Raw genomic sequence first — 283223 nt, forward strand, 5'->3', positions numbered from 1 at the left:
CCTAGGACTGACCATGAGACCATGTCCTGGACCGTATCCCTGCTCCCATAGCAACACTTAGCATCTCCGCAGTGCCCTTCCTAAAGTCCTGCCAAACGCCAGGACCTGAACACTCCAACCTAATTCATACTAGGCTGTGAATGACTATATCACACTTAACTGCCCCATTTACCACTATTTTCCTCAAGTCATTCATGATGCAAGATGCTCCACCAAAAAAAATAAAAGATAATAACAGCTGTGTGTCAGGTACTTGTGAAAAACTCCGAATACTCTATTCTCCCTTCCAGAGAGTCATTTGCTATTGTTGTTCAGTCACTCAGCCGTGTCTGACTCTTTGCAACCCCATGGACTGAGAGAGTCAGAATTCACATTAAACTCTGGCAAGCTGTGAGCATTGTAGACACCAACAGTACCCAAAGCTATAGGACATAATTTTTTTCAAGGAACCAAGTAACAGTATCTGTAAAATCAGATCAGATCAGATCAGATCAGTCGCTCAGTCGTGTCCGACTCTTTGCGACCCCATGAATCGCAGCACGCCAGGCCTCCCTGTCCATCACCAACTCCCAGAGTTCACTGAGACTCAAGTCCATCGAGTTAGTGATGCCATCCAGCCATCTCATCCTCTGTCGTCCCCTTCTCTTCTTGCCCCCAATCCCTCCCAGCATCAGAGTTTTTTCCAATGAGTCAACTCTTCGCATGAGGTGGCCAAAGTACTGGAGTTTCAGCTTTAGCATCATTCCTTCCAAAGAGATCCCAGGGCTGATCTCCTTCAGAATGGACTGGTTGGATCTCCTTGCAGTCCAAGGGACTCTCAAGAGTCTTCTCCAACACCACAGTTCAAAAGCATAAATCCTAAGTGAGGACCCAGGTTCAATCCCTGGTCTTGGAACTAAGATCCCACAAGCCACGTGGTACAGCCAAAAAAATTAAACAAATAAATTTAATTAAATAATAAAAAGAGACGTGACTCTGTTATACATTGGAAATCGGGCTTCCCCAATGGTTCAGCAGGTAAAGAATCCTCCTGCAATGTAGGAGATGCATGTTCCAGCCCTAGGTTGGGAAGATGCCCTGGAGAAATAGCAGCCCACTCCAGTATTCTTGCCTGGAGAATTCCATGGACAGAGGAGTCTGGTGGGCTGCACTCCAGGTGGTCACGAAGAGTCAGACATGACTGAGCACTAGCACAGTAGAACGAGGGCAATAGTACCCCCAAAGAAGTGAAAATTGGTACTTGAGAAGCAAACAAAACCAAAAAAAAAAAAAAACCCCAAACATTATTCTTTTTATGTATGAAGCACAGATAAACATATATGATGGACATGGATCTACATTATATTAATATCTGTGGCATTAAGATTCCATTAGCAAAAGGGGAGGCAGTTTGGAAAACAATGTCTGAAAAGACGCTGGAGGGGTGGCAATAAAGGAAAAAAGCTTGAGAAACACTGGACTTGATAGAGAAGTTCTTTCCAAGTCTGACAGTCTATGAACACCTGATTCTAAGTGAAAGGGTCAGCGGGAGTGCAGGGGGCCCAGGTTCCATCCCTGGTCAGGGAACTACATCCCACGTGCCTCAACTAAGACCTGGCACCGCCAAATAAATTTTAAAAAACCGAACCCACAGGTGGGAACAAACCTGGTCTCATGGACTGAAACGTTTCCTCTCAAAATTCACAAGTTGAAGTCCAAACCCCAATACCCCAGAATATAAGGATATTTGGAGAAAACGTGTGTCAAGAGGTCATTAAGTCAGGCTGTTAGGGTGAGGCTCTCACCCAAGAAGACTGGGGTCCCTATAAGAAGAGAAAGAAGCACCAGGGGTTCACATACAGAGGAACATCCACATGAGGACACAGGGAGAAGGCGGCTGTCTGCAAGCCCAGGAGAGAGCCCTCCCCAGAAACCAACCCTGGTGGCACCTTGATCATCAACTTCCTGCCTCCAGAACCATGAGAAAGTAGATTTCTGTTGTTTAAGCCGCCCTTGTCTGCGCTATCTGGTTTTGGCAAACGTAGCAAATGAATACACCTGGGATGTTTAAGGAAAGCATCACTACAGGGACATGAGGACAGAGAGACCACGGGGCTGCAGACCATGGCCAGCCTCCTCGGACTAAGAAATACTGGTTTGTTTTGTTCTTGGGGTGGGGTGGGAAGTGTGGGAGGGTTTTAGCAGGGGAGCAAAGGTAAAAACTTTTCTTTTTTTTTTTACCCACACTTGCAGCCTGTGGGATCATAATTCCCCAACCAGGGATTGAACCCATGCTGCCTGCACTGAGAGCACGGAGTCTTAACCACTGGACTTCCAGGGAAGTCCCCCACGTTACGTTTGTAATGGGGCCACTCTGGCTGCTGGGTGCAGAGCAGATTTGTTGTTGTGCAGCCACTAAGTCACGTCTGACTCTTTGCGAACCCCACGGACTGCAGCCTGCCAGGCTCCTCTGTCCATGGGATTTCCCAGGCAAAAATACTGGATGGGGTAGCCATTCCCATCTCCATGGAGTCTTTCTGGCCCGGGGATAAAACCTGCATCTCCTGCATTGCAGGCAGATTCTTGACCACTGAGTGACCAGGGAAGCCTGAAGAACAGGTTGTTCAGAGGCAAAGTGGGATCAGGGAGACCAAGGGGGATACAGAGAGAATGGCTTGGACCAACATAGGAGCAACAGAGATGGTGACAAGGGTTGGATTCTAGCACATTCTGAAGGTGCAGACACCATGATTTGCCAGTGCATTGGACTGTGGGGTGAGAGATTTTGGATTATTCCAAAGGTTTGGGCCCACACAGCTGGAAACACGTAGCTTCGTTTGTGGATGTTCTGTTTGAGATGTACGTCAGACATCCACATGGAGGTGTCGAGGAAGGAGTTGATATCCAGAGATGGAGTCCAGAGGAGAGGTCAGAGCAGTGATAAACTCCAGGGAAGGACTGCCTCCCAGCCCTCTCCCATCATCTGACTGAGGTCCTTTCTTATCAGCCCTACACACCCAAAACCTCCCCATCACAGCCCCTATCACAGGAGATTGTAGCCCACTGTGGACTTGTCTGCCTTCCCCACCCAACCGCGTGAGAGAAAAGGTTTTACGTCTCTTGTTTATCATTTGCCAGGGCCTGGGTACACAGGAGGTCCCAGGCGCACGGCTGTTTGAATGAACAGGATACTACAAAGAGGGGTTAAGAAATGACTAAAAAGTGCCAGTGTTCCCAAATACTGTCCTCCCCTTCCTGAGCCAGATAATGTTATCTTTTCCAGCAGGCTGTTCAGAACCCTGCCCCTTCCTGACTCTATCAGACTTACTGATTACAGAGGAAGATAGTCCGGAAAATAGCCAGATGGCTTATGATTGTTAAGACAATCTATATACAAAAGAACCAGGAGAGAGAGTAAGGGCGGGGCGGGGCGAGGAACGTTTGTACAGATCTGGCCGCTCAGGCTGCAAATGGAATGGGAGTTCTTTCCTTGTTCTAAAAACCTTTAAGGTGGAAGGTGTTAAATGGGACTTCAGGGTAGTATGTGTGAGAAAGACCTGGGGAGTGAAAAAAGGAAGGTGTGGAGCTTCAGGGGAGAGAACTGGCTCCCTCCATGCATGGCTTTAAAAAACACACATGCTTGGGACAGTTTATTGGGAAGACGGCAATCATAAACATACGTGTGCCTGAGTTTGGGGAGAATGGATACATATATATATATGACTGAGACCCTTAGAACTGTCCACCTAGAACTATCACAACATTGTTAATCAACTACATCCCGATATAAAATAAAACATTTAAAAATAAATATATGTGCACCTTCCCTGGTAACTCAGCCGGTGAAGAATCCTCCTGCAATGCCGGAGACCTAGGTTTGATCCCCGGGTTGGGAAGATCCACTGGAGAAGGGATACGCTACCCACTCCAGAATTCTGGCCTGAAGAATTCCATGGACTGTATAGTCCATGGGGTCGCAAAGAATCAGACACAACTGAGTGACTTTCACTTTCACTTTCCATAAAACAGCAGCAAGGTTCTTGAAGGAAAAAAAAAATCAGGAAGCAAAAATGAACAAAACTAAAGACAGAAGCAGATAAAGCCCAAATCATTGTAGGAGATATTAACAGCCCTTTCTGAGTGATTGATTAAAAAAAAAAAAACTAATTTTTTAAAAATTGGCAAGGATATAGAAAAATCCTACCAAAGTTGTGGGCCAACCTGACCTAGTCCACATTTATAGAACACTACACTGAACAACAGCAAGATTTTAAAATTTTCAAGTCTATCAGAAAGAGACTATAATCTGAGCCAGGAAATAAGTTTCATTAGAATACTGAAATCTTGAGTATGTTCTCTGATCACAATTAACAAACCAATAACAATAAAATATGTAGGAAATCCCAAATATTCAGATAGCATATCCCTAAGTAACCCATGGATCAAAGAAGAACTCATAAGGGAGACTGGAAAATATCGAACTGAGTGATAATGAAAACATCAAATCACAATATCTGGGAAGCAGCTAATGCAGTGATTGCAGGGAAATTCTTAACTCTGACTATATGGGCATGCATGCACCGGTGCGTGCTAAGTCGCTTCAGTAGTGCATGACTCTTTTCGACCCCATGGACCGTAGCCCGCCAGGCTCCTCTGTCCATGGGATTCTCCAGGCAAGAACACTGGAGTGGGTGGCCGTGCCCTCCAGAGATCCTCCCCACCCAGAAAGCCAACCTGCGGCTCCTGCACTGCAGGCAAATTCTTTACCGATGAGCCCCCCCTGGAAGGCTCAACTACGTGGTGTGTGTGTTAGTCACTCAGTTGTGTTTGACTCTGCGACCCCGGGCCGTAGCCTGCCAGGCTCCTCCGTCCCTGGGATTCTCCAGGCAAGAATACTGGAGTGGGTGGGTAGCCATTCCCTTCTCCGGGGGATCTTCCCAACCCAGGGATGGAACCCGGGTCTCCTGCATTGCAGGCAGATTCTTTACCATCAGAGCCACCAGGGAAGCCCATATGGGGGGAGGGGCCATAATTAATGACTCAAGGGTCTACCTTTAAAAGCTAGACAAAAGACGAATAAGGTAAACCCAAAATAATAGAAGATGAAAAAGAGGAAGGATAAGAGCAAAACTCAGTGAAATGAAACACAGACGGCCGACAGAGAAAATCAGCAAAGCTACACGCTGATCCTCTGAAAGGATTCACCAAGTGGAAAACCACAGGCTAACACTAGGCCTTTTATTTTAGTATTACTTTTAGTTTTTCGTGCTGACTGTGCGTGGACTGGCCCACAGGGCGAACGGGTGCATACGGGTTACGGGGCAGGCAGAGGAGAGAGCAGGCAGCAGCGTCCGCGGTTCCTCTGTTCCAGACAAGCACACGTCCCCCGCTCGGCGCCGACCCCTCGGCTCACTGCTGGATCCTTCGGATGCTCTGTACCTGGAAGGTCTGGGCGTGAGAGCCCCACTCCCGGAAGTGCTTATAGTCGCCCGAGTGGTGGTCACACTCCAGCACGTACTGAAAACCTCGGTAGCCAGGAAACTGGGAGCAAACCCAGCTGCAAAAGGGAAGGAGGCAGGCCGTTACCTTTCAGGAGGCACCAGCATGGCCACCAAGGCAGAGACACAGGGGGAGCCGCGGCTGCGAGCACACTCCACCACCCCGCGTTCCTGCCCAGAACGCGCCCTGCTCTGCCCGCCACCGATCACGCGCTTCCGTCTGCCAGCAACACCCTTCGGGCCCTTCTTTGCCTGGTCGAGTTAATATTTATCGTCCAGGTCTCAGTCCGATCTTCCCTGCAACGGGGGCGGTCTGACTTCTCGTCCAAATTAGGCCACCGTCCCCCATCGTACCTTTGTAGCACTCGCGTAATTAGGTAATTAACATATTATTTAAAAAAAAAAAAAAAAAGTCAGGCTCTTCTGCCAACAGTAAGCACCTGTGTGCCCTGGTACATTGTTATTTAGTGCCTACACAATGCCTGGCACAATAAATATTTGATGAGGAAAGGGAGGGGGGAGGAAGGAGGGGGAGGGGAGGAGGAGGGAAGAGGAGGAGAGAAGGAAGAGGGAGGAGGGGGAGGGAGGAGGAGGAGTGGATGGCAGGAGGAAGAAGGGAGGAGTCTTCCTCTTCATTGACCCTCACTTTGTTCAGGACTAGACAAGGGCTGGTGTCTCCTTCTCTGAGCTTCCCTTCCCCTTTCTGTACAAGGGAGGCGGACTCGAGATTCCCAAGAGGTCCATCCTCCTCCAGAGGTGTCCCCCCGGCCCTCTCAACCTCCTCTTTGTCCCCAGAGCACAGCCTCGATCCACTTACGCCCCAGAGTGGACGTGGAAGGAGCCCACTTCATTGCCATCCCAGCCCATCGCCTGGAGGGAGGGGTAATCATCACTCAGCTCTCCCTTCCTGCCCAGGAAGTTCTCCTGCTCGAAGATGGTCAGCCTCGAGTCGCGGTGGTTCTGCAGGGAACAGAGTCAGAGCATCAGGGTGTCAGTTGGAAGCCCCAGCCGGCCCCTGCATCCCAACTCTCGTCTCCAAAAATCAGCCTTCCTCTCCAGCCCTCTGGAAGGACAATAAGGCAACATGCACTGGAAACCTTACAAGAGCCAAAACCTTCCAGAAATTTACACAAAATAAACAAGGACAACAAGCCTTGGTGATAAAAGAAAAAAAGAAAAGAATAAAAAAAATCAATATGATACTCAACAGCAGGGGATCAGGGGGTAAGCTGGAGTGTTGCACTAGGGTTAAGAGAAGGGTGTGGAGATCTGTATTCAAATCCTGATTTTCCACACACCAGCTGACTGAGCTTAAAAACATGCCCCACATATACACAAGGGAATATTACTCAGCCATTAAAAAGAATGAAGTAATGCCACTTGCAGCAACCCGAATGGACCTAGAGATTGTCATACTGAGTGAAGTAAGTCAGACAGGGAAGGAGGCAATACCGTATGACATTCCTTATATGTGGAATCGAAAAAGAAATGATGCAAATGAACTTAACTTACAAAACAGAAAGAGACTCACAGACTTAGAGAACGAACTTAATGGTTGCCGGAGGGGAAAGATGGGGGGATGGGATAGTTAGGGAGTTTGGGATGAACATGTACACACTGCTATATTCAAAACGGATAACCAACAAGGTCCCACTGTACAGCACATGGAACTCGGCTCAGTGTCATGTGGCAGCCTGGATGGGAGGGGCGTTTAGGGGAGAATGGATGCTTGTATAGGTGTGGCTGAATCCTTTCCCTGTCCACCTGAAACCATGGCAACATTGTTAAATTGGCTATACCCCAATACAAAATAAAAGTTTAAACAGACAAAAAACCTGTCCCACAGCATTTCTGAGCCTGTTTCCGCATCTATAAAATGAAATTAACCACATCCATTTTTGCAGAACTCGTAAACTAGGTAGAGGCAGGGATCGCTTCAGTGAGAGCCTGTGTGGGTCCCCATATGGGCACAGTGGCTGGGCTGTCTGTGGAACAAGTGATGAGCCATAAGACAGTATACTAGGTAGGCACCATGGAAAATGTCATAGGTGAGATTTAATCACCCAAAGGGTGACTGGAATATATTTGCAGAGGGGGTAAGGCTGGTTTCCAAGCTTTAGGTTCATTATGATTCAATTTGTATAACCAAATGAGATGCATATGTAGATATATAGCCTTAGATGGTATAGATACACAGATCTAGACATTGATATGGACATCAATCACTGCAGATAGAATCTGTGGGTAGCACAGAAACCAAGGAAATCTCAAGTACCGATAACAGTAGGCTTCTGTCTCAGAAGTGTGGGTATAAGTGACTTTTATTTTCTTATTCAGCCATATTGGGTTTTTCCCTGAACTTTAGGGGATACATACATGTGCTGTAGTTATTTAAAATTCATCAAAATTGTTTTCGAAGGAGAAAAATACACCTTTTTGAGCCTCAGTTTTTTCATCTGTAAAATGGGGATAATAATACTCACCTCACCCCATACTCTGTAAACAGTAGCTAAAATATAAAATCAGGAACACTGACAATGAATTAGGAATAAGACATAGGACCCTTCTTTCTTACATCACCCTGCCATCTCTGGTACCCAGCCTCTCCCAGTGTCCCTGAGTCACGAAAAGAGGGACATAAGGTCCAGAGGTTAAGACTCCATGCTCCCAACACAGGGGACACAGGTTCAGTCCCCAGTCAGGGCACTAAGATCCCAAAGGCCGCACAGCACGGCCAGAAAAAAGGAAAAGGACCCAAAACAGGAAGGAGTTCATGTCACAACCAGAGTAGCAATGGGCAGAATGTCTGTGGTGGGCTCTGTCCATATGTACATTTTTTTCCCCAGAACTTAAGTACCATGGCCCCATTTTAAGAGGAAGAAACTGAGGCTCAGAGAGGGGAGGGACCGCCACAGCTTGAAGCACTGATACGAGAATCTGAACTCTGGACATCCAATTCCCAAGCCCCCACTGGAGGGGCTCAGCCCCCTGCCCCCGCCTTCAGGGACCAGGCAGTGTCGGGACTCACAGCGCAGGCCACCGGCCGGAAGGAGGTGAGCCGCTCGGCGGGGTAGGACGTGTTGCCGCTCCACGCATCCCAGGATGGGTACTCACCCCGCTCCAGCACATACTGCTGCCCTTGGAAGCCGGCATGCTCAAAACCCACCCACCTGCCAACAGAGGATAGAGGGTACAAGGGGTTAGGAGGCCTCCGACCCTGAGTTCTAGACCAGTGGTTGTCATACAGGGGTGACTTTGCCCCCCACCCACCCAAGGAGGCATTTAAAATGTCTGCAGGCATTTTTAGTTGTCTTGCTGGGAGTCCGGAGGAGAGATTTGCAACTGGCATTTGTGAGTAGAGGCTGGAGATACTGCTAAACATCCTCCCATGCACTGGGCAGCCGCCAGCACAGAATTACCTGACCCCAAACATCCGTAGTGCCAACGTGGAGAAGCCCGCTGCCCCCCTGCGCATCCTGCAGGCAGGGGACTGGCCCCTTGCAGGTGCCTGCCACCCTCGCGCCTGTCCTCCTGGGCCACGTAGATGAGACTTGACCATGCGCTGACTTCGGCTTTGGCCATCTCATTAATCTCCGTCTCTCTTTTTACTTTTTTTCAAATTTATTTTATTTTTGGCTGCGCTGGGTCTTCGCTGCTGCGCACGGGCTTTTCTCTAGCTGTGCTGTGCAGGCTCCTTATTGCGGTGGTTTCTCCTGTTTTGGAGCACAGGCTCTAGGGCACGGGCTTAAGCTGCTGTGGCCCGTGGGCTTAGCTACCTCAATGCACGTGAAATCTTCCCCAGCCAGGGACCAACTCACATGGCCTGCACTGGCAGGCGGACTCTTTACCACTGGACCACCAGGGAAGTCCCCTCTCTCTTTTTAAACAAAATTTATCTCATGCTCAGAGCCTCAGTCAGGCAGCAACACTTAACTAAAAATTACTAGCATTATTTTTCACTATATTTTTAGTTACCTTCCACTTTTGGTGAGTGATCTTGACTTTTGATTTGTACCTAACAGAGACATTTCAGACCCAACACTGGATTTTGAAGGTCTGCCCCCACAGGGCTGCCTCATCCAATGTGCAGACTCTGTGAATGGCACCACTGCCCCCCACACACCCAGCTACATTTGGGCAGTGCACAACCTGTGCAACCTTACACTGCCATCCTTCATGCTCCCCAGCATCTCAGATCCATGGAGGCACACTGGTACAGTTAGAGCCAGGGAAGATAGGACCTCGAACGTCTAAAAGTCCCAGCACCCCTCTCTAGATACCTTCCTATCTCCCCAACCCCGACTCCGATCCCCCTGGACTCACGCGCCACTCAGCACTTTCAAAGATCGAACAGTCTCGAAGCCAAGCTCCAGCACGCTGGGGCACTCAGCCGTGAACTCATGCCGCCGGCCCTGGAAGCCCTCCTCATCCCACACCACGATCTATGCCGGAAAGAAAAGGTAGGGACCCACATCAGAGTGCTGGGCAGCGGGGGGGAATGGGGGACGGTGAGGGGTTAGGAATGCACCCCAGGACTCAGTGTGGGGCAGGCCAGGTAATGCAGGGAGGCAAACTCAGATGCCTTCAGGGTCCAGGGAGGGGAGGGTGAGAGCTGAGACCCCGGGAGCACAGGCCCTGCTCAGCGCCACCTACTGTTGCCACATGGTAATGCGACCAACCGTACAATTTTCCCAAGACAACCCCTGTAACAACCTTTCTGTAAGCTCTCCCGGTGTTCAAAGGCTGACGACAAATTCAGAGATTTTAGGGTTTTTTTTTCTTTTTTAACACAGAGGAAACCAAAGGAAGCATGCCCAGATACTGTGCAACATCACCAGCTGGCCTTTTCTGCCAGTGGTAGTGGTGTTGTCGACTCTTTGCGACCCCATGGACTGCAGCCCGCCAGGCTCCTCTGTCCATGGGATTCTCCAGGCAAGAACACTGGAGTGGGTTGCCATTCCCTTCTCCAGGGGGTCTTCCCAACCCAGGGATCGGACCCAGGTCTCCTGAGTTGCAGGCAGACTCTTTACCGTCTGAGCTACAGGGAAGACCTGTTTTCTGCCAGAGAGATGGTTACGTTTGGGGACAGGAAGCCCCAACTTCAAGTCAAGAACCTCTGTGTGTGACCTCTGGCAAGACCCTCTCCCTCTTGCAGCCTCAACTACATCCTCTGTGAAATGGGCCCTCATTACCGCCCTGCTCCAGGGGTGAGGTGGGAACTCAGTGAAGGTGGGGCAGGGGTCCGCAGGACTTGGGTTTGACCTGTGCCCTTGCCCTCCCGACGTCGCCCCCCACCCCCAGCGCCTCTCCCTACCTTCCAGTGTCCTGCCGACTTGGTGCACTGCAGAGACATGCCGCTCGTTTCCTAGGCGACAGAAGAAGGTGAGGAAGCTTCCACCCTGACTCTGCTCCCCTCCTTGAAGCCGAAGTCTGGTTTGAGCAGATGGGTACCCAGGTGGGGTCCAGAAGTGCCCCAGATGAAGGGCAAAGTGTGGCTTTGGGCTGTCCCCCTCCTCCACTTTCCAGTACCGTCTCCTTCTCTTCCATCCTCTCTCTGTCTCAAAATGAACCCATTCTGGGTCCTGTTCCTCTAAGCCCCCTCGGTGCTGCTTTATCTACTCAGTAGGGGGAATTTTCCATGGCTGCGGGTGGGTGGGTGCTGCACCCCTGGTAAGCGCCAAGGTGCTCAGCTTGAGAGGCTCCCAAAGACAGCTCCTGACCTAGAAAGGAGGCTCTAAGAGCGTAAGGTGAGGCCGCAGGATTACAGGAATCATTTGGGTTTCAAACGGCAGTCGCAGGTACTGGTCTCGAGGTCTGGAGCCTGGTTCGATGAGGATGGCATTTGGGATGACTCAGTGGTATACCCCCAGGACTGGGGACGAGGGGCTCCCCTGCCTCCCAGGAGACTTACCCAGAGCTCGAATCCCACCCCTTCTCCAAGCCGGGGACTTACCGAGATGGACCCAGAGAACATGCCAGACCCAGGAACGGCCGAGGTCAGGCTCTTATAGGCAGGGAGGAGAGAGGGCCCCTGGGGGGACAGAGCCCTGACTCAGCAAGTGAGTGACGGGAACAAAAGCCAACCCCGCTTGTGGCTCTGATGGAGAGGTGTCAGCACCATTGGCCTCGGCTGGGAGGGAGAGGCCAGGGTGCCCCCCTCGGGGATCACCCGTGAAGAAGGCAAGAGGAAGACGGTCCCCCCTAATCAGCTCCACCCTGATTCAGCAGTGGACCAAGAGTCCAAACACCTCAGCCTTCCTAGCCGTGTGACCTGGGGCAGGTCCTCCCCTCTATGTCTTCCTGTAAAACGGAGCAAGGATAAACTATAAAATGGCATGAGAGTATGTCACATGCCTGGCACAGGCATTCAACAAATACCTATGCCTTTGCCCTCTCCCAGCTCCCTCCCCCTTCCTCCTCCGGTGGGGGTAACCAGAGAGGACTTCATGGCAGACACTCGGTTCTGAAGGGTGGCACTGAAACTTCGGTGGCATTGGAACTCAGTTCTGAAGGGTGTGGGGGATTTATAGCGAGTGAGATGCTTTTGCTAGGCAAGAGTGCACAGGTGGGAGTCTGGGGCTGGTGACCCAATGGGGCTGAAGGAGCGCAGAGGGACGCAGGCAGGACAGGTGGCTGGGCCAGGGCCTCCGGGGCCCACAAAGCCCAGAGACGGGTCCAGCTCGCTCCGTGGGCAGAAGGAAGGCGCTGGTGGCCTGAACATGCTTTACAAACTGTGCTGCACCGCCGAACATCCGGGGTTTGTAGAATTCGCTTCCTGCACACGTCTCCCCCCATTCCTACCCTCTGAAATTGGCCCAAGAGGATCGTCTCACGGCATAGGGAAGACCATGACTGGAAACCAGATCCCTCCAGGCGAGCTGGAGAATGTCCACGTCAGCTCACGGAGCTGTGAGCTGTGAGATGGCAATACCAGTGCCCTCTGGGTGGGTTCTATGCAGCCCGATCAAAGGCACGGCTTTGAGATCAGGTTGCCAGGAAGGTGAAATGCCAAGAATGCAGCCTCCGTAGCCAGACGGCCCGGGTTTACATCCCACTCTTGGTGGCTGGGTAACCTTGAGCCTGTTACTTCGTCTCTCCAAGCCTCAGTTTCCTCATATGTAAAATGGGTATACAGGTAGATTGGGTTCAGCCTAAGAGATTCGGTATTGTGAGGGTAAATGTGAACTACACACAAACAGCATCACTGTTCTGGAACGGCTCCTGGAACCTGACATTCATCACGTGTCTCCATCATCACTGGCATCATTGCAGCTAATTAAAAAAAAAATTACTATTGACACATCTTCACTTCCATGTTTACTGCAGCGTTATGCACAATAGCCAGGATGTGAAAATAACCCAATTGTCCATAATATTGGATAACTGAAATAACCTAATTATCCATCCACTCTTTATCCAATGAGTGGATATATAAGATGTGATACGTAGGTACAATGGAATATTATTCAGCCTTGAGAAAGAAGAAAACCCTGCCATTCGTGACAACACAGATAGACCCCCGAAGGCGTTATGCTAAGCGAAATAAATCAGAGAAAGACAAATATCGTAGGATCTCACTTACACATGGAACCGTAAAAAGACAAAATCAGAGAAGTGGAGAGTAAGATGGAGGGTACCGGGAGCCAGGAGGTGGAAGAAACAGGGAGATGATGCTCACGGGGCATAAACTTGCAGTTATAAGGTTAACGAGTTTGGGGACCTAATGGACAGCATGGTGATTATAGCTGGTAGTGTAACGTATACTCTAATGCTGCTTAGGGAACAGATCTTTCGTGTTCTCCCCACAAGAACGTGTAGAGTAACTATGAGGTGGCAGGGAGGCAATCACCGCGCAATTTGTAAATGTATCAGGTCAACTTTCGGCTCACCTTTACCTCTGTTGTGTGCCGGTTATATTTCAGTAAAGCTGGGGGGAGTGATTCCTCTTAAATGTTTATTAAATACTTAATGAATACCCTTAATTACCTGAAAACACTTACTTGTATGAAAGCAAGAGGGCATGGTTTTTAAGAGCTTGGGTTCAGGAGTTCAAAACGTGTGACTTCCAATTCCATTCTTACAGATGAGGAAGTGGGCTGAGAGAGGGCAAAGGGATTTGCTTCGGTTTCCTCGTCTGCAAAGAGGATCAATCCCAGCGCCCCCACCGAAATAATGAGGATTACAGGAACCACGTCAGTCAGATGCTCAGAGTGGAGCCACCCAGCATGGGGGGGAGAGGGAGGCATAGGAGGGGCCCCCCTACCTCCGACCCCACCGTTTGGCTGACCGTCCATTGCCACAGGGGACACGGAACTGCCCCAGACGTCTTGGCCTTGAAACCCAGACCTGTGGGTGGCCCTCACCACAGGCATCTTGGCCCCCGTTCCAGTGGCTGCCCCGTCCTGCGGTTGCTGCCCCCCCACAACAACCAAGGCCTTGGCCCAGGATCAAAGGCTGGGGGGGAGGCTGGGAAGTGAGGGGGTGTGAGGTGGGGGGTGGGCAGACGGCAGAGCTGCCCCTGGGTCATGCTCTGCCCCTGGGTCATGCGAGGCGGAGCTGGGCTCCGTGGGGAGTCTGGGACCCTGGACTCCCACAGAAGAAACAAGAACCTAAGGAGAATCCCGTTCTCCCCCACCCCATCACCACCACCAGGGGCTGGGGAGGCAGACTGCAGGCCGGCGTGGCCCGGCAGCGCCCCGCGGTCCCCCAGCACTGGCTCGATTGTCAGCTCATCCTGTGTGGCCATGGTGAAATCCACGGTTCCCCCGGGCCTCAGTTTCTCCAAGTGTGAAATGTGGGGATTGGATGAGGAGATTTCTGGCATCCGTTCCCTTGTTCTGACTCTTTATTGCTCTATTTGACATCTGTCTCTGTCTGTCTGTCCGTCTCTGTCGCCATCACCCTTCCCTCTCCCCATCCATATTTCTGTCTCCATCATCCCTCTTTCTCTGTCGCTCTCCACTTCTCCCAACCTGAGTCCCTGTTCTCTCTCCCGACTGGTTTCCCTGGTTCCCCCTGCACCAGCCCATTCCTGGCTCTGCCCTCTCTGTGCCTTAGTTTTGCTCATCTGACAAATGGGTATAATCAAAGTACCTGATAAGGTGGATTGTCCTGGGGACTGACCCAGGTGGCAGGGGTAACGCATCAGTGCTACCCCTTGTCCCCTGCCTTCCTGGGCAGCAACCCCACAGGGACACCTGAGCCACTTGTAACCGCAGACACAGAGGCCCCAAGGGGCAGACTTTCCTAAGGCCACGCAGCGCAGAGTGGCTGAGCCTGGATTCCAACCCAGGTCTCCAACCGACCTTCTGGAGGCTCCTGCTTTCCCTGGATTGGCAGCCAGTGGGGACCCCATCACAGGCCCATACCCGGCGGGGGTTTGTGAGAGCAGCTTCGGGGCAGGGGCCCGGCAGAGGCAAGGCCATGTGGCTGCCGGCCAGGGTTTCTGCTGTGCGTGCTGGGCTCACAATGGAAAGTGCTGGTCTCCGCAGGAACCCAGCAGGGCCAGGGCTCTGAGGCCCCCCCGACTCTCTGCCCAGGGCCTGCTGAGCCAGCTGCCACTTTGTGCCACAGAAGACAGGATCTGGTGTCTGCCAGACTATAAAATGGGGGGTCGGCCTCTGGTCACCCACTGCACCAAGCCTGCCCGCCTGCCTGTCCTCCAGCAGCAAATAGCAGGGCCCCAGGTAAGAGGGGACCCACCCTCGGCCAAGAGCCCCAGGGGAGGGGAGGGGAGTGAGAAAGGGAGACAGAAAGCAGGGATAGAAGAGAGTCAGAGAGATGGGGGTAATCAGGAGACAGGTGGGGAGAGAGAGGAGGCAGAGCGAGGAAGAGAGGGAGGGAAGAAAAGAGAAGAAAGACAAAGAACAAATAGATGCAGAGGTATAAACAGGGCAAGACACTGGGGGAGAGAGAAGCAGAAAGAGACAGGAGGGTAGGCACAGAGAGAGAAGACGGGAATAAAGAGGAAAACCGAGAGGGAGGGGTAGGGGAGGAGGAAGGGAGCGATGGATGAGAGAGGGATGGGGGGTGTGGCAGGGCAGGAAGGAACCCAGTGCCAGCCCAGGGGACTGTGGATTCAGAGCCTGACTTTGGGGGCGGGGGAAGCAAAAGCCTGGAAGCCACAGATGTGGCCCAGCTGTCTGGCCTCCCTACAGCCGGGCAGAGCACCCCGGAGCGATGACAGACCTTCTCAAGAGGCAGCCCAGGGAGGGGTCTGCTTGATTGAGCCCAGCTAGCTCTTCCTCACAGAAAGTGTTCAGGAAGCTGCAGCCAGGGACTCTTGATCTGTGCTGGATGCGGGTCCTGGAGTCTCTGGGAACGGTCTCCAAAGTTAAAGGGGGCATTTTTCCACCCCCTGGGGACAAAGACAAGGCATTCTTCAAACACTCAAGGCACCCATGACCCCCACTGGAACTGACCAAAGGTCTCTCCACCCAATGCCTACACGACCACAGCCCTTCTTTTAGAACCCTGACAGGCGTCTCCTGAGCCTCCCGCAGCCCAGGCCTGTGTCTGCACCCGCACACCTGTTCCCAGGCAATGCCAGAGGCACGGTTTCAGAAAAAGGAGAGAGGAAGAGGCATTCGTGCACTCTCTGGACAGGTGTTAAGTGAGCCTCTCCCATGTGCCCGGTGCTGAGCCAGGCACTGAGGGCGGAAGGATGAGTCAATCAGGATAAGCAGGTGGCAAAGCCTCGGTGGCACAGATGGTAAAGTGTCTGCCTGCAATGAGGGAGACCCGGGTTCGATCCCTGGGTCAGGAAGATCCTCTGGAGAAGCAAATGGCAACCCACTCCAGTACTCTTGCCTGGAAAATTCCATGGACTGAGGAGCCTAGTAGGCTACAGTCCACGGGGTCGCAAAGAGTCGGACACGACTGAGCGACTTCACTCAAAAAGCCCAGTCTCTGGGTTTGTCTGGTGGCATTGAAACTGGAGGGAGTCCCACCACTTAGCAGCTGTGTGGCCTCGGGCAGGCCCCCTCCCCTCTCGGAGCCTCAGCTTGCTCCGAGGGGATAAGAGGTTATCCTGAGGGAAGGATGCTCCATTCATGAGCCTCATATCTCTCGGGCTTCCCCGAGTGGGACATTCTTGTTATGAATCTGCTGGGGCACATGGAAGGTGCCCTGAGCCAAGAAGCGTGCTAAGTGATGAAAGCGTGAGAAGTGACTCCAGGGGGCAGAGAGGAAGGACACGGCAGCCAGCGGGGTGCAGGCAGCTAGGAGGAATGAGGGGGTCCCCTCAGAGGAGATGGGAACAGACAGCCTTCCAGGCTTCTGTCTTAGAAGGAGAAAGAGAGGAGGGGAGTTTGGAGGAGCCTGAGCACACAGGCGGATGGGGGGACGAGAAGAAGGGAGGCAGCCCGGGGGTTGCCGGGCCTGTCTGAACCCGGGCCAAAGGGTTCTCTTCACAAAACTTCCGCAGGCGGCAACCATGTCTCAGCCCGCGGCCAAGGCCTCGGCCACCGCCGCCGTGAACCCAGGGCCCGACGGGAAGGGGAAGGCGGGCCCACCCCCAGGCCCCGCCCCGGGATCCGGCCCCGCCCCCGCCCCCGCCCCGGCCCCAGCCCAGCCGGCGCCCGCGGCCAAAGCGGAGCTGCCTCCCGGCAGCTACAAGGTGAGCGCGCGCCTGGGGGCGGGGCGGCGGGGGCTGCACCCCCGCGCCTGCGCGCCCCCCGCCCCGCCCCGCCCCGCCCCGCCCCGCCCCCGGCTCCCCCTCCCCACCTCCCTCCCCCACCCCGCGTCCCCGCCAGATGCCCAACAGGCTTGCACCTGCTTTCGAGTTTTTGTCGAAAGCAAGAAACAGGAGGAAAGAAAGCGGGCTGGCTTAGCATCAGGAAACAGCTGTCCCAGAAGGTCCTCTCGGGCAGAAGGCCGCCCTCAGCTCCTCCTGAAAAGTGTTTCCAAGCGGCCGGTCAAGCTGAAAGGGCTCCCGGAGAGCCAGGCATCCGGTCCCCTGGGACCGGGTTGGGTTGCAACCGCGGGTATTCAGAACTGGGTCATGACACGCTGTCAGGCGGTCCACCCGCCCCCCACCCCCACCCCGGCCGGCTTTTACTTATGTGGCCCCTTATTTAATGGTTTAATTTCAATTTGATTTTTCATGAATACAACACGCATCTGCAAACCCGCTATTTACACGAAAAGGCAGGGCTTGGTAAACAGCCTCTATCTAACTTCAAAGTGTCCCCCGCCCCCGCCCCTCCACTCCTCCTACCCGCCCCCCACACCCTCCCGGGAGCCCACCTCCCTCCTCCCCTGGGAGAGGGAACTGCCATCCTCACCCCGCCCCCTCACCTGCTTGCTTGCTGTTTTATGTGCTTTGATGCATTATTCTTTTAAAAGTATATATTTACACTTCATTTGTCTTTAACTTATTGAAATATACTGTATGTAACCGTTCCGGGGTTTTCGTCTTTCTTTTGTACCTCCTATGAGATTTATAACAGCCACTGATGCTGTGGTGCATTGCTGTGGGTCATTTGTTGTGGCTGCTGTGTGATATTTCAGAGCGTGTCCATCACTCCTGACTATCATGGGGTGGGTGCGAGCTTTGCTGTCAGCCATGTCACCTGCAGGAGCTTCTCTTGGGCGGATAAGTGTAGGAGTGGAAGGGCTGGGTCATGGGTGTGTTGAACCTCTCTCCCTTTTACCGCTGGGGAAATCGGGGCTCGAAGAAGGCACACGCTTGCCTCAGTTCAAGCGAATGGCAACGTTTTCCCAGCTCCAGACCACGAGCAGACAAAAACCAAAATTGGATGCTTAGTGAGAGGAGGGTATTAGCCCATGTAGACACAGAGGCCCCTGCTTCTGGCCTCCCTTGTGGTTTGATGGGTAGACTTATGAATGTTTCCTGAGTATCAGCTCTGTGGCAGAGGCTGGGGCTGGGAGATACAGAAATAGATCCACCCCTTTGGAACCGGTGAGTGAAAGGGGAGATGGGCACTTAGAGACCCGGAAGAAAAGCACCAGTGACTGTGTCTGTTTTACTTGTGCTGCTGATGGGATGGACACAGTGAGAGGAGGTGGGGGGGGCATTCGACCAAGCTCACTCAGGGAAAGGGTATCAGGGAGGGCTTCCTGGAGGAGGTGACATCTGATCCTAGAACAGGACAGGGGACATGAGTTCCAGGATTGGGGTGTGTGCTGGAGAGGGCTTCCAGGCAGAAGGAACAGCACAGATAAATAGCCCTGGACGGAAGATCCATCCATCCGTTCCTAAGGATGGCACAGACATTAAGTTCAGAAGTGGAGGGAAGGCAGGACAGGATCGTTTCACAGACCTTGGCTCCGAGCAAGCTCTCAGTTGATCTGGGCACGGCCTGCTCTTCGGTACGGAGGTACTTAATGCATATTTGCCCTGGAGCCTCTCCGCTTTGGAGGTACTCCCCCTCACTCTGCTCCCTGGGCACGGGGGCTTCTTTCCTACAGCTGGTGGTCTTTGAGCAGGAGAACTTCCAGGGCCGGCGGGTGGAATTCTCCGGGGAGTGCTTGAACCTGGGAGACCGTGGCTTCGAACGAGTGCGCAGCATCATTGTCACCTCCGGACCGTGAGTGTTTAGGTGGGGTGGCTGGGGGGGCACTCCCACAGCCTTAGTAAAATAGGAATACTAAAACAACCATAGCTGCCCTTTACTGCCTTCCCCTGTGCTAGCAGAGACGCACACGGTCATCCCTCAGTACCCTCTGCGGGCTGGTTCCGGGACCCCCAGCAGATACCGAAATCTGCCGATGCTCAAGTACCTGGATAAGGCATAGTCCAGCCTGACTTCTGTATTCACAGATGCAGGACCACCCCCCATACTGGTGCCAACTATGTATTATTTCTAGGGCTTGTTTCAAAGCCAAGAGGGAGGAAAGGGAGGTATGGTTCTCCTTCCCATTTTACAGATGAGGAAACTGAGGCACAGAGAGGTGATCTGATAAGCATAAGGGCACACTAACAGTAAGGCATGATTCCAGGCTCCAGGGAAATGTTGTTTCTGCTGCAGAAGGAGCCCCCTGCCCATCACTGATGGCAGGAGCAGGGCAAAGTGCCAGGTGTCCTCTAGCTGTCCCCTCTCCTGGGCAGCAAGCAGCCTTTAGGATAGTAACGAGCTTCTGTTGAGTGCCCACGAGGTGCCAGGCGCCGACTGAGGGCTTTACCTAGCTGATCCTACAGTGCTGTGTGGGGGAGGGGTGGTTCTTATTCCCATTTGATGGATGGGGAAACCGAGGCTCAAAGGGTGAGTGGCAGAGCCTGGGTTCGACTCAGGTTGACGCATTTCACTCACAGTGCCTGTATCATCCTGTTCCACAGAGGCAGGAATAATTGTCCCTTGGACATAGTGGTTGTGCCAACTTCAACCCCTGTGGACTACGCTCAGGGCACAGGGCCAACCTCTGGACAAGACCCACAGGGCCCGTTTGCCTCATCTCTACAGCCAAAAAGCCCGCAAGGGGTGTGATCAGCCTGTACACCCGGCATCCCAGGGCTCTGTGTGCTACAGAGGGCAGAGATAGGCTTTGAGATCAGACAGGCCTGGGTGTGAGTCCCAACTCCCCTGTTTACCTTGTTCAGTGTCTGAGCCTCAGTTTCCTCATCTCTGAAATGGGCAGAGTAATGGTCCCCACTCCCTTCCACTAGCTTATTCTCAAGTCTGAAAGCAATAATGCAGCATGGAACTGGCATTCTGTGGGTGCCCAGATGTTAGCTGGTGGTAACGAGGATTATTGATGCTCCCTGATGCTCTGTGTGTTTAGCCAAGTTACCATGGGCCAGGGTAGGCTGGTAACCTCAGCCCCACCCTCAGATTCAAAGCCCAGCTGAGAAGAGAAGCTGCCGGATGTGGCCAGTTTGGGTTTTCAGGCTTTTTTCATTATCAGTGACTCAAACCCAGAGTATTTCTCCTCCAACAAAGATGCAGCTGGTCTTCGGTGTGTGCTCTGGGACTGCGCCTGGTGGGAGAGATAAGGACCTGTGTCCCAGGGCCCCGGGCCCGTGTCAGGACCAGCAGGGCCCTGGGAGAAACAGTGGTGGAGAAAGCGATGGAGGGGATGGGGTGAGCAGGGGGAGGGGAGGAAAGGTGTGCCCTCACACAGGTGGGGAGGGGAGGCAAGCCCGCCTGAAACCCACGAGGCCTCAGCGGACACTCGCCACCTCCGCCGTGTGACTTTACACCAGTGACTTAACCCCTCTGAGCCTCAGTTTCCCACGTCTGTGAACTGAGATCCCTGCCCTACCTCACTCCTTGCTCATATGAGCCACAGGAGATGAGAAAAGGCACTAAGATAGACAACTCCTCACTCGTATACCAGATCCTCACTGGGCACTGTGACTCCTGAATAAGACAGTTTTAGGAGAGGGTGTCAGGGTGGCAAGACCATCAGTGTCTGTCTTTCCATAAGCTCAGATCTCCGGCTTCCCTTCTCTTTAATCATGAACGATCTTGCTGGCTGTGTTTTCTCTTTAGACCCTCATCACCTCCTGACAAGGTAGATGCAATCCTTTCTTCTCCTTGATGGAGGCTTAATGAGCTCAAGTCACTTGTCCAGATCACACAGAAAATAAATGCTAAAGTGGGATTAGAACTGGGGTCTGTCTGTTGCCAAAGTCTATCCTCTTGACTCCTGCACGGCACCATCTTCCAAGGCTCCCTCTCCATGCACCCACTCATCCATCCATAGATCAGTTCATCCATCCATCTGCATGCTTATTCTCCATCCATTTATTTATCCCTCTGTTCAGCACTCCCTCCATCTGTCCATTCTCTACCATGCATCCAGCCAGCCAGCAATACACTCCTCCATAGACCCATAGATCCAGCCATCTACCCGGCCACCTACCTGTTCATCCACCCATCTGCCTGTTCATTCAACCATCAGTTCACCCATCCACCCGTCATCCATCCACCTGCCCATCCTTTTCTCATATGCGCCAGCCTCTGTGGGGCTGAGGCACGTTCGCTTCTATTCTGGAAGAATAAATCTGCATCATTACTTCTGTCACTCTGCTATGTGGGCTGGCGCCTTCCCCAGACGAGACCTGAGGCTCCTTGGACGCGTTCTGTTTCAGCCTGTGCTTGTAGCCTCCCCTGCCCCCATCTTCCCCTTCTCATTCTGGGTAGAGGAGGGTCCCAGCCCCCAACAGGGAGATGAGACTCGTGTCAGCGTCCCCAGCCCTCTCTTGTTCCCTGAGAACTCCGGAACACAAAGAGGAAAGTTTAAGGGGCTCCTTCGTCACAGCCTTCTCATCTATGAAATGGGCATCATCTTATCTCCCCCAGAATCCCTGGTCCTTTTAACAACAAGCTCACTTCCCATCCTCAATCAGGCTGCGTTGAGAAAGCCCCCATCTGATGTCAAGCTTATAATTAATCCTTTTAGAGAACTGAACAACTACATGTGCACAATCACATTTAATTCTCATAGGCATCTGAGAGGTAAATATTACTCTCATTTCCCCTTCCAGTGCTCCAGTACTGATTACTGTATTCTGTATGCTAGGCCAGCCTTTATCAATCACGATTCAAGCACCTGTATCAATTTTTCCCTACCCCCATACCTCCAGGAATATTATTTGTTTAATATACTTACTTGATTTTTTACAATAGTATCTATTTATTTGGCTGCCCCGGGTCTAAGTTGTGGCACGTGGGATCTTTTAGCTGTGACATGCAAGCTCTTAGTTGCGGCACGTGGGATCTAGTTCCCTGGCCAAGGATCAAACCTGGGCGCCCTGTGTCGGGAGCGTGGAGTCTTAGCCACTGGACCACCAGGGAAGTCCCTACTTCATTTTAAAATGACCCTTTTTTGACACAAATAAACATATATCAAAAGAACCTTTGCATCACGTTTACAAATGGAAAGATAGCATCATCTGCTGTAAGTAAAAGGTATCCGTAGAAAAGATTCCTGCCGTGAACACAGTATAATAGCCTGCTCAAGGCTCTGGGCCGGCGGCCTGCTCTTCCTCTGTTACAAAGATAAATTGTTGTTGTTGTTCAGCTGCTAAATCATGTCCCACTCTTTGCGACTCCATGGACTTCAGCACGCCGGGATCTCCTGTCCTTCACTGTCTTCTGGAGTTGGCTCACATTCCTGTCCATTGAGTCAGTGATGCTGTCTAACCATCTCATCCTCCTACCGCCCCCTTCTCCTCCTGCCCTCAATCTTTCCAGCATCAGGGTCTTTTCCAGTGAGTCAGCTCTTTGCATCTGGTGGCCAACGTATTGGAGTTTCAGCTTCAGCATCAGTCCTTCCAATGAGTATTCAGGGTTGACTTCCTTTAGGATGGACTGGTTGGATCTCCTTTCAGTCCAAGGGACTCTGAAGAGTCTTTGGGGTTTTAAAAAAATGTCTTCTGATGTGTTATTTCCCCCAAGTCCTCATAGGGCTAAAATTATGTTTAAATCCTACATCTGGGGAGATATTTGGCTTCTGTAATTATACACACCATCTCATTTAATCCTGCACCAACTTCAAGAAAATAGGCAAATTAGATGAGGAAACCGAGGCTCAGAAAAGTGAAGCGTCTTACCCATAGTCTCCCAGCCAGTCCGTAGCATAGCCTGGGATCAACCCCTCCCCACCTCCAGCCTTGGGGCTGCCTTGCAAGGCAAAGATGGGAAGGTGAGTGTGGAGAGGGGCCTTCTCCCCATGATGGCTTCTCCTCTCTGCCTTTGCCCCTCCTGACTCTCTCTACCCTGCCCACCTCTCTCCCCATCCAGCTGGGTCGCATTTGAGCAGTCCAACTTCCGGGGGGAGATGTTCATCCTGGAGAAAGGCGAGTACCCACGCTGGGACACGTGGTCCAGCAGCTACCGCAGCGACCGGCTCATGTCCTTCCGGCCCATCAAGATGGTGAGTGGCCCCGGACCGGGCTCAGGGCTGGGGGGAGATTCTGGGGCAGGAGCAAGCCCGAGGTGTGATGGTCAGGAGACCTGAGGAGTCAGATGAGCAGGAGAAAGGAAGAAGGAATGTTGGGCAGTGACCTCTGAGCTCGTCCAAGGGCAATGTCTCTATGCTAGTCAATTCACAAGGCACCCGTGATACACTCATCACGTACCCTGGGGAGCCCGGGAGCTGCAAAGACTGAAGCCTGTGTCCCCTGTTTTGTTTTTAAATATAGTTTCATGTCTTTCATCTTGGCTCTGCTGGGTTTCCATCGGTCCGCAGGCTTTTCTCTGGTTGCAGAGAGCGGGGACTGCTCTTCGTTACAGCGCACAAGCTGCTCTCTAGTTGCGATGGCTTCTCTTCTTGTGGAGCGCAGGCTCCAGGGGACACAGGCTTCAGTCTTTGCAGCTCCCGGGCTCTAGAGCACAGCTCAGCAGCTGTGGGGCTCAGGCTCAGCCGCTCCCGGGCACGTGGGATCTCCCAGATCAGGGATGGAGTCCGTGTCTCCTGCGTTGGCAGGCGGACTATCACTGAGCTACCCGGGAAGCCCCTGGAACCCAGTTTTTTCCTTCTTCACTGCTCTCAAGAGTGTGATTGAACCTGCCAGTTGTTGCCTTCCTTGATTCTGTTTGTAGAATGTTGCTAATTCCTGACTACACTTAGAGCCTCCTGGGGAGCTTTGAAAAAATCTCAAAGTCCACCCAAAATGTCAGACATACAGGTTGAAGCTTACGTGATGGCTGCAAAGAGGATATTGCAGAAGGGCATGGTGAACTCCCTGACAAAAGTTCTATATACTGAATTAGCCCCTTTGTAATGTTTAACTAAAGTAACATAACTTCAAGAAGGTTCAAAGCTGAAACAGGTTGGAGTTATCCCCGAGCCAGTCACAGGGTTTTTTCAGAGTTATGTTGATGGCAATTCATTAGCCAGCCACATCTTCACTCACCAAGGTCAGTTTCTGATGATGGCACCAACTTCCGCTTTCCGTGGTGGAAATTTTCATAAAGAGTTGTCGTGCGCGTCCATTTGAGATTATCAGGTGCCCACAGCCAGTTGTTTGGCCTCACCAGATCTGTCTTAATGGGTTATCCAATCTGATCACGTTCTTCTCAGAACCCGAGGCTGAATTATCAGCCTTAACAATGGACCCTTTGCGAGAATTCATAGATTCTTCTCTTGGTCAATGGTCCTTATAAGGCAGTCTAGGTCAACAGACGGCTGTTTGATAGAGCAATCAGCTAGGCCACTTGCAGTAACTTCTAGAGCTTTTCCGTCCAATACAGTAGCTACATGTAGCTCTTAAACACTTGAATCTTGGCTAGTCCAAATGGAGATGTGTAGCATATATGCCAGGCTTTGAATACATAGCAAAACAGAAAAATAAGAATGTAAAACACCTCATTAGGGACTCCCCTGGTGGCCCAGGATTGAACTCAGGGGCACCGGTTCAATCCCTGGTCTGGGAACTAAGATCCCACATGCCACATGGCACAGCCAAAAATTTTTTTTAAAGGACCTCATTAATACTGCTATGTTGTCTGCCTATTGAAATTAGCACAATTTAGAAATATTTGCTTAAATAAAATATATTATCAGAAAAAAATCCTAATGCCGGGACCCTACCCCAGACCAATTGAATCCGGATCTCCGGGGCTCATTAGCAGGCACTGATTTCTTTCCATGCCTCTGAGGTCTCTGGGTAGCCAGGGCTAAGAGCCACTGGTCTAGTTCCTCCCCCACACCCCTGCCACCATCCTGGGGGGCCCGTTTTCTCTCTTACCTCCAACTTTCTCCCAGCTGGGTCCCCTGGCTCCTTTCCAGCCCTCTCTCCTGGGATGTTAGAGGGATTTCTGTCTCGACCATCTCCCACATGCAGTCACTCGTTCCACCACAGACACGTGGACGTGTTTCTGCCAGGCTCTGTCGTAGGCTCTGGGTGTGCAAGTGTGCTTATAACAGGCAAGGTCCCTGCCCCCATGGGAGGCAGCTATTGAAAACCTAATCACAGAAATCCACCTGTAATGGCAAACAGCCGTGGTGCTTACTGCACAGGGGTCTTGCAGGGTGTGCTCAGAGAGGGGAAGAGGAAACTGGGGCTCTGGTGTTGGGGAAAGGGGGGTGGGAGTGGCTGGGGTTGATCCGGGGAGAGAGCCCCCAAAGGATGGGGACCGAGTCAGCTGTGGGCACAGCCTTTCGAGGGACAGTTGGGGCAGAGTTCCTGGAGTGAAGATAGGCTGGGTGGAACAAGGAGCTAGAAAGAGGGGGCTGCTGTGGCTGCAGCAGAGGCAGTAGAGGGGAGCAGGGTGCAAGATGGGAGCAGGGACACGCTTCTCTGGAGGGTTCTGCCCCTGGCTGGCTGTGTGACGCCGGTCAAGAGGTTTAACTTCTCTGAGCCTCTGCACCCCTGATCAGCATAATAAAAATATTGAGTGAATTTGTGTGGAGCACTTGGTGTATTCCGGGCATCATGCTAAGTGCCCTATATGGGTTAGCTCTGTGAAGTAGAGGCTGACATCCTTATGTTTCTGGATGAGAAGGGCGCTTCGAGGCTGGATGTTGGCAATCCCATGATGGCCTGAGCAGGCTCAGCTCTCTCTCTCTCTCCACACCCAGGAGGCCCCATTCACCCCTGACCTGTCTCTCCTTCCCCAGGATGCCCAGGAGCACAAGCTCTGCCTGTTCGAAGGGGCCAACTTCAAGGGCAACACCATGGAGATCCAGGAGGATGATGTGCCCAGCCTCTGGGTCTATGGCTTCTGTGACCGCGTGGGCAGCGTGAGGGTCTCCAGCGGAACGTAAGGCCTGCTCCTGTGGGCCCTCATCCCCTGCTTCATTTCGAGCTCAGGCAGGCTGGGAGGGCCACACCCGAGCCTGACAGGATGTGACATCAGACATGCAGGAAAGGCCGGAGGCCTGGATTCTGCTAAGAGTGTCATGCCCAAGGGGGCGGGGGTGGAGTCATGTGTTGATGAATTACTTGTTGGCGTAAACAACGCTAGCAATTGTCCTAAGAAGTGGGAAGATGCAGCGAGTCGGGGCTTCTAACCCCGTGTTTGGGTTGGAGAAATAGTGAAGCGAGGAGGAGCAGAGTGGATGTGAATAGACCAGTCTGGGTGGGTCGAGGAAGCGGAAATATGCAGGGAGAGCGGAGCCTCTGGGGACATGAGCAGAGTGACATCTGAGAGGTGAGACCGTGTAACGAAAGGGCCTTGACCCTGTCACTGATGCGCTGTGGCATCTGGGTGAGCCACAAGCCCTCTCAGTGTCTCAGTGTCGCCCTCTGTACAATGGGCACATCAGAGTTCTTAATCCCAGAGGATTCTTTCTGCTCTGAACTCTAGGATTTGAAGCTTTCAAAACAGAGGCCCCCCCCTTGACCCCATGTCCGTGAGAACACAGGGAAAGGCCAGATACCCAAAGGAGGTCACTGTATCCATCCCCCTACCTCCAAAGAACCGTACAAGACACCCCTGATCTCCTCGAGGCAAGTGGAAGGCATCTACCTCTCCACCCCAGATGCTTTTCTGAGTTCCTATAACACCATCAGGGCTGTGGTCTTTTTATTGCTCTTTTATCCTTCCCTGAGACCCAGTATTCCAGTATGTAAGCCATCTGAAATTTACCAAACATTGTCAATAAGCCAGGCTCTGTGCTCGGCACACGGCAGAGGCAGAGGTGAAGAAGGCTCAGCTCCTGCCTTCAGGGGCTCGTTCAGTCTAGCAGGGGGATGTCAGTACACCTGTGAGATGATGTCCAGCGACAATAGATGAGAGATGGTCCACACAGGAGTTAAGAGGGAGAAGAAAGGTTTCTGGGACTGGGTTCTGTGTGCTGGAGTGGAGGGCAGGTCCAAGGTTTACCTGAGGAGGCTAGAACTTAAGCCAGACCTTGAAAGATGAGCAGGGAGTCTGAGGGAGACCTGGAAAGACCCTCCCAGCAGAGACAATGACAGAATTAGAAATTAATCATGTATAATAAGTGGTATTACATGCTTACAATGGACTGAGCACCATGCTAACTTCTTTCAGTGAATCATCATCAACTCTTTACAATACACCCATGAGGCAGGTTTTCATCATCCCCATTTCACAGACAGGAAGCTGGGGTTCTGATAAGTCACCTGTCTAGTAAATGGCAGAGCTAGGATTTGAACTGATTGTCTCTGATACCAGAAGGTGTATTCCCAGCCACTTCACACAAATTCACTTTCCGACAAAGGAAACCACTTTCTGAACCAAGACTGCCCCTTCTTATTGCTAACCAGTCTCCAAGCCCTGTCTTCACTCCCTTGGATCCTGTTCTCTGAGCTCCAGGTCATCACTTTCAGTGGAATGTGTATTACTCTCCCTACCATGTATCTGTAATCCACTTAGCAAAGTACTCTGATTCATTTTCCCCTTTGGCCCCCCAAACCCTCATAAACCAGCTCCCATGACCATCCCCGCTTCACTTAGAGGAGGAAGCCGAGATCTGTCAGAGAGATGAGATCACTGCCCAGAGTCAGCAGGAAGGGGCCAAGCCCACCCAGAGGAGCCCCGGGTGCCCCCAGCCTGCGAGGACAGGTGAGGGTGGAGAGCAGGCTGCAGGGCTGGATGCAGGACTCGCGGGTCCAGGGGGGCGTCTAGGTGCCAGGTGGTGAGACAGGCCGCCTCCACACCGTCCTTCTTGCTTTCCCCCCAGCTGGGTTGGCTACCAGTATCCCGGCTACCGTGGGTACCAGTACCTCCTGGAGCCTGGCGACTTCCGGCACTGGAACGAGTGGGGGGCCTTCCAGCCACAGATGCAGGCCGTGCGTCGCCTGCGTGACCGGCAGTGGCATCGCGAAGGCTGTTTCCCCGTCCTGGCCGCCGAGCCGCCCAAGTGAGTCCACGCGCCGCTCGTGTGGCCCGCCCTGCTGCAGGCTCATCGTCCCCACCTTCCCCATGCAAATAAAAATTCCTGAAGCCAAGCTGTCTCCTGGGTCTATGAACAGATGCAGGCCTCGGTGTTGGCACACGACTTCGTCCGTCTTGATAAGTACTGTAATAATCAAAACGGCAAGCACAGGACTTCCCTGGTGGACCAGTGGTTGAGAATCCGCCTTGCAGTGCAGGGCACATGAGTTTGATTCTTGGTCAGGGAACTAAGATTCCACATGCCGTGGGGCAACTGCACCCTCACGCCTTGACTAGAGAGTCCACGCGCCACAGCAAAACATCCCACATGATGGAACATAGATCCCACACGCTGCAGCTAAGACCTGATACGGCCAAATAAATCAAATAATTTTTTAAGTTTAAAAAACTACAACTCAAAAAAAAAAAAAAAAAGAACCCAGCCAGTACCACTAAGTTCTTTGCATTCTCTTTGTATATCTTTTGGACAACTCTTCAGTTCAGTTCAGTCACTCAGTCGTGTCCATCTCTTTGCAACCCCAAGGACTGCAGCACACCAGGCCTCCCTGTCCATCACCAACTCCTGGAGTTGATTCAAACTCATGATGAGTCGGTGATGCCATCCAACCATCTCATCCTCTGTCGTCCCCTTCTCCTCCTGCCCTCAATCTTTCCCAGCATCAGGGTCTTTTCAAATGAGTCAGCTCTTTGCATCAGGTGGCCAAAGTATTGGAGTTTCAGCCTCAGCATTTGAACGACTCTAGGAGGCCAGTATTGTATAATTATTCCTATTTAACAAGCGAGGAAATTGAAGGTCAGAGAGGGAAAGCGACTTGCCTAAGGTCGCACAGCTGTCAAGTCAAGATCTGAACCCAGTCAGGTTCCAGAGTCACAGTCTTAAAAAAAATCTGTGTTTTCAAATTCTTCTCCTTCAGGTACTACTCTTCTGATTTTTTTTTTTTTTTTTTTGCGTTCTCTTCTTACCACCTGTCTTGTTACTTATCATTTTTGTTTAAATAGATAGCATTGTGTGCTTAAATGCATTGATTTGTAAGTAAAACTTGATAACACTACAGGATATGGAAAACTGGCATCCTATGCCATAGATAGGAAGCAGTCATTTAAATAAATATAATTTACAGAAGGCCAAGCACTGAATTATCAGCAGATACCACTGCTTGCTTAAGCTTTGGCCTGCAGCCTGCTCACTCTTTGAGGAAATGGGCGATGAGCAAGTGTCGGAGGGAGGTCTGAAAGAAGTGCTTGCCCAAACTGAGCTGTTTCTCCCTGATTTAATCAAAGAAGAGTCAAAAGAGGGTTATTTCCTTGTATCTGATTTAGTCCTGGGTCCAAGTTCCACCTAGCATCATCTCTCCCGCTACAAATGGCACATGCCCTGTGCTGGAAATCCACACCAGGCAGCATGACTCCCATATCAAGCAGCTTTGACCGGTTATGAATCATTAATCTCTGCAGGAGGCCTGGGGGAGATGTTGCCACAGATATCTTCCTGGAGGAGAGGGTATTTGAAGGGGGCCTTGAAGGATGAAGTGGGAGCTTACTTGGTGGTGAACGAGGGAGACGGCATTCCAGGCAAAGCAAACAGCAGGGTCCCTGCTACCCTACATCGCACCTTTGTGCAAATGATGAAAAGATACTTCTTCCTCAAGACATTTGACTGCCCGGACTTCCACTGTGGTCCACTGGTTAAGAATCCGCCTTGCAACGCAGGGGACGTGGGTTTGATCCCTGCTTGGGGAACTACGATCCCACACGCCACAGAACAACTAAACCCGTGCGCCACAACTAGGGAACCCGTGTGTCCTAATGAAAAGATCCCGCGTGCTGCAATTAAGACCCAATGCAGCCAAATAAAACCAACAAAAGAAGACATTTGTCTGCCATCTGCCAGAAAGTATTGGTATAAATCTGTGATGTCTATGATGTCAGTACGGTACCCTTATGCAGTGCCCAACCTGTACAGCTGTACTCGGCAGCCGTGGGGCACCATGGGCAAAGGCACAGAGGTGGAGAGAGCTTGTGGTGGGTCCATGTGACGCTTATTAAAGTGGGAGGAGGAGCTTGGTGGTTGAGTGGGTGGAGGTCGGGGGTGAGAAGGGAATGCAGAGTGCGGCAGAAGAGGAAGCCGGAAAGAAAAGTGGGCCTCATGACACCCCACTCTGTGGTTTTGCTGAGCTTCAAAGCTGAGGATCTTCCCCTCTGGGACATGCATTTTCCTTCTTCCTCCCACCCTAGTTCTCCCACCCTCCAATCTGACCAGCCTCTTGCCTTTGAAGTCAGGGTGTCTTGTCTCAGACCAGAAGGTAGGAGCCCTGGGTAGGAATCAGGAGATATGGTGTTAGTCCTGCTCTATTGCTGCTGCTGCTAAGTCGCTTCAGTAGTGTCCGACTCTGTGCGACCCCACAGACAGAAGCCCACCAAGCTCCCCCGTCTCTGGGATTCTCCAGGCAAGAACACTGGAGTGGGTTGCCATTGCCTTCTCCAATGCATGAAAGTGAAAAGTGAAAAGGAAGTCGCTCAGTCGTGTCCGACTTTTTGCGACCCCATGGACTGCAGCCTACCAGGCTTCTCCATCCACGGGATTTTCCAGGCAAGAGTACTGGAGTGGGGTGCCATTGCCTTCTCCTGCTAGGAGCTACCAAATGTTGGGCAAATGGCTTCTGTACCCAGGAGTCATTCTTGCCATCTGTAAAATGGCAGCATAAACAAGTCCATCCAGCCTCAAGATTGTGATGCTGGGACTCTGTTTCCAGAGTTCCGTGATTCTCAATGATTCTGCAATGCGTCTCTAAGGGTCCACGGTCCTCGAAGGCCAGTATCAAGCTACATAGATGGCCATCCTCAGTTCCTAAGGTGTGTGAGTACAGCTCTGAAACTCTGCTGCAGTGGGATTGTATGAGCCACGCAGACCCAACTTTTCATATTTCTTCAGTGCTTAGACCTCATCAAAGGCAAGATGCCACATGATCTTATGATCCAAGAAAGGCAAAGAGAAATACTACCCATTTGAATATAACAGTTACTTTCTAATCACTTAGAACTGTTATTTCATACTTATTGAGAGAACTACTTTAACCTTTTTATATTTATATATAAATATATGTTATATTTAAATTTATTAATATTTAGGAAAAACTTTTTTCAGCATGTCAATTTTGTGAATCCCATAAAAAGAAAACACGCCGGAAATCCATCAGTGAAGTGAGTCCTTAAATTTCCTTGCATTTATAGTCTAAACCTTCCAGATTGCTTTCCACTCAAAGCTGTTGATGTTTTTCTTTTCTCACAGGTGTTATATTAAAAAAAATGTGCACATTAGCATCGCTGATGCATAATATATACACTTGGCAAAAACAGCTGAAAAAACTTGGAAGAAAATAACAAACTATTTTATATTTAATTTGTTTTTATCAAGACGTTTAACTTTTGCTACTGAATTTATGAGTAAACAAAATGTGGTAATAGAAAACAGAGAACCAACAAAAAGTACAAGCAAAAATAAGTAACAAGATAAAATGAAACAAGGAAAAGAAAAGAACATCTGAAAAGGCCAGGAGTGAGGGTCACATGAGAGTTATAAAGCTATTACTGTTCCTCCCTTGGGTCCTAGTTCCTACGTGTCTCTTGAAATGTGAACATCTCACCACGTGGAACAGGATTTCAGAGCTTACAGATGTCACATTTTTGCTTCGAAACAGAAACTTTCAGTTTCTACTTAATCAGGTGCTCAACAGCTTCTGTTCGGTTCACGGGCACGACGCTGGGGGACACCAGTGGAGCTGGACGTGGCCACGTGGCCACAGTGCCCACAGTCTTCTCGGGGGCTTCTCAGTGCTGGTTTGGATTCTGCGTGAGTTTTGCTGTAAACGCCGGCTTCAGGATGCAACGCTTGGGCAAGCTGGGACGTCGCTACATTTCCACGCTAGATCCCAGCTCATGAATCTTTGAGTCTCACACCTTTGGGAAGACCAGGCACCTCGGCTATGCAATAGCATCTCCCATCCACAGTGACCGAGGCAGCCCACAGCATTTTGAGCACCGGGACGTCGGTACAAAGTCGTGATGTATGTGTGCAGGGTGCGGGACGTGGGTGGGAACTCCACCTGAGGCATCGTCTCTCCTGTGCCAGGGCCAGATGGTGCAACTCTTTCTTTTGGGGAAAGAGCATGTTGCTAGAGTGCCCTGCGCAGCTCCTAGAGAGATGAGCATCTTTTTAGGGCCACGTTGCCATGACAGCCAGTCACCTGGATCCGATACCCAAGATCAAAGGCCTCTGTGAAGCCTGGGTACCCAGATAGTTAGGGTAACCCCACATCCTTCCAGCAAGACAAGTGAACCTGCCCCTCTGTCCTAACCTCCTGCCCGCTGCTGGGTCACCTCCCACTGCCCCTTCAGCCTCCCTGCTCCCACCACCCACCACCCTCCTGAGTTTGCATCTCAGCTCTGACATGTACTAGCTGTTGTCCTTGATCAAGCCCAGTTACCTGATAGAACCTCTGTTTCCTCATCTGTAAAGTGGGAGTAATGATAATAAAACCTTAGAGGTTGTTGGAGGGAGTAAATCACTAGCTTGAATGTCCTCTTTATAAGGTGCTTAGAGCATAGCAGGCATCTCAGGAAAGGGGTTTAGAATCCACATGCTTCGTGCCACATTTATTCGTCCTGGTTTCGAGGCCCATCGACAGAGGGGCTCCTGTGTGCCCAGCTTTGTCTAGATGCTGGGGAGACAGGTTGGGGAAGACAGAAAATGCCCCTGGCCCAGTTGTTCACAGGCTAGAGGAGCAAACAGGAATAAACTCTTTTGGCTACACTTTCACAGTGACAACAGTTTCCCAGGCTGCCTTGTCCAGTGTCCATCTCATCAGGACATTTGCCAGGGGTGGGGGTTGGGGGTAGGGTTAGGCTTCCTCAAGGAGGAGACAGTCGGCTTGAGACCTGAAGGGGTTTTCTGAGTCGGGGGGCTGAGAGAAGAGGTCCAACCTAGAAACCAGGCGATCATTCTGGTCCCCTTCTTTAGCGCCACCACTGAGATCTACCAGTTTTATCTTCCAGATATTTCTAGAACCCAAACACGCCCTCCATGCCCCCAGCCACGCTGGGTTGACCAGCTTCCCCCAGAGTATCTCAACAGCCTCCAAAACAGTCTCCCTGCCTGTCCTCTTCTGCACAACAGCCAGAGGATCTTTGCGGAAAGCAAAGCCGGCCCCTTCTTCCTCTGTTTCCCGCCTCCCATATCTTTCCAGCTCTACCAGACTCCTTCTTCTAGCCCACAAAGCCCTGAAGCATCCACCCCTGCAGACCTCCCTGACCTCCTCTTACCCACCCCACATCTTGTCCACTCTGCACTTCATGACAACAGTCCTTCCTGCTGAATGTTTATACCTGTGGGTCCTTGCAACTGACACAATCTCCTATGATCCCTGAGCCATGCTTCAGGCTTCAGTGTAAACACCCCAGCCCTCCCTCCTTGGACCAGGTTGATCGCCCTCTTTCCAGTCCCCTAATGCTTGCTGGGAGCTGCAGCAGACACAGGGGACGTAGGTTCTATCCTGGGGTCGGGAAGATCCCTGGAGGAGGAAATGGCAATCCACACCAGTATTCTTGCCTGGAAAATCCCATGGACAGAGGAGCCTGGAGGGCTACAGTCCACAGGGTCGCAAAGAGTCGGACAAGTCTGAGCAACTGAGCAGGCACGCACGCACAAAATGCTTGTTGGAGGGTTCAGATTCCCCCACCTGGATGCAGGACCCTTGCTCTTGTGTTACTGGCTGACTCTCATGCCCAGCACAGGGTCACAGGGTGCTCAGGAAAAGCATGTCGCTACAGTCAGACCTCTCTTCCTTTGATCTCCATTTCTCTACCCAGAAAGGGACATTATAAAGCACCCAGCGGGTCACCATGCAGTGAGTCACACCAAGCCTGTGGTATGTGCACGATAAACACCATATAACATTATTCAGTAACAGCTGGTTCCATGGAAGCAGGGGATTTCATTTCGCCAGTTCCAGCAGGCAGTTCCTACGTGGCAGGCACTACTTATTGGACATATGAATGAATTAATGAACGAGCTACAAATAAACACTTGGCTGGACATGGACAGATTACTTAATATCTTTATGTCATTTTTTTCTTATCTGTAAGATGGGGATGATAATGGACCTCTGACAAGGTTATTAAAGGTTTAAATGTACAGAGAGTGCTTAGAGCCATGCCTAAATAGTATCTAATTATATTACTTATAGAAAGCTAATTGTATATGTATATGAGCTTCCCTCGTGGGGCTAGTGGGTAAAGAACCCACCTGCCAATGCATTAGACATAAGAGACCTGGGTTCGATCCCTGGGTCAGGAAGATCCTCTGGAGAAGGAAGTGGCAACCCGCTCCATTATTCTTGCCTGGGAAATCCCACGGACAGAGGAGCCTGGCAGGTTACAGTCCATGGGGTCGCAAAAAGTGGGACACAACTGAGCACACATACAAACAACAGCAATGTATATGCATGCGTGTGCGTGTGTGTGTGCAGTTATAGTGGTAACTATTATAGAAATTATTTTAAATAGGTAATATATGAAAGAAAGTGAAAGTGAAGTCGCTCAGTAGTGTCCCACTCTTTGCAACCCCATGGATTGTAAGCCTGCCAGGCTTGCAGTTCAAACGGAAAAAAAAAACAAAGGCTCACAGTAAAAAGTAAGCCTGTTCCCCTTCCTCCCCTTCCTTCAGGTATTCAACCCACATGGATGTAACGCACAGATCGGTCTATTATCTGCTGTTTTACAGATGGAGAAACAGAGGCTCAGAGAAGTTAGACTGAGACGAGACCTACCAGCCCAGAGTTTTCGTCTTGTCTGTCAGGGATTCTCCACCTCACACTACTGACATTTTAGGCTGGACGGCACTTGGTTTTGGGGGAAGGAGGTCAGCCCTCCTCGCCTCCATGTAGGCTATTTAGCAGCATCCCAGGCCTCCACCCACTAGATTCCAGTAGAAACATACTCCCACCTTCAGCGTCCCCCCTCCTTCCGCAGCGGTGACAATCTAAAATGTCTTCAGACTTTTCTAAATGTCTTCCTGGGAGCGGGGCGGCCCGCAAGAGAGCGAAATCGCACCCTCTTTGAGAACCCCTGATGTATAAGAACTGTAGAGCAGCCCTTCCCTCTCGTCTCTTTTGTTTTATGCAAACAGCATTTAAAACACTCTGCCCAGGGTCTGGTTTTCTTCTCTCACACCAATTCCTGGCGATCATTCCACTCCCCGGCATACAGACAGAGGGAAATTCTCTTAAACAGAACTGCCGACGGGAGGAAAAGTGGTAAGCTGCCTAGGCCTGGGGGTAAACCAGCATGCGGTCAAGGGTTGCTCTGGGCCGTCTCCCTGGGACGCCCCGCCCCACCGCGAGGTCTGGAGGCGGGACAAGGGAGATGGGGAGCGGCCGTGGGCGGGCCTGAAAGGGGGAGGGACCACGTTCCAGACACGCCCCCTGGCGACGTCACGGCGCCGCGGCCACGCCTCCCCCGGCCGGGGCGGCTGGCGAGCTGGGAGTCGCTGGGCGCGCGGGGCTGCCGCGGCTAGCCTCTCACGGTAGGTGGCCCCGGGGCGGCGCGGTGGGGGGGCCTGGGCTGCAGCCGCCAGCGGGAGGCCGCCTGCGGGTCGGCCTCGAGCACCGGGGAGCCCTCGGCCCTCGCGGCTTTTTCCCTGGCCCGGCCCGGCTGCTCCGGGCTCCGGGGCTGGGTGCTGGGAGGAAGGCGGCGCTGGCGGGCGTCTCGCGGATCAGTACCCGCTCCCTGCGCTCCATGCGCTTTCCGCGGGATGCAGCGGAGACCCGGTCCCCGTGACCCGGATCCCGCGGTGAAGCCGGGAGGTGCTCAGCGTCTGTGTGTGTGTGTGTGTGTGTGTGTGTGTGTATTGCCGGGAGGTCGGGCGGGAAGCAGCGTGTCTCCGCTGTCGGAGCCACCGACCCCTCCCCGGCGCGCGCGGGGACCCCCACGCGGGCGCCGAGACGCGCGGGGCGGGGGCGCGTGGAAGTTAACTTGCAGCCTCTGTGGAGTTGAGAGGCGTGTCTCAAGTGGAGGGATTAGGGGAAGGAAATAGTTGTCTGGAGCGGGGAGTGGGGGGCTCCGAGAGCATGAAATAAGGGGTCAGCCCTGGTGAACCTGGGGGTCACCCGCTAGGAGGGGGTTGGAGTTTGACCAGAGGATCCCACTGCCCAGAAACCTCCGGCTCTCGGAGGAGTGAGCTGAATGGGAGATGCCTCGTAAAGCTAGGACTGGGAGTGGCAGCCAGGGAAAGGGGGCATGGTCACTAAGGTTGGGCGCGCCGGACCTGGCAGAGTCTGTTGTTATTCTTATGTGGGGCAGAGGTCGAGGTCTAGCTTTCTCACTTCAGAGGCCCGCCCCCTCGTGAGGAAGGGTGGGAACCATCCAATTGAGTGCAGTAGTTAGAAGGGCTGATCACTTTGCCTTCTTCCCCTTTTACAGATGGGGAAACTGAGTCTCAGAGAGGTCTTGTGCCCACGGCCTTACATCCCACAGCTAGGATGTGGCAGAGGTGAAACTCAGCCTGAGGCCCCCTGATTCCGTGTGTCTTGTAGGGATGTTGGAAGGGAGGTGCGGGTGTGGGGAGCTGGTAAACTCCTACTCATCCTTCAGAAACCTCCTTGAGCAGCGCCTCCTCCTGGAAGCCTTCCCGGGCACTCCACAGGCATCGTTCAGTTCAGTTCAGTTCAGTAACTCAGTCGTGTCTGACTCTTTGCGACCCCATGAACCGCAGCATGCCAGGCCTCCCTGTCCATCACCAACTTCCGGAGTTTACCCAAACCCATGTCCATTGAGTCGGTGATGCCATCCAGCCATCTCATCCTCTGTCGTCCCCTTCTCCTCCTGGCCTCAATCCCTCCCAGCATCAGCGTCTTTTGGCATCGCTGGGCCTTCCTGTTTGGTATCCCACAGAGTTAACAGGCCCTTGCTTGTTAACCTTTTTTCGCAGGTCTGTCTCCCGTTCTGGGCTGTGGACACTTTTCCCTCTACTCCATGTCACATGCTTTCATTTAGCTGGGTGGCTTGATGGTTAGGCCAGGCTTCTGGGTTTGGACAAATCTTGGTGTGACTCACTCTGGTTTAGTAGTGATGTGGTCTGGGCGAGTCATTCCCCTGCACTCAGCCTCAGTTTCCATGACTGTGAAATAAGGTTTATCATGTCACTTGTGAACCATTTTAACCCACTGACTCCCAATTGTACTATTATTTACTTAATATATATGTTTATATCACCTTATTTTTTTAAATCTCATGTAATTTTTTAAAATCATAGCCTTATTGAGATATAACTCACATACCGTACAATTCACCCATTTAAAGTATTCAATTTAGTGGTTTTTGAGATAGTCACAGAGTTGTGCAACCGTCGCCAGTGTCTAATTCTAGAACATTTTCACTGCCCATAAAGAAACCCTGGGCCTATCAGCGGTCACTGCCAATCCCTCCTTCCCCCAGCCCCTGGCAACCACTAATCTACTTTTCATCTCTATGGATTTGCCTATTCTGGACATTTCCTCTAAAAGGAATCATGCACGATGGCCTTTTATGATTGGTGCTTTTCACTTAGAATGTTTACAAGTTTCATCCACGTGCTAGTATGCGGTACTTTATTACTTTTTAATTTTAGTATTAAAAAATATATTTACTTGGCTGCGCCGGATCTTAGTTGAGGCATGTGGGATCTTCAGTCTTCATTTCAGCAGGATCTTTAGTTGTAACATGTGGGATCTAGTTCCCTGATCAGGGATTGAACCCAAGACTTCTGCAGTGGGAGCATGGAGTCTTAGCCACTGGACCACCAAGGAAGTCCCTATTTTAGTAGCTCATTACTTTTTTTTTTTTGGACTGAGTAATATTCCATTGCATTGAATAAATCATATTTATCTGTTTATCAGCTGATGGGCATTTGGGTTGTTGCCATTTGGGGACTATTATGAATAGTACTGCTGTGAACATTCCTGTACGAGTCTTTGTGTGGCTATGTTTTCAATTCTCTGGAGTACAGCCCTAGGAGTGGAATTGTGGGGTCATATGGTAATTCTTCGTTCCACCTTTTGAGGTCCCACCAAACCGTTTTCCAAAGTAGCTTCGCTGTTTTACAATCCTATGAGCAGCAGATGAGGGTTCTAATGCTCTTGAACAAATTTAGTTTTCAGCAGCTGAAATCTTCCAAATCACTGGCTTTGACCCCTGCTAGTTAGAAGTTAACACATGTGAAATTAATGCACATGAAATTTACACAGGTGAAACTGAAGCACAGGAAATTAAGCTCTTCCTTAGCAGAGTAACTGGGAACTCGGGTACTCTGAGGAAGGGAAACAGATCAAGACTGGGGCAGTTAGGTGAGTCCATGTGCACCGTGACCTCCTGTAACAGCCAGAAATATTTGCTGAGCCTCCTCCTGCCAGATCCTGAGTGGGACCAGGGGAGGCCTTGAGGAAAGGAATCCCAGGGCTTGCAGTGCCCACCCCAGGACCTGGCACACAATTCGGTGGTGCCTTCAGGGGCCTCTGTGTGGGCTGAAAGGAAAGGGGGATGGCTCAGACCCCCCCACCCTAGGCCAGGAGGAGTGCCTTGACGGCTGAGGCTCCACGTGGAAGCCAGGGACACCTCTGGAGGGTTTCCTAGACTACAGTCCTGGGGCTCAGAAGTGCAGTCTGGCCCTGCCTGTGCTCCACCCCATACCCCCGTGACGTCCTCTGGTGGCCACGAGGTTCCCTTATCTTGCATTCATGCTTAGTCGCGTCTGACTCTTTGCAACCCCATGGACTGTAGCCCGCCAGGCTCTTCTGTCCCTGGGATTTTCCAGGCAAGAATACTGGAGTGGGTTGCCATTTCCTCCTCCAGGGGATCTTCTGAATCAGGTATCGAACTTGCGAATCCGGAGTTCCCTGTACTGCAGGCAGATTCTTGACCGCCTGAGCCATTGGGGAAGTTAGATATACCCTAAGTGGGCCACTGCTTATTTCCAGAGACGCCCCCCGGGCCTGAGGCCAGCAGTCCTGAGTGACGGCCACCCGTGTCCCTCTTTTCGATCATTGTTCCCACACCTGGGACGCGCACCACGTCCCTCACGCTCTTTGTCTTTGGATAAGACAGGGCTGCCCAGGAAGAGCCCAGGTCAGAAGGCCCTGGTGTTGTGAGACCACAAGGGGGCTTGAAGGTCACCAGTTCTTCCTGAGGTTCAGCCTATAGTCCGCTGGTTCAGGAACCTCAGCTGGCATTGGGCTGTGTATCCCGGGGTCCCAGCCACCGACCTCGTCCCACCCAGGCAGCTGTTCTTTGGGAGGGCCGTGGAGACGCGGCCTCCTGGTGGCCGTGTCCAGTCCCTCCTGCTTTTGTTCACTCGTGCATTCTTTCCCTCTGCATTCTTTCCCTCCCTCGGCCTTTTAAAATCCTGAATTCTGTGCATGGAGAAGGCAGCCTGGGGAAATGGAAACTGGGCTGTGGTGGCTAGGCAAGGGGTTGCCCCTTGCTGGGCCTCAGTGTATCCCGCTGGGGAATGGGCGTGGACTGAATGCAGTAGCACCTTGGGATCTGTAAAGCGCTCAGGTGCGTTATCTGCATGACTTCGTGGGTCAATTTGTAGCAAGAGTAACAGCTCAAAAGCAGCTGATACTGACCCGAAAGCCCGGGTGTGGCCGTTGTGGCTTTGATCTGCCAGGCGGCGGAGTGGAAACCTGTCTGGGTAGCAGGCTCCAGGCCTCCCTATTTGCCACCTGTCCCAACTGCCTGCAAAGCTCCTCGCTCTCTGCAGACACATCTGTTCTGTCTGGTTCCAGGGCAGGTTCCCGGGTGCCTGCTGCTTCCCACGCCCCCTGCTTGGGTCTCCTCCACCCCGGGCTTCCACAGCCCCAAGGAGAATGTCTGGGCCGCCAAGTGAATTCCCACATCGACCAGACTTTTGACCCAGGCAGCTGTGGCCAGAGAGTGGGCTGGGCCATCGCATCTTTGAGGGCCTGGGCCTGTGTTTGAATCCTTCCAGTTCCACAGGAGGGCGAGGTGTTCCCTGGCTGACTCCCCAGTGCCTCAGTTTTCTCATCCGCAGAATACAGGCGCAGCTGGAACCTACTTCCTGCAGGTGTTAACGGGAGGGCTTGGGGGTAAAGTGCCCACCCTGCTACCAGGGGAAATGCCAGGCCCCTGGGGTCAGACGGGCTCTTCAGAGACACTTGAACGTGTTGCTTTGTGAGACCAGCTTCCTCGTCTGTCCAGAGGCAGTGATTATAAATACAGTGTCAACAGGGCTCACCGAGTGCCAGGCAGTGTTCTAGGTACTTTCTGTGCTTGAATTCACTTAACTCTCCCACTCGTCCTCCTCCGATACTTTGACGCAGAGGCACAGAGAGGCAAAGTCATTTGCACAAGGTCACCCAGCTGGGAAGTGGGGAGAGACAGGGTTTGAATCCAGAGTCTACGCACTTTTCCTTTTATCCTTTTACGTGCTGGGTATTGATTGCTACGCGGCTTTCCTCTAGTTGCGGAGAGTGGCGGCTTCTCTTCATCCTGGTGCACAGAGTTCTCGAGGTGGAGCACAGGATTTCTGGCTCTAGAGCCACAGGCTCTGTTGCTATGTCGCTGGGGCTTCATTGCTCCGAGGCAGATGGGATCTTCCCAGATTGGGATCGAACTCCTGTCTCCTGCATTGGCAGGAGGATTCTTTCCACTGAGCCACCAGGGAAGCCCCCAGGGTCTACACTGTTAATTACCATCTTACCTGCCTCTCAATACCCTGTCTTCATGCCTAGCATACAGAAAATCTCAGTTGCTCTTATTACATTATTATAGAATTATTCTTAGATATTTCATCATAAAATTTATCATAAAATTACTGCATGTTATTAATGTTCATCCCTTTTTCTGCCCTTCTATCCACACTGCTTCCCGGATGGACAGAACACGCAGGGCTTTTGGCTTGTGAGGTCTAGATTTCTCCTCCCCACCTCGGTGTCCCTCTGCTCCCCCTAGTCTCATAAACAGCTGGAGGCTGGGCAAGAGCTCAGAGGCAGCTGGGTCCCAGCTCTGCCTCCAGAGTGCTGTGTGACATTGGACAGAGCGCTTGCCCCCACTGAGACTCTGTTTCCCCACCTGTGAAATGGGTAGGCAGGGCTGTAACAAGCTGCCAGTCAACGGCTTCACCCCACAGGGTGGCTCTTGTATACTCCCACAATGTTTTATTTTACAAGGAGAAAACATTCAAATATTTTTAGAGAATGATGCCAAAGCCTCCCTTCTTAGGGAAACTCAGGAGCTTGGGCCACACTAGAGTGTCCTGAAGCTGCCCCTTTGGTGGCCTGGGCTCTCTTGGTTTCTTCCCGCCGTGCCCCAGCACTGAGGGTCCCTGGCCGAGTGCACACCTTCCGGGCTCTGAGGACCCCAGGGGTCTGCCTAGGTGTCATTTGAATGAGCACATCCATTGCTTTAAATACGAATATATATTTTAAACCACTGGTTTCAGTGTTGTCCAGGAGTTCCTCCAGCGCTGCTTTTCTAGGTCATCAGAGACTGAAGCCTCTTACCTCTTCTGCTACTGTAAACCTTCAAGGCTTTTTTTTTTTTTTTTTTTAATGTGGCTGCTCCAGGTCTTAGTTGAGGCTTGTGGGATCTCTAGTCGCGGCATGTGCGATCTAGCTCCCTGACCAGAGATCGAGCCTGAACTGTCTGCATGGGGAGTGTACAGTCTTAGCCACTGAGCCACCAGGAGAGTCCCCTCAAGGCTTTTAACACGGCCTTGTCCCCATCCCGCAGTCCCTCTCTGGGCCCCAGGGTCCGGCCTTACCTGGTCCAGGTCCCTGACTAGCCCACAGGGTTATGTGGGGGCCAGGCAAGGTCTCTCTAGGGCTTCCCAGGGGGCTCAGTGGTAAAGAATCCAGCTGCCAATGCCGGAGATGTGAGTTCGATTCCTGGGTCGGGAAGATCCCCTGGAGGAGGAAATGGCAAGTCATTCCAGTATTCTTACCTGGGAAGTCCCATGGATAGAGGAACCTGGCTGGCTACAAACCATGGGGTGGCAAAGAGTCGGACACGATTGATGGAGGCCCCTCTGCCGTGAGGACTGGCGACTGTGTCTGCCCCAGCACGTCTGCGCCGCCTCACAGCTGCTGGAGCACCATCCCATACCCTCTCCCTGTCCTCACAGGGTGCCAGAGAGACACTTCTCTATTGACAGCTTCATTTCGCAGAAACTGACACTCCAGTCACTTCCCTGAAGTCACTCAGGCCTGAGGTGACAGCACCAGGATTCGAACCCACTCTCCCCAAGTCCAGTCGCCGCCGTGGCAGGTCAGCCATCCACCTGTCACTGCACAGAGAGCCACGGGGCGATGTCTACAGTCAGCTGCACCTGGTCCTGGGCCACACTGGGCCCTCAGTAACTTTCTAAATAAATAAGGACACGTGGCAAGTTCTCAGCCAGATGCTGGGGTGCAAGATTCAGGAAGCCACCAGGTCCCACTTTTTCCGGAGCACATGTTCCAGTTGAGGCGGCAAAAAGAAAAAGAGAAAATGACATCTCTGACCTGAGCTGCCCAACTGGGAAACTGGGGCTTCCCAGGGTGGCTCAGTGATAAAGAATCTGCCTGCTAATGCAGGAGACACAAGAGACGCCAGTTCCATCCTTGGGTCAGCAAGACCCCCTGGAGAAGGGAATGACAATCCACTCTGGTATTCTTGCCTGGAGAATCCCATGGGCAGAGGAGCCTGGCGGGCTACAGTCCATGGGGTCACAGAGAGTTGGACATGACTACGTGACTGAGCACACACCACACCTCTCAAACTTGAACACTTGCACGAATCCCCTAGAGATCTCGCCAAGGCGCAGATGCTGACTGAGCAGGTTGGGGGCAGGCCCAGCTCTCAGGGGACTCCAGTGCTGTTGTCTAAAGACCACACTTGAAGCAGTGACAACCTAGATCAGAGGTCAGGAAACTACAGCCCATGGGCCAAATCTGGTCCACAGCTTGCTTTTATGAATAAAGTTTTATTGAAACATGAAATAAAGTTTTATTGAAACCTAGACAGCATATTAAAAAGCAGAGATGTTACTTTGTCAACAAAGGTCTGTCTAGTCAAGGCTATGGTTTTTCTAGTGGTCATGTATGGATGTGAGAGTTGAACTATAAAGAAAGCTGAGTGCCAAAGAATTGCTTTTGAACTGTGGTGTTGGAGAAGACTCTTGAGAGTCCCTTGGACTGCAAGGAAATCCAACCAGTCCATCCTAAAGGAAATCAGTCCTGGGTGTTCATTGGAAGGACTGATGCTGAGGCTGAAACTCCAATACTTTGGCCACCTGATGCGAAGAGCTGACTCATTTGAAAAGACCCTGATGTTGGGAAAGATTGAGGGCGGAGGAGAAGGGGACAACAAAGGATGAGATGGCTGGATGGCATAACCAACTTGATGGACATGAGTTTGAGTGAACTCCGGGAGTCGGTGATGGACAGGGAGGCCTGGCGTGCTGCAGTTCATGGGGTCGCAAAGAGTCAGACGCGACTGAGCGATTGAACTGAACTGATTGAAACAGGGCCACCCTTCTTCCACCTACCACAGCAGGGTCCAGTAGTTCTAACAGAGACCATACAGTCCACAGACCTGAAAATGCTGCTGCTGCTGCTAAGTCGCTTCAGTTGTGTCCGACTCTGTGCGACCCATAGACGGCAGCCCACCAGGCTCCCCCGTCCCTGGGATTCTCCAGGCAAGAACAGTGGCGTGGGTTGCCATTTCCTTCTCCAATGCATGAAAGTGAAAAGTGAAAGTGAAGTCGTTCAGTCGTGTGGGATTCTTAGCGACCCCATGGACTGCAGCCTACCAGGCTCCTCCATCCATGGGATTTTCCAGGCAAGAGTACTGGAGTGGGGCACCATCACCTTCTCCAGACCTGAAAATAGTTTTTTAAAAAAATCACTAGTGCTTTTTTTAGGAAGGCTATTGAATTTGTTACAGTGTTGCTTCTGTTGTTTATGTTGTGGTTTCTTGGCAGGAAGCATGGAGGGGTCTTAGCTCCCTGACCAGGAATTGAACTCACAGCGCCTGCATTGAAAGGTGAAGTCTTAACCACTGGACTACCAGGGAAGTCCTGAAAATAACAACTATTGGGCCCTTTATGGGTAGTCTGACTACCTCCATCTACTCATATTACTCAAGTAGTAGTGTTTTGTGATTTGGTGAATATAAGGTTATCATAAAAAGGATTGCTGTTAACATTTGAGGGCCTCCTGGGTACTTAGCTCTTTAGGGGTAGTTCGGTATTGTATCCATTTTATGAGTAAGACAGACTGAGGCTCCGATTGGCTGGGTCACAGATGCAGAGTCTAGGGGGCCAGGAAGTGGGTGAGGCCAAGTGGTGCCAGGTGAGTACATTCTTGTTACATCAGAGCTTCTGCCTGGAAAGTCTTCATGGAGCACAGAGGTTTTGTTTTGATTTCAACCCATCCGAGGGCACTCGGATACCTTCACTTCTTTGTCTGTTCTCCCGTTGAGTCAACAAATAATCCATGCAGCTGGTGCTGGGAGTTGGGGGCCTTGCTGACCACTAATGTCGAGGGGACGTGGGGAATGCCCAGTCCTGTGCCTTCCAGTGGAGGAGGCAGTGAGCCTGAGAGGCCACTCTGGCTGCTAAGCACCTGGAGGAACCTGACATGGGCTTGGGAGGCAGTCAAGGAAGGCTTCCTGGAGGAGGGGGTACAAATTGTACCAATAGGAGTTAGCTGAGTTGAGGAGGGCAGGAAAGGTTTTCTAGGGGAAGGGAACCACAGGCACAAAACTGGCGTTGTTGGTTTGGTACAGCTCACAACACTGAGATTTTTTTCTGTCTGTGTGTGTATGTTGGGGATGAGAGAATGTTAAAAATTGGCTGTGTCAGAAAACCTGGGTCTACCCTGGCGAAGGAAAAAGTTTTCCTCTCCAAGTTCCCCTCTACCTTCTCATGGCTTCCTGGACAGGGTCTCCTGTGGGTGCTAACTCAGTGCTTGTCTCCAGGGAGTCCTATGGATGAGCAAAGAGCAGACCCCCCGCTGGGCTCCTGGGGGTGGGCTGTGTGGGGTGGTCCTTGGGCTGGTGGCAGCCTCAGCCAAGAAGCAGAAGGATCGCTTCCTTTCCGTGTCTTCTTTGCAGTCACTTTTTAATTAGGGCGTGTTGTTAACTGAAGGTGTGAGGGGGCAGAGTTTCCTTTGAAAATGTTTTTAACGATACTGAATTCATTTAACCAGGGTATCAGGTAGACGGCACCAAAGGGGGTTTGGGGTGTAGCTATTGTCACCAGGGTGGCCCTCGGCAGGTCAGAATTTGGAGGGGAGCCCCGGGGCAGGAGTAGGGGGAAGCTGGGAGGGGGCCAGACCCACAGCAGCCTTACCCCCCTGATCTGCTCTTTCCCTGAAGTCCCAGGAGCCGGGGCTGAGGGTGGGGGCGGGGAAGGACCCCGTTAGCTGTGGTGGTGCGGGGTGTGCGTCCCCGGTCGGTGGCCGCTGGGGAGCCAAGCTTCCTGTTCCAGGCAGCTCCCCATGGCTCTCACTCCCCACCGGCCGCTGTCTGCCGGGGTCTCTATTTCTGCCGTGCCCTGCCTCTCTTTTCCATCCCTGTCTCCCTCTTGGTTTTGGTCTCTCCCCTGACTGTGTCTCCCCTCGTCCCTCTCTCGCCCTCCATCTCTGGCCCATCTCTGTCTCTCCGCATCCCCCCCACCCCCGTCCCTGTCCGTCTGTCTGTCCTCTCCCTCCCGACCTGGGCTACTGGGCTACTTCCCCTTCCCCTCCCCCATGCACACACCCCGATGTGCTCTTCCTCGCTCTCCTCTGTCCCACTTCCTTCGGCCGCGAGTGACATCCTCCCTCAAGGCCCATCAGAACCCCCCGGGGACCAGCCACGCGTGCCCCGTGGAGGTGCAGGAGCCTTGGGGTGAGCCATGTTGGCTGGGTGAAGAGAGGGGGCACCAGGGAGGTCGGGAGGGCGGCCGAGGCTGCTGTCCAGGGTTCACAGTCGGCCCCCCAACCCCAGGAGGGGCCCCCCTCGCCCCGCCCAGCTGACCCAGGGCTTCAGGGAGGAAGAGGAAGCTTGGGTTGACGGCCCGAGGGCGGATTGCCGCTGTGGGTTTGATTTGGGCTGGGGCTCCGTCCCCTGGGGCAGCGAGGGTTTTGTTACCCTGGCTCCCAAGCAGAGGTGCATGTCTGTGGGTGGTGCCCCCCGGGCAGGCACCACATGGTGTGTCCCCGGCTCCCCTCCAGCACACAGTAGGCCAGTAGGGCATGTGAGAGTTTGGGGGTGAAGGGCCAAATCAGAGACAGTCCAGCCTCTTCCTTCCGCCCACGGGGAAACCTAGGTCCAGAGAGCAGAGGTGATTTGCAATTTGCTCAAGAGCGTGCCCACGGACTTGGAACCCAGAGCCGCATCCGGGGGCCCCCACCCTTGGCAACCGGACAGCGCGGGTGGGTGTTCCTGGTGGCCTTGGGTCAGGGTCATGTGAAAACCATCCCTGAGGAGGTGGGAGACTCACTTTGAGGCCACCTTGGCCACCTGCTGGGGGCCCTGGACCCTCCAGGGAATGACACACAGCCCCGAGGTTTGCAGAAGGGGTCAGGGCTGTGGAGTCTGAGTCACTGACCTCCCAGCGGGCAGACGGTGGGCTTGCTTTCAGCCTGGGGCTGCAGCTGCCGCAGCCTTGGGAACCTCGGTCCTCCGCTCACGTGTCACCCGCTCTGCCCTTGGGTCGCACAGAGGATTTTGTTGTAATCACAGGCATTCTGTGGGTTCTCTGGGGAAACCAGAAGGGAAAGACGCAGCTCTGCCAAGGAGGGAAGGGGCTCTCCTTGCACGAGACTCCAGTGTCTGGGGATCCGCCCCTGCCCCGCTCCTGCCTCCCCTCCCTTCCTGAGAAGGTTGGTGGGAACACAGCACCTTTGAGCAAGCGGCAGCACCCCCCAACCACCGAGGGCTCTTCCTCCACAGCTGGCTGCACGCCACGCCCAGAACCCCCACCCAGCAGGTCTGGAAGGGGCCCAAGAGTTTGCATTGCTCACACGTTCCCAGCTGCTGATTTGGCTAGACAGACCTCTGTGGGCAAAGCGATGTCTCTGCTTTTTAATACGCTGTTTAGGTTTGTCATAGCTTTTCTAACAAGGACCAATCATGTTTTTAATTTCATGGCCACAGTCACCGTCTGCAGTGATTTTGGAGCCCAGAAAAATAAAATGTGTCTAGCAATGTAGGTTCAAGATTCTGCTCCACCACGTACCTGCCGAGAGTTCTGAGGCAAGGCCTTTACCTCTCTGTGCTTCGGCTTCCTCATCTGTCAAATGGGATAATAACAGCACTGTTTTCGTAGATTAGCTGTGAGGATTAAATGAACTAATACATGTAAGGTGCCTAGAACAGTGCCCAGGCATGGAGTAAGCAGTATACACATGCTTGCTGTTATTACAGTTACTGCTTTTACTTTTATTACCATTGTCATTTCCATCCACCCCCACATGGTTCTGCAAATGAATTTTTTGGCCAACCCAGTATATACGTAGATGTATTTTTTTTGTTGTTTTTATAGGTACTATCTCACTCTGACTTTAGAATCTTCACAGTATACCTTGATTTTTATTAACATAAAAAAGGAAAGGATCGCTGGTTTATCTAGATAGACTGGGTTGGGCAATGTTCTTTTAAGAGGAGATTTATTGCGGGATTTAGCTCACCCAATTACAGGTCAGACGCACTTGAGTTAACTTGGGCACAAGCGGTGTGACCTTGGGCCAGCCCCTTCTCTTCTCTGGTTTTCAGTTTCCATCCCTGTGAAATGGGCATCCTCTTAGTGACTGTCTCTTGGGTTCCTGGCAGGATTAACACGTGCGTTTATGTGGTGCCTGATGCATAGAAGTGCTAATTCATAGCAATCTGGATTCTGTTGTTTACCCATTTTACAGATAAGGAAACTGAGGCTCACAGACATTCAGGGACTCTTCTCACAGCAGCATGCTCCCTGAGTCTGTTTCTGGTATTGTCTGGGCAAGTCTGCAGATGCAAATACTTCCGACAGAGTCCCAGGCCCCTTCAGCGCCCCAAACCATTTTTCTTTAAAGAAAGGCTATTCACTCCCTCTGAATCTAGCCCCCAGAAGTCAGTGAACCGTGAGGAGACGGTTCTCCTCATGGGTTCCTCCCTCTGATTTTTAAAGTGTTCTTGTTCTTAGCAGCTCTTGGAGCTCTTTAAAAGTCTTCCTCTTCTGTCTGCTTCGGGAGCAAGCAAGAGGGAGGGTCTCCCAGTCCTGGACTGTGTGTGTCCACGAGGGAAGCAGGTGGGCAGGTTGATGTCCCGGGTAAAACGAGATTCCCGGGGATGTGCTGCCTGCAAATGGTTCTCTTAAAACCCCCACCCAGGGATTTCCCTGGTGGTCCCATGGTTAAGAATCCGCCTGCCAATGCAGGGGACACGGGTTCGATCCCTGGTCTGGGAGGATTCCACACGCCTCGAGGCACCTAAGCCTGTGAGCCACGACTGCTGAGCCCACGTGCCAGTACTGAAGCCCATGCACCCTGGAGCCCATCCTCTGCAACAAGAGAAGCCCCTGCCATGAGAAGTCTGGGCACCGCGATGAAGACCCAGCACAGCCAGAAATAAAAGAACAAACCTCACCCATCCCCCCACTCATACCCCAAAGATCACCTGCAAAAGACTCCTCTTACCTGGGAACTTACATCAGGAAGTGTTCGTGACCTGCTCGCTTTGTTCCTGGTCAAGCCTTTCTGCCTCACTGGCTCTCGGCCACGGCAAAACTTGCACAGCGAAGACATGCAATCAGAAAAACCATAAACTACAATTAAGGGGCAGGGGGAAGCTCGTCAAGGACTTTTCTAAGCGTAAAGTATCGGAACAGCCTTCTGACCTTTGGGTAAGGACAGTCTCCGGGTTAGCTTTCCGTGAGGAAAACTCCCATCCACACACTCTTGAGGGCAGAAGTGAGAGTGCTTAGCTGGCTCCAGCTGTCGCTGTGAGTTTTCCCATGAGACTTTGGGAATCAATTTTGCTTAGTTTTATCAAAACAATTAAAAAAAAAATCATGCTGGGGTCTGTGAGAAGACCACGTGAATGGTGAGTATGCCAAGGTCCCAAAGGGCCTCTGATGTGTCTGCATCAGTTGTTTGTGAGTGGTTGAATCCTGGTTTAAAATAGTTAAAGGTCGGGGGAAGAAAAGGGGGATTGATTGGCTTAGATAAACAGTTAAGTCTGAAAGTAGATTGCCTTCGAGTGTGACTGCGTTTGGGTGCTTCACCCTCGTAGGACACTGTCTCTCTCTCTCTTTTTAAAATTTTATTTATTTATTTACCTTTGGCGATGCCGGGTCTTGGTTGCTGCGTGGTCTTTTCTCCAGGGGCAGCGAGTGGAGGCTGCTCTCTCTGGTGTGTGGGCTTCTCTCATTGCAGAGCACAGGCTCTTGGTGCGTGGACCTCAGCAGTTGCAGCACGCGGGCTCAGCAGTTGCAGCTCCTGGGCTCTAGAGCACAGGCTCAGTAGCTGTGACTCACAGGCTGAGTTGTTCCGTGACATGGGGGATCTTCCCGGAGCAGGGATCGAAGCTGTCTCTCCTGTCCTGGCAGGTGGATCCTTTACTGCTGAGCCACCGTGGAAGCCCGACACGATGTCGTTCGTTCTCTGTCTCACAGATGGGCTTTTTTTCCTGTGGTGGCTTCATTCTCAGACCTGCTCTCCCCTTTGACGTCTCCAGTCATTCGTCCTGCTCATTTAGCTCTAAGAGAACGGGTTCTCTGATTCTTCTCGCAAGCCCTAGGACTGCTTCCTGTTCACCCACCTTGAGTCTCGTGCCCATCCATGAGTGTCTGTGCCCTTTTGTTAACCAGACCTCAGCCACTGGTCTCGGGCGTGGGGTCAGCCCGTCCCGGTTACGGGGTGGGGAATGCATGCATCCCAGCAGACAGACGCCCACAGCACCGGTGGTGGGGCAGAAAGGAAAAGGGAAGGCAGGGTTTATGTCCTGGAGGAGAAAGTGGAAGCAGCCGCTGCCGTTAATGGAGGCTTCAACCTGCTCCAATATGGCATGAAGGCCTTTATGTGTATTTATCTGCTCTCCTCTTTCACTGGCAAGGAAATGAGGCTCAGAGCGGTTAAGTGACTCTCCTAAGGTCACAAAGCTGACAGGTGGAGAATTCAAACTCAGCTCTATCTTTTTGCAAAGCCCATGTGTTCATGGCTCCCTGATACCAGGGGAAACTTAGTGATCTGCAGAGAGAGCTCAAAAAATATGACTGCCTGGGGCAATGCCAAGCTCTGTGTTAAGGCTGGGACTAGAAAAAAATTGTTCTTAAAGACTGCAGGACCCATCAAACCCTGATCCCCGTCCTCCCTGCCGTAGTCTCTGGCAACCACAATTACAGTTTCTGTCTTTATGATTTTGATGACTCTGAATACCTCATGTAAATGTTGTCCTACAGTATTTGTCTTTTTGTGACTGGCTGATTTCACTTAGCATAATGCCCTCCAGGCTCATCCATGTTGTAATATGTATCAGGATCACCTTCCTTGTTAACGCTGAGTAACATTCCGTTGGGTAAATACCCCACATTGTGCACCTCTATCCATGAACCCTTGGGTGGCTTCCACACTTTAGCTATTGTGAGTAATACTGCTGTGAACGTAGATGTAAAAATACCTCTTTGAGACCCTGTGTTCAGTTCTTCTGGGTCTTCTGGGACGTGGAATCAGCGTGGGCCATATGCTGATTCTTTATTTTTAATTTTTTTCCGAGCCTCCTTACAGTTTTTTCACAGTGCCTGTACCATTTTACATCCCCAGCAAGTAGTCACAGGTTCGTTTTTTGACATCCTGGCCAACACTTGTTATTTTCTGTTTTTCTGGGGTTTTGTTTGTGTAGGGGGTTGTTGGTTTGGTTTGGTTTTACACCAGCCATCCTAATTGGTGTACGGTGGCAACTCACTGTATTTTTGATACGCGTTTGCCTGATGATTTCTGATGTTGAGCATGTTTTCACGTACTTGTTGACCATTTGTCTGTCTTCTTTGGATGAGTGTGCTCTCAGATTCTTTGGCCTTTTTTTAGCCAGTCGGTGAGTTTTAGGGGTTCCCTGTAGATTCTGGATATGAACCCCTTTTCAGCTCTGTGATTTGCACATATATTTTCCCATTCTATGGCTTGCCTTATTACTCTGTGGATAGTGTCTTGTGGAGCACAAAATATTTTAATTTTTATGAAGTCCAGTTTTTTTTTTTTTGTTACCTGTGCCTTTGGTGTCAGATCCAAGAAATCATCGCCCGCTTCTGTTTCAAAGGCACAGTTGGCAGGTTGGGCTGCCGGGTTGGGTTGGGGTGGAGTGGGAGAGACAGAGAGGAGTCGGAGGTTCCAGCTACCTCCGAGGCTTTTGGCCCGAGCGTCTTGAGCTGCTCACAACTGGAGTGGGGTGAGTTAGGGGGAGAAACCAAGAGATGAGCTTTGGACGCGTTAAATTTGAGGTCCCAGCTCGACGCAAGCAGAGGTGACGTGGACACAGTTGACGGCCAAGTCTGGTGTCAGGGAGAGAGATTAGGCCTGGAGACGACAGCCCAGAAGTCACCAGCCTGCGGGGAGCAGAGGAAAGCCTGGTGAGCGAAGTGGAGGAGACAGTGGCAGACAAGTAGCAAAGTATGAAACCCCTGCTGCTTCTGCCAGAGTGCCTGGGATTGGCCCAGCATAAGGAAAATTCAAGTCTCAAAGTTTCTTGCACCAAGTCCAGGAGAGAGAGTAGAAAACAGGGCGACATCACCTCCTTGGCCTCTGATCAGAAGCCACCCCAGCCGTGGCGGCTCATTTCTGGCATGTGGGTTTGTGCAGCGGGGGCAGGTATGTATGCCAGGCACTGGGGTGGGATTGGCACAATTGGGTGCCGAGGCTCAATCCACTTTGATGTCCCAGCACCTGGCAATGAGCCTGGCCCCGGGAGAGCGCCCGGCAGCCAGCGGTGGTTGAATGAATGCATGGAGTCCTGTGTGTGCCTCTGCGACTGCGGGAAAGGTGTGTGGTGGGAGGGTGCCCAGTGGCGTTTGGCAAAGTGTGATTCTCTAAGACTTGTTTTTATTGGAATCAATCAGACCTATGGAAAGGTGCACACATCGTAAATAGACTGCTTAATGAATTTTCAAAAGATAATTGTGCTCGTGTGTGTGACAGTACCCAGATCAAGAAAAGCACGTGCCCAGCACCCCCCACCCCCACCCCAAGATACCTGTGTCCCCCTCCGGCATGCCTCCTTGCAAAGAGTGATTGCTGTCCCAGAATCTCCTACCAGAGATTAATTTCGCCTGTCTTTGTACTTTATATACATATAAAGTGCTTTACATGCACACAAACATATATTCTCTTCTGTATTGGCTTTTGGAGGCATGCTGTCTTGAGAGAGTCACCCATATTATGTGAAGTTTCGGCTTGTTCTCTCTCCTGGCTGTCCAGTATGAATAGATTTATTGTATTTACTTGTTTATCCATCCTCTTGTTTATGAGCATTGGAGTAGTTTCTGGTTGGGGGTGGTTACAAATAGTGCTGCAGGGAGCAGGTCAATATGTATCCTTTGGGGAAAGAAGTTAGATGCATTTCTGATGATAAATACTTAACAGTGGAATTGCTGCGTCAGAGAGAAGGTACAGAGCTTCCCTGGTGGCTCAGCAGTAGAGAATGAGCCTGGCAATGCAGGAAATGCGGGTTCGATCCCTGGGTCAGGAAGATGCCTGGAGAAGAAAACAGCAACCCACGCCAGTATTCTTGCCCCGGAAATCCCATGGACAGAGAGGAGCCCAGCGGGCTTCAGTCATGAGATCGCAAAAGACTCGGACACAACTTAGAGCACCACAGCAGCAACAGCCAGAGAAGGTGCACATTCAGCTTGTCTCATGCCAGAGAATTTTTCCAGAGAGATTGTGCCAGGTCCCTCTCCCACCCATGGAACATGGACTTTCTGATTGCGTCACATCCTTGCTAACACTTGGTATTATCCTCTTTTTTCCTTTGAACCGTTCAGATGTATATGGCCCCACGTTGTATTTCTATTTTGCATTTATTTCCCTGCTGAGGTGGTGCACCTTTTCAAATGCTTATTGACTATTTAGAGAACGTCTTAAATGAAGTATCTCTTCAGATTTGCCCCTCCTAATGGGGGGCCTGTCCTGTTCTTACTGATTTCCCAGAGCTCTTTGCATATTCTGAATACAGATATCTTGTTTGCCATATGTATTGCAAATATGTTCTTCCTTGTGTGACTTTTTTTGATCAGTAGGAGGAGGAACCAGAAGTTTAGAGCCTCCAAGGCATTGACTTGAACACAGGTCAAGCCGTCACCTGCCTGAACCTCAGTTTCCCTCTCAACTCTGCAGAGATTTAGCCTAGTGCTTCGTGTATAAGTGGAGCAGGGATGGTTATTAGCACCTCTGTAGGAGTGAAAGAGCCCTGAACTAAAACAGGCAAAAAGTAGCCCTGTGGGGACTTTTCAACCTAAGTTATCCCTGTTTCTCAGGCCAGTTCTATAAATATCTGTTAGGCATATACTTTGTACCAATTGCCAAGCTAGGGATTGAAAGTACGGTGGTGGACAAGATGCAGTTCCTACCCTTGGAGGAAGTTGCACTGAGGTGAGTACAGGGGGCTGTGGGAGCCCATGAGAACACTACCTGGACTGGAGGCATCAAGGAAGGCTTCCTGGAAGAGGCAAGCTTCATGGTACGGTATGCTTGGAAGGCTTCCTGGAAGAGGCAAGCTTCATGGTGCAGTATGCTTGGAGGGCTTCCTGGAGGAGGCAAGCTTCATGGTGCAGTATGCTTGGAAGGCTTCCTGGAGGAGGCAAGCTTCATGGTACGGTATGCTTGGTAAGCCTCTTCTTTTTAGGCGCATGTTTGGGGTGCCTTCTGTGTACAGGCCTTGGTTCCTGGCCAGGAGCGATTGTGTTCCCAGGGGACACTTGGAGATATTTTTGGCATCACCACCAGGGAGGGGACACTACTGACGTTTAGGAAGTTGAGACCAGGGATGCTGCTAAAAGGCATAGGACAGCCCACAACAAGCCCTCCAGATGTCGAAAGCACTGAGGTCGGGGAACCTAGAAGTGGACAACGCTTATGCCATGTGACATGATAATAAGGGGAGTGAGCAGAAGGACCAGGAATGTGATCTCATGTGGGGAATGTCAGAGAAGGCTTCCTAGAGGACGGAACCTGGAGCTGTATCTAGGAGGAAGGAGTGGGAACTGGCAGAAAGTGGGAGATGCTGGGGAAGGACTCGGATGAATCACGGAGCTGGGAACTCAGGGCACGCGTGGAGATTCCACTCATGTCCAGGACAGGCCGGGAAAGGAGGCGTGAGCGGGTGATGGGACCAGATACTGAAGGACTGAACTTGTGTGTCCGCTCCGGGGGCCACGAGCCACGTCTGGCCGTGGAGCCCTGGAAACGTGGCTAGTGCAGCTGAGGCACTGAATTTTTTATATTGATATAATTGAAATGTAGATTTGAAAACAGGTACTCCATTCCATGTCTTGGGAAACTTTATAAATGTGTGTAGAACTCTTTGGGGGCATGGATGTAAATTTTTCCAGCTATAACTCTGATGACCTTTAGTTGCAGATTGGGTGTTTCTCCTGACAGTTTATCATCCAAATTGAGATGCACTAATGATATGCCCTGATATCAGAGAATTAGTACTAAGGAAAAGGAGGAAGTCAATTGTCTCATTAATCATTTTCTATATTAATAGAAATATTATTTCTATTATAAATAGAAGATAAATAATATAGAAATAATATTATTAACTAATAATAATATTTTCGGATACACTAGGTGAAATGGAAACCTGTTATGAAGTGTAAGGTCACCTTTTTCTTTTTACTTTTCTAATGTGTGGCTGCTGGAAAATTGACTTCCACGTGTGGCTGACCTTGAACTTGTACTGGATGTCACTGTTATAAACCGTGGGGAGGAGCTGGAGCAGCCGGCTGGGGCTGAGGCTCACGGAAGAGTTTAGACAAGGGGGTGACGTGGTCCCAGTTTCTGTGGCAGCTCCACCCACCAGCCACAGGTGAGGAGGGAAGATTCCAGAGGACGGGCCAAGACCAGCCGTAGGGAGACCGAATAGCCGGGAAGACCTGAGCTCTGGCCGCAGAGAGAAGCCGTACTGTCCCAGACAGGTAGCGTCCGGTGCCAATCCCCGGCCTGGTGACCAGGCTGGGCCCTGGAGGAGGAGGAGGAATGTTTGGGGAGAGTTGGGGACATCCTGGGAATGACCGGCCCTTCAAAGGGGCTTCAGCGCTGAGAGCCAGGAGGAAAGACCTCAGCTGGTTCGGGTGTGCCTGCTCCTGGTGGCCACGGCTCCGGACACCTGCAGCCCCAGCCTGGGCACTACCTGCGCTCCACACTCAGGTCGGACACCCCCTGACCCCTCACCCCGCCTGCAACTTGCTCCCTGGCCCTGCTCACCACTGCTCACCATCTGTGTGACTGTGAGCAAGTGGCTTTCCCGCCCAGGGGGATCGCCAGCTTTGCCTGGGCTCGCCCGTGTCTTATCGAGAGCATAGGAGAGAAGAGAGTTGCCTACGGGTGACAGGTGTTCCTGGAGAGGACAGCATGGAGCCCGGGGTGGGGCAGGAACGTCCGGTACATTCTGCAGTTTGCAAAGCAGCTTCCTATCTCTGATCCCTGCATCGCATCCCCATTTCACAGCTTTGTAAGCTGAGGCTCAGAGAGGCGAAGCAGCTTGCCTGGGGTCACACAAGGGCGAGAGAGGCAGGATTTCGAGTCTGACACCTTGTGAGGTCCAAGGCTCCCATGGCCACAGCTCAGTATGCAGTGAAGGACAGGCAGGGTGGCACCTCTCTGAGCCTCAGTCTCCTCAGCTGTCAAACGGACAGGGTGATGAGGAGGTAGGTAGTTGAATGCAGCGGTGTGGCACCCGCCCAAGACAGGGCTCCACGTGGCGGCTGCACGTCCTCCTGGCAGCTCTGCAGTGAGGGGCATGAGCCCATTTTTCAGGAGAGGACACTGAGGCTAAGGTGTGCAGCCAGTGAGAGCAAGGCTGGGGTCCCCTCTGCCCCCAACTCCTTGGCTCTTTTCCCTTCCCCGTCGTTGGTCTTGTCCCGGAGCCCTGGAGTCACTTCCTGTGCACTAAAGGGCAGGCTGACCCCGGGATCCAGCTGGTCCTTCGTCCTGGATGACTGGACATGAATGGGGGCTTGGCACCTCCCCCGTGGTGCTTACAGACACTCCCGCCCCATCTCCAGAGCCAGTTCCCTCTCGCAGGACTTCGTCTTTTTCCAGGTGAGCAGCTTCGCTTCCTGAGAGCCAGAGTGCTTGGGCAGGAAGCTGGCCCAGAACACATCCAGGATGTGGCCAGATCCTAAAAGCCAGAGGTGGGAGGAGGCCTTAGAAGTTGTCAGCCCCACCAGGGTTCTGGCCATGTAGCCTCAGTCTCCACATCTGGAAAATGGGAAGACTCATCAGTTCCGGGAAAACAGCAACGTCTGACAATACAAAGTTGGTGCAGATGCATGGGGGGGTGGGACTGGGGGTGGGGGGTGGATCACAGACCGCTAGTGGGAGGGTCTTTGGAGGGCACTTTCTGCTGAAACAGGATGTGTGGCTCCCAAGCCAGCTGACTGCTTTTAGGTGACTAATTAGTGTGGAGCCATGCTTCTCAAGTTTGAATATGCATGGGGATACCTGCGTGTGTGTGTGCTCCATCGCTTCAGTCATGTCTGACTCTTTGTGACCCCGTAGCCACCAGGCTTCTCTGTCCATGGGATTTCCCAGGCAAGAATACTAGAGTGGGTTGCCGTTTCCTTTCCAGGGGATCTTCCTGACCCAGGGATCGAATCCACATCTCTTACATCTCCTGCATTAGCAGGTGGGTTCTTTACTGCCCGCGCCACCTGGGAAGCCCCAGGATGCCTGGGGGCTGGATAAGATGCAGACTTTGCTTCTGCACCTCTGGGGTGGGACTAGCAGCCTTCCAGGGGACCCTGCTGATGCCTTGGGGTGCCTCTCGGTCACGGGCAAGGGAGGCTCATTCTTTTGTGATGGGGTATGTTGTGTCTAAGGTGAAAACAGCCTACACGTCCATCAGGAAGGTTTTGGCCTAATTAATGAATGTCAGCTGTCCCTGCCCAGCATGTGCTGGAGCTGTTGAAAGGAGGGAGGCTTCTCGGGGTCCTGCACGCTGCTGTGTCTGCCTCCCGGGAGGATGGCAGCCGCCTCTGAGTGCTGGGGTTTCGCCTGTGTCATTAACCGGTGTGGCCCTGGACTAGAGCTGGGCCTGGCACACAGTGGGTGCTCAGGCAGGGTTACTGAATGACAGACTCCGTATGCTGACACGGGAGGATCTCCCTGACCTGGTGTGGGGTGACCCGAGCCAGTTTCAGGATACGTGTGATCAGGGCCTCTCGGGCCTGGCTTTACTGGCGTTTGGGGCTGGACGAGTCTTTGTGGTGGGGGCTGGGCATCGGAGCACCTCTGGCCTCTATGCATCCGATGAGCCCTAGTTGTGACAGCCCAGACTCTATGTCCAGACACTGCTGTTCGGTCCCTCCAAATCAGCCCCACTGAGATCCCCTGGTGCAGTCGGACAGTGTGTGGCTGGAAGGAGGCAAGTGGGAATGGAAGAATGAAAGGATGGGTGTCTGGGAGGGTGGGGGACAGGCCCCGTGTGGTTTCCATTCAGATATGACTTTGGCTGTAACCTCACAGAAAGCAGGTGTGTATGGGGGGTTCCTCCCCACAGTGATCGACAGCGTTTACCTCTTAAAAGACGGAAGAGGACGGAATTTCAGATTTTGCTCCCAGGACACTTAATCCTTCTCTAGTATTTTTTTCTTAATATTTATTTATTTGGCTACACTGTGACATGCAAGATCTAATTCCCCAACCAGGGATCGAACTCGGGCTCCCCGCATTGGGAGCGTGGAGTCTTAGCCACTGGACCACCAGGCAAATCCTGTTCTCTGTTACTGTTAAATATAGAGGTTGTAACTTTGACCTGAGTAATTAAGTCAGCTTACAAAACAGAAATAGCCCAAGGACCCACTTTGGGGGTTGCCAGGAGTTAGTGAGAGTCCCCACCTGAAGCAGACGGAGAGGACCACTGCTGTTAGCTGTGTGGCAGCCCCAAAGCATACGGAGCAGCCAGGATCTTCTTTGCACAAGGGCACACTCGAGCTCAGAGATGGACAGGGACTTTGCTGAGGTCACACAGCAGAGTAGGACTAGGCTTGAGTGGACATCAGTCCTCATGGCTGTGATATAGGGGCCCTCCTCTGCCACCCTGTGGCCCCTTCCAGGCTTTTGGGCCTCCTGGTCATCACACATGAGGCTGTGTGGGCTGTCTCACACCCCCCAGCTTGTTGATCACTTGGTGTTCACCAGCCCAGCTGGCACCCAGGAAGTGGGCATGGCTGGAGGCGGCAAGACTGTACCCAGTGGGAGTTGTTGTGGTTTGGCCAAGCAGCTCTGGGAGGACTGCCACGGTTGTGGAGCCTGTGATGGAGGCCCTTGGCAGAGACGGTCCCCCTAGGTGGGCACTGGCCGCCAGCCCTGTGCTCCTCTCCTGCTCAAACACCTGCCATGGCTCCCTAGTGCCCAAGTTGAAATTTCCATCCTGCGCCTGTTGAGTTAGCATTCCATGTCCTGCAGAAGATCCTCTGTGACGCTGCTAGATTCCAAACACAAATACTGGTCATGGTAATAATAAGGCCTAGAGTACCTACTGTTTGATACAAAGTTCTTTACTCGCCTTATCGTTTTTAACTCTTTACAAAAGCCCTTTGGTACTGCTGCGTGTCTGAGCCTTATCGTACAGAGGAGGAAACGGATGCTTTTGAAAGTTAAGTGCCTTGCCCAGGTCATGTAGCTCATGGCGCCACTAGGCTCTGCAGCCTGACTCCAGAGCCAGCCTCTTTTTTGGGGAAAAAAAATATTATTTATTTTAAATCTGGCTGTGCTGGGTCTTTGTTGCTGCATGGGCTTTTCTCTAGTTGGCATTGAGCGGGGGCTGCTCTGAGCTTGTGGTGCATGGCTTCTTATTGTGGGGGCCCCTCCTGCTGCAGATCACGGGCCCCAAGGCACATGGGCTTCAGTAGTTGCGGTTCCCGGGCTCAAGAGCACAGGCTCAGAAGTTGTGGCATACACAGGTTTAGTTGTATTTGGGATTTTCCTGGATCAGGGATCGAACCTGTGTCCTCCTGAGCCACCAGGGAAGCCCCAGGGCCAGACTGTTTACCAGGGGGCCAGCCTCCCTCCTCTTACAGGAGAATGAACCAGCTCCTTGGAAGAAAAGTTATGACCAAGCTAGACAGCATATTAAAAAGCAGAGAGATTACTTTGCCAACAAAGGTCCATCTAGTCAAAGCTATAGTTTTTTCAGTAGTCACGTATGGATGTGAGAGTCGGACTATAAAGAAAGCTTGAGCACCGAAGAATCAATGCTTTTGAACTGCACTGTTGGAGAAGACTCTTGAGAGTCCCTTGGACAGCAAGGATATCCAACCAGTCAAACCTAAAGGAAATCAGTCCTGAATATTCATTGAAACTCCAATGCTTGGGCCACCGGATGCAAAGAACTGACTCATTTGAAAAGACCGTGATGCTGGGAAAGATTGAAGGCAGGAGGAGAAGGGGATGACAGAGGATGAGATGGTTGGATGGCATCACTGACTTGATGGACATGAGTGAGTAAACTCTAGGAGTTGGTGATGGACAGGGAGGCCTGGCGTGCTGCAGTCCATGGGGTTGCAAAGAGTCGGACCCAACTGAGCGACTGGACTGAACTGACTCAAGTTGGCAGAGAGGAGCCTGGCTCAGGGTTTCTGAAAAGCAAGACCCAGGCCTGGCTGCCCCATGACCTTGCTGTGTGACCTTGGGCAGACTCTCTTCTCTGGGCTTTCACTGGGCTTTCTCCAAGGCCGGCTCAACATTCCAAGGCTCAAAATCTCAACATTATGCAATAAACCTAGAAATCACCCCAATTTCATTTTTCCATTCTTTTATATCACACCATTAATATATATCTGCTGTAGAATAGTTAGAAAATTCAGACGGGAGAAAAAGAGAAATAGATGAAGCTCCATTTAGCAGTTTAGGGCATACCTTTCTGGAGTATTTACTTATCAGAATAGAATCGGATAGGCTTTTTTATCACCAAACATCATGTCCCAGATCACCTGCAGGATAACGAATCCTTCTTTCTTATGGTCATATACATGTCTGTAATGGTTGTATTGTGGAATGTTTAATTAGCATCTAATTAGAGATGATAAATTAAGAGTTGGCGTTTACTGAAATCCTCCTGCTGCCAGGTCTTGCCCTAAGCACTTGCCTCAGTGGTCCTCACACCAACTCTCAGAGGCAGGCAGTTCAGCCCCATTTTACAAATGGGAAAACTGAGGCTGTTGACGTTACCCTGTCCCAGATCTCCTGGCCCGTCCTGCAGAGCGGGATGTGGCCCTAGGCCCTTCCCAGCCCTCCACCCAGGCCTTTGATTCCTTGGCCACCCTGCCATGTGCTCGCCACCCGTGTTCTCAGAGGCCCTGTTTTGTCGAGGGGGCTGCGCCGTGACTGTTCAAGGAAAGGGAATGAAGGGGCTGTCAGTTGAACCTGGTGTGTGGGTAGGTGACCTGTGACGTATACAGCCAGAGCTCAATAAATGCTCCTCTAAGAGCGGACGTCACAGTGGGGTTTCTGGGGGCAAGTGAAGTTAGAGTCTCTCCAGGGGAGTGGGGCTTAATGGAGCCACTCCGCCACTCCACGTGGGTTCTACAAGGCGCGCCTCGCAGCCTCTGCTGTCCAGGCTGGGGGCTTTGTGGGTACAGTGTGAACAGAACTGTGCTCTCAACTTGAGGTTTGCAGAAACCTGAGTTTGGTCTAGAGAGAACCCCTAAACCCAGGCCTGAGATTAAGCATGTGAGGGACTGGACTCGGGTACAGAATTTAAGAAAGTGCCCCAGAGCTCAGCAATAAAGATAAGTACTGTTTTAATGCAAATTTTAAAAACCCAAACTAACGGATGAACCTTGAAAACATTATACTAAATGCAAAGCAGCTAAAAACCCTGTATTATGTTTTTCCGTTTATCTGAAATGGTCAGAAGAGGAAAAGTCACAGAGTGGCTGCCAGGGGCTGGGGGGAGGAGGGGGTTGGGGTGCCGCTCGAGCACGGGGCTTCTCCTTGGGCTGATGAAGATACTCGAAAATTGATTGTGGAAGTGTTAGCATGACTCCGTAAACGCACTTAAAACCGTTGAATTATACACTTTAAATAGGTGACTTGTATGATACGTGAATTCAGTATCAGTGAAGCTATTACACACCCCCCCCCAAAAAACATCTAGATTGATTAAAAAGATATCCATGATGAACAATGTCAACATTTTAAATAAAGACTTGTTTTCCTTCTGCCTCAGGCTCTAATACAACTTAGCTAGCACCATTATTTATCCTATTTAAAAATGTGATGTTTCCTTTGTCATTGTGTTTTTCTGGCAGTTTTTTTTTTAATTGGCATATGGTTGCTTTACAATGTTGTGTTTCTGCTGTACAGCAAAGTGAATCAGCCATTCACATATATATGTGTATCCCACATGTATGTATCACATATTTATATATATGTGTATATGTATATAAATCCTCTTTTTTGGATTTCCTTCCCATCTAGGACACCACAGAGTACCAAGGAGAGGTCTCTGACTCTACAGTAGTCTCATTAGTTATCTATTTTATACATAGTAGCGTGGCTCAGTGCTCAAGAATCCTCCTTCCAGTGAGGAGTCACGGGAGACTTGGGTTTGATTCCTGGGTCTGAAAGATTCCCTGGAGAAGGAAATGACAACCCACTCCAAGTATTCTTGCCTGGGAAATCCCACGGACAGAGGAGCCTGGTGGGCTGCAAGTCCATGGGGTCACAGAGTCATACACGACTGAGCACGCACGTGTATATGTCAATTCCAGCCTCCCAGTTCATTCCTCCCCTCTTCCCCCCTTGGTGTCCGTACATTTGTTCTCTGCACCTGCGTCTCTATTTCTGCTTTGCAAATAAGATCATCTGTACCGTTTCTCTAGATTCCACATACATGTGTTGATATATGATACTTGTTTCTCTCTTTCTGTCTTTCTTTGCTCTCTCTGTCGGTCCCTCGGTCCATCCACGTCTCTGCATATGGCTGGCATTTGTAAATGTTGCATTTAAACATTGTCGATCCTGAATACTGAGTTTGGGGGATGCCCCTGTAAGTTTTGCGGTCCAGGGCAGTGGTTCGCTCGTCTCCTCACCCCGCCCTACCTACCACGCAGACCCCTTGCTGTCATTTGATGGAGAGGCCGATGAGACCCAGGGGAAGAAAGGCTGTGAGCTGAGGCTAGAGTGGGGTCTCCGAGTCACCTCCTGCAGCCCAGACCATCTGGCCTCTGGGCCCCCTCCTCCACTCTGTCCTCCATCACGTCTCCTCTGAGGTGGTCCCTGGGCCCCCTGGCACTTCTCGCCTGGCCTCCTGCCCTCAGCTTCTAAGCCATCTCATACTAGAAAAAGCCCACGCCCCCTCAGTCCCACCGGCACTCGCCACTTCCTGCTGCCCTCAGGATAAACCCCAAGCTCCTTGCTTGGCCTTCCTGGAGCCTGCTGACCTCCTTTCCCCACCCTCTTGCCCACCACCCCCCCTCATCCCCACCCCCGCCATGGCTGCTTCCTTCTCTCGGATTTGCATGGGACCCATAATTACCAAAGGGCGGCAGCGTCACCTGCTCTTATCTTCTCATGGGTAAGCCTGCATCTCACCTGAATCCTCACCACAGCCCTTGCTGGTGAGGTGCTGGCCCCATTTTACAGATGAGGAAACTGAGGGCTGGGGAGAGGCGAGCACGCCACCAGGGGCCTGGAGCCGCGGCAGGTGCACACCTGGGGTGTTGGGAGACGTAGACGCCTTGTTCTGCTTCCCCTGGGGCCGTGTGTGCTGAGGTCACCCCACTCTGGTCCCTGACTGCCCTCCACACTTCTTTTTTTTTTTTAATGTTAACATTTTCTTTTAAAATTTCTTTAAAATATGTATATTTGTTTATTTAATCTGTCTGTGCCGGCTAGGTGACTGCGTCACTGATCTTCATCAGTGTGTTCTTAGCCAGACTATAACTGGTTTCCTTTCTGCTTCTCCGTACTTGCTTCCTAAGTGAGCCTAGATTGCTCCTGGACCTGTCTGGCTTTTGGCCCCCACACTGGGCCCATTGCACTGCCCGGCCAGTAAATAGTCCTCAAATGCCAAATCCAGTGCCCCATGTAGGGATTTGTAGAGCCAGGGGAGGCGCAGAGCTCGAGAACTCTATAACTTCCAAATCAGATTATTTGGGGGCAGGCCCCAAGAACCTGTCTTTTAACAATTTCAGGTAATTCTGATGCGTGGAAGTTTTGAACCACCTTAAAGGGAGGAAATAACAGTGGTGCAGTAGCAAAGCTCAGAGCCGTCAGTTCTTTTGTTTAATCCTGGGGTGTTAGCATCCCCAGTTCACAGATGAGCAAACTGAGGCCCGGTTTAGGCTCAGTTGTGTAACACGGCTGCCTACTTCCTCTGCTCCAGCCAGGGCTGCGTTGCTAGTGATCACCAGAACCAGGGCTCAGAGCCTGGTGTGCTGATCCTCCCGCGCCCCTTCCCCTACTTCTGGACGCTTCCAGGCAGAGGAGTGGAGACAAGCTTGGGTGTGGGTGTGTAGGTGTGTGTGTGCCATGCGGGCGCAGGAAGCCCCGGGCCCTGCAAGGTCACCCTGGCCTTTTCCTGTTTATACTCTTTATCGAGCCGGGCCTGTGTGTTCCCAAACAGGAAGCACAGAGCCGAGCCGGGGCCGCTCGAGACGCTGGAGGCAAGGCTGCAGCCCTGGAGCTGGGAGGCCGAGCCAGTCGCTGCCCCAGGCAGCTGCCTGACCGTGGACACGCATGGTCCCTATCTATGTGTTGAGCAGGGCAGGTCTTTGGGGGTGATGGTTAAAGAGCTTGGCCTCGGGTCAGACAGAGCTGGCTCCACTGCAGGCTGAGCTCGGTGCTCTCTGTGTGACCTTTCCCTGAGCTCTTCGCTTCTCTGAGCCTCAGTTTCCCCCTCTGTCGACTGGGGCTAATAAGAGTGCCTCCCTCAGCTCCACAGGTTGTTTTTAGAGGCAAAATGCACATCAAAGGGCCAGGCACACACAGGTCTCTCTCCTTAAATCTTTACTTGGTGACAGACCAGACGGCGGATGATCCCATATACACGCATGCATCTCTTTTAAAAAATACTTTCTCGAGTTGTCCATTTTTCTCACCAGAGGCCGGCTGCCTGAGTCTTACCCCTGGCTGTTCCAGCCCAAATATACACCAGCTTCCACGGTGACCCACTGCATCTGCGTTTTGTGGGTTTGTCCCAGTTCCCCTGGGAGTTCAGACAGAGCCGGGCCTTCGCACACGATCGTCTGAGGGGCACATCAAGGTCACTGCCTGATGCTGTAAATAGTCTTGCCTGGAACCCAGCCACGTGTATTTCTCTGGCTGCTTTCATAGCACAGAGGCCAAGTGGTCTGTTGAGCCCTGACAGGCCCTCTGGCCCACGGGGCCAAAATCATTGGCTTTCCTGGCCCTTTACAGAAGTGTGCTGACCCTGCCTCGCCAAACTACTGGCCTGTTTGTCTCCAGGTTCCCTCCAGTCTTCCTCCCCGTGCTGTGATGACAGTGATCATAGTCAATGCTAGCGTTTTTGCACATGTGTGCTGGGTGCGGTGATGCTAAGGAATTCCTCGCGACTCTTTGTTCCAGGTGTTAACGCCCATTTCTCAGATGGCAGTACTGAGGCTCCGCAAGCAGGACCCCTGACGTCTGAGTGCAAGAGCTCGGATGTGACCCTCCACCCTGAGCTTATGCCAACAGGGTGCTGAACTGGGCCTCCAAGATGGAGGCAGGGGGGCAGGCATGGGCCCTGCTTTGATTGATTTAGGTAAAAAAAAAAAAAAATGCAAAGCTCAGTAAACATTTGTGGGATGAATGAGGAAACTCAGGTCTAGGATCATGGGCTCTGGAGAGAGATTTGGGTTTTCCTATTAGCTCCTGTGCTAACCTGCTGTGTGGCCTTGCCCAGGTGAACTCACCTCTCTGAGGATCAGTGAAGAGATGGTTAATACGGGAGAGTCAGATGGGGCCATGCGCAGGGCTAGTGAGGCTAAAGCTCTGATATATGTGAAGCTCTCAGCTCAGTACCTGGCATACAATAAGGGCTTGTATGAGCTGATATTTCTAAGGCCGCTCACCTGCCTGCCTTTTCTTCTCTCTTGAATCACCCCACGTGTTTCTTATGCTCAAGCCTCACCCCTTAAAGCCTCAGAATTATCCTTTTTGCCTCTTCCTCTTGCCCCGCTGGATTCTGGCAGGCTCTACTTGGCTGGCTTCCCTCCAGAGCAGGTCAGAGGTCTCTGATCCCCAGGGATCCTGAAGGGGGAACCCCAGTCTCCCCGAATCTCCTTGGAGGCTTGGGGTGGTAAGGTCAGTGGGCCCCAGAGAGGGGTAGGTGGTCTCCATGGTGATGGAATGCTTGGGAGCTGGTTCCCACAGAGAGGGCTTGCAAGGCTGATGGCTGAGCTCCGGCACGGGGGTACCAGGTACCCCTTCAAGGCTCCTCTTATAAGTGCCATGACCTGCCCCCTGAGCTGGCGTCCTGTGCTCCAGCCCTCCCCCCGGCCCCAGTTTGGGAACCTCTTGATCTGCTGAGCTTTGGCGCCTTGGGGCACGTCTCCCCCTCCCACCTCGGGGATCACCATTTATCACAGTCACGGATGCAGTTATCTGGCATGCTGGTTTCCTGGCTCTGTGCCAAAACGTCATCTCCGTGAGGGCAGGGGCCCTGGGGTGCCACCCCTGATGTGTTGCAACATCTACTTCCGAGCATAGTAGGTGCTCAGTAAACATTTGTGGAATGAATGAGTCCAGGCCTGAAGGTGTCTTGAAGATGGTCCATCGCCGCCCCCTCCCCTTGCTTCCGGTGGTCACTCAGGGCAGCCCATGGGTCAGTGGAAAGAGAGTGATGTGAAGTCTTTGCTCATCCTCACTGCTGGCCCATCTTCTGAGCCATGTCATCATGAAGACAGAGCCAGATTTAGAAACTGGCTTTCCCTCTTAGTAAAGCACACTTTCTACGTGCCAGACTCTGTTCTAACATTTTCTAACTTATGTATACTTCCCAGGACTCCTATGAGGCTACTTCCACATTTACACTGGCCACATTTCAAGGGCCCGGGTGTCTCACGTGAGCCTCCTAGAAGGTATTGTCGTCCCCATTTTACAGATGAGGAAACTGAGGCTCAGAGACGTTAAGTGACTTGCCAAGGTCACACCGCCAGTAACTGGTGGAGCCAGGATTGGAGCCCCTTCAGTCTGACCCCCACTACTGTGGCTGGTATAGGATTAAAAAAAAAATACTGGTTGTTTTATTCTGTAGATCAAAACCATAGAACAGCACCATGAACGTATGTGTTCGGGGGAAAATACTATCGCCTACCACCCCTGTCTTCTTACCTGGAGTTTGTGTTTGCTGATTGGCTCGATTGATGTGGCGGATTTGCTTTTTGGTGTAGTTGTGCTTACCCTGCACCCCCATGGGCCTTTTGTCGTCGTAAATTGGAGAACCCCCTCCCTGCTCCACCCTGCCACTGAGCTGTTGTGAGGCTAAAATGAGGTAGAGGCGTGGAAAGCCCTTGGTCTAGGGTTAGGTGTACAGTGGCGCTCAATAAATTCTGATGTTCTTCCTACGAGAAAAGGAGGGCTCATTGCCTCCTCCCCACGCCTCTCATGTATCTTCTTTATATAATTTTATTTATCTTTGGCTGTGCTGGGTCTTTGCTGCTGCGAGGGCTTTTCTCTAGTTGCGGTGAGTGGGGGCTACTCTTCCTTGCGGGGCGCAGGCTTCTCATCACAGTGGCTTCTCTGCTGTGGAGCACGGGTCTAGACGCACGGGCTTCAGTGGCCGGTGGGCTCTAGAGCACAGGCTCAGTAGTTGCGGCCAGCGGACCTAGTTGCTCCGCAGCACGTGGGATCTTCCCGAATCCGAACCTCTGTCTCCTGCACTGGCGGGCGGATTCTTCACCCCTGAGCCACCAAGGAAGCTCTCACTGTGTCTCCTGAGTCTCCATTGTGCCCGACAGCAAGTCCCCTACAGACGAACTTCCACGCTTTCAAAGATATGAACCGTGTTCGCGTGTCCAGCCACTTAGGTTAGTGTCTGGCATACAGTCACGTGTGTGCATCCTTTACACGTGGTTGTGCTTTTGTTCACCTTATCGTTCAGTACTGTACAGGGTCCAGGGGTTCAGCATGTCTATTTCAAGCCTGGGATGTCTGGAAGCAGGCTTAGAAGCAGCAGTGGTATAGCCCATTGTATGAGCTGGGATCCCGAGGCTAACTTTGTTGGACTTTTGAATGCATACTGGGAATGGAACTCGTTATATATAGGGGCGGGACTGTAGACCTTTGGGTGAATGATAGGAATAGTCGAGCTCAGCAAACTGTTTCTGTAAATGCGTGCGTGCATGCGTGCGTGCCAAGTCACCTCAGTCGTGTCCAACTCTCTGCAGCCCTATGGACTGTAGCCCGCCAGGCTCCCCTGTCAGTGGGATTCTCCAGGCAAGAATACTGGAGTGGGTTGCCGTGCCCTCCTCCAAGGGGCTCTTCCCAACCCAGGGATCGAACCCACGTCTCTGAGGTCTTCTGCCTTGGCAGGCGGGTTCCTTACCACTTGTACCACCTAGGAAGCCCTTTTTAATAAGTGACCAGAGAGTAAATATTTCAGGTTTTGCAAAACCGTTTTTCTTATTGCTGCTGCTTCTCCTCTCCCCTCCCAACTCATCCTCTTCCTCGTCTTTCCCTTAAAAAAAAAAAAAGTCAAGATCACTCCTTGCTCACAGGCCTCACAAAACAGGCTGACAGGTGGATTCGACCCAAGGGTCATCACGTGCTGACCCCATCCTAAATCTGCCGTGGCCAGTATGGTAGCCCCCAGGGGGCCTCTGGGCTCTGGAAATGTGACCAGTGTCAACAAGGAGCTGAATTTTAAATTTTATTTAATTTTAACTTAAATTGTGACCCGTGGATGGCTAGTGCGTCATGTTGGAGTCGCAGCTCTTCAGTGATCAAAGGCCCTGACTGCCCGTCCCCCGACCCTGAAGGGGGCCGTGGGAGCTGCCCTCCTGGCAGGTCTCTGGAACTCTCTTGGCCTTTCAAGGGCTGCCTGAGGGCAGCTGGGCTGGAGCCATCTGGTCTCCGGAAGAGCTTCAAGGGCCCTCATCCCTAATGGTGCTTTTGTTGTTGTTGTTCCAGGAGCCAGGCCTCTCTTCACTGGCCGCCCATGCCTCGGGAACGCCAGGCCTGTGTATTCAGTAGCTGGGAGGAGGGGCAGGGGCTGGGAACCGTCCTCCTTCCGGGTTTAGATACACTAATCAGGTTGGTATTTCAGGGATAGGAAAAAGTAGAAGCAAAGAGTAAGTGAATAGGAAGAGAGAGAGGCCCCCAAGAACAGAGTCACAGCCTACTCCTAGTGTATTAATAATTGCTGAGATTTTTGAGTATTTGCTATTACGCTGTTTGAACCTCCCAACAGCCCATTTTACAGAAAAGGAAAACTGAGGGTCAGAAGAACAACAGTCTACCTCGTCAGAGAGTCATCCAACTGCAGAGCTGCGTCCTTAACCACCACCAACCCTCTTCCCTCCTCCCCCACCTCCTGGGATGGGACTAAGAGAAGAGAAGTGAGTCTGTGAAGTGATAGCTGCTCCTGAGCCTCAGTTTTCCCATCTGTAAAATGGGAGGAGGTGAGAATTGGACTAACAATCCGCCTTCACCCCAGACCCCCATTGAGTCCATGGCCCTATTGGTTTAAATGCAGTTAAGAGCTGGGCGTCAGAGTCTCAGAGACCTGGATGGTCACCCTGGTTCCCCGAGTTAGTTGCTCTTCCTCTGGCTGTCATTTTCTCACTTCACAAAGTTGGGAGCATCATCCTTTCCTCGTTGGGGGATTTAATGGCACAAGGACTCACATGGTGCCTTGTGGCAGGCTATAGTCCACAGGATCACAAAGAGTCGGACACAACTGAGCAACCGAACACACACACACTCTCACATAGTAGGCGTTTAGTTCATGTTAGGTGGTGAGAGCAAGGCATTGTTCAACTCCAGGGGGCGCCGTATCATAGACGGGGTGCGCAGTGCCCTTTGGAGTTGGGCAGTGCACAGCCTGTTCGACTGTACCCAGCAGTCCCAGATGGTGATTAGAGGTAGGTATAGTGGCGGTGGTGGTTGCGTCTTGTGATACTTACTTTCCCTGAGGTCCAAGGCCCCTGGGCCAGGAAGAAGGGAGGGCCTGATAGGCAGAGACCCACTGCTGCTGAGATTCTCAGCCCATACCTTGCTGCCTGCGAAGTGGGCCAGTTCATTCCCTAGCTGAATTGGTGGATTTAGACCCCAGCTTGAACATCTTGGCCTGCAGTGGCCTGTCCCTGCTCTGCTGCTCATTTGCCAGGGTACTTACCTGCTGCCCCAGACCACTGTGGGGTGAAGCCCAGCACCCCTCCTCCGCCCCTCTGGGGGACCCAGCCCCTCCGCGTAGCACACAGGCCTAACGCAGCATCTCCTCTGCCTCCGTAGGGCTCAGCTGGTGGACCGTCCTGGCGAGCAGCCACAAGCAGTAGAGCCCAGGGATGAGCATGTCCAGGGAAGGTGAGTGCTCCCCCAAGGGCCCCCAGAGTCCCCGCTTCTCCTCAGAAAACCCTTGGCACCCCCACAGCCCAGCCTCCACGATCGGGCAGCTGATGAGACTCCGCCAGGTCACTCTCTGTCAGAAACCCAGTGCCTGACCAAGCTGGACCCCGGCAGCGTGGAGAGGGCAGGCCTCATCGCGTAGGGAAATGTTACTGCTGGGCGGGCAGGGACTTACCTAGCATCACTGAGCCGATTCAAGGCGCGGCCAGAACCTAAACACCTCCCCCCTCTCCAGTGTCCAGCAGCAGCATTCTTGGCGTGCTTTCTCAGCGCCTCACACAAAAGCTCCCCACATCTCATAATAGCTCCCCGAGAAAAGGTTCTTATCAGCCCACCTTTGCTAGAGGAGAAAACCGAAGCTCAGAGGGCTGAGGTCCCTCGTCTGGCTATCCAGCTCCAAGTGGTAGGGGCTGGATTTGAACCCGGGGTTGCAGGACTCTGAGTCTGAGGCTCTTAGCCCCTGACTTCACTGCCCTTGATGGAGTTTGGCTGCATGGTAGGCAGTGGAGGGCAGGCCTTGGTCCCTGGGCCGGGCCCACTGGCCCCTCCTGGAGTGGATGGGGTCTGTGGTTCTGGGTGGTTTGGAAGCTACCATTTGCTCTTGGGTTCCCAGCGGCTTTCTCTCTGCCAAGTCGCCCTGCCTTTGCCTCTCAAGCTGCCCTGCTGGACTTTGCTGTCTCCTGCTCATGTCTTACCTTCCCACTTTGAGCTGTCTTCTCCCAGTGGCAGAGACAGGCCCAGAGATGAGCCCCTTGCTGGGTCCTCTCTGAGGACCGTGAACAGCGTGGCCTCAGCCCCTAATCTGACCCTGACCTGTCTCCGGCAAGTGGCCTCCGCTTTCTGAGCTGCTTGCTGAGCGGGAGGCATGCTCCACCCAGAGGTGGCAGAGGGGATCCCCCTAGGTGATGCGTGAAATAAACTTTAGCTGAGGATGTGCTCAGTAAGTGTAAAAAATACACAACTCCGGGCTTTGTTTTAAAGCGCTATAGCCAGATGACTGCTCAGCATTAAGCAAAACTCGGGAGTTGATAACAGCTTAAAAATTCTGTCTGTCCCTTCATACAGGCTTTCCCCCCTGGTATTTAGTATCCGGATCACTTCCAACTCCACACGTAAGCTCAAGAGGACACACATATGCATGCGTGCACACACACACCCACACTCACAGTGGCAGGCACAGTGTGTCTGTCTTTTCTGGAAACCACTTTCCTAAATCGTCCCCTCTTCTGTTCCCTAAGCTGCAGTCTCTCCCTCCCCACCAAGTGTCAGGAAGAAAAGGCGAGTGCACTAATTCTAGCTAAAGTGTGACTGACACTCCACCAGGGCCATTGACACTGAAATAATCATCTTTGGCAGATTTCTAGTCTCAGGGCTACAGTCAGAATTTCACTGAGCATTTAATGAAGCTGAGGGCACCTCGGAGGGATTTCTGAGTGACTTTGTGCCTGTCCAGTCTGCCTCTGCCCAAAAAGTAGCATTAGATTTCCCTACCTCAACCCTGAATCCAGTGTACCCATGAACTGCCAACAATTTACGGTAGGCTTGTGCGTCTTGGAAGAGGGTCCCCAGCTATTTTCCAGTGCTCAGTGAAGCCAGCGACCCCCAGGTGAGACTCACTTTGTCAGTTGCTTCTAGAACCCTCATGGCAGCCTTTGAGGTCAGCGGACCCACCCCTCTTTGCAGCTGAGGAAACTGTGGCTTAGATGGGGGAAGTGACTCTCCCAAAGCCACATGGCCAGGAAATGCCAGGGCCTCTCAGCAGTTTCGAGCCTCGGCCTCAGATGGTGTGTTTTTTTCACCCTGATGTCTGTTTTCCACTTGCTGTGGCCTGAGGGGCCCCAGGTAGTCCAAGCCCTTGTGGGAGGGTTGGTCCAGCTGCACACCAGGGCCTCCAGTGGTTTCAGCTGAACACCCACCCAAACCCCACCCCGCCTCCCATCATGCTAGGTTCTCTCCTGCCTGTGACTTTGCCCTGGCTATTCCCTTCTATCTCTGCTCCACCCAGCTATTCAAAACACCACCTGTCCACTGCTCATAACGCAGCAGGAAGGCTGCCTCCTATAGGCAGCCCTCCCGCACCTACACAGGTAGAACCCATAACCCCCTACCTGATGTGGGTCCATAGTCCAAGTAGACATGAAGAGCCGAGTCTGTGTCTCTTAGCTCCATAGCCCGACTCCCGCACACAGTAGGAACTCATGAAATGTTGGAATGAATGAATAACCAGTGATCATGGCTAATATTCTTTCAAGTGCTCTGTATGTGCTGGGCACATTCTTAAGTTCTTAGAGGCTGTTTACTGTTCAGCCCTTCGAGGTGGACGCTCTTAGACCCATTTTACAGATGAGGCTCTGAGAGGTGGAGTCTGTTGCCCGAGCTCACACAGCCGCAAAGGAAGTGGCGGAGCTGGGATCTGAACCCAGGTCTGTCTGATTCCTCGAATGCCCAGAGGCCTCGAGCTTCACTTTGATTCTAGAAAGAGGTGAGAGAGGAAACAAAGGCTCTGAAACCCAGTGGGGTGACACGGAGAAGAGCTAGGGTGGCTGGAGGAGGGCTGCCTCTCCAGCATCTGAGTCTGCACCTTCTGAGCTGAGGTTGCATAATCAAAGGACCTTGAGAGTGAACGGGGGAGGAGGGTAAATGTGACGATTGAGTGACTGGAGAAGGGGGAGGGGCTGGGCTGGGTGGACCCCTGCTTTTCAAGACCAGTGCCTAACCTACAGCATTGGCGTTGGGTCTGATCAACTTTCACAGTGACATTTACAAGGGGTAAGGAGCTAGGTTCAGGTCCCGTATCATTCCCTCCCCCTGTTCCCACATTACCCGCACAGTCTACACATCCCTGAGTCTCCCTGGAATGCGGGCAGGGTCCTCCTCACTGACCTCCTTGCCTCCATTCTCACCCATGCAGGCCCTGTCTGCAGGGGCTGCCCTGAGAGTAAGTCCAGCTCCTTCCCCATCTCCCCCCTCCCTCCCCTCTGGCCCCAGCAGCCTCCTCTCCTAGGTTCTTGAGCACCCTAAATCCTCCCCGATCCTGGAGTTCGGCTGTCCCTGTTCCCCCTGCCTGGAGCCCCCCACCCCTTCCCTCACATCTTCACATAGCCAGCTCCTCCTCCGGGTCTCAGCTTGAACGTCACCTCCTCCAAGAAGTCCTCCTTGACTTCCCTCCTCCTGCCCCTTCTTGATCCTGCTCATGGTGTCCAGCTCATTTCCTTGGAAGCTGGTATTGTAGTCTGGCCAGAGCTTGTGAATCATCTCCATCCACTGCTGGGACATAGGCTCCTTGAGGCCAGAGGCCCGGCTGTCTTGTCCACTGTCCTGCCTCCGGCCTCCAGCCTGGCACCTTTCATTGTTTCCTAAGCATTGATTGAGGGAAGGCTGAATGAATGGACAGTGATTCTGGAAGAAGCCTAGGCCCCAGGATGTTTTGCAGCTTCTGAAAAGCATCTCCTGCACAGGCAGATGGCGGTCGCTCAGAGCAGACACAGACCCGGCTCCTAACCCCTGCCCAGGGTCCCCATCACGGACCGCAGCTTGGCCGCTTCCCAGCCGGGTGACTGTGAATAGCCCCTCCATACCTTGGCTTCCTCCTGTCTCTGCTGATATCACTTCCTAGCACTCGCTCTACCCCGGGCCCCACTCATTCCACCCAGGCACGTTCCATAAATATTTACTGGGCACCCACTAGGAGCCAGGCACTGCGCTAGGGGCTGAGAAGACAGCTGTGAGTAAAAACAGGCAAAACCCTCTTCCTTATCAAATGACTGTGCTCCTGAAATGTGATATTCTAGGGCTTTTAGTATGTTCACATTTTGGAGAATTTCACATAACTGTCTTTCAAGAAAGTCCATTTTTAAAAAAACGATTCCTCTTTCCATTTGTTCCTGCCGGGAGAATCCCATGGATAGAGGAACCTGCCAGGCTATATATAGTCCGTGGGGTCGCAAAGAGTCTGACGTGGCGGAGCGACTGTCACTCACTTGCCATATATCAGACGGGGAAACTGAGGCCTTGAGTGGTTACGGGGACTGGGCAGGGTCCCCCAACTAGGAAGTGGGGAGGAGGGATTTGAACTAGGCCTTCAGGGGCCCTGGGAGTAGTAATAGCGACTCCCCTGAGGGTTGTTGGATCTCCCGAGTTAAGAGGGAGGACCTGCCCAGCACAGAGCCGGGCTCATCATACTTTCCTCTTGTGGGTGTCAGCATCCTCGTGGGCTGTTGTCGGGGTCTGGATGGCAAAGCGCCGGCCTCCCTGACTGCCCCCCCCCCGCCCCGCCCTGTATCTCTCTGTCTCCCCAGATGTGAGCGCCGCAGGGCTCCCGCCCGCCTGCCCCTGAAGCGCGCCCCCCGCCCCGGGCCCAGCATGCGCCTGTCGGTGCGGAGGGCGCTGCTGGCAGCCGGCCTGGCCCTGGCCCTGGTGCTGGCCGTCCACCTGGGGCAGCGGGTGCTGGAGTGCCAGGCGGTGCTAGGGGGCCCGCGGGGCCCCCGGCGGACCATGCGGCCCGAGCAGGAGGACCTGATGATGGTGGGCGCAGACCACGTGGAGTACCGCTACGGCAAGGCCATGCCACTCATCTTCGTCGGGGGCGTGCCCCGGAGCGGCACCACGCTGATGCGGGCCATGCTGGACGCGCACCCCGAGGTGCGCTGCGGCGAGGAGACCCGCATCATCCCACGCGTGCTGGCCATGCGCCAGGCCTGGTCCAAGTCGGGCCGGGAGAAGCTGCGGCTGGACGAGGCGGGCGTGACGGACGAGGTGCTGGACGCCGCCATGCAGGCCTTCATCCTGGAGGTGATCGCCAAGCACGGCGAGCCGGCCCGTGTGCTCTGCAACAAGGACCCCTTCACGCTCAAGTCCTCCGTCTACCTGTCGCGCCTCTTCCCCAACTCTAAGTTCCTGCTCATGGTGCGCGACGGCCGGGCCTCAGTGCACTCCATGATCACCCGCAAGGTCACCATCGCTGGCTTCGACCTCAGCAGCTACCGCGACTGCCTCACCAAGTGGAACAAGGCCATCGAGGTTATGTATGCGCAGTGCATGGAGGTGGGCAGGGACAAGTGCCTGCCCGTGTACTACGAGCAGCTGGTGCTACACCCTCGGCGCTCCCTCAAGGTCATCCTCGACTTCCTGGGCATCGCCTGGAGCGACGCTGTCCTGCACCACGAGGACCTCATCGGCAAGCCGGGCGGCGTCTCCCTGTCCAAGTGAGTGGAGCCCCCACCTTCTGCTGTGTGGCCTAGGGCTGGTCACTGTGCCTCTCTGAACCACCTCTGTTGTAACAGAGATCTGAGACGACCAGTGGTTAAGAGCAGAGCTCTGATCCACATCTCCCTCCCGGTAGCTGTGTGGCATTGAGCAAGTTGCTGGACTTCTCTGAAACCTCAGTTTTATTAGCCCCCTCCAAAAGGGGGCAGTCCCTCCTCACCACGTCCATGGGCTTTGTGTAATCAGCTGTTGTTGATAAAGGTTGAGAGGACAGGTTCTGGGACCGGGCTGTCTGGGTTCAAGTCCCAGCCCCGTCCTTTTTTAGCTGTGTGACCTTCAGCAGGGGATTCAACCTCTCTGTGCTTCCATTTCCTCATCGGTAGCGTGGGGATAGAATCCGTCCACCTTTGTTCACGTGTGAACTTCAGATGGGGTGGTATCTCTTAGGTGCTGTTAATCCCCATTACCTTCATTTTAGTGTTGATCTTGCTTTTGGTGGCATCCCCACTGGCCTTGCCTTTGCTCTTATTGAGCGCCTGCTGTGTGCCCAGCACTGAGTTAAGCCCCCAACCATCATTATTGCCCTCATCTTCACAGCAAACTTGGACATAAGAACTGCTCTTAACCGCATTTTATAGATCAAGAAGCGGAATCTCAGGAAAGTTACTGGCCTAGCAAGAGGTGGTGCCAGGGTTCAAACTCACACCTGTTGGACTCCAGGCCCTGTTCTCTCAAGGTGTCCATGACTGGGACCCTCTTCCCTCTCCTGAGACCCTGGGACAGGGCAGGGCCAGAATGTGCCATTCCCATGCCTGGATCCTGCTCAGGTGCGAGCATCCCTAAGAGCCCAGTGGAAGACCGGTCCTTCCTGGGACAACGCCTCCTGTCTCTCTAACGTCTGGGCCCTCCCAGGCCCTGTCTCCAGGAGCTCCGGAGCCCTGAGCAGAGCTCAGCAGCTCTCCTTCTGGCAGTAAAAGTGCCCATGGACTGGACACCCCCACAGCTGGTGCTGGAGCTGGGATTTTGTAAATCATCCTGACACAACATCATATGACCAAAGGAATACATCCTGACGGCAGGAAGTTGGGAACGTACATAAAACAGGAATGGAAAACCACCCATAATCCTCCCCCGACCCCGATTTTGACCTGTGGCCTGCTGGTCCTTGGTCAGGGAATGAAACCAGAGTCCTGCTGGGCAGGTTCCTCTGTAAACTCTCTTCACCTTGTGTCTGGGACACTTCCCATGAGCCCCCAGCACTCTGCAGTGACATCACTTTGAATGGCTGTATAATATTCCACAACACAATCACCATATTCTGTTTAACATCTCCCTTTCTGGGACAGTTTGGTTACTGACTCATGATAAGCACAGCTCCCATCCCTGGCCTGGGATGCGGCTATGTGATTGTCCCGTAAAGTCCTGTAGACACAAGGGGTGTGGTAGAGGCCAGGCACACGTTGGATCGGGTTGGGTTTCTTTGCCGTAAACATCTCTGCAGTGAGTATTTTGCTGTAAAAGATGAAATAACTGGTTGACTGACAGTTTTGGTTTCTTTGTACTAGGAAATGATAACATATCAGGTTCTGCAAGTCCTCTTGAGCAGTCACCCCTCCCACCTGTCAAAACCAAAAGGGTACCGAGTTGTGGCTCGTGGGAAAGCGGCAGCTGCTGATTCACAGAAGCCTTTGGGAGCGCTGATGATGGGTCTTTAGCTAGTTTAGATACAGTGGTTTGCTCCCTCCTGCCGTCTTTACCAGATTTATCATAGTATTGGACAGTGGGGGCCGTGTTCACAGTAGCACTATTCACAGTAGCCGAGATGTGGAGGCAACTTAAGTGTCCATCAGTAGATGGGTGGATGGAAAAGATGTGGCCCATATATACAGTGGAATACTGCTCGGCCATAAAAAAAGAATGAAATGATGCCATTCGCAGCAACCCAGTTAGACCTCGATATGATCGTAGGAAGTGAAGTAAGTCAGACAGAGAAAGACAAACATCGAGTGATATCACTTGTATGTGGGATCTAGACTATGACGCAGATGAAGCTGGGAAACAAGCAGAATCACAGACATAGGAAATAAGCACGATCCCCAAAGGGGAAACGGGAGGGATAAATTAAGAGTTTGCGATTGGCAGAAACAAGCTACTCTATATAAAATAAGCAACAGGGACCTACTGTATAATGCAGGGAGCTATACTCAATATCCTGTAATAAACCGTAGTAAAAGAATATGGAAAAGAATATGTATTCAATATATATGTGTAAGTGAATCACTTTGCTGTGCACCAGAAATTAATACAACATTGTAAATCAACTATACTTCAATTAAAAAAAAAAAAGACAGGCAAAAGAAGAATCAAGCTCCTCCTATCCCCCCAAAATGGGATGGTTACTTGATTCCTGATGTGTCTTGAACACGGTGAAAATTCTAACAGAATCTGGCTTAGATTAGCTCACCCAAGGACCTGTAGAAACTGATACATTATCATTTTCTCTTGTCATGTAACCGTCAGCAAGTGATTTTATCTTTTATGGCAAAACAGCCTTTGTGGGTGATCGTCATGGGGCGAGACTGCTTGTGGCAGAGATGTTTATATGGTGAAAGTACCTAGAACCGTGTTTGAGATCTTTTGACACGCTGGCTAGAGTTGAGATTTGGATCAGTCTGTAGCCCCCATATCCATGCCCCGCCCCCATCATCCCACCCTGTTTCGCTCCCCGGTCTCCCTCCCTCCCCATCCCAGTTCCTTTTGCTCCATCTTTTTGGACTGTTTTTTGTTCCCAAGTTATCTCTTGGTTGGGATGGACGCATCTAGAAATAGGTCCTCGATCCTTCCCCACCCTCCAGCTTATGAAACCCCTGAACTATATAAGCAGTAAGACCATCATGATCAGATGAGGTGGTAACCCTGTTATCTGGGAGACTGAGAAAGCATGTGTAAGATGACGGCATTTTCATCCTAACAGCAAACTGGAAACAACCTCCAGGGCCACCTTATGGGGATGGAAAAAGAAGGAGGTATTGAGTGAGTGGGGAAAAAAAAAAGCCTACAGAGCAGTACTATATATAGCATGTAACTTCTGTGTTTAAATCTGCAAGCAAAACCATAGATTTTCTATGTATATACGTGCGGGAGAGAGAGAGAGCGCGCACTCTAACACTGAGACCTTAGAATGTACCCGATGCTCTTTTATTATTAACCTGTTTACTCCTTAGAAGAGCCCAGCAGGGTAGGTTAATGATTCCCATTTTATAGATGAGGACACTGAGGCTCAGAGAGGCTCAGTCACTCTGCTGAGGTCACACAGCTGGCACCCACCCCCAGGCAGTCTGGCCCCTTAGCCACTCTGCTTTTAAAAGCACAGAAAACAGACCGAAAGAAGAGGCAGACTCCAGAATGCCATGGTCGGGCCCCTGCAGGCAGCTGATGGACTGGGAGCGGTGACCACAGGGGCTCTTCACCTTACTGTTAGTGCTTTAGAATTACTTCTCAAGAACAAAATCTTAGCCCATCTTAGGTAAATAAAAAGTCATTTTTAAAAAGTCATAGAGGTCAAGGAAGAAGTCAAGGTCACGTCCAGCTTAGTCATGTAAATAAAAAGTCACGGAGGTCAAGAATCTGAGCCCCACTGAAATGGTGTTTCTGCCAGCTTCCCACTCTCTGCTCTTAAACCCATTGTACAGAGCAGGTATGCTGAGGCCAGATGACTCACCCACTTTCTCAGAGTTTAGGGGAGCCGAGTGGGTTCCAAGAACCAGGTCCCCCCCACCTTCCCTGCTGCCCCAGCGCCACCTGGGTCTGCCCACACCCCATCCAGTTCGCCCTCTCTCCCCAGGATTGAACGATCCACAGACCAGGTCATCAAGCCCGTGAACCTGGAAGCTCTCTCCAAGTGGACTGGCCACATCCCTGGAGACGTGTTGAGGGACATGGCCCAGATCGCCCCCATGCTGGCCCGGCTCGGCTATGACCCCTATGCAAACCCGCCCAACTACGGCAACCCCGACCCCATTGTCATCAACAACACACACCGGGTGAGTGCGCTGCCCACGGGAGATGCGGCCGGGGGTGGGGGCTCCTGCTACCCTAGAAGACACTCAGTCCCTTGATTCCTAAGCAGCTGGCATGTGTCTGTCTTTGTATGACTGCTTGTATTCCCATTTTTGCTTGGGCCACCAGGAAGCTCAAAACCAGTGGGTATTCTGCCTCTCACACTCCGTAGCATCTCCTGGTGGGCCCGTCTGTGTGCTGATTTCACCCTCTTTCTCTGCTCAGCCTTGTCCTTTCCCTTCTGCTTCCCTAGCTGTCAGTTCATCTGTTTGGAAAGCCCTTCAAGTCTTTGTTGAGGCGGGGTGTGAATAAATCAAGGATGGGTCCCTTTATTGCCCCCGTAAGGTTTCATTTCTATTTATTTATTCATTCCCAGTTGTGCTGCATGGCATGCAGGTTCTTAGCTTCCCAACCAGGGAAGAGAGAGAATTTACTCACACAGCGGGTTGGCAGCTCTGCCCTCGTCCTTGAAGTATAAGCCCATCTATTGATCTCCTTCCTTCTTCTTCCCCTAACATCGGCTGATTCTGTAAACTTGTGAAAATGCTCAGAGATCCAAGGTAGACACCCAGACTGCGTGGAGAGAGTGGGTGTTGGCAACCTGGATACGGCTGATTATCACTCTGTTATTATTTTTGGTTTGATATTTACTATTCATTTTAACATTTACTATTTAACCATAGTTATTATCCCTTACACTGTACTTAGGGGTTTTGGATACTTTCCTGTATATATGTATATTTCATAATACAGACGTCATTAAGGGATTAAAAAGAAGCCACAGTGACTGGTGGTGACCTTGGAATCCAGCCCCCAAGTGCTTCTCAGGAGAGAGAGGTGGCTGGGATGGGACGAGAGCCTCAGAGAAAGCTGGCCTCTCCTTTCTTGCATTCTTAGCCAAAGCTGGCCTCTCCTTTCTTGCATTCTTAGCCAGGGGCTCAGCAGCAGCTTCTCTGGAGTCTCTTTAAAAGGCAGAGCCCCCGGCAGGTCCCAGACTGTGGGTCAGAAGCTCCCAGAGTCAAACCTGACCTTGGGCGTTGTATAAAAAGATGTTGATGAGCAGTGATGGTTTAGATCAGCTCTTTGGAGCTCTGCTGTTTGTGTGTGTAAAATAGAGAAAGTTCTCTAGATCGCTTCCAAAGAGGTTGACTCCCCAAAGAAGAACTCTTGTTTTCTACGAACTTAATGACATAAGTGTTATGAGAACCACAATTCACTGATTCACTTCACCTCATTCCTAACTGTGAATCAGATACACTTGTGCTTCTGAGAAGAAATATTTTGACCTTTCACATATGCAATTAGAGAGTTGAGTGGGTCAGTTTCAAATACGATTTTTTTTTAATTTCAAGTTTCCGGCTTACATATCCAATGGTGCATATTTTGATGTAAGAACAGAATTAGCTTAAAAAAATTTAAAAAGCCAAAAGCTTGCTCTAGTTTTGTGACCTTGTATACTTTTAAAATATAATCAAGATGACAAAAAACAAAAAGGCTTATTCCCTGAACACGTTGAACGTGTTCGTAGCTCAGTCGTGTGACTCTTGGTGACCCCGTGGCCTGTAGCCCACCAGGCTCCTCTGTCTGTGGAATTCTCCAGGCAAGAATACTGGAGTGGGTTGCCATGCCCTTCTCCAGGGCATCTTCCCAACCCAGGGATGGAACCCGGGTCTCCTGCATTGCAGGCAGATTCTTTACCATCTGAGCCACGAGGCAAGCCCATTACTCCTTGGGGTTCCATAAGTCTTGACCAGTGCCAGACACCTTGTTTAGTCTTTACAGTGGTTTTGCTGTGGCTGGGAAGATAAATCCCCTCATTGAAAGCTCTGTGTGGGTGTGCGCTGAAGGCACAGAATGTTCCTGTCCTGGGTCCTGGCAGTACACTCAGTCCTGAAAGGACCGCAGTGCTAATGAGACCATCTATCCCCCAGCCATCCATTACAGCCACTAGGCTTGTGCAGCCATTGAGCTGTGATGAGTCCATATGGGAAGGTGCTGTGCAAGTGTGAAATTCACACTGGATTTGAGGTCCTCATCAGTTCAGTCACTCAGTCGTGTTTAACTCTTTGCAACCTGGACTGCAGCATGCCAGGCCTCCCTGTCCATCACCAACTCCTGAAGTTTGCTCAAATTCATGTCCATCAAGTTGGTGATGCCATCCAACCATCTCATCCTCTGTCACCCCCTTTTCCTCCCGCCTTCAGTCTTTCCCAGCATCAGGGTCTTTTCCAGTCAGTCAGCTTTTCGCATCAGGTGGCCAGAGTATTGGAGCTTCAGCATCAGTCCTTCCAATGAATATTCAGGGTTGATTTCCTTTAGGGTTGACTGGTTGGATTTCCTTGCAGTCCAAGGGACTCTCAAGAGTCTTCTCCAACACCACAGTTCAAAAGCATCAATTCTTTGGTGCTCAGCTTTCTTTATAGTCCAACTCTCACATCCATACATGACTACTGGAAAAACCATAGCCTTGACTAGATGGACTCATACCTGCGCCGCCCCCCCCACCCCCGCCCCGCCACAAAGCATGTAGAATTTCTCACTAATCATTTTTATATTGACCGTGTAGGGGAGGAAAACTTTCCCCTTTTTCTCTCCTAGGCTCTTTGGCTGACCTGATAATGAAATTGACATAAGACAGATTAATAGAGAAAACAAATTTAATATCATACATACAGGGGCTCATAAAAACAGGAGATTCACAGGAAGGGGCCATAGCAGGCATCTTTCATCCCTTTTAGGCAAAGAAACAATATGTTTGTGAAGAGCTGACAAGACAGAGACACTTGGGCTTGGGGGAGTAAGTTAGCAAAGAAGAGACAAGGTTTGTTCACACAACCCTCTTGGCCCCAAATTCTCCTTGTCTGGTGATAGAGATGCTGGGGATAGGAGGGCATCTTTCACTGGCGAGATTTATTCCCTGCTCCCAGGGGCTCGAAGGAGGATCAGAGTGTCCTTCTGGCACTGTTGCTGCTGCTGCTGTTTAGCCACTCAGTCGTATCCAGCTCTTTGCAACCCCATGGACCTCAGCCCGCCAGGCTTCCTTCTCCTTCACTACCTCCCAGAGCTTGCTCAAACTCATGTCCATTGAATCAGTGATGCCATCCAACCATCTCATCCTCCTGCCTTCAGTCTTTCTGAGCATCAGGTTATTTTCCAGGGAGTCAGCTCTTCGCATCAGGCGGCCAGAGTATTGGAGCTTCAGCATTAGTCCTTCCAATGAATATTCAGGGTTGATTTCCTTTAGGGTTGACTGGTTGGATCTCCTTGCAGTCCAAGGGACTCTCAAGAGTCTTCCCCAGCATGACTGTTTCTTAAATAATTTTAATTCAAAACAATGAATATGCCAGATTGGTGCACTGGGGGGGGGGCGGTGACCTGCCCTGAACCCCATCAATTACATGTTGAAGTATTAATTTTTGGATGTGTCTGGTTAAGTTAAAAAAAAAAAGCACCACTAGAGGGAATTCCCTGGCAGTCCAGAGGTTAGGACTTCACACTCTCCCTGCTGAGGGTGTGACTTGATTCCTGGTCAGGGAACTGAGTTACCACAAGCTCCGCCCCCTGCCACCCCCACCCGCAAAGAAACCCCACTAGAATTAATTTCACTTTTTAAAAAAAATTTAAATACTGTGGCTACTGAGATATTTAAACTTACAGGGTTGTTCACATTCTGTTCTGTTGGACAGCACTGGTCCATCCAGTGCCTTGTATTTCCAGAGAACAGTGGGGAAGGCCTAGGACTTTCTGGTTCCCGCCGCAGGGTCTTTGCCTGCCGTGCCCTCCGTCTGAAAGCTTCTCCTTCAGAGCTCAGCCTGGTGGGTTTCCTTGGAACACGGGGCTCAGCTCAGAGGCCGCGTGTCCCAAGAGGCCCTGTCGGACCACTCGCTCACAAGAAGCCCTGGGCAGTCCGAGTCACACTGCTTACTTCCCGTGTTCTACTCCCCATGGTTTGGTCTGTTCTTGTTTCCTTGTGTTCTGTTGTTACTTGTGGATTGTCTGGCCCTCCCTCCTCTAGAATGGAAGCTGCAGGAGAATGGGAATTTCAATTTGTCTTGTTAATGTTGTAAAATCCCTGCACACCCCAACCCCTACCCCCAACCCCAGAGCTTATAATAATGTCTGGAGCATTGTTAATAAACGTTTAGGAGGAGCTTATTAATAAGTGTTTGTTGGATGGGTGCATAGATGAGCAGATGAATAAGTGAATGGGTGCATTTGGTGGGTAGATGGTTGGATGGGTGGGTAGATGGGTGGGTGGGTGGATGGGGGTGTGGATGGGGGGTGGAGGGTAGGTGGATGGATAGGTATATGCGTGAAAGGGTAGGTGGGTGGGTGGATGAATGGATGGATGGTTGGGAGGCTGGAGGGATGGGTGGGAGGCTGGATGGATGGAAAAATGGTTAGTTGGAAGGGTGGATGGGTAGGTGGGTGGGTGTGGAAGTGACGGGCTAAATTTTATTTTTTGATCATTTCTAAAAATAGTGATTTTTTTTTTTTTCTCTTTCCTAGGTCTTGAAAGGGGACTATAAAACACCAGCCAATCTGAAAGGCTATTTTCAGGTCAGAAACCCCAGGGGGAATTCTGTAGTACCACATGTTGGCTCTATGCCCTCAAACACTTCACTGCTCTAGTGCGGCCGATGGTTTCCCATCAGAAAACTGGGGGGGGACAGGGAACCGCTCAGGGACTCTTGAGCATCTGACCCACCCCGGGCCACGTCTCAGCAGCCCTTCTACCTGAGCCCTGTCCTTCCCCTTGCCCCCTGGCTTGAACGCAGTTAAAGGGATTTGGTGGGGACTGTCAAACTTTATGCCTCCAGTCTTAAATTCAGCTTCATTTTAAGTGGCCATTCCCAAACACAGCCACAACCCAGAGCAAAAATTTCCTCAGTCTACCCAAAAACGAGAGTCCCGTGATGCAGGTATGTGTGCAGACATAGACGTGATACAGTCCTGCGTCCCCACACGCGTCCCCCACACCTGGCCTTCCCTGCATCCTGCGTGTGTCCGTGGGAGTCAGTCCCTGGATCTTCTCAGAAAAAACCACTCCTGGGACTGACAGTAAGCCATCCAGCCATCCTCCTTTGGGTGCAAGGCTGTTCCTTTAGAAAAAAAAAAATTTTGTTTTTAAGTCGATTGATTCTTGGCCGTGCCAACACGTGTGAGATCTTAGTTCCCAGACCAGGGATCTAACCTGAGCCCCCGCAGTGAGAGCGCAGAGTGTTACCGACGGGAATGCCAGGGAAGTCCCGAAAGTGCTTCTTTTTTTCATGAGTTGTCCTGATGCTAAAATCAGTAGTTTCAGCTGTGTGTGTGTGTGTGTGTGTGTGGTTTTAGTTTGTGTGTGTGTGTATGTGTGTGTGTTGGCCAATAAAAGGCGAACCACCCTGTACCAATTTCCATTTTAGTTACCAAACTCACACATTCTCACTGCCTGGGGACCCGTACACGTCGACCCTCTGGCGTTGAGTCCAATGGTCCCTGCATGGGAACCAGAAAGCCATCTCATGCCACTGTGGAAAAAAAAATGTTGCCAGAATTAGTCAGTACTAATTTGTTATTTGTTTTAACTCAAAGAAGATGTAACAAGAACAACAAACAGAAGTGGACTGAGGGGATGTAACCACAGTCTGAAACTCTTCATCTTTACATATAGTTTTTGGGGGCCCACCTGGATGTTCATTTTTGTGTTCCTGGCAGTCGCACGGTGTGAGCTGCTTTGTTTCGCTTTCTTAGTGTTTTTCCCTCCTGGGGGTTTTACTGTGGCCATTTTGGGTGACTCCATGGTTTCCTCTGGAGTGCATTCTCTGCCACTTAACTGTTGTCCTCAGATGGCTTGCAATTTTTGCAATATTTTGAATCGTGTCACATACCGGTTTTGCCTCTCTTCTGTGGGATGAGGGGTGGAGGGCTCTGTGGACTCACTCCCTTAGAATACGTTTTTAGGGAGTGGAATGGGTGGATGGTTTTTAAAATCTTTATTGAATTTTGTTACAGTATTGCTTCTCTTCTATGGTTTGGATTTTTGGCCGCAAGGCATTTGATCTTAGCTTCTCAACCAGTGATGAAGTCTGCACCGTTGGAAGGCGAAGTGTTAACCACTGGGCCTCCAAGGAAATCCCCGGGAGAGTCCTTTTTAAGACTCTTCAACTACAAGGCTAAAATTGTCTTACAAAAGGGTTGGACTAGTTTACACTCTCTTGCACTGTGTGGGACTGTTTTTTTTTTCGCTCTATTAGGACCAAAAATAAAGGGATGGAATATGCTTTGTCATCGTGGGCAGTCCCGCCCTCAGGAGAGCTGCCCCTCGAGTTATATCACAGTCCTACTTCCCGCCCTCTTCTCCTCCACTGTGCCCGCCCCCCGTATACACATGACCTCATGCAGGACACTGTAAAACTTGGAAACAGCCTTAGGCAACAGCTGAATAATGGTGGTGTGTACATTGTACAGAATACTAGGGTACTATGTAGCCATCCAAAATGCCCTTGTGCAATGAAAAAAAATAGGAAAATTGGAAGCCAGCAAAACAAAGCAGCTCACACATCAGAATTGCAGCTCATGCAAGAAATGAGTACTCACTTCCTAAACTCCACACACCCTCTCCTTCCCAGGGCTTTGCTGTTGCCTCTACCCGGAATGCTTGGCTATCCACATCTGTGCACGGCTGGCCTCGTTTCATCATCTAGGTCTTTGCTCATGGGGTGATTTCCAGCACCAACGACCTGACTGTCCAGACACCAGCTAGCTGTTGCACAACTCAGTTCAATTCTGACACTGATGTCCAGACATAGCCTCTAACCCCCCAGGTGAAGGGCCTCCGTCCCACAAGAGTGCCCCCTCTTCAGATGCCCAGACTACCCACCTTTCTGTCACTTGTCCACCAGCCCTGAAGCTCTCTGAGCCTCATCCTTTAAGGATGTTTCTAGAGGTTTCATTAAGTAGTAGGCATGTGGCCTCCCCAGGTGGCACAGTGGTAAGGAATCCACCAGCCAGTGCAGGAGACACCGGAGACGTGGGTTCGATCCCTAGGTCGCGAAGATTCCCCAGGAGGAGGAAACAGCAACCCACTCCAGTATTCTTGCCTGAAAAACTGCATGGACAGAGGAGCTTGGAGGGCTACAGTCTATGAGGTTGCAAAGAGTCGGACACGATTGAGCATGCACGCATTAAGTAGGCATGGTTGATTAAATCGTTGACCGTTCGTTATTCATTGCTCTCCAGAGGTCTGGGTAGGGGCGGCGGGCACTGCAGTTCCAACCCCTTAAACATGGGTGAGCAAGCCCCCACCCTGAAGCTCGGGGGCCCTAACCACCCCTCATCTCATTTGCAGACAAAAGATGCTTTTTATCACTAGGGAGACAGCAAGGGCTCTAGGAGCTTGGTGCCTGGACCAGGGTAAAGATGCAGGTTTATTATTACGTACATGCGTGCTAAGTCACTTTAGTCGTGTCCCGCTCCTTGCCCGCCAGGCTCCTCTGCCCATGGGATTCTCCAGGCAGGAATACTGCAGTGGGTCGCGGCGCCCTCCTCCAGGGGGTCTTCCAGGGATGGAACCCGTGTCTCTCGTGCCTGCTTGCATTGGCAGGCATGTTCTTCACCGCCAGCACTGCCTGGGAAGCCCAGATCTTTCATTACACTACACTGAAACGTCATCCCTCTGCAGGGGCCTCTGTGAATCGCTTTGTTTGAAGGTGCCCCAGCACCCGTCACTGATCAGCCCACTGTGTTGCCTGGACTTAATAATTCCGTACAGACGCGTTTGCTGAGCAGGCAGGCTCTCCCCACTAGAATGGGAGGCAGAGGGGAATAGGAGGGGGTCTGTCATGTCATGTTCTTTGATGCTGGGGAAGACTAAAGGCAGGAGAAGGGGACAACAGAAAACGAGGTGGTTGGATGGCATCACCAGCTCGATGGACATGAGTTTGAGCAAGCTCTGAAAGATGGTGAAGGACTCGGGAGCTTGGCGTGCTGCGGTCCATGGGGTCACAAAGCGTTGGACACGACTGAACAAGTCATGTTCACAGTAGCTCAGCAAGGGAGTGTGCTCGCAATTCAGTGGCGCTAAGGGCTGAACCTCAGGGCAGCGAGACCCTGGCACCCCCACCTGGCCGTGACCCTTCCTCTGTGTGTTGTCTTCCTCCAGGTGAACCTGAACAGCACCTCCTCCCACCTAGGAAGCTCATGATTTCCAGGTAGGTCTGTGGACTTCCCGGGGCCTCCCACCACTTCTGAGACCAGCCACTTTTCTGAAAAGCTTGTTCCTCCTGAGCCTCCCTGGCTCTGGGAGAGGCTACCAAGGTGGACTAACCCAGCCCATCTAGGTTTCTATGGCAATGGCTTGGGGAGCTATTTATAGAATCGGCTTGGTCTCCTAGCTCTGGATCTGGGTGGCAGCGGGGATCAATGGTGAACCAACAAGAAACAAGTTCCTCTGTTATTGGACAGGGGGGTACAGAGGACCAGTGTGATGGGGGGACTCTAGACCTATTTGCACAGGCTGTTGTTGGCAGCCTGGCTTCTATAAACAGCATCAGGTTGGCCCAAAGTAATTAATGTTCTAATAATAGTCACAGGCGGCTCTGGTCTAAGAATAGCCCCCATTGCACTGGCCCAAGTGGTCCTCGGCCATTACTCCTCTTACCCTCAGCATCCCTGGAGGCAGGTCCCCGATTTTACGGAGGAGAAAAACCAAAGCCCAGAGAAGGGCTTGGACTTGCTCAAGGTCACACAGCCGCCAAAAGTCATCTTCCCCCAGAGTTTGCTTTTAACAGATGATTTTAATCCGTGTTTTGCCAGGGGGGCAGGAAAACAGGTTCTGATCTCGGGAAGTCGAATATTTCAGAACGGACTCCAGGCTGGACTCCTGCTGGCCTGTTTCCCTGTCTGGAGAATGGGGGTTCGCCCCTGTTCTGGACTCCTGCTGGCCTGTTTCCCTGTCTGGAGAATGGGGGTTTGCCCCTGTTCCACTTGCAAGGGTGGTTGTGAGTTGAAGTGAGCTGGCCCGGGTGGGAGCACTGGGCCCTGGCCGTGGGCCCCAGAGCTAAGGCTCCAGCCACTGAACTCACTTCCTTACACTCCTGCTTCTCTGGTCAGGCTCAAGGAAACCTGGGGGGACTCGGAGTCTAGGACCAACTTGCCTGGGTATTTATTCTGCTGCTGCTTTTAAACTGTAACAGAGCTTCTAGCCTCGAGCCTATTTTTAGTCTCCTTGCCTTCTTTTTAAATAATCAGCATGTTTTTTTGTTTTTCTTGAAATCCCCTTTGCATCAGCCCCCAAGGCTGGAGAAATACTTAAGTCACCATCGTTACCAGGGTTCCCATCTTGAGTTGTGCTAAAATCCAGGACTTCCGCTTTGTCCCTAAGAAGCCTCGCGTTGAAAGCAGCCTTTTCCGGGTTTCTTCCCAACTCGATTCCCCTCGCTCTCTTTCTGCGGGTTCCTTAGTAGAATCCTGAACCTTTGATGCAAGCCAGATCTGTTCCCCGCTTTAGTGTTCAGACGAGGTACCAGAGACAGTGTGCTTTAGCTAATTCCTGGTAGGGAGTTCCCCTTGAACACACTTCCTCCCCTGCCCTCCAGAAATTCACTGGCACTTTTCATCACTGCCATTTGCTCCTCATTAAGTCAGGAAAGTGTACCTTCGAGGTCGAGAGGCAGCAGCAGGCTGAGCTGTGGTGTGGGTAAGAACCCAGGAGACATTTTTAAGTGTAGATTCTCTCGGCCATCTGGGATGCTATAGGAAAATCCCACAGGCTTATGTGAGTGCACGCAGACCATCCGTCCAGCCGTCACACGTATAAATATACAAGAGCTATTTTGGAATCATGACTCTGGGGCCTAACGCCCGTTTTTTTCCCCCCTTTCAGATCTCGGCACATGGTTTTGTTTGCCAGAAGAGGAGAAACTTTGCATTCGAGTGGAAATCGGACCTCTAATCCAAGCATATTGCTTGCTATTAACCGCCAAAACAGGACTGCTCATGAGGAACGTCTTTGCATATACGTTTGCAAAAGCTGTGTCATTGGAAACTTAACCTTGAGATACTCTGTCTTAGGACAGTCCGGGGTAGAGAGCCAGGGGTGTAAAAGTAGTCCAGCTTTTGAAACTTAGGTTATTTTATATTTTTCCCCTCGAGAACTTTTTTTTTGTTTTTTTTTTAAGAAATGGATTTGCCATCCTCAATTCGCAGGACTGCTGTGGTGGCTTTGTGTCTGGGTCAGGGCCCACCGCCTGTGCCTCTCCTGTTGACCCTTACTTTTGAAGTCAAAGAATCTATTTAAGAATTTAATATATGAGGCTTTCTTTTATTCTTCCTTGGTTCTACTCAGTTTCACAGAGAAAAAAAAATTATATATATATATTATTTGAATAAACTGAACAGGGATTCATTTGTCCATGCTGTACTTTACAGAGAGCTTCCCTGGTGGCTCAGATGGTCAGGAATCCGCCTGCCAATGCAGGGGACCCGCGTTCCATCCCGGGGTTGGGAAGATCCCATGGAGAAGGGAATGGCTACCCACTCCAGTATTCTTGCCTGGGAAATCCTGTGGATTTCCCGTGGAGCCTGGCGGGCTACCATCCACAGGGTCGCAAAGAGTCAGACATGACTGAGCAACTTTAACACTTACTTTACGAGTGAATAGATTTTTTTCCTCTCTGTGTTGAGTTTAATCAGGTGGATTGATGAAGAGCAAAAGCTGGAGAATAGGTCCATGCAAGGGCACAGCTGAACTCCCGTGTCGGGGATCCCAGGTCCACCCTCGGGCTCTGCAGTTGGCTAGAGCTCATGGAATTCAGCAAACCCGGTGGACTCAGAGTTAATGGTTTATCACAGTGAAAGGATGTGGATTAAAATCCGCAAGGAGGGACTTCCCTGCTGGTCCAGTGGTTAGGAATCCGCCTTGGGATGCAGGGAAGGCTGGTTGGATCCATGGGAACTTGAGGACTAAGATCCCACATATCTCAGAACAGCTACTGAGCCTGTGTACTCTAGAGCCCGGCACTGCAATGAAAGATCCTGCATGCCGCAGTGAAGGCCTGACACAGCCAAATAAATACTCGAAACTAAAGTCAGCAAAGGGGGAGAAGGCGCAGAGGTCAGAGTCCAGGAGAGCCTACACACAAGCCCTCAGATACCCTCTCCTAGTGGAGTCTTAACGAACACGCTCACTTCTCCCGTCAAGGATGTGCATGACCTTTGTGTGAAATGCTGCCTGCCAGGAAGGCTTGCCTGCACCTTGGTGCCAGCATTTTTTTTACTGGGCGTCAGTCACGAAGGCACGGGGCAACTGACCTTGGTTACTCTTGTCTCCAGCCCTTCAAGAGGCCAAATGATAACAGCGTGACCCAAGACCCTCCCCCATAAATCACAGGATTGACATAGACTCTCTGGCCCGCTGTGGGCCGGGTCCTAGGTATCCAAAGACACTCCTTTTAGTAAAGGACATTCCATTTCAGGAGGCGAGCTCCCAGGAGCTGGTCCCCTCCTTTCTTTGACATCTGCAGCATTTGAACTCTCTCCAAACCTGCTGAGTTGGTCCTTGGCTTGACAATCCCCCAAATGCTTAGGGATCGACCAGGCCCAGAACAGTTTCTTATCCTTAAGGGTTAAATGTTTTACTCACACCTGCTTCCCTTCATTCCCATGACGGTAGTGAGGCTTCGGGAAGGCAGTGACTCACGGTGGTGTGGCGTATGGCTTTTTGGAGTCGGGCCAGAGTACCAGCTATGTGGCTTGTGCCCCTGTTTCTTCATCTGTAAAAGGGGGAAGTTAGAACTTCCTGGGTTTATTGGGAGGGGCTGGTGGGTGAGGTGGGTGTGATGCCTGGTGAGTGATGAGCTCACAGAGGGAAGCAGCTCGTGTCTTCCTGGTCTTGAGACGGCAGTGGGATGGGCTGCTGCCGGAGTCGTGGGCGCAGGAAGCTCATGACCCTCGAGGGGCGTGATCTCAGCTACTTTTTGCTCATCTCAGGCTGGTCTGGATCTTCCGTTCTGTCAAGCTCAGGCCACGATACGTGTTCTTTTGTGACAAAAACTGAAAATCAGACTAAGCCAAGTGCCGCTGTGGAGAGTCAGCGTCCCGGAAGGCATCCAGGCTCATTCATGGTTCCGCCCACCCCTCGCCGTGTGACTAACCGGCCCCCGCTTTGGAACTTAAAACCATGCCTTGTGCAGCCTCTCAGTTCTGGGAGTCAACTAGAGCGGCCCTCGTAGTCAGATGGTGGCCGGGGCTTGTCTCCCTAGTCAGATGGTCCACTGTGGGCTCCTGCATTCGAGTGTGTGGTGCCCGGGCTCAGGTGGCGGATCATCTGCAGGCGTCACTAAAAGGTGCCCTCTCCACGTGCCGGTCCAGACTTCTTGCGGCATGGCGGTCTTGGGATAGCCAGACTTCTCACATGAAAGCTGCCCCTGCCAGCAGATGCCACACGGTTGAAGGACGTACCTGGAGCCGGCGCAGTGTCATTTCCCCTCACCTCACCTGTATCGCCTTTTGAGGGTGCTTGCTACACGGTACCACCCCAGGCCTGCAGAACCGCTCTCAGCTATCTCAGGACAGTGCTCACAGATTCTTGAAAGATAAGTAGGGGAGAAACCATCTGTAAGAAACACTTAAAAGGAAACCACATTTGCTAGTCTCAGCTCATCTGGGTCTTCGGTTCTGCCAAGCTCAGGACATGATATATATATTTTTGTGACAGAACTCAAATTAAGACTCAGCCATGTGCCGCTGTAGAATGTCAGTGTCCCAGAAAAAGTACTCGTGCTAGACTTTAAATATATCGTCTTTGAAATGCCGCTTACAGAATGTTTCTATGGTACCAACCTATTTAAAGTTGTAACTCAGGATTCCTGCCCCCACCCCGAAATCTTTTGAAGGCAATATAGAAGCAGTGCTGCATGGTGTGAGTGGCCTAAGCGGGCGATTAGGAGTGCGGACCCCTGTGGAAATATTACAGAAATTACCTTGGAAGCTTGGGGAATCGAAGAGATGACATATGCAGAGCTTTTTTTCTTTGTGACCCTGGGCAGACAGGAGTCAGTCTATACGTTATTCGCTCAAGTAAGTGGACAGAATTGATAGGGATGGGGCAGGCATGGTGTAGCAGAGAAAGTGCTTGTCCGGCACCGCCCTTAAACCGCCCTGTGTGACCCTGGCACCTCCCCTATGGCGTGGCCTCCTCTGTCTCCTGTTCTGTGAAAAGGGAAGAAATGGACCAATGAGTGTCCCAGAGCCCTGCCAGGCTTCTGCTGAGGAGCCTTGTTGCCTGGCAACCCCTCCTGGGAAGGCTACATGTCTGAGCACCTCATTGGGAACCTAGACATGGGCCTGGATGCCCCTGGGCCCCAAATGAAGGGTTTTATCTGGGGAATTCTGGGAGACCAGGCTGGATCTGAGAATCCTCAAACTAAACCTCTGGCCACCTCCCTCCTGGCTTTTCCGGAGGCTGAGCACTTGAGTCCAAAAGTCTGGAAAAACCACTTGTCCTTGAGGCTCGAGGCTGTCCACGCAGACACGTGATTGTCTCCTAAATCAGAGTAGATCTGACAGCTAGGAGCTTCTTACGTGCGTTACTTAGCTCGCTCTCCCGCCTTTTATTTTGGCCCTGGGAACCGCCTTTCAGAGCAGTACTAGCTTTATCCCTATTTTAGAGATGGGAGGGACTTGCCTGGCTGTCCAGCGATTAAGACTTTGTGCTTCTACCCCAGGGGGTGCAGGTTCGATCCTTGGTCGAGGAACTAAGATCCCACTTGCTATCCAGCCAAACAAAAATGATATGCCAGTAGAGATGGGAAACTGAGGTGTAGAGAAGTGAAACAACCTGCCCAGGTCTAAGAAGAAACTAAGTGGAGATTATTTGGGTCCTTGAAGTTTTACTCCAGAAACTTCACTTTAAAAAAATATTCTAAGTGCGTTGTTGTCGTGGTGTCCAGTCGCTCAGTCGTGTCCGACTCTGCGACCCCATGGACTGCAGTGTGCCAGGCTTCCCTGTCCTTCACCGTCTGCTGGAGTTTGCTCAGACTCGTGTCCATTGAGTCAATGATGCCATCCAACCATCTCATCCTCTGTCGCCCCCTTCTCCTGCCCTCCATCTTTCCCAGCATCAAGGTCTTTTCCTTTGAGTTGGCTCTTCCCATCAGGTTGCCAAAATATTGCAGCTTCAGCACCAGCCCTTCCAATGAACATTCAGGGAGAAAACATTTTTTTTCTTTTAATCATTTGAGAATAAGTTGCCTACGTGACGTCCTGTCACCCCCTAAATACTCTAGTATTTCCAACTAACAAAGACATTCTCCAGTGTAACCACAGGACAGTCGTCGAAAGCAAGAAACGAACATGGACGCATGACCACCGTGGAGTCCTCAGACCCCACTGGGGTTTTGACAGCTGCCCCAATAACTTCCTTTATCGCAAAAAGATCCAGTTCAGAAGCATCTGTTGCATTAGTTGTCATGTCTCTTCAGTCTCCTTTGGTCTGGAACAGTTCTAGGGTTTTTCTTTACCTCTCACTGCCTTGGCAGTTTTGGAGACTGCAGACCAGTTCTTTGAAAAAATGAATTTATTTTTGGTGGTGCTGGGTCTTTCCTGCGAGGGCTTTTCTCAGGTTGTGGAGAGCGGGGGCTACTCTAACTGAGGTGTGCTGGCTTCTCATTTCCATGGCTTCTCTTGCTCTCGAGCACAGGCTCTGGGGCTTGTGGACTTAAGCAGTTGCGGCTCCCAGGCTCTAGAGCACAGGCTGAGCAGTTGTGATGCCAAGTGCTTAGTTGCTCCACGATGTTTGGGATCTTCCTGGATCAGGACCAGGGATCAAACTGGCATCTCCTGCATTGGCAGGCAGATGCTTTACCACTGGTCCACCAGGGAAGCCGCAGAGCAGTTGTTGTATACAAATCCCCTTACCGGGGTTTGTCTTATGTATCCTCATGGGTCCATTCAGGTTATGCACCTTGGCAGAAATCACAGGATTGATGCTTTGATCTTCTCAGGACATCCTATAGAAGATTTCCATTCGCCCCATTCTAGGGGACACATACACTCTGATCACTTGATCAGAGCCTGTATTCTCAATGACCCCACGACCATCCACAAAGTTTCCTTCTCCAGAAGCCACGTGGTAGGGTCCATTTGTTGAAGTAAGTCCAGTGGCATCAATCCCTCGAGATCAAAGTAACTATAGATTCATAAAGTCTGCTGTAAAGCTGTGGACATGGCTACAGAGAAGCCAAGCTTAAGTTTATTTTTGGCTTTGACCTATAAACAGAAGCAAGTACATTTTCAGACCCAGGCTCAAAATGGTTTATCTTGTCTCCGTTCCCTCACTCTGCTCCATAATGGACCTTCAGTCTCTGACTTGCTCCCTCTGGCCTTCTCCTCTACTAAAACCTCACTTTCTAGATCCTTTCCTGAGTACATGTTATGTAGTATCTATCTGTCAGGCACATGGACAATACATATCACTGGGGATACAGAGACACAGACCCCTTTCCCAAGTAATTGGCTTCCTGTAGCTTCTCGTTTAATTCAGGACCATGGGAATTTAGACCCACATCTTTTGACTCCAAGTCCACTGTTCTGTGTATACATTAACAATGCTTCTTGGGTCTTTACTGGAGAAGGGAATGGCAAACCAGTATTTTTGCCTTGAGAACACCATAAACAGTATGAAATGGCAAAAAGATAGGACACTGAAAGATGAACTCCCCAGGTCGGTAGGTGCCCAATATGTTACTGGAGATCAGTGGAGAATAACTCCAGAAAGAATGAAGAGACGGAGCCAAAGCAAAAAGAACACCCAGTTGTGGATGTGACTGATGATGGAAGTAAAGTCTGATGCTGTAAAGAGCAATATTGCATAGGAACCTGGAATGTTAGCTTCATGAATCAAGGCAAATTGGAAGTGGTCTAACAGGAGATGGCAAGAGTAAACATTGACATTTTAGGAATCAGCGAACTAAAATGGACTGGAATGGGTGAATTTAACCCAGATGACCATTATATCTACTACTGTGGGCAAGAATCCCTTAGAAGAAATGGAGTAGCCATCATAGTCAACCAAAAGAGTCTGAAATGCAGTACTTGGATGCAACCTCAAAAACGACAGAATGATCTCTGTTCGTTTCCAAGGCAAACCATTCAATATCACAGTAATCCAGGTCTATGCCCCGACCAGTATTGCTGAAAAAGCTGAAGTTGAATGGCTCTATGAAGACCTACAAGACTTTATAGAACTAACACCCAAAAAAGATGTCCTTTTCATTATAGCAGACTGAAATGCAAAAGTATTAAGAAACACCTGGAGTAACGGGCAAATTTGGCCTTGGAGTACAGAATGAAGCAGGGCAGAGGCTAATAGAGTTTTGCCAAGAGAACACACTGGTCATAGCAAACGCCGTCTTCCAACAACACAAGAGAATATTCTGCACATGGACTTCACCAGATGGTCAACACCGAAATCCGATGGATTATATTCTTTGCATCCAAAGATGGAGAAGCTCTATACAGTCAGTAAAAACAAGACCGGAAGCTGACTGTGGCTCAGATCATGAACTCCTTATTGCCAAATTCAGACTTAAATTGAAGAAAGTAGGGAAAACCACTAGATCATTCAGGTATGACCTAAATCAAATCCCTTACAATTATACAGTGGAAGTGACAAATAGATTCAAGGGATTAGATCTGATAGACAGAGTGCCTGAAGAATTATGGATGGAGGTTTGTGACATTCTACAGGAGGCAGTGATTAAAGCCATCCCCAAGAAAAAGAAATGCAAAAAGGCAAAATGGTTGTCTGAGGAGGCCCTACAAACAGCTATGAAAAGAAGAGAAGCGAAAGGCAAAGGAGAAAAGGAAAGGTATACGAATGCCCTCCTCAGTGATCAATGCAAAGGAATAGAGGAAAACAATAGAATGAGAAAGATTAGATATCTCTTCAAGAAAATTAGAGATACGAAGGGAAATTTTCATGTGCAGATGAGCACAATAAAGGACAGAAATGGTGTGGACCTAATGGAAGCAGAAGATATTAAGAAGAGGTGGCAAGAATACACAGAAGAACTATACAAAAAAGATCTTAATGACCCAGATTAACACGATGGTGTGATCACTCACCTAGAGCCAGATATTCTGGAATGTGAAGTCAAGTGGGCCTTAGGAAGCATTACTATGAACAAAGCTAGTGGAGATGATGAAATTCCAGTTGAGTTATTTCAAATGCTAAAAGATGATGCTGTTAAAGTGCTGCACTCAATATGCCAACAAATTTGGAAAACTCAGCAGTGACCACGGGACTGGAAAAGGTCGGTTTTCATTCCAATCCCAAAGAAAGACAATGCCAAAGAATGTTCAAACTACCGCACAATTGCACTCATCTCACACGCCTGCAAAGTAATGCTCAAAATTCTCCAAGCCAGGCTTCAACAATACATGACTGGTGAACTTCCAGATGTTCAAGCTGGGTTTAGAAAAGGCAGAGGAACCAGAGAGCAAATGGCCAACATCTGTTGGATCATTGAAAAAGCAAGAGAGTTCCAGAAAAACATCTGCTTCTGCTTTATTTGAGTGTGCGAAAGCCTTTGACTTTGTGGGTCACAACAAACTGTGGAAAATTCTTCAAGAGATGGGAATACCAGACCACCTGACCTGCCTCCTGAGAAATCTATATGCAGGTCAAGAAGTAACAGTTAGAACTAGACATGAAACAAGAGACTGGTTCCAAATCGGGAAAGGAGTACGTCAAAGCTGTATATTGCCACCCTGCTTATTTAACTTATATGCAGAATACATCGTGAGAAATGCTGGGCTGGATAAAGCACAAGCTGGAATCTGCTGGGAGAAATATCAATAACCTCAGATATGCAGATGACACCACCCTTATGGCAGAAAGCAAATAAGAACTAAAGAGCCTCTTGATGAAAGTGAAAGAGGAGAGTGAAAAAGTTGGCTTCAAACTCAGCATTCAGAAAACTAAGATCATGGCATCCAGTCTCATCACTTCATGGCAAGTAGTTGGAGAAACAGTAGAAACAGTGACAGACTTTATTTTTTGGGGCTCCAAAATCACTGCTGATGGTGACTGAAGCCATGAAATTAAAAGACGCTTGCTCCTTGGAAGAAAAGTTATGACCAACCTAGACAGCATATTAAAAAGCAGAGACATTACTTTGCTAACAAAGGCTCATCTAGTCAAAGCTATGGTTTTTCCAGTAGTCATGTATGGATGTAAAGAGTTGGACTGTAAAGAAAGCTGAGTGCTGAAGAATGGATGCTTTTGAACTGTGGTGTTGGAGAAGACTTTTGATAGTCTCTTGAACAGCAAGGAGATCCAACCAGTCCATCTTAAAGGAAATCAGTCCTGAATATTCATTGGAAGGACTGATGCTGAAGCTGAATCTCCAATACTTTGGCCACCTGATGCAAAGAACTGACTTATTTGAAAAGACCCTGATGCTGGGAAAGATTGAAGCTGGGAGGAGAAGGGGACAACAGAGGATGAGATGGTTGGATGGTATCACCGACTCAATGGACATGAGTTTGAGTAAACTCGGGGAGTTGGTGATGGACAGGGAGGCCTGGTGTGCTGCAGTCCATGGGGTCGCAAAGACTCGGACACTACTGAGCGACTGAACTGAACTGAACTGAGCTTAGGTCTTTTCATCATACAGATAGAGTGAGAGAAAATAAAAGATAAAATTAGCATTTAACACTCCCTAAGCATCTATTATGTACCAGGTACAATTTTAATTGCTTACCTATTTTATCGCAACCATTTTGCTTCAAGAAAGGTAATCAATGCCTTGCCTGGGTTCACAGTTAAGTGGTGGAGCTGAGATTGAACTCTAGAGCCTGTGTGCTGACGCGGAATCCAGAGCTGGTGAGGGGTTCTCTAGGAGTGTCCCTGCTTGTCAGTTCCTTTGATCCCCAGAGCTTAACACATTGTAGGCACTCGGTACATTTTTATTAGATCAGTGAACGGATTTATTTACCAACCTGTTGGAAAGGAAGAGAATGCAGAGATTGCCTGGCAGAATACTTGGGAGTTCTAGAGTTTGCCCTATATTTAATCCTTCACTTAATCAAACTCCTGTATAAGGCAACCGCTCCGGGCCCACGAGTGTGCTTATACTGAGAGACCCGAAGATCCAGGAGACAGTCTTGACCTTCATTATTCCTATTTTAATGTCATGTCCCGTCCCCACCCCACCGCAAATGTCTCATGCACAACTCTCCCAGGAGCTAGTGTTATATCCCCATTTTGCAGATTTAGAATCTCAGGCTGACAAAGGAGTCTCCCTCGGCCAGGGTGGCTCGGCGACGTCCTTACCAGTCGTCAGAGGCGGGCGTCACCACGAAGTGGGCGCGACAAAAAACAACAACAACAAAACAACACTTAGCCGTTCTCGGCCGCGAAAACCTTCACCGTATCAATAACTCAAATGCTCTAAATCCAAAGCCACCGTAGCGTCCCACTGCTGCCATGGCAACGAGCGCGTCATATCCGCTGACGTGATGTCATTTCTGGTGCGCCGCACCCGCGTTCCGGCGCCTTAGTGGCGCGTTTCTCGCACCGAGTGGGGCGCTGAGTTCGGTCCGCTGAGCCGGAGAGAGGTGAGCTGGGCCCGGGAGTGGACGGACAGGGGACGCGGGGGAGTCTGTGCCAGTAGGAGGGGGGCTCTGGCTCGCGGAAGCGGGCCTCGGCCTCGCCGGTCGCTCTTCCCCTTTCCAGACAGCGCGGCCGCAGCGGGGAGGGAGCGGGGCCGCTCGGGGTCTCCGGGCCGACTTGGACACCGATCCTCCACCGCGGGGCCTGGACGGCGCGGCAGGGAGACGCCGAGCCCTGGCTGCAGTTCCACCTGGTTTCCAGCCTCACCAGCCGTGGAACCTAGGGAAGTTAATTTCTCAGCCTCGCTTTACTTAAGTCTGAAGTTCGAAGGCGCTAGCAGTATCTCCCTCGTAGAGGTGTCTTGATGCCTATGTTAGATTATCGGCCTGAAGCGTCCCGCAAGGGCTTACTTAGCACCTCCTGGGGGCTCTGTAACTCGTGACAGCTCCGTGCTTTTTACCATGCCCTGTGCCCGAGGAGGCAGCGGTGATCGGCGACTGGGACACCCCGCCTCCTCTGAGAGTATTTCCCCCCTTTTTTGCGCGTGTATGACGTTGGGACCGGCAGGACCCAACCATTGCACCAGTGAGTTGAGAAGAGTAAGTAGGGAAAACTTTCCCACAGAGCTGACCAGAGTTTGAACTCGCCTTAGAAGTGTTGCGAGTTGGCCGTCCCTGAAGTCTGCTTTTGGCAGCTGCTAGACGGAGGTCCCAGCGCTGTCATGCATGTAATGCATTGCGTTGTGGTGCCCCATGCTTGGCACTTGGTCTGCGTTTAATATTCATGCATTGAGTACCAGGTAGAGCGGGGATTTGAACTCGGGCTGTGTGATTTCAGCACCTGCTTTCACCATCACTTTGCTCCATGCTAATCCAGTAATAGGAGGGGCCATAGACCTAATCCTGGGACTAGCGTAACAAGCGGTTACTGTGAGCTAAGTGTCTTGAAAGAGCCATCTCATTGATTCTGCCTCACAAGCCTTCTCTAAGGTTGGTACTGTAGTTAATCCACTTAAGAGACAGCTGAATCTCATCACCCAGCTCCCCTGAGTTGATGGCTGCACTCGGGTTCACAGACGTGTGCTGTTTTAAGGTCGTATTCATAATCAAAAGAGGTTCCTGTCTGGGGAGGAAAACCTGAGGGTCATATTTAAGTGTTTTCTAAGAAAAAGAAATCACTTTGCTCAGCTGTTACAAGTCCAGATGAAACTCTTCACTCAGCAATAGAAAAAAATAACATCCAGGAAGATGTTTGCCTCATTTGTGAGGCAGCCATCCGTAGAATAACATCCTTAAGCTTTTTTTGCATTGTTTGTGTGTATGTGAGTGTGGGTGATGTTTGACAACATTGAGAAGGAAGTGTGTGCTTAACCACATGGACTGTTGGGACTGGTCTTTTTGATTCTGTTTTGGTACCTGTTTTCTAACATACGTTTTTAGCGTCTGCTTTATTGAATTGTACCAGTGACTTCACTGGATTTCAGTTTAGGGGAAGCTGTGAGGGCAGCAGGGAGTGGCAGCTGACAGGGCAGCCTGCTGCTGCCGCCCCCAGGACTTGTCACAGACTGTGCCTTTTCCCTGCCTCCCTTCAGTGACGGGCCATGTCGCTGTCCCACCTGTACCGGGACGGGGAAGGCCACATGGACGATGACGAGGACGAGCGGGAGAACTTCGAGATCACCGACTGGGATCTCCAGAATGAATTCAACCCCAACCGGCAGCGCCACTGGCAGACCAAGGAAGAGGCCACCTACGGAGTGTGGGCAGAGCGAGACTCGGATGAGGAGAGGCCCAGCTTTGGAGGCAAACGGTATGGCTGGCGCGGACCGCTTTCCCCAGGCGTTGGGGAGCTACCCCGCTAAGTACGCTTCTCTCCTGGCCTCCCCGAGCCCCTTAGCTGCAACCTCAGCCAGGGAACCCAGTTCCTCCTTCGGACAGAGCGCTGCTCTCTCACTGACCGATCATGAGTGAGCGATCATGTATCCAAAGCCTTGTGCTGCAGCCCCAGTCCTTCCCTTCCAGGAGCCCAGACCCCGGAGGGTGGAGGCAGGCTCACAAATGGAAGTTTGTAACTGACGTAGGACCGGAGGGGGGTACTTTTCCTTGTGTTTGACCTGTTCTGGGAGGTCAGGGAAGATTGAGTGGTGGGGGGCAGGAGGGAGCAGAGCGCCTTGATGGGAGGAGCAGGGCGTCCAGGAGGGTGTGAGCGGTCTTGTGGGGAGACGGGGGAGAGGGAGAGGAGGGGACTGTGGTCTGTGCAGACGGGGTGAGACATGGCGTGGGGAGTATGTGTGCAGAGGACCCTGTGAAGCCACAGTGGAAGCGGGGCATGTGAGGAGGCCCGGGCGGTGTCCGAGGAGACGTGGTGGAGACTGGGCCGGGAGGGCGGCCGCAGGCTGGGGGTTCAGGCTGAAAGCCGTCTCCCCCTTGGTGTGAAGTCGTGTGTGGGAGCTGCGGCGTGCTTGAGCAGAGTGTGTAGCAGACTGAGGTTTGTCTGCGTGTCCCCACCTGAAGCCTGGATTCTCCAGCCCGTTGAGACCGTACGTTTTTCACAAAAGAGACTGGGGAGAAAGAGCGGAGATCCGTTCAGGCTCTTTTCATCTGGCAAGAAATGTTAACAGTGGACAGTATGGATCACAGGGCAGGAATGTACAATCGTAAGATAGTAACAGCAGCCAGGACCTGCGGGTTCCTCACAGGCATGGTCTCACTGACCTTCTGAGAGAGGCACCAGGTGTAAAACGGGGTAAGTTTCACAGATTAGGGAACAGCGGCGAGTCACGCAGCTGAGCTGTGAGAATCGGGGTCTGTCCGATCTGGAGTTGGGCTCTCATATGGCATCTCTTAGGGGAAAATTCCTCTGTGGATCTTACTGCCACAGGGATGTTTATTTACTAGGTCAGTCATTTTAGAAAGCATCACCTTATGTTGCAGTATTCCCGGGCTTTTTCACTGGATTCTTTTCGCTCTTCCTTTAACCACACAATACAGAACTGTCAGCTCCAGTTTATACAAAGGGGAGCTGTGATTAAGACTTGCTGTAAGTACTGTTCTTGAAGCGATCGGATAAAATTAGTACTTTCCATCTCACACAGTTAATTTCTTAGCTATTTTAGTTTTCATAAATACATTTAATGAACACAAGCTTTTCTAAGAATGATTGATAAAATTGGTAATATACTTTCCATTCATATAATCTCCCTTAAATGTATTATATTTATGATTTTGATTTATGAAAGTGTCTTTTCTTATTTGATTTTTATACTTGAAATAGTGTCCAAAACAAATTTTTTGCAGGGGGGGTGGGGGCGGAGAGTATTGTTTACTTAAATGTTGTGTTTCATGTGTAGAGCAAAGCGAGTCAGTTATATGCATGTGCTTCTATTTATAAATATACACATATACATACATGGAGAGACGCTCTTTTTCAGACACCTTTCCTATATAGGCTGTTACACAATGTTGAGTAAGTTCTCTGTGCTACACGGTAGGCCCTTGGCTGTTTCATACGCGTGTGTGTGTGTTAACCCTGATCTCTCTAACTTATCTCTTCCCCCACATTTTCCCTTTGGCAGCCATAGTTTGATTGCGAGATCTGTGAGTCTGTCCCTGTCTTGGAAACAAGTTCATTTGTGTGATTTTAAAAGTTAGATTCCGCAGATGAGTGACACCACGCGTTTGTCTTTCTCTGTCACGGTCACTTAGTGACGTGGTCGCGAGGCCCGTGTGTGCTGCTGCGGGTGGCACTGTTTCATCACTTTGATGACCAAGCAATACTGCCTCGTGTGTGATTGTGCCACCCCCGTATCCGTTCATCCGCTGATGGACATTTAGGCCGCTTCCGCGTCCTGGCCGTGGTAGATGGTGCTGTACTGGGTACTGGCGTGCCTGTGTCTTTCTTTTTCAGTATTTATTTGGCTGCCTTGGGTCTAGCTCCGTAGTTGTGGTGTGAGGACTGACTTGCCTTGCATCTTGTGGGATTTAAGTTTCCGCAGCTAAGGATCACACCTGCGTCCCGTGCATCACAAGGCTGACTGTTAACCACGGGACCACCCGGGAGGTCGTGGGGTGCACGTATCTTTTCAAGTCATGGTTTCCCACGATGTGTACCCAGCAGTGGTATTGCTGGATCGAACGGTGGCTCTGCTTTTAGTCTTCTAGGGCACCTCATCCCGTCTCCACAGTGGCGGCACCAGCAGTGCAGGAGGGCTCCCCTTTCCTCCCCGCCCTCTGTAGCGTTTGTTGTTTGTAGAATTTTTGATGATGGCCATTCTGATTGGTGTGAGGTGATACTTACTGAAGTTTTGATTTGCATTTCTCTTACTAGCAGTGTCGGGCTTCTTTTCAGTTGCCTCTTGGCCAGCTGTGTGTCTTTGGGAAAATGTCTATTTAGGGCTCCTGCCCCTTTTGTGATTGGGTTTTTTAAAAAAATATTGAGCTGCCTGAGCTATTTGTAGATTTTGGAGATTAATCCCTTGTTGGTCGCATCTTTTGCAAATATTTTCTCCCAGTTTGTGAGTTGTCTTTTCATTTTGTTTATGGTTTCCTTTGCTGTGCAAAAGCTTTTGAGATTAATTGGGTCCCATTTGTTTATCTTTGTTTTTATTTCCATTACTCCTAAGAGCCGATTGTTGAGTTTTAAGCTTTGAAGCTGGAGCTTTAAGCCAACCTTTTCACTCCTCTTTCACCTTCATTCACCTTCATCGAGAGGCTCTTCAGTTCCTCTTCACTTTCTGCCATAAGGGTGGTGTCAGCTGCATATCTGAGGTTATTGATACTTCTTCCGGCAATCTTGATTCCAGCTTGTGCTTCATCCAGCCTGGCATTTTGCATGATGTGCTCTGCACAAAAGTTAAATAAGCAGGGTGACAATATACAGCCTTGACATAGTCCTTTCCCAGTTTGGAACCAGTCCACTGTTCCATGTCCAGTTCTAACTGTTGCTTATTGTCCTGTGTACGGATTTCTCAGGAGGCAGGTTGGGTGGTCTGGTATTCCTGTCTCTTAAGAATTTTCCAGAGTTTGTTGTGATCCACAACAAAGGATTTAGTGTAATGAATAATGTTGAAGTAGATGTTTTTTTCTGGAACTCTCTTGCTTTTTTTATAATCTAGCAGATGTCGGCAATTTGATCTCTGGTTCCTCTGCCTTTTCTAAATCCAGCTTGACTATCTGGAAGTTCACGGTTCACCTGTTGCTGAAGCCTGGCTTTGAGAATTTTGAGCATTACTTTGCTATCATGTGAAATGAGAGCAATTGTGTGGTAGTTTGAGCATTCTTTGGCATTGCCTTTCTTTGGAATTGGAATGAAAACCGACCTTTTCCAGTCCTATGGCCACTGCTAAGTTTTCCAAATTTGTTGGCATATTGAGTGCGGCACTTTAACAGCATCGTCTTTTAGCATTTGAAATAACTCAACTGGAATTCCATCACCTCCACTAACTTTGCTCGTAGTGATGCTTTCTAAGGCCCACTTGGTTTTGCATTCCAGGATGTCTGGCTCTAGGTGAGTGATCACACCATCATGATTATCTGGGTCATTAAGATCTTTTTTGTATAGTTTTTCTGTGTATTTTTGTCACCTCTTCTTAATATCTTCTGCTTCCGTTAGGTCCATACCATTTCTGTCCTTTATTGTGGCCATCTTTGCACAAAAATTTCCCTTGGTATCTCTAATTTTCTTGAAGAGATCTCTAGTCTTTCCCATTCTGTTGTTTTCCTCTATTTCTTTTGCATTGTTCACTTAGGAAGGCTATCTTATCTCTCCTTGCTATTTTTGGAACTCTGCGTTCAGATGGGTATGTCTTTCCTTTTCTCCTTTGCCTTTTGCTTGTCTTTTCTCAGCTATTTGTAAGCCCTCCTCAGACATCGATTTTGTCTTTTTGCATTTCTTTTTCTTGGGGATGGTCTTGATCACTGCCTCCTGTTTAGCGTTACGAACCTCCATCCATAGTTCTTGAGGCTATTGGAGATCTAATAGATCTAATTAGATCTATGGCAATCTGTGGCAATCCATAGATCTAATTAGATCTGTGGCAATCCATAGATCTAATCCATGGAGATTAGATTTTCAGATCTAATCCTTTGAATCTTTGTCACTTCCACTGTATAATCATTAAGGGATTTGATTTAGGTCATACTGAATGATTTTCCCTACTTACTTCAATTTAAGTCTGAATTTTGTAATGTGTTCCTCAGCTCCTGGTCTTGTTTTTGCTAACTGTATACAGCTTCTCCATCTTCAGCTGCAAAGAATATAATCCATCTGATTTTGGTTTTGACCATTTGGTGATGTCCATGTGTAGAGTCGTCTCTTGTGTTGTTGAAAACGGATGTTTGCTATGACCAGTGTATTCTCTTGGCAGAATTCTGTTAGCCTTTGCCCTGCTTCATTTTGTACTCCAAGGCCAAACTTGGCTGCTACTCTGGGTGTCTCTTGTCTTCCTACTTTTACATTCCAGTCCCCTATGATGAAAAGGACATCTTTTTTTTGGTGTTAGTTCTAGAAGTCTTATAGATCATCATAGAACTGTTCTTCAACTTCAGCTTCTTCAGCATTACTGGTCGAGGCATAGACTTGGATAATGTGATATTGAATGGTTTGCTTTGGAAACGAACAGAGGTCGTTGTCACTTTAGAGGTTGTACGCAAGTACTGCATTTCGGACTCCTTTGTTGACTATGATGGCTACTTCATTTCTTTTAAGGGATTCCTGCCCACAGTAGTAGATATTAATGGTCATCTGAATTAAATACACCCATTCCAGTCCATTTTAGTTCATTGATTCCTGAAATGTCAGTGTTCACTCTTGCTATCTCCTGTTTGACGACTTCTGATTTATGTTTATTATCATCAGTTATTATGATTACTGATGTTTGAATGTGTTCCTCCATTTTACTAGTAATATTAACAGGCTTTATTTCTTAAACCTTTCCTGCCTTAACTGAATTTACCAAGTTATTGTTTTTTAATATTAACTCTTGGCCACACTGGGTCTCTGTCGTGTGGGCTTTCTCTAGCTGAGACGGGGCTGCTCTCTAGTTGCCAGGCATCGGCTTCCCATCCTGGTGGCTTCGTTAGTTGTGGAGCATGGGCTAGAAGGCACATGGGCTTAGTTGCCCATGGCGTGTGGGATCTTCCCAGACCAGAGACTGAACCTCTGTCCCCTGTGTGGGCAGGCCGATTCTTAACCACTGGACCACCAGGTAAGTCCTCAAGTTATAATTTTTTTTTTTTTTAATGTATTAAATGAGGGGTGGACAGTCACATCATACTTAGAATTTTTAGTCAACTCTATGCTGTCATTGGTAAGCCTGAAGTCACAGAGTTGAGACATCAGGTCAAAGTGTCGAATGTGATTACAGGGGAGCCGGGTCTGGGGCACTGATGATAGGAGTCAGCGCTGCTCTTTTAAAATGGATCCCACAAGGTCTGCTCTAAGGAGCTCTCGGGCCAATGACGTTGGCCTGAGAGAGTTCTTACAGACCCCCTGGACCTTCTGTTTGCCCGCAGGGCCCGCGACTACTCAGCCCCTGTCAACTTCATCAGCGCGGGGCTCAAGAAAGGGGCAGCAGAGGAGGCGGAGCTGGAGGACTCCGATGATGAAGAGAAACCCGTGAAGCAGGATGAATTTCCTAAGGATTTCGGACCGAAGAAATTAAAAACGGTAGCATCCTTATTGAAGGGCTGTGACCTTAGTAATGTCCCCAGAAGGTCGCTGTGGCCCTGGCATCTGCTGGGGGGCGGGGGCTTTCTGCTGGAGGCCGGTCGTGTGGGCCTCTCCCTGTGGGAGCAGGTTTCCCGCGGGGTGGCTGTACCAGGCAGTCTTGGCTCTGTCCGGAGACATCACTGGTGTCCTTGTGGTTTATAGGATACTTCTCACAGTGCTCTGTGACTGCCCGGCCATGGTCCCATCAGCCAAGCTTGCTTGCTTAGGTTTTTCCTTCTTTGTTTTCAGGGTGGCAATTTTAAGCCCAGCCAGAAGGGTTTTGCAGGAGGAACCAAGTCTTTCATGGATTTCGGCAGCTGGGAAAGACACACAAAAGGAATCGGACAGAAGCTTCTTCAGAAAATGGGCTACGTGCCTGGAAGGGGCCTAGGGAAGAACGCTCAAGGTGTGGTGCCCTGCCCGTGGGCGCTCCGGGTGGGCAGGCAGGGGCAGGGAGGGGCGCGCTCTGCCTTTTCTCTGCTTTGTTGCTTTTCTGCCAGCGTGTGACAGTGGTGCTCTAAGCTCCGCACTTTATCAAAACTCAAGTTACATAAAATGCCGTATTTCAGCATGAGGGAGTGGTCGGGCTTAATACAGCCTGATGGGCTGAAAACAAGCTTTTTTCTGGCCTGCCCAGTGTTTCTAAAAAGTCAGATCAGTTGCCAGTGTTTAAAAATCAGACAATTTCTCCTAGGTTGTAGATAAGCTACAGTTTAGGAGATTGGCAGGGATTGGGTTAGCTGACAACTCCTGCCCCTGTCAGCCCCCACAGCTTCCTTATTCTGGAAGCGGTCTCCACACCACAGCCCCTTCTCCTTGTTCCTGTTACTGTCCCTGGGCTCTGCTCACAAAGGGGCAGGATAGGTAACTTAGCTGCATGAAACATCCATGGACCTGAGTGAAGATTGGACAGGTGGCCTGGAATGAGAGTGAAGGCTGTTCTATTTGGGAGCTCAACAGTACGAGCTGGAAAGGGTGTGGTGGGAAGTTCGGGGTGGGGGCAGTTCTTCACAGAAATGCTGTAGTCCTGTTTGTAAATTTTTTAAAAAGAAAATGCATTTATTTCCAAGGTGCATAGTATGAGCAAAGCAAGCATAGGAGATAGGAACTACCAATATGAAATATTATGCGAATGTAATACACGAGTGATGAGTGATTGTCGCTCAGTTGTGTCTGACTCTGTGACCCCATGGACTGTAGCCACCAGGCTCCTTTGTCTCTGGAATTCTCCAGGCAAGCATACTGGAGTGGGTTGCCATGCCCTTCTCCAGGGGATCTTCCTGACCCAGGGATCGAACCCTGGTCTCCTGTATTGCAGGCAGATTCTTTACCAGCTGAGCCACCGGGGAAGCGTGTGTATATATACAATACAATAAGAAAACAGATGGAGTTTAAATGGCGGTTCCCCCTCTCTTCAGTCAGAATCAACATATCCTTCCCGTAGTAATCGGCCTCCAGATGAACAGGGTAGGCCAGGGTCAGTTATAAATACTCCCGTCCGCTAAGTAAGTGACCGCGGTGGAAGCGGACCCGCGCTCAGGGCCTGCATGCGCTCCTGTTGGCACACTGCTCTGTGGTATCGGCAGCAGGACCACGTGGGGCGTGCAGGAGCGGCTCCCCTTCCGGGCGGCGTGCTGTCCCGTGGAAGGACCAGGGAGCAGGTCTCCGCGCGTGGCGCACCCACACGATGGCAGTGACCGCAAGTCTGTCTCTCTGAAATTCATCAGGCATCATTAACCCAATCGAAGCCAAGCAGAGGAAGGGCAAAGGTGCGGTGGGGGCGTACGGCTCGGAGCGCACCACCCAGTCCCTGCAGGACTTCCCCGTGGTGGACTCGGAAGAAGAGGCCGAGGAGGTGGGTCGGGAGGTGGCCCGGCTGTCCTGTGCGCCTGTCGGTCGGGGTTGGTCTGTCTGCTCATTTGTTTGCTCAGCCAGCTTCCGGGGGTTCAGGGGTCGAGCTCACACTGTGCACCAGTACGGGCCAGAGGCTGGTGTCCCGCCATCAACAGGGAACACAGTACATGAGTAACCAGTGTGGTCAGAAATGGGGGTGTGGGGACAGGGTCTCTCCTTTGTAGTGGGGAGTGGGTGTCAGGCAGCCTCCTCGGAGGGGTCAGCGTCAGACAGCACCGTCCTCAGCACAGAACCGTGTGGAGGTCTCAGCGGCCCTTTCGTCTTCTGATGGACCCTGTCCCTCTGACTCAGGAATTTCAGAAGGAGCTGAGCCAGTGGAGGAAAGACCCCAGCGGAAGCAAGAAGAAGCCCAAGTATTCTTACAAGACCGTGGAAGAGCTGAAAGCCAAGGGCAGGATTAGCAAGAAGCTCACCGCTCCCCAGAAGGAGCTTTCTCAGGTCAAGGTAGGTGCCCATAGATGCCAGCCCTGGATGGGGGTCTGGGAGACACGCAGTTACCCCACGCAGCAGAGGCGGTCACGGAGCACTGGCTCGTAAGGTTCCTGCGGGCCTTCTGTGCAGGGGGCGGGAGGGTGTGTGCGTGTGCTTTAATCGTGTGTAGCAGCCTCTGTCCATTCCCTGCACTCAGGCTGGTCATCGCCCTCCCCCGCCTTCCCCGACACGACAGGGCTGAACTGACTGACGTTCCCAGCTTTCTGGGGCTGCCAGTCCTGCTGTTCTGTGGCCAGACCTTGAACATCTCTGGGTCCGTCTGGGGCAGGTTGCTTTGCGCGTAAAGCCTTGTCTGTGCTGGGGACAGTTCTTAAGGCGCGATTCCTAGAAGTGGAGTTGCCAGGTTCAAGCACCGGAAGATCTTTCAGTCTCCGACCAGAAGGGGCCCTCCGGGCATCCCGCCGCGCCTCTTATGCTGACTTGATTTTCGGCCCTGGGCATGTGCAGACTGAGAGGCTTTCCCGTCACCGCCCCAGGGGACAGAGGTGACAGGTGTCTGCTGCAGGAGGTCAGTGTGTGTCACAGAACTGAGAGTTCAGTGGGTTCTCCAGGGTCAGGTGTCAGGTCAGCTGGGGACCTGGCAGGGAGTGCGGCGTCCGGGTCGCAGCTGGAGCCTCTGCGGCCATGGGTCTGGGCGGGCCCGAGGGCTGGAGCGGAGGTGAACGTCTTCCTGGGGGTTTCAGTTCAGCGGGTCCCGGGTCGCGGTCGTGGCTCAAGAGACGGCGATACTTCGGTTCAGTACCATCCATTCTCATTCCTCAGTCCCCAGACACCGAAATCACCTCATGTCCTTGGTTGCCTTTGTGGGTTTTGTGTGTTTCACGTTTTTATGCTGAAAAACAGAACAGAGCAACTCTTACTACACGCAGTACGCAGCACCTGTTAGACAACTGCGAAACGGAGGCAAAAGTATTAACGTTATTTCCCATAATGACCAGTTTTCACACCTGTGATGTAGATCTTTTCAGGTCTTTTTGTTGAAATGTGCGTTTTTTACCAAGATATTTTTGACTGTTGTTTTATTGCCTGCTTTAATCGGTACAGCCTCTACTCTTGTATGAAAATAGTTTGATCTCAACAGCATAGTCCCATTCGTATGTCCTCAGTTTTCCGTCTGGTCTGTCCAGAGGCCCCAGGGGAGGGCTTGTCCGTCTGTCCCTGGTGGTCGGGACCAGGGCCTCTGCTGAGCCCTTCCCCAGCTCCGCTGAGCAGTGCTCACAGGCTCCCTCGAGCGTGGCGCCCTCTCCGGGCTTCGGTGCGCGTCCTACAGGGGGGCGTGGGGGAGGGGTGGGGGAGGGGCGGTGGCGCGCGTTCACCCGCGGGCCCCCCCCCCGTCCTCCCCAGGTCATAGACATGACGGGCCGGGAGCAGAAGGTCTACTACAGCTACAGCCAGATCAGCCACAAGCACAGCGTCCCCGACGACGGGCTCCCACCGCAGGCGCAGCCGCCGCCCCCGCCCGGCAAGGAGGCCCGGGCGCCCGGCTTCGCGCTGCCCGAGCTGGAGCACAACCTGCAGCTGCTCATCGAGCTGACGGAGCAGGAGATCATCCGCAACGACCGGCAGCTGCAGTACGAGCGGGACGTGGTGGTGAACTTGACGCATGAGCTGGAGAAGGCGGCGGGCGCGCTGCAGCAGGAGCAGCGGGCCATCGCCAGCCTGAGCGAGGTGCTGGCGCTCGTGGAGGAGTGCGAGCGGCGCCTGCAGCCCGGCTGCAGCGACCCGCTCACCCTGGACGAGTGCGCCCGCGTCTTCCAGACGCTGCGGGACAAGTACTACGAGGAGTACCGGATGTCTGACCGCGTGGACCTGGCCGTGGCCATCGTCTACCCGCTCATGAAGGACTACTTCAAGGAGTGGGACCCCCTCAAGGTGAGCGGGCAGGGAAGACCGCTGCGCAGCCTCTCGCTGGGGGCAGCCCGGGCTCCAGACGGTCTGGAGGGCGAGGGGCCGGCCGGCCGCTCTCAGCCTCCATGTCTTCCTCCTCAGGACTGCACCTACGGCACCGAGACCATCTCCCAGTGGAAGAGCCTCCTGGAGAACGACCAGCTGCTGTCGCACGGCGGGCAGGACCTCTCTGCGGACGCCTTCCACAGGTGCTTCTGGGGGCGGCCGAGGAGCGCTCCTGGCCGAGCGGCGGGGCTCGGCCTGTGTGGGCCCCAGGCACCTGCGGGCGCTGCTCTGGGAACTTAGATTCGCCCACCCACTCGCCCTCCCCTCGTGTGCGCTGAGGATCTGCCTGTCCTCGCTGGGCTCGCCCGGGAGTGAGGCAGGGCCAGTCTCCAGGAAGGGACAAGGTGGGTGGTAACAGGGAGCGGACAGATACAGCCGGGCTGAGGATGGCAAGGGCACCACCTGTGTGCACATGTGTGGGTGCGGGTGGAGGTACAGGTCTCGGGAGGGTGATGCTGAAGCCCAGACCCAAGCGAGGGGTCAGCTCTGCAGGTGGAGGTACAGGTCTCGGGAGGGTGATGCTGAAGCCCAGACCCAAGCGAGGGGTCGGCTCTGCAGGTGGAGGTACAGGTCTCGGGAGGGTGATGCTGAAGTCCAGACCCAAGCGAGGGGTCGGCTCTGCAGTAGAGCCCCAGGTGGGGAAGTGCACGACCCCTTGGGGGCTTGTGAGCCCGCAGCTGCCCTGCCAGGGACGCAGGGACACCCAGGAAACGCCCCGAGGCTGAGTGGGAGCCACGAGAGCTGTGGGCCGGCCGATGGTTTCCTGACGGGAGGGCCCTGCTGTTGGGTGTCCGCAGTCCTGCCCCAGAGGTGGGGGCGGGGGTGGGGGGGGCCCTGGGTAGTGGGACCAGCTGGGTATAACCAGCCCCCGCCCCCCGCCCACCTGCCTGCAGGCTGATCTGGGAGGTCTGGATGCCGTTTGTCCTGGGTAGTGGGACCAGCTGGGTGTAACAACCCCCCCCCTCCCCCCCTGCCCACAGGCTGATCTGGGAGGTCTGGATGCCATTTGTCCGGAGCATCGTGGCGCAGTGGCAGCCGAGGAACTGTGACCCAATGGTGGACTTCCTAGACAGCTGGGCGCCCCTCATCCCCGTGTGGGTGCTGGACAACATCCTGGAGCAGCTCATCTTCCCCAAGCTGCAGAAGGAGGTGGGCCCTCGTGGGGATGGGGGGCCGGGGCTCAGGGAGCAGTTGTCTTCAGTGGCTGTCACGTGAGCTCCAGCCTCGAAGCTGTTCCTCGAAGCCCCCTTTGTAGGGAATTCATATACTTGGTTTCTTCAATGACTTAGAATTGTACCGTTTCCAAGACTTAATACAAACAGTGTAGGTATACTGGTGGGTGAATAACCTTGTCTGGGGGGAATGTAATGGAGACTGTGGCCCCCCACACCCTTGCTCAGCCAGGAGGGCATCGTCTGCCCGCCCCACAGGCTGCATGAACTCAGGCCCCTTGCGCTCCCCCTGCAGGTGGAGAGCTGGAACCCGCTGACAGACACCGTGCCCATCCACTCGTGGGTCCACCCGTGGCTGCCACTCATGCAGGCGCGCCTGGAGCCGCTCTACTCGCCCATCCGCAGCAAGCTGGCCAGCGCCCTGCAGAAGTGGCATCCCAGCGACTCCTCGGCCAAGCTCATCCTCCAGCCCTGGAAAGACGTCTTCACCCCTGGCTCCTGGGAGGCCTTCATGGTCAAGAACATTGTGCCCAAGCTGGGTAAGGAGCCGAGGAAACACACCCGCAGCACAGCCACGTCCACACTTGTCCCCTGAGAGGTGCCCGGAGCCCAAGTGTACCCAGGCCTTTCTGCCTCGTCCGGGTCAGCCTCTGTCTGCCTCCTGAGCTCTGGTTTGGGCCTCTGGTGACAGGGCAGCCACAGGGGTCCTCAAACTTTTGTCCCACTGGATTCTAAACTTAGAGCTAGTTCTGGGTTAGGGAAGGAAACAGTTTTTAAGAATTGTCACGTCAAGAGCTTAAACTCGACCTTTAACAGCAGCTCGAAGGCGGACACAGTGGCTGTACCTGAGAGGCTGGGTTTCTCTTCCAGGGATGTGCCTCGGGGAGCTGGTCATCAACCCCCACCAGCAGCACATGGACGCCTTCTACTGGGTTATCGACTGGGAAGGAATGGTCTCTGTCTCCAGCCTGGTGGGCCTTCTCGAAAAGCACTTCTTCCCCAAGTGGCTGCAGGTGAGCCCCGCATCAGCTTGTGGGGTGCGGGGGGACAGCAGGAGCCACTCAAGCCGGGGACAGCTGGGGTGACTGGGGTCACACAAGAAGGAACTGCACAGGCAGGACCACAGTGCGCTCCCTTTATTGAACGCTTGCCACATGGGGGCCCGAGGGTGGGGGTGGGAGGCCCAGGCGCAGAGTCTACATGCAGGGCCCTTCACTGCCAAGCTGACCCCATTCAGCCCCTGAAACCCTGCAAGCGCCACCAGCTTGCAGACAGGGACCCAGACAAGCAGGTGGACGCTGTGCTCCCGCTCGCCGCCGCGGTGGGCCCTGGCGTCTCACCTGCCTCCTCTGGGCAGGTGCTGTGCTCCTGGCTGAGCAACAGCCCCAATTACGAGGAGATCACCAAGTGGTACCTGGGCTGGAAGTCCATGTTCTCGGACCAAGTGCTGGCGCACCCGTCCGTCAAGGACAAGTTCAACGAGGCTCTCGACATCATGAACAGGGCGGTGTCCTCCAATGTCGGTGAGTGGGGGCCCCGCACTGAGTCAGAGTTCACACCTGGGGCTCCAGGACGCAGACTCGTCTCAGCCCCTCCACGTAGTTACTTAGCCCACAGCTGCCCCCCGTCTCCTGCGGCTGAGAGGAGCGCTGTCCCTGAACGAGGCTCACGTGAGCCAGGTCCACCTCGTCACCGTGCTGGCGGCTCCTCGGTGTGTCCGCCGGGCGGGAGCTGGGTGGCCCCTCTAACCCTTAGGAGTTACCCGTCGTCCCTCCTGTAAACCAGGAGCGAAGCCCCACTTCGGGCCCGGTAAGGACCAGGGCGCCGGCTTAGTGCTTGTGGACCGCGCTCAGTGTAGGTGGTGTCTCCGGTGTCAGGAGGCGGCGGCTGACTGTTCAGTTACCACCTACCCCTGGGTAATACTCAGCTCTCGGGAGGTCCCGCTGCCTGGTGGGTCTGGGGGCCCCGTCAGCCAGTCCCGAGTTAGAGTGCGCTCACCTCGCAAAGCAAAGCCACCAGAGCACCTGGTCTAACCGTCTTTCACAGACAAGGCCACAGAGTGGCAGCTGGGACTGGACTTTCTATTCAGTTCTTTGTGCTTAGCCTATTACAGGATGACACAGACCCTATACTGTGTCTAGTGAGGTGAACGTGTGTCTGACCTCTGCTCACCCAGGCCTCCCCGGGACACTGGTGGGCATCTCTCTTCTCACACCCCAGACCTCCTCCTAGGCCACCCTGACCACGAGCCCCTAGAACTCTCCCCTCTGGACCCCTCAGTTACCACTGGGCATTTGGGGACCCTTCAACATCTGTGTTTCAGCCCCCCAGATATATCTATTGATTGTGTTGGCCTTATGTTTCAGGGATCTGAAAGCTGCCTTTGGGGACATGTGGGGTGAAAGCTCTAGCAAGTGGGGAACAGAGGCTCATTGACCGTCAGGGTTGTTGAGTGTTTAATAACCTCTGGTCATTAGGCATGAACCATAAATTCTTAACGTGGCTGCAGCCAGCTGTCCACCCCCACCCCCCCTACCCCTGCCCAGGTGGTGCCTGGGCCTCTGTGGGTGGGCCCGCCCCGCCCCGCCCCGCCCCGCCCCTGACCCTGACCCTGACCCTGACCCTGACCCCACCCCTGCGCCTCGCAGGTGCCTACATGCAGCCTGGTGCGCGCGAGCACATTGCCTACCTCACGCACACGGAACGGAGGAAGGACTTCCAGTACGAGGCCATGCAGGAGCGGCGCGAGGCTGAGAACATGGCCCAGCGGGGCATCGGCGTGGCCGCCAGTGCCGTGCCCATGAACTTCAAGGACCTCATCGAGACCAAGGCCGAGGAGCACAACATCGTCTTCATGCCGGTCATCGGGAAGCGGCATGAGGGCAAGCAGCTGTACACCTTCGGCCGCATCGTCATCTACATCGACCGCGGCGTGGTGTTCGTGCAGGGTGAGAAGACCTGGGTGCCCACCTCGCTGCAGAGCCTCATCGACATGGCCAAGTAGGCCGCGCGCTTGCCGGGGGCGCGCTGGGGAATAAACAGCATCTTACAGCAGAGCTGACGTCCTCGCTGCTTGGTGAGAGGGCGCCTGCAGTTCCTATGCCGTGGGCCCCTCACAGCGAGCTCAGGTCAGCGCAGGGAGGCTCTGTCTTCTTCCTGATGATCTCGAGGTCCTCACAGTCCTGGTAATCTGGCTCTTCCCGAAACGCCCAAGTGTCCGTGGGGAGCTGTGTTAGCTTTTGTACAGGAAACCAGTGGAGAGAGGTGTCATTAAACACGTCCATGTACCTTGGGGTCTGAGGGAACGCCAGCTCCTCCAGGCCTGTCAGAATCTGAGCAGAAAGATGCAAAAGTGAAACAAGCCTCACAGGCCCAGTGAGCCCCACCCTCCCGGGCTAGAGTCCTGGTCTACTCATCACTCCAACGTTACTAAGGAATAAGGTATTTTTAGTACTTATGCAATGAGTTGGAGTCCCCAAGGACAGTGCATAAGTTGGATCAGATACTGAGAACAGAGGAAATTAAGAAACAATGAGGAGATGCACTCAAACATAGCTTTCTGGACCACAGACCCTCACAAGCACCCACCGCTACAAGTGAAGGTGGGATTCTCCACAGTAACAGAGACAGTACAGCTTCCCAGGCTGTCCACCCCAACCCTCCACTCAGGCAGATACCTTTGCAACGTATGGGTAATGTTTATGCAGAATCCTCGTCAACAACCTAGAAACCAAAATTGTTGAAAACATGATTAGGCAGTATGAGACCAGGTTCATTGCCCTTACGACACAGAAAGGCAAGATGACTTAATGGGGGTGTGCGTAAATGCCCCCGTCACTGCCCGTCTCATCAGGGAGAAACGACAGTGCGTGTGAAGCAGGCCAAGGATACTGTGTTAGTTGTAAGAAATGACTGTTTTCCCCCATTTAGAAAAGCCGTCTCTGCCGCCCTAAGAGAAGGGAGAAATTATTTGCAGAAAGACACCCTGCTTCCCAGCGTGACCCAGACTGACATCTCACAGCCCAGCCCTCTGTCCAGGGGGGACTTGAGGACTGGGTTCACCCCGGCACCCCCCGCTCACCTCTCCTCGAGCCCCCCGAAGCTGTTGCCGATGATGACCACCTTGGAAAGGGCGTCCACCGACCAGTTCCTCCACAGTAGGTTGTTGTAGAGCGCCGTCCCACAGTGCGGCATGTAGAAGACGGTGGGCTCCCCGCACACGCTCCGCTTCCCCTCCTGGGGTCCAACATGCACGGGGTGAGCATGCATCTTACAGCAAGTGGCGGGGGGGGGCAGTCCTAGCCAGCTGCGCTCAGCGCCAGATGAGTGCAGTCGTGTGCGTGCACTCACCCACGACACAGCCGCGCCCAGGCCGCCATGCGCCTCCCGCCTGCACACGTTCCCCGACACCACGGTTAACGCAGCTGAGACGACGGGAGGCGGAGGGGGTGGCGACCTCAGGCACCAAAGGGAGAGACACTCCTGCGTCGCCCTGTGCGCCACCCCCGGTGCCGGCGACAGCTACAGAGTTACCCAAGACTGAATCGGGACATCCGGAAACCCGGAAAACTCACGTCTGCTGAACACACGTGTCCCGTGAGCATGTACAGCTCTGGACACTGAGGCAGGGGCAGGGCCCTCGGGAACTGTGTCCCGTGTCATTCTCTGCAGCTCCCCATCGTGACTCGGGCCTTTTCAAACATTCCCTTGGGGTCCAGCCGCCCCCTCTGGAGAGCCTTCTTTCCGGAGGTCTCAGAGATCCCCACTACTTGAGGATTCAGCCACAACTCAGCCGGGGTCTGGGCTGCAACCTCCCGCCCCCAGAAGGGGCACCTCCCGGCAGAAGGGCCTCACGAGGTGCAGACACCGCGCCCTCTTCCCCTTCGTGCAGCGACACGCCCACCACTGAGCACAGCAGGCACACAGCCCTCAGGAGGTGCAGAGACCGCATCTCCTCCCCTCGTGCAGCGACATGCCCACCACTGAGCACAGCGGGCACACAGCCCTCAGGAGGTGCAGCGACACGCCCACCACTGAGCACAGCGGGCACACAGCCCTCAGGAGGACCAGGCAAACGGCACACGCTGCCGCCAGCTACAGGACAGCACAGGTCCACGTGGGAGCGACACACCAGCCCTGTGTGACAGGCCTCGCGCGCCCCTAACCACGTACCTCATTATCCCCGAGAACCACCACGCCCAGGGCGTTGAGGACCGCGATTTCTAGTCGACTAAACAGAGGGTCGTACACGCAGCAGTGACTCCTGGGGATCTGCAGAGGGCGACGAGTGGCTCAGTCAACGTGTGCACGAGACCGAGGAGGGGGCGGTAAGGGAGGACACAGACTCACCTGGCACCGCTCCAGAAGGAGGAGCAAAAACGCCAGCTGGCTTCTAGCTATGACGCAGCTGGCGAACTTCCCGACGCCGTAACACACACACTTGAAGCAGCAGGTCCCTGGGACCAGGGTCTCTTCCGGGACGGAGCCAGGGGCCGCATCTGCCTCCACTGGGGGGGCGTCGAGATGCAGGTGTCCCAGGGCTTCCGAGAGAGACCCCTCGGGGGCCCTCAGCTGTTCCAGGTGTTTCTGGAGACACCCGGTGATGGTTTCTGAAAGAGCGGGCCCTGCACAGTCAGAGGGCACGCTGTGACCCAGGAACTAAACCATCCATGGCCTGGGGAGCAGGGCGCGGAAGCCTTCACTCCCCAGAGAAGGGGCTGCTGGCCACACGTGGGGCGTGCAGCGGCGCCCACCCCAAGCTGACAGCGGCCGGCACCTGGGTGCCCACGGCCTCAACTAAGGGAATGCTTCAAGCCAAAGTCAGGTTCATCCATGGCCACAATGTCCATCTAATGCTTGTGTTAACTCATCCTAGTTTAGTAAGAGGTAACCAGTACATGAAATTGTGGTCTGAAATACTACCTTTGTAATAAAAGAAGAACTGAAGAGCAGAGCTCTCAAAATGATCTTGAGTAAGAACATTTAACATGTAAAAAATTTTTAAAAAGGCTGGGGCGTCTAGAGACTAAGGAAAAATAAATCGTTTCACTGGGTGGTGAGTCCTCGTCTCTCCTTTTCTGTCACTGGTACTGAATTCAGTAGAACAGACTGTATGCAGAACGAAACAAAAAGCAAACAGCCATTTATCTATTCCCGTTAATAAGATACCAATGTTGACTCATCAGCAAGGACACCTTGAAATAAGACCCAGGCCACAGAAGGTTACATAGAGACCTGGCTCTCCGCATCCACGCTGCTCAAAGAATCAGTGAATGCCTTCTGGAAAACAACCAGAAAGCGGATAGCAAGTTGACCACTTCCACCTCTGGAAATATACACTAAGAACATCACCTTAAATTTGGTAAAAAGCTTTATGCATGAAAAATTATGTATATCGGGACCTCCCTAGTGGTCCAGTGGTTAGGACTCTGCACGTCCACTGCAGGGCGCACAAGTCTGGTCACTGATTACTTAAAAAAAATAAAAACTATGTATAATAAACAACAAAAGTCCCTCCATAAAGACTATAACTATGGTATACTTGTGTTATCACCCATCATGTTTAGGAAGAGACTGTAACAGCCATGTACGGTCAGGGAAGAGAACAGGATAAATGTAAATTTCAACAACATAGTGACAACTGACATCCACTGCTCTGGTGCAGCAGGCAAGCACCACCGAGAGCACTTCAGGAAATACTTCATTTATACAGTTACACTACAGAATATGTACGTTTCCATGTCCATCCACAGATACAGAAGCTGAGGACCAGGGTTAATGCAGGAAGACACACAGTTGTAAGGGGGGTTGGAGTCAGCATTAGAACCCAGCATGGACACCCCGCCGTGAAGCAGACGTCACCCAATGAGGGCTGGATCCCCTGCTTTGCCCACCGTCAGGCCCTCCTCCCACCCCAGCCGCCTCCAGCCCGAGCCCCACGGCACCCACCTAGTGCTGAGCTCCAGAAGTCAGAGATAACCAGGTCCTCCCTGTTGAGAAAAAAAGTGGCGTGGTCACCTCTTGCCCTTTTCAGGGCTCCCTAACAGGGACTCCCTCCTGACCGGGATGATCAGGAGGTGGGGAGGGGGCACACGCTCTGACGCAGAGTCCACCCCGGAGCCTGGGGCAGGGTGCCCGGGGGACACGGCCAGAGCGGAGCCGCTGGGGCCCAGAGAGGGCCAGGGAGAGGGCTTCCCGGAGGAGGCCCCCGATTCACAGGGACACGTCTGGGTCTTGGCACACGGGGGCAGCTCCACAAACAGTGGCTAAACATGGAGATTTAGCCTCTCCACACTTCTGTGTCCTCACCTCTAAAACGGGGTGAGAACTGCACCCCTCACAGAGTTACGGCAGGGATGAAATGGGGAACGCCCAGCACACTGCCTTGTACAGAGCAGGCCTCAATCCGCGGCCTTTGTTGCTACGGATAACCCCAAGGTGAAAGTACAAGAAGGGGCAAAACCAAGTGTTTCCTGCAAAACACAGTCGATTGTTAAATGAACTGCATGGATTCTCCAATCAAAAAACGCAGAGTGGCTGAATGGATTGAGAGCATCCATCTATGTGCTGCAGACAAGAGGATCATTTCTGACGTAAGGGCACACAGTGCGAACGGGAGGGACAGGAGAAGATATCCCATGCAAATGCAAACCAGAGCAAAGTGGGAGGAGCTATACTTCCATTAGAAAAAACAGAGTTTAAAACGGATATAACAAGACTTCATGGGCTGCAGCAAAAGCTATTCTGAGAGGAATGTTCACAGCCAGAAACCTCAAGAAACAAAGTCCCAAACAACTTTACACCTCAAGGAACTAGAAAAAGAACAAAGCAGAAGGAAAGAAGGAGCGGAGCAGATGTGAAGGAAATACAGATTAAAAAGACAATCGCGGGCTTCCCTGGTGGCTCAGTGGTAAAGAACCCGCCTGCCGATGCAGGAGACACAGGTTCCATCCCTGATCCAGGAAGATCCCATGTGCCGTGGAGCAACTCCAGGACTGAACCTGTGATCCAGGGCCCTCGAGCCGCAAGTCCTGAGCCCACGTGCCACAACTCCTGAAGCCTGCATGCCCGAAGCCTGTGCTCCAGCACAGGAGAAGCCACTGCAGTGAGAGGCCCGCACACCACGCCCGGAGAGCAGCCCCACTCTCCGCCAGCTAGAGAAAAGCCCAAGCAGCAAGGGACCCATCACAGCCAATATATACATAATAAAACTATTTTAAAAAAGACAAATAGAGAAGATCAGTAAAACTAAGAGCCGGTTCTTTGAAAAGATAAACAAAATTGACAAACCATTAGCTAGACTCACCAAAAAAAAAAAAAGAAAAAAAGGAAGGCTCAAATAAAAATCAGAAATGAAAGAGGATACATTACAACTGGTACCACAGAGATATACAGAATCATAAGAGACTACTATGAACAGTTAAATGCCAACAAATTGGATGATCCAGAAGAAATGGATAGATGCCTAGAAATATTTTACCAAGACTTAATTATGAAGAAACAGAAAATCTGAACAGACTGATTACTAGTAAGGAAGGTGAAAGTGAAAGTGAAGTCGCTCAGTCATGTCCGACTCTGCAACCCCGTGGACTGTAGCCTGCCAGGCTCCTCCGTCCATGGGATTCTCCAGGCAAGAATACTGGAGTGGGTTGCCATTTCCTTCTCAAAGGAAGTTGAATCAGTAATTAAAAACCTCCCAACCAAAAGAAGTCCAGGACCAGTTAGATTGACTGGTGAATTCTACCAGACATTCAAAGAAGAATTGATAGGGATCCTTCACAAACCCTTCCAAAAATACAGGAGAAGGGAACACTCCAAACTCACTTCACGAGGCCAGCGTAACCCTGATACCATAACCAGATAAGGATGCCGTAAGGAAAGGAAATCACAGGCCAACACCCCGATGAACGCAGACACAAAAATGCTCATCAAAAACACGAGGAGACCGAACTCAGCAACACATTACAAGGAGCATACTCCATGATTAACTGGGGTTTATGCCAGGAACGCAAAGCCAATGTAATAATACAGCACATTACCAAAACGAGGGATAAATCCTATGACCATCTCCACAGATGCAGAAAGAGCGTTCGACAAAATCCAGCGTCCACTAAGATGATAACTATCAACAGAGCAGGCGTAGATGAAACAGAACTTAATAAAGGCTATAGACAGACGGCGTTTTCACCAGAGAGAAAAGCGCCTTTATGACGAAGAATGCGCTGGGTGTATTTTAAACAGTCTTCTCTTCCTTCTGCCAGAGGCACCAGGTGATTTTCCCTGGCTCTTCACCATAAGATCCTGGTGGGGTTCCTAGAGGTAGGGGCCAGGGAAGTTTGGGGGTTCCCCTCGGACGGCAGCCCCAGGAGTCTCTGAGACTCACACACTAGTCCTCACTCAGCCAGAAGCAACTCATCGAAACGGTCCCTGAAGTGTTTCCACCAACTCGTGGCTCTGGTGGCTTCCGCTCCTGAAGTGGGGCAGCTCTCCCAGGCAACAGGAGAACCCTGCCAGCTGTTCAGAAGGACCTCTGACCTCTGACACTTGCTCAGTGGCAGCTCTGTGTCTGTCCTCTGACTCCAAAAGACGGCCTTGCCCTTCCAGAGAAACATCTTGCAAGGCTGCGCTGACTGCCCTTTCTCTCCTTGTGGCTATGGTTCTGGTGCCTCTCATCAGAACAGTGGCAGGAGGACCTCTCCAGTGGCCCAGTGGCTAAGAACCCATCTGCCAGTGCAGGGGCCTTGGGGCTTGATCCCTGGTCTGGGAAGATCCAACACGCCGCAGGGCAGCTAGCCCGCCCACCGCAACCAGAGAGGAGCCCCGCAGCAACGAGGTCCCAGTGCGGCCAAAAGTAAATACTAAAACAAAACAACAGTGGCAGGAGAGGAAATAAAAGAGCACGTGTACAACGCACCAGCAGAACTATGCCTCTGAAAAAAGCACGTTTGGAACAGAAATAAAAGGAGAAATGAGACAGTGATGGCTAAAAGATTGAGGACATTCTCAGACACTGAAAAATATCACTTTAACTCAAGGTCCTCTGGACCCTCAGGTGAAAAAGGAGAGAGAGGTCCCAGTAGAGGTGGTGGGCCACGAGGCATGCCAGGTCCAATAGCTCCTCCAGCTCCAAAAAGTGACTGAAGATCAACTGGCTTTCCGGGAATCGAGGATTCCCAGGACCAAAGGGGGCTTTAAGGAGGGGCCCTTTTAAGATCGGGTGGGTTGGGCGGGACACCCCGTGCTACCATCTCACTAAAGGCCCTTCACCTCCGGACAAGCCATCAGCAAGGCTGACTCCAAGATGCCACAGTGGCTCCTCCAAAGGCCCCGTGTGCTGCGTGGTACCCGGCTTCCACACGGCCTCCTCTCCTGGTTGCGGGTGCCGTCCAGGCCTCTGCTCCCATCCAGTATCCCGCCATCAACACAGCCCCTCGCACCCTGGGCTGGGCTGCCTCCTGCGCCGCCCCTACAAGGCCTCAGAGCAGCCCCGAGCCCTCTGCCACCCACTCCTGTGGTATTCCCCTGACCCTGATGTAACCCCCGGGTTCTGGGAGAAACTCCATGGGCAGCGACTATACGTGCATTCTTTATATCGGAAATACTAGGCTCGGGACTCCCCTGGTGGTCCAGTGAAAGATTCTGCCTTGCAATGCACGGGATTTGGGTTCAATCCCTGGTCCAGGAACTAAGACCCCACGCGCCTCGGGGGAAACTAAGCCTGCTCAAAACAACTACTGAGCTCGTGCTCAGACCGCACAGCACGAGAGCGCCCACGCGACACAGAGCAAAACGCAGCCAAATAAATAATTGAATGTTAAAAAAAAAAGCTGCAAAGCAAGCAAGCAAACACCACTAAGTCTCAACTGGAGACAGACACTGGAAAGGAAAATCTGTTCGTTCATTCATTCAACCTGCATGGGTTCATCTGTGTACCTTCTGGAGCTGGACTTAATAGCCATTCAGAGAACTACTGTCTCTGGCCTTACAGAACTGTCTCTGAAAGACACAGATGGGAAAACAGGCAATTATACAACACAGCAGAGCTGCATGGGAGGAAGAACAGGGCTCTACAGGTGTGCAAAGGAGATCAAGACTTTTAAATTCCTTAGAATCTTAAACGACTTGCTTAGTTTACCTTCTTGTCGTCTTATTCTCCAAAGTGTAGCACATCTTTTCCAAGTTTTATAGTGAGATCAGGTGGAGCTGGGCAGTCCATTCAACACATTTAAACCAGATAGAAGAAAAAGCAAGCAACAACAACCTGGCTTCCTTAATTAACTGTCCACTGAAAGCAGTACTATTTTCATCATAAAAAGTGTTAACATTTTATTATTCTAAAAAGTTCTTTATATTTCATGCTTCAAATATCCAGCATAGATCATGGAGAGAAAGAAATATATCAGTAGAGCTGGAGACATTAAGGCAACCATACATTTTAAAAATTGAAAAAATTAGGAAAAATCTTGCGATTCCACGTTATTTTTTAAATGTCTATTAATAAACAGATTACACTCTCACAACTGTCCTCTCCTTCAGGAATCAGCACACAGCCCCGGGACTCCCAGTGCTAAGGTTCTTGCGGGACTCTAAGCAGTGCGCCTGTGTGTTCCACCACTTCCACTCTCTCCCCGTGAGACGGGCGTCGTCACCCCTACCACGCAGGTCACTGTGAGGGTCACATAAGATACTGCGTCTATGAAGATGCTCTGCAAAACCATAAGGTGCTTTAAACACATTAAAAAAAAAAAACAAAAGCCATATATGACAAACCCACAGCTAACATTATTCTCAACAATGTAGAACTGAAAGCCTTTCCTCTACAATCAGGAACAAGACAAGGGTGCCCACCCATTCTAACCACTTTTATTCAACAAGGTGCTGGAAGCCTTAGCTGAACCAGTTAGGCAAGAAAAAGAAAAAGAATCCCAGTCAGAAAGCAAGAAGTAAAACTGTCACTCTCTGCACAGGACATCGCACTACAGGCAAGAAGCCCCGCGAGACTCTAAAAGAGCCGTCAGAACGACCCGCAAACTCCGCAACGCGGCAGCAGACAGAACTCCACACCCTGAACTACGCTGCATCTCCACACACGAAGAACGAACTGGGGCTTCCCAGGCGGCGCTGTGACGAAGGATCTGCCTGCCAGTGCAGGACATCTAGAGACGTGGGTTTGATCCCTGGGTCAGGAAGATCCCCTGGAGCGGGGCATGGCACCCCACTCCAGTATTCTCGCCTGGGGAATCCCATGGACAGGGGAGCCTGGTGGGCTATGGTCCACGGGGTCGCAAAGAGTCGGACCCGACTGAAGTGACAGCACAGCACAGAATAATGAACTGTGAAAAACAGAAACTGAGAAAGCAACCTTGGGGAGGATGAAGATGACAGAGCAGCAGGATGGGACGCTCACCTTCTCCCACAAATACATCAAAAATACACGTCGAACGATTCTCGCAGAATATCTAATGAACGCTGGCAGAAGACTTCAGAGTGCGGAAAGGGCAACCACGCAGATCTCCATGCAACCGGGTAGAACAAAAGATAAAAACATTCCCGCACCCTGGGAAGCCCCCCTGCACCAGCCTGGAGATCCGTCAGAGCCTCGGGAAAGAACGCGGCAGCCGGCCTGCGGCAGCCAGAGCAAACAGAGGGCTACACGGGCGGGCAGTGCCGCTGCCCTGCGCCTGAGACACAGGGCCCGGCACGGGTCCAGGCTGGGTGCCGGGACATGGGCTTTGAGATCAGACCTAGGGAGGGCTGGGGTTGGCTGTGTGGGAACAGCTGGGACGGGGCTGGAATCGGGTGCACCCACAGCTAAGGGTGTGCCAGGCCATGTCGTGGGGGGCTGCATAAGGGGAGAGGCAGGTCCCCCTGTCCATTGTAGCCTTTTCCCTTATGCGCATACTCACAGAAAGCCAACTGAGAAAAAACACCAATATAAGACTTATGGGATAATACAAAGCATGCATAATAGGGATTTCAGAAGGGGAAGAAAGAGAAAAGGGGATCAAAAATGTATTGCAAGAGATTATGGCTGAGAACTTCGCAAACCTACAGAAGGAAGCAGATACCCAGGTACAGGAAGGAGTCGATCCCATGTTTCCTGCACCACAGGCAGATTCTTTACTGATGAGCCACCAGGGAAGCCCCAAGACATACTATAATTTAAAAAATGGCAAAAGTGAAAGATAGCTAAAGAGAAATTCTAAAGGCAGCAAGAGAAAAACTGGCGGCTCAGTGATAAAGAACCTGCCTGCCAATGTAAGAGACGTGAGTTTGATCCTTGGGTCAGGAAGATCCCCTGGAGGAGGAAATGGCAACCCACTCCAGTGTTCTTGCCCAGGAAATCCCATGGACATAGAAGCCTGGCGGGCTACAGTCCATAGGGTTGCAAAGACTAGGACACGACTCAGCAACTAAACAACACATTTTAAGGGAACCCCCGCTCCCCGCAACAAGGCCATCAGACAGTTTCTCTACAGAAATGTTACCGGCCAGAAATCTATCTTACAGTGGTAAGATAGGTTCAAAGTCCTAGAAGGGAAAGATCTGTAATCAAGATTGTCCATCCAGCAAGATTATCACTTAGAATAGACAGAGAATTTCTTAAATAAGCAAAAACTAAAAAAATACAGCAATACTCAACCTATCCTAAAGGAAATGTTAATAAAGAGGAAATCACAATTGGAAAGTAAATCACATAAATAAGCCAGTTAAATAGACTTTTAAAAAATCTAAAAATCTTCTGTGACTGTGATAACCACAGAGAATGGAGCATGAACATGAAGATATAAAAGAGGAAATCAAAACCATAAGACGTGGGGAAGAAGAGTAAGAACATAGATTATTTCCCCCTATAATGTGTTGGAGCCTGTATGATTGATTACCAGTCTAAGACAAGCAAATACAGGAAGGGGTTCACACACTTGAAAAACAGGGTAACCACAAATCAAAAGCATACAACAGAGTCACAAGAACCAAAAAGAAGAGAACATAAACAAGAGAGAAGAAAATCATCAAGCCACAAAAAAGAAAAAGGGACAAAGAAGAAACATAAAATCAAAGGGAAAACAAGATTTAAAATGGCAGTAAATACATATCTATCGATAATTGCCTTAAATGTCAATGGACTAAATGCTGCAATTAAAAGACACAGAGTGGCAGACTGGATTAAAACAAACAAACAAAACTAAAAACAAGAGCCTACAATACACTGGTCACAAAAGACCCACTTTAGGGCAGAGGACACGAACAGACGGAAAGTGGGGATAGAAAAAGACATTTCATGCAAACGGAAGTGATGAGAAAGCAGGGGCTGCAATACTAATATCAGACGAAATAGACTTTACAACAAAGGAGATAAAGAAAGATAAAAAAGGACACTAAGTGATGATACAAGAAGCAACAGAAGAAGATCTCACACTCATCAACATGCGCGCACCCAACACATCAGATCAGATCAGGTCAGGCGCTCAGTCGTGTCCGACTCCTCGAGACCCCATGAATCGCAGCACGCCAGGCCTCCCTGTCCATCACAAACTCCCGGAGTCCACTCAGACTCACGTCCATCGAGTCGGTGATGCCATCCAGCCATCTCATCCTCTGTGGTCCCCTTCTCCTCTTGCCCCCAATCCCTCCCAGCATCAGAGTCTTTTCCAATAAGTCAACTCTTTGCATGAGGTGGCCAAAGTACTGGAGTTTCAGCTTTAGCATCATTCCTTCCAAAGAGATCCCAGGGCTGATCTCCTTCAGAATGGACTGGTTGGATCTCCTTGCAGTCTAAGGGACTCTCAAAAGTCTTCTCCAACACCACAGTTCAAAAGCATCAATTCTTCAGTGCTCAGCTTTCTTCACAGTCCAACTCTCACATCCATACATGACCACTGGAAAAACCATAGCCTTGACTAGACGAACCTTTGTTGGCAAAGTAATGTCTCTGCTTTTCAATATGCTATCTAGGTTGGTCATAACTTTCCTTCCAAGGAGTAACCTAACACACGGGGCACCCATACACAGAACAAATACTAACAGACATAAAGGGAGAAACTGACAGAAATCCAGAACAGTAGGAGAGGTTAGCACCCCACTCACATCAATAAAGTAACAGATACGAAATGATACAAAAAGAACAGTTAAGACTTAATGGGTATTTTTAGAACATTACATCCAAAAAAATACCCAGAATACACATTCTTTTCAATTGCACATGGAACATTCTCTAGGATTCACCACCTACTAGGGTACAAAACAAGCCTCAACAAATTTAAGAGCATGGAAATTATCTCAAGCATCTTTCCTGACCAAAACAGCATGAAACCAGGAATTAATCACAGAAAAAGAAATGAGAAAAAAAACACACGATTACACGAGGACTAAGCAACAAGCTGCTAAAAAACTAGTGGGTCAGCAGTGAAATCAAAGAGGAGATTGAGAAAGGCTTTTGACAAATGGAAATGAAAGCACAAAATCTATGTGATGCGCTAAAAGCAGTTCTTAGAGGAAAGTTCACAGCAATGCAAGCCTTTCTCAAAAAACAAGAAAAATCTCATATAAAGAACCTAATTTATCACTTAAGAGAATTAGAAAAAGAACAAAAAAACCTAAAACCAGAGGGAAGAAAGTAATAAATGTCAGAGACGAAATAAACAAGAGAGATTAGAAAACATAGATAAACTCAGTAAAACCAGAAACTGGTTCTGTGAAAGGATAAACACAATTGACAAAACTCGAGCCAGGCTCACCAAGGTGAAGAGTGACACTCCAAATCAACAAACAAGAAATGGAAAAGGAGACACGACAGAAACACAGAGCAGAGCACCAGGAACAATTACGAGCCAGCACAGCTGACAGCCTGGAAGAAATGGCTAAGTCTCTAAAAACACATAGCCCATCAAAACTGAATCAAGAAGAAATCCTCTGATCACCAGAAGTGAAATACCATCTGTAATTTAAAAACTCCCTACAAAGAAAAGTCCAGGACCAGAGGGCTTCAAAGGTAAATTGTACCAAACATGAGAAGAAGAACTGATACCAACCCTTAAGTGAAGTGAGAGTGAAGTGAAAGTCGCTCAGTCGTGTCCGACTCTCTGCAACTCCAGGGACTATACAGTCGACCATGGCATTCTCCAGGCCAGAACACTGAAGTGGGCAGCCTTTCCCTTCCCCAGGGGATCTTCCCAACCCAGGGATGAAACCCAGGTCTCCCGCACTGCAGGCAGATTCTTTACCAGCTGAGCCCCCAGGGAAGCCCAATCCTTCTCAAACTCTTCCCAAAAAAATGGAGAGGAAGCAGCACTCCCAAAGACGTTCTATGAAACCATCATTACCCTGATACGAAAACCAGACAGAAACATCACAAAAAAGAAAAGAAGAAAATTATAGGCCAATATTTTTGATGAATATAGATGCAAAAATTCTCAACAAAATATTAACTGAATCCAATAACGCATAAAAAGATTACACACTGCATCAAGTGAGATTCACCCCAGGTTCACAAAGATGGTCCAACATATGCAGAATCAATCAATGGGATAAACTGAAGACAAAAACATGTTATCACCATCTGTTAGATACAGAAAAAGCGTTTGAAAAAGCATTTGACAAAATTCAATATCCTTTCATGCTTTTTTTTAAAAGCTCTTTCTAAAGTGGATATAAAGGGAAACATCTCAGGATAATGAAAGCTATTTATGGCAAGTGAAAGTGTTAATCGCTCAGTCCTGTCTGACTCTCTGTGATCCCATGGACTGTAGCCCACCAGGCTCCTCTGTCCATGGAATTCTCCAGGCAAGAATACTGGAGTGGGTTGCCATGACCTCCTCCAGGGATTGAACCCATGTCTCTAATGTCCTCTGCATCGGCAGGTGGATTCTTTACCATGAGTGCCACCTGGGGAACCCATTTATGACAAACCCAAAGGCAACATGATATTAACTGGTGAAAAGCTGAAAGCGTTCCCCTTAATATCTGGAAGAAGATAAGGATGCCCACTCTCACCTCTTCTTTTATAAGTATTGGAAGTGCTAGCCACAGCAATCAAATAAGGAAAAGAAACAAAAGATATTCAAATTGGGAAGGAAGAAATAAAATTCTCATTATATGCAGAAAATACAATACTATATATAAAAAACACTAAAGACCTCACACAAAAACTACTAGAACTGATAAATTCAGAACAGCAGAAACAAACTGACTGCATTTCTTTACACAAAAAATATCATAAAGGGAATGAAGGAAAAAAAAAAAAACAACCTCTTAAAATTTCATCCTCGCCCCTCCCCCCACCACCAAAATAAAATACTCTGGAGTAAACCTGACCAAGGAAGTGAAACACACACTGAGAACTATAAAACATTAATAAAGGAAATTCAAGATGACTCATGTCCCACGCTCTTGGATTGGACGAATATTATTAAAATGTCCATACTACCCAAAGTAATATGCAGATTTAATGTGACCCCTATCAAGTTACCCATGACATTTTTTCACATAACTGGAACAAATACTCCGAAAATTTAAACAGAATCATAAAAGATCCAGAATTGCCAAAGCAATCCAGAAGAAAAAGAACAAAGCTGGAGGCACAACCCTCCCAGACGTCAGATAACGCTACAAAGCTATGGTAATCAAACCAGTGTGGCACTGGCCCAAAATCAGACATATGGATCAACAGAACAGAATAGACAGCCCAGAGATACTGCCACACGTCTGTGGTGAATCAGTACTTCACAGAGGAGGCAATGATACACAATGGGAAAAAGACCGCTTCTTCAGCAAGTGGTGTGGGGAAAGCCAGACAGCCTCACGTAAATCAGTGATGTTGGAACACACCATCTCACCATACACAAAAAGACCCAAAATGGACTAAAGACTTAAATATAATGCATGGCACCATAAAAGTCCTAGAAGATATCATAGGCAAGATATTCTCTGACGTAAGTTATACCAATGTTTTCTTAGGTCAATTTCTCAAGGCAACAGAAATAAAAAATAAATGAAGTGAAGTAAAGTGAAAGTCGCTAAGTCATGTCTGACTCTTTGAGACCCCATGGACTATACAGTCCACGGAATTCTCCAGGCCAGAATACTGGAGTGGGTAGCCTTTCCCTTCTCCAGAGGATCTTCTCAACCCAGCAACTGAAGGCAGGTCTCCCGCACTGCAGGCAGATTCTTTACCAGCTGAGCCACAAGGGAAGCCCTAAATGGGATCTAATCAAACTTAAAAACTCAAGCTTCTGCACAGCAAAGGAAACCACAAACAAATGAAAAGGCAACCTAAAGAATGGGATAAAGTATCTGTGAACAATGCAACTGACAAGGGTTTAATTTACAAAATACATAAGGAGCTCACAAAACAACAAAACATGAAACAACCAACTGAAAAACGGGCATAAGACCTAAACAGACCTTTTTTCAAAGAAGAAATACAGGTGGCCAATAGGCACGTGAGAAGACGCTCATCACAGCTAATTACCAGAGCAGTGCACATCAGAACTACAATGAGCTATCGATCCCCTCACATCCACCAGAACGGCTTTAAAAAGTCTACCGATATCAAATGCTGGAGAAAGGCACGGAGAAAGGGGAGTTCTCCTGCACTGCTGCTGGGAATGTATGTTGGCGCAGCCACGCGGAAAACACTTACGGAGGTTCCTCAGCAAACTTAAAACAGAATAACCATATGATATGGCAATCCCACTCCTGGGCATATATCCGAACAAAGCTATAATTTAAAAAGATACACACAAACCTATATTCATAGCAGTACTATTCACAACAGCCAAGACAGGGGAACAACCTAAGCGTTAACTGACAGATGAATAAAGAAGATGTGTGTGTGTGTGTGTGTGTGTGTGTGTGTGTGTGTGTGTGTGTGATGGAATACTACTCAGCCATAAAAAAGACACCATTTGCAGCAACACAGCTGGAAGCAGAGATTACCATACTAAGTGAACTAAGTCAGAAACAGAAGGACCACATGGTATCAATTATATGTGGGATCTAAAGTACGACACAAATGAACTTGCCTAGGAATCCAAATCACTCATGGACACAGACAACAGGCTGCTGCTGCTGCTGCTGAGTCACTTCAGTCGTGTCCCATTCTGTGCGACCCCAGAGACGGCAGCCCACCAGGCTCCCCCGTCCCCGGGATTCTCCAGGCAAGAACACTGGAGTGGGTTGCCATTTCCTTCTCCAGTGCATGAAGGGAAAAGTGAAAGTGAAGTCGCTCAGTCGTGTCCGACCCTCAGCGACCCCATGGACTGCGGCCCACCAGGCTCCTCCGTCCGTGGGATTTTCCAGGCGAGAGTGCTGGAGTGGGTGCCGTTGCCTTCTCCGAGACAACAGGCTGGTGGCCCCCAGAGCAGACGGCGGAGAGGGCTGGCGTGGGAGGCGGGGTCAGCAGATGACACTTCCATATAGAGAAGGGATAAACCACACGGGCCTACTGTACAGCAGAGAGCTACAGCCAATCTCCTGTGAGAAACCACAATGAAAAGAACATATAAAAAAGAATGCATATGTTAACATACGATAAATGAATCACTTTGCTGTACAACAGAAATTAACACAGTTTAAATCAACTACACTTCAATAAAAAATACTGATCAGGAAAAAAAAGAAACAACCTCATATACAACTGCATCAAAAAGATTTTTATACCTAAAAAAGAATAAAATACCTGAGAATAAATGTAACCAAGCAAGTGAAAGATTCACATACTGAAAAAGACAAGATATTAAAGAAAGAAAACTGAAGAAGACACAAATAAGTGGAAACATATTTCCTGATCATGGATTGCAATTAATGTTGTTAAAACGCCCATACTACCTGAAGAAATTTACAGATTCAATGCAATCCTCATCAAAATTCCCATGGCATTTTTAATGAAACAGGACAAACAATTCTAAAATTTGTACGGAGCCACAAAAGACCCCAAATAGCCACAGCGGTCTTGAGAAAGAACAACAAGGCTAGAGCTACCAGGCCCTGATTTCAAACCCATCGCAAAACTACAGTGATTGAAACAGTACAGTTTTGGTTTAAAAACACACACACACATCAGAGGAACAGAACAGAGCCTAGAAATAAATCCACTCCACCTACGGTCGGTTAATTCACAACAAAGGAGCCAAGAGTGCAAAATGGAGAAGACAGTCTCTTCAATAAACTGCATTTGGAAAAACTGACATCCACATTAAAGAAGAAGAAGAAAGCTGGACCACTATCTTACACCATACACAAAGCTCAACTCAAAATGGATTTAGACTTAAACATAAGACTTGAGATCAGGACTTCCTTGGTGGTCTAGCTGCTAAGACTCCACACTCCCGATGCAGGGGGCATGGGTCTGACGCCTGGTCGGCGCACTAGATCTCACACGCCGCAATTAAAAGATGGAGCATGCCGCAACTGAGAACCGGTGCGGCCAGACAAACAAAACTGCGTATACTTTTAGAAAGACCGGAAACCATAAAACTCCTGGAAGAAATCACAGGCAGTAAACGTGACACAAGTATTTGTGATGCTTGTCTGTTTCTATTTATCAAAAATTTTTTCGTGATGATATTTTAAATCTAACACCAAAAGTACAAGTAACAAAAGTAAAAATAAGTGGAACTACATCAAACTAAAAAGCTTCTGCATGGCACCTGTAACCATGGACACAATGAACAGGCAACATACCGAATGGGAGACAGTATCTGCAAACCACGTTATCTGCTAAGGGCTTAATATCCAAAGCATACAGAGAACACACAACAGCAAAACATCCCAAACACTTCGATTAAAATATGGGCAGGAGATCTGAACACACCTTTTTTTCCGAAGAAGACATACAGATGGCCAACAGGTTCATGAAAAGCTGCTCAACATCACTAAACAGTAGAGAAGTACAAACGAAAGCCACCATGAGCTACCACCTCATACCTCTTAGGATGGCTATATCAAGAAGAGAGAGAAATAACAACTGCTGGTAAGGATGTGGACAGAGGAGAACTCTGGCGTACTGCTGGTAGAAATGTCCACTGGTGCGGCCACTACTGGGAACAGTATCAAAAAATTAACAACAGAACTACCATTTGAGGGGTCCCCGACAGTCCAGTGGCTAAGACTTCACGTTCCAACACAGGGGGTGTGGGCTCCATCCCTGGTTGGGGAGTTAAGACCCCATATGCGACTTGGCCAAAACAAAAACCAAAACCGCCAAAGCGTACCATAGAAACAATGTGGTAACAAACTCAGTGAAGACTTTAAAGATGGCCCACATCAAAAAAAAAGTCTTAAAAGAACTACCATTTGAGCCAACAATTCTACTTGTGGGTATTCCTCCGAAGAAAATGAAAACACTATTTCGAAAACCCACGCGCATTCACGGCATTCACGCCCACGCTCACTGCAGCACGATCTGCGACAGCCCAAGATGTGGAAGCAGCATATGTGCCCATCACGGGAGAAAGGGCACAGGAACTGGGAGAACACACACACTCCAAGACACCAGATCCTCACAAAAACTCTACAAAAAGGAAAAACGATACAACACCGACAGATGAGCCCCCCAGGTCAGAAGGGGGCCAACATGCTACCAGGAAGAGCGGAGGACAGCTACTAACAGCTCCGGAAAGGCCAAAGCGGAAACGACGCTCAGGGTGGATGTCTGGTGATGAAAGTAAAATCCGATGCTGCGAAGAACAATATTGCAAAGGATCCTGGAATGTTAGGTCCGTGCATCAGGGTAAACTGGACGTGGTCAAGCAGGAGATGGCAAAAGTAAACATCGACGTCTTAGGAATCAGTGAACTAGAATGGAGGGGAACGGGCAAAGTTAATTCAGCTGACCACTGTATCTCCTCTGTGGGCAAGAACCCCATAGAAGAACTGGAGTAGCCCTCAGAGTCAATAAGAGAGTCTGAAATGTAGTACTTGGGTGCAACTTCAAGAATGACAGAATGATCTCAGTTCATTCCCAAGGCAAACCATTCAGTATCACAGTAATCCAAGTCTGATGCAGAAAAAGTCAATGAAGACCTAGAAGACCGCCTAGAACTAACACCAAAAAGAGATGTCCTATTCATCAGAGGGGGCTGGAATGCAAAAGTAGGAAGTCAAGAGATATCTGGAGTATCAACAGGCAATTTTGGCCTTGGAGTACAAAATGAAGCAGGGCAAAGTCTAACAGAATTCTGCCAAGAGAATGCACTGGTCACAGCTAACACCCTTTTTCAACAACACAAGAGACAACTTTGCACATGGACATCACCAAATGGTCAATATCAAAATCAGACTGATTACATTCTTTGTAGCCGAAGATGGAGAAGCTGTATATAGTCAGCAAAAACAAGACCAGGAGCTGACTATGGCTCAGACCATCAGCTCCTTATGGCAAAATTCAGGATTAAATTAAAGAAAGTGGGGAAAACCACCAGGCTAGTCAGGTACGACTTAAATCCAATCCCCTATGAGTGTAAGTGGAGATGACAAACAGATTCAAGGGACTGGATCCAGCAGACAGACTCCCTGCAGAACAACACACAGAGGCCCGTAGTGCTGTACAGGAGGCGGCGAGAAAGACCATCCCAAAAGAAAGAAAAGCAAGAAGGCAAAGGGCTGGTCTGAGGAGGCTTTACAAGTAGCTGAGGAAAGAAGAGAAGTGAAAAGCAAGGGAGAAAGGGAAAGGTTCAGCCAACTAAACGTGGAGTTCCAGAGGACAGCACGGAGGGGCAGATGGCCTTCTTCAATGAACAGTGCAGAGAAACAGAGGAAGACAACAGAGGGGAAAGACGAGAGGTCTCCTCCAGAAAATGAGAAACATCAAAGGAGCACTTCATCCAAAGATGGGCACAATAAAGGACAGAAACGGTAAAGACCTAAGAGAAGCAGAAAAGATAGAAGAGAAGAGAAGCAGAAAAGAAAGAAAGAATACACACAACTGTACAAAAAAGATCTTAACGACCCAGATAACCACAGAGGTACAGTCTCTCACTCAGAACCAGACATTCTGGAGTGTGAAGTCAAGTGGGCCTTGGGAAGCACTGCTGTCAAGAACAGAGAAGGCAACGGCACCCCACTCCAGCACTTTTGCCTGGAAAAGCCCATGGATGGAGGAGCCTGGTAGGCTGCAGTCCATGGGGTTGCTAGAGTCGGACAAGACTGAGAGACTTGACTTTCACTTTTCACTTTCATGCATTGGAGAAGGAAATGGCAATCCACTCCAGTGTTCTTGCCTGGAGAATTCCAAGGACAGGGGAGCCTGGTGGGCTGCTGTCTATGGGGTCGCACAGAGTCAGACATGACTGAAGCGACTTAGCGGCAGCAGCAGCAGCAGCTGTCAAGAAAGCTAGAGGAGGTGATGGATTTCCAGCAAAGCTACTTAGAATCCTAAAAGATGATGCTATCAAAGTGCTGCACTCAAAGGTGAGCAAATCTGGAAAATCCAGCAGTGGGCACAGGACTGGAAAAGGTCAATCTTCATTCAAATTCCCAAGAAGGGCAGTACTAAAGAGTGTTCAAACCACTGGACAATTGCACTCATCTCCCATGCTAGTAAGGTTAGGCTCAAAATCCTCCAAGCTAGGCTTCAACATTACATGAACCGAGAACTTCCAGATGTTCAAGCTGGGTTTAGAAAAGGCAGAGGAACTAGAGATCAAATTGTCAACATTCGCTGGATCACAGAGGAAGCAAAGAATTCCAGAAAAACACCTACCTCTGTTTCAATGACTACGCTAAAGCCTTTGACTGTGTGGATCATTAAAAACTGTGGAAAACTCATAGAGATAGGAATACCAGACCATCTTACCTGTCTCCTGAGAAACCTGTATGCAGGTCAAAAAGCAACAGTTAGAATCCTGTATGGAACAACTGACTGGCTCGGAACTGAGAAAGGAGTACAAGGCTGTTTATTGTCACCCTGTTTATTTAACTTATACACAGAGCACATCATGCAAAATGCTGGCCTGGGTGAGTTACAAGCAGGAATCAAGATCGCTGGGAGAAGTATCAACAACCTCTGATAAAATACGCAGATAATACCACTCATATGGCAGAAAGCAAAGAGGAACTAAAGAGCCTCTTGATGAGGGTGAAGGAGGAGAATGAAAAAGCCAGCTTAAAATTCAATATTAAAAAAACTAAGATCATAGCATCCGGTCCCATCACTTCATGGCAAGTAGAAGGGGAAAAGTGGAAGTGTGACAGATCTCCTCTTCTTAGGCTCTAAAATCACTGCTGATGTTGACTGTAGCCGTAAAATTAGAGGACAATTGCTTCTTGGCAGGAAAGCTATGACGAACCTAGACAGAATATTAAAAAGCAGAGATCATTTTGCTAACAAGTGAAAGTCACTCAGTCATGTCCAGCTATTTGTGACCCCATGGACTATATAGTCCATGTATTCTCCAGGCCAAAATACTGGAGTGGGTAGCCGTTCCCCTCTCCAGCAGATCTTCCCAACCCAGGGATCGAACCCAGATCTCCTGCATTGCAGGTGGATTCTTTACCAACTGAGCCACAAGGGAAGCCCAATGTAGTCATATAGTCATAGCCATGGTTTTCCAGCAGTCAGCCATAGGTACATATAGTCAAAGCCATGGTTTTCCAGCAGTCATGTATCGATGTGAGAGTTGGACCATAAAGAAGGTTCAGCACCAAAGAACTGATGTTTTCAAAGTCCGGTGCTAAAGAAGACTCTTTAGAGTCCCTTGGACAGCAAGATCAAACCAGTCAATCCTAAAGGAAATCAACCCTGAATATTTATTGGAAGTACTGATGCTGAAGCTCCAATAACTTGGAAAAGACCCTGATGATGAGAAAGACTGAGGATAGGAGAAGGGAGCGAGAGAGGATGAGATGGTTGGATGGCAGGATGGCATCACCAACTCAATGGACATGAGTTTGAGCAAACTCAGGGAGATGGTGAAGGACAGGGAAGCCTGGTGTGCTACAGTTCCTTGGGTCCCAAAGAGTCAGACATGACTTAATCTGTCTTGTATCAATCTGATTATTAGAGCAGCCAGAAGAACCTAGAAGAGTAGATTGTTCCTCCTCAACACTATATAAAGTACACAGCAAAGCATGGAGGGGTGGGGGTGGGATAAACCAGAATAATGGAGAGCTTTGAAGTTACCAAAGTTTTGAAGGAAGTTCTGAAGTTCCCTGGTTCCAAACAGGGAAAGGAGAACGTCAAGGCTGTATATTGTCACCCTGCTTATTTAACTTATATGCAGAGTGCATCATGAGAAACGCTGGGCTGGATGAAGCACAGCTGGAATCAAGATTGCCGGGAGAAATATCAATAACCTCAGATATGCAGATGACACCATCCTTATGGCAGAAAGTGAAGAACTAAAGAGCCTCTTGATGAAAGTGAAAGAGGAGAGTGAAAAAGTTGTTTTAAAACTCAACATTCAGAAAACTAAGATCATAGCATCTGGTCCCATCACTTCATGGGAAATAGATGGAGAAACAGTTAACGGACTTTATTCTGGGGGGCTCCAAAATCACTGCAGATGGTGACTGCAGCCATGAAATTAAAAAGACACTTGCTCCTTGGAAGAAAAGTTATGACCAACCTAGACAGCATATTAAAAAGCAGAGACATTACTTTGCCAACAAAGGTCCATCTAGTCAAGGCTATGGTTTTTCCAGTGGTCATGTATGGATGTGAGAGTTGGACTGTGAAGAAAGCTGAGCACCGAAGAACTGATGCTTTTGAACTGTGGTGTTGGAGAACACTTTTGAGAGTCCCTTGAACAGCAAGGAGATCCAACCAGTCCATCCTAAAGGAAATCAGTCCTGAATATTCATTGGAAGGACTGATGCTGAAGCTGAAACTCCAATACTTTGGCCACCCGACGTCAAGAACTGACTCTTGGAAAAGACCCTGATGCTGGGAAAGACTGAAGGTGGGAGAAGGGGACGACAGAGGATGAGATGGTTGGATGGCATCACCGACTCAATGGACATGAGTTTAAGTAAACTGGGGGAGTTGGTGATGGAGAGGGAAGCTTGGCGTGCTGCAGTCCATGGGGTCGCAAAGAGTCCGACATGACTAAGATGAACTGAACTTGAAGTTACCAAAGACAAAGGTTTGAAACCTGGCTCTATACACATCTAGAAACCGTTTTTCTTCGAGACTCGGTGCCCCATCGGGACCCTAGCGTGGCTGAGATGTTCATCTCGATAAAGAGCGCTTAAGCCAGTGTCAGCCACAGAGCAGCAGCTCCTCAATTAACCAAGGATGAGACTCGTGAAAATGACTATCAAGTGTGCACGCTGCGGCCCTGGTGTGAGCAAAACCACTGATGACCGATATCAGCATTATATTCATACCGAACACGGGCAGCGCGCTTACCACGCGCCAGATACTGTTTGGAATGCTGCAACCATTTACTAATCCACTGAACCCTCGAAACAAGCCTATATAGGTACTATTACTATTTTCACGCCCATTGGCCACGCCAGTTGCAACCGCCATAAGAGACGTTATTGCGTGCTTATTACAATAATGAGCTCTTTATCTCTGTTACCTCCACCCAGAACCCTTAAATCCTGAGCGTTAAAGGGGACAAACGGCGAGACTGGGGCTCGGGGAGACTCCCACGGGCGTGAAGTCTGGACCCAGGACCGAGTCCGTCCTTACCTGGCTTCCTGGATGCGACGAAGCACGACTCCACCGTCCACCTCGGGCTCGGCTCCCGGGGTCCCAGCGGCCGCCGCAGCCTCCCTCCGCTTCGGACGCCGAGCCGCTGGGCGCCTTCTCCGCGGAGATGCCGCCCGCCAGGTTTCTCGTGTCGCCGCCGCCGCCGCCGCCGCCATGGGCCTCCGACGTCACGGCGCGCTCGACCCTACGTCATCGGCGCGCGCCAGCCCTGCGGGAACTTCACGGGGGCGGTAGGCTCAGGTGGCGCGTGACTCTGGGACCGCTCTGCCGCGCGCGTAGGTACCGGGCGGGAGTCGCGGGGACCACTAGGTCCGAGAGCCCGATCGCCGACCCTGGGGCTGCCTGGCCAATCCGGTGGGTGGGCAGTGCCCGGCGGCGCAGGGACACCGAAGCGGGGGAGGGGGGGACCCCGAGGGAGAGCGCCTTTTGGGCGCCCCTCCGCGCTGTGACCCGGGCCCCGATTTACTCCTGCGCCTTTTTGTCCGCCAATGCCAGCTCCCTGAAGCTGAGGCCAGACACGTCCCCCTGCCACCTGCGGTTAACCATCGCTTCCCGGCCCATCGCGGTCGGTCGCACCCCTTTGCCTGCTCTGCAGACCCCGAGGCCACACATCACCGCCTCCCCCTCACCGCCCTCCACCAGGGACTTCTGCGGCCGCATCCCAACAGTTGCCCTACCCTTGGCCCATCACCGGCTCCTTCTGGACCTTTCAGATAAGCGAGTGGACCTTGGCAGAGGACGGCCCAGTCCTCTGGGAACAAGGGATGGGGGTTTCAGGATGCAGTCCTTAGCCCCAGGGGGCTTAGATACCGCCTCCATAGGCATCCGAATATGCTTCACAGATGCCATGAGTATGACCCTAGTGAGGCCCACCCCAAGATAGCAAGAGCTGAGAAAAGACAGGTTTTACAGGCCACCAAAGACTCAGTGGTGTCCTCTCTAGGGACTTCTACCAAAGGAGCTTAAAAAAGAAAAAACAAAACTCCCTTGTGTTCCCAGGAGGATGGCAGATGGTGAGCAAGCATTTGAAACCATGTCCCTGGGGACACTGAGCTTGGAGAAAATGACGGTTGGTAATACAGATTTGAAGTGACCAAAGGATCAGACCTTGTTTTGTTTTCCTGGAGAGTGTGGAGTTTACTTGAAGGCCAGTGTCAGCTTGGTGGAAGGATAAATTTAACACTGACCTGTCTCTGGAGGGAGGAAGCCAGAGACAGTCAAGGTAGTTACTGAAGGAGAGTACAAGAGAGGATTAAAGTGATGCCCTCGTCCTTTCTGAGTTTGAAATTTCATGAGTTTTCTCTCCTCTTTTGGGAGTTTGAATGTCACTTGTTAAATTCTCTGTCTTCTGGAAACATGCCCAGCTCTGGGATTCTACATGTTTAGATTACTTTTGGGGCTGTCGAGGTGACAGTTCCTTAATCTGAGTTCCATTATTACTACAGCAGCTGCTTCATTTGTATCGCTGTGCTCAACACCCAAAGCTTTTTCACACCGGTTATTTAATTTTATCTTATGTGTGACATAACTTTTACAAGTTAACTGTGGGACTTACTCTGAGGTTTTGCTCCCCTCTCTTTTGGATCTTGAAACACTTTTCAACTTTGTGGAAAGCTCTCTTGAAGCGTACCATTTGCTTAACTCTGCTGGGTCACATGCTCACTCATGGGATTCTGAAATAATCTATGCCTTGTGTTTATTTTAGGGCCAAGGGACTGATCTTTGAACGGGAAGCTTCAAACTTTAAAAAAGAAGCCTTCAGAATGGCTTTGAAGAAGACAAGCTAGACACTGCTTCAGGGCACCGCCTTCAGCATGCATCTCGCCTGTCCAGGGGTGTCCCTGGTGAGGAGCTCTTTGAAGGGTTCGTTCCACAGAGGGCCAGAGAGCTGATGCTCATGGAACCAGATTGGTGGATCTGACTTTCTGAAACAATCGTCTTGCTTTATTTTATTCTTTCTGAGAGGCTGGAGGTACTGATGGGACCTAAGGGCCTCCGGGGAAGGGAAGCAGCACTTTCATGCTGAATGAAAACTAGACAAGTGACTGCTGACGACTGAAGACACCTAAACGCCCCACATCCGGATTCAGCAGACTGGGGACCCGGAGGAATTGCCACTGCTGGGGAGAATAAAGCCAGACTGGAAAAGAAAACCCAAATGAAGAGAATGAGGGCCCGCGGAGAGTAAATGGCAGCCTCCACCTCCACAGAGAGCAAGTTGGCCTCCTGGTGAGTAGCAGGGCCTGCGGGGGTTTAGTTCCTGCCAGGCTGCTGGACAGATGTTTTGGGTGAACTGAAAATCCCCAACTGGATTGTCTAGATTTAATTAAGGGGGGGGAACCATTTTCCTCAGAGCCACTAATCAAGGGCTATTTCTCTCTGAAGCTGATGTGTTGTGACCGCACAAGCCTCTTGCAGGGTCTAGCGCTGCTGGTAGATTGCAGAAAGGATAGCTGTGGCTGGATTCTGCAGCTGGGCTGTGACAGTACCACAGGCGATCAAGTCCTCGCTTTTGAGAGACAAGCAGAGGTGGCCGTGTGGAATTTCGCCATGAGGAGAAGTTTGGCCAGACTGGCTCTTGAAGGGTGTTACACAACACCTGCCTGAAACTCTGCTTAACCCTAAATGGGTTAAGCCTGTCTGAATTTGGTTCAGCGAATGTTAAATAGAGGAGAGGAAAGTGAGAGGTGTGGTTTCAAAAGAATGAGCAGAGTTTATGACGTATTTATGTGTGCAGTTCAAAATGACACTCGGTGTTCTTTGTGGGCCTGTCAAGAGTTGGGGCACTTTAACCCGGGGAACGTGAGGAAAAGGCGGAAAGGTGGGGAAAAGGTGGAGCCCAGCAGTGGGTTTCATTCATTCATTCATGTATTCATCTACCTACAAGCTTCCAGTTCACTGACATATAATTGACGTTCAGCACTGTAACTCACATAATCATGAAAAGATTACAGTAAGTTTAGTGAGCATCCATCATCTCACACAGATACAAAATAAAAGGAAAATTTTTTCCTTGTGATGAGAACTCAGGATTTACTCTGTTTAACAACTTTCATATATAACATACGGCAGTGTTAATTACATTTATCATACTGTACGTTACACCAGGGCTTTGCTGGTGGCTCAGCAGTAAAGAATCCTGCCAATGGAGGGCATGTAAGATACACGGGATCTATCCCTAGGCCGGGAAGATCCCCTGGAGGAAGAAATGGCAACCCACTCCAGTACTCTTGCCTTGAAAATCCCATGGACAGAGGAGCCTGGCGGGCTACAGTCCACGGGGCCACAAAAGGTTGGACACAACAAGCAACTGAGCACACACTCAGTGGTAGAGAATCTACCAGCCAATGCAGGAGACACAGGTTCGATCCCTGGGTCAGGAAGATCCCCTGGAGGAGGAAATGGCAACCCACTCCAGTATTCTTGCCTGGAGAATCTGACAGACAGAGGAGCCTGGCGGGCTACAGTCCACAGGGTCGTAAAGAGTTGGAGACGACGCCAGCGAGTAAACAACAGCGACACGTTGCAACCCCGGCACTACGTGTAACCGGAAGGTTGTACCTTTTGACTACCTTCGTCCGGTCCCCACTTCCCCCACCCCCTGCCTCTGATAACCACAAGTCCCATCTTTTTCTGTGACATTTTGTCTGAAGCATCACTGATGGATAACACTGTACCCAACACAGCGATGTGCCATTTCTGTACATTACAAGAGGCTCACCACCTAGCTGCGCCCAAGGCATTTTTGATCTGCTCTTGCCCTGAAGCCGGTGGCTCATCAAGATCTAGAACTCAGGCAAGCTGGAAATGTGCTGGAAACAGAGTTACTGCTTGTCATGGGGAGGATAAGGTGGGGCCAGGGAGGGCGGCAGCGGGAGGGTGTAGACTGGGGAAAAGAGTGCAGTCACTGCTCTGGCCTGACGGGCGTACTTTCAGAGACTGAGAGGCCAAACCCAGGGCTGGCCTGGGGAGTTTGCCTTGTGTCTTAAGGAGATAATTATAGTTATACCGCAGAGGAGACCCCGGGTCTTTAGGGAAGAGCAGAGGGTTGTGGAAATTGAGAAGAGAGCTTCCTCTGCAGAGGGGAAATCAGAAGTTTGACGAGGGGTCCTGTCAAAGGAGGGGCGAGGCTTTTAGTTTTTGTCTTCTAATTTTTTTGGCCGAGCCAGGTGGCACGCGGGATCTTAACTTCCTCAGCCCGGGGTTGAACCTGCGCCCCCTGCAGTGGAAGTGCGGCGTCTTCACCAGCGGACCACCGGGGAAGTCCTTGGGACTCGGGTTTCGGCGGGCAGAGAGGGGTGCGGCGCCCCACTTTCCCATTACAGACGTGCTCTCCTGCCTGGAGACTGCATGTTTCCTGTGTCCCTTTGCTCGCCGTGGCCCCAGGGCTGGCGGACGCAGCGCACGCCACAAGCCCTCGGCAAGTGTTTGTTAAGCGATACAGTGGCAGAAAGGAGGTCTCGTGCCCAGCAGTTGTGAGGGCAGCTAAGACATCGCTAACTTACTTTGTTATCAGCATCTTAGAAGACACGTTACCAAACCGCGTGGGTACGGAGTTAAGGCACAGTGTCTCAAATAAGAGGCGTCATTGTGGGCGCCCCGTGTTTCCTTAGCTGCTCGCTGTGTTTTGGGACAGAGGGTCGGACGGCTGGATGGAGGCGTGTTTTTAGCTTGAGTCGGCCGCACTTAAGAAATGGTCTTATCTCTTTGTAGCTCTCGGCTTCCTTCTCCTCTGGGGCCCCCAGAAGGCTTTTCAGATACCGAGGCGTGAGTCCCTCTTGGGCTGGGCCACCGGAGGCTGTGTGTTACAAGGCCCTGTTCACAGGATGGAAGGGAACACGGCTCCTTTCTCTTCTCTTGGCAGGTGGAACTATTTTTTCCTCTATGATGGTTCCCAGGTGAAGGGAGAAGAAGATCCAACCCGAGCTGGCATCTGTTACTTTTATCCCCCACAGGTAAGCCACTCGGCTCACTCAGTGGGGACCCCATGACCTTTCAAAGGGTTTATATCTGGACAGTTTTCTTCGCATAATCCAGGCATTTGCCACTTTTACTCTCTCATTCTTTCTTTATTATGATTATGATTATGATTATTATTTTGGCTACACCGGGTCTTTCTGCTGCACACAGACTTTCTCCAGTTGCACCGGTGGCGGCTACCCTCTCGCTGTGGTGCACAGGCTACTCATTTCGGTGGCTTCTCTTGTTGCAGAGCGTGGGCTCTAGAGCATGGGCTTTAGTAGCTGTGGCACATGGGCTTAGTTGCTCTGAGGTATGTGGAATCTTCCCAGGCCAGGGATCGAACCCGCGTCCCCTGCATTGGCAGGCAGATTCGTAACCCCTGGACCACCAGGGAAGCCCTGCTCCCTTACTTGTAGCTGTATTCTTTGTTGCTGTCCTGATGTTGAAATGCCCAAGCCAGCGGCCCAGTACTTCTGCCTTCTCTATCTCTCTTTTACTGTCACGATTTTCTGTCTGCTCTGTTGAAAAAAAAAAGAAAAAAACTTTTCTCCAAACATATGCCAGAGTAAAGAGGAGTGAGTCATCAGCCCTCGTGTGCCTGACTTCAACAAAGATCACCAGCTGACCAGTCTGTTATGAGCTAGCCTAACTCCTCCCTACTCTTTTTTTCCCCCCTGGAGTATTTGAAGCAGATCCTAGACGTGGTGTCATCGCACCAGCATCAGGGAACATCTCTAACGGGAAAGGGTATATTTTGTTAACATCCCACTCGGCCAAAGTTGCCATTCGTGGCAATAATACCATCCTATATAGTCTGTGTTCCTATTTCGCCTTTATTATCTGAGATGTTACTCAGCCCTTCCTTCCCTCTCCCTCTCTCTCTCTCCCTTCCTTTTCTCCTAATCAGCATCCAAACAAGATCCACAAACCCCGTGTGGTTGTGTTTCAAGTCCCTCTTATCGTATGACACTGCTCACCCACTCCCCCCATCCTTTCTCCCCTGCGCCACTGAATTAGTGAAGACACCGGGTCACTGATGCAGGGGAGCATCAGCATGTGTCCCGCTCTGGACTGGGCTGGTGCCTTCCTCACAATGGGGTCGTTCAGTGCTTTCTGCCCAGAGCCTTTCCTTTAAACTAAAGGATCTAGAGCCTTGACTGGGTCCCAGTTCAGCCCTTTGAGGCAGAGTGCTCCATTCTCCATGGCATCACGTGCCATCTCCCCCAGGGGTTTAGTTAGCGTGAAGGTGGGTCAGGAGGCGTGTGTGTTTGCTCACATGATTACGCTCTGACTTGCAGAGCAGGGATTAGTCTGCACCACTCGGGTCTCTCCACAGGGATCTGAATGGGGATAAATGCGCAGGCCTGTAATCCTGGGAACAGGAATGCCATTCTGGGCCATCATCTCCTGCATTCACTGTGGGTGTTCTGTGACACTCCGGGCAAGGTTCGGCCAACTTGGCCTCAAAAGGGCCAATGCTTTAGGCTTTGTAAGCCAGGCAAGGTCTTTGTCACCTGTTCTTCCTTGTTGTTATTTTGACAACCCTCACAAAACCGTAAAAGCCATCCTGGGGTCACAGATTATAGAGAGAAACAGGCAGCAGAGTCGGTCTGGCCTCCGGGCTGCAGTCTGCCAACCCCGACTCTGAGGAACGACCCGGGGGTTCAGGCCCTTCAGCCTCATGTCTGGACTGGCTTCTCTCCCCAGACCCTGCTGGACCAACAGGAGCTGCTGTGTGGACAGATCGCCGGGGTTGTGCACTGCGTTTCCCACATTTCCGGCTCTCCTCCTGCCCTTGTCCGCCTGCGGAAACTGAAGTTCGCCGTAAAGGTTGACGGTGATTACCTCTGGGTGAGTGTGCCAGGCTGAACCAGTGCCGGCGGGGTCGCCTCTACCAAGAGGCGCTTGTCTTGCTGAGAGGTGTCGTGACAGCGGGCTTTACCAGGTAGCCCTTGCCGTGGCTCCTGACCTGCAGCCTCATCCCCGGCCTCTGTCGTCCGCGACGCCCGCGTCCCTCTCTGCGGGTGCCATCGGAGCTGAGCGCTCTCGTCCCCTGCCTCTGTCGCCACGATGCCCGCGTCCCTCTCTGCGGGTGCCATCGGAGCTGAGCGCTCTCCCAGACGTCACTGTCACAGCCTGCATTGCACAAGGCGGCGTCCACCTTGCCTTTGAAAGACTTCAGTCATTCTGTGGACGTTCTTTTTGCTCTGTGATGCAAACTGAGTTTTTAATCTCTGTCTTTTCTTGTTTCTCCTCTATTCTTCCCTGTACTTTCCACACTTACTGGGGAAGGGAGCTCGAAACTTGAAGACACTGGTGCACGTAGGTTAGGTTTCCAAGGACTATTAAGGGAACAAAACAAAACAAACCCACTTACAGCTAGTAGTTCCCTTTACTCCCAAGTCCCTTTGTCTCCTGCCCACTCTTATTTTAAATTTATTCCCGAGGGAAAGGGGTGCTTACATGTGAGGAAGTATCTTCGCCTTTATAGGTATTATTTCCAATGTTTTATTGTGAAAATTTCCTAACATACCAAACAGTTGAAAGAACTGTATGGTGAATACTCACATACCTCTTAGATCCCACAGTGAACCCTTCATTGTCGTTGCTTTATCACATACTATCCATTCATCCCTTTATCCTCTGTTTTAACGCTTTCTGAAGTTGCACATATGAGTATATACCTTACCACCTGGCCCCAAATACGTCGTCATGCTGCACGTTAACTAGAGTTCAATATGTGTGTGTGCTTCTTCTGCTCTTTTTTGAGGTAAAATTCATTTGCATGCAATGAAATACACAAATCTTGAGTGTAGTTGGTGCATTTGGATAAATGGTACACCTGTGTAACACAGATCCCTATCAAGACACAGGATATGTTAGCATCACGCCAGGAAGCTCCCTTATGTCCTTAATTCCAGCCGCTCCCCCCGCATCCCAGGTAACACTGTTCAGAGTGTTCCCACCAAAGAAGAATTCTGCCTGTTCTAGGGTGTCACGCAAGTGGAATAATACTCGCATCACTCCTCTGTACAGGGTCCTGTCCTGCTGCTTAACATTTGTGGGGTTCATCCACGTTGTTTCACGGCCCCACGGTGCAGTCCTGTTTATCACTGAGCAGTATTCCACAGTCTAAATGTACTGGTCTACTTACTCATTCTCCTTTTTCTGGACACAGGAACTTTGTCCAGTTTGGGGCACTTCAGATTAATAAGGGTCTAGAGACTGCTACTGCTGCTACTGCTAAGTCGCTTCAGTCATGTCCGACTCTATGCGACCCCATAGACGGCCTCCTACCAGGCTCCCCCGTCCCTGGGATTCTCCAGGCAAGAACACTGGAGTGGGTTGCCATTTCCTTCTCCAGTGCATGAAAGTGAAAAGTCAAAGTGAAGTCGCTCGGTCGTGTCCGACTCTTAGCGACCCCATGGGCAGCCCACCAGGCTCCTCCGTCCCTGGGATTCTCCAGGCAGGAGCACTGGAGTGGGTGCCCCTGCCTTCTCCGAAGGGTCTAGAGAAATGAGTGTCACAACTGCAGTGAGGTGTCCCCTCACCCAGTCAGAACACCACCATCAAGTACCGAGAGTAGGTGCTGCGCTGGCTGTGAGTATCACAACTGCAATGAGGTGTCCCCTCACACAGTCAGAACACCACCATCAAGTACTGAGAGTAGGTGCTGCGCTGGCTGTGAGTATCACAACTGCAATGGGGTGTCCCCTCACACAGTCAGAACACCACCATCAAGTACCGAGAGTAGGTGCTGCGCTGGCTGTGAGTATCACAACTGCAATGGGGTGTCCCCTCACACAGTCAGAACACCACCATCAAGTACCGAGAGTAGGTGCTGCGCTGGCTGTGAGTATCACAACTGCAATGGGGTGTCCCCTCACCCAGTCAGAACAGCATCATCAAGTACCGAGAGTAGGTGCTGCGCTGGCTGTGCAGCAAAGGAGAGCTTCCCACACTGTCGCTAGGACATAAATCGGTGCAGCCACTGTGGAAGACAGGGCTTCCCAGGTGGCGCTAGTGGTAAAGAACCGCCTGCCAGGGCGAGAGACGGAAGAGATGTGGTTCCATCCCTGGGTCGGGCACATCCCCTGGAGGAGGGTATGGCAATATTCTTGCCTTGAGAATGCCATGGACAGAGGAGTCTGGTGGGCTACAGTCTGTAGGGCTGCAAAGAGTCAGACGTGAATGAAGAGACTTGGCACGCACGCACTGTGTAAAAACAGCACAGGGCTTCCTCAGAAAACTGAAAATAGAGCTACCGGATGATCCAGCAATCCTACTCCCGGGCATATATCCGTACAAAACTCTAATTAAGAAGATACTTGACTTCCCTGGTGGTCCAGCGGCTAAGACTCCACACTCCCAATGCAGGGGGCCTGGGTTCGATCCCTGGTCAGGGAACTAGATCCCACAGGCTGTAGCTAGAGATTCCACACGCCACAACAGAGACTGAAGATCCCACGTGCCATACTAAGGCCCGGTGCAGCCAAATAAATAAGATATTAGGGGAGCCACATGCACCAGTGTGTTCACAGCAGCCAAGACATGGAAAACATCCATGGACAGGTGGACGGGCCAAGAGGATGCGGTGCATTGTATACAGTGGCATACTACTCAGCCATAAAAAAGAATGGACTAATGCCATTTGAAGCAACATGGATCAAACTAGAGATTATCATACTAAGTGAAGAAGTCAGAAACGAAAGTTGGAAAGACAAATAACACACGATATCACTTATACGTGGAATCTAAAATACGATACAAACGAACAGCTACAAAACAGAAAAAGTCTCAAAGCTATAGGGGACAGACTTGGGGTTACCAAGGGAGAGGAGGCTGGGGAGGGAAGGGCCGGGAGTCTGCGAGTAGCAAGTGCAGACATACAGGATGGATACACAAGGTCCTGCCGTACAGTAAAGGGGAACTAGATTCCATATCCTGCGATAAACCATAGTGGAAAACAATCTGAAAAAGAATATATTTGGCTTCCCAGGTAGCACTAGTGGTAAAGAACCTGCTTGCCAATGCACAAGACATTTGTTTGATCCCCAGTTGGGAAGATCCCCTGGAGGAGAGCATGGCAACTCACTCCACTATTCTTGCCTGCAGAATCCCATGAACAGAGGAGCCTGGCAGGCTACAGTCCATGGGGTCACAAAGAGTCGGACATGAATGAAGCGACTCAGCACGCACACACATACGTATAACTGAATCACTTTGCTGTATAGCAGAAATTAACAACATTGTAAATAAACGAAAAGAGTAAGGCTCTAAAAACATTGCTATACAAGTCTTTCTGTGGATGTACATTTCCCTTTCTCACGGGTAGATACCTAGGTGTGGAATTGCTGGGTCATAGGGTAGGTGTGGGAGAAGGCAATGGCACCCCACTCCAGTACTCTTGCCTGGAAGATCCCATGGATGGAGGAGCCTGGTTGGCTGCAGTCCATGGGGTCGTGAAGAGTCGGACACGACTGAGCGACTTCACTTTGACTTTTCACTTTCATGCATTGGAGAAGGAAATGGCAACCCACTCCAGTGTTCTTGCCTGGAGAATCCCAGGGACGGGGGAGCCCGATGGGCTGCCATCTGTGGGGTCACACAGAGTCGGACACGACTGAAGTGACTTAGCAGCAGCTTAGCAGCAGGGTAGGTGTGTGTTGATTTTATAAGAAACCGCCAGACTTTTGCCCAAAGCAGTTGCACCGTCTTGCATTCCCACTGACAGTCTATGAGAAGGCCAGGTACTTCACACCCTCATCAGCAGGCATGTCAGTCTGTTTATTCACAATTTTAGCCACTGAGCTGGATGTGAAGTGGTAGCTCAGTAGGTGTTAATTTGTACTTCCCCCGTGACTACTGATAGCAGGGCTTCTTCATGTGCTTTGTGGACATTTGGGTATCTTCCTTTGAAATATTTTCCCCCAGTCTCTGGGTGTGCTTAAGTTTCTTGGTAATGTCTTTTGATGAGGCAGTTTTTGGTTTTAATGAAGTCTATCAGTTTTATCTTTTATGGTTATTGCTTTCTGTATCCTGTCTAAAACCACTGCCTACCTCATTAGAGAAGACATTCTCCAATTCTGGGGGGCGGCAGCGGGGGGAGCGCGTTTCATAGTGTTAGCTTTTAAATTTAGGTCTGTAATCCACCGTGGATAAATCCTAGTGAATAGTATGAGCAGAGGTCAGAGGGCCTTTTCTCCTGTGGCCGTCCCGTTGGTCTAGAGGTCGGAGGGCCTTTTCTCCTGTGGCCGTCCCGTTGGTCTAGAGGTCGGAGGGCCTTTTCTCCTGTGGCCGTCCCGTTGGTCTAGAGGTCGGAGGGCCTCTTCTCCTGTGGCCGTCCCGTTGGTCTAGCACCACTGCTGAGAAACTTGCTTTTCCTTTTTGCTTCCTGGGGCTCCTTTGTTGGAGCTCAAATGACCATTTAAGTGCGGCTCTGCTTCTGGGCTTGCTGTTCTTGCCCACGGGCCTTTCTGAAGATTCTGTTCACGTACTTCTCCGTCTTGATGTCTGCAGCTTTAGAATAAGTCTTAAAGTCAGCTGGGGGAAGGCCTCCAAACTTACTCTTCTCCGGGACAGCGTTTGATATTTTCAGTCCTTTGTATTTCTGTTGCAGAATCGGTTTGGCAGTCTCTGAAGGAACGTTGGTGAGATTATTAGGATTTCTTTCCATCTGCAGAATAACTGGGGGAGATGAACTGGGCGCCTGACTGTTGGCGGCACCTGAGTGGCGCTTACACTCAGAGAGCATTTGTTTACATGTTTTCGTTCAGAGTTGGTTTGTTAAGTTCCTGATGGTTCCCTAGGAGAGATTCCTCCAGGTAGAATTCGTGAGTCAAAGAAGATGAAGTCCTTTTCAAGCTCCATAAACAGGGGGCCGGATTACTTCCTAACTGAGCAAGCGTCTATCGTCTGTGGAATGGAGCACCGCCGACGCTCCGCGCTGGCGTGACGATGCACTGGGTGCGGGTTCCGGAAGCACCCCGTCCGGCTGGAGAAGGGATGGCCACTCCTGACAGTGTGGATCCCATGTTTGCTGTGAAACCCAAATGAAACATCCAGTGTCCAAATAACAGTGGTGACCATATAGGGGTTCAGGAGAGAGGTCACCGTTGGCTGGAGTGATGAGAGCAGGCAGCCTGGGGATGCTGGAATCTGTGTGTGTTGTTGGGGGACTGAGGCGGGTGGGGATGCCCGGGCAGATGAACAGGAAGCAGGGATGATGATTCCAGCTTGGGTGGCATGAGTGAGTTCAAAACACACCTGTTTCCCGTGGAGCGCCGCATGGCTGCACACAGAGGATGGATCTCCAGGGGCCTATGGAGTCTGGCTTAGTGAGCCCTGGGTACCAGGACCTCAGGCTTGGCATCCGAGAACAGGAAAGCACTGTCCTCTGCAGGTGCTGGGCTGTGCCGCGGAGCTCCCCGACGTCAGCTGCAGGCAGCTTCTGCACCGGCTCGTTGGCTTCTTTCATTTTCACAATGGGCCTGTGTCTCTGGCCTGCAAGGTATGAGCAGGGCAGTGGGGAGGCTCATGTGGAACCTCTTTAGCAAAACTGATACTGCCGGGGCACATGGGGGCATCGGGAACCCTTTACACAAACACGACGTGTCAGCGACAGGGTCATGGGCCCCCGGAGCGCCTCCCGGACGCCTTTCTTCCCCGGTGGCCTGGGGCCCGTTCATGCACCTTTTGTCCTCTCCTTGCCTGGGGGTGTGGGCCGTTCAGAAGACGCCCTCCCTGCCAGCCAGGTCCCCATGAGGGACAGTTCTGTGGGGGACTGGAGTCCCTGCTGGAGTGTGTGTCTTGGGATCGCGGGTGCTGACGCCGGCTGTTCTATTTCAGAGCTGCCCACGGGAAGAACTGCGCTCCGAGTGGGACACGCTCATCGAGCACATCCTGGGGAACACGGGCGACCTGCACAAGATCTTCAACTGCCTCTGGCACCTGGACCAAACCAAAGTAACCGGCTCAGCACCCCCACCCGCTGCGTGCGTGGGTGGGAACTGGGCTTCTGGATGTGGGTGCTTCCCCTTCGATGAGCTGTCCCTCCATCCCCGTGGCTGTTAAGAACTCAGGTTCCAGGCGGCACTTGCCAGCTGTGTGGGCTAGGACCAGACAGGTCACCTGTCTCAGCCTCGCTCTTCTTACCCGTGGAGCGGCGTGATACCCACCTCCCAGGACTGTTCTGGGGCTGAAACTGGGACAGTTACGTAAAGGACAGATGCCCAGGAAAGAGTGTTATTGCTTTGTTAATACCCAGATGTGCTGAACTCAGTAATCTGAAGGCCCCCTTCTCAGCTTATCATTAGTTATTCTCAGCATCCAGAAAGGCCGAGGGCGGCCGCTGTCTGGGACGGGGGCGCTGGGTGGGGTCTGTCCTTGAGCTGTCACCTCGGCACGTGGTGACGAGAGGCCACCTGCACCACTGCGGGCTGGTGGCCTTGGCCTTGGCAGACGTCGCATCCTCACCGTCAGACAGCGGGGGGAGGTGCGAGCGGTGCCATGAGGAGCCCTGCCCGCGCCCCGAGCATCTTGGGGGTGGGACCTTCCACCACGCGTGGCCTGGGTCTCTGCGGGCGGAGACCGTGTCCCTGTCCCTGGGGTGCAGTACCGGCTCAATGCTAGAAACAGGGACGGGTTTTCCCGCTCCTGTTTGGAGGGCTTCTTGGAAGTCAGCCCAGAGCTTTCCGAGTGCTGTGAAAGAGCTAACCATCCGCGGTAAGGGCTCCAGCGTGGCTCCTTAACACTCAGTGCTGCTCCCGGGTACCGCAGGTTCCGGCTGCCAGGCAGGAACCTGGAGGAGGCTGGTGGCCACTGCTGGCCCTTCATGAGCAGGTTCAGATCCTCTGCCTGTCCCTTTAGGGACTTTTTTTTTACAAGGACGGAGGACTGAGACGTGTACGCCCACATGAAAGGCTGCGATGCTTCCATTTTCCCTCCTGGCAGAGTTAGGGGACCGGGTCAGACAGCAAGCCAGCTCGTCACAGGGGCTTGGGCTGCAGGGGAGGGTGGGTTCACCATGAACTGAATCTGAGGGGTGGGCTCTCCCCTGCGGCTGCCTCCTGGTCTCCATGTCACTGGTCAGGGTCTTCTTGGCGATGTGCACGGTCACCTGTGAAGAGCCATATGCCCAGTTCTCTCTGCCTCCCTGCTTCAGGGAGGCCCCCTGGTCCCAAGCACCTGGCGTTTTGTGGTGGCAGCCGTGTGGGGTGTCAGAGGCATGACACGGCCGGTGTGTGGCACGCCCTCCCTCCGGGCTCGGCCTCCGAGCAGTCCGTCTGCCCTCCGCAGCCCCCTGCCCGTCCCCTCCTGCCCACGGGGGCGTGCCGACCGGGGCTTGCTTCTCGCCCCGCACAGGTGGAGGCCCTGCTCCTGCTCAAGGCGGCTCTCATCCTGCAGACCTGCCAGCGCGCGCCCCACGTGCTCGCCGGCTGCATCCTCTACGCAGGACTGTGAGTAATACCCCTGCCCCTTCTCCCTCATCCCCACCCCCCGCTATAGCCCTGACCACCCGGCCACCTCCTGATCGGGGCTGGGGAGCTGAGAGCTCTGTGCGTGGCCAGTTCCAGCCGGTCTTGTTTGGCAACTCGAGGGTAGTTTAGATTCGATTGAGGGTCCGTGCCTGTCCCTGGGGAATTGGAAGCTGCTGTGTCCAGAGAAGAGTTAGGAGTGCACAAGGCGGCTTTGCAGAGATCCATGCAGCTCTCAGCTGGGCCACGCCTGCGGAGTGGTCGGTCTCTGGCACCCAGGACCGTCAGGAGAGGGGTGTGAGGCCCACGGCGCACCCGGGGCCCCAGTGCACAGGCCGTGGCTCCTGCTTGGGCTCCTGCAGCTGTGTGGCTGGGTCTGCCTCGAGGTACCCTCACGGAGGTCTCACTGCACCTCTTCCCCCAGCTGGAGGGCCTCTTAGAGAGCCTGGGAGCCCTCCACGCCTCCTCTGGGCCTCGAGGAGGCTCAACCGTTCCGGCCAGAGGCAGGGGAGTTGGTGCTCTGTGTCCAGGGCTATGATCCTGGAGGGATGTGCCCTAGAGAAGCCCTCCCGGCACCTCAGGAATATTCTTAGTACAAGTCGGTCCAAGCGTTTTGACATTTAAAACTTTGATGGGGAACAGCCAGGGGGCCCCCGTGAGTGCCTCCCCAGGTGACACTGCCACCAGCTGTGTCCCCCAGATCCGAGCTGCTGCGGGTGCTGGGACTGTCTTGATGCCAGGTCCTGACTGTGTTTCTTCTCTGGTGTCCTGGTTCCTGTTGATCTCCCAGGATCGTCAGCACCCAGCTCCCGCCCTCCGTCACGGCCAAGGTCCTGCTTCATCGCATGGCGCGTCGGGACCAGGTATCAAACCCCCCTCCCCGTGCCCCCACCACACGGCAGGGACGTGTTCCCCTGGCGCATCTGTCTTTGTGTCGGGCAAGACTGATCAGCAGCACTGGATGGGCCGGGGGGGCAGGGGCTGCCATGTCCTTCTTAGGACCCCCCGTCCATCCGTGTGGTCCCCCTCAAGTGAGGTCCTGGCAAAGCTGGAAGAAAATGCTTTCTCCTGCGTGGTTGGCTTGGATGGTTGGTTTTTCTTTCATGCAGGTGGAACTGTGAGAATATGACTTCCCGCAGGGTGGGCTTTATGTCAAAGCAATGTTGGATTTTTTTCAGAGACTGTAAAAGATGGCTTAGGACAACAGCGGCTTTAAAAATACTTCTGTCTTATATCCGCCTAATTATTTTTATAATGAAGGAAAAGTCATAACGTGCTCATTGAGAATAAAACTGCCCACAGCTGGGCCACATAGAGATAATCACCGCTAGCGTTTGGCACGTATCCTTGGAGCTCTTTTTTCTTTTGTTTTACGAGTTGATTCTTAGTGTGTGAAACTGGTTTTAAATCTGTAGGAAGGCTAGCTTTTTGCACTTGCTAAGTCAGCAGACATTTAAAAACACACGTGGGGCTCTATCCCAGCTCCCTCTCACGTGGTGTGCGCGGTGTGAGAACACCCCTCCTGGTGAACTGTCTGACAAGGAGAGGGTGGAGGGGGTCTTTTCCTTTCTCCCTCTTGTTCAGCTCTGCTAATCAATACTAAGGAAGTCATCTGACTGCTGGAAAAGGTTTATATTCAAAAACTCTTGTCACAACAGGATTTATGAAAGTGAAAAATCAGATTCTAAGGTAGGAGCTGCGGGCTGGTTGCCTGCCGTCGTTTTCTTGGCCTGCATTACTGCCACGGCTGCAGCTTGAGTAGCTGGACAGAGACCTACAGCCGCAGTGCCAACTAGCCTGCCCTTTCCAGACAGGTTGCTGGTGTTGGTCTCAAGTCAGGGAGTGATGAATTCTCCCACACCACGGTGAACTTCCTATGATTTTAGTCAGCCATTAAAAATGGCCAAAGATGCTTTCATGGCAGAAACCGTGAGTCCCTCTTTCGAGCAGAGAAACAGAACTTTATGTAATGTGTCCTCAAAGTATTTAAAAAATGCAGACTTTACAGGAAAATGTGCCCCGTGTTCACAGGATTGGCTTATGGGCGAGAGGATTCTGTGTGATTTTTTTGAAGAGAATTTTTGTCTGGAGTTAGCTTCTGTGAAGGAAGCCACATCCTTTCAGAGGAAGGCAAGTCATTTTGGCTAGAAGAGCAGTTTTTGGTTTTCCTTTTGCTTTGCTGGGTCCTTTCGGTGGAGACGCCCAGAAAGCTCTTTTGAGGAGATTCCCCGGGTTTCTCGCCTTCGTTGTAAATGCAGAGGCGAGCCGGCCTTGCCGCGGGTTTAGGCTGAGTCCTTCGCTGTGAGGATCACAGGCCCCTCACTCTGTTGTCATAATGGGGTCTGCGTGGGCTCCAGCCAGGGCTGTGGGAGATGTGGCCGTATTCCAGAAGACGACTTCCCTGGAGGTCTGAAAGCGCAGGAACGTTCGCTGTCCTTCCCCAAGAGGAGAAACTGAGAGATCGGAAAGAGGGGAAGCCTGGTATGGGCCTGGGTGGCGTGGCCGCCTTAGCCGGCGTGACCCCAGCCCCGGCTGGGAGCAGGCAGCCTGCGGGGATCTGTTCCGTCCGCTTTGCTGTGGGCGAGCGGCTGGGCCCAGCACCCGGGCCTTGGCCACTGTGACCCCAGCCCCGGCGGGGGGCAGGCAGCCTGGGGGGATCTGTTCCGTCCGCTTTGCTGTGGGCGAAGGGGAGCAGGCAGCCTGGGGGGATCTGCTCCGTCTGCGTTGCTGTGGGCAAGCAGCCGGGCCCAGCACCCGGGCCTTGGCTGCTGTGACCCCAGCCCCGGCGGGGGACAGGCAGCCTGGGGTATCTGTTCCATCCGCTTTGCTGTGGGCAAGCGGCCGGGCCTGGCACCCGGGCCTTGGCCACTGTGACCCCAGCCCTGGCGGGGGGCAGGCAGCCTCGGGGTATCTGCTCCGTCCACTTTGCTGTGGGCGAGCGGCCGGGCCCGGCACCTGGGCCTTGGCCGCGTTTCAGGAACAGATGGCAGCATGCGGTCCCGATGGATAGGTCAGGGGGAGCATGCGGTGCCCTGTACCGACTCCTGTCTGTTTATTTTCAGAGGAAACCTACGGGAGGGGACGCCCTGCAGGAACGTGGTGAGTAGTCGGGTGTCCTGTCACGTCTTGGAAACGGCCTGTAAGCGGCCTGGCCCTGTCCAAGTCATGTGGAAGGCCGAGCAGTCCCAAACAGTTATCCCGTCGGCTCGTGAGATCAGGGAAATATTAACAGCGCTGCAAGGGCAAAGTTACTCTCAAAATCCCAGTTGTAAAGCCTCTGATTTTAGGCACAGCTTTTAAATCCCCCCTTTCAGCTCCTCCTTAACCCTCAGCACCATGAGGCTGCTCAGATGAGTTCCAGAAGGTGACGATGGGAAGAGGGTGATGGCAGGGCCAGTGCCAGGAAGACCTTTGGCAGCAGAGTGGGGTTTAGTTTGAAGCCTAAGTTTGGGCAGACCCCTTTGGTCAGTTGGAAGTGCTTTTGATCCAGGTTCTGTCTTAAGTGCTGGTCAGTTTTCTTCCACCAAACGTCACTCTGGGAGCAGAGTGGCCCACGTGGGCTTTTCCTTGCTGATGGCAGAAACTGTAGCTGCAGCTTTGTGGCTTCTGTTCTGGGGAAAGGAGCCCAGAGCTGCTCGCTGGGCTGGCCTGAGGGCTGGAGGCATCATCCCAAAAACACTGCCTGCCCCCCCGTCTTCTCTGGCCCAGAGAGGGCCCTGGCCATATTGCTCTGCACTTCTAGGAGTGGTGCTCCCTCCCAATGTTCAGATCACGCCTGTTTTCCTGACTGAAGAGGAAGCCGCCAGTCTCCGTGAGTTCCCCCGGGAGCCCTCGGCCAGGTAAGGGGCTGAAAGAGGCTGCTCGGAACCCACATGTTGGGGACTCCCTCCCACGGGCTCATCCAGAAGCCCCGTGCATCACATCCTCCCACGATTCCCTCTTCTTCACGCTCTGCCCTGGCGGGGGTTGGGGATAAGGGATGGACAATTGGACCTTCAGCAGAGATGAGGGGCATCTGGCAGAGTGAGATGAGCGTAGGTTTCAGATCTGAGATCCGTGGCTTACCTGCTGTGTGACCGTGGGAAAGTCCATTCCCTGCCCGAGCCTCAGTTTTCCCATCTGTAAAATGGATCCAGTAACGTCTGCGTCTTGGGTTCATCGTGAAAGGTGGAAACAGCACACGCGCAGCGCCCGTGTAGGACCCGACTGGCAGTTAACCCCCAGACTGGGTGCGTCCGATCCAGGGGGCTCTGCCGTTTGCAGCAGGTGACCCTGGTGTCACGCGTGGCACCGCGTGGCGCCAGGGCCTGTTACCTGTAAGGAAGCTGCTTCGCGCCCCGGGCAGGGCCTTGCCCGCACTCAGCTGTCTGCCCTTCCTCACCAGTGCTCCGGCACCTCCAGCCAGACTCCAGGAGCCCTCAGCCGCCCGAAAGAAAACGCCCCCGGACACGCGGGCTCCAAGGCTCAGACCTCGACGACCACACCTGAACCCCCGTCTCCTGATGCCGCCTTGGCAGATGGCAGCAGGGAGCACGGACACTGGTCCGGCCCTGACCTGAAGAGCACACCGCCCGCACTGCAGCACTGCACTGCTGCGGGCAAGGGTTCAGCTTTGTTCGTGGGGAACGGGCACCTGGACTTGTCTGAAATCCACATCCCAGAGGCTCAGAAAACAGAAGCATCCCCAGGCCATCCTGCTGCAGACGGCGGGGGTCCTGGTTGCGAGGAGTCTGTCCACAACCCCGGCAGTCCTGAAGCCAAGCCACCTGGGGTCCTGTCCCTGGGCCGCCTCCCCGCCTCCGCTCCTGAGGTGGTCCCCCAGAACGGAGCCCTCGAGCAGCCCGCAGACCTTCCTGGCGACGGCAGCCAAGCCCCCGTCCCCAGGAAAGACCACGTCCCCAGCAGGACGAGTGGGCCTGGGCGGGCACCTTGCTTGGATTTGAGGCAGAGGGGCACTGAGCAGCCCCTGGAGGAACACGGTGGGGAGCAGCACCACAGTGGGGCTCCTGAGGGCTGCTTGACCCCTGGCCCGGACTCCACAGATCCCTCAGATGAAGGCCCCTCTGCAAACAGAACCGCGTCCAGGATGAGCCCGGCCTCCCGCGAGGGGCTCGTGCGGATGAACCTCTACACGCACAGTGTCAAGGGCCTGGTGCTGTCGCTGCTGGCCGAGGAGCCGCTGCTGGGGGACCGCGTGGCCGTGGAGGAGGTGGTGAGTGTGCAGCGGGGTGGGGATGTGGGGCTCAGCCATCAGCTGCATGGCCCGGTACGAACGCCCTTATTTATATGGTGGGGTGCAGGGGGTGCCTACCTCCCTGTTTGTGGGCAGTGGGCGTTCAGTGCAAGCACAGAGCCAAGTGCAAAGGCAGCCACTAGGGCTGCCCTCTCTAGCTTCCCCGCTTCCTCAGGGTCTCTGGTTCGTAGTGAGCTGGGAGGGTGCTGGGCGCTGACCACACATGGCCTAGCCCTGCCCTGCAGCCCTCGTCTGTGTGGCCGGAGTCCGCACGCGTCACCACCTGGGTTGGGTTTCTCTGCGAGCCCCAATTCCCGTCCGTCTGAAGCTGCTTCCTAGGAGCCTGGGCCCTCTGAAACGCTGACTTTCTCCAGAAGGCGCCGCTCAAACCCGGGCGGCTCTCCCCCCACGCCTAGAGGCTCACTGACCTCCGGGCTGGGGTCCATGCCGGATCCAGTTGCCATAGTAACAGCTCTGCTTTAGTTGCCAGGGAAGCAGCGGTGGTAAGAACAGCAGGTTGAGACTGCTGCAGGGCGAACGGCGTCCTGGGGCTCGCCGTGTTTCTGTTCTTCAATCTATATTACGCTAAGCCCATCTTATTAGCATGCAGGGCCCGTGACCCTCTGTAAAGGAGCGGGTCCCCCTTGGAGTGCAGTGGAGGAGGGAAGGCGGGTCCCCACATGGAGGGAGCCCTCCCACACCTGCCTGGCCCCTCCCCTTTTCCCAGGCCCCAGGTCACCCTCTCCACCTCCGTCCCCCTGGCTCTGACCGACATCCCCCCCACCCCGCCTCATTATAACAGCTCGGGGACCAGGGATGCAGTTCCACACGTCCATCCCCACCCCTCCCCCCACACCTCGGTCTCATGGTCTGTTCGGCTTAGTGCCCAGCTCAGATGAGGCCCCCCAAGATAAAAAGAAAAACCAGCACAGGCTGCTCAGAGAGGAGGTAAATTAGGGTTCATGCTGCATTTGCTGTATGTAAATAATTTACATCTGCTACTTCCGCCAAGCCTTGAACAGCGCTGGGGCCCGGCACAGTGACGCCCATCTCGCCCTGAAGTAGCGATGGCGACCTAGCTAATGCACAGGGCGGGTCCACACCTCTTGCTTGTTTCCTGGCCTCCACCCTGACCCCTCTGTCCCCCGTGGACCTGACCATGGCCTGGCAGGTGGGAAGGTGAAGGACTGAAGGCCTGCCTTCCGTGGCCCTCTTTACGTGGACACGGCACTTGGTCTGTCACAGCCCATCCTGGTGTCAGGACAGTGACCTCCCTGGGCTTTCACGGACAGGAGGGTTTGGGGTCGGGGAGGAGAGAGAACACAGCTTTACAGAAAAGGAGAACCAGTCTTTCCTAAAAAGAGAAGGGTGTAACAGACTTTGATCAGCTTGCTGGTTTGAGAGGAGAGTCAGCTGATCAGACCGGGAGGCCGTCTTGTTTATAACTGGCAGAGAGCTTTCACAGCCTTTCAGTCTGGACCTGCACACAAAACAGTTGACCTGATTTCCCCCCTGGACTCTCTGCTGCTGTCAGAAAAGCCAGGCCCCACCCCCAGCCTGGTGCACGACAGCTCAGATGTGACCATGAGCGCAGTCCCCCCGGGAAGGACATGTTGCCATGGCTCCATGTCGTTTCGCCATCACGTCTTTGCGTGGACCAGCTGCCACCATTTCTGCTTGCTGAGGGTGGGTCAGGGCACTGGGTGACCGGGGTGAGCAAGGAGCAGCCAGGGAGAGGGCCCCCTAGTTCAGAGGGAGCAGAGTCGGATTCCCCCACCAGGGGGCAGCAGAGAGCCACCGACAGTTTCCTGCTCAGAACCCGGAGATCGTCTCAGTGACTTTCAGCCACAGTGATGGGATCAGTTATTCATTGCTACAACAGGATGGGGAGCTGTGCACGTGGAGTAGGTGAAGCCTGAGGTTAGTGTGTTGGCAGAAAATAGAAAAAACGCTCCTCTCCCCTGAAACTCGTGCTTCTGAGCACATGGGTGTCCCTGCAGCAACTCCTGTGCATGTTTGGGGGTTCACTGACAGTGAGCCACTAGCTTTGCCATGGACCAAAAGGCAGGGGGTCCCGGCACAGCCTCAGCTCCGTGCCCCTTAGCGTGTTGTGCAGGTCACGTATGTGGTATGTCTCGGGGTTGGCAGACTCTAATGTGAAGGGATACACAGCAGATGTGTTCTGCTTTTACCGCTCTTCCCCTCTGCTGTTACAATACAAACCCACCATGCACACATGTGAACTGGGACTGTGCTCCAGCGCACTGTTATGGACACAAAAATTGGGACTTTATATAATTTCACATCACAATATTATTATTTTGACTTTATTTTTTCTAACCATATAAAAATATAAAAACCAATCTTAGTTCTCAGGCTATAAAAATAGTCCACAGGCCATATTTCCTACCCCTGGTCCAAGCAGGGGATGCTGCCTGTCCTCCTGGACACTGCCTGTCATTCACACCTGTGACTGAGTCACAGCCTGCAGCTGACGGTGCCTAGTTCATGCTCGCGGTCCAGTCACCAGGTGGCTGTTGACCGGGCACCTCCTGGGAGCCAGGCTGGCTGCTGGGCCCTGGGGACGCCACGTAAACCTTGTAGCCAGACCTAATGCCTGAGTTTCCTTTGTGCAACATGGGCCAGAAATGCTAATTTAAGTCCAGGATGCTCCCCAAGGTAACAGCTGAGCTTTCTGACATTCACCTCAGAACATTCTCTCTGCATCGCTGTAACTTCTTATTGCGCTTAGTGTTTTGCACAGCTGTTGTGAAATAAGTCAACCCACAGACAAGTCTTGTTAGTCCAGGGACGGGTGCTCATGGAGGAGATACCGCTTCTTCAAGGACGATGATTTTCATATTCTTGACTTCAGGAAAACGCCTCCCTCCGGGGAGCACTTGAGAATGGACAGAGTGTACATATGTTATTTGACTTCCGCAGGTCAGCAATGATATTCCTATTTTGCAGATGAAAAGAAGAAGGTGCAAAAACCTCTGTAACTGGCCCTGGTGGTCTGGCTAGGAAAAGGCTGAGCCACGGCACGGGCTCGTTCACCTGGGCGCTAGCCACTGTCTCCTGGTGACTTAAGTAGCCCCCCCCCCGCCCCCCCTCTCCCCGGGGCGGCCCCAGGGGGCCCTGTATCAGGCTGAGTCCATCGGGTGTGACATCCCTGCTTGATGGTCCCCAAACAGAGCTCAGCCGTTGGTCATTGGAAAATGTCTTTGTGGGAAAACAGATTGAAGAGTGAAGTTCATGCTATATCGTTAGGTCGCAAAACTAGCCTCAGTCGTCATTTACAGTCTGACGCCCATCTTTAGCTAACTCGTACGAAAGGGGGCAGTCCTGTGTTCCCATGGCACCTGCGCGTGACATCCCCCCGGGAGGCGATGGAACATAGAGGTGCCTGGGCCTCAGCTCCGCACGGCCTTCCTCAGCCGGGTCCTCCCCTGGACCAGGGAGCGGAGAGCCGCCGCCCGCGCCCTTGGTCCCCTCGGGTTCCCGGGAGGGAGGGGGCCGCGCTGCACACGCGGATGACGTCATGACGTCTCGGTCCGGCTGCGACGCACGGGGTGGGGACACAGCGCGGCGCGAGTGTGGTGAGGAGGGGACGGGCCCCTGCCAGCAGCTCTGCCTGGATGCTGAGGTTCTGGGCTGTTCTTGGCTTTTTTTCTTTTTATCCCTTCTTTTACTTTTCGGCTTCCCTCTATGTTCCCATTTTTCTACAAGTTTGAAGAGGTCTCTGGTGGCTCAGACGGTAAAGAATCTGCCTGCAATGTTGTAGACCGGGGTTTGATCCCTGGGTCGGGAAGATCCCCTGGAGAAGGGAATGGCAACCCACTCCAGTATTCTTGCCTGGAGAATCCCATGGACAGAGAAGCCTGGTGGGCTACAGTCCACGGGGTTGCAAAGAGTCAGACACGACTGAGCGATGAACGCTTTGAAGAGGTTTAGGACCTCAGGGCAGAAGTCAGGACCTTTCCAAACATGGGTCCTAGCACCCGGGGCGCTAAGTCGGGCTGCCAGGCGGCTCTCCCCGGGTGGCCTGCTGAGTGGTGGCGGCTGTCCCTTCCCGCCCCGCAGTACCACGGCAGCCTCGCGTCCCTCAACGGGCTGGAGGTGCACCTGAGCGAGACGCTGCCCCGCGACCAGGCGGCCCCCGCGGCCAGAACCTACAGCTTCGCACACTACGACCGCGTCCAGAACTTGCTGACAGGTAAGGCTCGCCTCCGGGAGGTGGAGTTGGGGGGTCAGCACCCAGGCCCAGGTCCCTGGTTGGTGGGGAGGTGCCCTGTGGTCAGGATGCTCTTTCTCTCTTGGAACCCAGCTCCCACCGGGTTTAACTACTCTCGGCAAACTTTTCCCGGCTGGTCTCTTTCTTGCCCTTTCTCCAACGTTTTGAGAGAAGCACCCGCGTCCAGATTGTCTGCGATGGGGTCGCCTCCCGACTTGGATACCCTTGTGCTAAGACAAGTGTTGACCACCATCAGGGGTGGCGAGAGGGCCCAGCACCCCGGCCTCCTTCCCACTGCCTCTGGGGCCTCACTTCATCCCAGCTTTTTGTGGTTCTGGGTTTGGGGGTACTGGGGGGCGGCACTCTGCCACGCATGACGACTTCCGTGTCCTCTTCCGGAAGCCAACCTGCCGCAGGGGACCACAGCGCAGGACCGCCGCTTCCTCCAGGCTGTCAGCCTGATGCATTCCGAGTTCGCCCGGTTGCCCACTCTGTACGAGGTGACCGTCAGGTGAGTGTTCCCAGGCCACTCCCAGCCCTGCCCCCCGGGTGCCTGGCAAAGCCTCACTCACAACCCGATGAAGACCAGTGCAAGGACCGGCCCGGGCATCCCCTGACCCGCCCTGCAGGTTGCTGTCATCCATCCTCGGGCTTCCCTGAGTCCTGTACATGCCGGGTCCCTTTCTGGGGCTCGGGCTGCTACAGACACTGAGGGACAGCAGGGAGGGGACCCAAGGCCCTCCCCACCTCAGTGCTTCCATCAGTCAGTGGGGGCGGAGAACGGGCTGTCATCTGTCTAACAACTGGACAAGTCCCACATGCTCCTGACCACAACATCCAGATGTCCCCCCCTCAAAGGTCTCCCAAGGGCAGCATGTCCTCTCCTCACCAGCGTGCCCCCAGGATACTCATAGTCAGCAGTATGGTGTATCTTACCCCAGGTTTTCTTGGTATTAGGTTTTTTTTTTTTGCACATAAGAGGTGCTGCTGCTCAGTTGCGTCTGACTCTTGTGACCCCGTGGACTGTAGCCACCAGGCTCCTCTGTCCATGGGATTCTCCACGCAGGAATACTGGAGTGGGTTGCCATTCCCTTCTCCAGGGGATCTTCCCAATAAAGGGATTGAACCCCTCATCTCTTGCATTGGCAGGCAAGGATTCTTCAACACTGAGCCACTGGGGTAGCCCATATAAAAGACAGATGATCAGTATTTATTATTATTTTGCTGGTCTTCTTAAAAAAAAAAAAACTGGAGCACACGCACTTGCTGTTTTTTAAGTTCCTTTTTCACTTTGTTGCGTGTCTTGAACACACCTTCCGGCCAGCAGGTCTAGACCTATTAATTAGTGGCATTTACAGTCTTTAACCAACTAAACTCTACTTTTTCTCTCTACATGCTTCTCTTATGAAACCAGTAGCAGAAAAGGCAAGTTAGAGGGTCAGAAGGGGCGTGCCTGCTGTGTGCGTGTTGCGTGTGTGTACTGTACTGGGGAGTGGGTTGGTCGAATACCTTCTTTGTAACCTCATTTCATAGACGTGGAGACACAAGGATGCGGTAGGGTGAATGAGTCGCCCCAGATCAGGGGCCGAGTCGGGATTTGAGCCCAGGTGTCTCGTCTCCGTGGCGCGCAGCCCTGCACACACACTTGTGGTTGGGGCGTGTGTGTGTGTGCAGTGTAGTTGAGAGGTGGGGTGTGGGGTGTGGGCTCTGGGCCTGGCCGACCAGGTTCTAACGTCTGCAGCTGCCACACAGGGGTGTGGGCGTTTCTGCTGCCCAGCGCTGTCTCCAGCCAATATTTCTGTGTATCTTTCCACAATAAATGTGCCTCCTCTGGCTTTAAGTCAAAGCTGCCCACACTGGCAACCCAGACCCACCCCCCACCTGTGGACCTGCAGCATCTCACCTTCCTCAGAGCTGAGACTTTTCGTGGTAGGATACATAGCTCATTTGAGTAACAGTAATAGAAACAACAGCCTCCGTTTCCTAACCATCTCACCACGGGCTAAGCGATTTGTATCCGTTCCTTCTCACTTACTCCGTGAAGTCTCAGTGAGGGAATTTACCGCTGTCTTGTCCATTCTTCTGATGAGAAAGCTGAGACTCCCACAGACAGAAGGCTCAGGGCTGCGGTGAGCACCCAGGTTGTGTGGGACCTCCAGACCCATGCTCGGAACCCCGAGGCGCCCCTTCTGTGGCCACAGTGACTGGGCCCGGGCTCCTCCTGCTGGGCCAGAGACCTCGCGGGGTCTCTGGGGTCTGAGGTCTGCATGGCGGTGGACTGTGGTCTCCTGTCTCCCCACCCCCACCAGGAACGCCTCCACAGCTGTGTACGCCTGCTGCAACCCCGTTCAGGAAACCTACTTCCAGCAGCTGGCCATGGCGGTGCGGAGCTCTGGCTTCCCGAACCCGCAGGACGGCGCTTTCGGCCTCCCGGGCAAAGCCAAGCAGAAGCTGCTGAAGCACGGGGTGAACCTGCTCTGAACTGTGGATCGCTCCTGACCCCTGGGGGTGACTCTCAAATCAAACCCCGGCAAAGGAAGTGCTGCCTTGTTAAGTGGAAGAGCTCCTCTGTTTTACTTTCCCTGGAATAGTCCTCTTTTTTAGGACTGCAGTATTTGAGTATCTGTTACTCCTTCTGTGGATCAGGGCTGGAGGGGGTCGTTCCTCGGGTTGGCAGACCTAGAGCTTGTGGTAAAGAACTTGATGGCGTGGGTGGCATGGGGGCCAGGGTGGGGCCATGGCTCCTTCCACCCCAGGGCCCGGGTCAGTCACTCCCCCATTACACGGAGCCCAGGGTGCCTGACGTTTCCTGGAGCTGCTCCACCCCGGCCTGACTCGTACACAGAGACTGAGGCTAGTGTTTCTTCTAGAACCCTGCATGTCTAGAGTGCATGTCCCATGCTGTCTGTAGGGGGTGGGTCCAAGGTGACTGCACAGCCAGGAGATGGATCTGTCTGGAAGCAGACCGTGCGCCCACTTCTCAGGCTGTCTTCACCACGGTCCTCCTGGGGGGTCGGTGCACTGGAAGTGGTCGGGGATGCTGAGACTGCCTTGTCTGGATCTTCTGGATCACCCACAGAGGGGAGGGGGCGATCTCGATGACACGAAAGGAGCCTGGGGCGCCAGGACGCGGAAGTGGGTGATGACTGGCCAGGCCGGCCCCTTGGCTGGAAGTGGGTGGTGCTGCTGGTTGCTTTGAGTGAGGGTCCCAAACAGGAGTTTCTAAAAGGTCTTGGAGCAGAAGCAGAGCTGGTTTTCAGGGAGGGGGATGCTGCGTGAGAGGGGACAGCATTTTGCACTGGCTGTTGCCAGGCCGGGGTGGGACTTAGAACGTTGGTTCGGTGATGTTACGGTCCAACGTTCTGTGATGATATGATGTGAGTCACAGGATGAAAATATTGACCAAAATCCTAACCAGGTCTTTACCAGAAGCACCTAAGACTCCATGTGAAAACTGCAGTGTAACTTCATGCCAGTGAGCCAGTATCTCCTGTTTATGACATGGGGTCTTTTTCTTGAAACAAGTTGCTAAGGGCTGAAAATAAAGAAGCCAAAAATGCTACTGAGTTTTGAGCACTGAGTTCTGATGGGGATACTTACGTATAGACGTACACGCATGCGTGTACTCTGCGTGGTCACCGTTTTGCCCTACCCGATCCAGCCAGGCTAGGGAGGAAGGGCGTGTCAGCGCGGTCTGTGTGCGAGGGTCGGGGCGGACAGCACCAGCTTCAGCGAGGCTGCACTACACACCAGGCCCACAGCCCCCTTTTCCGTCACCCCTCTGGCGACCCTCCTGCCCCCGGCTGGCCTAAGACGGTGAGCTTCCCGAATGAAGGAGGGCTGTAGCTGAAGCTAGGGAAATGCACGTTGTCCCACTTCTCTGCCCGACTGTCGGAGGAAAACCCCTTTCGAGACCTGGGCGAGCCTCTGCAGGCACCTTCCCATGACTGACGGACACAGAACCCATTTTCTTCCTGTCCTGTGGTATTTCTAAGCAGCCAGACTTGCCACCGATGCTCTAGAGTTGTGAGATCTGCAAGTCTTGAGGTTGGCGAAAATATGACCTGTTACGTGTTGACGCAGGGACAGAACTCGGAGCCCCCGAGCCTGTGTTCATATCCCCTGCCCTCAGTAGCTCGACTGAGTGCCTGGGTTCGAGGACACTTCCACACGAGATCTGCTTCACAAGGCAGCCTCCCGCCTATTCTGGGCCCTTCCCTAGGTGTCAGGCTACTGGCAGATCATCATCTTTGCTTTGTTTCCAGAAACCTCTTACCACCTCATTTCTTCAGGCTACTATTGTGCTGAAAACACGTAAGATGCAGAATCCTGGTTCCGAGAGTCTGCGCTCAAGGCAGCCCAGTGCCTCCCTCTGAGTGGAGTCTCCACGTCACAGGAAGAGCGTGAGGTCCGCACAGCAAAGTGTGGGAGTAAGCCAACAGGGATTTGCCCGGTGGTCCAGTGGGTTAAGAATCTGCTTTGCAGTGAGGGGTACACAGGTTTGATCCCTGGTTGGGGAGCTAAGACCCCGCAGAGGAACTGAGCCCCTGCGGCACGTGACTCCTGAGCCTGCAAGCCACAGCGCGAGTCCACGCACAACAACCAGAGACCTCACAGGCCGCAGCTAAGACCTGACGCAGCCGAGGAAGTATTTCAGAAAGTCCGGAATTTCTCTGCTACAATTTCAGGACCTGACTCTCGCCCTTGAGTGAGGGCTAGACGGAGTGCTTCGTTTTTAATGACCAGAATGCGGCTGTGACTTCTGAGGGTAGGTCACAAAACATCGCAGCTGCAACTTCTCTCTGTCCACCTGTTGTGGGGAGATGTCCCCGGGGTGGGGTCTCCTGCCCGTGGCCGTGTGAAGTGAGCCTCTTGGAGGCAGGTTGCCCAGTCCCAGTGGCCTCCACCAGACAACAGCAGGCCCTGCCTGTCCTCATCTGATTCAGCCCTACGAGAAACAGCCAGAACCATCAAGCCAAGCCACTTCAGAATCCCTAGCCCTCAGGAAGCATGGGGGATGATAAATGTGTGTTGTTTTAAGCCGCTCTTGGGGTCATTCATCACAGCAGTAGATGGTGCGTATGTGTGCGAGCCTACATTTCATCCGCCCACCAGGCTCCTTACCGGCTTGGACCGTCTGGCCAAATGCCGGACAGTCTCAGTCCCAGATCCCAGCCCTGCCCTTCCCACCTAGAAGACCTACGCCGCACAACGAGGGAGGAAATGGAGCACTCCCCCACTTCCTGCTCGTTCCTGCTGGAGCACACCCGCACCTTGCAAGTGGCCGAGGTGCTGGGCAAAGGAGAGCCTTGAAGCAGGGCAGTGACTTGATTTGCTCCTCACTGGAAACGTCCCTGGCTCCCGGATAGGTGAGAAGCACGGCAGGAGTGGAAACCTCACGCTGCCGGAGGCTGTGGACAGACGACGGAGGGAAACGGGCAGATTCAAGGATGACCTAGATCCCCCCTCTGCCTGCACTTGGGGCAGGTAGGATGCGCCTGCTGTGTGTGGGGCGTGGTCTCCAGAGGGGAGAAGCCCCAAATGCCCTCGAGCCTCGCGCAACGCTAGCGTCCGTTCACCAACCTCCGCCGCCGCCCCCCTCCCGCCCGCCACACACACACCTGCACGCCCCGCACTCCTTCACTGCGGACCTGTCCTGGGAAAAACGCAGCAGGAGGGGAAGCCCCTGTCCCTGACCCTGGGAGGGGGCAGGGTGTTAGGGCTACACTTGTCACCCTGGCTCAGAAAACAAGCCACGTTGGATCTTTTCTCAACACGGTCACTCAATCTGGGGAGCTTAAGGTGAAGATTCTCAGGGCTTCGCAGCTAAAGGACACTTCCTCTCTGTTTATTTTAAATGTCTGAACCACCTGGAACCCAGCTGCAGCTCTCCGGGGAACAAAACCCAGAGAGTCTTTTGAATCCTGTCAAGAGCCAAGAAGAGGCATTTCACGACTGCAGAGTGTGCTTGGGTCAGCTGAGTGCCAGCCCTCCCCTCTCCTCCCTGGGCCGAGTGCTCCCAGGGAGGGCATGGGGCAGGGGAGGGTGAACCTGGCCCTCTCTCGATTCCGTCTCCTCCACGTGCTCGGAATTGGTCCCTACTCTCGACCGGCCCCAACCGGTTCCTGCGGCAGGAGGTACACGCGGTTTTGGAGTCAATAGACTAGGGTTCAAATATGGTTCTAGGACTTCGTGCTTCGGCAAATGGTTAATGTAATTCTCTGAACCTCAGCGTCTTCTTTTAAATGGAGAGGAGAGGCGATATATGTGAAAGCGTGTCGTGTCGTGGGCCTTCAGAAAGTTGGGCTCGGTGTGTGTCCTGAGAAGGCAAATGCTCTCCCCAACGGGGTACCTCTTTCTGCCGGGGAGAGAGAGGCCTGAATGCACGACAGAGTTCAAAAGCCTGGGGATGCTGAGCCGTGAGCGCAGACAGCTGGCTTCTACATCTGGCTCATCCGCCAGCGCAACCTCATCCGTGTCCACTGCTCTCGGACCCTACGTTTTCCCGTGTTTAGTGTGTAGCTGTCCCAGCTCCCCCTGGCAGGGCTCCAAGTATTACGGGATAATAACACATGTGACAGACTCTCCTAGAAGGCACAGTGCCATCTGTACTCAATGACGAAATGCACTCACCTTGCATCCAGGGTGGCAGGAATGGGCATTATGGGGAAGAGTGGGTGATCTGAAGTTAGGACCACTGTGTGCACCTGGGAAGGAGGCAGAGAGTCCGTCAATCTCTGCGTGTGTTGCCTACTGCCACCCAAAGCTGCTGGAGTATTTTTGCTGCCATCTGTCAGCAGCTCTAAAATACAGGGCCTTATTCTCTCCTGTCCCCGGTGTTAACATCTGGTTAGTAAGATTCAGCGGGGACGAACATGTCATGGGGAGGCGAGGCGGCTGGCAGCAGGGCGTGATAATCCTTAAACACAGCACTCTGCACTGAGCCTTCGCTTATCGTGTTTACATTTTGAAAACACGTAGGGAGCGCTTCCCACCCACCCACAGCTCACCAAGATACTATCTTCCTGAAACTTTAATCCTAGGCCAGGGAGCATCAGGCACAAAGTAGATCTGGACATCTGTGGAGCAACAGACAGAAACAACTTGGACGTGAGTTAGCATTTATTGGTTCGTGTGATGGAAAAGTCCAGAGGTAGGGCTGCTTCCAGGCAAAGCTCTATCAGGATTCAGGTATCTCCACAAGATGAGACCTGCTCTCCTCTGTGGGTTTCACTCACAGATTTTCTTCACTCTGGATTCCCCAATCCCATCCCATCAACAGTTGCCTTTTTCTCAATGGTCCCAGGAAAGAACTGCGGTCCTGTGCCCAGCCCTGACCCAATCCCTGAGGACCTAAGAGTTTGGAAGGCTCTGATTGGTCAGATGTGGGTCATGTGCCCAGCCCTGACCCAATCCCTGAGGACCTGAGTTTGGAAGGCTCTGATTGGTCAGATGTGGGTCATGTGCCCAGCCTTGACCCAATCCTAAGTACCCAGGAATCTGGAAAGCTCTGATTGGTCAGGTATGAGTTATATATGCCCAGTCCTGCAGCTGGGATTGGGTCAAGTCCTGGAAACCCAAGGACTGAGAATGGGAAAGTTAACGCTCTTACAAGAGGCTCCTCAAAGTACCGTTGGAGGAGGGTGTTAGAAACAGTGGCTGTCCCCTACAGAACAAGGTTAGGAGGCCTGCCCAGCGTCACAGGGACACAGCTCAACCCCGACCCTCCAGCTGGCTGGTTTCACAGGCCTCATCATCTCTGCTACTCAGGGCAACGACGCTCAGCCCCAGCTACACAGGAGCTTCAGCTCAGGAAATGAGCTGAAACAAAGAACAGGAATGCCTTGGGCGGGGGGGCGGGGGAAGGTACCAGTATTTCTCAACAGCCCCCCAGGTGACCATACTGTGTAAAGTCCAAAATCAATGAGTGAGGACTAACCTCCCCCTTTCCCGCCACATGCTGCAGGGCACTCGATGTCACCAAGGAGAGCTCAGAACCCAATTTAGGTGACTTTGGGGGATGATGAGCAGGTGCACAGAAGACCTGGGAGATGACCTTGTCACACTGAGCAACCGCTCTGGCTTAGCCAGCTGGGGCAGGCGGTCTCCGGGTGGAAGGTAGGGCTTCCCATCCGAAGCTGGGCGGGCAGGCCAGCTCCCCTCTCTCATCTTGGGCATCCCCCGCCGCGACGTGTGAATTACTTTAGCAATTGCCAAGTTGGGAACGCACCCTTCAAGGGAGTGAGAAACATCGCGGCCCGGAGCGCCAGGCGCTCTTCCCTCCGCTTGCTTGCCATGGCGGCCCGGCCAGCCTTGCTGTGAAGACACCCAGCAGCCAGGCAGCTCCAGGTCACCAGAGCCCTGGTCCCTCTTCTAAGCGGCAAGATTCAAAACGCAGCCGTCGAGGGTCCGGGCCCTGAGGTTAGACACAGGCAACGCGGCGCCACTGGCCGCCTCTACCACTGGCCCGGTGAGCTCACCCTGTTCACCTGTCTCTCCCTAACTGCTCAGAACCGCCACGGTGGCAGGAAGGGGACCGATGTCGCTGTGTCTCCATTGTGAAGGACAGTGACTGGCCCAAGGGGACACGGGAGCGAGTTCCCGGCATTAAGTCCCGACTCCTCAGTTTTTCTGAGGCAGGGTAGGGTCCTGGTTCTCTGCCTGGGGCTGAAGCCTGCAGTTGCTGAACATTCCATGGGTCCACTCCTTCCCCCACTCCCAGGATCAGAACTACACTTTGCTTCCTTCACTGCATGTGACCACCTTCAGGGGCCCCACCTGTCTCTGTGACATGATCCAGGAACCAAGAGCCTCCAGCTCATACGAGCCCCTCCCGGAGCTTCCGCCCAAGTCACGTCACACCACCTTCACCACATACTACCTTCACCACTTCACTCTGGTTTTCAGCAAGATCTTTTATTTACCTCCTGGTCCCCAGCCACGTCACAGGAGCACAGGCAGCTGGGGACGGGTGTGGGCTGCCGGCTTTGTAGACGGACAGCAGTCAGGATGCAGACAGATCATGCACCTCAGTGACTCTTTGACAAGAAACTGGAGGAGGAGAAGAAAGACTTCGGGTGGGGCAGAAATCTCTGCCCTTTCCTGCATCCTAATCGCTGAAAAAGATGTGTAGAAAGTGTACTCAAATGCAGACACGGTTTCTTCACGCTGGACCCGGACACGGGACAAACTGTGTTCCATGCCGCTCCATGGCTTTATCAGCCCAACTCTGCAATAATACGTTATTCCAAAAACGCTTCTCTCGTGTGGCCGGCGGCGACTCCTTTACACATCGGCTGACATGGGCCATTTCCAGACTTGGCGCCAGAACCCAGCCATGTCCTTCACAGGAGACCAACAAGCCAGGGCTGAGGCTGTGGGCTCTTTGGGTCTGCAGGTCGCCCAGCGTCCTCACGAGCACACGCTGGCTTGAGGGGGCCAGGGCCACACCCTTGTGCAGTGACAGGCACAGGCCGACCCCAGTATGATCTCTGAGCCCAGCGTTTGAACGTTTATGTACAGACAGACAAATGGAAAATCACAGGCAGCAGAACTCCAAAGCAAAAAACAGACACGTCCTAGGCGGACCTACGATTCCCAGTTTTGCCAGATAAAGGCTTTTCCAGAACGTCCCTGGAGGAGGGAGGCCTTGCTTGCCCCACCTTGGCGCCCATGGGCCAGCCTGGTGGTCTGAACGCTCAGCGCCGTGGGCTCCACACAGCTCAAGCGGGGAACCTCCCGGGCCCGGTTTGGCAGTAGGGCTTCTGTAGGCAGTGAGGTAAGCGAATCACACGTTCAGAGGCTGATCTGAGGGAGCCCCGGCTGGGCTCTCGAAAGAGAAGACGCCAACCCTGGCTCTGTTCGGAAAGCCATGTTTACAGAGAAGCCTCTGGTCCCGCCAGCCCAAGGCTCTTGCCGTGAGCGAACTCACGGGGCTCGGGGTGAGATGAGCGATGGTGGGTTGGCCCTGCCCCTGACCAGGGCCACCCTGCCAACGCCGGAGCCGGCCGGGGCTGGGTGGCGATGCTGGCCGCAGACTGCCCCCTGCCCCGGGGCAGCGGAAGGGCCCCCTGGTGACTGTAACAGCAGTAGAGGCCGTGTTCGCCAGCTCTCTGCTTTGCAGTTTTTTGGTTGTTCTTTTGTGTGTTTTTTTTCCTCTTAAGATGACCACAAGAAGATTTACGTTATTACATTCAGACAAGTAACCGTTTGGCGACTCTACTTCAGAGCACTAACAAGACCAAGTAGCAGCGCGCGTGACACCAGACGACAGGGACACCGGGTCTCGTCGCAGAGCAAAGGAACACGCTTTTAGGCAGAAAGGAATCGCAGAAGCAAACGATGGGAAGGGAGAAAAAAATCTAAGGAAATACAAGCTGGAAATTCCCTATTGTTCAATAACCAAAGGAAAAAGGGACCCAATGTGATCTTAAAAAACAAAAGTCCCAAATGCGAGCTCTCAGTTGAGGCAGGTTTCTGAGCATGGGGTCCAAACGGGGCCAGGGGGTTGGGCCGCACCCCCGTCTGCCCAGGCAGACCCACTGTCTCTCCTGGTGACTCCATCGCAACCAACGTCCTCATCGTCCTGGAGCAAAGATGAAATCCAGGGCCTGCCGCTCGGCCGCCGCGACATGTGGGTGCCACAGATCCACCATGAAAACCGCCCGCGGGCCGTCCTCCGCCGGACCTGGGGGAGGGGAGGGGAGGGGAGGGCGGCGAGAGAGCAGAGGGTCAAAGCGCCCTGAGCCAGGACCCCGACGGAGATGGGCCCGCGCGGGCAGCGACCCCTCCTGCCCCCTGGCACAGAGCGCAGGCTTGCTTTCTCTCTGAACAAACCCTAGGAGAGGGCCCCAGAAGGTTCGGAGCAGAGCGCAGAGCACGTTTAGGGAAGGAAAGCTACTGCGTGCGCTCCTCCTGTGGCGGACCCACGACATCTGTCCAAGCCCACAGAATGGACGACAGCAAGGGTCAACCTTCGTGTAAACTATGACGCGGCCACCGTTCACAAACGTGCCATGGCCATGCAAAACGTTAAAGGGAAAACACGTGCGGGGAAAGGCCACATCAAGGGGCAAACATTCTGGACTTTCTGCTCAGTTTTTCTGGAAACCAGAAACAACTCTAAAGAGATAAAATTGAAGTATATATAAGCATATATATGTATGTATTTAAAGGCGGCCACAGCAGACAGGCACTCACCTTCATGGAACGCGGTGTGCAGGAAGGAATCATCGAAGAGGAGGCAGCGACCTTCTGCCCAGCACTGGGGCTCCCCTCCCACAACCAGTTCACAGCCGCTTGGAGTTTTCAGACCTGGGGGAGAGGAGACAGGAGAGGATGAAGAGGGGCAGGGCCAGGATGCTGGAAGTCAGGAGGGCAGCCTTTGGGGGGGCACTCTACTTCCGAAGCCCCACCTTCTCCCCCCTCACCCCTCGGGAGCCCCGATTGGAGGGGGCACGGGGCACAGTTTGCTAGGACAGAGCCAGGCTGTGCACCCAGATCCCCACTGTGTTCCCTAGAAAAGCTCCCTCCTCCCATGGCTTAATCTGCTCTGGGCCAGGGACGCCTCTGATGAAAGCACAGGCCGACCAAGGCTTACACCTCACCTGGAGACTCCTGAAGCCCACCCGTGGGACCCCTAGAGGTCGAGGGAGGTGGGATCAGACCTCCACCTGTGCGAGAGGCAAGGGCTACTCCAGCTGAGAGTAAAGACGCTAAGACCCTCACGGTGCCCCCACCCTGGGGTCCATTGCAAGGCCCGAGCATGGCGTGTTCACATGCCAAGTTTCCCCAGCCTCACTCTGGGGAGCCGGAGACACCCCTAAAGAAACGTCGAGCTTTGAGAGGTAACAGACTGACACCCTCAGAGAGGGAGCCGTTGTGTTCAACACAAGCACGGGGCAGGGGGCTCGGGTATATAACCGCGGACACGGGGTCTGGTTGAAACGCTGCTGTGCGTGCACGTTCACGCCCCCATATCCAGCCCGAGGGTCTAAAGGGCGCCGGGCCCCTGGCACTCTGGTCGCCTAGGCACCCCGTAGCCACCTAACTGATTCAGAAGAGGGTGAGGGGGCCCAACCTGGGAGGCAGTAGGCCCTGCAAGAGGCGCTGGCATGGTGAGGTTCTGTCTCCAGCGTCCCAGCCTGACAATCACTACCCTGGCCAGTCGGCACCCACCACTCTGATTTAATGTCCCCCCGAGGATTTCATGTAGCCCCTGAACCACAAATGGATGGCTCCAGGAAGCATGGATGGAGGCAGAATTGAAATAGAGGCCGTGAGGAGGAGAGGGCAAGACAGAGGACCTGGGGTCAGACAACCACCTTTACGTGCTAGGTGACTTTAAGCAAATCACTCCACCTTTCTGGGCCGTAGCTCTTCATCTGTAAAGAGGGGCCGTGGGCATACTTGCCTTCCAGGCTGTGTGACCACTGTCCTTGCTACCAACCACTGAAGACTTACTGCGAGCAGGGGTTTGCATTAAACACACACTTTACAGACATCACTTCACATGCTTTCCAGAGGCAGCAACTGAGCCTTAGAGAAGTTCAGTGACCAGCTGGGAGTGCTATTCAGTCCTGCAGGAACTGAAATTCAAACCCCAGTCTGTCTGGCTCCCTGGAACAGGCTGGTCTAACACTAGACCGTATGATGAATTGCGAGCTGACACGTCAGTAGCAGTGATGCTAAGTTTGGTTGTCAATTTCCCCGCAGACGGTCAGTTTCAGCTCTCAACAGTACATTCACTGGGTCAGCTGACATAGTCCATTCTGCCTCTGGAACCACCCTCTCCCACTACTGTGACAACTGCTGGGGGGAGGTCAGGGTCGTAAAGGGGTTCAGCCTGCCACTCACTGGCCCCGATGGAGAGCCCCGCGGGCCACATCCTTCCGTGTGTCCCCTCACTGCTTGGTTGGGTGCAAAAGACCTTTAGGAATGGGTGGCTCTCTGCAGGGACAGTCTACCCCAGGGTTTCAGAAAGGAGCTCCCCTCTCTCTGGATAGTGATTCACTACCAGTCCCCACAGTACAACAGAAAGACAGCCTGGCTTGTGCTTCCCAGCCCCAGTTCCCTCTCCTCCGCCTCCCTCCCCTGTTTCCCAGCCTCCCTGCAGCCCACCATCACCGCCGACTGCCAGAGCCAGCCTAGCTGGCAGGAACAGTCAGCACCCCCACAGACAGAGCATCTGGGTGGCTCCTGGGGACAGACAGGCCCCCACGCTGCCTCGGCGGTCCTGCGTCCCCGGCCTCTCTGGCTCAGGGCTTGCTGCTTTGTCTCCACCACCCACGAATGGAGACGAGAGAGAGGAGAAAGGGCTCTGTCCAGCGAGGCCCTGCCTCAGGAGGCTGGCAGCTGGCCTGCAGGGCGGGCAAGGCAGACACGAGCTGACCCACTTGCATCACCCATCCAGACGGCTAAGAACACCAGCAACACTCACGAAGGGACGAGAGCCTGACTGGGCTTCCTGACGAGAATGTGGACACGCACGTGTATTTTCCTCTGCCCTTTCCTGCGGGCCGGGCACCTGCCTCCTGGCTAACATCTGCCTAGTTAGTTCCAGAGGCGGTTCCCTGGAGGTCTGTGGTAGTGGCTGGGGACACTGCGGCCCCTACACGCTGCGGGGTGATGGCTGGAGAGCGTGGAGAGGAGTTAAGTGATGCCACGTCTAGTGGAAGCTTGGAGCAGGCTAGGCAAACTTGTGCCAACTGGAGACGCTGGGGCTGCAGTCACACAGAGAAACGACACCCCCAGTCCCCATGAGGACAGAAGGCAGAAAAGGAGGCGGGCGTGTGTGTGCAGTTCCAGGGCACAGTCCTGGAACCGCAGGGGCCTCCCCACGACGGCCAGGTTAACTAGTGGAGGGGTGGCCACCAGCACGCACCAGGCCCTCCCTGCCTCTGACCTCGTTCTCTGGACCCCCCAGTCAACACACAAGGTCACGTGAGTCTCACACGCCCTGTTTCCTTTCTGGGTGGATCATGTAGGCAGGACAGAGAAGAGAAGGAAACAGAGCTACCCAGCCCCGGCACTCGCCCTGGCCACGGCACAGCCCACACCGGTGGGCCGCCTTCCAGCACCGCCTGCTGCCCAGGTGACGCGGGTGACCCAGTTTCTCTGGTGGCAGCGGCACTCGGGGACGGGAATGACAGGTCATAAAGAGGCCCGTGCAGACACGCATTACAAACGCGCGCGTACACGGCACCGATACACAACAGGCGTTAAGACCCAGGGGGCGGATCCTGGGTGCTCTTGCCACCAGCCCTTCCTACTCACGCTGCCCGGAGTTCTGCCTCAGATGCCCTTCCCTACGCATCGCTCTGAAGCTTTCAAAAGACAAGGAGAGCCTTTAAGAAGAACAGCATTGCTCCCTGTGCCCACAGCCTCAATTCCTCAGCTGACGGGGTGGCCCTGTGGTGTGCTCCCACCTCCTGGGCCAAGCTCAGCCCACCAGCGGACTTCCCTGCCCCAGGGGACGGCTCTTCCCTCGCTCCGCCCGAGTGGTCCCGGGGTCCCACAGGGTCAGACCCTTCTCCCCAGAGCAGCCAACCTGCAGCGCCCAGGTCCCCTGTGCTCAGAGCACATCCCAGTGCGTCACACAGACCATACTGACCACGACCATCACTTAAGACGATCATCTCACATCTCTGATTAACCAGAGCCCCCTTTACCTGACTGCCCTCCACCTGCCAAGCACTTAACACACAGGACATACTCCTAACTGTCCAAACAGCCCTCCAGCTAGGTACTACCCCCACTGCTGCTGCTGCTGAAGTCACTTCAGTCGTGTCCGACTCTGTGCGACCCCCGAGACGGCAGCCCACCAGGATGCCCCGTCCCTGGGATTCTCCAAGCAAGAACACTGGAGTGGGTTGCCATTTCCTTCTCCAATGCATGATAGTGAAAAGTGAAAGTGAAGTCGCTCAGTTGTGTCGGACTCTCAGCGACCCCATGGTCTGCAGCCTTCCAGGCTCCTCCATCCATGGGATTTTCCAGGCAAGAGTACTGGAGTGGGGTGCCATTGCCTTCTCCGTAGAGAGGAGAAAACAGAGGCGCAGCTTCGGAGCCTACCCAAGGCCGCTTGGCAAACGGGCTAAGCCAGCATCTGAGTCCAGGTGTGTGTGCTTCCGGAGTCTGCACGTTTGCTGCTGTCTCCTGGGGGCGGGACCGCGTTCCGTGGATTAGCTTTTCACACTGCCCCACAGACCGTTTGAGCATTAAGGTCCCCACTGCCCTTATTGAACGTTGCTACGTGCCAGGCGCTGTGTCATGTGCCCATGGAAGATGTCACTCTGTCGAAACCTCTCAACATTCCTGTGAGTACCATCTGCTCATCCTACAGATGTGGAGGCTGAAGCCCAGAGAGATACAATTACTATGCAAAGTCTCACAGCCGGCCATGAAGCCAGGCCACTCCCTCCAGGGCCCCGATCGTGTCCTGCTTTTACTCTTGAAATACGCAAAACGATGTCAACCGCCTGAATCTAATTTTCTTTTGCTTTGAAGCAGTAAAGCCCTCTGTCCAATCCTCACAGACAGCACAGGAGGGGCCCAGGGTAGAGGGGCTCAGGCCCCCGGCAGCCCCGAGGTCCAGTGCAGAGCCCAGTTCTGACCCCCCTGCTCCAGCCCATCCTGGGCTCCTCCACGTGCTTGTGCCCCCTCCGAGCCACAGCTGGGGCGGTCACCCCGCTAAGCCGGGCCTCGCCCGGGCTCTTCTGGTGTGGGGTACTAACCTGTGGCACTGTTGCCCTGGTAACCAACATGTTCTCTCGACTCACCAGGGAGGAGGCATTCTGGAGAACTAATATCCCTCTTCACCGAGTAGCATTTGAGCCTGCTTTAATCGAGTACTCACTCTCAAGAACACTCCCACTCCAGTGTTCTTGCCTAGGAAATCCCACGGACAGAGGAGCCTGGCGGGCTATAGTCCATGGAGTTGCAAAGAGTTGGACACGACTTAACAACTAAACAACAACACTCTCTAGCAGGCTCTGCTTGAACAAAGGCTTCACAACTCACACTACCAACACAGCTCTGTAAGAAATGGTCTTTTTTACCTCCACTTTCCAAATGGAGAAACTGAGGCCCAGAGAGGTGGACTGACTTGCCCAAAAGGAACCCAGCCAGCTCGTGGTGGAGCCAGGACCCAAACACAGGCAACCTGACTTCAGACCCTGTTCTCAAAACCACTGCTATACACACTACACCTATTACCAACCTCCTTAGAGGCTGAACAAAATCAATGTAACACCAAGCATCACCTCCTCCTTGTGATTAGGAAGGCACTCTGGTTATCTTCCAGCCTCCTGGACGTCCTGACAAACCTCCAGAACCACCTCAAGAGCCTCTGGCTCTAGAGCTACTCCGTTCCATACAGCAGCCACCACAGATTTTAAATTTTGGATTAAAGTAAAAATCGAGCTCCTTAGTTGCACAGGCCACATATCAGGCCCTCGACAGTCACATGCAGTTGGCAGCTCCCGCCCCCGACAGGGCAGACAGGGCCTCTGATGGAGCACCTGTCACAGGGTAGGTTAATGCTGACCACGCCTTTCTTTTTTGACTCAGTCTCTGCTGCCAACACTGTGTACACCTGACCCATCGATTTTTGATCAGAGTGCCAGGAAGCGCGTAGCTTTCATGGGGCTGGACTTAGGACCAGAGGCCCCGCCCCCGCCACCTACCTAAATGGCACCGGACGCGGATGTTGGTGGGGCCGTAGTGCTCCGTGATGACGGTGCCGGGGCTCAGCACGGAGAGGCACGCGTTCCCAAAAACATTGTTGCCAATACAGGTCCGAAGGCTTCCCAGCAAGCGGTACGTCCGTGGGCACTTCCTGCAGTTCCGGGGGACGCAGACCCCCTGGTTGACCAAGTAAAAGGTGACCCACTCCCCGCTGGGGGTGCTGTTCATCTTCCAGCCCTGCGGGAGGCTGCAGTTTGAGAAGGCTTTGTACAGGGTCTCGAACTCGCACAGGATGGTCTGGAAGTTGCGCTCCAGCAGCTCCACGTCGTGCTTCTGGGCCTCCCGCGAGAAGTAGGGCGCGGTGGGCAGGTCGGGCAGGAAGAAGACCTCGGGCTTCTGGATGGACGGCCGGCTACTGAGGTAGCGGCCCTGCTCGCGGATGCCCTTGTGGATGCGGCCCATGCCGGACCACGAGTAGCGCTTGGCGTACTCCTGCAGGTTGTGGTAGAGCTTCTGGTTGAGGCCCTCGCTGTGGCTGCAGCGCACGCACTCGGCCGACTGGCAGTACACGAAGCCGTTCTGCAGCCCCGCCGCGTCGGGGCCCTGCATCAGGGCGTTGACCGAGGCGTAGGCCCGGGGCTGCTCGCGGCCCACGTGGTAACAGTACCACACGAACAGGGCCAGCAGGCAGGCCACGCTGACCGCCGCCGTGGTGTCGCAGTCCCGCACCGACTGGATGCCGGCGGCGATGCAGTCCCTCAGGCCATCCAGCGACCAGCCCCAGGCCACCAGCCACTCGAGCGACATTTTGGGGGGAGCTGACGGGGGTCCGAAGCGAGGTCAGCCGAGGTCAGTCCTCGGGGGTCCCGAGGGCACCCACACCGTGCAGCCTAGCGCCGGGGGCGGGGGGCGGCCGGGGCCGGCGGGGGCATGGCGGCCGCGGGTCCTGGGCTGCTGCCGCGGGTGGCATGGACCGACCTCTGTGCCCACCGCTCCAGTCCCGGAGGGAGTCCCTGCAGGCAGCGGCGAAGGAATGGCTTGAGGTCGCCTTAGAACGTGGGGCGGGTCACCGTGCAATGATTTTTAGGCAATCCAAACCTGGGATTAAAAATAATAATAATAAACCGGCATCAATTTTTACACTCGGAAAATGCAAAAAGCCCCAGATGGTTTTATCAGATCCCTGTTGGAAGAGGACACACTTCTCCTTTTGTGCATTCTTTCCCCATTTCCCAAATCGCTGGTGGTGTCTAATCTGGGTCAAGTACTGTTGGATAATTGCAGCAGTCCCATCTGTGTTGTCATCCTCAGGAGGAGCTATGATCCCCACTTGACGGATGAGGAAACTGAGGCTCAGAGAGGTCCCATAACTCACCCCAGTTCATGCAGCGGGGGCAGGGACACAAAGCCCATCTCACTTCAAAGCAGGATCTGCTGCCGCACTCTTGTAAAGGAGGCATGTGATAAATGCTGCTTCTCCCTAAATCTCTGTAATGGAACTTGCCTGACCAGGGACTGAACCCTCACCCTCTGCAGTGGAAGCTGGGAATCTTAACCACTTGACCAGTAGGGAAGCCAACTCTCTTGTAGTTTTTATTAAAGAGAAATCTGGATTCAAAAGCATCTTACAAATGGCAAAGGCACTTAAAACCTCATGTTCTCCATTTTACTTTCTCTTTCAGAGCACTTCATCATTCTTGTTTATTTAATCTCTCTTCCCCTTCTGACACAGGCTGGGCTTAAATCAAGCTGGAAAAGCAAGTGGGCTCCCTGGGGTCAATCTGTGGCAGACACTGGGCATTTTCTGTCTACTCGCTTGGGAGGCTACCTACTGGCCTCACCATGGTATTATGAAGTGAAACGATGGACAGAATGAGGAGAGAGAAATAGAAACCCTTTCTGGTCTCTGCCTCCAAACCAGACAGAAGCGTTTTACCACGTAGCTCACTTATGTTTCGGGCCAATGTCTAGCACACTTATTATCCTAATAATCTAAAAGATGATCAGAGCCCAGCTGTCTCATTGCCAGTTGACACATAAACACTATTGATACTATGTATAAAATGAACAGCTGATAGGAACATACTGTACAGCAGGAGAACCCTAACTAATGCAATGCGCTCTGGTCACCTAAATGGGAGGGGAATCCAAAAGAGAGGGGATCTATGTGTAAGTATGGCTGATTCATTTTCCTGTGCAGAAGAAGCTAACACAACACGTAAAGCAACTCTACTCCAATAAAACTAAAAACAAAAAAACCCAGAGATGTTTCCCAGTTGAAACTCTTTGCCCACCTTCTTTTTAATCAGATGAGAACAGCCAAGTCTATGTTCTACTACATGTGTAGTAACATTCCCTCATCTCCAGAATAATTCGGAAATTTTGTTTGGTACTACCCTCTCTCCGGAGAAGGCAATGGCACCCCACTCCAGTACTCTTGCCTGGAAAATCCCATGGATGGAGGAGCCTGGTGGGCTGCAGTCCATGGGGTCGCTAAGAGTCGGACACGACTGAGCGACTTCACTTTCACTTTTCACTTTCACTCATTGGAGAAGGAAATGGCAACCCACTCCAGTGTTCTTGCCTGGAGAATCCCAGGGACGGGGGAGCCTGGTGGGCTGCCGTCTATGGGGTCGCACAGAGTTGGACACGACTGAAGCTACTTAGCAGCAGCAGCAGCACCCTCTCTCCTCTCCCCCAGGAATAGAAGGCAACTAACAAAAACAGGAAAGCTGTTTAGTCCCCTTTCTCTGGGGACTAAATTTGGCCTAAACGTTCTTGCAACATAGCAGAAAGGTTAAGAACCCAAACTGGGCAGGTCACTCCTCTCTCTAACTCAGTTTGCGCATCTGTGTCGAGGGGAATGACAGGTTGAAAGTGCTTACGATCAGGTCATCATCTAACGACTTCTGTGACATGTGGACTCCCATCCCTATGAGCCAGCAAACCAAAGGTGGGCCGTCAGGGAAAGGTACCTCAGCAGTGAGAATTCCAGCAGCCAGAGGTAAACTCTTGTTGCTACACACCTCAAGAGACTTTTTCATTTGTCCCCAGACATGCAGAGCTATTAAAATGAAAGGGAACCCTTAGCTTCTCCTTAACTCCCTACTTTTTATCTTCCCAGCTTAGGTTGAATCACTTGACTATGATATTTAGTAAGTCAGAAACACACATGCTGAATATTCATGGACATTTTTTATGTTTCTAGGAAAAATACAAGAGTGGGGAGGTTAGAAGCTAAATTTTTGTCCTCACGCGTCCTCCATTTCCTCACAGATTCAGGAGAAAGGGAAAGGCTGGGTCCCTGAATGGAAAAAGCCCCTCCCCAACCCCGCCCGGGCCCTGGTCCTCGCTTGGCCCTCCCATCACTGGCAGCTGTTTCCTTTTAAATACCAAGGAAGGCAAATCGTGCAGAAAGGTGTTTTGCTTGCAAGCCTTCTCCCAAACAGAACCCCAGGATTCTTGAAATTCAGTGTGAAACTAACATCTGCGTGATAACAAGCACTTTTACTAAAAGGATTTCCCCCCTCACTGAGCTGAAGCCCTAATTGGAACTTTTACACCAAGTCTCTCAGGAGGAAAGGTTTTTCTTAAAGGTTCCAAGAGTGAGATGATGATCATTTAACAAACACCTGTTAAGTGTTAGTTCCCATCAGCCTTGCCTAGGGTTCAAATCAATCAAAATGAAGACCCCCGGAGACTGGGTGGATGACAGGGGCTTCTCTCTACTGGACACCTACACTGCTAACCCTCCCCACCCCACCCCAGAAAGCCTCATTCTGTACAACGCCAGCCATGAATGCTCCCTGGGCTGAGCTCAAAGCAAAACACAGCAGAGGCTCCTGCTGCCCCAAACCCCAGTTTTGGACCCTGCTCACGAATTCACAAACAGTACCGAGAGCTCACGGAAGGACTCTTCACACCTGTCCCTTACTTTTAGCCAAACTATCCTGGCAGAACCTAAGCCCAGAAGTAGATTAACAAGCTCATGGCCGAAACGTGACACTTAAACCTTTACCTTTGCAGGAGATTGGCAGTTTATCAAGCACTGGTTTATTAACCATCTGACCCTCCTAGACCCCAGCCCTCCAGCTAGGAGGGCATGAATGTCACCAAGCTCCATCCCTGCCCTCCCCCCACCCACCCCCCAGCTCTTGCCTCAGTCATTTCCAGCTTTCTTTGCACATCTGTTCCACTGCTGTCCTTCTCAGGGAGGGGGACAGCTCATTGCTGGCTGTCCTTAGTTCAATAACTCCAGATCTTAAAAGTCACTCGGCTCTGGGGAATAGGGTCTGAATTTGTGGCCACTTTTGGGTGAACAAGTCCCATCGAACACAACTTCGGGTACAATGAATATCTAGGAGAGAGACTCAGCTCTAACCTGGTTAGTCCAGTTACATCACCAGTTCAAGAGGCTGCCCAGTGCTAAAGAGCTTCTGCTTACTCTCAGGGTATGGTCAGGCCACCCTAGAAGACCTCCAAGAAGCACGGCAAGAAGCGTGATGCATGCAACCAGGAGCCTGCCCAGGGCCAGCCCTCTGCTGCGGAGAACCCCAGACCTCTCCTCTTCACCTTCTGGGCCAGCTTTTTCAGTACCCACCCACTCAGGAGACTGGGGGGAAAGGGGAGGACACAGGATAGGTTAAGACAGATGGTGACCACCAGGAGGGCAGGGGAGGGACAGGATGAGGAATGGGACGATGAGGAGAGTATTGACAGGAAAAGTGCGTGATTAGGGAAGACGGCTTAAGGTGATACCTCATGGGACAGGTGAGGGAGGGTCACCACGGGAAACGGGGGAAGTGGGTGATGCACAGGGGTCGGGGGAGGAGAGCAAGCCCAGGAAAAGGACCAAGGAGGATGGTCACCGAGGAGGGTGATGCGGGTCGGGGGTGTGAACACGGCGGACAGGGTCGCCAGGGGCCACAGGGAGGAAGAGGTGGATGCCCGGGCCGCGAACACTGCCGAGGCGGCGGCGCTCAAGCACGTAGCGGGCGCTGGGCGGCGGGGGGCCCCTCCGCGGGGCCAGGATGCGGGGCGCTGAACATCCTCGGAAGCCGCACCGCCGGGCGTGGGGACCGTGGGCCTGCAGCCGCCCGGCCCCCGCCGCCTCCTCCCCGTCTCGCAGGGATCGGCCCAGCCGCGCCGCCCTCCAGCCCCGCAGCCCCGGGAGACCCCCGCTTACCTGTGCCCGGGCGCGCGGGGCGGAGGGGGCGGCCGCTGGGGCCGGGGCGACGCCGCCGCCCGAGGGCGCGGACGCCTGGACGCCCCCTGCCCGCGCCACGGAGCCGCCGGAGCTGGAGCTGGAGCTGGAGCCGGAGCCGAGCCGGTCCCCTCGCCGGTGCCGACGCCGCGCTGCGCTCCGCGGGGACCACAACTCCCACAATGCCGCGCGCAGCCGGGCGGCTCGGGGAAGGGGCGCGGGCGGGGCGGGCGCGAGGCGGCCTGCGGGGCGGGGCCGAGACCCCCGGCGCCCGGCTGCGCCCCCCACGGGCGTGGGGTCACCAGGGGTCCCGACCGCGAAGCCCGCCTCGCGTGGCTTTGGCGGGCGCGGCCACGGCCCGGAGCGGGGAGACGCACTGCCCACCCGGCCCCAGGGCGCGCGCAGGCGGGGCGACCGGGCGTTAATTCCCCGCTGCCGGTTCTCCCTGGGTGCCCCTGTCCGTTCTCCCTCCCTGGTCCCTTTCTCTCTGCTCTCTGGTACTCTCTCTCCTACATTTGCCCCTCTGCTCTCTCCCACCTTCCCTCCCTCACTTCCTCATGCCCCTGACGTGACACCCTTCTTTCCTTGACGTATTGATTCATCATACACTTATAAGGCCTCTTAGGCCCTTGGAATGAAACCGCAAATCAGACAAGATCCTTAGTTATCACGGAAAGTGCATTTGTTCTATCATTACCGGGCAACCTCTTTGGAGAATGGCAACCCACTCCAGTATTCTTGCCTGGAGAATTCCATGGACAGAGGAGCCTGGCGGGCTACAGTCCACGGGGTCGCAAGAGTCTGGACACGACTTAGAGACTAAACCACCACCACCACCACCACCCTCTATGGGGCTGACCCCTGCTGCTGTCCAGGGAGCTCCGACAGGGGCCCTGCCTACAGGGAGTCACCATCTAGCCAGGGTAAGGGGATGCCCAAGTGATCACAGGGGAAGTGAAAGTCACTCAGTCGTGTCTGATTCTTTGTGACCCCATGGATTATACAGTCCACGGAATTCTCCAGGTCAGAATACTGGAGTGGGTAGCAGTTCCCTTCTCCAGGGGATCTTCCCAACCCAGGGATCGAACCCCCGTCTCCCACATTGCAGGTGAATTCTTTACCAGCTGAGCCACCGGGGAAGCCCCAAGTAATCACAGGTACAAACCCACAATCACCTACCAGGCTGAATGGTACCAGGACAAAGGACAGGACAGGAGGAGGATGCTTAACAGCAGGGCAGAATGCGGGGGTGGAGGCCCCAGGGACGCCTCTCTGAGCAAGGGGGTGTTTGACGGAAGACCTGTGCAAGACAAATAAGCCTACAGGGGCCACAGGTCGGGTCATTTGACAGGCACCAGGGAAACTGTGCACAGGTAGGTTGTGGGAACACCAAATGGGACTGCCAGCCCACAGGCCATCCGTTCTGTCCCAGAACGCACCTCTCACCTCACCACCGCCCCAGAATCCACCTCTCCCTGTCCCAGAATCCACCTCTCCTTGCCCCAGAATCCACCTCTCCTTGCCCCAGAATCCACCTTGGTCATTCCTAGAACCCACCTCTACTGATTTCCAGAATCTTCACCTCTTTCATGTCCCAGAATCCATCTCACCCTTGTCCAGGAACCTACCTCTACTGTGTCCCAGAATCCACTTGTCTCTCTCAAAAACCACCTCTAACCATCTCTATTAGAGCCCCAAATCCACATCTCTTGTGCCCCAGAATTTACCTTTGCCATATCTTAAAATCCACTTCATCCCTGTCACCTCCCCACTTTTCTTAAGTCCATAGGAGGAAGAACTTTTTTTTTTCACCTCTTTTATTCTACTAAAATAAACCAAGATGCATACATTGGGAAACTGTAAAATGCATCCAGATTTGCTCCAAGTGTGGGTAATCAACACGGGTATCAGATTTAGAAACATTAAACATGTTGTATCTTTTCACTGCCAGACTCGCAATGGTTGAGCCTGGGTAGGGTGGAGAAGAAGATAGGAGGGTATTTGGTGCCTCTCACGTTCAGAAAGTTGCTCAAATTTAGACTTCTCCAAAGACACATATATTCAGTCACTGCATCACCCTGACAAGGGTGAAAAAGAAAACTATTTCTTCATAGTTGTAAATGTGTGGTCCATTGCTGGACCACACCATCTGTAGTACATTATGAATTAATATGGTCTATAAATCTCATAATTATCTTTGACCAGTGCAATTATATAGCTCTGTATTTGTTAAGAGTATTTATTTGTTCAGTGGCGACATTACCATACACACATTCTGCTAACCCTGCTTGCCATTCTTTCCTCTGGGAGATCCTGGAAGGTGAATTCCCCCACGGAAAAGGGTATCAGGCCTTCCAAAGGGGGCTTTTGGGTGAAAGCTCCAGAGGAATTGTCACCGCGCTAATGGAGGATTTGAGATGAAGGCCAAGTGCACGTAAATTGCCTGTCTTCAGCCTGGCTGTCACCAGCACCCCTCCTCCTCTCCCTGTCGTCTCTAGGGCAGTCATTCCCGACCCACTCTCAGGCTGCATACCCTATCATTATGCCATCTCGTGCACTTGTGGGGTCCACCCAGCTCCCTCCTCCTATAGATGGAGTCACTAGGGGTCCAGACAGAAAAATGCCTTGCTCAATCAAGGTCACAGCAAGTCAGTAGGGGGATATGTAGACCCTCAACAAATACTTGATTGGTGCATGAAACAAACGGGTATAGTCACTTTATAGAGCAATTTGGTAGCATTTGCTGCAACAAATATGTATACCCTAAGAACCAGTAATTTCACCGCTCTATATGTACCCTAGAAAAATCCTAAAGGAACAGTTATATTTTCAGGTTATATAACACTGTGTAGCTATTGAAAAGAGCTACATGTATGTATAAAATATAAAGCTCCTGAAAAAATGATAAAGCCAAAATAAGAATTATATAAGCAGTATAATTTCATTGACATAATACACACAAATACAACACAAAACATCATGGTGTCTGTGGACACATACACATATTTATGTAAAGCGAGGATAGAAGCACTGGAACAAAACCCTAGTATCTTCTCCTTTTTAAAACCTGAAATAACAGGACTTCCCTGGTGGTCCAGTGGTTAAGAATCTGCCTGCCAATGCAGGGGACATAGGTCTGATCCTGGTCCAGGAAGATCCCACACGCTGCAGGGCAGCTCAGGCCTGTGTGCCGCCAGTACTGAACCAACGGTCCAGAGTCCAAGCGCCACAAAAGAAGCCACCGTAACGAGAAGTCCCTGGAACCAGAGAGTAGCTCCCGGTTCCTGCAACTAGAGAAAGCCTGCATACAGCAACAAAGGCCCCTTTTTTCCCAGGCAAATGCTATGCACTTGCAAATATACACAAGTATTTTAACTTTTAAAAAAGAAAAGACACAGAGGTTCACTCTCATCACTCCTACCCAACACTGTACTGGGCCTTCTCACCAGTGCAATAAGGCAAGAAAAAGAAATAGGAGGTATTGGGGGGAAAAAATTATTCATAGTAGCAACAAAACTGTAAAGAACTCAGGAATGAATTTAACTAGATTGGGGAAGACAAAAAAGTGAAATAAAAGTATTGAAGGGCACAGAATAAATCATGAATAATGACAACGTATGCACAAATTCATGGATACCAAAGAGATGACACCATAAAACTGTCAGCTTCCCCGAATGATCTATACAATTTAAATCAGTTTTTATGACAGTCCCCCTATTTTTTGTGCAACAAGATAAACTGATCTTAAAAAGTTTATAGAGGAAAAAAAAGCAAAGGGCCAAGAAAGCTGAAGACAAAATGAAATTACCTAATAAAAGATAAGCCAGGGATACGAGCAGGCAAGTCACACAAGAGGAAACACAAGCAGCCAATAACCAACTGGGAAGGTCGAGCATGCCCTCTGCTCATGAGGGAAAGACAAACTAAAACCACAATGAGACACTGCTCTGCTTTCATCATGCTGGTCAAAAAAAAGGCCAGCTGGTGCCAAGTACTGGTGAGGCTGTACAGCAACGGTGCTCTTGTATACTGCCGGTGGAGCGCACATTTGCACGCCCACTTGGCCCTCTGTCGGAAACTCTGAAGGTGTGCACAGCCCCCAGGGCTGCCATGCTCCTGCCACGCTCCTTCCTGGTATATATACGCTCCAGGGCACTGATTTTGAAACGGAGGTTTCCACTGGTGGTTGCGGAATTTATACAGTGAGTCATGACCGCAGTTTAAATGATGAAATAGCTAAGACAGTTGTCTTTTGTTTTTTAGCTAAGACAGTGTTTTTTTTTTTGGAAAGCGTCCTAAGAGTACTGTGTATCTGTATACATGTGAGTGTTGCACTGGGTCTCAGCATAACATGAATTTCTGATAGCTGGTGGCAGTCAGGTCAGCTTGAAAGCCTACCCGCTAGAGAAGTGTTCAGGGTGGGACGTGTACAGGAATGTACACTGCAACATTTTGTGAAAAACTGGAGGTGGCAAGCATTCACGGGAGGAAAGTGCACACAGAAATTCATACAAACAAATATGATGCAGCAGTTAAAGTGCTCGAGACAGAGCTCAATGTTTCACCATGGATAAATCTCCAAAATATAAAGTTGAGCTGGAAAAGGAAATTGTAGATAGTATGCATAGGATGATAGAGATGCTAAGTGTGAACTCATGCAAAGAAGGCTGTTTAGGAAACATACATATATTTTATATGTTATATATGCATGCATAGATACACATTAGTGTTCACAGAAAATATATATATTAATATATGTATTAATAGTAAAAATCTTGCATGGGGACAATTAATGCAAATTCAGGGGGAGTTACTTCTGAGGAGGGAGTACAGAGGAGGAGAGGAGAGGAGAGGGACTGGGGGAGAGGGTAAATGGTGAGAAGGGCTCCAACAGCATTTTTAATATGTCATTCCTTTATAAAAACCAAGGCCTTCCCAGGTGGTGCTAGTGGTAAAGAACCTACCTGCCAACGCAAGGGACATGAGAGGGTTCAATCCCTGGGTCGGGAAGATCCCCTGGAGGAGGGCATGGCAACCCACTCCAGTATTCTTGCCTGGAGACTGATGCTGAAGCTGAAGGCCAACTCATTGGAAAAGATCCTGATGCTGGGAAAGATTGAATGCAGGAGGAGAAGGGCGCAACAGAGGATGAGATGTTTGGATAGCATCACCAACTCAAGGGACATGAGTTTGAGCAAACAACAGGAGAGAGTGAAGGACAGTGATCGCAAAGAGTCTAATATGACTTAGCGACTGAACACCACAAAAACCAAAGCAACAAAGCAAAATGTTAAATTTTCTAAAAGTGAGGGGTGGGTCCATAAATGTCCTGTCATTCCCTATGAATGTTTAAACTGTTGTACAATTATAAATTATAAGGAGGCAATCTGATTAGGTGAAACAAACTTTGCTTTTAAATGTTTGGGTTGCAAGTTTCCAAAATTACCTGAGCTACTGGGAGATTTTCCAGAACAGCTATTTCAACTGTTTCAGCTTGGAGGTTCCTAGTAACACAGTAAGGGCCAGAAGAGGGGCCGAAGGGAGTGGGGTGACAGGCACGTGCCCAGGGTGTCTTAGTTACTTGCCTCTGAGCAGCTGGCTTTTCATTAGCTTCCATTTTGGGGCACCAAAAGATCCTAAGACTAAAATAAGTTTGTAAACCATTGCCCTGCTGCTGCTGCTGCTGCTGCTGCTAAGTCGCTTCAGTCATGTCCGACTCCGTGCGACCCCATAGACGGCAGCCCACCAGGCTCCCCCGTCCCTGGGATTCTCCAGGCAAGAACACTGGAGTGGGTTTCCATTTCCTTCTCCAATGCATGAAAGTGAAAAGTGAAAGGGAAGTCACTCAGTCGTGTCCGACTCTTCGTGACCCCAAGGGGTGCACCCTACCAGGCTCCTCCGTCCATGGGATTTTCCAGGCGAGAGTACTGGAGTGGGGTGCCATCGCCTTCTCCGCTACCCCAAATAAAAGGTAGGAAGTACTGGGAGCAGGGTTGGGAGGAAGGATTGGGAGTTCGAGGTTAGCAGATGAAAACTCGTATACGCAGGATGGATGAAGAGAAAGGCCCTACTGTATAACACAAGGAACTAGATTCAATAAATATCCTGTGATAAGCCATAATGGAAAAGCATAGGAAAAAAGAATATATATGTAAAACAATCATTCTGCTGTAGAGCAGAAATTCACACAACATTGTAAATCAACTGTACTTCAGTGAAAAAAACAAAGCTACAAGGCTTTGCTGTGGACACTATCAGGATAAGCCTGAGGCAGAAATCTTATAGGGAATGCATTTGCATCTCCCCAAACAGCTTGATCACACTGGATGATACACTCTGGTTGGGGAGCATATACGGAGGAGTAACTCTTATCTGCCCAGAAAGCAAAGCCACACTTCCGTTTCATCAAATGCCTAATGGGCTTCAAGAACACATCTAAATCACCTTGAGCGGATCCAATAAAGTGCTGCTAACATCTCCTTTGTGTCTGAACAGACGGTGAACTTCCTGCTTACAATGCAAAGAGGGAGAAGCAGATGTGAGCCTGCTGCTCGTGAAGCCCAGGAGAGCTCGCCGTAGACACTGGACTTTCAGTGAATTCATCAGAATTTCTTCGCAAAGCCAACACCTGTTTCCGCCACTGTCTTCCACTGGGTCACCCCGTCCTTGAGCTGGCTCACTGCCTTCATCTGGACCACTCCAGTCATTCCCCCATCTCCAGAGGCTTTGAAGGGTAGGCGTGAGAACCTACCAGTCTCTGTGATGGAAAGACAGACATCAGAAGCATGACCGGGTTCATAAGCTCTTTAAGAGAACCAGCCACTCTACCCAACCTGGAACAGACTTCAACCTCTAAATGGACTTCAGTGGGTTTTGCTCCCTTTCCCACCTTTAAGAGCCCTTCTTGGTGGTCATCAACTGTGATCAACATAGGCTTCCATTTCTGCACCCAGTGGGGGTTGATATTAAAATTATTTAACAACCAGCACACCATGGCAGCAACCATCAGAATGGATACAGACTATCAAAACAACAGGCACAGCCAGACCAATGCCTACAGACCTGCAGCAGCCTCAGACCAAGTGGTAGAGAAATCTTATCTTTGTGGAATTTCATCCAGGCTGCCTCTGAGCTCAGCAGCAGACACATCTTAAAGCTCCCAGCTAGAATGGAGAAGCAGCTTCTTGTTCGGAGCCCACTTTTCTACATTCCCAACAGTAGGAAGCCGTACTGCCCATCAGCTACTTCCAAGCTCTGAGAAGTCACCTGAGAAGACTATTCAGCACAGAATTATTGAACATACACTCTGTGCTGTGTCCACTGAACACTCAGCAGTGATCGAGTACTGGTGGCTTCTGGGTTAAATCCAGCACAAAGGTACGTTCAGTGTGGCCTGCATGGGGCTTTTAAAAATTGTCAATCTGAAGACAGAAGACCTAAATAGACACTTCTCCAAAGAAGACATACAGATGGCCAACGGGCCCGTGAAAAGATGCTCAGTATTGCTCGTAATTAGAGAAATCAAAACTACAATGAGGTATCATGTCACACTGGTCAGAATGACCATCATCAAAAAGTCTGTCAAGAATAAATGCTGGAGAGGGTACAGAGAAAACGGAAGCCCTCCCACATCGCTGGTGGGAATGTAAATTGGTGCAGCCACTGTGGAGAACAGTGTGAAGGCTCCTTAAAAAATTGAACTCAGAGCTATCCCATGATCCGGCAGTTTCTCTCCTGGGCACATATCCTGACAAAACTCTAATTCGAAAAGGAACATGCACCCCAGTGTTCACAGCCGCACTATTCACAACAGCTAAGACAGAGAAGCAGCATAAGTGTCCATCAACAGATGAATGGATAAAGAAGATGCGCTACATACACACTCACACAATGGAATGTTAATCAGCCACAAAATGAATGGAATAATGTCAACTGCAGCTACATGGATGGACCCAGACATTATCATCCTAAGTCAGTAAGACAGAGGAAGACAAATAACCGTACAACGGAATCTAAAACATGATACAACGTGGAATCTAAAATATGATACAAATGAACTTATTTACCAGACTCACAGACATAGAAAGCAAACTGAAGAGTTCCCAAAGGGGAAGGATAAACTAGGAGTTTGAGAGGAACAGATACACACTACCGCCCATAAAACGGATAAACAAGACCTACTTTATAACACAGGGAGCTATACTCAATATCCTGTAATAACCCATAATGGAGAAGAATCTGAAAAAGTGTGTGTGTGTGTGTGTTTGTGTATAAATCGCTTTGTTGTACACCAGAAACAGAACATTGTAAACAACTACACTTCAATTTAAAAAATTGTCAACTTTAAAAAATTAGGAGACACCACGTGCAAACCTGGACTTCCAGCTTATTTTGAAAAAAAAAAACGGCGATTTCTGGACACATGGGGCCAGATTTCAGCAAAACAGCAAACAGGCTGGTAGGAGGCTTGCTGCAGGCACCCCCAGTGTCGCCGCTCCCAGGACCAAGGAGGACAGTCACTTGCTCCCATCACTGTCTCTGCACTGTGTGTGTTTTTATACTAAGAACTAGTCCCTGCTTTCATGTCTCTGTCAAAAGTGGAAAAACAAAAGCCAGACCGAGAGAGCTGAATGATTTTTATTAGCCTTGGCCTCCTTCCTTGTTTATGTTACCTGACATGTTCCGTAGCCCGGAACACAGTGATGCAAAAAAAAAAAAAAAAACCTTTAAAAAATGAATTTCTGCCTCTGAGAACTTGCAGGAGTGAGGATTAAACTTGACAAGCTTCGGAGCCGGCAGAGGGGAGGAAGGAACAGTGAGTGCAAAAGGCTTACAAGTGTGAACAATCTGGGCATGTTTACAAGTGGACACAGGGTGGGACGAATTGGGAAATTCAGATTGACATGTGTAAAGTAGATAGCTAGTGGGAACTTGCTATAAAGTTCAGGAAGCTCAGCTGGGTGCTCTGTGATGACCTAGATATGTGGGGGGTGGGGGTGGCAGGGAGGAGCAGGAGGGAGGGGATGTTTTATGCATATGGCTGACTTCACTTCACCGTACAGCAGAAATTAACACAACATGGTAAAGCGATGACACTCAAAGAAAGAGAAATGGCAGGAAGCCCACGTGGCTGGGGGAAGGGAGGGAGAGTGTGGAGGGAGAGGGGTTTGGAGAGAGAGCAGGCTCAAATCTTTTAAGCCCTGGGAAGGAGCTTGGGTTTTATTCTAAGTGGCCTGACCTGGGTTCTGCTCAACACCACGCAGGTTCTTGAATGAGTCTTGGTTACTGGTCCTTGTAGATCAGGGTAAGTCAGGGTGGTGCCAACAGCAGGGGAAGAGGAGAGGTGGGTCAAAAGATACCCAGTTCACCCTCCAGGAAAAGGAAACCACATCCCAGCGTGGATGAGGAGCTAGGCTCAGGCTCAGGGTCTGCCGACAAGGGCTATCTATGGCCAGACGTCTCCAAATTCAGGGCAGAAACGCCTCCTGGTTCCAGGAAGCCCAGGGATGCAAGCAATAAAAAAAATTTCAGGATCTGGTTTGGAAGATAAGCTACTTGGATGCGGACTCAGAACTGCCGAGATGGACTGAGAGGCACATTCGATTGGTCGGGAGTCCCTCGAGAGATGGCCCTGATCTGATCTTACTGGAATCTGCAACTCCTGTAAAATGCTGCCCGGGGCATGACTCACAGAGGTGATGTCCAAACCGCTGCCTCCATCCCGGCCCCCCAGGCTCCTCCCTCTTTCTGCAGCTGCAACCCGAGAGGCCTCTGCTCCCTCCAGGGAGGGGCCCTGGGACCTGGCGTCAGCTTCCTTGCCTGGCCAGCTGCCTCTGCACACTGCAGGTCACCCGGATGTCCTGGATTTCAGGGCAGAGCAGCATGTTGGGAGAGTCCAGACAGCAGAAGTCTCGTCTCAGGTCAGGTTCCTAGAGGGAGCAGGTGAGCGTGTAGAGACACAGCTGGAAACCACCTGGGTCACTGTTACAGGCTCCTGCTCAGTAAATAAGCCTACGGTGGCTCCTCAGACCTAAGTCATCTTTGCATTTCTTATTAACGAGTTTGGTTTTCATGCATCTGGGAATTTGCAACAGCCCGAACCAGATGCATGGGGGTTTAGTTGAGGGTTTTTTTTTTTTGCAAGCTTCTATTTTGCTGTCTTTTGCTCTACATTTCCCCCTTGCTTCTACCTGTCTGAGGTAGTCATTTAACAGCCCTACCAGATTCTATCTAGCTGATTCCATGGTGGTGTGGGAGGGTGGCTGGGTCACGACATGTCATCAACTCAACCTACTGGTCGACACATATGCCCTCCCTAGAACTGCAGGGCTGTGTATTCCAAGTTCCTTGGAGTCTTCAGATGGCAAAGTTGTCATGGTTTTTCTTAACCTGAGATGCACTGTTGGGAATTTTTTTTTTTTTCCTTTACAAACTCACTGCACTTGGTGGGAAAAAGCAAGGAGCTTTAGACTCAGATCCAGGTTTGAACGCCCAACTCCATCCATCACTGGCTGTGTGGCCTTAGACAGGGGTTACCCGAACTCCCTGAGCCTCAGATGTCCACCTGACAGGCTAACTACCAACCTCATGGTATGGCTAAGGACTCAGTGGGGTGACATGAATCCCTTATACGGTCAGCTTTAGGGGAGATCCAAAATATCAGCGTCCTCCTGCCCCCAGCCTTCTTATTCCCGCATTTCAACCCTTTTCATCCAGGCTGCTGCCCTCAGGATCTCGCTTAACCACAAGAGGAGTTGCTGTGATCACACAGTTCATTGCCCTTCACAGACTCCAGTACTCCTCAAGAGCTTCAGCCAGCATGGAGCCCTTGCCAGCCTTCTAAAGGCTGTGTCCTATAGAGTGTGATGCTTGGAGCACCGTGTTGATTTGAGAAATTGGAAATTCAGAGCGATGGATTGGAAGTACAGGGGGTAGGGGGGACATGGAAGAGACTTGGGGGATCAGAAAGGGCTGTGAAAAACCATGGGACCTGCTGAGAATAGCAGTGAACAACCCTGATGAGGCTGGGCAGCGGGTGCTGGAGAGATCTACCTGGCATACAAGAAGGACGCCTTCATACTGGCCAATGAATGAACTTGAGGGATGAAGAAGAACTTGGGGAATGGGCAAACCAGCCAGCAGCCTCAGGGCAGTTAGAAGGATTGGGTTTTTGCTCAAAGAGGACCTCCTTGGCCTGGGACATACAACAGCCCTTGAGTTGATGCCCTACCTAGCTTCCCTGCAGTGCTTACCACCATATTGCATATTCACTGTCTATTTATTGGTTTGGCTCCTCCACTAGGATACAAGCTCCAGAAGGGCAGGGACACTTGGTCTCTCTTGTCCTCTCCTGCATCTCCAGCTCCTAGAACGGAGCTTGGCACACTGCAGAGACTTGGTACCTACATGTGAATATGTATGTGACTGAATACATGAGAGCCATCAAGGAGATGGGCGGGGATGGGAGGACCCTGGAGATAGATTTGCCATGGTTCCCAAACTTAGGATGTCTCAGGATCACTGGGGCTGGGTTCAAATGGGGATTGTTTGGCCCTGTGCCTGATCAGCTCAGTCTGGGGGGTCTGCATTCACCAGCTCTTCAGACTGTTCTGAGGACCTCAGATGTTTTGAGGGCCCCACTGAGAAAGCCTGGACTTGCCTTAGAAGCTGCTGGATTTCCCCCCATCTCTCCCCCTCCTGGAACAATCTTCCCTGAACTCATCTCAGAATCACTTTGTGCTATCCAGGCTCTCACCTTAAACAGCTCTTCTATATACAAATCTTGATCCATCACCTTGGGGAAGCCCACCCAGAGTATCTTGAAGCAGCAGCAGCAAGAGCTTTCTCCAGATGGTTCCATTCCCAAATGATGCTCCTGGGCTCCCCAAACACTCCTTCCTATGAATTCTACTTGCCGGCACACTATGAAAATTAGTTATTTTCACCTTTAGCTGTTTGCTATTCAGTACTTCATGGCTTCCGGGATCTTATTTCTCAGTGAATTTCTGTGTCTGATCTGCCCATGGTAGAGAGCACGCTTGGAGGACAGGGACTGACACTTTCATTTTCCGTCTTTCCCTGAGTGCCAGCTGTCTGAGAGGATGCTCCGTGAATGCTCTTACCTCAGTGGCCAATTAGCAGCCACGGCCAGGCAGTGCCCAAGCGCCTGGGACGTGAAAATGATGATAAGGGCGATAACAAGAGCAGCTTCTTAGCTGTGCAGCCTCTGAGCACCTTCCTTTCCAGAGGACCTGCGACTTGGTAGAAGAGGAATTTTCCAATTGTTATGTAACTTTCACTGTTTCTTCCCTACTCTTTGGCTTTCTTTCCTGCCCTGATAACGTGATCTGTCCCTAAAGGAATTTAATCATTTAGCCTTAAGAAAAATATGCCCACAGTGTGAATCTTTCGGTGGATGCAGAGAGCTGGAACTTTGCAGGCAGAACAAACGGGGCGCTAATACCTTCACCTCTGCTGACTCACCTTCCACTGACAGCAGAAATCGGCAGGACAGATGGCTCTGGCCCTCTGCATTTGTGGAAATGTTATTTTACTTCTGTGCCCATTGCTCATGATAAAAGCAACAGCAAAAATAATGAAAGGGCCACCATGCCTGGCCGTCAGTTGTTGCTGGTGGGGGTGATATATGTATGTATGTATACATGCATGCATGTGTGTGTGTGTGTGTTGCACCAAATAGTCTGATCTTTCATGAACATGCTTCCAACACTCCTTCAGTTTTTCCTCCCAACCCCAAACCAAAGACCCCTCCTGGCTCCTATCTCCATTGCTGGCCCCCACCGCCCCCCCGAGCACCCTTGTTTTGAATATTAGAAGCCAACTCTGATTTCCTTCCACTCCCAAGTGCTTGCTGCAGCCGGTGGACATGGCCCCCACCATCTCTCCCACCAGCATCCCACTTTCCCATTCTCTTGGTTACTGTGGCAATTCCCAGCTTCACCATTCCCCAGTCAGTACCCCCCATCCATTCACCTCGTATATCACTGACAATTTCGGCTTTCTAAAGCAACTTCTGAGCTTCCCTGATAGCTCAGCTGGTAAAGAATCCACCTGCAATGCAGGAGACTCCGGTGCAATTCCTGGGTTGGGAGGATCCACTGGAGAAGAGATAGGCTACCCACTCCAGTTATTCTTGGGCTTCCCTGGTGCCTCAGCTGGTAAAGAATCTGCCTGCAATGTGGGAGACCTGGATTTGATCCCTGGGTTGGGAAGACTCCCTGGAGAAGAGAAAGGCTACCCACTCCAGTATCCTGGCCTGGAGAGTTCCATGGGACTATATAGTCCATACAGTTGCAAAGAGTTGGACACGACTGAGCGACTTTTTCACTTTCAAAAAATCCCTGGTTTCAAAGCCTCATGATGTACCCATGGAAAAGATATGCAGATTCATTGGCTTGGTTGTCAAGTCCTTCCAAGGGAGCCCCAACCAACCTGGCCACACTCATCCCCTCTCCTCTGGCATTGGTATTTTCACAGGTCGTCTCTATGTCCAGGGCTGCCCTCCTTCATTGTCATGTCTGTAGAAACCCCGTTCACTACGCCAGGCCTCATAGCGTGACCATCAGTGGGTGCGTCAGTGTAGTCAATCCTCACTGTTGAGGGCTCCGGGCACGGCGCTAGGTGCTGGGGATTACAAAGATGAAAAAAGCATGGCCCCTGCTCTCAGCGGAGGTCACAGTCTAGTAGAGGAAAGCGACGAGGGAGCAGTCAGTAAAGCTAATTGCTTCAATAATTCAGATTTCTGTGTAAGCAGAGAAAAGAGGTACCTGACTTTGACCTTGCTTGCGGGGCCAGGATGGTGGGAAGGGAGGGAAGCAGATATGGAGGCAGTGATCCGGGGGCAGTCAGGTGAACGTGAGAGGGTGGCCCAGGAGCCCAGGAAGGAGACGAAGCAAGCACAAGGGGCTGAGGGAAGCCCAGCCAGGTGGTCTGTCACCGGGGACAGCTGGGAACAGGCAGCACAGAAACCCTGGGCCTCAGCCAGTTCGCTGGAGAGGCGAAGCAATGGGAATTGTCTCCTGGCTCTGGATGCTCATTGGTCAAAGTTTATCCCTTGGGGCTTTGAGTCTCCATCGAGGCCTCTAAAGAAGCTTCTGGGGAGATCAGATCCCAGGTCCTGCTACATGAAGCTTCAGCCAAGCCTAGACGTGATGGGAGGTGCAGTCTCCACGAGGCTGGTGTGCCTGCGGACCTGGGTACCAGAGCTGCTGTGGCTCCTACATGCAAGTGCGGTGGACGGTGTGCCTGATTCCAGCCTCACTCGGGAGGTGGTGGGGGGCAGAGGTGGAGGGGGGCAAAAAAGTCAGCAATGGGGGCCGTGGAGACGGGTGATGGCAGCTGGGCTTTCCAGGAAGCAGAGCATCACTTCTGAGCGGTACCATCCACCTCTTGAATTCTCATTTATACTTATGCCTTCTCATGATATCTGGCTTCCAGACCATAATGCCTGGTCTCTTTTAGAAAACAAAGCTATCACATGGAAGGTAGATTTCAAGAAGGCAACTCTAGGGGGCAGAGAGATTAGCTAGGAGGCAGCTGCGATTATCTTAGTAAGGGATGATAAGCATCTCAACTAGGATGGTGGCAGTGGTGATGGAGAGGGAAAAAAGAACCTGGTAGATATTTGGGGGGCAACATGAACAAGATTTGATGGCTGATGGAAATGGGGATCTTATGGACTGCATCGTGCCCCCTCAATTCATATGTTGAAGTCTTAACCCCCAACATGATGGTATTTGGAGATGGGGGTCTTGGTAGGCAATTAGATTTAGAGGAAGTCACAAGGGCAGGCCCCTCATGATGGGATTAGTGCTCTTATAAGAAGAGACACCAGACAGCTAGCCCTCCTCCTCTCTCTCTGCCTGTGAGAACAGAGCAAGAAGGTGCCTATCCATAAGTCGGGAAGAGAACGCTCACCAGAATGCAACCATGCTGGCACTCTGATCTGGGACTTCTAGACTCCAGAACTAATGGGAAAATACTTTTCTGTTGCTTAAACCACCCAGTGTATGGTGCTTTGTATGAAAGCCTCAGCTGACTAATACATGGAGGTTGATGGAGAAGAAGGAATTAAAGTTGATTCCAAGGTTTCTATCTCGGGTAACTGGAAGGAAAGGTGGCAATTTCAACTTGTGAAATGGAGAAGGCAGAGGTTTTTCTATGATTTGAATCATGGGAAAAACCAAGGGAACAAGGACACTGGTTTTGAACGACCCAAACGAAACCCAAAGGCCAGAATAGGAGGATGCAGTTGACATGTTTTTATATCATAAGAGAAATTTCAAAAACTCTCATCTGTCTAATTCTTTTTCGAATCTATTTTTGAAAAATTAAAGGAGATGAAAAGAAAAATCTCATCTTCTGGTACGCCAACCTGACAACGGTTAAAGAAAAGCATTATCTTTCATTTCACGTTACCACCTTACAGAGTGGCTTTAAAAAATAGATATATAATCATCCCAGTTGCTGAGCTCTTTTTTAGCTCAGAGAGTAGGAGGTAGACAGGCATGCAAGAGGCTCATTTAGCAAGTGTATTCCCAGTTATGTTGCTGCATTGTCCTGTGGAGATTTAAACTCTGAAAACAGCAAATAGGCTTGCTGTCCATAACAAAGCCACGTCTGAAGTCAGGAGCCCGTGGATCATGAATCTGCTTCAGCCAGTATCTCCCTGGGACTGATTTCTAAAGGGCAGAATCAAGACAGCATGCTGGGATCCACAAACGCTGTCAAGCCACTCTTATTATCATTCCTCTTCCATTGTCTTCTTTGCCAAGTTGTGCTATTGTTTCTCTTTCAAATCAGGTCTTAGAAAAACACATTAGAGGGACAGTTTTGGACATCTTGAAATTTCCAGCAGCTCTTTCAGTAAGTGCTGCTCTGTTCCCATGGAAACCAGCAATGTTTTGAAGAGGCAGTGACAGGTTCAGCACAAACCAGCTACCATGGGGAGTGCATGTCAAGTCTACCGGCTGAAGTCAAAGGCAGAATTACCACCTTCTAGGGCTTTCCTTGACACAGCCAACCTGACCTTTTAAAGAGAGAGAAACAGAATGATGATGATAAAGTCATTCCCCACCCCCACTTCCCGGCATGCCAGGTCTGTATTCGGTTTCTTTCTCCATCAGCAAGTTGTTCTGACTGTCTTCGGTACTCCCACTTTGAAGCCACTAGCAGAGCAGATGTGGGGATTGTGAAACATGTGTGATCGCAGTGCTAGCGAGAGGAGACGTGCTCTGGCAGGGGACATGACTCGCCCATTGGCTGGCATTTCCTTCCTTGTGGAATCCATTCCCAGGAAGCCTAGCCTGTCTTGCTAGGAAATTTCAAGTTGGATTAGTTGTTTTAAGTATTCATGGTTTTTATTGCATCAAAAAAGAAAATACTTATGAATAAACCTTACCAAGGAAGTGAAAGACTTAAATGAGAACTACAATAAAAGAAATTAAAGATGATTCAAAGAAATGGAAAGATATCCCATACTCTTGGTTTGGAAGAATATTATTCAAATCACCATACAACCCAAAGCAATCTACAGATTTAACGTAATACGGATCAAACTACCCGTGGCATTTTTCATAGAACTAGAACAAATAATCCTAAAATTCATATAGAACAATAAAATACCCAGAACTGCCAAAGCAATCCTGAGGAAAAAGAAAATAGCAGGAGGCATAACCCTCCCAGACTTCGAACAATACCATAATGCATTACCAGTCAAAACAGTGTGCTACTGGCACAAAAAGAGACATATGGATCAACGGGACAGAATCAGCTCAGTCGCTCAGTCGTGTCTGACTCTCTGGGACCCCATAGACGGCAGCACGTCAGGCCTCCCTGTCCATCACCAACTCCTGGAGTGTACTCAAACTTATGTCCATTGAGTCGGTGATGCCATCCAACCATCTCATCCTCTGTCGTCCCCTTCTTCTCCTGCCTTCAATCTTTCCCAACATGAGGGTCTTTTCCAATGAGTCAGCTCCTCGCTTCAGGTGGCCAAAGTATTGGAGTTTCAGCTTCAGCCTCAGTCCTTCCAATGAATAATCAGGACTGATTTCCTTTAGGATGGACTGGTTGGATCTCCTTGCAGTCCAGGGGACTCTCAAGAGTCTTCTCCAGTACCACAGTTCAAAAGTGTTAATTCTTTGGTGCTCAGCTTTCTTTATAGTCCAACTCTCACATCCATACATGACTACTGGAAAAACCACAGCTTTGACTAAATGGACTTTTGTTGGCAAAGTAATGTCTCTGCTTTTTAATATGTTGTCTACGTTGGTCATAACTTTTCTTCCAAGGAGCAAGCACCTTTTAATTTCATGGCTGCAGTCACCATCTGCAGTGATTTTGGAGCCCCCCAAAATAAAGTTTGTCACTGTTTCCACTGTTTCCCCATCTATTTCCCATGAAGTGATGGGACCAGATGCCATGATCTTAGTTTTCTGAATGTTGAGTTTTAAGCCAACTTTTTCACTCTCCTTTCACTTTCATCAAGAGGCTCTTTAGTTCTTTGTTTTCTGCCATAAGGGTGGTGTCATCTGCATATCTGAGGTTATTGATATTTCTCCCATCAATCTTGATTCCAACTTGTGCTTCACTCAGCCCAGCATTTCTCATGATGTACTCTCCATATAAGTTAAATAAGCAGGGTGACAATATACAGCCTTGACGTACTCCTTTCCCTATTTGGAACTAGTCTATTGTTCCATGTCCAGTTTTAACTGTTGCTTCCTGACCTGCATACAATTTCTTAAGAGGCAGGTCAGGTGGTCTGGTATTCCCATCTCTTGAAGAAATTTCCACAATTTATTGTGATCCACACAAAGGCTTTGGCATAGTCAATAAAGCAAAAGTAGATGTTTTTCTGGAACTCTCTTGCTTTTTCAATGATCCAGCAGATGTTGGCCATTTGATCTCTGGTTCCTCTGCCTTTTCTAAATCCAGCTTGAACATCTGGAAGTTCACAGTTCACATACTGTTGAAGCCTGGCTTGGAGAATTTTGAGCATTACTTTACTAGTGTGTGAGATGAGTGCAATTGTGCGGTTGTTTGAGCACTCTTTGGCATTGCCTTTCTTTGGGATTAGAATGAAAACTGACCTTTTCCCGTCCTGTGGCCACTGCTGAGTTTTCCAAATTTGCTGGCATACTGAGTGCAGCACTTTCACATCATCATCTTTCAGGATTTGAAATAGCTCAACTGGAATTCCATCACCTCCACTAGCTCTGTTCGTAGTGATGCTTCCTAAGGCCCACTTGACTTCACATTCCAGGATGTCTGGCTCTAGGTGAGTGATCCAACCACTGTGATTATCTTGGTCATGACGATCTTTTTTGTACAGTTCTTCTGTGTATTCTTGCCACCTCTTCTAATATGTTCTGCTTCTGTTAGGTCCATACCATTTCTGTCCTTTATTGAGCCCATCTTTGCATGAAATGTTCCCTTGGTATCTCTCACTTTCTTGAAGAGATCTCTAGTCTTTCCCATTCTATTGTTTTCCTCTATTTCTTTGCACTGATCGCTGAGGAAGGCTTTCTTACCTCTCCTTGCTATTCTTTGGAACTCTGCGTTCAAATGGGTATATCTTTCCTTTTCTCCTTTGCCTTTCACTTCTCTTCCATTCACAGCTATTTGTAGGTAGCTACAAATACACAACTTTGTATTTGTGTAGGTAGTTACTTCCTTTTTAAGGTGAACGGTATTCTATTGTATAGATGCACCCAATTTTGTTTATCCATTTGTCTACTAATAGATATCTGTCTACTAACAGACACTCCATTTTTTAAACTGAATGAACTCTGGGAGATGGTGATGGGCAGGGAGGCCTGGCATGCTGCGATTCATGGGGTCGCAAAGAGTCAGACACGACTGAGCGACTGAACTGAACTGAAACTATTATAAATAATACTGCTATCAACATCTACATACAAGTACTGGTTTGAGTCCCTGGTTTCAGTTCATTTGGGTCTATATCACCTAGAACCGCAATTGCCTTGTCTTCTAATAATTCAGTGTTTACCTTCTGGAAGACCCGCCCAACTATTTCCACACAGTTATACCCGAGTTTCAACTTCTCCACAATCTCGCCAACACTTACTATTTTCTGTTTAAAATTATGTCTATCCTAGAGGGTGTGAAGTAACTCAATAAGTTTTCCATGTGCTCTTTCCCAAACACATGGAAAAGTTAAAAAAACAAAAACTAAAACACACCCCAGAACACCTGTGTTCCCTCCGCTTAGCTTCAACAATTTGGATTTGCCCGAGTAGTTTCTTGTGATGTCTTTCAACCCGTTCGTCCACCCTAGGAATTTTCTGTAAACTAGGAATTGTGTCTAAAAGCCTGACAGGTTCAGGTGAACCATCTCAACATTCTAAATAATAATAGCAGATGAGAGCACTGAGTACTTACTAGGCTTCCATTGTCCCACAGACATATTCTTACGGAATCTCAAAACGAAACAGCAGTTGTCTCTTTCTGCCTGGAATCCACCGTCTCTCTTCTGACCACAACACTTTGACTTTCTTCTCGGAAACCACCATTCCTTTGCTGGTCCTCCTGCTTATGGGATGCAGACCCCCAACCCTTAACAGCAAAGAAGCACCTGATTAAGGCCTAACAACAAGAGCCACAGTGATTGGCCAGCCAGAGGCATGTGATCTTCTTGGGCCAATGAGACACACTTGACTAAGGTGTAACAAAAGTCTCAGTGATTGGCCAGCTAGAGGCACGTGATCTGCTTGAGTCAATGAGAGCCAGCTTTTGAACTACTCCACTTAATAGAGTAGAAGGCCTTTAATTGTAGTACTTTACTGTTCTTTTATGTAGAGAAAGTACTGCCAAATAGTTATGAAAGGGCATCATTTGTCAGATATACCCTGAGTTCAGAAATGTGCACATGTGAAAACAAAGACTTCCCTTTGTTTTGTGGCAGATTTGGTAAGAATCCACGTGCCAATGCAAGGAACAGGGGTTCAATCCCTGATCTGGGAAGATTCCGCGTGCAGAGGGGCAACTAAACCTCTGGGGCCCAACTACTGAGCCTGCGAGCTGCAACTACTTGAAGCCTGCATGCCTAGAGTCTGTGCTCAGCAGTAAGAGAAGCCGGTGCATCGAAACACAGAGTAGACCCCATTTGCCCCAAACAGAGAAAAGCCTGTGCAAAAGGAATGAAGACCCAGCACAGCCAAAAATAAAAATAAAAAAAAATTTTAACTGTGGGAAGTTAAAATGTCTGCCATCTCAGCCTCCCTAGAGAAGACCTGTCTGAAGAGTGGGGCGGTGTTTTCTGGGGAGAATTGTTTATTTCGTCACGTCCTCTTTCCTCGTCTCTAGTGACTGGGAGTGGAGAAGGAAATGGCAACCCACTCCAGTGTTCTTGCCCGGAGAATCCCAGGGATGGCGGAGCCTGGTGGGCTGCCGTCTATGGGGTCGCAAAGAGTCGGACACGACTGAAGCGACTTAGCAGCAGCAGCAGCAGCAGTGACTGGATGACATGAACTGGGAGGATGCCGGCTGCAGTTCTGGATGCTCAGAGAACCCATCCAGTCTCCCCCAACACGTGCAGAAAATGCCCTGTACTCACTTACTCATCTTCCCTAATGACCAGGGTCTCTTGGGGCCCCAAATTTTCAGAGACTCGGACTCTATTTCGATGGTGGCAGGGTTGGGGAGGGGGCGGAGGCATTAGAAGCAGCTTCACAGTTCCCAAAGGCCGTCTGTGATGGACAAGACATTCCCATGGGGACTACGGGTGGTGGTTCAGGGCACTGGGAAGGAGGTCCCAGGAGCCACGATACCCCCAGAGATCTCCAGGCACTAGAGAAGTCAGAAATCAGAATGTTTGAAGGGTGACCACTCAGCTGTGTGATACTGGGCAAGTTACCCAGCCTCTCTGAGCCTCAGCTTCCTTATCTATACTGGTTTGCCACTTACAGGGTTGCTGAGAGGCTTGATCACAAATCCAGGCAGACTGTGGGTGCTTACCGCTTGTTAGCTGTCACTCTGCCCAAGGTCATCCAGACCTTAGGGCTCGGCCAGCCTTGAACCCAGGGAGGTCTGGCTCTCCTGGTGTGTTCTTAACACCTCCCAGGATCCTTTCGAAGTCTACTTCTCCTCCCCCTTCTCCCCCGACTCTTGTCACTACCTTAAACTCACAGCTAAATTGTAACAGAAGAAGGTTTTGTGGCAAATGGCTCAGCAAGATTTAGAAGCAACTTCTGGGAACATCTGCGGCACATGTTGATGAATTCCAGAGGACAAAACTGGGATCAACTCAGCTCACTGCCGAGATTTACGGTGGGGGTGAGAGGGGGGGAGGCGGGGGGCCTGGGTGTGGAGTAACACCCACCCACCGGGACCTCCAGGGCCCTCCTAGACTCTCCAGTTGCGTGTCTTTCAAAATCAGGAAGCTTAGGATTGAGGTTTTTGTCCATGCTCTTTCTGCTGGACTCTCAGAGGTCAAAAGATATTTTCACGGAGGTGGACACAGGAGAAATCCAGCGATGGATGTGCGAGGCAGGTTTCCAGGCAGCCGGAGAAATGTGCAGTGCCTGACAATCGGTCCGTGGGAGAGGGAGCTGGTGCGGGGGTGATGTGGTGGATGGGGGCGGGGGCAGGATACAGGCAGATATCAAGAGAGAAACGGGGACAGGCGGAGAAACAGAGAGAGACAGAGGGAAACAGAGACACAGAGAAACAGAGAAGAGACAGAAACACACAGAGAAGGGCAGAGAGAGAAGCAGAGACGGAGAGACAAAGAGACAGAATCAGAAGGAGAGAGGGCAGAAAGAAGGAGAGAGGATATTTATTAACTTCAAGAGAAAGACAAGAGAGAGCCAAGAAAAAAGAGGAGGAAAAAAAGGGAAGGGGGGAACTTGAGGCGAGAAAGAGATAAAGATTAAAGAGAAAAAGGACATAGAGGAGAGAAAAGCTGAGGGGAGGGGAGAAAGGAGGTGGGAGGGATCTGATTTGCCAGAGAGGCCATTTCCCATATCTGTCTCCTGTGTTTTCCCTCCAGCAGGAGGGCTAAATTAGCAATAATCTCAGGCTTGTGGAAGCTCCGTACTCTAGTCTAGTATCGAGGCTGTGTTAGAGGTTTAGGGACCTGCTTTTTAGCTCACCATTTTCTGCCCCAAGGTAGACCCCTCTCCCAGGCACTCAGTGCTCTATCACAGGGCATGACTTTGGGAGGACCCTGTGAGACATCTGTAGCTGGAACAGGGTATATGATTTGCAAAATGAAAACACAGACCCCTTGTTCGAAAATTAAGACTTTCAAGACATTGGCAGCTGAGCAGTAAACCAAGCAGGGGGTTCTTCCAAGTACAGGATACCTACCACCCCCATTTAGGTACTGCAAGAGAGTGGGAGAGGAAAGAGCCCAGGGCCTCAGGGAATAACAAGAGGCACTTGCTGTGGGCTTCTCTGTTGATTTCATTCATTCAGGAAACAGATATTTAAGACTGCTAGCCTGCGGCTACAGTCTTAACTATGGCAATAAACATCTTCATTTCTCAACTCTTTTCACATGCTAAGCACTTGCATTATTTCATTTTATTCTCGTTCATAAAAAGCCAACATGGCTGTTATTACTTCCAGCCCCATTTTATGAATGAGGAAACTGAGGCCACTGGTTGAAGTCCCAGGGCTATTAAGTGGTAAAGCCACACTCTTCACTGTCAAGGCCAGTCTGTCTCCTCTTCCAAACAGGACAGGAGATGTAAAGTGAGGCTCAGGAAAAAGGAGCGTCAGCTTCAGGATTTCTGTTGAACAGGGAGACTAGACCGACGGAAAGGAGAGTAGACTTTGAACAGGGGTAGGCGTTTTCACATAAACATAGGCGTTTTCACACCCTGGGGAATGGGCAGGATTGACAGGAAGCAACAAATCATGCCCCGCACCCCACCCCAAGCACAGCCCGGAGCACAGGAATGAGCAGAGTTCATAAATTCAGCCTTTGATGTGCAGTGAAACCGTCAGGTGCAAGGAGTTGCAGTTTCGTAAGTCTGGTTTGTTTTTTGAAGTCGCTAACACACCATATCAGGTTCCCTTGCTGTGGGCACCATTTGATGGATATCCTCCAGAACGGGGTTCTAAGCCTGGGGGTAGGAGTGGGCTCCGGTTCTCCTGTGTTTGGGTGTAGCTTTTCTGGTGGGTTTTCTCCCCAAGCAGATGTGGAGTCAAGACCTTTTGGTCCTTCCCTCCTCCTCCCCACCCAGCCCCCAGCCGTGTCCTCAACGTGTCTTTTGTCTTTGGGAAAAACTTTAGCTAAAGAATAAATTTAATCCGAGGAATGAGAAAAATGCAAAAGTAAATTAAAAGCAGTCAGACAAGACAAAACAGCAATTGTTTAGTCATTAAGCACAAAGACCCTCATTTCCTCCTCAAGGGCTATAGATAATATTCTGAGCCATATCCCGTGAGCTGAAACCCACACCTGGCGGAAGAAGTTAACCACATGATGACTGGACTGTAGCCAGGACATAAGCTGCCCCAATTCCAAGACTTGGCCTCAAGGAAATAGGGACAAACCAATCAATCCTAGAAGTGAAGATTAACTGTACTTAAAGCAGTCAAGATGATGCAGGTCAGACCACCGTGTGACCAATTTCGAGAAGGCTGTCAGAGCTGACAGTGCGTTTCTGCATGTAACTGCCTCCCCCAGCCTATAAAAATTCGTGCCCACTGATTGTCAGTGGAGGGCAGTCTGCCTCTGGACAGGCATCCATCCTCCCCACTGGATGCCAGCATGCAAAATAAAGCCAACTTTCCTTTCCACCAACCTGGTCCCTTCAATGGCTTTTGAGCTGTGAGCAGCCGGACCCTGACTTTCAGTTACCAAAAATGACACTAAAAGGGAATGTTTGGGAGGTGATTCCAGGAAGCATCTGAAGGACAATAGGCAAGTAACCTTCAGAGGGGAAGGAAGACTATAGTGTGTTCTGAGCACTGGGCCACCTGATGCAAAGAGCCAACTCATTGTAAAAGACCCTGGTGCTGGGAAAGAGTGAGGGCAAGAGGAGAAAAAGGCAGCAGAGGATGAGATGGTTAGATAACATCACTGACTCAAGGGACATGAGTTTGAGCAAACTCCAGAAGATAGTGAAGGACAGAGAAGCCTGGCGTGCTGCAGTTCATGGGGTCACAATGAGTCAGATGCAACTTAGCCATTGAACAACAACTGAGCACTGGGAACTCTGGGGACAGCATAGAACATACCTCAGTTATTCCTCCCAAGGGAAGTGAGAACTGTGCTATTAATCCCTCAACTCCATCCCTCATTGGCTGAGAGCTGCTCCCAGGTGTATCTTACTGATGCCCTGTAAGCCACATAGAGCGTGTGATTCTTACCTGTGGGTCTTGACGTTCAGTGTATGAGTTATTACTAAATATAAAATACTATAAATTTTCATATATATATATGAAATGTGAATATGTGAATATGACTGCCTGAGTATGTTTGTTTGTGGGGAGAGGCAGGAACACAAGATCTATTTTCTCAACTACTTGACAAAAATAATGTTCCATTTAGTACTATATCTTTTAGTTTCAAGGGACAGAACCCAACTCAAGTTGGCTTCATCCCAAAGAGGTTTGGTTCAGATGATTCCAAAGGCCAGAAGAAGTGGGGCTGACTTTCAGTCCAATTGGATCCCAGAGACTCAACCACCTCACCAGGAATCGTGTCTTTTTCCCACTTCTGGGCCTTGTTTTTCTTGTTCTTCTTTTCATTGCCAGCCAAGCTTATCCCACGTGGAAGAAAGATGGCTGCCAGCAGGTCTGGGCATCCCTCTTGCAGCCTGGCAACTCCCCATGGAGATTGAGCCCACTTTGGGTCATGTGATCACCTCTGAGCTAATCCTGGAATCTCTGATTGGCCAGGCTGTGGTCTGCTCCAAGAGTCAGGCTGTAGGGTGGCTCCACCCAAGCACGTGGACTGAGATCCTCTCTCTCCCAGTGGCTCCCCAAAGTAAAATGGTGGAGCTCTTAGGAAGAGAAGGGAGCCTGTGTTTCCATTACAACCAGCATGTGGGGTGCTTTCCGCATAAAAGGAACTTCCCTTTTGGAAAATGTTGGGATATAGACCAAAATGTACCAGCATTTTCTTAAGAGATAAACAGTTGGTTACCCATGATTTGGGGATAAAATTGGGGTTCTTGCCTCATAATCTGATGAAATCATTTTGATTATATAAACCTCCCAGAGGAACCTCAGTAGAAAATAGTTTAAAGTCAGGAAGGAGGGACTGTGGGGGAGGGAAACTGAGGCAGATTGAATACATCTCCATTGTAGAGAAGAGGTTCAGATGGAAGAGTCTCCTTCCAGGAGGGATCCCGCAGTACCACGGGTTAGAGTCCGACTGATAAGAAAAAAAGACTCTGAAACTGCTGGCAGAGTCTTTCAGATAAATAAGCACAGCGGTTCCCTACTGATTGTCCTTCACATTCTTCTTAGCTTGTGGCACGACATTCTGCTGCAATAAACAACCCTTGTAAAAAATCCTCCACCCCTGGTGCCTTGTATTTCTGTGGGATAAGTGGAATAAATTATGATTTCGCACACCATAGGCTATAACTCAGCTTTAGAAAGAATGAGCTGGAGCTTTGTGTAATGACCTGGCGAGATGCTCAGGATAGATATGTCCTCTCGCTATCAAGGGGGATTTTTAAAAAGCAAGGTGCAGAATTTTTTCTCTTTTTTGAGGAAAATGAAATCTCTCCTTTGTCTTTTTAGGAGCGAAGGGAATGAATGGTGTGGAAGGAAACCCATCGCACAGTGAATATTACTGTTTTAAGGATGTGGGACTAGACTTGAGAAGGTTATTAGCTCACTTGCTAGTCTGGTGGATTGTGTGAATTGTTTTAATCTGCCTGGGCTATTTTTGTACACATATATTTCACATGCAAGCAAAAATGTAAAGACAGAAATAAATATGTGGCATTTATGAATGACCTCAAAGTAACAAACTCTACCCTTTCTGCTGACCCCCGCTTCTGAAACAGTTGAGGAAGGAGGTCCAGGTTGGGGGTTGGGGAAATGAACAGGCATATCTTGCTTTTGCAGAAGAGGGTGGTAGGGTTGGTAGATAAAATATCCAGTTAAATGTGAATTTCACATAAAGGATGAATACATTTTAGTATAAGTATATCCCTAACTGCACGTTCCCACTGGCTCAGCTTGGGTCATGTGACCATCTTGGGACTAATCAAGGAAACTCTGATTGCTCAGAGGGTACTCAGGTGCTCACAGACTCAGAACTTACTTACACTACAGAGTTACATATATTAAAAAATCTGATTTTCAAATTTAACTGGTGTCCTAGAGTTTTATTTTCTAAATTCGGTGACTCGATGTGAAAGGAAGGAAGATGTCCGGTGGGGGGTGGGGGTGGTGAGCAGCGGGCCCCAGTTCTAGAGCGGGAGAGCGCGTTAAAGTTTGGGGAGGGAGAGAGATGAGGACAGGTGCCCAGGAACATGAGACTCTTGGGGACAGAACTGGAGACAGAGGATTTAAAATAAGTTTCCTTGGCAGATATGCCTCCCCCTCAGTTCCCTTGAGGGACCGTCAATAGAATTCGATTCTCACCAGGCTTCCCTGGTGGCTCAGATGGTAAAGAATCCACCTGCAATGAGAAGACCTGGGTTCAATCCCTGGGTTGGGAAGATCCGCTGGAGAAGAAAATGGCTACCCACTCCAGTATTCTTGCCTGGAGAATCCCACGGACAGAAGAGCCTGGCAGGCTAGTCCCTGGCGTCACAAAGAGTCGGACGCGACTGAGTGACTAATATTTGTGAACTTAGAGTGGTTGAGGGTGAATGAGCCCTGGGTCCAAGGTGAGCCCATTTTTTAACCATAGCACCTTTGGCCTGTTTCGTGGGCAAGGAGGAAGAACCAGGGACGTTTGTTTCTCTTTCTCTGTCAAGAGTCAAGGGCAGTGCACTCATCCTTCAAATTGAAAACCATTGTATCAGAAACAATGCATCTCATCGGATGACTTTGTCCACAGGGAATGACCCACAGGCAGTGACGCGTGCCTGTCCTTTAGGATTAGGCAGACCTTCAACTAAAGCCAGGCGGAGGTTGCCACCTGGTGGAGGAAAGCTACCCAGACCCTTGCAACCAGTCATACTTTGGTTGATATTCTTTCTTCACAAATACTTAAGAATGCCTGTGTCAGGCAACAATGTTGCCAAAAGTAGTATTAATAGCATTGTCTTAAAATGGGAATTTCTGGGGCTTTCTGGTGGTTGAGTGGTTAAGACTTTACACTCCCAATGCAGGGGGCCACGGGTTTGACCCCTGGTTGGGGAACTAAGACCCCGCCTGCCATAGGGTGTGGCCAAAAAAAAAAAAAAAAAAAAAAGATAAAGGACTTTTATTGTGTGTTTTTTTTTTAAGTTGTACATTAAAAAATAAATAAAATGGGTATTTCTTAGTTGAATGTAAATAAAAACTTAGAAATGTGAGGAAATAAAAAATAGGTCTTTAAAACTTGTAAGCCATGAAATTCATATTAAAGCTACTTTTTCTGTCCTGTGCCATCTTTTAGGTCAGAAGGTTAGTAAATCTTGGACAGACTCATAACAAGGACAGAGAAAGATGGGGAGAAGAGGGAAGACATCGGAGGGAGGTGAGAGACTTGGAATGGGAGGTTGGTGGGGGCACAGGAGCTGAAACATTGATAGAACTTTCCAGAAAGTGGCATTCATACCTTATCTTTGCTTTTAGGTTCTGCTTGGGTGAAATATTTTCTCTGTTTATACAGTTTCTGAACATACAGAACCATCACCTGTGTTCACGGAGCTGGTTTCCAGCATTATTATTCTTGGGACAGGTAGGTGGATGTTGGCGCCATCAGAGGCCCAGAGTTTTCTATCCACTTAGTATCTGTCCATGCTTAGTGTCTTGCCTTTGTCCTCATGCTGGAGTCTTTCATTGCATGATGGACACTCAAGTCCTGAAGCATCATGACTAGGTTCAGAAAGGAGGAAACAGGGAGCAGGGATGTTGGTGCTGTATCAGCTGAGTCTGTCCCCTCTTCCCAGGAAGGCAAAGACTTTCGTAGACAACCCTCCCTCCCCACACACACACACACACACACACACACACACACAGCCAACTTCAGCTAATGCGCATTGACCAGAAGGAGTTAGAAGATCAACCCTAACACCAAAGGAGGCTGGGGAAATGGGTAACAGGATTGTCATAATTGAAACCAACCGTGACCTGTTGTTGGAAGATGGGCTCATGGCTGCTGTTGTTGCTGAGCAAAACTGCAGTTCTGTTAGCAGAGAGCAGAGAAACAGACATTGGATAGGGTGACTTTCAGTGTCTGCCCCAACATTCTATCACTTTTTCCTCCCACACACAGGGATGTAGAAGCCCCATACCAGGGAGCTTCACAATGATGTAGAAAGACATCTCCTTCCTATTGGGGTCCCTCACCCCAATATGCTGCTTATCATTGATTGAGTCAAGATTCAGACTCAGAGCTCTAGCTCCTAACCACTGCTGAGTCCAGCCAAACACCTCCTGGGACAAAGCCAAGAGAGGCTGACACTGCATTCAGGGGGTCCATGGGATAAAAGCCTGCTTGGGTTCTGGGTGCTCCAGGAGGGAGCGGCACTGCTCAGGCTGGCCTGCAGGCATTCCTACCCTGGACATGGACCAGGAGCCGGACCTCCTGCGTTCCTTCCCTCATGGACAAGCTGTGTGGACTTGGGCGAGTGCCTTGGCCTCTCTGAGCCTCAGGCGCCACATCTGTAATGACAATAATTTTACTAAGAGTAGAGCCCAAATGAGAGATTAAAGGGCATCAAATAACTAGCAAACCCAAAAGAGAGAGGGCTTCCCTGGTGGTTCAGTAGTAAAGAATCTGCCTATCAATGCAGGAGATGCAGGTTCGATTCCTGGGTGGGGAAGATCCCCTGCAGAAGGAAGTGGCAACCCACTCCAGTGTTCTTGCCCGTCAAATCCCATGGACAGAGGAGGCTATCGGGCTACGGCCCATGGGATCACTAAAGAGTCGGACAGGACTGAGCGACTGAACAACAACAAATTTAAAATGTAGGAAAAAACGAAACGGCACGCAGTCAACAAATGCTAGTGACTAGGACTATAATGGTTATTGTTGCTGTACTATCCTGGGAGGGGTCTCACTGGTCACTGCCTTAGGGTTATCTTGCTTCTGGCCCAAGGCAGCCCGTACTGCTCAGTTTGAAGCGCATTTACTGGTGCGGGTGGGTTCCAGTCTCAGGGAGAGTTCTTGTCTCTCCACTACTGTTCTAAACCTGCAGGCAGTCGGGCCTGGGAAACAGACTCTCGGTTTCCGAAAGTATCCTAGGCACACTACCTTGTCTTCTTTATCTAGTCTGTCCTTCCTCCTCGTCTCCGTTCCAGGACTGATTGAGTGACAGGCCTATGGGTGAGTCAGCCCCACCCTGGTCCCGCCAGCGGCCCCGCCCCCTAGGAAGGTTCTCCCAGGAGGACCTTTCAGAAGCCCCGCCCCTTCGTTTCATCGCGGAAGATGATTGGACAGCTGCGAGGAAGGAGCACGCCCCCACCACCACAGGGATGCTACCGCACGTGCCTCCCCAGCCCTTTCTCCATTTGTTGTGAGTTGTCCCTGAGATCTAGAGCGACCTTGGAGACCCTGTTCCCCTAATCCTTGAGAATTACTTAAGCTTTGGATTCGATTCCCCACGTGGCCGCCGGAGAGAACATTAAACAGAGTCCAGTCCTGTCTCCCTGCTTGGGGTCTGTCCCCTTGCACCCTCTCCGCCCCTCTCCCACCAAGCAACCCCCTCGCTCCACCTTCCAGCCACACTGGCCTTGTCCTTCAAAGAGGACAAACTCCCATCGGCCTCCCTCTGCCCCGAGGATTCCCCAGCAGCCCGGTATGGCTCTATTCCTCTAAAATCACCTCCTTGATCGCTCACCCCCAATCCCCCTCCGCACCTGGCTCCTCCCGGCACTTGTCATTCTTGGCACGAATCGTGGCTTGCAGTCATCTATCAGGATTTCTCTACTTTCTTCTGGGTACCACCTGGAGCATCGCTTCGTCAAATGGAGACATGCTAGTGATGGTTAATTGTATGTGTCAACTTTACTGGGCTAAGGGGTGCTCAGCTAAGGCTAAGGGGTGAGTCTGTAAGGGTGTCTCCCCTAAAGATTAGCGTTTGAATTGGGAAACTGAGTTACAAAGATCACCCCCACCTAGGCAGGTGGGCATCTTCCAATCCACAGAGAATAAAAGGTGGAGGATGGAGAATTTGCTGGGCTTGAGGTAGAACATCTCTGTTCTCCTGCTCTTGGACATGGATGCTACTGGTATGTCCTGGATGGTGGTGTGTCTGATGACGGCAGTGGACACACTGTTCTGCACTTTCCCAGAACCATTCCCGAGCTGGCAGTCCTGCCTTGGCATCAAAGTGTCAGTATGTGTCACCCCAGTCAAATCCCCAGAAGCAGGAAACAGTTCCCTCGGTGCCATCCTGGAGTGTTTATAACAAAACCCCCATAGCTTTGACTCTTTTTCGTTTGTTTTATTAGCATCAATATATACAAAGTGGAAAATGACTTCATTATTTTAGCTTAGAAATTTTGTTTTGCATTTAATTTGGGCAAAAAAATGGAAATGAAAACTCCCCAGGAGAAAGCCTACCTACCTTTGGGGGCTCTAAACAACTCAATAAAACCTGACCTCAAATGACCCAGTGACCTCAAAAAGCATAGGAAAGTCAGACCCTTTGGGTCGACCCTAAAGAAAAAGTCATTTTTACCAAGGCTCACACTCAGCCTCAATCTACCCATGTGTTTGCCAAGTCCCGTCCACGTATACAACCATTTGGGTCACGCAGCCACTTTGTTTCTTGCTGGGCTGTTTGGCAGTTTCCAAAGCCATCAGCCTGAGGTTCTGCAGGCTCTCCAAGGAGCTGGCTTCAAAAGATCATTTTTTAAAGCATGTCTGTGGAACTAAGTAAGGATGGCCATCAAGTAGCGACCGGAATACTTATGTTGGCTAAATAATTCTACCCTCTACCCCTGAAAAAAGCAGAAGGATGAGTTCCAAGCTGAAGAGGATTGAGTGTGTGCCTTTTAAAGCACAAGGTGGTAGCTGGCAGATACAGCTTATACGAATTAGCATGTAATACACACCATCACATGCATTCTTTGAAGCTCGAAATCTCTGTAAACGTATTTCCCCGATGTTTTACAAAGGGTAGCTTGTAGGACGGTTCAGTCCGTTCTCGAGTTTCTCAGGATTGTAGCCTATTCAAAAATATTTAATCCCAGCAGATTTTAACATTGATCTTAGAAAAACAGACATGACAGGAGCTGAAGTGAGATGCCTGGTAAATTTTTGGCATGATTATCATGATTTGTTTCACCTTTACATATTACAAAGACACATTCAGATATTTGAGAAAGAAAAATAGACACCAACCTGTCCTTCAATCACACTATACCTTGTCAAGCTTGCATGATCCAACTTTTGGCTTAAACAAACTTTTAAAACATGGTTACAGGAGCTGTACTACTAAGACAGAACTGATACATTGGAATCCTTAAAAAAAAAAAAAGAAAGAAAACAAAACTCCACCTCTCTACTCTTTCCAACAGCCAGTAAGAAAGCCTAGGCCATAGCTTGGCCAGTTTTAGGGAACGGGGTTAGAATGAAGATTTTATTTTTTGTCAGTCTGTACGAAAGGCAAACGTTTAGTGTTCACGTAACCATAGTCTGTTCTAATATTAAATGTCATTAATAGACTTCTTCATTCTGGATGACCCAGGGTTAGGGCTAAATCAGCCACAAATAGATATCAAAGCAACGACTGGATTCTGCCTTTTTTTTTTAAAAGGGTTTGCATTATTTGCATTGCTGCTGTTTCTCCAGACATGACATTGCTCACTAACGGTCTGGAACATTTCTCCTCTGGTTCTTTCATAGAATGGGGTGGACTCTGGGCGGATGGAAGGCAGCGTTTTATGGCCTCTTGCTGTGCATCATGAGTGCATGCTGGAAGGAGCAAGTGTGCAGGATCCTTTTCTGGCAGAAGGAAAATATAGTGGGCCTCAGACCCCCCGAGACTGAGGACCACGGTCCTGCTGGGAGGAGGGTGTATGTGTCTGTGTGTCTGCAAAGCCAACTGCTCTATTCTGTTCCAGAGGCTTTCTAAGCAAGCGTCCAAGACGTGGACTCCAGGCCATTGCCCCAAAGGCAGGGCAGCCTGAAAAGCCTTTCAATGTTTGAAAACCGGCTGATTTAAAACAATTCTAGAGAGCATGAGAAGGTGCCAGAGAGGACCCCCAAACCACCAGGCTGGTGCACCTCTCTGAGCCATCAGCCATCACTTGGGAGATGAACTAGCCTCACATGGGCTATTACTTCCGAGCATCCTTACCCCTTGCCTTCTCTTTACACCTATATTTAGAAAAAAAAATCTTCCAGATAATCACATGCTCACCAGTCCTATTGGGGTGGGGCAAAGGACCCTGATAAAATACCAGGATGCTCACAGGATTAATGAGCTGCTGAGAAGCCCTTCCCGGCCTGAAACTTCTCCTTCCCTCCTCATTGGAGTGCAAATAGTATGATGGGATGCCATGGAGGTTTTAAATCCCCTTTCCTATTTCTAAGCACCTCCATGGTCAAGCATTCACACCACCATTCAACATCTGGCTAGAGCTTCAGAGAACAGAAAAGCAGTTTCTTCCTATGGGACCCTCCCTCCAAAATACTTAAATGTAAGGGTCTTCTGAAGGTGCCACCTTGCTTGAATCTCCACTATGTTAAGGGCTCTGGTGTTCCAGCATCCCGGGAGGGCATCAGAGCTCATCTCTGGATTCCTCCTATGCAACCCTATACCCTTTTAACTATACAGGCAACATTCCTCATGCCTCCAAAGCATGCAGATCAATCATCACAGCTTGAGGGTGGCCTTGCTGAACACAGTGATCGATTCTGGCCCTGGGGGCATAAATTACCTGCTCCTTCATCATTGGAAGGGTGTCACGGGAAAGAACATTTTATCCACTCCATTCCCTTACCCAGCGATCCCCCTCATCCAGTTCTTCACTGGAATTCAAATCGCTCATCTTCTCTGAAAACTTTCCTTTGTCATCTGTCACCTTTATAGAAAGAAAACATTTTCTTAGTTTGCCAGCAGCCAGGGAGGCTGGGGTGGTGAAAGAGAATGTTCATGTCACAACTTTGCTGCCCTCAGAGGGGCCAGGGGGGAAGAAGCTGGGGCGAATCCTTTGAGAAGCCCGGGAAATCGGAAGGATGGATGCAGACTGATTTTGGAGCAGAGCTGTTTAAGTCTCCGTGCCAAATTCCAACCCCAGTTAATTCAACAAGAAATACCCCTTTCCAACCTAACCTTAGATTTGTACGAAAACACCATGGGCATGGATCCTGAAGATGCATGCAATCTGATGCAGCCGTAGTTGCTTATGGGAGAGACAGCCTGTTGCGTTCTGTTTTTTTCCCCTCTTCCCTCAGCTGCTGCGTTTGCCGTTTTACAGGTCCTCCACCCGCCTTCACGACTGAGGCCGTGCCACGAATTTGGCTGCAGCTGCTATACATCCAACCACACACCTAAACTCGATTTTAAATATAATAAATACAGCGAAGAAAACAGTAAGTCTCCAGTAAAGAGTCTAAAGAAAAGCCAGCCGACACTCCGGGGTTTCCATCAAATGCCACATGGTCTCTAGATGGGTCTCTCAAGGAGGTTGTAGCTGCGTTCGTATTTGTACGTTCCCGTCCCACGTGGAGCTCTCTCTAGATGGAAACTTCGTACTCTCTGGTTTCCTGTGAGAAAGCGGAGCACAGATCTGGTGACCCCTTGTGTGGCAGAGGGACTCCTGGCATGGTTCTGGATCTCCACTCCTCCCTGTACCCAGCACTGGACAGAGGACTTTGCAGTGCTCTTGGCTCTGGCCTTGACCTGCTTTTGCCAGTGGGTTATGGTAAAGTGGGGCTTAAAGAGTGCATGTGTGTTTCTGCCTGTGTCTGCCCTTCTGCCATCAACATAAGTGGAACATGCCTTGATGGCCTCTGGCACGATCAAGATGCTGATGAGAAGATGAGAGTTCTGGACAGCAGAGTTGGGTCACTGGCCAACAAGCCAGTCCCAGATGTGTACGTGAGGGCTGCTGAACCAGGACTACTGCCCAGCTGAAACTAGCCAAAAACATTGTCCCATGGATCGATGAGCAAATTAACTCTTTTTGGTTTGAGCGACTGACTTTAGGGGCTGTTTGTTACTCAGCATTATCATAGTTCTAGGTGACTGATACACAAAAGTCTAATACACATAATGATACACATGAGTCTTAATAAGGTCTACTTTCCAAAGTACTATTTTTCGTCAGCTTGACCTTCTTTGAGGATTCAGAAACAAGCTACATATGTGTAAAATAACATATGACTTTGTCTTACCAGTGGCAAATCTAAAATGACCACAACATGTAGGCAGCAATCATTTCCATTTCTCCAATATTCACTGAGTGTGTGTGATACACTCCAGGCTCCCAGGGCAGAGAAGGGAGATACAGGAAGTCAGAGACTTGGACCTGGAGGGGTTGCTGTCATATGCTTTAATGGAAGTCTGTATTTCCCACTGGGTCAACACAGATAAGCAATTCTGTCTGTGTTTCATGGTAGATGAGACTGTGGTGGGAAGACTCCAAGGTGGTCCTCATGATCCCCATCTGCCTGGCTTTCACATGCTTGTATGATCCCTTCCCCTTAACTGTGGACACAACCTATGACTTGCTTCTAAGCAACAGAGTACAGAAAAGGTGTTAGGATGTCACGTCTGTATTTTATATTTTACAGGACTGTGGCTTCCTCTTACAAGGGGACTCTCTCTCTCTCTGATTTTGAAAAACCAAGCTGCTATGTTGTGAGTCGTTCTACAAGAGGGACACACGGAAAAGAACTGAGGTTGACAGCCTACAAGAAACTGAGCCCCTCGGTCCAACAACCTGCAAGGAACTGGATGCCATCAGCATCCATGTGAGCTTGGATGTGATCCTTCCACAGTCAAGCCTCAGATGAGAACGTAGCCTCGACTGACACCTTAACTGCAGCCTGTGAGTCCTGGAGGAGAGGACCTGCATAAGCTGTTCCTGGACTCCTTACCTACACAATCTATGAAGTAATAAATGGGTGCCTTTTCAGGTTCCTAAATTTGCAGTAATATTGTCACACACCAATCAATAACCAGCGCAGGAGCTCAGAGTAAGTGGGAGTGCGAGAAGGTTAGCAGGGACAAGGAACAAGTCAAGTTTATGCCCCCCAAGTACTGGGAGACAATTGTACACCATCACACAGTGAATTTGAAGGGCTGTGATGCTGCAGAATCACGAGTAGTCTTCTGGGGTCTTGGGGGGATCAGCCACTGGCCATGCCTTTCTGTCAGCGGCATCGTGAGCAAGAGAAAATTAAGCCTCTTGTTTTGATGTCCATGAGTTCAGAGCAAAGAGGGAGATCCCAGGGAGAGAAGGGAGACTGACTCACCCCCGTCTCATAGATGGGGTTGTCGAACTCGGTCTCCACGGTGATCTGGCTGTAGGGGTGGGAATACATCAGAGGCAGGCGGAGGTTGGAGTAGTAACGGCACCTGGAGAGGCGGTCAAGGGGACAGAAGTGACTTCTCCTGCACAAGGAGACCTCAGCTTGCTGGTCGTTGAGGGGGTTGAGAGCCCCCATCCCCACCCAGAGCCCCGCCGTACCTGGTGATGTAAATGTAGGCTCCTCCCAGCAGTAAGGAGATGATGAGGACAGGGATGAAGATAGCCAGAGCCATGTTTCCTCCTTCCAGAGATGTCTCTGCTGCCGCTTCTGCTACTGAACACACAGCCGGTGAGGGTACCCGGCGCCCAGCACGGGGCCCCGCCCTCCCAGCCCTGCACCTACTCCAGGAGCTAATGCCGGAGTGGGTGAAAGCCTTCCTCCTTGGAGAGCTGTCTCCAGAAGGGAGAAGAGGCGGAGACTGGAGGAAACGGGGCTGGTCCTTTGCAACAGAGCCCAGACTCAACCCTGGATGGGGTGGTCATGGACACCATGGAGAATTACACGCTTTTAACTCGGCTCAGTTGGTAAAGAATCCACCTGGAATACAGCAGACCCATGTTCGATTCCTGGGTCAGGAAGATCCCGTGGAGAAGGGATAGGCTACCCACTCCAGTATTCTTGGGCTTCCCTTATGGCTCAGCTGGTAAAGAATCTGCCTGCAATGTGGGAGACCTGGGTTTGGTCCCTGGGTTGGGAAGATCCCCTGGAGAAGGGAAAGGCCATCCACTCCAGTATTCTTGCCTGGAGAGTTCCATGGACTATACAGTCCACGGGGTTGCAGAGTCCGACACGACTCAGCGACTTTCACTTTCAATTCGTTTCTTCTAGGGCGGGGTGAGGTGATTAACAGTTACAATCTGGTTAAAACCGAATCCAAGGGAAGACTTGGAGAAAACTCACAACGTGCTAACTGGAAAGGCAGGTTTGCTCGACTTCAAGAGAAGACAGGGTTGTGTCTAGAATGGCAGGTCCCCTCCAGACCTGCTTAATCAGACTCACCAGCAGAGGGCGCTGGGCAGTCAGGTCAGTGCGCGGTACCCACACGCCCCATGACACCCCAACTGTGCCAACTCGGGTTTGATTCTCAGAGGCCGCGGCTGCACACTCCCGGGTAACCCTCTCGGCCTCACCTGGAGCCCCCCACTATCTCCCAGTAATCTGCAGAAATCACAGGAACTATCAGAACTGACGGAGGACGAGATGGCTGGACGGCATCATCGACTCCACCGACAGGAGTTTGAGCAAACTCTGGGAGATAGTGAAGGAAGGGGACCCTGGCGTGCTACAGTCCATGGGGTCGCGAAGAGTTGGACACGACTGAGTGACTGAACAACAACAAAATGATAATTCAGTGTGGAGGTGAAGGGGGGATGGGGGTGTTTTCCCAGCAAAGCCCCGCATCCCTTTTGGACACTTGACCTCCGTTTTTCTCTGCCATTCTCTGTGGCCATGTCTAACAGAGCTCGGCTGCATGCCAATCTATAATCCATTAACTGCCACTGTTTGGGCCTGAAAAATCAATTTTAATACCTATGATAAATGCGTGAGCACAGAACATCACAATGGCATCATGCCCTCTGAACATCATGCCCCCAGGCGTTTGAGACGTTCTCACGGTTCACAGGTTCTTGGAAGACAGCAAAGGAAGGGCCTGAGTTGAGCATAAATGCCCTGTTTTTCCAGCGGACAGGCTAATACAGGCTCTGTTCCTGTACACACTTGAGCCCCAGTTCCATCTGCTCGGATTAAAATGTCATCTGTTGCAAGAGAGTGCAACTCATGACATGTAATTCCTACCGCCCCAGATTCTAAGTGAACTGCGTATAGTCAGAAAGACAAGCGGCTCCAAAAATAATTTAGAAATCATCCAGTTGGTTAAACTTAAAAGATAGTTAATTTGTTTTGGCTGTGCTGGGTCTTCACTGCTGCACAGACTTTTCTCTAGTTGCGGCGAGTGGGTTTCTCATTGCTGTGGCTTCTCCTGCTGTGGAGCACGGGCTTAGGGAGCACCATCTTCAGTAGTCCTGCTGCACAGGCTTGGTTGCTCCGTAGCACGTGGGATCTTCCTGGATCAGGAATTGAACCTGTGTCTCCTGCACTGGCAGGTGGATTCTTTACCACGGAGCCACCAGGGAAGCCCTAAAACTTTTTCTTTTTTTTTAAACAAAATATTATTATTATTTTCTGACTTGAGTGGTTTTGGACCAAACTAGATAAAGGTTATACAGAACAGAACATTTTATGTATGAGAGGGGTTGAAAAGGGAAGACAAAATCCTGTATCACTTTTAACATCTGTTCCCCCATTAATAAGTCTCGCTTGGTAATTTCTAACAAAAGAATAGAAAACAGGGACTTTCCCGGCAGTCCCTTGGTTAAGAATCTGCCTGCCAGTGCAGGGGCCAGGGTTCGATCTTGGGTTTGGGAAGATCTCAGGTGCCGTGGGGCAACAAAGCCCGTGTGCCACGACTGTAAGACTGAGCCTGCACGCCCTAGAGCCTGTGCCCCGCAGCAAGAGAAGCTACCAGGGTGAGAAGCCTGTGCCCGCAACCAGAGAGCAGCCTCCACTCACGGCAACTAAAAAGAGCCCACGTGCAACAACAAAGACTCAGCACAGCCAAAAATCAGAAACATACACACACAAAAACAAGGGGCGGGGGTGAGGTGGGGTGGGGTTGCCCAGGTATAGCTGTATTTGGGGGAAGCAAAAGATGGAGGGAAAACCAGGTCGCAGAGCATCCCCTAGGGAAGAGGTTTCCCTCCTGAAACCAGGAGTCTGCTCAGCATGAAAGGTGAGGCGTTCCTGGATTTAGTTCCTCAAATAGCACCACATGGTTGAAAAGTTTGACAAGAGGAGCGTGTCTTTCTCAGGCATGTGGACCCCCAGATGTTTTCCGCTTGGCATCATGAACAGAACTGGCGTCTGATCTCTTTCGGGTCATGGTTAGGACCATAAATTGCAAATGCAATTTTTTTTTTCTTTACAATATCATTTGTTTTCAAATTAGCTTCAGCAATGTGAAGGCAGAATTTTTGCTTTTTTTTTTTTTTTAAGCATCTGGATAAGGATTTCCAAGGGCCTTCCCTTGCTTTCTGCTCTTAGCTTGGTTAATGAGGTGTTTTTCTTCGTGGGACTCACCTTCTAAGGCGTGTTCAAAGCTGTCTTGATTAACTGAAAGAGAAAAATTGGAGCACTGGTTGGTGTCGGGTGAATTCACTCTGCTTGTATGAAACGAAGGTGCCCCCCGCCTGCCCCCCTGGCGCTCCCCTGCCCCCCGATTAAGTGCATAAGTCCATGCCCTGCTTTGCTGAAGTTAGTGCTGCATTTGTCTGTTTGTTTGAAATCTTGGGCTTCTGGAATTAGTGGGAATGCCTGGCCTCATTCCCTCCCTATGTTCCTTAGAGAAGATGAGACATACGAAAGGAACAGGGCAGAAATCACTGAAGACTCACCACATGTCAGATACCAGGCGTCAAGACCTTTATATATATTTGTGCTTAATCCCATTGGGTGCTTACTATTATCATCTCCATCTAACAGATGAGCAAACAGAGGTTCAGAGAAGGGAAGTGATTTCTCTGACACCACACAGCTTCTAAGCGATGGAGGCAAGATTTGATCCTGCTTGGCTTCCTGCGGCCTCTGCCCTTAACTACATAGTTCTGATCCCTTTAGTGTTTTTCAAACTTTGAAACTTTTCAGTTTTCAAAGGCTGATGGATGGTGAGGGGTGAGGCAGAAATCTCCAGTCCTCAGCCCAGCCAGGGGAGACACTGTTCTCCTGCTTGGAAATATGCATTTATGTGAACCTTTCTAATTTCACTGTTATTTTGTATTGATTTGGAATATAAGGTTTATATGCCATATTTTCATTCATTTATTGCCTTAGACTGGAACTCTCTGGACTTTGTTTATTCACTGTGCAACTTCTTTGGAGGTTGAGGATGCTGGAGGCTGGCATCTTCATGCTTTGGCATCTAAGTCATCATGATAACTGAGCACAAAAATATACCCACACAGGGACTTCCCTGGTGGTCCAGTGGTTAAAACTTCACCTTACAATGTAGGGGTTGCAGGTTCGATCCCTGGCTGGTGAGCTAAGATCCCGCGTGCCCTGTGGCCCAAAGGCGAAAGCGTAAAACAGAAACAAGACTGTAACAAACTCAATAGAGACTTTAAAAATGGTCTACATCAAAAAAAGTCTTTAAAAAATATACCCACACAGGTGGGGTTCAAGGATGGAAACCCCCAGAGTGAAGGGCCTTGATGAAAAGATTGTATGATAAGGTAATGAGAAGCGGTGACCCACCCCAAAGGCTCGGCGAGCCTCACGTCATACCTAATACCAAGGCTTCCTAATTAGAGCTTTGGTCAAAGTGACTCTGACTTCCATCATTACCAAGTGATGATAACAAAACCAGCTGAAAAAATAGTGTACTAACTCATTCACTGACTCCAGCCATCTCTGGAGCCAGGGCTTTAGGAAAATGGAAGGATTAAGGCAGATGTTTTCCACCCAAGACATGAATGGGGCCTTGACTGTGTGTCTGGGGGAGGGGGCACGTAAGCTTCCATGAAACCTTAGAAATGGAAGGAGATGTGGAGCCAAGTGTGATCAGTGGCCTTGTTGGGGGTGGGGGGAACACATGCCAAAAAGCAGCTTCTTGGACTCTTTTCTGGACCTGCCAGTGTGGCATGTTTGGGGGTGCATGTCTGAAACTCCAGGATTCTGAAGCTGCTGACCCAGCCACTGACTCTCCCTTAGAAGCCCTGACCTCAGTTCAGTCCAGTTGAGTCGCTCAGTTGTGTCCCACTCTTCGCGACCCCATGGACCACAGCATGCCAGGCCTCCCTGTCCATCACCAGCTCCAGGAGTTTACTCAAACTCATCTCCATTGAGTTGGTGATGCCATCCAACCATCTCATCCTCTATCGTGCCCTTCTCCTCCCGCCTTCAGTCTTTCCCAGCATCAGGGTCTTTTCAGATGAGTCAGCTCTTTGCATCAGGTGGCCAAAGTATTAGAGCTTCAGCTTCAGCATCAGTCCTTCCAATGAATACTCAGGACTGATCTCCCTTAGAAGCCCTGACCTGGGCTTACCCAGTTATCTCACACAAAGGGAAACCAAGGTCGGAGGTGGTGGGGAGCGGGGCTTCCCCAAGGCCATACAGGTGGTCCAGGGCAGAGCCAGGCTGGAGCCTGGGGTCCCTCAGTCCCAGGGGGTGGCTTTATATTGGTGCTCAGTCATTCCTCCAACTCTAGACCATAAGCGATGAACCTCACTTATTTGGGGAAGAGGAAGTGATTTATTATTTCCTTACAGAGCTGGTGGGGTAGGTCTCAAGAGTGGCAATGGAGCAGAGAGACAAAGGCAATTATCTCCCAAGGCAGTGTCTTTCCTGGTGGGCAGTCTGTCACAACTGAGGGGCCAGGACCAACTCAAACCTGGCGGGGTTTCAAAGGCAAGGAATTCACCATTAGCAGAGGTGGGTGCAAATCCTAGGCTTATCTCGTTACCAGCTGTGTGGTTTAGGGAAAGTCACTTAACCTCTCTGAGCCTCTCTGTCCCCATTTGTGAAATGACTCACCGATCTCAGAGTAGAGTCATGCGGCCTCCATGAGGTGATTTGGGGAAAATCTTTTTTATATGGGTAAAATTCACATAAAATTAACCATTTGAATTCTGTGTCCAATTCAGGGGGCACTGATGACATTCAGTGCTGTACAACCATCACCTCTATTTAGTTCTAACACCTTTTCCTCATCTCAAACAGAAATTCAGTATCAATTAAGCAGTTACCTCTCCCTCTCCCCAGTCCCTGGGGCATAACTAATACCAGTCCCATCTCTGTGGATTGACTTATTCTGGGTATTTCCCTCCGACTGAGTCTACACTACGTGACCTTCTGTGTCTGGTTCTTTCACTGAGAATAACTTCTTGAAAGTTCATCCACATTGTAGCACAGATTTGTATTTCATTCCTTCTTATGACTGAACAGTGTTCCCTTATATGAATATGCCACATTCTGCTTATCCATTCATCAGCAGATGGACACTTGGGGTGTTTTCATCTTTTGTGAATAACGCTGCGCTGGTCGTTTGTACCAGTGTTGGTCTGAATACCTGTTTTCACTTACTCTGTGCCCATACCAAGAAGTGGAAATTCTGGCCAGGAAAGTATTTTTAAGCCCTAATGCCGAACTTCATTAACAGGCATTTGGGGATCTGCTGAAGTTATGGGCTCCCAAGGAGAAACGTAGAACTGTATGTCTCTCTTCCCCTGGGGAGAGAATTCAGAGGATTTCTGCCTGATTCTAAAAAACGGTATTAATATTTTAAAAGGTTAAATCCACTTGCCTACAGCATTGAATGTATTTAGGATACGATTAAGAACGTCACACCTCAAAGATGCGAATAAGTGGACCCAAATCTCACTAGGTGCGTCATAACTTAATTTCAATGATTAGAAAGAGTTCACTGATTCTAAAATACATTTCCCCTCTTTTGCCCATCTCGGAGATGGGGGTGTCTTACAATCAATCACACGGGAGTTACAATCAGTGCCACCAGGTGGCGCTCACGATGCCTGTGCCTCTGCAGCCTTCAGTCCAGGACCAATAGCCTTCGGAGATGGGGGTGAGCATCTCGGGAGAACACCCCAGAGATGACAGGGGAATACCCATCACCCTCGGGAAACAGGTGGTTGTGAGAAGGGGCTGAAGGCGGCAGGAAATGTTTAAGCCATGCTGTCCAAGCAGGAGTCACAAACAGGCAGCCTCTCCTTTATGATAGAAATCAAAGCTCATTTAGGAAGTACAAACATAAATGCTAAGCACGGAGAAGGCACCGTGTCATGGTTTAATTGGTAGCCATTTCCTTTCTCAGCGGTGCAGAAAATAACGGTGGTGTCTTAGTTGTAGCGAAAGTAGCTCGGCTTTTTAAAGCAAATTTAGAGTCACTGCAAGTCAGTCTCGGCACCTCTGGATCCCTCGGTCCCCATGACCCTGGGAGGGGGCGGGGTTCTTTACCTTTGCAGACGGGCAGCGGCCCGTTCCAGTGCGATGGCTGTCCCAGGATGCAGCGAATGGTCACTTCGCCCATCAGCTCGAAGCCCTCGTAGCACATGAAGGTGAGGGACTCTCCAGGCAGGTAGAGTCGTTTGTAGAGGATCTGGTACCCGTTCTCCGGCAACCCTGGGTTGTCACAGGCCAGGGACTCCTCCGCTGAAGCGCAAGCCAAAAGGAGCTCTGATGAGATGACGCGAACCTTTGGGGCCTCCCATTCTGAGCGCGTGTGATCTGAGGCCAGGCTCTGCAGCCTCATTTCTTTGCAACCCCGCCTCGCACTGAACTGTCTCGAATTCACCTTTCCCTCTCCCACCTCTGGGCCTGGGTTACATGTGGGCACAGCAGAGTGTACTAAGCTGTGGAATCTGGGTTAAAAATCTGGGTTCTGCTGCTCGCTAGCTGTGTGACCTCCAGCATGGGCCACAACCTCTCTGAGCCTCAGCTTTCTCAATGGTAAAATAGTAGCAGTACCTATCTCACAGGGATTTGGAAGATTCAATAAGATAACGTGTACAAGTGCTTAGCATGCCCTTGAAATGTAGGTACTCAGTAAATTATGAACTCTTCCTCTTTCTTCTCAACTTGCACCTCACCTGCTCAACCAGTCTGGGTAAGTCTTGTCTTTCAACACGCAGTCCTCATGTCTCCTCCTCCAGGAAGCCCTCCCTGATGCCCCCTACCCCTAATTGAGTCACTGGTCTCTTGGGGGTTCTTCCTCCACCACAACACTGCCTACGCTGTACTGTATTTAATAACAGTCTCTTTCACTTGAGATGAGCCTGTTAAGGCATGCCTGAACCCTGTTAAAGCGTACTTGAAGCTCAGGGCCTGGTATACAGTAGGAGCAGCATAAATGACCTCAAGAGATACAGTAGGAGCATCATAAATGATGCCTACTAGCTTAAGAATTATTGGAGAGTTGAACTGCTGGTTTAACCCATTCCAGGGCCAGCGTGTGATATAGTTCCTTTTCAGCACCTGGATGGAATGGACACCCAGTGAAAATTGCTCTGCATACAAGACTACAAATCCTGAAACATTAAAACACGTTTATTATTTAAAAAATTAAACTGTGGTAAAATCCACAATATAACATGGACCATCTTAACCATTTTAAGTGTACAGTTGAGGAGTGTCAAATACATTCCTACTGTTGTGCAATGTCCAGAACTCTTCATCTTCCCAAATGGAAACCGTCCCCATCTAACACTGACGCCCCATCGCCGTTCCCAACCAGCCCTTGGCAACCACCATTCTACTTTCTGTCTCCGTGACTTTGACTATTCTAGGAACATTATGTAACTGGAATCACACTGCGTTTGTCTTTTTGTGACTAGCTTATTGCACTTAGCATGATTTCCTCAAGAGTCATCCATGCTGTAGCATATGTCAGAATCTTCTTTCTTTTTAAGGCTGAGTCATATTCCATGGAATATGATGCTTAAATGATGCTTACTCCTTGGAAGGAAAGTTGTGACCAACCTAGACAGCATATTAAAAAGCATAGACATTACTTTGCCAACAAAGGCCCGTCTAGTCAAGGCTATGGTTTTTCCAGTAGTCGTGTATGGATGTGAAAGTTGGAGTATAAAGAACGCTGAGCGCCAAAGAATTGATGTTTTTGAAATGTGGTGTTTGAGAAGACTCTTGAGAGTCCCTTGGACTGCAAGGAGATCCAACTAGTCCATCCTAAAGGGAATTAGTCTTGCATATTCATAGGAAGGACTGATGCTGAAGCTGAAACTCCAATACTTTGGCCACCTGATGTGAAGAACTGACTCATTGGAAAAGACCCTGATGCTGGGAAAGATTGAGGGCAGGAGAAGGGGATGACAGAGGATGAGATGGTTGGATGGCATCACCAACTCAATGGACATGAGTTTGAGTAAACTCTGGGAGTTGGTGATGGACAGAGGGGCCTGGCGTGCTGCAGTCCATGGGGTTGTAGAGTTGGACACGACTGAATGACTGAACTGAAGTGAATATTCCATTGTATAGAGAGACCACATCTTGCTTATTCATTCAGCCATCAATGGACACTTGGATGGCTTTCCCTTTTGGCTACTTTGAGATAATGCTGTTATACAAACACGGGTGTGCAAACCCCTCTTTGAGACACTGCCTTCAATTCTGTGGGTATATACCCAGAAGTGGGATTTCTAGACCGTATAGTAATTCTAGGTTTAACTTTTTGAGGAACCTCCATTCTGTTTTCGACAGGAGCAGTACCCCTTTGCATTCGCACAGAGAACCAAGGTTTCAGTTTCTCCATGCCAAATCCTAAAACATTTCTTTCCTCCTGGATCTTGCTTTGCTCTACAAAGACCCAGGCCTTTACACATCACAGCTGCACTTGCCATCCATGTTTCAGAGAAACTGGCTTCTTTCAACAGCTTTCAGTGCTCACTTGATTAGCGAAACTTCTCAGAAGAGATGACATGCTGTCTCTTTTACCTGAAGGATTCCTGTAATATCTGAGTGATTTCTACAACTTAGAGGTATTATTCGCCAGCTTGTCATCAACCTGACTCTTCAGGCCCTCAGCTTAGAACATGGAGTAGGCGGTCTTTTATTATTTCATAGCTGGTGATTCTGTTCCACTGGGGGAAGAGGCAGGTTCTCCTGGTTGGGCTGTCACAGCTTTGTGCGTCGGCTTCCTGCCCTCCTCTTGGCTGGTTCCTGGCTTTACATTGAATTGGCCATATTGTGCTAGGTGGGTTGATGCTGATCCCTCTGCCCGAAATGCCCTTCCCCTTCCTATCTAGAGGAGAGTGCAGTGGAAAGGCTAAGACAGACCTCAACAATCTTCACCTGCCACATTAATGCTCTTCGTAGCAGGACCTGTGACTCACTTCCAACCAATAAACTCACAGGAAGAAACGCTGTCACTTCTGTGAGGATGTAACCGAAGACTGTGGTTTTGTCTTGCTAGCGCACTCTTGTCTTCAGAGCAACAACTGGCCATGTAGCAAGGAACTGAGGGTGACGGCGGCAAGGAACTGAGTCCTTCCATTAACCACGCAAGCTGGAAAGCGCCTCCTTCCCGTGCTGAGCCTTCAGATGAACCAGGGAACCCAGGGAAGCCGTTTCCCTGACTCCTGAGTGTTATCTGCAGTGCAGCAGAGTGGCCAGCAGGGGGCAGTGGCAACTCAGAAGACTCCTCGCCCACAAACTTTCCCTGGAATTTTCTTTCATAAATGAATGGATGAATGAATATAACAAAATAATTCACTGAGCACTTTCTATGTGCCTGTCACTGTTCCTGGCCCTGGGGAGATAGAAAGTGACAAAGGACAAATTCTAGGACCTGGAAGCAAAGGACGATACGGCAGGAAGAGGAGAGGGAGCTGTGTCCAGCTGTTCTCGCCCGGCTTCATACGAGAATCACCCTGGGTTATTCAGTGAGCTGGCTCTGCCCGCTAAGGTATTTTAATCAGTCCCCCAGAGCATTCTTTTTAAAGTTCCACAGGTGATTCTAAAATCCAGCCAGCAAAGAAGATGTACTGAGAGCCAAGAGGCACACGAAAAGATGCTTCACATCGCTAATTATTAGAGAAATGCAAATCAAAACTATAAGGGACCACCTCACACCAGTCAGAATTACTGTCATCAAAAAGGCTACCAATAATAAATGCTGGAAAGGGGGTGGAGAAAAGGAAGCCCTCCTACCCTGTTGGTGGGAATGTCAATTGGGACAGCCGCTATGGAGCAGTATGGAGTTTCCTTAAAAAAAAACTAAATATGGAGTTACCATGGGACCCAGCAATCCCACTCCCTGAGCATACGTCTGGAGAAAAGTCTAGTTCAAAAAGACACAGGTAGCATTGTTTACAATAGCTAAGACATGGAAGCAATCGAAACGTCCATCAGCAGAAGAATGGATAAAGATGTGATGTATTTAGGGCTTCCCAGGCGGTGCAGTAGTAAAGAATCTGCCTGCCAATGTAGGAGACACAGGTCCAATCCCTGGGTTGGGAAGATCCCCTGGAGAAGGAAATGGCAACCCACTCCAGTATTCTCGCCTGGAAAATTCCATGGACAGAGGAGCCTGGTGGGCTGTCGTCCACGGGGCTGCAAAGAGTCAGAAGTAACTGAGTGACTGAGCATGCATGCATACGTGCATGCCGTGGAATTCTGTGCTCACTCAGGCGTGTTGGACTCTTTGTGACCCCGTGGACTGTAGCCTTTCAGGCTCCTCTGTCCATGGATTCTCCAGGCAAGAATACTGGAGTGGGTTGCCATTTCCTCCTCCAGGGGTTTTCTCAACTCAGGGATTGAACCTGAGTCTCTCATGTCTCCTGCGTTGGCAGGCAGATTCTTTACCATAAGCACCACCTCTTTTAACTATTACAACCCCAAGACACACTGTTGTGGCCATCCCCACTTTATATCTGTGCAAATGAAGAACTGCTGGGGTATCCCACTGGATAACCTGTCAAGCCAGTTAGTGGGAGAGACAGGATTCACATCCAAGTGGTCCAAGTCCTGTTAATCGCTGCACCAGAGAGCCCATTTTACAGATGAGGAACCTGAGGCTCGGGCAGAGGTCTCTTGTGAAAGGTACACAAGAAGGAAGTGGCTGAGTTGTGGTTTGATTCTCTGCCTCCAGAGTCAGTCCAATTCAGTTTTGACCCAATCATCAGTAACAGTGAGAAGAATTCCACATGGAATTCCATCCCTGGTAGAAACCAACCGTCTTCGAAGGCATCTGTGTTTATCTCCAGTTCCCAGAAGACGGCAGGAAAGTGACATGGGAAGTAACTTGAATTTGAAACTGGAGGCCAGGCTCTGCCGCTCGCTTCACGTCTCTGGACTTCATTTTTTTCCTGCCTGTTAAGTAAACGGACTGGACCAAGACCTCATCTGTGAGCTGAGATGTGGCTGGACAATGGCATTCTCCCTGTGAGGATGTACTCACACTTTGAAATAAGATTGTTTAAGGCAGGTATTTTCCAACCTAGATGCTACTGACATTTTTGGGCTGGGTAATTCTTTGTGGGAGGGGGGTGGTCCTGAGCCTTGCAGGAAGTTGGACAGCATCCCTGGCCTCTGCCCACTAGATGCCAGCATACCCTCTCCCAACAACAATCAAAGATGCCTCTAGAAACTGTCACTGACAGCTGTCCCCTGGGCAGCAAATTCAGCCCGGTTGAGAATCACTTGTCTGAGGTCTAAACAATTCTGATGGTAATCTGTGTGATGTCGTCCTGACCTCTCCCAGGAATTCAAGTGAGTTGGACTCACGGCTTATAGACATAATCACCAAGCTACCCTCATTCCCTCCCAGCCACTCCTCTCTCCCCTTTGGTACAGGAGAAAATGTACATTTATGGAGCACATGTGAGAAAAATGCTCAAAATCAGGTTGCTTGCTTATTGCTATGAATGGTTTATAACATACTCAACAGTAGTGGAGCATTGAAACTGAGTGGTAATTAGCAACCAGTATTAACCGAACACTTATATGCTAGACACATGGTTATGAGCATCTGTATCTATGGTTGTCATGGTCAGTTTTTCTGATGAGGACACCAGCTTTGGCTTGTTTAAGTCACGCAGCTGATAAGTGGCAGGGCAAACTTGACCTGCTGGATTTGAAGTCCTGTGCACTTAGTGGTTCTGTGATAATGAAGGTTTGTTCCAGTTGGAGCTAGTGGTAAAGAACCTGCCTGCCAATGCAGGAGATGTCAGAGATGCAGATTCGATCCCTGGGTTGGGAAGATTCCATGTAGAAAGGAATGGCAACGTGCCCCAGTATTCTTACCTGGAAAATCCCATAGACAGAGCCTGGTGGGCTACAGTCCATTAGGTCGCAAAGATTTGGACATGACTATAGTCTAAGCTATAGACTTAGCACAGCACACATTGCTTTCACAGAGACAGGAATCTCTAAATGCTCGAGCCTGGCATGCTGGCTGAGGTGAGGCTGCTGGGGACAATTCATCAGTGGAAACTTTTACTATGGCCACCATCTGGCCATGAGGGTTCGGTCCAGGTCGGGAACTTTCCAGGTCTCGTATTTGTGGGTTCTGGGCTATGAAGGGCCAGGGCCTCTTGGGGGATCCCTACAAGCCTCCCTGGAGATTCCATCCAGAAAACCCTCACTGACTGTGTCAGATCCTCATGACTTTTCACTCCCTCCAAAGAAGGGAGGTTGCAACGAAGCCACAAAGCGTGATAAAGAGCATGTTAGCACTGCCAACCATGACAAAGACAGTAACTGCAACAAATACTGTCATTTTTTTGAGTCTGCTGGGACCGAGGGATACAATGACCAAATGGATACATTCCTGGTAAGTGTGTGACTCTGAACATAACAGCAGATCATTTCAACCAGCTGCAGCAAGTGCTGTGCAGCTATAGGAGCCGTGGGAGCACGGAGGAGGGAAGCATGACCTTGCCGAGGTGGGCAGGGAGGCCTTCCTGGAGGAGGTGATGCTGAAGATTCATTGTTATTCCTTTTACCGACTCGTGTCTCCTCACACATCTTCAATAGATCCCAGGCTTCCTGACTATGCGGATTGTGTCTGTTTATATATCGCTGTGTTTTTTGCTGTATTTTCAGGACCTACCACCACTGTTCCCAAACTATGGACCGTGGTGCCCGGGGTGCCACTGTGAACTCATGAGGGTGCTGTGAGGTTTTTAAAAATGTGGAGGAGACACAGTGACGCTTTCCAGCCCCATGTGAACTCCTACTTTGGGGAAGCTCACTATTTTAACATCAGACTGAGCTATGTCCTTTTCGATGATGCTAGGTTTTCTCTGGTTGCTCTGCTAAAAAATCAAGATGGACCAGGAGATGCGGGTGGCAGAGCCCAGCCTGACGCTAAGAGGCTGAAATGTTTGGGAGAACCCAGACGGCACACACATCCCCACAGTAGTAATTGTGTTATTAATTACAGATAAGGGGACGGGGGAGCCTGGTGGGCTGCCGTCTATGGGGTCGCACAGAGTCGGACACGACTGAAGTGACTTAGCATAGCATAGCATAGCATTATTTAAGAATGAAATAAAAATACGATCCTTTCTGTGAATTCATGGGCATTACTTTTTCAAGCAGCTACTAAGTTGTCAGGATATAGCTACTTATTAAGTGGTTTGGAGCTAACTGGTTAATAAGTGTAACTGCTAAGTGTTCTATCCTGGGAAATCTATGAAACAATCCTGGCATTCTAGAGATTCTGTGAATTGAGAAAGTTGGGGGGCCTCTGTGTCGGCATCTGCTTGCATATAAGAGGACCCATTAAATGACTGAGCTACATCCAATAACCCTGCCTGGTAGGAAGTAGTAATCCCCTTTTCACAGATGAGGGATCGAGGCCCAGAGAGGGCAAGCTACTTGCCCAAGGTCACCCAGCAGAGCCGGGGGTGGGTCTGATGGCAAACCCCAGACTCTTCCTTCTCTTATGATCTGTCTCTTCTTCAAGTGGCCTGGGGTAAAGGAACCAAGAGTGAGAACTCATGGCTCTGAGTCCCAGCCTGACCAAATTATGGCGTTGGTAAGTGACGGTCAACAGAGGCTGCAGACATCCTGAGCTTATACAATTTGCCGTCTGCTTCCTGATTCTCTTGGTAGAAGAGCTTGGTCAGCAGCAGAGCCCCAGAGCTCTGCCCAGGAGCTATGACTGCAGAGAGGCGAGGCGGGAAGATGATGCTTTGGGGGGTTAGTCAGGCTTGAGCTGGAATCCTGAGCGCTTCCCTCGCCTGCTGTGTGACTTCAGGAGAGGTGCTCACCCTCTCTGGGCCTTCTCAGCCTGCTTTCGAGTGCACACACGCACACAGCTCATGCAGTTTTGTGAGGGTTAAGCGTGTGAATGTTGGGGAAGGGCTGGGCACAGCCACAGTGCCCATCAAACTGGGCTGTTTCCTTGGCTCAGCAGAGGAAACATCTTAGAGCTGCTTTAGGTTCAATAACCTCATTCTCATCACGGAATCCGGATGCAGCCTCCTCCTCATTCTGGGCACCTCGCTGCTAGACCCTGGCAGTCCTCCCGTCTCACGCGTCATCTCCCGTCAGCCCCGCCAGGCCTGGAATGATGCTGGAACCCCACGCCAGGTTCTTCCAGCATCTAAGAGGAGGACGGCGTGTCTCCTGACACCCGGCTTGACTTGTGAACTCATTAGCACGGGTGTCAGGGACGCCTTCTCACCAGAGTGCTGCGGATCCCGGGAGAGGCAGAGGCCCCGAGGCAGGGGACTGCCTTCTGGGAATCCCAGCAGCTGCTGCGGCCCAGAGGCTCTTTGAAGACTGTGCCTGATGAGTGAGGGGCCTTTCCTTTCTTTTTAAAAAATATCTCCACCCTTCAGTATTTTTAAATCAACAGCTATTTTTAGCTTTTCATCTGTAGGTCTCAGCAGCTTGCATGACTCAAGATGCTTCTGACCACCCCCCTCCCACATTGGGTGCAGTTCACCTTCGGGGCTTCCCTGGTGGCTCAGCAGTAAAGAATCTGCCTGCTAATGCTGGAGACCTGGGTTCAGTTCCTGGGTCAGGAAGATCCCCTGGAGAAGGGAATGGCAACCCACTCCAGTATTCTTGCCTGGAGAGAATCCCATGGACAGAGGAGCCTGGCGGGTTACAGTCCATGGGGTCGCAAAGAGTCAGACACAACTGAGCATCTTTCACTCACTCACAGTCACTGGGGGACATGAGATCTGTATTTGCTTCCTGGGCGGCTGTAACAAAGGTCACTAGCCAGGGGGCTTAGGACAAAAGTCACTCCTTGTCTCCTAGCTCTGGAGGCGAGAAGCCTGAAGTCAAGAAGGCAGCAGGGTCCTGCTCCCTCCAAAACCTCCAAAGGCGGGTGCTTCCCTGCCTCTCCCCAGCTTCTGGTGGTTGCTGGCCATGCCTGGCACCCTCGATTTGCAGGCGCGAAACTCCCATCTCTGCTTCTGTCATCACGGGATGCTCTCCCAGCGTCTCTGTCTCCATCTTGGACCAAAATCTCCACTTTACTACAACATTTGCTTTTATCGTGGTTGTCTGGACCTGAACCCACAGTAACTCCAAGGGCTGCCTGTATCTGTTTATCCAGTAGAAGAGGACAAGGACTTTCTGGCTTTCCAATTGTCCTCCGACAGCGACGGCTTTTACCCGTCTGAATGGCAGGACCGCTTGTTTATGTGGTCATGAAAAAGGTCCACGAAGCCTATTTGGAAGACTCGTGAGAAGCGGTAAAACATAGCCGCTGGAGCAGAAAGCCACGTCCTTAAGCCCTTTGCATCAGATGTAGATGAAGTGAAGTGAAAGTCGCTCAGTCGTGTCTGACTCTTTGCGATCCCATGGACTATAGAGTCATGGAACTCTCCAGGCCAGAATACTGGAGTGGGTAGCCTTTCCCTTCTCCAGGGGATCTTCCCAACCCAGGGACTGAACCCAGGTCTCCTGCACTGCAGGCAGATTCTTTACCAGCTGAGCCCCCAGGGAAGCCCCCAGGTGTAGGTGAGTTTACAATAAACATAAATAATCAACATCTACCTTCTTGGTGTTCTAACTCTTGATTCTCCAATACTATCGGAGGCCTCAGTGTGGCTCTGGGAGCTTGGGCTGGCTGTGGATCTGCTTGAAACACACTCACGCAAGACAGCGCACAAACAGCAGTGTTGCCGATGCCTCTGAATCCCGGACATTGTGTGAGGCTTTGAGCCTTCTGCGGAGCCTCTGCTGCTGCTGCTGCTGTCACTTCAGTCGTGTCCGACTCTGTGCGACCCCACAGACGGCAGCCCACCAGGCTCCCCCATCCCTGGGATTCTCCAGGCAAGAACACTGGAGTGGGTTGCCATTTCCCTCTCCAATGCGGGAAAGTGAAAAGTGAAAGTGAAGTCGCTCAGTCGTGTCCGACTCTTAGCGACCCCATGGACTGCAGCCCACCAGCCTCCTCCGTCCATGGGATTTTCCAGGCAAGAGTACTGGAGTGGGCTGCCATTGCCTTCTCCGCTGCGGAGCCTCAGGCTTTCCTTAAGCAGTGGGTCCCATCCCTCTCAGCACAGCAGAATCCCTGGGGAGCTTCTGAAACTCAGGCTGCAGCCCAGACCTACAGCGTCCGGATGTCCAGGGAGTTTGCAGACATTCTAGACGACTCCCACGCGCTCCTGAGGCTGAGACCTCCAGACCCCCGCTCTCCACCTCCTCTGCCTGGTGAGAATACGGTGTTTCTCTTCCATTCTCAGCGTGACCTTAGGAGCCTTTTTGGGGTTTTTATGGTAGAGAAACCCCCAAAGAGTTTTTTTTAAAGCCAAACATTTGTTTTGATGGCTCCGTAGAGGAGGCCAAAGAGTTTAAATCCACTCTATTTACTGCCCTGTGGATGCTTGATTTTAAGCACGCAGGGTCAGGCCGGTCTGGATCTGCCTCTGGCCTCCTGCATAACTAACTATGCTGTGTGACCTGGGGCAACGATTTCATCTCTCTGAACCTCAGTATCTTCTTCAGAAGATGGAGACAGTACTGCTGTGTTCACAAAGCTACTAGAGGAGGAAGAGAGGGAATTCTGGTAAAGGAATCAACCAGTGTGTGTGTGCACGCACGTGTGTGTGTGTGTATGTGTTAGTCGTGTCTCTTTGGGACTCCATGGGTTGTAGTGTGTGTGTGTGTGTGTGTGTGTGTATGTTAGTGGCTCAGTCGTGTCCAACTCTTTGGGATGCCATGGGCTGTAGCGTGTGTGTGTGCGTGTATATGTATGTGTTAGCTGCTCAGTCATGTCAGGCTCTTTGGGACTCCATGGGCTATAAGTGTGTGTGTGTGTGTGTGTGTGTGTGTGTATGTGTATGTGTTAGTCACTCAGTTGTGTCCGACTCTTTGGGACTCCATGGATTGTAGCCCGCCAGGCTCCTCTGTCCATGGAATTCTCCAGGTAAGAATACTGGAGTGGGCTGCCATTCCTTTCTCAGGGGATCTTCCAGAACCAGGGATCGAACCAGGGTCTCCTGCATTGCAGGCAGACTCAGCGCAGTGCCTGATAACTCACTGTAAATCTTAACCATATGATAATGTTTACCATAAATGTTGGAGTAGCAGCACCCTCAATCCTGTGAGCTGTGGTCATAGGACGGTAATCATAATAAATGCTCCCAACAGTGGGTGCTGCCTCCTCACAGCCCAGCCCTCCACCAGTAAGAAAAGGAAGCCAGCCCTCCCGGCAGGGTCCCCCGGGGGCTCAAGTCAGTGCGGAGGACTTACAAACACAGTGGGGCAGGCGAGAGGTCCAGATGGGGGTGCCGGTCTCGCGGCTGTAGCAGGTCAGGAGCGAGCTCCCCTCCAGCACGAAGCCTGGGTTGCAGGTGTACTGGATGGTGGTGCCCACCAGCAGCACGGGGTCAGAAATCAAGCGGGTCGAGTGGTCCACTTCCCCGGGGTCAGTGCAGTACATGACTGTGCGAGACAGATCAGACCAGGCGGCGTTAGGGCCACACGACCATCGGTTTGCTGAGAACTACAGAACGATCTGGAACACTTCCCCACTTAGTTTTTTCCTCATTTGAAAGACAATGCTTGTGGCTGGAGAATAGGCCAGGACAAAAGAGACTTGATTTTAATTTCGCTTTTAAGAATTGGCGCTCCCGAGAAATGTTTGTGCCAGGGTCCGAGGACCCGTATGCAAGGTTGCACACTGCACCTAATGGTATTTGTAATGGAGGGATTTACCGTCTGATGACCTAAAGGGAAAAAAAGCCAAGACGGCTCTTACTTTTCTCGCAGAATGGGGGGTCGCTGCTCCAGCTGAGGTCCCACTGGCAGGTGAGGGTGTCGCTCCCCACGATGTCATAGCCGGGGTCACACTGGTAGGTAATTCGGGCCCCCCTCACGAGCTCCGTGTGGGAAGTGGTTTTCCAGCCGTTCTGGATCTCGGGCAAATCAGAGCAGGAGTCGTTCCTCGACACCTCTTTAAAACAAAAATGTCATCCTTAGATGCGAAGGTGGCCTCTCTGTTGGGGGTTTGTTTTATGAATGTCAGAGGGAAGAGCAAATAGAAGATGAGGCCTCTGGAAATATGCAATACAACTTCTGAAACCTGGCAGGAGCTCTTAACCTGCAGGAACTCTTAACCTGCAGGAACTCTTCTAGAGGGGGCTTTTACGATGACTTTTTCCCACTGTAGATGTGCGACCTCCGGCCCCAGTCAAGCCTTCGGATGACAGCAGCTTCAGCTGACATCCTGACCACAACCTCACGAGAGATCCCAACTCAAGACCACTCAGTGTGAGCTCCTCAACTCTTGACTCACAGCAACTGTGAGGCAGTAAACATTTATGGCTAATTTGGGCATGGGGAGTCATCTGTCACATAGCAGTAGGTTGCTCCTGTCCTCAGCCTTGGGCTTCCCAGGAGGCTCAGTGGTAAGGAATCTGTCTGCCAACGCAGGAGAGACAGGTTCCATCCTGGGGTTGGGAAGATGCCCTGGAGAAGGAAATGGCAACCCACTCCAAAATTCTTGCCTGGGAAATCCCATGGACAGAGGAGCCTGGTGGGCTACAGTTCACAGGATCACAGCAGTCGGACATGACTAAGCATGCATACATGCACATGGCCTCAACCTCATCCTAAGAAATGTCCATAGATCTATGGGCTTGATGGATTAGCCACATACATTTTTTGTACTGCAGATTGAGACAAACATGTAACTATTAAGATAGAATAACTATTGGTTGCATTCTTCAGATCCCATTGCCTGCCATCAGTGAACATTAACCACACTCCAGAAAATGCTACACACAGCTTATCATCACACAGTCTTCCTCCAGAATAACTCTGTTTTCCTCCTGCCAACCTTTGTTACTAAGGTAGCAATCCAAAGCCCACCACTACGACTCTCGCTTCAGAGTGCCCACTGCACAGATTTTGAGACAAGAGCTAATTACACCATATAATTAATTTGCGGCTCTTCTGTGCTTCTGGGGGAAGCAAAGCACCTCCTCTGTCTGCGGGAAAGTCATTCTGAGAAACAAGCAATGGTTTTTCCCCGGGATTTCATCATGATTTTATTTGAGGGAAGGAGATCTCCTGGGTGTCTGCGAGAAGGAGGGGAGCGGGAAACGGCTTCCAGAATTGCCTGGTGGGGAGCAGAAGCCTCTATTTTTAGGCCTTTGAAAAATCAGCCAAGCCCTGGATTTGGGACACAGCTGCAAAAGCTCAGACTCGGATGAAAGAGGAGAAATGGGGGCAAAGACGGAATCTGCGGTCTGCCTTGTGCCAAGAGTTTTGAGACAGAACGATTTGCTTGCCTGACTTATTTTTTTGCATCTTTTTTTTTTAAATATTTATACTTTAATTAGAGTACAATTGCTTGACAATGTCATGTTAGTTTCTGCTGTACAACAGCGTGAATCGGCTATATGCACACATATATATCCCTTCCCTCGAGAGCCTCCCTCCCGCTCCCCTCCCGCTCCCCTCCCGCCCCTCTAGGCTGTCACTGAGCACGAGTGGAGCTCCCTGTGCTAGACGGCAGCTTCCCACTAGCTGTCTATTTCACTCAGTGCTACTTGCTCCACCCGTCCCTCCCTCTCCTGCCTCAACGTGTCCACATGTCTGTTCTCTACATCTGCATGTCTGTTCCTGCCATGTGAATAGTTTCATCAGTACCTTCCTTCTAGATTCCATATATGTGTGTGTCTTTTCAGTGAGCCGACACGACTAAACATTTCCACAGGACCTCCAGTCTCCTCCAGGGCACTCATCACGTTTGCCATTGCTCAGCGCTGCCACCGTGCAGCAGAGCCTTGGCTCAAAGTGTGGCCCCACTGTCCACTCACTGGGTGACCTTGGCCCAGTCACACAACCTTCTCTTCTTCAGTTTCAGATTCAAGAGACCCCCCTGGAGACCCTGCTTCAGGAATCTACGTGTTCACCAAACATGCCAGGTGAAGGTTCTGGCATGATCTGTTCCTATGAAACTCTGTTAACTTTGCCAAACTTGCCTAGGAGGCAGATAACTTCCCTTCTAATTTTTTGTTGTTATCGTTCATTTTTTAGAAGCTGTGTGGCGCCTGTCACGTCAGTAAATATCTCTGAGCCTCACTGTCCTCAATCATAGAGTGGAGACAAGAATCATGACCCTGACTATCCCTAGAGGCAAGGTGGGAACTAATCAATGTGCAGGATGCCAGAATAACACTGATATGAGACGTATGGAGTCAGTGATTTGTTTTGACTAAGACGTGAGTGCCTACCATGTGGCAGGTGCCAGGATTTAGGGATCTGAAGTCATGGTTCCATTTTCATGGTCAAGATCAGCACGATGGTCCAATTTTTGGCAAAATATGTATTGAGTACATGCAACCACTTCCCAGTCTTATGCTCATAGCAGACATCACTAATCAATCACAGCAACTTCTTTCTTTGAGTCAAGCTGAAACCTCCCAATCCTTTTCCACACAACACTCCAGGGAGCCACAGTCATTTGATTGGAGCTAACCCACAATGTGGAGCTTATTTATTATCCTGGGATTAGAGGAATAAACACACAAGTGACCAATAACTCTTTGCAAAACACTGCTTACTCATCTCTGCTTTTTAAGTCCCTTCCCTCCCATATGCTTGGCCACAGACAATAGCAAAACATAAGAAGCAATGAGGAGACTGTGTCTTTGCTTCTGTCTGTGCAGAGAAGAATTATGGGAAGTCAGAACCATGTAGGTTCAGAGTTCCCATGGACAGTTCTGACAGCATCCAGGGCAGATAAGCCTTGGCCACCTTGCAGAGCTGGGGTCAGGCCTTGAGATCAGTCTAGGAGCTTCAGAATTCTCTAGATGACAAGAGAAACCCCCAACCCTCCCGTTTGACCCCTCTACTGGACGGGAGTTGCATCTACATCTGGTTAAATCTAGACCCAGTGTAGCAAACACCTCTCCCGTACCCATGACAGACATCACTAATCAATCATGGCACCCTTTTCCACTGACTTCAGACCTGGCTTCCTCTGAAATCAACATGGTCTTCAGGCCAGGTTCAGTTCAGGTCAGTCGCTCAGTCGTGTCCGACTCTTTGCGACCCCTTGAATCGCAGCACGCCAGGCCTCCCTGTCAGGCCAGGTAGTGATGAACAATTGATTGACATCAAAATTAAATACAAGGTTTCCTCGGTGGTCCAGTGGTTGAGAATCCACCTTGTAATGCAGGGGACCCCAGTTTGATCCCTGGTCTGGGAAGATACCACATGTCGTGGAGCAACTGGGCCTGTGCGCCACAACTCCTGAAGTGGTACAGTTAGAGGCCATGCTCTGCAGTGAGAGAAGAGGCCCCAACAAGAAGCCTGTACCCCGCAGTTAGAGAGTAGCCTCTCTAGTAGCCACACCTAGAGCAAAGCCCATTTGCAGCAACAAAGACCCAGCACAGCCAAAAAAAAAAAACTGTTAAAAAAATTAAATACAGAAATTAGCTATGTATTTCTTTAATAGAAATAAGAAAAACCGGAACTGTTCTCTCTTTTTGTGTTACCTATACGAGCCAGGCTGTGCACCCCGGGGAAGCACTTGCTGGAATCCTGTGCTCATCAGGATATGGTCCTGCTATTGTCTGCTAATGGGACTCTCTCTCCCATTTTTACTAACTTGCTCAAGGGCAGGGAGAGAATTCTATTTGTTCCTGTATCCTGATGCCTTGCACAGGGCCTGGCATGAAAGTTTGTGAACCAAACTCTCTGGAAACAGAGACAATGGATTTGAAGATGAAATAAAATAATACACATAATAGTGCTGGCCAATTTCAAATTGTCACACGAATCTGAGTTTTCCGGCATCAATTAACAAGAACACCTCCTCTTCAAGATAGTGCCAAACTGAACACTGGCCGGGCTTTCTGGTCAACCTTGGGCAGCCTTGGGGAGAGTCAGATTTCCATCATCAAGCTGAATGCAATTTTGGAAGACTGACCCGGGTACCAGAGGAGACAAATGAGCAAAACCTATGACCTCATCTTCCAGGAGGGAGGGAGGTGGGGAAGAAAGGTCTAAGGAGATGGATTGAAGCTGAGTCACCAGAAACTCTCCCTCCAAAGGCAGCTGACTCCGGAGGGCACCTGGCCTGGAAAGCCTCTGCCCAGGGCATTGGCCGGTAAAGAAGGCGTGGAAAGTGGCAGCCATAACACTCTGAAGAACTCAGCACTGCAATCAAGGGTGAAAAGGCCCCCGAGACACGTAACAAAGAAGACAGACACTTGTGACTGCTTTTCTGAGAGATGCATGTAGAGCAGGGAAGGGATGGGAGTGTCCACCAGCTGGAAATAAAAAGCAGGGGACCAAGAGGGCTATTTTGAGGCATTATTCTGCCATCTTCTCTGCCTGCCAGCTTCCCAAATGAAGTCATATTCCCTGCCTCAACAACAACACCAACAAGCAAACAAAACCAAACAAATGCAGGGGACTTATTTTCAGACGCATGAAGCTCCTTAAGACAGCCAGTGGTCAGGGAAGTGGATTGCATTCTGGAGGCCAGAGAAGGTACAAAGAGAACACTTTGCATCGGCTGAATATGGGCAAATCTTCAAGCCAGTGGGAAGAACCAAAGACATGGAATCTTGTTCAGGTAAGACTACTGATGGAGATGCACTATGGCCACAGGAGGAGTTAAGTTCCTGCAAAAATCTCCAGGTCAATAACGTGTTAAGTCATGATCTACTAAGTCCTGGCGTCAACCCCGTGGAAGACGCATCACTATTTCCATTTTACAGATGACAAGAAGAGGCTCAGAGAGGTTAAGTAACTTGCCCAAGGTCACACAGCCATTGATGACAGTGCTAGGACTCGAACCCTGGTCCTTCCGATTAGAGAGCCCACCTCTTAAAAAAATGAAAAAACAATGTATATTTCCTGTGCCAATATATTAAAAAAACTCAGATAGCACCACACTCCCCAAAAGACACATCTAGAGGGAATGGTCTTGGCTTGCATCTAACACAAAGACAGACAGTAACTGGCTAAAACACTTACCGATGTAGTTCATGATGAATCCCTGGCCCTTCCCAAAGATGAGGCCGGCGGGGTCCGAGTGGAACTGGATGGTTAGGTCCGGCGTGGACGAGTACAGCTTCTGGGGGCCGCTGTTTCCCAGGTACTGTCCCAAGATGTGGGGCATGACCTCGTCACCGTCGTAGATGGTCAGGATGTCACTGTTGCTGAGGTTCAGGCTTGGGGGACAGAGAGAAGAGGAGGGGTCTTGAGAAGCCAAGTTACAGGCATTCAATAAGACTATTATTTTTTTTCAGGCAGCACTCATTCTCTCGAGATATACTATGTGGTCAGGGCCCAAGCTAAGAAGTGGGGGGTGAGGGAGCCACAGGCTGAACCTGTAAATGGCCCATGCTGGTCTTTCCTGCACGCAGGAATGGATCTGTGCATGGACTGGGCTTTTGAAGACTCATTCGTGAAATGACCATTCCTGCCGAGAGGTCACCGCAGGGCCAGCAGGTGTGCCTTCGATACCCCCGTCATTAACAACCCTTCCCTGGGGGAAGTGAGTGCTGGCCCTGAGCCCCCTGCTGGCGGCGTGACATCTTTCTCTGACGCAGAACAAGCTGACTGCTTGCTAACTATAACTTGCCTCCTCATATAAAGTGAAATGATCTTTCCACTTATTATGTGGCAAATGCCTCAAAATCAGCCAGGTTATCTATTATGTTTTGAGGATGGGACCGCGGGTGGGGTGGGAGAAAGAGAAAAGATTCATGGAAGATGCTCCAACCTGCCATCACTATTCATACCGGCATGGGATGACACACTTTTAAAGACCCAAACACAGGACAGTCCACTGATGAAGGACAGTTAACAATCCAGGAAGCACTTCAGTAAGGCCCAGAAACCAGGGCTATGGCAGGCGTGCTGGACAAAACTGATCTCTGATTGTAGGGACGCCAGATAATTCAGCTTTGTCCCCTCCTTTCCTTGTGTCCCCTCCTAATAATGTTCACATTCGTTACTGCTCTCTGGGATGAATGATGCAGCTCAGGGCCGGGCACGCAGTAGGTCTTTCATAAATGATGACTAATTAGAGCCGCTATCCTAATGCCCACAGCATCAAGAGTTGGGCCCAGAAGACAAGGGGGAGAAGAGTCCCCTCTCGAGGGCCACAGGTGGCTGAGGTCCTCATGACTAAGCAAACATTCCAGCACCTACTACAGGCCACCTACCCAGCTAGTCCAGCAGCGCAAACTCCTTCCCCTTTCCCCAATGTGATAAATAACAATTGCAAACACTTAGGCCACGTGAGGGGCCCCGAGGATGGAATTATTTTTACTATCAAAGCCAAATTGGTTTACTAAAACTGTCAGCGGAAACCAAGCAAGATAAATTAAAGCCAGCAGCTCCTGGGCTGCGTGGCTTCCTCGCTAGTGAGATGCTATTTTCTTTCCCTCTGTGGGAGGAAGCGGGCGCCAGGCCCAGATACTGCTCTGCCAAGTGTGTGCTGGGGTTTGCCGTGGAGAGACCCGGGCTGGTGACCCCGAGGGCTCAGCTCCCTCCTGCGATGCTTTAATCCTGTTAGCTGCCTGAATCCCTTCCCCTGCTGCCGGGTTTGGGCACATCCAGACTCCCTGATGTGGCCTTCAAGGCCCTGCCTGATCCCACGGCTTCCTCATTGGTGTCGTGCCTCTCATATCTCTGAGCTCCAGACACACAGGCTAGCTCCTCTCACAGGCTGGCGAAGACCCCAGACCCTGGAGACATGGCAAGCAGAGTTTGAATCCCAGCCGTGTGATCACAGTCACCGTTCTACTTCTATGCACGTGTGTGTGCTCAGTCGCTCAGTCATGTCTGACTCTTTGTGAACCCTGTGGACTATAGCCTGCCGGGCTCTTCTGTCCATGGGATTTGCCAGGCAAGAATACTAGAGTGGGTTGCCACTGCCTTCTCTAGGAGATCTTCCCGATCCAGGGACTGAACCCGCATTTCCTGCATCAGCAGGAGGATTCTTTACCACTGAGCCACCCGGGAAGCCCTCTACTTCTATGGGTTTATTCATCTGTAAAGTGGAGATAACAACCAGACTTGCCGCCTATGTTTGTTCACAAGGGATGTGAATGCCTGGGATGCATTAAACGCTCAGCGCATATTCCATGTTATGGATGAAAAATCAGAGAGTCACTCTTCCCGCTTCTGGACCTTAGCGCAGGCTGTTCCTTTTGGCTGGAACACTGTTCCCTCCATCTTTGCCTGTGTTCTGTCTGTTCCAGTTCACAGGCAGTGTGCTGGAACCAGTGGCTCCTTATGGGTCATATGAGCTGATCGTTAAGGGTCCAGGCATTTGGTGAGCCTGTTGATGTTGTGTTGATTGCTTGAAATTGGTTTCACAGTGTAAGTATTTACACCGAGGAAATTGGCAAATGCTGCAAATCAGGGAGCTGCTCCCCAGCCCACCAGCCAAGAAAAGCCATTGTGGAACCTTGACCAGCATCCTCCTGCTCTAGAATAACCCCATGTCTTTTGGGTCTGAGCAGCTGGCAGGATAGACGACTCCTTTCTGAGATGGAAAGATGAGTTAAAACAGGTTTGGAGAAAGAGAATCAGGGGGTTTAAGTCTGGGGACTTCATTGGAGATGCCTCTTAGATATTGGAGTGAAGAGGTGAGAAAGCAGGTGGGAGTAAGGTGAGCATAAGAGCTGTATATTCCTCGTAGGATTACTTGGAGGAGCAAATCAATTAACACTTGGGAAGAACCTCACAGACAGTAAGTACTCAGTGATGAAAACGGCTTTCCTCACCACCTGCATGAGAAATGACCTTAACCACCGTCTAGACTTGGAGTTCCTCAAGTCCGAATCTGGTAGGGAGATACTTCTTATAAAGAGGGGGCATTATTTCTAAAAATTGAATTTACATTCAATAATATTGCAGAGAATATTCAAATATATTGCAGAGAAACGCAAATCAAAACTACCATGAGGTCTTACCTCACACTGGTCAGAATGGCTTCGTTAAAATGTCCACAAATAACAAATGCTGGAGAGGGTGTGGAGAAAAGGGAGTGCTCCTACACTGTTGGTGGCAGTGTAAACTGGTGAGCCCCTACGGTGAACAGTATGGAGGTTGCTCATGGAATGAAAATAGAGCTGCCATACGATCCAGCAATCTTACTTCGGGCATATAGCTTGACAAAACTATCGATATAATTTGAAGAGATAAATGCACCCCAATGTTCACTGCAGCAGTATTCACAGTAGCCGAGACATGGAAGCAACGTAGATGTCTGTCAACAGGTGAACGGATAAAGAAGAGGTGGTACATATACACACGGGAATACCGCTCAGCCATAAAAAGAATGACGTAACGCCACTTGTAGTGACACAAGCAGACCGAGAGACGATCACATTAAGTGGAGTAAGTCAAAGGCAAATACCGTATGATATCACTTATACGTGGGATCTAAAATATGACACAAATATCGTATGATATCACTTATACGTGGGATCTAAAAATGACACAAATGAGCTTATCCACGAAACAAACGCAGGAGCGCAGAGAACAGACTTCTGGCTCCTGAGGGCGAATGGGGTGGGGGAGGAAGGGTTGGGAGTTCGGGATCAGCAGATGCAAACTGTTATGTAGGATGGATAAACAGCAAGGTCTTATTGCATAGCACAGGGAACTATATTCAATATCCTGCGATAAACCATAATGGAAAAGCATATGAAACAATACATGTAACCCCTACCCAACCTCCACACTCCAGCCACATTAAACTCCCGTTTAGCCACTAAGTGGGCCACTTTCTCTTTCATTTCCAGACTTTGCACATGCTGTACTCACTGTCTGGACCCTCTTCATTTCTCTTCATCACTTGTGAATCTTCTTTCATCCCATCCCAGAAGTCACTGCCTCCTGGAAGCCCTCCATGATTTCACACAGATGCCTGCTCTCCCCATCATTGCTCTTATCACACTGCACATAGTTTCATGTCCTCATTCACTAGACAGTGAGGGCGGAGACTGTTCCACCTTTCTCACAACTGTATCTCCAGTGCCTAGCCTCGTGTTCCCACACAGTAGGTGCACAGCATTTTTTTTTCAGAGTTTATAGAGACCAGTCAACCCACTCTTCCAATATAAGCTCTATGGCTGAGTTGGCAACTATCAGAGCCTTTTCAGTGCTTGGCTCATAGCAGATACTCAGAAAACATGTCTTGAATGAACGAACACTTTATTCCAGGCTCTAGAAGTCAGAGAGCTAAGAATGGGAGAAAGGGGGTGACTTATCATTGAGGAGGGAGGGAGGCAGTGGGCAAGGGAGACTTAACACCTGCCTCCAATAGCCACAAAACACCATGTTCCAGGAATCTCATTATAGATGAGAAAAGCCAAAGCCCAGAGAGAAGTCCAGAGTCACAGCTGTAGGTGGAGGAGAAATTCTGACTCAGGTTGGCCCGACCCCAAAGCCACAAGAGACAACTGTATAAATCTATGACTCAGGGCAGCCTCTGAGGACACTCCCTCTGCCTCCAAGGGACTGCTCCAAAGACAGTCACTCATAGTCTTGCAAATCATCTTCCTCTTGCCAGGCTCCTCTGCAAAGCCAGGTAGCCCTGGAGTTCTGCTTCCTAGTCAAGTGGGTTCTATTCAAGCTTGTGGGGAGAGCTGACCCCCAGAGGTCCTGTCTGCATCCAGAGAGGCCCTCCTGAACTTGGCACCCAACCACGTGTCCGAGCCTGCTGGCAAGCCCTTTCTTCTGCTTTTCTAGCCACCACTGTCTGTCTCTGTACCCTTCTCCTGATCCCTGTGGACTGAGAGAGGGAAAGTTCTGGATGGAGCATCTAATAGGTATCCTCACTGAGTATTGGAAAATAGACACACAGCCAGGGAAAGTCCATTCATTATAACACGTCTCTTTCATTTGGCAATCACTGTCTGAGCGTCTGCTGTGTCAGGCTCTGTGTAAGATGCCGGAAGAGGGATAAATCAGACCAGGTCCTGACTGCAAGGACCTTCTGGTCTAGTTGAGTGAGACAGACAGGAAAACAAACTACTGTGTGTGTTAGACTTCCTTCCTCCTCCTGACCACACTGGCCATTCGGTCCTCTGAAAATGCTGTCCTTGCTCTTGGCACAGGGCCTTCAGGGGATTCTGTTCCTTTTGAATATGTTCACTCCAATTCATCTTTACATTCTGAGCCTTCTCAGATGCTCCAGGAAAGGCTTCTCTGACCTTCCTCTTGACATCAGATCCCCGTTATAGAATTGCATAGCATCAGGCACCTTTCCTTACCAAGGTGCTTTAACAAAGTTACATTGAAGCATCTCCTCATTTAGTGCATGCTTCCTGAGCAGACTGAATTTCCTGAGGACAGGAGCTCTTTCTGGGTGTGTACAATGTTGCTCCCCCACCATAGGGACCCGGTTCTTTGCACAGCCCCTGACACACAGGAGGTGCTTAATTAATAGTGGTCGAAACAATCAAGCAGGAGCAATTTCTTCCTCAACTGGCTAGACCTGGGGGTCCACCCATCAGAAACACTCACAACTGGATGTCTAAGAAGATCCGCTTCTCCTCGCCCACATGGATCTTCCAGACACAGTCTTCACCTTCCACGTAGGGCTCCGCCAGTTTGGTGACAGCACCACCCCGGCCACGGCAGAGAGCTGCCCACCACACATGGCTGTAAAAGACACAGACAGACAGACATGATGCATAAGGAAACAGATATGGTATAACAGCTAGGAGTGTGGGCTATGAAACCAGACAGTCCATAGTGTGGAAGGATTAAATTCAGACCGGCCACCTGTCTCCTCCAGTGGAAGGCTGGCAAAGGCGGTCTAAGGACATTGTACTGGGGGTTCTGCGACCCTGGGGTTCAACCAATTGAGAAGCAAAAGTCTTTGAGAAAATTCCAGAAAGCTTCAGAAACCAAACCTTGAATTTGCCACTCACCAGCAACTGTTCACATAGCATTTACATTGCATTTAGGACATTCCTGTATCATTTACATTGTGTTTGCAATCGTCTACGTAGTATTTACTTTGTATTATAAGTAATCTAGAAATGATTTAAAGTATATGAGAGGATGTGCCTTTTTATATAAGGGACTTGAGCATCCATAAATTTTTGTATTGGGTTGGGGGGTAGCGATGGTTCTGGAACCAGTCCCTTGCAGATACTAAGGGATGGCAGTTGCTCTTTCAGGACCAAGGACAGAGCCCAAGGTTTCAAGGAACTCTTCAACAGCCTCCCCCTTGAGCAGGGGGTGTACTGATCAAGAGATGGTGCATCTGACTCATGTGGACCTGAGTTCGAGTCTTGTCTCAGCCACCAAAGGATCTGTTGACAAGGCATGTAAGTTCTTGGAGCCTCAGCTGTCTCCCTCTGGACAGCAGGAAGAAACACCAGTGTGGACCTCACTGGATAATTCTGAGGCTTAACTGAGCTCATGGATGTCAGACACAGCACAATGCCAGGCACAAGGTAAGCATTCAGTAATTCTTAGTTAATGTTACTGTGGAGGGTCCTGGCTCTGAACTGGAAGTGGAGATGTGTGGCCGCACCTGGCCCTTTAAATCTCACTCTGCGTTTGCCTCTTTGGAAAGTTCTCAATGTGGCAGAGGCCAAAGCACCAATAAATTCCGCTCTGTTAAACCAGCACATTTAATACAGGGATCAATCCCTCACCACGGCAAGGCTATGACTTCACGCCAACCACCATCTGGGCGGCGGCTGCCAGGAGCCAGGGCTCTGTTCATTATTCCACATTCCCCACGTGAGTTCAGGCTCAGAGCGGCTCAGCGGTCTTAAATATGGAGAAGCAGGGAGGGCAGGGCACTGGGCACCCACATAGCTGAGGGTTCCAGAGAGCCGACACTGTCCAAAGGGGCAGAGAGCACAGCTTTCGGAGAAGAGAGAGACCAGAGTTCCATGCCTGCTTCTGCCAATTACCCTCAGTGTGTTCTGAGGCATGTCACATCACAGCTGCTATTTCTTCGTCTGTACATGGGATCAATAATAATATGCACCTCAGGTGGTGGGCTTCTCTAGTGGCTCAGCAGTAAAGAATCCTCCTGCCAATGCAGGAGAGTTCAGTCCTTGAGTTGGGAAGATCCTCTGCAAGAGGAAAGAGCAACCCACTCCAGTATTCTTGCCTGGGAAATCCCATGGATGGAGGAGTCCGGTGGGTAACAAACAGTCCATGGAGTCGCAAAGAGTCAGACATGACTTAGCAACTGAACAAGACAGGATTGTGGTGAGGATGAAATCATATAATGGACAGAGTGCCTGCAACAGTTTTTTTTTTTTTTTTTTTGCACTCCTCTTAACAACTATTATTATCATCATTATCATTAATTAGACTCAGGGTTGCCATGTGCTGTTGGGTGAGTTGTGCACTGCACAAGTCTGCATAGTGTATGTAGGAACTGAAATCCATGCAGAGATCTTCTCACCAAGCTATGCACGATGGGGCCTTGTGTCTGGAGGAAGGGGCCCCTTTTCAATTTTATCCATTTTGTGATTTTCTCAAGGATCAGCAGCAAACCTGACCCAAAGGAGAGTGAGCCCTGGAAACGGTTCTGATCCTAAAATCAGTACACAAGCTGGATCTCTTCATCTGAAGGAGTAGAGGGCCCTGGGACACCCTGGAGGGAGGGCTGTGACCCACTCACCTCTGCACAGGGGCTCTGTGTCATTCCAGTACGGGTCTCGCATGTTGATGCACTCAATGATGGCCGGGCCCTGCTCCAGAGAGTGGCCAGGGTCACAGGTAAACTCCACTATGGTCCCGATGTTATAGGTCGGGTCGGACGTGGTGAAGTTCCCGTTCTGAATGTAGGGCTCGTAGCAGTGGCCTTTCTCAAAGGCTGGGGCCAGAAAACAAAAGAGGGCAGCTGCTCACGCGAGCCAGGGGAGGCTCACAGGGCTGTGCTTACGTCGAGTCAGGGGAGGCTCGCGGGGCTGTGCTCACGCGAGCCAGGGGAGGCTCGCGGGGCTGTGCTCACGCGAGTCAGGGGAGGCTCGCGGGGCTGTGCTCACGAGAGTCAGGGGAGGCTCGCGGGGCTGTGCTCACATGAGTCAAGGGAGGCTCGCGGGGCTGTGCCACAAAAGCAGGTGCCCCTCCTGCTGCTCAGCGAAGTCCCATGGAAAACGGGTACCAGACCCCCCACTCCAGCTCCTGCTGACCTGCTGAGGGCCCTTGGCCATTCACCTGGCCTCTCTACCTCTTTATTTTCATATCTGAAATGGGAACAAGGACCGTTGCCTCCCCAACCCCAAAGAGGCAGCCTTTGGAAGTCCAAGGGTCAGTCTAGCCATGGCCTCCTCTTCAGTCTTAGCAGGTCACATTTCTACCTCCCAAGACCCAGCCCTGCCATGCTTCCCACAGCGACAACCCAGCAGAGGGGGCGGCCCCCCAGGACCCTCACCCTCGAACCGGATGTTGAAGGCTGAGGCCGCCGGCGGCTGGTTGGACGTGAATTCTATGCGGATGGTGTGGCCATCGCTCAGCAGGCCCTCAAAGGGGACATTCTCGGTTTGGAAGGAGTCGTAGAGAAGAGTGGACTTGTTGGTCAACCCGCTGTAGACCATCATCCTGGCAGTGCGGAAGGAGATGGGGGTCAATGAGAGGTCTTCAGGGGCCACTGACATACAGCAGCAGGAGGTGTGTGCTGTGAGCACCCACTCTGGGACCGCATTCCCTGACTCACACCCCGATTTCACCCCATACTCACCAGGATACTCTGCATCATCTCACCAAATTTGTCTCCCTTTCTGTACAATGCTTATCCTAGACTCATGGATGGATTCTGAACTTGAAGGAAGGTGCTGGGTATGATGTAATGACCAACTGAATTAATAGACACCAATTATTTATTACTAATATGGGCTTCCCCAGTGGCTCAGCAGTAAAGAATCTGCCTGCAATACAGGAGATGAGAGAGATTTGGGTTCAATCCCTGGGATGGAAAGATCCCCTGGAGGAGGAAATGGGAACCTATTCCAGTATTCTTGCCTGGAGAATCTCATGGACAGAGGAGCCGAGCAGGGGGTCCATGGGGTCGCAAACAGTCGGACATGACTCAAGTGACTTAGCAGTAGCAGTATTTATTACTAACTAAGAAGTTGCGATGATTGGGCTAATAACATTCTTGAAACACTGATACACACACACACACACACACACACACACATGTAATCACAGTCCCAACTTTAAATTCTGAGCTGTGGGATTTTGGACAAGAACATTTTACCCCACCGAGCCTCAGATTCTTCATCTGTAAAATGGGTACAAGAGTGTGGGGATTAGAGGCCGAGGTATAGTGTGCAGGACAGAGCAGGTGTGCAGGTCAGACGACCAAGTGCTGGACCGCTATAGGGTCTGCCACTGACTCTTGCCTCCTGAGGACACTGTGCGTGCAGTTAGAGGAGTCCCAATTTCCAGTCCCCAATTCCCATCCACTGAGGTTACACAAGTCTCAACCCATCTCGGGCCTCACTTTCCACAATCCTGAAAGGAGGGATCACAAAGTCTTTCCTATCTATCTTACAGGGGGCTTTGAAAAGATGAAGCACCCTGAAAACTGAAAGGTATCAGACATGTTGGTATTCATTCTTAGTGTTATTAAAACCCTTTGGCACTTGACTCTTTGCTAGCCGTGGCAGTTTTAAAGAAGTTATGCAAAGATGTGGAAGGAACCAGTACACAAATTGGATCACTTACTTTTATGGATGGAATCATAAACAGGCATTTTTAATTTTTCAAGTTTTTTTTTTTACCATGACCCATTAAAAGGGTTTATCATATGAATTTCTAATGTCATCAAAATGTAGAAATGTTGGAATCTCAGTCTGTTTATTCTGCCTTGTGTCCACTGTGATTCAGATAAGGAGGGGGCTGGGGTGGAGGCCAAGGGCCTCTTCACAACCTTCTAATCCCTCTTGACTTTATTGTGTCTTTGGGGTCATGCCCAGGACTCTTCTTTAGGAGCATTGAAGCCTTTGGCAACAAGGGCAAATCCTCAGGATCTCAAAATCTCTACAGTCAATGACTCTTCCCAAGATAGCAGTTTTCTAGCTATGTTCTCTAGAATGTCTGAAATAGGGAGAGTTTATCTCAAATCTATGTATAGTCTATGGTCAAATGGGCTTGGAAAATTTAAATGAAAATTAAACATTGTTTTCCCCTGCAGGACTTGGCAGTGTCTTTGCCAGTGAACATGCCTTGATACCAAGATAGAGCCTGGGTATAGTGTCTCCTAAACATATTTGACCAGAGAACCCACTTTCTATGCTGCATATTATGGGACTGGAGTTTAGAAAGAATTCATATTGGGGGGCTGGAAATCATCTTTAAAATTTCATTTCACTCCTCTACTCAAAATCCTTCCATGACTCTCTACAGCTTACAGAAGCATCTGGCAGCCAAAGCCCTTCAGAAGATGGCCCACATTTACCTCCTCATCTTCGTCCATCTCCACTCCTATTCTCCCAGCTTGGGCTAGCTACTCCATCCACTCACTGTATTTTGGGTTCCCTGACTGCATCTCTAAGGTTTAGACCAAGGTCCCATATCTTACATGGAGCCTTCTCTAGCTCTAAGCTCTTGCAACTGTGGTATTTAAGCTGTTTTTTCCTCATAAAGTCCATAGACAGAGAAAGCTCCCCTTTCTTCTTAGCACAGCGAGTATCTTCACTCGTGTGTGTGTGTGTGTGTGTGTGTGTGCACACATGCGCACCCTGACCTTTGACCTTGATGAACGACTCCAGACTTCTTTCCCCAGAGACACCTGAGCACCGGCTCTCCCTGGTGGTTGTCAACACCTCCCTTCCATAAACCTTTGCAGGGCTCCACCCGGTGAAACTACAGTGTCCATGTATGTGTCTGTCGGCTCATCTATCAGGATTTCATAAACTTTCAGAAAATACTCATTTTGGTTAATTTTTCTTTCTCTCTGCTTGTCACTGTCTGGTCCACACGCACACTTGGTTTATTCTCAGCACCGTTCAGAAGAGCCAAACCGGAGGTCTGAACGTTAAAAAGCATTCATCACTGAGGGCTCCCGGGTCTTGCTTCTCAATGAGTCTCCAGGGGGAAGAGCCTGGGCATCTGTTTTTCTTAAAGGTTCCTGAGGTCATTCTGATGCTACAGAGAATCCACGCTCTGAAGCCCCCATTCCACACCTTGTACTTTAAGGCAGTGATTTATTGATATGGAGTTGTTCAGGATAAAGCTGGACGGTTTGGAGGGAAGTGGACTCCAGAGTTGGGTAAATTATTCAGTTGTCTTGTATTTTCTCAGAATCCTTTCCCAGAGGTTAATGGTTTAGGTCTGAAGCTTCAAAGAAGCCAGGACACTGTAATTTTAAGTTGAAAGTCGGACGGGCTCCAGGACTCGAAGGTGCTGGCATTCTGTGGATGCCCTACCCGTACCCCTCAGCACTCTTTGCTCACCCAGCTTTGGCCGGTTTCCAGAGTCTCTGAGAATCAGCCAGTTCAGCCAGCTCAAGGGGTGAGAGCAATGCTGGGGAGCCAGTGTGTGTCCAGGAGCACCCCTCCTCTAACAGTGGATGAGTGGGTAGATAAACACCCCAGCTCCCTTGCCCTCTGACAGGAACTCTCTGAGCCATGCTAAATACAGCTTCCTGGGGCACCCCTGTAGATAAGACACCTGACTATTAACACACACTGTATCACTCCCTTTCCTTCTCTTCTCATTTTCTTGGTGCTTTCTAGGATCAGCTGCTAAATAAACCACTTTATCTCACACCATTGTCATCCTGTCTGTTTCCAAGGGAACCCACTCCAACAGAGCAATTCTAAGCAGCCAAGATCCTAATTTTCTAGAATGTTCCACAATATTCTGGAATAAGGTCTCAGCTTATCAAAGTTTTTGGATTCCGGCTTCTGTGTTTATTACTTAGCATCAACATATGTGCTCTTAGCTAAATGCTGTCTTGTTATCGAAAGTTCCTTCGTGTGCATACATCTGGTTTTTGAATCTCAATTTCCTGTCACACCCGGAACCAATGTTCTTCTCTCCCATTCTCCATCAAGGCTAACACATGATTTGGGCACAGAGCAGGTGCTCAGGAAACTCTCTCTCCTTGCTCCACTGCAAAAAGGCATGTGCAGGAGAAGGGACGAGGCAGTGCAAGGTAGGGGGGACTCCCTTCCTGCCTTCCCCCTACCCTGTGTGACTGGGGCAAGCCTCTTCCCCTCTGTATGCCCTGGTTTCCTTACGTGTAAAAGGAGGAGATCAAAACTGACGGTTTCTAATATCCTTGCCTCCCTCCCCAGCTCTTCCTTTCTTGACCTCCATGAGCCAACAATTTAGCCATTTCAAGACTCCCAATCCCCAGCCACATCCTAAGAGTCTGGGAAGGTATGAGGCTGCTAGGGCCCTCGGGGGCTTACCTGTCCCTCTCGTGCAGCGCCAGCCTCTCAAAGTGCAGGTGCAGCTTCTGGCCCTCCGGAGCCTCGATCGTCCACACGCAGAACTGGCTCCCACTGGCATTTGCAGAGTGACTTGGGGACAGGACGCGGCCGATGGTGGCGTTGTGCACCGCCCCTCCACAAGGGGCTGGAGCCAGACGGTAGGGGTGGGTGGGCAACGAGAGGATTGCAGAGAGAGGTGGAGGGGAGGATAAATGGGTGTTTTATCCTTCTCTGACCCCAACCCCTTAGGAAGAGGAAAACCGTGGGCAAGTCCCCTCCTCCTGAGACAGGTTCATCCTGTTTGACAGGAGGTGCAGTCCCACGACTGGAACCCCTGCCACGTGCGCTCCACGGTGGGGAACGAATGACTGTGAGTTAACGCACTGGCTGCACCCTGGTTCTCAGCTACAAAAATGGTAATGAAGAAGGACATAAATAGGCAGTTCTCCAAAGAAGAAGTCTGCTTTTAGTACTTAGTTAAGCACTCAAAAAATTCCGCCTCACTAACAATAAAAGAAAAGCAAATCTAAACTACATTCTATCTCCGTCCACCTAACTGGTCCAGATAAAGAGCAGCAATAAACGGGAGGCGCCATCCTCAGTGATGAGAAATGGTCGCTCTCATTCAGGTCTGGTTAGAATGCAAATTGCTATGACCTTTCAAGAGGGAAATCTGATGAAAAATATGGAAAATGCTTTTAAACACTTTGACCTGGTAATTAAGGTTCTGTGGACTTATGTCAAAAAAAGACTTACAGAGTTTCACAAAAATGTATGATGTTCACTGTTTGATTGCTTTTAAGAGCAAAACACTGAGAAACAACACGAATGTCCACTTACAGACGCTTGGTTAAGTGCATGCCATTCATATCGTTTTTTAAAACCTTGTTACCAAAGAGTACTTCAGAATATAGGAAAATACTCACTATATTTTAAGTGGGGGAAAAAAAGTTAGAAAATGGTCCGCCATACCTATTTCAATGAGCTATATGCAAAGATCAATTGAGATCAGGGGTATAAAAGTGATTTGTCAGACTCTTCAGCAGTTTCGTATTTCTTGGAAATATTTTTTTTTTTTTTTACCAGAGTCATATATCACTTTTATCATAAAAATCTAACATACATGAAAAAATGATGTGTGAACTGAGAAGAGTTCTGCAAACGTTGGGAGGTAGTTTTATTCTTAGAAGATATTTGGCTCTCATTAAATGTTTGTTGAATGACGTCATGACTAATAAAGAATTGCAGAGATGAGAAAGGCCGATAGCTCCCTTGCCTGCTCTGGACTCTGCTGTGACCTACAGCAAAGATGTTGCTAGGAAGACTGGCACTTTTTTTCAGGACCACGGACAGAGTACCCGGTCACCCATCTCTCCACTCTGCCTCATGTCCCAAAGTGGAGGTTCAAATCTGCCTCGTGTCACTTACCTGCTGTGGATCTAGGACAAGTCCCTGAAGCTCTCTGAACCTCTAGTAAAGCGGTAATAATAATTCCACCCTCCTTATGGGCTGAGGTGAGAAATGAAACACTGCGTGGAGAGGGCTTGGCGCCATCCCTGGCACAGAGTAGGTGCTCAGAATGCAGGCAGTCTTATTGCCCTACAGCTCAGGGGCCGAGGAGATGGACGAGCTGTCCCTGGTGGGGGGCTCCAGCCATCTGTCCTCTCTGAGCGGCTGCTCATTTGCTGCCTCTGTGCTCCCCTTCCTTGCCTTATTAAGCCGACTGATGACTCTGTTTGGCTTCAATTTGCCAGCCGTGGCTCCCCATCCATCTTTCTTAGCACAAATTGAGGCTTAATTCCTCTCTGATTTCATACATAGATAAAAATTAACTCGAGGGAGGCATGGAGACCAACTGCCCAATGGTTTGGATTTTTCTTTTCTTTGTTTAAACACACACACACACACACACACACAAAATTCTGAACAGCCTTGAGAGAACAATACTGCAATCATTAAATCTCGGAATTTACCATCAGCTCTCATTTGCATCTTGAATTCCAGGGCCCACAAATGCCTGGAGGGCAGGAACGACGTTTTTCTTATTCCCAGTATCCTGTTTGTACGTGGCTCATGGCCTGGCACATAGTAGGTTAATGTGAGCAGCCTGTACTCTCCTGGCCACGGTCAGGACTTTTGAGAATCTAACAGGGTATTACTCTCTCGATAACTGAGGATGGTCAAGGTTGCGGCCACTGGTGCAGAGAGAGTGCAGTATAGTGTGCTTCTCAATCTATGATGTGCAGCCCATGAACCACACAAAGAGCATGCTAAATGCAGATTTTTGATTCGCTTGGTTCTGTATGGGGCCCAGGATTATGAATTTCTAATAATCTCAGCAGTCTGCACTTTAAATAGTGAATGTGTAAGGGAAACAGCTCAAGAGAGAAGGACTCTAGATCCAGTTCAATTTCTATCTGGTGACTGAGGAAGAAACTTCACCTCCACGAGCCTCAGTTTCCTCATCTGTGAAATGGGGATAATGGTTCACATCGTGTAGGACTGCTGTGAGGATTTACCACAGCCCTGGTGTATGGACTGGGCTCATAATATGGCAGCTGTCACATCAAAAGCTCAAGCAACAACAACCAGAAAAAAAAGCCCATAAATTAGACTTTGTCAAAATTAAGGACACTAAGGGGGCGACAAAGGATGAGATGGTTGGACGGTATCACCGACTCAATGGACAAGAGTTTCAGCAAACTCTGGAAGATAGAGAAGGACAGGAAAGTCTGGTGTACTGCAGTCCGTGGGGTCACAAAGAGTTGGACAAGACTTAGTGACTGAACAACAAAAAGCACACTATTGAGAAGTGAAAAGACCACCCACAGAGTGGGAGAAAATATTTGCAAATCATATATCTAATAAGAGACTAGTAACCAGAATACATAAAGAATTCTTACAACTCAAGAAAAAGACAACTACATTTTAAAAATGGGCAAAAGACTTGAATAGACTTTTCTCCCAGAAGATACACAAATGGCCAACAAGCATAAGAAAAGATGATCAATGTCATCAGCCACTGGGAAAATGCAAATCAGAATCACACTAGGATACCTTCACACTCACTAGGATGGCTGCCACAATAAAAAGAAGACATGGAAAATAAGTGCTGGTGAGGATGTGCAGAAACTGGTACCTTCATACATGGCTGGAGGGAAAGGAACACGGTGCAGCCAGTGGGAAATACTTTGACGGTTCCTTCACAACGGAAATGTGGAATTACCATGTGACCCAGCAACTCCGCTTACGGGTACATAAGCCAAGAGAAATGACAACGTATGTCCACACCAAAACCTTTACACACATGTTCATAGCAGCACTATCCATAACACCTCTGAAGTCCAAAACAACTTGAATGTCCCCCAATAAGGGAACAGATAAAATGTGGTCTATATAATGGAATATTATTCAGCCATCAAAAGGAATGAAGTCCTGATACATGCTACTATCTGGATGAACCTTGAGAACACCACGCTGAGTGAAAGAAGCTGGATTCAAAATATCACATAACGTATGATCCCAGGCATACGAAGTGTCCAGAGTAGGTGAATCTGTAGAGACAGAAAGCAGGGGCTGGGCACAGGGGGAAACAGGGAGTGACGGCCAATGGGTCCTGAGTGTCCTTTAGGGGGTGATGAAAGAAGTGGTGACAGCTGCACAGCACTGCAAACGTCCTAAATGTCACTAACGGTCACTTTTATGTCACGTGTGTTTTTATCATGTAACAAAACTGGCTGCCACCACATTTTTGGAGCAGTCTCTTTCCTAAGGTCAGTCTTAACACCACGGGCTTCCCTTGTGGCTCAGACAGTAAAGCATTTGCCTGCAATGCGTGAGACCCAGGTTGGGAAGATCCCCTGGAGGAGGGCATGGCAACCCACTCCAGTATGCTTGCCTGGAGAATTCCATGGACAGAAAAGCCTGGCAGACTACAGCCCGTGGGGTCACAGAGAGTCGGACATGACTGAGCGACTAACACTCTCCCTTTAACCCCCGGGGGCTGGTCTCTCCTCTCTTGGGAGACCATCCATGGTGGGTCCGGCTGAGGCTGGCGTGTACCTGAGCAGATGGGCTCCCGGCTGCTCCAGTGGGGCTTGGAGGCATTGATGCACGTCAGCGTCTGGGCGCCCTGGAGCTCATAGCCCAGGTGGCAGTGGAAGTGGGCCTCCCCGCCCGAGTGCAGGTCCATCACCGTGACGTCCCGAAATCAGGCCGGCGGGGGAAGCTGCAGCTCAGCATGAAGGCTGGGGAGAGATGCCGGGGCAGACAGTCGTCTCTCAGAGCCAGAGACGGAGAACGTGACCCACATCCCGGGAGCTGGTTTATGCTGAGGAGAAAAGATGAGGCCCCCGGGGACTCCCGAGTGCTAAAGGAGTGTATTTTTGTGACTCGAGTTAATCACGTGCTGCTGAGACTGCCGGATGAGCACTTTTCTCTAGGCTCCAAGCTCACCCCCACCCCCCACCCTGCCTAACCGGAGACAGCAGGTTTGGGGTGGAGGGGGCCCCACCCCTCCCCGGAGCCTCTCTCCATGTGGAGACAGAACTACTTTCTCCTTGAGCACAGGAGGGACGGGATCACCCAGGTAGGTTAGTCCCACCGCACGGGCAGCTTAGGTGTTTGTTAAAAATGCAGGCTCTTGGACCAGGGTTAGGAGAAGCAGTTCTTTAGGAAATGCCAAGGATGTGAGAGCTGGAACTAAGTCCCGGGAGGTCAGGGCTTGGGCTGTGGAAGAGACTGATGTGAATTTACGTTCTCTTACTCCATCACTTAAAAACCAGGTGACTTTGGGGAAGTGACACAGTGCCCTGAACTTCACTCTTCTCCTCTAGGACTGTCCCTATCGCACGGGTGGCGGTAAGGATTAAATGGGAAATGCCAAAGGAGAGCCTCCTTCGGCCAATGTGCAGTGCACAAAGCTTGCTGGATGCATCGAGTGGCAGAAGGGTGCACATGGCCACATTGAGCTCCTCAAGTTTTATTTTCATAAGAGAATGCAGAGTCCATCCCTGGACTGTGGTTTGACCTCTCCTGCAGTTGAGGATTTCTGCATTCCCAGTACTCATGAGGAGGACTGAATTCAAGTTCATGGCTCAATGAGCCATTTTTTTGCCCATTTTTTAATTAACAAAGACAACAGACGCTCGTCTGCATACTGAGAAGGTGCGAGGGAACGGATACTCCTGTATACAGTCATCCATCTGTTTCAGAAACATCCAAGGGGAAATTTTTAAATGAAGTATTTTTCCAGACATTTGGTCAATGTGATGTAAACGTGGATGGCTGCTGATTTCCCGAGGTGTGGCGAAGGGCGCCCCCTTCCCTGGCAGATACTTGGCAAGTACCCAGGGAGAGCTCCCAGGAAGGAAGCGTCCCAGGAGGTGGGGGAAAATGGGATGACATTGAAGGATAGAGAGAAGGAAGAGAGAAGAGGGGGGTGGGAATGAAGCAAGGGAGAGGAGCAAGAAAAGAAATGAGGGAAGCTGGGACTTTCCGGATAGTCCAGTGGTTAAGACTCCGCACTTCCAATGCGGGAGGCCGTGGGTTCAAGCCCTGTTTGGGGAACTAAGAACCCATATGCTTTGTGGTGCAACCAAAGAAATGAAAAGAAAGAAAAGAGGGAAGAGAAGAGAGGGAAAAGGTAAATAAAAAACAAAAGAAGACCAGAAGCAGACAAATACAAAAGAAAGTGGAGAAGAAGGGGAAAAAAAAGCAAGGGACCCTGGCGGCAAAGGCTCCCTCCCAGAAGCCCGTGGGCCTTCATGGGGTTGGTGTCAGATTCAGGGGCCATGAACTTGAATGGGAAAAGGGGGCTTGCTTATTCTTCACTGAACAGGTTCAGGGTTAACTGCAAAGGTAGACGACAAACTGTTACACAGTCACAGTACCGTGGCTTCGTCACCAAGGGAATCAGACATGTTCACATCAAAATGAGTATCTTGACATATTTCTTATGCTCCTTTGAAATTACAATAATTATCAGAGCCACTGGGAAATATGATTTAATGTGTTAATAAAGAAGCACATAGATTATGATATCATAGATCAGAACAATGTTTTGACAACTGCTATCCAATATGAACGGCTTCCTTTTGAATTGTATATATTTTATTTTATGCTCTCAAAAACACGAATCTAAGGGACTTCCCTGGTGGTCCGGTGGTTAAGAATCCACCCTGCAATGCAGGGGAGCTGGGTCTGATCCCTGGTCAGGGAACCAAGACCCCCTGTGTCTCGGGACAACCAAACCCGCATGCAGCAACTAGAGAGTCTATGTGACACAATGAAAGAGCCGGCACGTCGCAGTGAAGATCCTGCGTGCCGCAGCTAAGACGAGATATAGCCACATTAATTAATTACAAAAGGAATCGCGAATCTAAGAAGGGGTCCACAGTGTTACCAAACCAGCACAAAGAGGCTGGCAGTCCTTGGTGCTGGAGGGGAATGGAGGCCAAAGGGACATCTCAACAGCCCCGGCCCAGCCTTACCCTGGTAGTGCAGCTGGAAGGTCCCGAGGCCGTCGTCCTGGAAAGTGCGGAAGTACACGGAGATGGTGTTGGTGGGGCTGCGGATCACCTGGCCCTCGACCAGGAGCGTGTGGTTGGCCAGGACGGTCAGGGAGGGGCCATCCACCCCTCGGATGGAAAGCAGCTCCCCCTCGGACAGGTTCACGCTCTTCACCTGGGGATGGGCAGGGGAAGACAGGACCTGAGTCGTGTTTGAGACAGCGGGTCCTCCCAGGGTCTGAGGATCCCCAGGCAGCAACCCCCTCAAGGGGCCCCTAGTCCACGGGGTGGACGGGGGCCGCGACCCAGCCCTGGAAACTCTTGGAGCCCTGGGAACCTCTGGGCCCCCTGCCAGCTCCCAGGGGAGGCGCCGCAAGGATCTTCAGCCCCCTTCACTGGGTCCCACAGGAGAGGCTTTCTGGAGGCTGGCAGCTGAGATAGATTTTCCTGCAGCTGGCAGGTGGGGGTAGGGCTTTGATCAGCTTGGGCCTGAGGTCCCACCTCCAGGGAGACAGGAGAAGGCATTTCATCTGAAGGTCAGCTCCAGGGAGGAGGGAAAATTTTTCTGTTGCTCAGGGTCCCCAGGGCCTAAAATAGTGCCTGGCACATAGTAGGTGCTTGACTATGCGCTCGACTTTGCAGACTGACTGAAGACATTCTTGCCCTTCTGCACAAACTGGGGACGGAGTGCGGGGTCGGGGGAGGGGGTGGCCATCTCTAGGGCTTTCTCAGGCCCACGTTCTTATCCTCCCCGATGCTGGCTTCAACGGCAGAACCTCCTCACAGGACTGTGTACTTGGTTTGCCGAGTCCACTGTCCAGGCTTGGGAGAGGAAGAAGGGAGATACTTTACTTACAAAGATAGTGAACAAACGGAGGAGGGGGTGGGGTGGGGACTTAGTCAGTCCCCAGTGCCCAATTTGAATGTTTCCACTTGCCGTAGTGTGGCCAGGGACTCCAGATCCTCTGCCTCTTGTGTAAACAAGGCAAGAATTACCCACGAGCCCTTCCCCTTTCAGCCCATATATATATACACCTTACTCTTTTTTCTCTTTGATGAACTCCTACTCATCTGCCAAAGCCCCACTAAAATTGCCCTCCTCTGTGACACCTTCCCTGACTGCCAGGGAGGTTGCCTGTCTCTCCACTGTGATCCTACATCCTCTGTGAACGCCTGTTAGAGGTCATTTCAAATGGCAGCCCAATGTCTTCCATGTGCGTCTGTCTCAACCATAAAACAGTGACCTCCCTTAGGGCAACTCCTGCACCAGTTTTGACACCACCATGCCCCCCATTGCTACGACTGGAACATTATAGACGCTCGATGAAGGAACTCTGCTGTCCCTGACAACAAGCGCCACACAGTATTAGACAGAGTGGATCTATTCAAGTGCAGGGAAGTGTTCCTCAACTGTCAGCATCAGATGAACGGCAACTTTTCTCCAGTTTAATTCCGGGAACATTTATAAAGTACCGACTACATGCCACGTGCTGGGCCAAGCTCTGGGCACACGTTCTGCCGAGAGGCTTATCTTTGATTCTCTCTAGAAGTCAGAAAACCTTCCTACGGTAGAGTTCTGCTTAGGTCATGCATGACTCTGCTTAAAATCTTTTGGGGGCGCTGTCTTGCCCATGAGAACAAAGCGCACACCCAGCCTTCTGCTCTTGGCCTGGAGGGGTCTGCCACCACGTGGTACCGGCCTCCGTTTCTGGCTTCAGGGCCGCCCTTTCCTCTCCCGGACGGTGAGCCGGACAGGTCACCACTTGTTGGCACGTTGCCTCAGTGCATATAAAAAAGCGCTTCTAAAGATGGGGCGGTGGGTTGGGTGGGGAGAATGGGTAACAGGCATTGTGCGCCCTCTCTCTCCCCTAGACTCTGGCTGAATACTCTGTGCACTGTCATATATATTCCTCCCTGAAACTCCATAAAGTAGCAACATTTTCATCTCTGTTTCACTGATGGGGAAACAGACTCAGAGAGGTGGAGTCCCTTGCCCAGAGTCATGCAGCATTAACTGGTAGAGCTGGGACTTAAAACCCAGGCGTTTGAGGAGGATGCTACCCTGCTTTCCCCTTCTTAGTTTGCAGCCAAAAGTTTATGAATCAAATGAACCATGTGGGGCTTCCATGAGTTTGTGTGTGTTGAACAAGCAGGATATCACAGGACTTTCCTTCTGGGTATAACGGCTTACAATCTGTCAATACATCCCCTTCCCTCCATGTGTGCCAAGCTAGTTCTTCTGAGTTGGGAACTTCTATTCAACTGCTGCTGGAAGAGGCAGCCAAGGCAGGGCAACCTCGTGGGGTTACCTGGAGCTCCACCCCATAGCCAGTGTAGACCGTCGCGTTGTACGTGCACTCCAGGAAGTTGTTGAGGGGCAGCGGCGGGTAATCACTGGAGTCGATGTACCCTTCAGGGTCAGAGAAGCTCACACTGCAGAGAGCTGGAGGAAAGGCACTGTCATCAGGACACAGAGAAGAGCTGAGGTGGCATCTCTCAGGTGGGCTGTTGGCTGGAATAGGGCCTCTGAACACTGGTGTTCCCATCTCCGCTCCTTCCCCTGCTGTTCCTCCTCCTCAGCTCCACACTCAACATAATAATCAAATGGCAAGAGCTGACACGGGACTGATATTTCACTCTTATCTTAGAGACAAGTAAAACAAAGCTCAGAGAGGGAGCACATTTGGGCCAAGGTCACACAATGAGCAGGGGTCAAAAATCCAGAGCTCCCAGTCTTTCCTGAGCAGCCACATTGCATCTGTCCCAGATCAACGCGTAATTGACAGCCGATGCCCCTGTGATGCGCTTGAAGATGGGATAGAAGACGGAAGAAAAGACTGGAACACGGAAGTGTGTTCTATCAAGTTCACGAGCAGGGAGAGCAAAAGCACCTTGGAAGGCTAGGGCTTTTTAGGCAGGTGAAAGGACTCTGTCCCTGGCGGAGCGGTTTTGAACCCTGCTCTTCAGCTGTGAGACCTAGGGCAGGTTGTCTGATGTCTTAGGGTCTCAGGGGTCTCATCTCTGAAATGGGGATGCTAGTTTTGAACCCCAGGGTCAAGTTCATAGCTAGGGCTGCATAGATGGTAACCAATGGCAGGGCATGCACCTTCCCGGGCCCCCCTCCCCCCACGCACTCCCTCCCCCCGTCGCAGAAGCTGCCTCCTCACAGTGGCTGCAGCGCCGGAGGGGCTGGGGGCTGCCTACCTGGGGCCTGCTCGGTGGTGATGACTGTGGTGGTGATGATGGTGGACGTGGTGGTCTCCTGGCTCTCCTCTGAGGCTGACCCGGTCAGCTCGGTCTCCCCTTTGTCCATCACCGTCACAGGGCTTGCATCCTCGTGGGGAGCCTCTGGGGCCTCCTCGGGCACGGCCGGCGCCCCGGGGTCGGGGCTCCGGGGGAGCGTGTGGGCCACCAGCGGCTGCGAGGTGAAGGGGGCGATCTGCAGGGGCGCGGGGGTCGTGGGGACCGCGCCTTCCTTCCGCTCCAGCCAGAGGGGCTCCTCGGAGGACAGAGACAGCGGGCGGGTCTCCTCCCCTGCGGAGGCCATGGGGTCCTGGTCACCGGGTGGGCGGGGCTTCCCCGGGGCGATGGACAGAACTGGGCCCGGGGATGCCGGCTGGGACGCGGTCCTTTGCGTGGCCGCTGCGGGCGTGGCCTTCGGCCTCAGCTGCTTCCTGGCCGAGTTCACCTGCTTGAGCGAAGGCGGCTTCTTCCTGGCGGGAAGGAGTGCCTGGTGCCCGGCTCCTCCGGAAGCGGAAGCAGCGAGACACGGCCGCTGGGTCTTGAGGCGCGAAGGGGACGGTCCCTTCCAACTCCGGTTCGCGAAGCTCATCCCCAGACTGCACTGGATTCAGAGGGGCCGTGGTCACGCTCTCTTCGGGGTTCTCCTTGCTCAGACTGCTGCTCCCCAGGATTTCGGAGGGCAGAAGGTAAGTATCTGATTGGCCGGCATCTCCCTCCGGGGGCTCATCTTAGAAAGAGAACAGAGGCCAGTTAGCGTGGGGCCGGGGACTTTGAGTCCTCTACCCGGCCCACGCTGAGGGTGGCCCGTTTAAGATGGGACCCAAGGCTTGCCAGGACGCTGGCACATTTTGATCCGTAGATGTGGGGCTGCCACCTTTCTTTCCTTCCTTTTGCTGACTATGGAGACTTAGAGTGATCTGGGCCAGCCCCAGTTAAGCATTAGAGCTATAGAAATCGAGGACGCAGAATCTCATGGTCCTAATAAGAAAGCAGAAACAATCGTATTCAATGTGATAAATGCTTAGGAAGAGAGCAGCTCTGTGTGCCAAGAGGACAGAGAGGATAGGCCTCTAATCCAGTCTCTGGGTGGGACCACCATGTACAGTTGCGCAGGTTGCTCACTGCACAAGTTCATCCCAGTAAGAGGATGAAAGGGGCTGTAACCAACCCACAGTCTCTTCTCCAAGTTGTGTGCCCTGACTCAGGGCTGTATTGTCCCGGGACTGGGGAAGTTTGGATGTTTTTTGTTTATGTTTTGCTTATTTTTAACTAAATACTGTACAAGTGACCTTGTAAGAGCTGCAGGAAGATTTGAGGATCCAGAGTTATGAGGCAGAACAGAGGGGTGTGGGAAGACCCTGGAGGCCTGGCTGAGGTGGGTGGAAAAGAGGAACGAAGGAGAACAGAGGACAGAGTTGGGGGGTGATTAGAGAGAAGGCTGGGGAGCAAGGAGGTCAGGGTCAGGCTCTGGTGGGCCTTATACATCCTGCTCGTTCCTTGAGATTTATTTCTGTCTTGAAAGTAAAATCGCCTATAATTTTAAATAAGGGCTGGCCCAGGCCACTGTTTGGCAGAATCATGTCTGAAAGCAGCCTCATCATCTACTTCTTTGACATTCAGTTCTGCCAAATGGAAGCTGGCAAATGGCTTTACCTCTCTGAGCCTCAGTTTCCTGAGCTGTGACATGGGGCTGTTGTCCCCTGTCTCCTAGGGTGGTCATCGTTCAAGAGGGTGATGTAGGCAAAGCAGACATACACATTTGCACAAGTGGGCCCCTCACCCACAGTGAGCGCCTGGCATCGGCTGCTGTCATATAATCACCCCTCAGCAGGGGACCTGAGCAGTCAGAACACTCCAGATGAGGAGCTCAAGATAGAGAGGAATTACGTCCTGGGGGACAAAGGACTGATCGCTGTCCTTGTCAGTTTCCCCGCAGAAAGACACTCACTCAGCCACACGGTCTTGGGCCCTTCAGCACTGTCATTCAAACTGATCTCCCTCAGAAAGGTTCATTCGCTTTCATGGAGTCAGCAGTGGCAGTGGCTCAGTCTATCTAGACTGCAACAGTGCGATTGAAATCAACAAATATTCCTGTGGTATAACACTGATTACCAGCCGGTGGGCATTCCAGGCCTATGGGAACGCTGGGGCGGAAACAGACATCGGGGAGGAGAGGGTGTGCAGAGGAGCTGAGCACAGATCCAGGTCACTTATGCCAAGCAGGTTGTCTTGGTCCAAGGTGGGATGCATTGAGGCTTTGGGGTTAGACCTGGGTTCAGGTCCCACCTTTGACAGTTGCTAGCCGCATGGACCTGGGAAAGTCCAGTAAGCCTCTTTTATGTAACAGATCATGGGATCAGATCAGACATGGGGCTGCTGGAAAGCTGTAGCTTTTATGCTCACAGTCGCTTTTATCAGATGATTGGTACTGACCATCTTTGTAGATTGTCAAATGAGAAGGCTATGGGGCAGAAAGAAGAGAGGATGAGAGTTCAATACACCTGGCTCCCAAGACCCAGCTGTGGTTCGATGCACAGAGCTTGGATGCAGCCAAGAGCTTGGGGGACCTGCACGGTGGTCCTCTCCCGGCTGCCACTCCCCATCATAACTGGGTATGTTATGATGGGTAGGTTTCTTCTTCTCTCGGTGTGTCAGATGGACAGCTAGACTGGATGAAGTCTAAGGGTCCTTCCAGCTCTGACATCATTGATTTTTCAAACAATCAGGTGACTGATAAGTATGCTCAGGGCCTGTTGGTGATCTTGCTAAAAAGGACAAAGTGACAACCTCAGTCCTGACACGGGCTTGTGAGTTTTGTGGGGCTCTGTGGCTACATTCGTTTCTGCCAGTCTGTCCACAAAAATGTCCCCTTGATCACAAGGGAGTGGAGGAGAGACAGGAAGAAGAAGAGGGAGTGGGAGACAGAGATGTTAGGAAAACACGCTGTGTCAAAGGTGATAAAAGATTATAGATGATATAAAGCACGTTGATGTGCCTTGGCCATAACAACAGTGATATTTATAACATTGCCTCCTGATTGCTTTATTGAGTGCCGAATATGTGCCAATATTTAGCTGAATATTTGTTAAACACTTTGTATCCATTACTTCATTTAAGTCTTTCTCAACCTTATTAATTAGAAATCAGTATTCTTATTTTACAGATGGGCAGATGGAGGTTTGGGATATTCAATAACTTTCCAAGATCATAGAACAAAGCTGGGTTTCCTGCCTTGGTTTTCCTGATGGCACAGACCGTGCTGCTGCCTTTAAGAAATATGGGGCATATATATTTTAAGAACATGCAGTGCTGTCAGCTGCACCCCCCTTGTCTGCTTGAATCGGCCTCTCCCTGCTGCAACACCCTTCTCTCTAAACCCTTGTGTTGCATTTCTGCTAACTGGGATACAGCGTATTCCAACACCCCATAGATGATAGCCCCATCCCTCAGTGCATTCCTTGTTAAAATACAAATTGCTGGTCTCCCCTGCCAGACCCATCACATCTGGATCTTCTCTGAGCCCAGTGAGACCCAACACAGCTGGGGAAAGCAGAAGGAAACAGGAGAAAAATGATCCTATAATCAATTCCTGACTCCCAATCACTGCTCCCACCTCTGAGGTCCCCAGGAAAAAACTGGTGCCAATCTCAGCAGCGATAAAGCATTTTTGGAAGCAAATCCATGGGAATCAGTCAGTCTTTTCCCCACTGAACACCTGACTTCCAGGAAGAGTTGTATATTTGCTGTGTCAATTCACCTCCCTGCCCCCAGTGCCCCTTACCCCTCCGAGCTCACACGCGCTGGGTTCTGGCTGGCCGGCTGGCTCCAAACTGAAGGCCATGTTCAAGAGAGATGAGTACATATCTGTGATCTGAGTGTATGCAGCCCTGGAGATGCAGCGTTTGTTCTCAACTGGGACACAGGCCAAATGAGTGCCACATGAAACCATGTCCCAGTGGGAATTAGTCAAATTGGATTCCACGGCCTCAGAGATCCAGAGACTTCGCTTGCTCAAATAGGCTGGCTTTTCCCGGGGCTCCAGTGACCACCGAGTTATGTTAACTCCTCTTCCCCGAAGCATTTAACTTTTTCAATCCCCATAGTTACATTTGGCTGGTTCTCCCTTTAATGCGGGCATTCAGCGCCCCACTGGGATGCTGTCAATCAACTATTGAGTGAAGGTGCTGGGTGCTGACTCTCCCTGCCGGTTGACCCTCAGCGTGAGAGAGTCAGCGCTTTAGGACATGGTCCCTGTGTTCGAGAACTTCGGCAGGCGTAGCAACAGGTCCTCCTGCATAGCACAGGGAACTATATTCAATAACCTGAGGTAAACCATATGGAAAAGAACATGAGAAAGCATGCGGATAGCTGAATTGCTTTGCTGTACAGCAGAAATTAATACAACGTTGTGAATCAACTCTACTTCAATTTGAAAAAAAAAAAGTTAGGAAGGCAGACAAACAACGAAAACTCAACATGGGTACCAAACAGAAGAGACGGAGTTTTAATTACATCCGTATGCTGTTTTCCTCTCTTGAGACAGCGTGGAGCAATATCGAAGGCAACTGAGCGTTTGTTCTGCCTTCCAAGTTGGGAGAAACACCTCTCTCTCTCTTTACTAACGTTGATGGGGAGATGGAAGATTAGACTTGGAAGCATGCCATTAAAGTCGAAAAAGCACATGTTCGGAAGCCTTGAAGCTGATGATTTTTTGTCTTAAATGCCCAGCAGCAGTGGAATGGCCAAGAACGGCCTGGAATCTGAGCAACCGCGCATCATCACACAGGCACGAAAGGACAGACCGAGAAGCGGAGGAAACAGAAGCCGGATGACGCTTCTGCTGTAACGTTCGTGAAAACAGCAAGATGGAAAGTTCTAGGTGTGGATGCAAACGACCAGACGCAAACAACTCAAGCAAATGGCGATGCAGAGTCTTTTTTTGACTCAGAGGAATGGCCCCCACGCGTGGTCCTGGCTGCCTCTGGGTGGTGGGACTTCTGGAGACGTGTTTGCTTCCTTCTACTTGTGGGCATTTTCCAAAATGTGCGTAATAAGTATTCAAAACTTCTAAAGAGAAAAAGAATTATGAAAAGAGGAGGGTTTAGATGCTGCCTTTAGCGCCTTGTGGTGGGGAGGAGGCGGGAAATCAGACACACGTTTGTAATCAGGGATGTGCTTTGTTCATTGAGTCACCGAACCCCGTGGGATGCGGTCTCCTGGTGGGGATGTCATTGGGCTGTTCACAGTCGGTACTTTTAAGAGGAGGGCATGGCAGGTGGATCGATGGGTATGTTTGCTAAACGGCGGTACAAAAAATGCTAGTCACTCTTCTCTTCGACATTACTCATATCTGATTCAGTGGTGCGTGCTCGTACCTTCACTCTCCACGAGGACTTGCTTAGCTCACTCTGGTGGGTTTGCCTGGCCTCATCAAGGGACAAAACCCCAAACTAAATGTCACCTCCTGCAGATGGAACGTTTCCCAGAGTTTCTGGTCACGAGGTATCCAGAGGAAGGGCTGGAGGTCTAGAGAGGGAAAACGGACTGCCCAGGATCGCACCGCCTTTTTGTATCCATAACAAAATAATGAGAAGCCCACATCCCGCAGCTGGAGAGTAGCCCCTGCTCTCCACAGCTAGAGAAAGCACGGGCGTGGCAACGAAGACCCAGCGCAGCCAAAAAGAAAGAAAGAGTGTTTGAAACTTGGAAAAAACCACACCCCAGCGCATCAGGCAAAACCAGAAACAAGCCCAGGAACATTTGACTGCCCTGAAGAATGTCGGTTGATTCCATGCTTCCTATATCTGGGCTGGGCCGCAAGGGGCCATCCCGTGCGTTGCAGAATGTTGAGCATTATCCCTGGCCTCCACTTGCTGCAGGACAGTAGCACCCTTTCCCCAACCCCTGGGGACAGTCAAAAATGACCCAGACCTTGCCAAATGTCCCCTGGGTGGGTGGGTAGGGAGGTAGCCAAAGACCCTCTAGTTGGTGACCACTGGTATTGCCCTCAGAAGTGAATAGACTTCCCGCTTCGTTCCTGGAGTTGATATGCTTTGTTTCACTTACGTCGTTGACTTTTAGGGCAGAGAAGGTCTTAGGCTTATCCCTACTTTACACATAAGGACACTGACATGAATGAGGGCAGTGTTTCTTCCTCTCACTCACGTTTGATCATACATTCAGTGAGCACCTGCTGTGGTCCAGACACAGGCAACAGGGGCTGGCATGCAGAGGTCCACCCCAGAGGGCAAAGAGCCAGAGCTGATGGGTACGACCCGGAGAGGACCCGGCTCACCCAGCCCACTCAGGCCTGCAGGAACGAGGCCCCTGGGGGTGGATTCGTGGTTCTGATCACACCTGGATTGGAGAGGAGTTTCTGGGACAGAAGGGGCAGAGACAGATAGAGGGGGTGGGCTTGGGTTTCATCTCGTGCTTCACTGGCCGCCTTTCACCTACACCCGGGCGAACAATACTGATGTTCAGGCTGTGATCAACACCCTGTGAAGTGCCTTCCCAGCTGTGATCTCATTCCAGCCTCCAAACAACTCTGTGAGTTTGGTGTTTTGTTTTTTTCCCATTTTATAGATGAAAAAAAAAAGTCAAGGCTCAGAAAGAGGAAGTGACCTGTCCAAGATGATTAGAGCAAATTGAGGATAGGATTAGATACTTTCTGACCTTGTTCCTGGTGTCCTTTCCTCTTTCCCACATCTGCAAATATTTTTTCCCCTATAAAATAGTTTATTTGCAAAATGCAGGAATACTTGAAAGGTATGAAGTCAGAAGTGTCCGCCTTGTACCACCCTGACTCATCCACCAGTCCTGCCTTCCAGAGGGAACCCCTGTTAATGGGATCTTGCTTAACCTCCAAATAAAATGTATTGACGTAAAAATAGTAAAGTATGTTACCTTAGAATGTGGGGCGGCACACAGGAGTGCGGGCTTGGGGTCAGAATCACTGGGGTTCCAGACTTAGCCTGCAGCTAACTGCCCACGAGACCCTGGACAGCCCCTCCCTTCTCTGGGCCTCCCCTTTCTCATCTGTAAGATGGGGTCACACAGTCTTATCTCTTAGGGTCATGGGAAAGTACAATGAAACCACGAGTGTACAGGACAGCTCACGCAGCAGCCGTCAACTCTCATGAGCTCTTTCATTGCTTTCTATTGATCTGAATATTCACCGGATTATGACATTGTGTATACTGCTCTGTCACTAAGAAATGCATTTTGAAACATTTTAGTCATTCAGAAAGAGTTCAAGGCTAAGCCAGCAAATACCCATGTGTGTATACCTTTAGCTTAAGAAACAGAATGCTCACCAGTACAGTCAAAGCCTTTGTGTGTTCCTCCCTACCATCTTTCTCCACCTCCTGGGAGTAACTTCTGTCCTGAATTTGGCCTTCAGCATTCTCATTTATTATGTGCATTACCTGTATTTAATATTAGCAGTCATTGTGAGCATTTATTATACATGTCAATACCTCTGAACACTGTATGGCACTGTGCAAACTTTCTGCATGAACCCTCCTGAAGCTTGCTCCTTTTTTTCTTTCCTTGCCCTTTCTCTTATTCGACACTTTGGGATTCATCTACATTGATTAGTGTGGTTTGGATGGATTCCTTTTCACTGCTGCATACTACTCCATCATGCTGGTGTTCCACCACCATTTTTTTCACTTAAAGTCCATCGTGGCTATCTTTCTGTCAGCACCTATGCAGCCATCTCATTCTTTTTTAATGGCCACATTAAAATATGGGCTTCCCTGGTGGTATAAACACTTACATGGTTGAACCAGGCTCTTGATTAACATTCAGGTTGTTGGCGTTCTCTACCCTGTCATCCCAAATAACACAGCAGTAGAGATGTACCTTTGGTGAGCATGTCCAAGTAATTCTTCAGGAGTGTGTCCCTGACGTTGCACTCCTTGGCCAAAAGATTTACGTATGTAAAACGTTGGCACTGAAAAGGCACCTTCCAAAAAGACATGAACCTGTTTATTTACCCTGCCGCCAACTCTACACAAGACTGCTACTGCCCTCCAGGCTCTGTCTATGCATAACTTCCAATGACTTTTTTAAAAAATTTAAATTTATTTATTTATCATTGACTGTGCCGGGTCTTCATTGCTGTGCACAGAGGGATGGGAAATAGATGGGGAAACAGTGGAAACAGTGTCAGACTTTATTTTTTTGGGCTCCAAAATCACTGCAGATGGTAATTGCAGCCACGAAATTAAAAGACGCTTACTCCTTGGAAGGAAAGTTATGACCAACCTAGATAGCATATTCAAAAGCAGAGACATTACTTTGCCAACAAAGGTCCGGCTAGTCAAGGCTATGGTTTTTCCAGTGGTCATGTATGGATGTGAGAGTTGGACTGTGAAGAAGGCTGAGCGCTGAAGAATTGATGCTTTTGAACTGTGGTGTTGGAGAAGACTCTTGAGAGTCCCTTGGACTGCAAGGAGATCCAACCAGTCCATTCTGAAGGAGATCAACCCTGGGAATTCTTTGGAAGGAATGACGCTAAAGCTGAAACTCCAGTACTTTGGCCACCTCACGCGAAGAGTTGATTCATTGGAAAAGACTCTGATGCTGGGAGGGATTGGGGGCAGGAGGAGGAGGGGACGACAGAGGATAAGATGGCTGGATGGCATCACTGACTCGATGGGCGTGAGTCTGAGTGAACTCTGGGAGTTGGTGATGGACAGGGAGGCCTGGCGTGCTGCGATTCATGGGGTCGCAAAGAGTCGGACACGACTGAGCGACTGGACTGGGCTGGACTGGACTGTGCCGGGTCTTCATCGCTGTGCACAGACTTTATCTAGTTGTGGTGAACAGGGCTCCTCTTTAGTTGCACTGCGTGGACTTCAAATTGTGGTGGCTCCTCTTGCTGTGGAGCACAGGCTCTAGGCACGTGGGCTTTAGCAGCTGTAGCGTGGGCGCATCTGGAGTTGTGGTACTCAGGCTTAGTTGCCCCGTGGCATGTGGAATCTTCCCAGACCAGAGATCAAACCGGTGTCCCCTGCATTGACAGGTGGATCCTTAACCACTGGACCAGCAGGGAAGTCCTTGCAGTTGACTTTTAACTCAACCATCTGAGCTGGAATCTGGGGCAGATGGATCCAGGCACGGTGCGTTTCTAGAATACCACCTTCCAAGGTGATTCTGAGGTGCTCTCTCGCTTTCTCTAGTTGGTGCTGAAGCTGTGTCCAGGTTTGGTCCTGACCTGTTGCCTGCACCATCAGACTTTTATTCCAGAGCATCCAGGAAGCCCACCTTCCACGGGTGCTACGGAAGCCCGCCCCACCACAGCCAGACTTCATGTCACAGATCAGGCTGGGGATCGGTGGCTCAGGAAGGCTAGGGATGCTGTGGATGCTGGGGCATGAGAGCAACAGATGTCCTGTCTGAACAGCAGTAGATTTCCAGGTAGATGAGGTGCTTAGTCAGGTCTCAGAATAGAAGGACAGCTATGGTCACGACACCCACTGGGATGGTACAGAGTATTCACAGTACAAAGTATTATTTCTATTAGCAAAAATGTGCAAAGAATTGACCTGCCTGTCTCTAGGGGGCAAGTTAAATGATTACAGAAACGCAGTGGAATACAGGCAAGGTTCAAAGAGATGAGATGATGTCATTGGTGAATTATGTGGTGAGTAACCTGGCAAGAACATTCAGAATTACATCTCCCCTTTGACTCAGCAAGCCCACTTCTGGGAATTTATCCTGCAGACACAGGTCTGCCCACATGCAAAATGACGCACACACAAGGTTAAGCAATGCAGCACTGTCTGTTGTAGCAAAAGACTTGGAGACAAACCAAGTATCCATCTGTAAGGTTAAATCAATGACAGAACATCCGGACAGAATGCCGTACAGCTGCAAGGAAAGGCTGGCGAGACTGTCTATGGCCCACAGGGGAGGGAAGGCGAAAGTCTGTGCCGGGTTAAAGAGCAAAGTGCACAACAGTGTGAGGAGTCTGTTGCTTTTTGTGTAAAAAAAAAGGGGGGAGAGGAAATAAAGCTAGATATGTTGGCATTGGTTAATATGTGCATAAAGAAGCTTTGAGGGAGTGGGAGGGAAGTTCACGAAGGAGGAGATATATGTATATTTATAGCTGATTCACATTGTACAGTAGAAACCAATACAACATTGTAAAGCAATTATCCTCCAATTTAAAAAGTGAAATAATCATAAAAAGAAACTTTGAAAGTGGTTATGGGGAGGTGGGGCATTGGAAATTGGGAGGATGACCAGAAAGAGTGGGAAGGAGAATTTCCACTGTGTACCTTTACATTGACACATATATATGTATCTATGCATATGTATATATACATTTATAGCTGTATGTCCTACTCAACAACTATGTAACTAATTCAAAAATAGCATGAAGAATGGCAGAGCTATGTGCCAAGGCAATTCAGTATGAGCTGAAAAAAAATCAAGGTAGAGTAGTGGGTATACGAGCTCTCATGGGAATAAAGGGAATACATTTGAGCAAAGTATTGGAAACTGCCTTAGCAGAGCAGGAGTGAGGCTTGCAGTGGAAGAGGGAAACACTTTTTACTGCAACTGTTAAATAGTTTGATTAATTTGTAATGTGCATGCTATAACCAGACATGAAGTTGCCAACATCCATTGGATCATCTGCCTCTTGAGAAATCTGTATGCAGGTCAGAAAACAACAGGTAGAACTGGACATGGAGCAACAGACTGGTTCCAAATAGGGAAAGGAGTACGTCAAGGCTGTATATTGTCATCCTGCTTATTTAACTTATATGCAGAGTACATCATGAGAAATGCTGGGCTGGAGGAAGCACAAGCTGGAATCAAGATTACCGGGAGAAATATCAATAACATCAGATATGCAGATGACACCACCCTTATGGCAGAAAGCGAAGAAGAACTAAAGAGCCTCTTGATGAAAGTGAAAGAGGAGAGTGAAAAAGTTGGGTTAAAACTCAACATCCAGAAAACTAAGATAATGGCATCTCGTCCCATCAGTTTATGGCAAATAGATGGGGAAACAGTGGAAACAATGACAGACTTTATTTCTTTGGGCTCCAAAATCACTGCAGATGGTGACTACAGCCATAAAATTAAATGATGCTTACTCCTTGGAAGAAAAGTTGTGACCAACCTAGACAGCATATTAAAAGCAGACATTACAAAAGTCCATCTAGTCAAAGCTATGGTTTTTCCAGTGGTCATGTATGGATGTGAGAGTTGGACTATGAAGAAAGCTGAGCACCAAAGAACTGATGTTTTTGAACTGCGGTGTTGGAGAAGACTCTTGAGAGTCCCTTGGACTGCAAGGAAATCCAACCAGTCCATCCTAAAGGAAATCAGTCCTGGGTGTTTGTTAGAAGGACTGATGCTGAAGCTGAAATTCCAATACTTTGGCTACCTGATGCGAAGAACTGACTCATTGGAAAAGACCCTGATGCTGGGAAAGATTGAAGGTGGGAGGAGAAGGGGATGACAGAGGATGAAATGGTTGGATGGCATCACTGACTCAATGGACATGAGTCTGAGTAAACTCTGGGAGTTGGCGATGGACAGGGAGGCCTGGCGTGCTGCAGTCCATGGGATTGCAAAGAGTCTGACGCAGCTGAGCGACTGAACTGAACTGACCTGAATAATTAGTAATAGTAGTGAACTCCCTGAGGTTTGCCATCCCAGTTTCAAAGGAGAGCAGAGAACAAACCCCAGCCTTTCTTCAGGTTTCAGACAGTTCTCACCTTTCCACAGGCAGTGGGGAAATGTGCCTCACTCCAGCAGGGAATGATCCACTTCTCCATCCCCAGCCCCCTTCCACAGAGTGGAGGGACCATCTGATTGGAGGTGTAAGGGAGGGAGGTTCTCGGGATGTCTGATATCCACAGCATCCCGTATCCAGGGCAACGTTGCTGAACCAAAAAGCCAGCAGTGTGGCTCCCCCTCTTTCCCTCTGTCTTTCCAGACTTCTCTCCTTGGGCCTGGGTACCCAAATCAAAGTCATCTGAGAAGGGCAGGGCGTAGGCGCCCACCTGTGGTCTTCAGCCCAGCTTCACTGGTCATCAGACTGGTCCCATCTGGCTCCTGGTGCCCGCTTTCCCGCACTTGGTTAAACCAGAGGAGAGGGCCACTGAAGGGAGTGACAAGCCAATCAGTCGGTGCAGTCCCCAACTCTGCACCAACTAATCATAGAGTCCAGAGTCTCAGGAGAAACTTCTCCCGGTCTCATGACTTGCTTATTGTATCTTCACCTGGCACTTCACACTTGTCAAGGGAGTATGGAATTTGCAGTTTTATCACGTGGCCGGTGGAGGGCTTATACTTTTGTCAAGACAGATGGGAATCTTCATACAGATAGAGCTTTGCGAGGCATTTAACAGGTGCTTAGGACATAATGAAGTCCCCTTCTAATCCAGAAATTCTAGAATTCTGAATGTGGTCATGCCTGGGTGGCGGGGAGCAGGGTGTGGGCATCACTCACACAGGATCAAGTGCCCAGGCCTCATTGTGGTACAAGCTACTCTGGTCCAGTTCTCAGCTCTCACAGAGCCATTGCTCTGACTTCCTTTTTAAAAATCTCTATTTCTTCTCTGATCTCTATTATTTCTTTCCTTCTGCTGAGTTTGGGTTTTGTTCCTTCTTTTTCTGGTTTGTTTAGGTGGCAGCTTAGGTTGTTCACTTGAGATTTTTCTTGTGTTTTTTTTGTTGTTGTTGTTTTTTGTTTTTTTTTGAGGAAGGTCTGCATCACTCTGAATTCCCCTCCGAGAACTGCTTTTGCTGCATCCCGTAGATTTTGTATGGTTGCACTTTCAATGTCATTTGTCTCAAGGCATCTTTAAATTTCCATTTCAATTTTCTCATTGACCCATTGGTGTTTTTAGTAACTTCCTTCCCTTTCAACCAATTTTCTCTTCAAGACTGAAATGGACAGACTTCTATTGCACATTCTCTTTCCACCTGTCGATGGGCTAACTGACAGGGAAATGAACCCAGAAAAAGCGAGCAGACTGGGATCATGGATTGACCATTCATGATCCAACGCTTCCATTGTGGGGGCACAGAAAGGCCCAGGACCCCACAAAGAGGAGAGGCAGGAAAAGCCCTCAGCATGGGATTGGCTGGCATAACCCAGATCATCTAGCCATCCTCTCCACCAGGCTCAGACATTCATCACTCTGAAAAAAAAAATCATCAAAGGAGATTATTTCTGGGAGCACCACGTCGTCGCAGACAGAGCATGGGAAACATTCAGGGCAGGCCAGACCCCGTGGGCGGTCAAGGCGCCAGGGTTCCTTTCTACACAGTCCAGTGGGGGAGCCGGATAAACCCAGCTTTTCATTTTCACAAAGCACCGAGGAACCCGAGTGCCACCATGACAGGAGATGAGACAGCAAGTTGTATCTTACAGAGGTATTTTTAGCTGTCTTGTTATTCCTACAACATGGTTATGAAAACCCCGTTTCTCTTCTGGACTTGACCTCATAAGTCCAGCCCATTCCACCCACAGCAGGTCAGGAAGATCTTTCCAGACTACCCCCTTGCAGTGGCAGGTGTCTCTCCTGGATTTTTCTGCCGTTCCCTTAACTCCTAACAGTACCAAAGAGATACTCTTCGATTTTCTCACCTTATCTTGATTCCTTCCAAAAAGATAAGCCGCCACATAAATCAGGCTCTCCTATTTGGCTGGCATCTTCCCCGTTCTTCCTCACTAGGAGCAAGTTTCCCGAGGACAGCAATCAGGTCTGCTCCATTCATCACTGTCATCCTGGAACCTCTTCCATGACAATGAGCCTGATACACAGGCAGCCTCGCATCAAAATCTAGTTAATGAATCATGGTCACGCCTGCAGCACTGTTGAGAATAAGACTTGGGGTCTTAGATCAAGTCCACCTCTTTAAGTGAGGGATTACAGACCAGCAGACTGTTAGCACTACTGGCCCCCATGAAGGGAAATCCTGAGGGCTTCCCAGGTAGCTCAGGGGTAAAAAATCCACCTGCCAGTGCAGGGGACATGGATCCTTTGGGTCGGGAAGATCCCCTGGAGGAAGAAATGGCAACCCACTCCAGTATTCTTGTCTGGAAAATCTCTTGGACAGAGGAGCCTGGCAGGCTTCTCTCCAGGGGGTTGCAAAGAGTTGAATGTGACTGAGCACACACCCAAATGGAAGTCCTTAGTAGACAAAGATGTTTTGGTTTAAGGTTTTGAGGCTGGGAAGCTGTTCTCGGTGAACGTACATACCTACTCGTTCTGATTACAAAGCAGAATTTCATCACATTGCAAGCAGGGAGCAGGAAGGCAGCCCATTCCCATTTAGCAGTGGGAGGGCAAATAGAAACCCAAATCATGAATTTGTTTGACAGTCTCTTCATTTCCCTGGCACTGCTCAATATGCCATAGTCATATGGCTGGAGGGGAAATTTTGGTGTGGTGTAGATATCACCTGAAAAAAAAAAAATCAACCCTGAATATTCACTGGCAGGACTGATGCTGAAGCTGAAGCTCCAATACTTTGGCCACCGAAAGCGAAGAGCCAACTCACTGGAAAAGACCCTGATGCTGGGAAAGCTTGAAGGCAGGAGAAGGGGATGACAGAGGATGAGATGGTTGGATGGCATCAGTGACTCAATGGACATGAGTTTGCGCAAACTCCAGGAGATAGTGAAAGACAGGGAAGCCTGGCATGCTGCAGTCCATGGCGTGACAAAGAGTCGGACACGACTGAGCGACCGAACAACAACAAACATATCACTGCAAAGAGCACCCCAGCTGTACCTGTGAGCAGACCCTCTGACTCACCCCCATTCCCCCTGACGCCCCCCCACCGCCAAGTCTGCAGCAGAAATTCAGGGGGCTACAGGGGACTTGGAGCAGGTGTTAAAAGGACAAGCTTGTACAGGCAAGAAAAGACTCAGTGTTTCCGCTGCAAGAGTAATTATCCGATAATTGTCCTCTGTGATCTGGCATCTCCCCCACGAATGGGCCTCCTTTGTAATTCGTGTTGGGTTCAGAAAGCCTTGGACGTTCTTTTATGTCCAGTTACATCTCATCAGAGCAATGCCGGGGGTGCATCCATCTTCCCCGTGAATGAGCCCACATAGCTGCTGGCATGGGGGTGTGAGCCTGCCTTTGTGCCTTCAACAATCTGATTAACTGTGGGTGACATCAGTACCAAGTGATTAGCATCTAAACACTCCTCTCCTTCCCACCTCCATCACCACCCACCCCCGTCCCCAACCCCGGCTCCATTCACATCTCATGGGGCTGCGACATTGTGATTTCTTGCCGGTAGCGAGGGGGAGAGGAACTCAGTGTGATTTATTTGTGTGCAGGAAACTCAGTGAGTCATTGAGAGCGGGTTGGGAGACAGACACGCAAGACAGCTCTGAGAGGAAACCCTTGGTGGGACATCTGTCTAGATCCAGTTACCTATATAGTCGCATAGACAGATACCAGACTTGGGAATGGACCCAGATGGTCCTGAGTGAGTTCAAGACACATCAGGAAGCTTCCAATTTCCCTTCACCTGATTGCTCAGGTTCACAGACGAGAATAAAGAGCAGATTGCCATCCGGGGATGCTTCTATGACAGGCTCAGAGAAGAGAAGACCAGGGACTCGGGAGACCTGGGTTTGGGTACTGGTTTCACCACCAATTTCCCATCTGCCTTAGGCAAATTCTCCCTCTCAAAACCTAGCTCCTTGCTCTGTAAATTCAAGAGAGTCATCTTTGCCTGGTCAACCTCAGAGGAACAAAACCGTGACAATGGGAGGGGTGGGGAGTGCTGTGTAAGATTAGCGTTACAACTGTGAGGCTTAGTTTGTTTCATTAAAAAGCTGAAGGCAGGCCTTTCTGCAGACAGAATGTGAACAGCAGTGACTTTACTGGCTGGAGAGAAACAGAGCATTTCTTGGCTTTATGTGCAACACTGAAATGCTCCCCACCCCCCATTTCCTGAAATGTAGCTATTGTTATCTTCATTTTAATGATGGGGAAACACAAGTAAGTGGTAAAGAGCTAGGATCTGAACTGGGGCCATCGGACCCTCAAACCTATATTTGTTCTGTGTCCCTCCTCCAGTTGATCCCTGACCCTGGCCTGGCAGCTTCCAGAGCGAATGTCAAGTGTTACCCACTAGTGACAAATTTCAGAAGACCCGCTCCAGCTGAGAGGTCCCCAGAGATGGTGGAGGACGCTGACCGTGTAGCAGAACGCTGGTTGCTCCTCCAAAGGCCCAAACTACAGAGGAAAGTGGAAGAATAGCTTCTGCAAAGGTAAAACCTCAACAGGTAGGGGAGGCGGCCCCAAACCCCCATTTTACAGGCAGGTAGACTGATGCTCATGGCATCTGGTCCCATCACTTCATGGCAAATAGACGGAGAAACAATGGAAACAGTGAGAGACTTTATTTGGGGGGCTCCAAAAATCACTGCAGATGGTGACTGCAGCCATGGAATTAAAAGACGCTTGCTCCTTGGAAGAAAAGTTATGACCAACATAGACCACATATTAAAAACCAGAGACATTACTTTGCCAACAAAGGTCTGTCTAGTCAAAGCTATGGTTTTTCCAGTAATCATGTATGGATGTGAGAGTTGGACTGTAAAGAAGGCTGAGTGCCAAAGAATTGATGCTTTTTGAACTCTGGTGTTGGAGAAGACTCTTCTCTTGGACTGCAAGGAGATCCAACCAGTCCATCCTAAAGGAAATCATTCCTGAATATTTCACTGGAAGGACTGATGCTGAAACTGAAACTCCAATACTTTAGTCACCTGATGCAAAGAACTGACTCATTGGAAAAGACCCTGATGCTGGGAAAGATTGAAGGCAGGAGGAGAAGGGGATGACAGAGGATGAGATAGTTGGGTAGCATCACTGACTCAATGGA

The 283223-nt window shown here is 50.8% G+C and overlaps 8 protein-coding genes and 1 long non-coding RNA gene across 12 annotated transcripts; 4 read left to right on the plus strand and 5 right to left on the minus strand.

Moving 5' to 3' along the window:
• Positions 1-5117: 5117 nt before the first annotated feature.
• On the minus strand, positions 5118-13647 carry CRYBA4 (crystallin beta A4). The gene is made up of 6 exons (XM_070385583.1): positions 13478-13647; positions 10792-10842; positions 9801-9919; positions 8506-8647; positions 6295-6437; positions 5118-5536 (listed from the first exon to the last, which is right to left on the minus strand). Exons 2-6 carry the CDS (start codon positions 10828-10830, stop codon positions 5389-5391), a joined length of 591 nt encoding a protein of 196 aa, XP_070241684.1. The 5' UTR covers positions 10831-10842; positions 13478-13647; the 3' UTR covers positions 5118-5388.
• A 3249-nt stretch (positions 13648-16896) lies between these two features.
• CRYBB1 (crystallin beta B1) lies at positions 16897-28302 on the plus strand. The gene is made up of 5 exons (XM_070385584.1): positions 16897-17094; positions 18909-19027; positions 23186-23318; positions 26007-26149; positions 28035-28302. Exons 1-5 carry the CDS (start codon positions 16912-16914, stop codon positions 28216-28218), a joined length of 762 nt encoding a protein of 253 aa, XP_070241685.1. The 5' UTR covers positions 16897-16911; the 3' UTR covers positions 28219-28302.
• A 7443-nt stretch (positions 28303-35745) lies between these two features.
• On the plus strand, positions 35746-89689 carry TPST2 (tyrosylprotein sulfotransferase 2). 2 transcript variants are annotated; one of them, XM_070385937.1, is made up of 7 exons: positions 35746-35828; positions 69922-69993; positions 74334-75239; positions 79085-79283; positions 83809-83859; positions 87446-87494; positions 89168-89689. In XM_070385937.1, exons 3-6 carry the CDS (start codon positions 74398-74400, stop codon positions 87485-87487), a joined length of 1134 nt encoding a protein of 377 aa, XP_070242038.1. In that variant the 5' UTR covers positions 35746-35828; positions 69922-69993; positions 74334-74397; the 3' UTR covers positions 87488-87494; positions 89168-89689. The 2 variants fall into 2 exon arrangements, with proteins under 2 accessions (XP_070242038.1, XP_070242037.1); XM_070385936.1 differs by lacking the exon at positions 35746-35828 and adding an exon at positions 68901-69089.
• On the minus strand, positions 83105-98758 carry LOC138991471 (uncharacterized). Of its 3 annotated transcripts, XR_011467420.1 has the most exons (5): positions 98621-98756; positions 98049-98286; positions 84721-84812; positions 84280-84401; positions 83105-83322 (listed from the first exon to the last, which is right to left on the minus strand). It is a non-coding gene; the product is annotated as an uncharacterized lncRNA (long non-coding RNA). The 3 variants fall into 3 exon arrangements; XR_011467418.1 differs by lacking the exon at positions 98049-98286 and having other exon boundaries at positions 83106-83322; positions 98621-98758; XR_011467419.1 differs by having other exon boundaries at positions 83182-83322; positions 84280-84812.
• Positions 98759-98776: 18 nt separating this feature from the next.
• On the plus strand, positions 98777-115193 carry TFIP11 (tuftelin interacting protein 11). Its single transcript, XM_070385935.1, has 13 exons — positions 98777-98904; positions 100491-100708; positions 106411-106564; positions 106856-107012; positions 108334-108461; positions 108812-108964; positions 110357-110884; positions 111002-111108; positions 111946-112114; positions 112433-112676; positions 113008-113150; positions 113495-113660; positions 114786-115193. The coding sequence occupies exons 2-13, from the start codon at positions 100500-100502 to the stop codon at positions 115139-115141; spliced, it is 2514 nt and encodes an 837-aa protein (XP_070242036.1). The 5' UTR covers positions 98777-98904; positions 100491-100499; the 3' UTR covers positions 115142-115193.
• A 57-nt stretch (positions 115194-115250) lies between these two features.
• On the minus strand, positions 115251-138962 carry SRRD (SRR1 domain containing). Its single transcript, XM_070385938.1, has 7 exons — positions 138773-138962; positions 119086-119126; positions 117487-117746; positions 117310-117408; positions 116219-116373; positions 115815-115860; positions 115251-115469 (listed from the first exon to the last, which is right to left on the minus strand). Exons 1-7 carry the CDS (start codon positions 138946-138948, stop codon positions 115251-115253), a joined length of 996 nt encoding a protein of 331 aa, XP_070242039.1. The 5' UTR covers positions 138949-138962.
• Positions 138963-139023: 61 nt separating this feature from the next.
• On the plus strand, positions 139024-166260 carry HPS4 (HPS4 biogenesis of lysosomal organelles complex 3 subunit 2). Its single transcript, XM_070385939.1, is given in 16 exon segments — positions 139024-139068; positions 139289-139862; positions 140499-141022; positions 143658-143748; positions 145463-145606; positions 151158-151265; positions 151604-151720; positions 153119-153213; positions 154022-154094; positions 156294-156330; positions 156974-157070; positions 157616-157653; positions 157656-158443; positions 162548-162680; positions 163101-163209; positions 165008-166260. Coding segments are annotated over 14 exon segments (2043 nt in total). The 5' UTR covers positions 139024-139068; positions 139289-139862; positions 140499-140981; the 3' UTR covers positions 165180-166260.
• A 5767-nt stretch (positions 166261-172027) lies between these two features.
• On the minus strand, positions 172028-184963 carry ASPHD2 (aspartate beta-hydroxylase domain containing 2). The gene is made up of 4 exons (XM_070385940.1): positions 184567-184963; positions 179381-180479; positions 173898-174011; positions 172028-173385 (listed from the first exon to the last, which is right to left on the minus strand). The coding sequence occupies exons 2-4, from the start codon at positions 180186-180188 to the stop codon at positions 173276-173278; spliced, it is 1032 nt and encodes a 343-aa protein (XP_070242041.1). The 5' UTR covers positions 180189-180479; positions 184567-184963; the 3' UTR covers positions 172028-173275.
• Positions 184964-215204: 30241 nt separating this feature from the next.
• Positions 215205-270180, minus strand: SEZ6L (seizure related 6 homolog like). The gene is given in 22 exon segments (XM_070385566.1): positions 215205-218416; positions 220130-220232; positions 220345-220456; positions 223325-223357; positions 227213-227407; positions 238433-238624; positions 238941-239135; positions 244178-244374; positions 249692-249773; positions 249776-249829; positions 251823-252017; positions 252579-252745; positions 256567-256732; positions 260650-260796; positions 260799-260834; positions 263079-263271; positions 265406-265539; positions 266301-266810; positions 266813-266849; positions 266852-267066; positions 268743-268800; positions 270121-270180. Coding segments are annotated over 22 exon segments (3111 nt in total). The 3' UTR covers positions 215205-218386.
• Between the last annotated feature and the right edge of the window lie 13043 nt (positions 270181-283223).

The sequence above is a fragment of the Bos mutus genome, chromosome 17 (assembly GCF_027580195.1).
Source record: "Bos mutus isolate GX-2022 chromosome 17, NWIPB_WYAK_1.1, whole genome shotgun sequence".
NCBI classification, from domain to species: Eukaryota; Metazoa; Chordata; class Mammalia; order Artiodactyla; family Bovidae; genus Bos; species Bos mutus.

Bases quoted from the DNA above. Each gene is read 5' to 3' on its own strand.
- TPST2 (XM_070385937.1), top strand. From the start codon at position 74,398: ATGCGCCTGTCGGTGCGGAGGGCGCTGCTGGCAGCCGGCCTGGCCCTG. The intron at 75,240-79,084 runs GTGAGTGGAGCC...CTCTCTCCCCAG, and splicing joins GGCGGCGTCTCCCTGTCCAA to GATTGAACGATCCACAGACC. The intron at 83,860-87,445 runs GTCAGAAACCCC...GTCTTCCTCCAG, and splicing joins ATCTGAAAGGCTATTTTCAG to GTGAACCTGAACAGCACCTC.
- ASPHD2 (XM_070385940.1), bottom strand. From the start codon at position 180,188: ATGTCGCTCGAGTGGCTGGTGGCCTGGGGCTGGTCGCTGGATGGCCTG. The intron at 174,012-179,380 runs GTAGGTGGCGGG...CCTCTCCCCCAG, and splicing joins CCGCGTCCGGTGCCATTTAG to GTCTGAAAACTCCAAGCGGC. The intron at 173,386-173,897 runs GTGAGTGCCTGT...CCCCTCCCCCAG, and splicing joins GCACACCGCGTTCCATGAAG to GTCCGGCGGAGGACGGCCCG.
- SRRD (XM_070385938.1), bottom strand. From the start codon at position 138,948: ATGGCGGCGGCGGCGGCGGCGGCGACACGAGAAACCTGGCGGGCGGCA. The intron at 117,409-117,486 runs GTGAGTCTGTGT...CGCCCTCTGCAG, and splicing joins TCCTTCTGGAGCGGTGCCAG to ATCCCCAGGAGTCACTGCTG. The intron at 116,374-117,309 runs GTACGTGGTTAG...GTTGGACCCCAG, and splicing joins TGGTTCTCGGGGATAATGAG to GAGGGGAAGCGGAGCGTGTG.
- TFIP11 (XM_070385935.1), top strand. From the start codon at position 100,500: ATGTCGCTGTCCCACCTGTACCGGGACGGGGAAGGCCACATGGACGAT. The intron at 108,462-108,811 runs GTGGGTCGGGAG...CCTCTGACTCAG, and splicing joins CGGAAGAAGAGGCCGAGGAG to GAATTTCAGAAGGAGCTGAG. The intron at 113,151-113,494 runs GTGAGCCCCGCA...TCCTCTGGGCAG, and splicing joins TCTTCCCCAAGTGGCTGCAG to GTGCTGTGCTCCTGGCTGAG.
- CRYBB1 (XM_070385584.1), top strand. From the start codon at position 16,912: ATGTCTCAGCCCGCGGCCAAGGCCTCGGCCACCGCCGCCGTGAACCCA. The intron at 17,095-18,908 runs GTGAGCGCGCGC...TCTTTCCTACAG, and splicing joins TGCCTCCCGGCAGCTACAAG to CTGGTGGTCTTTGAGCAGGA. The intron at 23,319-26,006 runs GTGAGTGGCCCC...CTCCTTCCCCAG, and splicing joins CCTTCCGGCCCATCAAGATG to GATGCCCAGGAGCACAAGCT.
- CRYBA4 (XM_070385583.1), bottom strand. From the start codon at position 10,830: ATGTCTCTGCAGTGCACCAAGTCGGCAGGACACTGGAAG. The intron at 6,438-8,505 runs GTGAGTCCCGAC...TGTTCCCTGCAG, and splicing joins TCCGGCCGGTGGCCTGCGCT to AACCACCGCGACTCGAGGCT. The intron at 5,537-6,294 runs GTAAGTGGATCG...TCCCTTTTGCAG, and splicing joins TTCCACGTCCACTCTGGGGC to CTGGGTTTGCTCCCAGTTTC.